Genomic DNA, 288358 nt, shown 5'->3' with positions numbered 1-288358 from the left:
AACGGCGTGTGTGTGACTCAGCATTAATGGCCGATATTGTAGCATGGCTGCTTTTTTTCTGACACGTATCCCAAATGACCACAACATGGTACTTTTCATGCTCTCCATGGCAGAGTCCTTTTCGCTTCCGCCTGCAGCAGGGCTGCCGGTTTTTTTTTAAGAGTTCCATAATATAAGCGAACAGTGGGGGAGGGATATATTTTTTTGTGATTTTTAGGAAAAAATATTTCATTTAATATCCTTGAAAAAATACTTTAAGAAATCCTCCAAAAATTCTTAAAAAAATCATTGAAAAATGCTCCAAATTTTTTTTTTCGAAAATTCTGTAAAAAATCTTGAGAAACTCTTAAAGAAACCCACGTATATTATCATTGAAAAATCCTTGTATCCCTCAACAAAAATTTTAGGATTTTTGGAAAGAAAAATAATTTAATATCCATTTCTTTAAGAAATTCACGTTAAGTGTCCTATAAATTTTTTAAAAAATCCTTAAAATATTCTTTAGAAAAAACCCTAAAAAACTCTTTAAGAATTTATAAAAAATTTTTTAAAAAATTCTCAAAAAATCCTTGAAATATTCTGTAAGAAAATCTGCGGAAAATTTAAAAAAGATTGAAAATTGCTTTAAAAAGCCTGTAAACTTCCTTAAAATTTCACGTTCCTTGAAAAAATGTTCGAAAAATCCTTAAATAAGTTCTTTAAAAAATATCTGAAAAGTTGAAAACGTTTATCCTTGGAAAGTTATTAAAAAAGCCTTGAACGATTTTTTAAAAATCTTCATTTATTTTCCTTGAAATATTGTTTAAAAAATCCTTGAAAATTCTTTAATAATCCTTAAATTTTTTAAAAAAAATCCTTGACATTTTTTTTTCAAATCCTTAAACGATTCTTAAAAAATCTTCATTTATCATCTTGAAATATTGTTTAAAAATCCATGAAAAATTCTTTAAAAATCCTTGAATTTTTTTTTAAATCCTCAATTTTTTTTTTCAAATCCTTCAACGATTCTTTAAAAATCATCATTTATCATCCTTGAATTATTGTTTTAAATTCTTTTTTCATAAACCCTCGAAAAATTGTTTTGAAATCCTTGAAAAATACTTAAAAATTCTTTGAAAAATTCTTTAAAAAATCCTTGGAAAATTGTTTTCAAATCCTCAGAAAAAAATTAAAAAATCCACGTTTATTATCCTTTAAAATCCTTAAAAGTCCTTGAACGATTCTTAAAAAATCGTCATTTATTATTCCAAAAGAAATATTAAAAACACATTTATTATCCTTTAAAATTCTTAAAAAGTCCTTGAAACTTTTTTTAAAAAATCCTTGAAGAATTGTTTTCATATCCTAGAAAAATTATTTAAAAATCCTCGTTTATTATCCTTAAAAATCCTTGAAAATTTCTTCAAAAACTCGCCACTTATTATCCTTGAAAAATACTTGAAAAGCCCTTTAAAAATTCTATATTTATTATCCTTGAAATATTGTTTAAAACTCCACGTTCATTATCCTTGCATAATTCTTAAAAAGTCTTTGGAAAATTATTTAAAAAGTCTTTATTTATTATCCTCGAAAAATTGTGTAAAAATCCACGTGTATTATCCCTGAAAGATTCTTTTAAAAATCCTTGGAAAATTGCTTTCAAATCCTTCAAAAGTTATTAAGAAAAATTCACGTTTATTAACCTTTAAAAATTCTTAAGAAGTCCCTGAAAAATTCGACGTTTATTGTCCTTGCAAAATTTTTAAGAAGTCCTTTAAAAATTCCACGTTCCTTGTCCTTGAAAATTGCTTATAAATTCCTTGAAAAAATTTTAAAAAATCGTCATTTGTTGTTCTTGATTTCTTTTTTAAATCCAAGTTTTTTATCCTTGAAAAAATTTTAAAAATACCTTGAGGAATTTTTTAAAACATCGTTATTTCTCACCGTTGAAAGAATATTTAAAAACTCGGCGTTTATTATCATTGAAAACTTTTTAAAAAGTCCTTGAAAAAATCTTTAAAAAATTACATTTATTATCCTTGAAAAATTATTTCAAAATTCCACTTTTATTATCCTTAAAAACTTTTTAAAAAGTCCTTGAAAAAAATCGTTAAAAAATTAATTTATTATACTTGAAAAATCCACGTCTATTATCCTTATCCTATTTTAAAAATCCACGCCTATTATCCTTGAAAGTCCTTGGGAAATTTTTTAAAAATAAATTAATTTATTATACTTGAAAAATTATTTTTAAAATTCACGTCTATTATCCTTGAAAGTCCTTGAAAAAATTTAAATAAAAAATTAATTTATTATCCTTAAAAATTATTTTAAAATCTACGTCTATTATCCTTGAAAAAATTGTTAAAAAAATTTGATTTATTATCCTTGAAAAATTATTTTAAAAATCCACGTTAATTATCCTTGAAAAAAATCGTTAACAAATTTAATTTATTATCCTTGAAAAATCATTTTAAAAATCCAAGTTTATTATACGTGAAAACTTCTTAAGAAGTCGTTGAAAAAATAATTGTTGTTTAAAAAAATCCACGTTTGTTGTCCTTGTTTTAAAAATCCTTGAAAAAATCTTTAAAAATCATTCATCATTTATTATCCTTGAAAAATGTTTAGAAATCCAATTTTTATCCTTGGAAAATTTAATAAAAAATTCACGTTTTTTATCCTTGAGAAATTCATTCACGTTTATTATCCTAGAAAAAATTCTTTAAAAATCCACGTTTATTGTCCTTGAAAAAATTCTTTATTCTTAAAAAAGATCTTTAAAAATCCACGTTTATTATCCTTGAAAGAAATCGTTAAAATACAACGTTTATTATCCTTGAAAGGAATCTTTAAAAATCCACGTTTTGAAAAATCATTGAAAATTTCTTCCAAAATCTACGTTTATTGTTTTTGAAAAAAATCCTAGAAAATCCACGTCAACTATCCTTGCAATAATCCTTAAAAAATCTCATTTTTTATCCTGGAACGATTCTTTAATAAATTCTTGAAGAGTTTTCTAAAAAATCCAGGATTTTTGTCCTTAAAAATTATTTTAAAAAAAGTCTATTTAAAAATCACTCTTCTTGCATATTTTTTGGTTAAGTTTTTTTTTAACCTTCCCCCCCACTGTTCCTTACGTTAAGTACCTACTTTTGCCTTTCAGTGTAGTAGTGTTGGTGGTCATCGTCATCATTGGTGTAGCACCCGCAATATCCTTTGCCGCAACAAAACATTCAATGAGCAATGGCAACAGCATCGGTACGTGTCCTTTCACTGAAATGGGTTTTTATCTGACTCTGTTGTGTGTGTGACTGTGTGGGAGTATGTGGTTTTTAAGAGGCTCATTTTATGTTTGTATACGACAAGTACTTCACTCATGGCGCACACATACATACACACACATACGTGGAAAATAAAAAAGCAGCAACAATGAAAACAAAAAACAAAGCAAAACAAAGAAAATTTCATTTTGCCATTAAATAGCAAATATGTATTAATTCATGTACCCATGGAGCCAATCTGTGAGACTTCTCTCTCCCTCTCTCTCCCTCTCTCTATATCTCGGTGTGAGAGTGTGTCTGTGTGTATGGGGATGTCCGTACTAATTTCTGTTGATTTTTGTTTTCACATTTGTTTTGGTTTCTTTTGCTTTCCTTTCTTTTTGGACATTGCAGCACGACTGGAATAAAGAAAATATTTGTATAGGCGAAAGTGAGAAGCCGTGAGTGGGTGGGCGAGAGAGAGAGGGGGGAGCAACTGATTTGGCCATGGCTGGGTATTGCGAAAATATTTCTTAATTATCATAATTACCGTTAACAAATATTTGTTGAACACCAAAAAACGAACGAGAACACAGAAAAGAAGGATACTCTGCAATGAACGCCGCCATTCGAGTCGTGTCCAGCATCGCACTGAGCATTTCATTAAACAAGAGCTTTTTTCGATGCGTTCCATTGCCGTATTTTGTTTTTTTTTTCCTTTCTTCCTCTCCACCCTCTCATGTTTTGAGTGGTGCGCTCCTTGTGCCTGGCAAAACGTGCCTTAAATGAAGAAATAATATCATAATTATGTAGAAATTATAGCTCAAAAAATGTTGAAAAGCAAAAAATCAAAGCAATGAAGCGTGTAATTATGATTGCAGAGTGCACAGACGACTAGTGGTTGAGGGCCAGGGCTAGACAAAAGAGAATGTGGTGGGAAAATTATTGCAAATTTTGGCAGGAGGAGTCTTTTTTTAGAGATTTTTTAAATGGCAAGTAGTGTAGGAATCCTTAATGTTTTAATAACATTTGCAAGGATATATTTATTATTCTTGAAGAAGAGTTTTATAGATTTTTTGATAGGAAATTTTTAAAGAGTCTTTAAAGATAATAAAATTTGATTTCATTTAACATTTTTCTCAAAAGTAATAAATATAGAATCCTTAAGGATTTTTCAAGATTTTTCAGATTCTTTTTTAAAGAATTTTAAGGATATTTTTGATATTTGAAAAAAAAAAAACTTTAAAAATCCTTGAACATTTCTTAAAAAATTAGTCATCATTGTAAAATATTTGAAAAATCCACGTTTATTATCCTTGAAAAATTCTTCGTAAGTCCTTGAGGAATTCTTTTAAAAATCGTTATTTATTACCGTTAAAAAAATGTTTAAAAACTCCGCGTTTATTATCCTTGAAAACTTCTTAAAAAATCCTTGAAAAAATCTTTTAAAAAAATTAATTTGTTATCCTTGAAAATTTATTTTAAAAATCCACGTTTATTATCCTTGAAAACTTTTTAAAAAGTCCTTAAAAGATCGTTAAAAAAATAATTTATAAAAAAATAAAAAAAAATTAAAAAAATTTCAGGGAAAATAGAGGTGATTTTTTTTGTTATTTTTCCAAGATAATAAATGTGGATATTTTAAAATTTTGTTCAAGGATATTTTTACGCATTTTTTAGGAATACTAAACGTGGAGTTTTTAAAGGATTTTTTAAATATTTTTTACGTATGAATAATAAGCTTAGACACTTCTAAAGGTATATTTAAGGTATTAAAAGGCATTTTGCAAGGATAATAAACATGGAGTTTTTAATGATTTTCTTAAAAATCTTTTCAAGGATATTAATGTGGATTTTTTATCAGTTATTTAGGATTTTTTAAAAATATTCTAAAAAAATTGAAAAGATGTTTTCAAGGATAACAAACATGAATTTTAAAAATGTTTTTTTTTTTCGAATATATTATTATTTATTTTTCAAGGATATTAAACATCGATGTTTCAAAATTTTTTTTTCAAAGATATTTAACTTTGATTTCTCTAATTTATTTAAAGGATTTTCTAAAAAAATGTTCAAGGGTATTAGAATGGATTTTTCAAATTTATTTAAAATATATTAAAAAGAATTTTTTAAATATTTTTTATGGACTTTAAAAGATGTTTTAATTTTTGTATATTTTTCGTAAGATTTTTAACATGTTTTAAGGATATTAAACATGGATGTTTTAAACTTTGTTTCATGGATATTTAACATTTTTTTCTCAAATTTATTTAAACGATTTTCTAAATTTTGTAAGGATATTAAGGATTTGTTTACGCTCATTTCAAGGCTATTAAAGTACATTTTTTTAAGATTTTTTACAACTGTTTCATGGATTTTTTAAACACTTTTCAAGGATGTTAAACGTGTTTTTTAAAGACAATTTAAATCTTTGTATATTTTTTCTAAGATTTTTAACATTTTTTAAGGATATTAAACATGGATGTTTTAAACTTTGTTTCATGGATATTTAATATTTTTTTTCTCAAATTTATTTAAAGGATTTTCTAAATTTTGTAAGAATATTAAGGATTTGTTTACGCTCATTTCAAGGCTATTAAAGTACATTTTTTAAGATTTTTTACAACTGTTTCATGGATTTTTTAAACACTTTTCAAGGATGTTAAACGTGTTTTTTAAAGACAATTTAAAGGATAGTTTACATTTTTTGAGATTTTTAAAAATTTTCAAGAATAATAAACTTGTAGTTTTTTAAACATTTTGCAAGAGTTTTTTTAAATATTTTATTAGAAATAATAAGAGCATTTTTTATTTTTTTTTTCAAAAATAACAAAGACACATAAAACATGGATTTTTAAAAAAAAAAAAAATTGAAGGATTTTTAAAAATTTTTCAAGGATATTAAACTTGATTTTTTTAAAAAAAAATCAAGGATGTTAAATAATGAGTTTTCAATTTAAGGTCATAATAAATTTGTAATTTTTCAAAAAATTTCAAGAGGTTTTTTAAAAATCCTTTAAGTTGAATTTTTTAATTTTTTTTTTTTTAAACAATAAACGTGGATTTTTATAAAAAATACTATGCATTTTTGAATACTTTCAGAGATTTAAAAGTGAATTAAAAAAAAAATTAAGGACTTTTAAAATATTTATTCAAGGTTTTTTTTTTAAATCATTTTCAGGGATTTTATGTGGATTTTTTAAAAATCCAAGGAATTTTAAAATATATATTTAAGGATTTTTTAAAATATTTTTCCAAGAATAATAAGCGTGGATTAAAAAAAAACTTTGAGGATTTTTTCAATATTTATAAAAGGATAAAAAATCAAGGATTTTTAATATAATAATCCACGGATTTATTAAATTTTTTTTTTCAAGAAATTTATAAAAAAATTAAGGACTTTTAAAAATCGATGATATTTTAAACATTTTCAATGATCTTTTTTTAAATTTTTGCAAGGGTATTAAACGTGGATTTTTGAAGGTTGTTTTTTAAACGTTTTTCATAAACATGAACAAGAATTATTCAAGGAAAAAAAGCGTGTATTTTTTAAGGATTATAATCTCGGATTCTTTTGGGAACGTATAATAAAAGTATATAACATTTGTTATGGTCAAAACATAAATTATAGATTTTTTTTTGGAGTCGATTTAAGGCTTTCCTTCCTGACGCGTTTACAAAATATTTAAATGCCCATGGTAATTTTGCCCAAATAAACAGCCTTAAATACTGAAACCAATGCAATCCTTCATCCTCCTTTTCCAGTTTTCCTCAATGCATTCCCAAAAATACCACAAAATAGTTTTCAAATATTTGATGTCACAAAAAAAAAAACAACAAAAGTAGACAGCCAATACAAATCATGCTCCATTTTAATTCAGCACACAGACACACACGCATACCTAAAATCCAGGCTGACAAATTCCTGCAAATTCTCCAAATAAATCCTGGAAAAAATAAAGTTCTGGGAGAAACCCCGAAAACACAACAACGATGCGTTTTGTGAATTCAGTTATTTGCTTGTCTGGTATTCAGTTGTTGTTGTTGCCGCTGTTGGTTTTGTATTTTTGTGGCATTGAAAAATCCTAGTTTCCATTTAACACAATGTCAGGACAATAAAATAGTCAAATAGTTGGTTGGTAGCCCGAGCAAAAAAAACAACAAGCAGCCGAAAATGCGATCAGTTTATATCTATTTTTTCGAAACCCAACAAAAGATTTAATTGAATTGTTTTTTTCTCGGCCAATGGTCGGATCGGGGTCAGAGAGAGAGAGGAGATATTCCATTAGTTTCCAAACAACTCACTTTCACACGGCAACCAGAACTGGCATTTGACAATTTCTACCTGTTTCAATCTGTTGCGGTTTTGGTTGGCAGAAAATAGATAAATGCTGGTCACAGGGGGACAATGTCAGGCGATGGGGCAGAGGGGTAGGATCCATAGCCATATTGTGAGGAAGGGGGGGTTAGCTTTGCCAATATTTAAAATCACTGGCCGCCACTATGGACATCAACAGGCCATGACAAAAACGGCTACTAATTAAATCTGTTTTGGGGGAGCAAAAATGTTCTATCCAAATTAAAATAATTATAGGCCATCCTAGGGGAGGTCCAATAAAATTAACAACTATTTAGAGGCAGTCAATTGTTGGACAATGGACATTTTCGAAAATCTAAAAATAATAATGTGAAGCAGGGTGGAGAATAAAAATGACTTAATATTTTAAACATTGAAAAAGAGGCAGGACATTTTTTCCATACGAAAAAGTCTCCTTAAGACTTGAAGAATTTTTTTCGATAAGAAAAAGTCTCCAAGGATATTTTATCTATACGAAAAGGTATCCAAGGAAATTTTTTCTATTCGAAAAAGATAACTTTTTTTTCAAAAAAAAAGTCTCCAAGGAGATTTTATCTATACAAAAAAGTCTCCAAGGAGGATTTTTCTATACAAAAAAGTCTCCAAGGAAACTTTTTCTATACGAAAAAAGTCTCCAAGGAAACTTTTTCTATACGAAAAAGTCTCCAAGGAGAATTTTTCTATACGAAAAAGTCTCCAAGGAGAATTTTTCTATACGAAAAAGTCTCCAAGGAGAATTTTTCTATACGAAAAAGTTTCCATGGAATTTTTTTCTATACGAAAAAGTCTCCAAGGAGAATTTTTCTATACGAAAAAGTGTCCAAGGAGAATTTTTCTATACGAAAAAGTCTCCAAGGAGAATTTTTCTATACGAAAAAGTCTCCAAGGAGAAATTTTCTATACGAAAAAGTCTCCAAGGAGAATTTTTCTATACGAAAAAGTCTCCAAGGAGAATTTTTCTATACGAAAAAGTCCCCAAGGAGAATTTTTCCACACGAAAAAGTCTCCAAGGAGAATTTTCCTACACGAAAAAAACTCCAAGGCGAATTTTTCCATACGAAAAAGTCTCCATGGAAATTTTTTCTATACGAAAAAGTCTCCAAGGAGAATTTTTCTACACGAAAAAGTCTCCAAGGAGAATTTTTCTACACGAAAAAGTCTCCAAGGAGAATTTTTCTATAGGAAAAAGTCTCCAAGGAGAATTTTTCTATACGAAAAAGTCTCCAAGGAGAATTTTTCTATACGAAAAAGTCTCCAAGGAGAATTTTTCTATACGAAAAAGTCTCCAAGGAGAATTTTTCTATACGAAAAAGTCTCCAAGGAGAATTTTTCTATACGAAAAAGTCTCCATGGAAATTTTTTCTATACGAAAAAGTCTCCAAGGAGAATTTTTCCACACGAAAAAGTCTCCAAGGAGAATTTTCCTACACGAAAAAAACTCCAAGGCGAATTTTTCCATACGAAAAGTCTCCATGGAAATTTCTTCTATACGAAAAAGTCTCCAAGGAGAATTTTTCTACACGAAAAAGTCTCCAAAGAGAATTTTTCTACACGAAAAAGTCTCCAAGGAGAATTTTTCTATAGGAAAAAGTCTCCAAGGAGAATTTTTCTATACGAAAAAGTCTCCAAGGAGAATTTTTCTATACGAAAAAGTCTCCAAGGAGAATTTTTCTATACGAAAAAGTCTCCAAGGAGAATTTTTCTATACGAAAAAGTCTCCAAGGAGAATTTTTCCATACGAAAAAGTCTACAAGGAGAATTTTCCTAAACGGAAAAGTCTACAAGGAGAATTTTCATCAGGGAGATTTTTTCCCTATACGGCAAAAGTCTTTTCATAGAGATTTTTTCTACATGAAAAAGTCTCCTCAGGGAGATTTTTTCCCTATACGGAAAAAGTCTCCTCAGGGGAGATTTTTTGTATTCCAAAAAGTCTTCAAGGAGATTTTTTAAACTCCAAGAAGTCTCCAATGAGATTTCTTCTATACGAAAAAATCTCCAAGGAAATATTTTCTATACGAAAAATTGTCCAAGGAGATTTTTTATTATTCTTTTATTTAAAAATAATTCCTTAAAAATATACTCACGTATGTCCTGTCACTCTTACCATTTTGCAGATATAAAAAAAACTGTTTGAAAATTCAAGATATTTCATGCTTGACATTTGCTTTTAAATTGACTGACTTTTACGAGAGCAGAGAAAGTGACAAGGCCCATTTAAATTCGTTGGCCTCAATTTCTGAGATGGCCTTACCTTCGAATGTCTGTGATAATTGAATTGGACTTTTTTCGTCTGGAAATTTAGTTTAAAAAATGTCGAATGTGTCTTTCGGCACACGTGCAATGGAATTTTAAAATATTCTCTTAAAAGGGGGTAGGGATATGGATGTATGCATCTGTGTGTGTGTGAGTTCAAGTGATTTCGGGCCACAATTTCCTTTTGTTCGAACGAAAGAGAAATGCCAAATAATAAAAATTTCACATGCTTAAAAGTGTAACAAACGTGGCCAACATAACAAATTTTCAAGAGGCTCTGAGGAAAGCTTTTCGAAAAGGGACAATAAAAATAAAATCGAGAGCAGAGAATCAAAAATCATTGGAGTGCCTAAAAGTAGGCTTCACTTTACGTGTGTGTGTCCTCACTGGTAGGCAGGCCAGGCAATTTTCTTGTTATTCTTCTGGTTTTAACAGTTCATTACCCAAGGAAAATGGAAAAGAATGTACCTCAAGTATGAAAAATATATGTAGACGCAAAATCCTTTTATGATATCCTTAAAGGAATCCTGCAAAACATTCAATGGCTCAAACAGAAAGAGAAAAAAAATAAAAATAAATTGCATGAACAATTTTAAGATTTTTGTGGGGCATCATTATTTTCTTTGTTGGCTGTTTCATATATCAGAGGGCCTGGATTTCGATGTGTGCCGCAACATTACTTTTCTTTACGCCTCCATTCTTTTCGTCGCAATGAAATTGTCAACCTTTGGGCTCATGTGTTATTTTAGTTTAGTTATTCTCCCGGAGAGAAAAAAGTGGCAAAACTAAGCAAATTTACACACATCATTCTCAGAGTAAACTGTGAATGTATTAACGAAGGGTGGTTGTGTGGGAGGGTGGCTGTGTGCGTCACTTGAATGGGCCCAAGATGAACAGATGAAGTAGTAAATGATGACACTAAGTAGATGTTGAGAGTGAATTCATTCAGCTGGGCTCCGGGTAGACAAATATACTTACAAGGGCCAAAGGGTTATCCGAGGAGAATTTCATCTAATTTTCTGTGGAGAGAAATTTGGTATTTCAGGGACCAAAGGAGATTTTTCTAATAGAAAAAAGTGTCCTGAGGGGACTTTTTCGTCTAGAAAAAAATTGCTCAGGTCCACCTGATGAGACTTCTTCGTCTAGAAAAAATCTCATCAGGTCCACCTGAGGAGACTTTTTCCGTATAGAAAAAATCTCATCAGGTTCACCAGAGGAGACTTTTTCCGCATAGAAAAAATCTCGCCAGGTTCACCTGAGGAGACTTTTTCCGCATAGAAAAAATCGTATAAAAAAAACCGTATAGAAAAAATCTCATCAGGTTCACCTGAGGAGACTTTTTCCGTATAGAAAAACTCCCGTCAGGTCCCACCCTGAGGAGACTTTTTTGTTTAGCAAAAATCTCATCAGGTCCACCTGAGGAGACTTTTTTCGTTTAGAAAAAATCTCATCAGGTCCACCTGAGGAGACTTTTTTCGTTTAGAAAAAATCTCATCAGGTCCACCTGAAGAGACTTTTTTTGTTTAGAAAAAATCTCATCAGGTCCACCTGAGGAGACTTTTTTCGTTTAGAAAAAATCTCATCAGGTCCACCTGAGGAGACTTTTTTCGTTTAGAAAAAATCTCATCAGGTCCACCTGAGGAGACTTTTTTCGTTTAGAAAAAATCTGCTCAGATCTCCCTGAGAAGACTTTTTCCGTATAGAAAAAATCTGCTCAGGTCTCCCTGAGGAGACTTTTTCCGTATAGAAAAAATCTGCTCAGGTCTCCCCGAGGAGACTTTTTCCATAGGTCTCCCTGAGGACACTTTTTCCGCATAGAAAAAATCTCATCAGGTCCCGACCTGAGGAGACTTTTTCCGCATAGAAAAAATCTCATCAGGTCCCGCCCTGAGGAGACTTTTTCCGCATAGAAAAAATCTCATCAGGTCCCGCCCTGAGGAGACTTTTTCCGCATAAAAAAATCTCATCAGGTCCCGCCCTGAGGAGATTTTTTCCGCATAGAAAAAATCTCATCAGGTCCCGCCCTGAGGAGACTTTTTCCGCATAGAAAAAATCTCATCAGGTCCACCTGAGGAGACTTTTTCCGCATACAAAAAATCTCATCAGGTCCACCTGAGGAGACTTTTTCGTCTAGAAAAATTTTCATCAGGTCCACCTGAGGAGACTTTTTCGTAAATCTCCCTGAGGAGACTTTTTCCGTATAGGAAAAAAATCTCCCTGAGGAGACTTTTTTCCGTATAGGAAAAAAATCTCCCTGAGGAGACTTTTTCATAGGTCCTTAAGTAGGATTTTTCTATTCAGATCTCTGTGGCATATTTGTTCTGCCTTAAATTTCACCCCTTTTCGATGTTGTTTGTTGAATTTTTGAAGAGCCTCTAATGACACCACACTCCAACCAGTTGGGCACCAGTGTTGCCATTGCCATCAAACTGTCACCCACACCATTTTCTTTTTGGTTTTCTGTTCTTTATTTCAGTTTCTTATTTCGCTTCTTTTTTTTGTTGGGGCCCATCATAGAGCCCGCAAGTAGTTTATGGTGTAGTAAATGGTTGAGAGAATTCCAGCAGCTGTCATTTTTCGGGGACATAAGTGCCAGCTCAACAAACACATAATACAAATGCACACACACATACACACTTGCAGGCACATACACATTCACATGCCATCCGAGTTTTGTTGTAAAAATATCTTATTTTTTCTAGGAAATATAACAACGGTTAAGTGAAAATGTTGGCTGCCGTTGTAACGATGTTGATGTGTGTGTGTGTCGTATTGTGAAAGAGACACTTGTGGCAGATTTGTAATATGTTTATTTAGTATACTTTTAGGCGCTCTATTTAGAGACCCCTCCATTAAAAAGGGTTAAGAGCATTGCGAACAACATTTAAACAGCTTCATTTTCATTTTTGCGGATGGTTTGGTTTTTTTTTCTTGCTGCTGCTTGGCTAATGATGTCATTTAAGACAGATGGAGATTTGGCGATAAAACTTGCAAAATAATCTGGGAGGCATATATTGTGGGGGGATTTATGCGAAATTTTTGGAGGAAAAAATGTTAAAGAATTTTCTTCTTTTAAGAATTTTTTATTTTTTTATCGGAAAGCAGGCAATGAATGTGATAGGTTTGATAGCCTTAGAAAAAATTGCAATTAATTTTTGTAACCTGGAAAAAATTAGGATTCTATTGGGCCATTTAAGAAAAAACTGCCAACCAATTGCAGACTGCTGTCATTTCCAAGCCACTCATCCGACAGCTTTTAAAATTATTCCAGTGACAGCTCATTATATTGTTTACAGGCGTACAAAAGCATTTTGGTGAGAATTTTCCCGGAAAAAAGTTATTCGTGATGGAATTCAAGCGTGATGGTGTGATTTTTTTTATATTTGGCTGGAGAACCACAAGAGGCTATCGTTAGAGCATCGTCCAGCATTTAAATGTGAATAAATCTTTTGTGTCTCGTACCATCGCTCATTTCCGTGATACTGGTAGCGTAGCCCGAAGTCAAGGAAGTGGAAGGAAGACACATAAGCAACATCAGAAATGGTTCGAAAAGTAAAAAAGCGATTTGATCGAAATCCGCGTCGCAGTAGCCGAAAGCTGAGCTCGTGAGCTGGACATATCGCAATATTCCATTCGGCAAATATTGAAAAATGAGCTCGGGGTACAACCATTGAAATTCCAAAAAGTGCAAGAACTTACACCGCAACAGAAAGAAAATAGACACAAAAGAGCTAAGGAGTTGCTTCGCTTGGCCGAAAGTGGTGAACTGCCGAATTTCGGTTTCTCTGTTGAGAAAACATTCGTGGTCCAGCGGTTTGTAAACAAACAAAATGATCGGGTTTACTTGCCAAAGAGGTCAGGTCAGCTGAAAATGTGCACCTTCGTTTGGCCACCAGAACTCAAGCGCCGCCCATGGTAATGGTGTGGGCCGCCATATCAGACGATGGTCGCTCTCCGCTCGTATTAATCGACCATGGCATCAGAAAATATTCTGGAGGGTGTATTATGGTCTTGAGAACGCAAACATTTTGGCCGCAGACCTTTGACATTCCAACGGGACTCAGCACCATCGCAACTACTCAGCACGCGCCACCCAAGAATGGTTACAAAATGAGGTTCATTTCCAGCGCACAATGGCCACCAAAATCTCCGGATACCAATCCGTTGGACTATTGGTCTGGAGTATTTTGAAGCGCAAGGTTGGTACTAAAAATACCAAAGTATCGATAGCCTCAAGCAAGCTCTTCACCGGTAATGGGCCAAAATACCGCAGAGCAACATTCGGGCAGCGTGTGATGGTTCACATGTTTATTTTTCCAGTACTCAGGTTAAGTTCGTAAATGGGCCATGTAGGTCCACGTTTTCATATAGCCCCCATATAACGGTACATCCCAATATTCGGTATTTTGGTGATTTAAGCGACATTATTCACCGGAATTATTTTAAATTTTGGTATTTCAAGTTCGTAATGGATACAACAGCCTATAAATGAATCTTGTCTTTGCAGGTCCACGTCTTCGTATAGCACCCATATAACGGTACCTCCCGATATTCGGTATTTTGATGATTTAAGCAACATTGTTTACCGGAATTGTTTCAAATTTGGTATTTGAGATTCGTAATGGGAACTATAGTCTGTGACAGAAAATTGTCTATGCAGGTCCAGGTGTTCTTATAGGCCCCATATATTAGTACCTCCTTATATTTGGTATTTTGACGATTTTAGGTACATTACCCACCGAAATTGTTTGAGATATTGTATTTGAAGATCGTAATGGATGCTACAGCCTGTGACAGAAAATTGTCTATACTGGTCCAGGACTTCGCACAGCTCCGATATAACTGTACCTCCCTATATACGATATTTTGATGTTTTTAGCTACATTATTCCCCGTTTATTTAAAGTTTCGACTTTGAATATGGTAATGGCTTATGACAAACAATGCCAATGTAGGTCCACGTCGTATAGACCCCAATCTAACGGCTATATTCGGTATTTTTTTAAATTTTAACAGAATTTTTTAAGGATTTTATTTTTTGAAAATTTTCCAATTCTTTCCATATGGTGGAGGGTATTCAAAGTTCGGCCCGGCCGAACTTACTGCTTTTTATTTATTTTGGGGGCATTTATGAAAAATTTTTGGAGGAACATTTTTTAAGGAATTTTTACTTTTTTTATCGGAAAGTAGGCCTTGAAGATGCTAAATTTGTTTCCCTTAAAAACAATAAGGATTCTATTGGGTCTTTGACGGATCATTTTATTTGAATATATTATCACATATTTCCCCACCAAATTTTAAGCACCCCTAACGATTTTTATCTAAATCCTCTTATTTTATAAATTTTGCCCCATCAAAATTATTATTGACACATTTTACAATGCCCCTCACCTATTCCTTGCGGCGTATTAGTAATAAAAATTGTCATCGTCATTATGGCGTATACGTAGTGCCATTACGCAGCCAACCCAGTAGCACATTTCGTAGTAATAACCAAAAAACAGCTCAGGTGGGTCGTCTCATTTGTGTGATGTGGCCATAAAATATGCATTTCATTTTGATATTCAGGATTTTAATAAATTAAAGTTTTACTTCAAAAGAAAAAAAAAATACGTCCACCCACACATACACATATTTATATATATGGACGACCATAAACATGTGAATGTGTGTGTGTGTGTGAGGTTGCATTTAATTTTTTGAAAAGTTTTTAAAACATTCATGTCGTTACATAATACTACTATATTGTTGTTGTTGTTGTTATTGATGCTCTTGCTCTCTCTCTCCCTTTGATTTTTTTTGCATTGGAAATCATGTTGTCTGCCTTTGGGTTTTTGCTGTTGTTGTTGCTATTATTGCCATTTTTCCCCTATGTTAAGTGTTAAAACACATGCCATGACACGTTTCAACATGTTCATATTTGTTGGCATGTTTTGTTTTCAAAAATATATGCATGTATATGTGTATGGTATATATATATGTGCTGATGCTGTGAAAGGCAAAACATAATCCCGGAAATGTTTAACAACTATCAGCAGGATAAAGGAATATATGTATGTATATAGTCGGACATATGCATACATATTTACACACATACAAAGAAATTCGAAAAAAAAAATATTTTTTTTCTAGGACTCCCTGTGCCATGTACATACCTTTAAGGAAAGTGAAAAAAAATATTTTTTCAAGGATTCCCGGTGCCATGAAATAGGATTTTTGAAGGATTTTTTGCAAGGTCTTTCTATACTAAATTGAGAATTCTTTCTGAAAATTTCCATGAATTTCCGTGGATTTTTGAAGAAATTTTTGCAAGGACTTCCCAAGTCTCAATAATTATATTTTGTTTAAATTTTCGAAGAACTATTGCGTCTTAGATATTATTTTTTTTAGGGAATTTATTTTACGCAGTTAGGATCATGAATTTTTGAGGATATTCTTCCATAGGACAATGGGCGCCACAATCGTTATTTTTAGCGTTTAAGAACCGTGGATTTTTGATGGAATTTTTTCAAGGTAATTATGGATTCCGAAGTCGTAATAATGATTTTTCTTTTTAAATTTTCGAAGGACTATTGCTCCAAAAACATTTTTATTTTAAGGAATTTTTTTAACATACAAAGAAATTGAAAAAGAAGGAACATACCTTCAAAGAAATTGAAAAAAAGTATTTTTTAAAGGATTGCCGGTGCCATGAACTAGGATTTTTGAAGGATTTTTTGCAAGGTCTTCCAGTACTCAATTGGGGATTTTTGTTGAAATTTTCCAAGGATCTCATGAACACAGGCGTGGATTTTTGAAGGATTTTTTAATCAAAAATTTATGCACGGCCTTCTGAAGCCTTAATAATTAATTTTCTTTGGAAGGACTATTGCGTCATATATATTTTTTAAGAAATTTATTTCACGCAGTTACGAGCATGAATTTTTGAGGGCATTCTCCCAAAGGACAAAGGGAGTCAAAATCGTTGACTTTTAGCGTTTAGGACCGTGGATTTTTGAAGGATTTTTTCAAGGTATTTCCAGAACTAATAGCGTGCTTTCCTATTTATTTTTCTTCAAGGACTTCCGAATTCATAATAATGATTTTTCCTTTTAAATTTCCGAAGGACATTTTTTTAAGCGATTTTTCTAACATACAAAGCAATTGAAAAAAAAATTAAGGACTCCCAGTGCCATGAACATACTTTCAAAGAAATTAAAAAAAATATTTTTTCAAGGACTTCCCGTGCTATGAACTAGGGTTTTTGAAGGACTTTTTGCAAGGTCTTTCTATACTCAATTGAGGAATTTTGCTGCAATTTTCCAAGAATTTTCAGAGCTATAAGTGTGGATTTTTGAAAGAATTTTTTCAGTCGGAAAATTTTGCAAGGACTTCTGAAGCTTTAATAATGGTGTTTTTTTTAATTTTCAAAGAACTATTGCGTCATAGACATAATTTTTTAAAGGAATTTTTTTCACGCATTTACGAGCATGGATTTTTGAGGATATTCTTCCAAAGGTTAAAGGGCGACAAAATCGTTATTTTTTTAGCGTTCAAGGACCGTGGAGTTTTAAGTCTTGGATTATTGGGGGACTTTTTTCAATAATAATATTCGTGGATTTTTGTAACGACTTCCATAGCCTCAGTCATGGATTTTTGAATGAAAAATTTTAAGGACTACCAAAGGAGTAATTATGGATTCAAGGATTACCAAAGACACAATTGTAGAATTTTTTGGAGCTAACATATCCTTACCTGAAGATTTTTAATGGACATTTTCCTAAGGACTTTTGCAAGAAATTTCAGAAATCCACCAAAACTATTACCATACATTTTTAAAGAAGTTGTCAAGGACTTTAAGAAATGTAATCCTGTTCTTTTTTGTAATTTTTTCCACAGTCTACAAAAGCTGTAAACTTGGATTTTTTAATGGATTTTTTATTGGGGCTTTCAAGGACTAACAATATTTTGTTAAGGATTAATGGACATTTCCTTCTTAGATTCTTTAAGGTCCACCACTATTGTCCATATTTTAAAGAATTATTCAAGGACTATATGAGTTGTAATCCGCCGGTTTGTTTTGAATTTCTTTACAGCGTTAAAGGCCACAAACTTGGATTTTTTTGAAGGAAAACCAACATTTTCTTAAGGACTAATGGATGTTGTCTTAGGAACTTTTCCAAAGGAATATCAGAACTCTATTCTTAGATTTTTTAAGGCCCACCACAGCTGCTATCATCCATATTTTCAGTACTATAAATATTATTATTGTCCAGTTTTTTTTTTGCAATTTTTTCACAGCCGTAAACTTCTAATTTTTTAAGGGCTTTTTTTTCAATTTCCCATTTTTCCAGATTTTTTTTAGGATTTTGAAGGACTTCCATTGGGTTTTTGAAAGAAGATTTTTAATGACTATCAACGTCATTACTTTGGATTTTTTTTTTCAAGGACTATAGTATACTTATCTCAGGACTTTTTTATGAATTTTTCTAAGGGTTTTTTCTAAGGACTATCAAATTCATATTAAAGGACCACATGTGTAATGTACAATTTATTGAGAAATATTTTTAAAGGGCAGGAAAGCCATTGTCCTTTTCTGGTGCTACCATTGAATCATGGACTTATGGAAGGATTGCTGAAACCGTAACTTTTAACGAGTTAGAGAATTTTTTCCAGGACCACCAGATATATAATTTGAAGGACTACCACAATGGAATGAAAAATTTATAGAGAAATGTGTTTGAAGGCTAGGAAAGCCATTATCCTTGATTTTTTAAGGATTTTTTTTTTGAGGCAATTATTGTATCCTTTATTTCTACAAGGGTTGCTGCACCGGTAACTCTCGATCATTCAGGGATTTTTTCCAGGACCACCAGATCTCAATTTTCGTAAATTTGTTTTAATTTTTTTTTCAACAACCACCAGTGCGATTTTTTTGTGGAATTATATTCTTGAAAAAATTTTAAAGAGACCAAAATGATGTTTCTTTATTTAAAAAAGGAGGGTTTCAAAAGGACCAAATTCGCGGATTTTTGAAAGGACTTTTTAAGGACTCTCGATACCATTTTTTATGGATTTTTTAAAGCATATTTTCATTAACTATCGGATCCATTTTCATGGATTTTTTTTTAGTATTTCATGGACTATCAAACCCACATTCGTGAATATTTTTAGAAAAAATTCAAGAGCCATATTTGAAGATTTCTAAAAATTATTTTTCAAGGATACATGGGACAATAAATATGGACCATTAAAGATTATTATTTCAAGGACTTTGAGGGTCTTTAAGATGGATTTTTCCAAGAATATTTTTCAATGACTCTCAGGACCATAAACGTGAATTTTCACTATTTTTTTAAGGACTCTGTAGCCAAAAATGTTTGGGTTTTAATTTTTTTCAACGACTTTTAGGGCTTTAAACGTTGATTTTGAGTCGCATTTTTTTCAAATACTAGTAAGAATATTTTTTAAGGACTTTCAGGGATATAAACCTCTTTTTTAATATTTTTTTCAAATATGTTGATTTTTATAATTATTTTTCAAAGAATTTGGACTGAAAGCTGTAAATGTGGTGATATTTTCGAAGGATATAATAGTCGCATTATAAATTTTTCCAAGGACTTTCAAAGAAATATTCGTGGATTTTTAATGATTTTTACCAGAACCATAGCAGCATTTTTTGCAGATTTTTTTAAATCCTTATTTGTGCATTTTTAAGAAGTTTTTAATCACAATTTGTAAGATTTTTTAGAGTAATTTTTGTAAACATTAAAAGACCTGTTTTTAATGCCTATCAGGTCCATAAACGAGGATATTTTTTAAAAACAATTGTAGACATTATCCTGGATCCGTTGCAAAGCTTTGAAGTACTGTCCAAGCTTTGTTTATAAATATTTCAAAGAAAAAATATTGAGGGACTTCAGATTTATAAAATTTTTTTTTTAAGATTTTTAAAGCCCTAAACCTGAGTGTTTTAAATAATATTCTACAAGGAATGGAAATATGGTATCTTGAAAATTTTTAAGGACAGCCAAAGCTTTTTTTCAAGACCTTAAGTTTTGGGTTTTATTTTTTTTTTAATATTTTTTTTTTTAATTTGTAGGGTCTTCCAGGTTTTATGTAATTTCAAACAGTTTTTTCTCTTAATTTTCCTCCTGACATTTGTTATTAATTAAGAAAATGCCATCCTTTCGTTTTTTTCCAGGGCAAATGTCATTCATTCATTCATCCAATGTGTAAACATTAATTCTTGACAATGATTTCTTGACAGGTCAACACACAATTTATAACCATCAACTTCTCCAGTTGCGAATCAATGTCGAGGTGGTTATTGTTTGGTCCACATGGCCACTGGAAATGTGGAAATTCCCTTCGCCCGACACACGGGACACCCATTGAGCACTGGAAGTGAATAAAAAAGAAGGAAAAGAACAAAGACAACAATTCATCTGTGGGCGTTTGACATTTTTTTCGTTTGTAAAGATGGTGGCAGTTTATGTCCTCCATCCTGGCTGACAGTTGCCATTGTCCTGGGCACATGCATTGAGTGTGACAGGTTTTACTTTAATGAGTCGTAAAAATGTTTACATTAATTTTAATGCGAATTTTATAGATAATACAGTAAGGCAAGGATGTGCGAGCACACACACACACACACGCTCCGTAAGCCGTGGGCACTTATCGCTACGTGAGCACACACACGCATGCATACATAAATTGGTGAATAATTTGTGGGATATTAGGTGAAGGTGGATTAAAAAAAATAATGAGAGAAAATATATTTTGTATAGAGTTTAAAAATCGAAAGGACTAATAATTTTGGATTAACATAAAAAACTCAAGCAAAAGAACCTGCATGTGGCATGAGAAGGACCTATAGAATTTATATTTAAAATTTTTATTTACATCCAATATCCCAGAAACGAAAGAGCTTTTTTCCCAATATTTACAAATTATTTCCCCTTTGACTCCAATTTACATCCCCTCCTAAAAAACACATTAAAATATCATAAAGAAATGTTTTCTCAGGACCTGTTAATGCCTTTGTTTGTCATCAACTCTCAGAACAATGAAATTACCCACAAGCTCAGCACTTGCATATGCATGTTGGTATGTATGTGTATGTGCGTGTGCATATATTTGCTGAAGTATATGTGAAAATTCTCCGCTCAACAAACACGTGTAAAGGATAATAAAAATCCTTTCTTATTTTTTTTTTTATATTGATTAATGATATATGAGGCTCGCAGAGCTGTTGCAGCCTCGTGTCCTGGACTTTTGATGACAAGTCAGCAAAACAAAAAAAAAAAAAAAAATGGCAACTGATGACCAAAAGACAGTTTGAAAATTAATTTTTAATGTCGACAATAAAGTTACACAGACAGGAGTACTGGTAGAAAACGAGAGAGAGAGAGAGAGAGAGAGAGAAAGAGAGAGATGGAGAGACTGGACATTTGACACGATGAGGGATCATCCAATTTCAAGACAACTTGAAAAATTCCTCAAATATGGGTTCAGAAAAAAATTTATCCTCAAAAATCATTGACAAATTTTTAAAGCCACAAGGCTTGGGTTGCCCTTGAAGAATCTCTAAAAAAATTGAAGAAAAATTATATCATTATAGTACCTGTAGTGTTTGAAATGATTTCCTAAATATTTTGAAAGTAAGAATAAGATATTGAAAATCATATGTAATAAGGATATCATGGCTATGTAAGTCTAATATTTTTTTTTTTTAAAACCAACACCGAAGCTGTGGTATTTCTCGAAAAATCCTCAAAATACAAGAATTTTAAAAAAATCTAAAAATACCCCTTTGGTCCTGAGAGCCCTTAAAAATGCACATGTGCATGCCTGAAAGTCCTGGAAAAGCTAATTTTGGAATTATAGTTCTTGTCGCCTTAAATATCCTTGAACAAATACTTTTTTTTATTAAATGTTTTATTAAATAATTAAAAAAAAATCCACATTCTTGGCACTTTAAACATTTCCACGTTGTTGCTACGATAATCCTTAAAAATTTGAAGAATATATCAATAGTCTGTGAGCACCCTAAAATTGTTTAGAAAACCCCAGCTTGAGGTTCTGGGAGTCCTTGAAAATCATTTATAAAAATATAGGCTTATGCCCCTGAGAGTCCTTGAAGAAATAAATTACAAAATTCAGTTTTACGGGCCTGAGTGTCCTTTGAAAATAATTGAAAACTCCACTTTTTCCTGGCCATAGGAGAGTCCTTGAAAATCCATATTTTTAAATCCTTAAGAGCCTAATTTTATAAATTCATATTGATAAGCCGAGGGAGACTTTAAAAATGCCTTAAAAAATGCAAATAAATCTGAGTGTCCTTTGAAAAATAATTAAAAATCCCATTTTCTCCCATGGCCAGGAAAAAATGGAATTTTAATTATTTTTCAAAGAACACTCATATTTATTTAGATTTTTTAAGACATTTTTTAAAGTCTCCCTAGGCTCATCAATATGAATTTTTAAAATTAGGCTTTTAAGGATTTAAAAATTTCCTTGAAAATCCATTGTTTTACATCCTTAAAAGCCTAATTTTAAAAATGCATATTGATGAGCCGAGGGAGTCTTTAAAAATGCCTTAAAAAATCCAAATAAATCTGAGTGTCCTTTGAAAAATAATTAAAAATTAAATTTTTCCTGGCCATGGGAGAGTCCTTGAAAATCCATATTTTTAAATCCTTAAAAGCCTTATTTTAAAAATTCATATTGATGAGCCGAGGAAGACTTTAAAATTTCTTTAAAATAATCCAAATTTGTTTCTACGGGCCTGAGTGTCCTTTGAAAAATAATTAAAATTCCATTTTTTTCTGCCCATGGGAGAGTCCTTGAAAATCCTATTTTTAAATCCTTAAGAGCCTAATTTTAAAAATTCATATTGATGTGCCGTGGGAGGCTTTCAAAATGCCTTAAAAATCTAAATAAATCTGAGTGTCCTTTGAAAAATAATTAAAAACTCCATTTTTTCCTGGCCATGGAAGAGTCCTTGAAAATCCATTTCCATCCTTAAAGATTTATTCTATTAAATTTATTTAATTTTTATTCTATTAAAGTTATTTTTTATGACCCTAAAGGTCCTTGAAAAAATAAATGATGCGTCTTTTAAAAAAATAATTTTAAAATTTCATTTTTTTTCTGGTCATGGGAGAGTCCTTAAAAATCTATTTTTTCACATCCTTAAAACCTAATTTCAAAGATTCGCATTGATGAGCCTCAGGGAATCCTTAAATATGTCTTTAAAACCACAAAGCTTGTGGTTCTGAGAGTCCTTAATAGAGTACTTAACAAAACCAGATTAATAGCCCTGAATTTCCTTAGAGAATTATTCTTTTCTATTACCCTGAGGATCCTTTTATCCTAATTATTAAAATTTATATTTTTTTCTGTCTCTGTGCGAGTCCTTGAAAATCTATTTTATTGACATCCTTAAAAATCTAATTTTAAAAATGCACATTGATGAGCCGAAGAGGTTTCTTAAACATTTCTTTAAAATCCTAATTTATTTCAGGTACACCCAGCGTGTGGTCCTGAGAGTCCCTGAAAAAGTATTTAAAAATGCAAATTTATAGCCCTGAGAGTCCTTGAAGAATTTTTCTTTTAAAATCCTTGTTTATGACCCTGAGAGTCCTTGAAGAATTATTCTATTAAAATTATTTTTTATGACACTGAGAGTCCTTGAAGAAATAAATGAAAAATCCATTTTCACGCTACAAGGAAGAGTCCTTGAAAATCTATTTTTTCATATCCTTAAAAACCCGATTTTAAAAATTCAAATTGATGAGCCTCTTCGGCCCCTTAAAAATACAAATTTGTTTTAGAAACCACCAACTTGTGGTCCCGGGAGTCCTTGAAAAAGTATTTAAAAAAATGCAGATTTATATCCCTGAGAGTCCTTGAGGAATTATTCTTTTAAAATGCTATTTAATGGCCATGAGAGTACTTGAAGAAATAAATAAAAAAAATCGTCTATGGGTGTGTCTTCTGAAAAATATTTTAAAATTGCATTTATTTGGCCATGGTCCTTGAAAATCTATTTTTTCACCTCCTTAAAAACCTAGTTGGAAAAATTCTCTTTAATGGCACGAAGAGAGTCCTTAAAAATATCTTTAAAATATATATATTTATGGCCCGAGTGCCCTTGATAATATAATTTAAAACATGTATGTTTTTGAGCATTTAATAGCCCTAAAGAGTTCTTAAAGAATCCTTAAAATTTTTCAAAACAAAAAAAAAGGAAAACCAAACAAATTTTTAAAATGAATGTATATCTATGAGACCTCAATAAAATTATTTAAGAAAATCTACCTTAATGCCCTGAATTTTTAAAAAATCAGGATCAAAGTTTTGACAGTCCCAAAAAATTACTAAAAAAAAATTCTTCAAAATTATGCAGTGGTAGTCCTTGGAAAAAAATTCTTAAAAAATAGGTGTGTTTTTAAGATTTTTTAACCCCGAGAATCCTTAAATTTTTTTTTTGAAAAAACTCTCATTTTCGACTTTCCTTATCCTCCCTTACTCCCTCTCCCCCTAGCTCCTTATTTGAATAGCTATCCAAATTATTTCCTGCATTACTCCTGACGAATTGAATTAAGACAAATTATTATGTCGCCGCTTATTAGGCTTTATTATGTTTATCTTTTGCAAAGACTTTCCACGATAATGGCAAGGGAAGGGGAGGGAATGGTGGTGGCTGCAAAATAAATAACTTTATTGTGGCCCTAAAATCGATTTAGGCGAAACCACTTCATGTCCCACGCCTCCGGTTCATTGTTCGATGAGTTACGTGTTGATGAGGATGATAGCTGGATGGCTGGCAGAAAAACAGAGAGAAGGATAGGAAGTCGGAGAACATAACCCACAGCCATAGACAATCACAAGTAAGTAACTGAAAACACCCCTACCCTCCAAACCATCACAAATATCCTTTTTTCGCCGAAATGCGATTCAGGAAAAAGTTTCCTGTTTTTTTGTTTGTGAGAGGGGATAGGAGAGGTGGTATTCTGAAGATATGTGTCCCTGTGTCTACCGTGAGGTTTGCGGCTATTTGTTTTGAACGCACAGACACACACACACTCGCACTCGTTCGCCCGCTCACTTGTTATGCCAGTCACGCTCTGCCTTAGCTTCAAAGCTTGTTTGGCGACGACACAGGATTTGGAAAATATTTTACTTGCCACAAATCCTTAAAATAACCTTAACATTTTTGGGTCGTACTTTGTGTTTGAGTTGCTTGGCAGTGTCCCCTCCCACTCTCCCCCTTAGCAAAGAAAGAAAAAAACAAACTTGTTGGACTGTAGATGAGTGTATGTGGGCTGTCTGGCCTCCAAATAACAACACACAACAAATACCTCAAACGTGTACCAGCCAAGTAATAGCAACAAACACCCTTCTTCTCTTCCCTCTCCCAGACCTCACTCCCCCATCTTTGAAGATGTTTTTTTCTAGCCACCAGCCATCAATGCGTCCTGACATGACTACTGTCTTCGTGTCTATTCGGCCAGTCTTGACTGTTACTAATTTAATTTTATTTTTGTTTTCCAAGGATTCTTCCACTTCTTCTTCTCGTTTCTTATCCTCAATTTGTTGTTGTTATTGTTGTTGAATTTTTATTTTTTCTTTTCCGATCTGAGGAGCTTTGGAGTAGCTCGCCTTGCAAATTTTCTTCTTGTTTCGGCCCGGGACAGTGGTGGAAATTTTGCCTTTTACTAATTGAATTTCTTTGTCAAATACGTGAGCAAAGGACACACTGAGCCCCAAATATAAAAAAAATCTCATGATTCGTAAGCAAAAATCCTGAGGAGAGATCCTTAATATTAGTTACTGGTATTCATTTCCTTGCAAATTTTTTTTCTGCTCCTTTTTGGCTTCTCAATTCCTTATTCCACTTTCTTTTGCCATTTTATTCGCCCTTTGGTTGTTATTATTCTTTGCAGAATTTTGTAAGATAAGATTTAGTAATTTGTTTATTTTTGGCTGGAAATGTGTTGATTACAGCCTTCAGCATGGCTGCCGCTCTCCCTCTTCCCATTATATTTTTTCTTAAAATGTGGGTGTTCCTCCTCCGCTTATTTTCCCCGCTTAAGTATTTATTTATTTAAATGTAATTAAAATGGACATTAATTTGTAAAGAGACTATTTTTAATTGGTTCTATTAGCCAGCCAAGTCTTTGTGAGCGTGGCTAATTGGCAGCAACAAAATTGGCTTATTGGTATGCCAAGTTTTTTTTTCTGGTTTCTCGATTCTTAAGATTGAATAATTCACTTTTTAATGAATCTCCATGTCGTTTTTTGGGGGAATTGTAACGAAAACAGACTTTTAATGAATGTTCGGATTAATAAATCAAAGAAAAACTAGGGAAAAAGACGAAATAACAACGAAAAAATAGCCAATAAATGAAATGTTTAAAAATAACACACAAACGCCTGAAAGTATGCTCTGGAAATTACCAAATATAGAAATAACGTTTTTTGGGAACTCGTGATATGTCGACCATTATTCAAGGGTTAATAATAAATAATAATTACTTTCTTCTTGTCAGACACCACTTGGACCATTATTTCTGAGGGTGGAACCAGTTGATTTAATCTAAGCTCCGAAAAAGGTCAATATTTCCCGAAAAATTTCGTAAATGTGGTGCAATTTTTATACCCTACACCACAAGGTGGTCAGGCTATTATGTCTTTGTGCATTTGTTTGTAACAGGCAAAAGGAAACGAGATAGACCCATAGTCCCTTTTGATGATCTGCATAGAAACACATTCTGAGTCGATTTATGCATGTCCGTCTGTCCATGTATTTTTGTAAACAAAGTACAGTTCGCATTTATGGCCCTATCCAGATGAAATTTTGCACAAATCATTTGTTTGACCCAAGGACGAACCCTATTGAAATTGGAGATAATCGGTCAAAATTTAGATATAGCTCCCATACATAACTTCGTCCGATTTGCCTTTTATTGTGCACCAAATGTGTAAGATCAGCCCGAATAGTATGGAATTTTGCACATACAACCAAATTAGGTCTGAAAATATGTATGCCAAATTTGATCGAAATCAGTTCAGATATAGCTATAGCTCCCATATATATTTTTCATCTGATTTGTTATTTTTGTCCTCCGTCTCCAAACGTCTAATATTTGCCAAAATAGGATGAAATTTGGCACTTACGACTGAATTGAGTCTAGTAGCTAGTATGTCATATTTGGTGAAGATCGGATATAGCTATAGCTCCCATATATATTGTTCATCCGATTTGTTATATTTGTTACCCACAGCCGTAATATGCACTCCGTAACAACGATATTCAGGGAAATATATGAAATACAGCTCAGAAATATCTTTGTCGGCCGCGCCCGACTTTAAGACTTTCTTTGACTTTGAGACAAAGTTCCACCAGCTAAGGGTCCCATCTGGGGATAAATTCATAATAGAATCCTTTTTTGAGATTCAATTTTTGTTAATAAAAAATCTCACTGTAAAGGCCCTCAATTCGGAGTTTTTGAGAAATGTTAAGCATTTACACTCACTTAGCGGCCGATACGGTCATATCCCAGTGTGTCCTGTGCCAAAGGAAAATTAGTTAAATGTCAGAGTTTAGGGCAGATCAGATTAACATCGGGTTAGAACATCGACTGATCCTTAATTCCTATGTCTTAGGATAATGACTGGCCCTAACACCAAGTCAAATAACTGACTCTCAATTATTAGTGCTACAGACTGACCCTAATTCTGAGCTATGGCCTCTAACTTCGAATTATGGGAACTGGCTGTGGCTAAAAAGCAGCTTAGGCCACTGTCTGGCTCTTATTCCGATTAAAGACCACAGAAATACCATTTACCATGAATGATGTTCACAGAGTGGTCCTAATTCGGAGTAAAAGGATCTGATCCTTCAAGTAAAAGACGGTACCTGGTTTAAACTGTCGATTCTAATTTTACATCAAGGGCTCTGAGTGTTCCTTACTTCCAGTTTTGGAACAAACTGAAACTAAACTTCGACTAAAGGGCACCGAATGGTCCATAACTCTATGTTAAGGTGCCTATTGGTCTCTTACTGCGTGTGAAGGATTTTGGTAATCCCTAACTCACGTTTTAAAACCCGACTGGTTTTTTTCTCCGGAATAAGGTATTTAATGTCATTCGAAGCCAAGAGGTCCTGAGTGGCCCTTAATTCCAACGCATGATCTCTGACTGGTCTCTTCAAGTAAAGGACACTAGCTGGTTTAAACTGCGAGCTAAATCTTAATTCCGAATTGAAGACCACGAGCAATTCTAATTTTACATCAAGGGCACTGAGTGTTCCTTACTTCTAGTTGGGGAACAAACTGAAATTAAACTTTGACTAAAGGGCACAGAATGGTCCATAACTCCATTTGGCCTCTTACTGCGAGTGAAGGATGTTGATAATCCCTCACCGTGTTAATCCCGATTGGTCCTTACCTCCGGATTAAGGTATCTATTGTCTTTCGCAGCCAAGAGGTCCCGAGTGGCCCTTAATTCCGACGGATGGTCTCCGACTGGCCCCAAATTTTGTGTAAGGGCACTGTCTGTCCTTAAGGGCCTGACTGACCCTATGTTCTGAAGAACACTGACTGCCCTCTATATTTGAGGGCAGGGAAATGCCCTTAACTTTGTGCTAATGCCGCTAATTGGTTCCTAACTCTATTTTAAGGCCACTGACTGGCTCTGAAATGGAAGTTAAAGCCACTAAATAGCTCTTAACTTCGAAATATGACTGAAATAGCATTTAGGGCCTGTCCTTGCACACAAGGTGAGGCTGAGATCAGGCCTTCAACATAATTTAGAGTCATTACTTCAAAATCGGTGCAAAGAGCCAGTCAATAGCTACAGATTTAAAAAGAAACAAAGAAACCGATTGGCGTAAACGTACTGGCAACACAAATACGATAACTTGATAACCAATTATATCTAACCTACCAAATGGATGATATAAGCGAGTGGACATAGGAGCGTATTATCAATAATAACACGTATACGCAGTGAAAAATTTTTCCGAAATTAAAAAAAACGGCAAGGAACAAATTGTTGAAAGAAGATCTGGACAGACATTTCTACACTCTCCAGCTTTAGGAAGATAAAATTGATTGAAACTGGACTTCAAAGTGGGAATTTGACTTCAATAGATTAAATATCGTTTAACAAGAAGAGTCCAATTATATCATAACTTCATCAATTGGACCCACATTCCAGTAAAAAACCTAACAAATGAATAATAAAAGCAAGTGAGCATAGGAGCGTATGACAATTGACAAAGCGTATACGCCGTGGACAAATATTCAAAATCAAACAAGAAAAACCGTAACGAACAACTTATATGGAAATATCCCTATACACTCTCCAAGAGTAGGAAGAAAAAAATGATAGAAACCTTAAGGGGACTCCTGCAGATTAAATATCGTATGACAAGAAGGGTCTAATTTTATCATAGCTCCAATAATTGGACCAACTTTCTAGGTAAAATACCTAACAATTGAATAATATAAGTAAGTGCACATAGGAGCGAAATAAAAAAATCTGTAAGGAATAACTTAAAGTAAAAGATTCCTCCACACTCTCCAAGTGAGCGCAGATAAAAATGACAGAAACCCTAACAGGACTTGGAGTTATTTTCCAGTAATAAAACAACCAATTTGATGATATAAGCATGTGGACATAGGAGCGTATGACTATCGACATAGCGTATACGCAATGGGCAAATATCTAAAATCAAATAACGGCAATGAAACATTTTACAAAAAAAGAACCATTTACACTCTTCTACAGAAAGAAAATGCAGATGATATAAGATCCAACTGTGAACATAGGAGCGTATGACTACTGACAAATCGTGTATGCAAGCGACAAATATCCAAGGCTAAAAATGGCAAGGAACATCTTATAAGGGAAGCACCCTCTACACTCTCCGACTGAAGTTCTGTAGATAGAAGATAAAGGCTATAAGAAATACAAATAATTATAATAATGTGACACCCTATAAGGCCATAAGCAAATATCCTGTCCAAACTACATCTTGGAGATATTTGTCCCGAAGTGACTATGAATAAAATGACTAGCCAATTAAATTTAGAGAAAATTTCAGTACCGCCACTCTGGCTATGGTCACTGCTCCTACAAACCATTTGATGGTCTGGAATATATAGATATATTTTTATTTAGGAATTGTTCCAACATTTATTTTCGAAGACCATCAAGATCTTGCAGTAGTTTAAAGGATTTTTGCAATGGGTGGCGTATGAGTGTTGACAGCATGTATACGCACTGTGAAGCCTTTTCGAAAAGAGTGTTACTATTAAAAGTTAATAACTGTATTCTTCTGTATTTAGAACAGCTTATATGTTTTTATACCCTACAACACTATGTGTTGGGGGTATTATAAGTTTGATTGGGCCAGAATTTATGTAACACCTCGAAATATTGGTTTCCCATATAGGAAAGTATATATGGATCTTCCTAGCTCGCCGAGTTGAGTCGATCTAGCTATGTATGTCCGTCCGTCCGTCTGTCCGTCTGTCCGTCTGTCCATGTTAATTTGTAATCACTCTACAGGTCGCAATTATGGCCCGATCTTCACCAAATTTAAAATGTAGGTGGGGTTAATGTCAGAATAGAACCCTATTTCTTTTGGAGATGATCGCCAAAGGTTTAGGGGTTGAAATGGACCAAATACTGAAAAAATGTCCGATTTTGCAGTAGCTATACAGACCGCAATTATAGACCAATCGACGCGGAATTTCGCTTGTAGCTAGAGTTTAGGGCGGGGAAGAAGCCTACCAATTTGGGTGGTCATCGGATAATATTAAGCGTCTAAAATAGACCATATCTTTTTTGTTGAAAAAATTCAAAATTTTTCATTAAACCGCGAATATTTTAAATCCCGGCGAAATCACAAAGCCATGACAAGGTTACTTCTGATCTTTACATTGATGTTAAGATCCAACAAATCGAATATATAGCAAAATATGTGCGATATATATGTCTATAAAAGAAGATATGCTTGAAAGATCTCTTATATGTCGAGAACGGCTGAACTGATTTCGACAGTTCGCATTAATTCAGAATAGCCTCTTGGCAGGAAAGAAAAAACGTCTAAAAAATCGCATAAAAATATCTCTATGAAAATGAAGATATTGATTTTTTAAAATTTTCTCATATTTTTTCAATGTTGTCATATTTTTGGCATATTTTCATTTTGAATTAAACATTTGGTAATATTTCTACAGCTAACAAAACTAAGTAGTTAGGATATCAGGATATCATATACAGATCGCATTTATGGCCCGATCCTTACGAAATTTTGCATGGGGATAAGATGAGGGTCAGAATAGATGTCTACTCTTTTTGGAGATGATCGCTATATATTAAGGGGTTGAAATGGACCAAAAAACTGCAAAATTGTCAGCAGGTCATAATTATCGCCCGATCCTCACGCACATTTGAATGGGGGTTACCGCACATTGCAAAAGCCAAGCAGTTTCGGATGGCCATCCAAAAATATTCAATGTGTGAAATCGTTTGCCAACTTTTGTAGACTAAATACGAAAATGTCCATTCCAGTGACTTTTTGGAGAATTCACAAATACAGAAAATATGCACTTCTGACTATTTCGTTAACGCTGATTTCGTTGAAGAATATAGTCAAATGTCTGTATCTCATTTAGATGCGTTTCAGTCAAAAACCAATAATAAATGTTAATCTTTTGCCACTTCTGAGAGACTATATATGGTTTCAGATCTAGGAAGACCATTTACGTGCAACATCTACAAATAAATTGGAAATGAGCAAATTAGTTTAAGTTGCTATTATTCGAAAATTAGAGAACGGAACCTGATGGTTTTCTTTTATTATTTGTCACAATATCTTGTGGAATTCTTTCGAGTATCTCGCCAATATAAACTGTATCGTTCATTATAGTGTTGTAGGGTATTCAACGGTCGGCCCCGCTCGACTGTAGCCTTTGCTTACTTGTTTTATTAATAACTCGAGAATTATTTTAAAATCGATTAATCACTTATTAAACATAAAATTCCTTTCAAAGTGGCTCTACAGTGCGTATAAGTACTAACAGCACTCATACGCTACCCATTGCCAAAATTCTATAAATTTCGGAATGATAATTTATGGTCTTCCAACCTATTATCCATACCAATTCATACTAAATTTTGCATTACTTTATAATGTTAAGGCTTGAAACCATAAGACAATTTTTTTCTTTGCATAAATCATTAGCTTGTTTTTTTTTATATAATAGAACCAAAGAATTTTGGTTGACCAGCTAAAATTATTCGCCGAATTCGAGATAGGAAATTCTTAACTCCTTTATTTTTACATTATAACCCGGACAACAACCTATGCTTGAGAAATCCTCTTGTGATTGGATCCTTACATTCTATTCAAAGTGGCTTCACAGTTCGTATACGTGCTGACAACACTCATACGCCACCACATACATGTATTAAATGTTCATTATTTTTCATTTCTGCTTCTCTTTGGAATTCCAATCCGCCTGACATTTATCCGATTCACACGCCATATATAATTGCAATGATGTGTAATTACAACACTTCTCATTGACACATTGCAAAAACAGAGCAGAGCGACAAAGAGAGGTTGGGTTAAAGGTCATGTTTTTCTTTCCTTTATGAAAAATCACATTTAAACAAACACCACCACCAACAACAACAACAACATCGGCAACAACCACTGACAAGCATTTCAATAACAAATGCAAATATTTACAGTAAATTATTTCAATCAATTTAACTTGAACAAAGGCGGGATCGTTCCACAAAACCGCCAACATTTAAAGGCCGGACCAGACCAGACATTTGGTGACAAAAAGATTTATTTACAAAAGAGGTCAGACGTCAAAAAAATACAGAATCACAAAAAAGAATTCAATTCTGGCAAAAAAGTATGCAGACAGTTATAATGATGGCAAATAATTTAATTGAATATCGATTTGGGGCGACATTTGGAGGACAAGTTTTTTGTTTAATTGGCGGGTCAAAAAAAAAAAAAAAAAAAAAAAAAAAAAACTAAAGAAAAAAAAAAGGAATTGAATTTTTGTTGACAAAAAAACTTTCTCCAGCAAAGGTCTCCCATAGAATCCGCAACAAAAATATTTGTTACCTTTGATTTTATTGTTTGTATATAGTTTGTTCGGAACCCCTTACAAAAAAGACAAACCAAATAAGATTAATGGCCTCTTGTCTTTTGTTTGGAAACCCCAGAAAATAATGCCAAACACACCACCTACATATCTGGTATCGAAACCAACCTCTGAAAACCAATCTTCTAAACAGAGGAAATCTTTGTTCAGATAAAATAGAAACAAAGTGATTTATAATGGGGGGAGAGTCGACAAACAAAGTTTCCAAACAACCAAAAAAAGGTCATTTTCTTTCGAGTCGCTCCGCAAAAGAAAATGTTTGAAACGAAAAAAAAAACATCAACTATCCTCCCCCCTTTTTTTTTGAAAATCCAAGCAGCAATTGAAAATCAAACAACAACATGAACAATTAATGATTGTTAAAAAGAGACTTCTTAGAAATCTGTGGGACAAACCCCTAAACTATCAAAGGCAAGATTTGTCTGTTTGTTTTTGGCCAAGATAAGAAATGTTCTTTATTTTTCTTAGCAAAAAAAGCAAAGGACCTCTTTGAAAGCTATGAAGTTGGGGGGATATCGATGTTTTCTAAGAAGAAAATTATTTGACAAAATAATAAAATAAAAAGTTATACCAAATAAAATCCTTTTTGGGCCTAAAAGAGGTATGGGCAACTTCAATACATTACAATATATGATTTTTGGCAAGGGTATGTATACACTAGGATATGAAAAAGGTGGAGCATCTCAGAAAGAAAGTATCGTAACGAAATGGCGTATGAGTATTGGCAATACTTATACGTCACCTGTATTCCATGTAATTAAAAAAATCCTTGAAAATATTTTTTAAAAAATCCACGTTTAGTGGGCTGTTGGTTCTTGAAAAATATTTTTTAAAAATCCACGTTTAGTGGGCTGTTGATCCTTGAAAATATTTTTTAAAAAATGCATGTTTAGTGGGCTGTTGGTCCTTGAAAAATATTTTTTAAAAATCCACGTTTAGTAGGCTGTTGGTCCTTGAAAAATATTTTTTAAAAAATCCACGTTTAGTGGGCTGTTGGTCTTTGAAAAATATTTTTTAAAAAATCCACGTTTAGTGGGCTGTTGGTCCTTGAAAAATATATTTTAAAAAATCCACGTTTAGTGGGCTGTTGGTCCTTGAAAAATATTTTTTAAAAAATCCACGTTTATTGTTCAAAATATTCTTTAAAAAATCCACGTTTAGTGGGCTGTTGGTCCTTGAAAAATATTTTTTAAAAAATCCACGTTTATTGTTCAAAATATTCTTTAAAAAATCCACGTTTAGTGGGCTGTTGGTCCTTGAAAAATATTTTTTAAAAAATCCACGTTTATTGTTCAAAATATTCTTTAAAAAATCCACGTTTAGTGGGCTGTTGGTCCTTGAAAAATATTTTTTAAAAAATCCACGTTTATTGTTCAAAATATTCTTTAAAAAATCCACGTTTAGTGGGCTGTTGGTCCTTGAAAAATATTTTTTAAAAAATCCACGTTTAGTGGGCTGTTGGTCCTTGAAAAATATTTTTTAAAAAATCCACGTTTATTGTTCAAAATATTCTTTAAAAAATCCACGTTTAGTGGGCTGTTGGTCCTTGAAAAATATTTTTTAAAAAATCCACGTTTATTGTTCAAAATATTCTTTAAAAATCCACGTTTAGTGGGCTGTTGGTCCTTGAAAAATATTTTTTAAAAAATCCACGTTTATTGCTCTGAAGGTCCTTGAAAAATATTCTTTAAAAAATCCACGTTTAGTGGGCTGTTGGTCCTTGAAAAATATTTTTTAAAAAATCCACGTTTAGTGGGCTGTTGGTCCTTGAAAAATATTTTTTAAAAAATTCACGTTTAGTGGGCTGTTGGTCCTTGAAAAATATTTTTTAAAAAATCCACGTTTAGTGGGCTGTTGGTCCTTGAAAAATATTTTTTAAAAAATCCACGTTTAGTGGGCTGTTGGTCCTTGAAAAATATTTTTTAAAAAATCCACGTTTAGTGGGTTGTTGGTCCTTGAAAAATATTTTTTAAAAAATCCACGTTTAGTGGGCTGTTGGTCCTTGAAAAATATTTTTTAAAAAATCCACGTTTAGTGGGCTGTTGGTCCTTGAAAAATATTTTTTAAAAAATCCACGTTTAGTGGGCTGTTGGTCCTTGAAAAATATTTTTTAAAAAATCCACGTTTAGTGGGTTGTTGGTCCTTGAAAAATATTTTTTAAAAAATCCACGTTTAGTGGGCTGTTGGTCCTTGAAAAATATTTTTTAAAAAATCCACGTTTAGTGGGCTGTTGGTCCTTGAAAAATATTTTTTAAAAAATCCACGTTTAGTGGGCTGTTGGTCCTTGAAAAATATTTTTTAAAAAATCCACGTTTAGTGGGCTGTTGGTCCTTGAAAAATATTTTTTAAAAAATCCACGTTTAGTGGGCTGTTGGTCCTTGAAAAATATTTTTTAAAAAATCCACGTTTAGTGGGCTGTTGGTCCTTGAAAAATATTTTTTAAAAAATCCACGTTTGGAAGTCCTTGAAAAATATTCTTTAAAAAATCCACGTTTTTTGTTCCTTTGGTCCTTGAAAAATATTCTTTAAAAAATCCAAGTTTTTTGTTCCTTTGGTCCTCGAAAAATATTCTTTAAAAAATCCAAGTTTTTTGTTCCTTTGGTCCTTGAAAAATATTCTTTAAAAAATCCAAGTTTTTTGTTCCTTTGGTCCTTGAAAAATATTCTTTAAAAAATCCAAGTTTTTTGTTCCTTTGGTCCTTGAAAAATATTCTTTAAAAAATCCAAGTTTTTTGTTCCTTTGGTCCTTGAAAAATATTATTTAAAAAATCCACGTTTTTTGTTCCTTTGGTCCTTGAAAAATATTCTTTAAAAAATCCACGTTTATTGTTCCTTGAAAAATATTCTTTAAAAAATCCACGTTTATTGTTCCTTTGGTCCTTGAAAAATATTCTTTAAAAAATCCACGTTTATTGTTCCTTTGGTCCTTGAAAAATATTCTTTAAAAAATCCACGTTTATTGTTCCTTTGGTCCTTGAAAAATATTCTTTAAAAAATCCACGTTTATTGTTCCTGTGGTTCTTGAAAAATATTCTTTAAAAAATCCACGTTTATTGTTCCTTTGGTCTTTGAAAAATATTCTTTAAAAAATCCATGTTTATTGCCCTGAAGGTCCTTGAAAAGTATTCTTAAAAAAATTCAAGTTTATTGCCCTGAAGGTCCTTGAAAAATATTCTTTAAAAGATCCACGTTTATTGCTCTGAAGGTCCTTGAAAAATATTCTTTAAAAAATCCACGTTTATTGCTCTGAAGGTCCTTGAAAAATATTCTTTAAAAAATCCACGTTTATTGCTCTGAAGGTCCTTGAAAAATATTCTTTAAAAAATCCACGTTTATTGCTCTGAAGGTCCTTGAAAAATATTCTTTAAAAATCCACGTTTATTGCTCTGAAGGTCCTTGAAAAATATTCTTTAAAAAATCCACGTTTATTGCTCTGAAGGTCCTTGAAAATATTCTTTAAAAAATCCACGTTTATTGCTCTGAAGGTCCTTGAAAAATATTCTTTAAAAAATCCACGTTTATTGCTCTGAAGGTCCTTGAAAAATATTCTTTAAAAAATCCACGTTTATTGCTCTGAAGGTCCTTGAAAAATATTCTTTAAAAAATCCACGTTTATTGCTCTGAAGGTCCTTGAAAAATATTCTTTAAAAAATCCACGTTTATTGCTCTGAAGGTCCTTGAAAAATATTCTTTAAAAAATCCACGTTTATTGCTCTGAAAGTCCTTGAAAAATATTCTTTAAAAAATCCACGTTTATTGCTCTGAAGGTCCTTGAAAAATATTCTTTAAAAAATCCACGTTTATTGCTCTGAAGGTCTATGAAAAATATTCTTTAAAAAATCCACGTTTATTGTTCAAAGGGTCCCTGAAAAATATTCTTTAAAAAATCCACGTTTATTGCTTTGAAGGTCCTTGAAAAATATTCTTTAAAAAATCCTCGTCTGTTGTTTGAATGGTCCTTGAAAAATATTCTTTAAAAAATCCACGTTTATTGCATTGAAGGTCCTTGAAAAATATTCTTTAAAAAATCCACGTTTATTGCTCTGAAGGTCCTTGAGAAATATTCTTTAAAAAATCCACGTTTATTGCTCTGGAGGTCCATGAAAAATATTCTTTAAAAAATCCATGTTTATTGTTGAATGAGTCCTTGAAAAATATTCTTTAAAAAGTCCACGTGTATTGTCAAAAGGGTCCTTGAAAAATAAAAAATCCGCATTCATTGCTTAGAATGTCCTTGAAAAATTTTCTTTGAAAAATCCACGTTTATTGCTTAGAATGTTCTTGAAAATATTCTTTAAAAAATCAACGTTCATTGCCCAGAAGGTCCTTGAAAAATATTCTTTAAAAAAGCCACGTTTGATAGTCGTTGGGTCCTTCAAAAATAATTTAAAAAAAAATTCCGATTTTTTTTCGAAGGGTCCTTGAAAAAATATTTGTTGATTATGTTTCCCCTGGTGATACCTCTTCCAAAAACACCTCCTCCACTCTTTGGAAAAGAAAACAATATGTCATAACATCTACCAGAAAATAACCCTCTCCATATGTTTTCCTCCGGCCATATCTCTTTGAGTAATTGCTTTGAATGTTACGTGGCCAAATTTTACTCTTTGATACATATTCTCCCCCTCTAGCCCAACAATGGCCGTCATTAATTTCATTACACTTAGTTTTGTCTGCCTATTGTCTGGCATAATCGAAGTTGTTAGTTGTGTCTCACCCGAAAAAAGTTCGGAGTAGAAAAATCATTGTCATCACGTAACATGTTGCCAAATGGATGCCATACAGTTTCCTTTCATTTTTTTTTTTTTTTTTGGAAAGAGAGGGAGGGGAATTCTATTAAATTATGGAGACAACAAGCAAAAGTGACAAATAAATCAAATTAATTTCTCCCGGGGATATGACAGGCATCAACAGCCAACACTAAATTGGTAGAACGTAAATGGAATATTTATTCAAGGTCTAGAAAAAATTGTTCAGGATTTTGGGTTGCGTGACAATTGTCTGGCATTTGTTGTGAAGTTGAGGAAAGGACCTCTCCGTTTGAATGCCCAACTTGTAGAGGTAATTATGAGAGATAAAGTGCTGCCGTCGGAAATGATTTGGCAGAACTAAAATGAAATGAAATTATGTTTGAATTTATGTTGTCTAGGTGGCGTATACGTGGTGGCGGGTAGTCATACGCCAGGGGGGTCCTTTGCTGGAATGGGAAGTAAATTCTTCCCACTAAACTGAAATAATTCTCATTAAATTCCCCCAGATTAATTTGAAATACCCGATTTCATTTTCAAGATGGGATGATCCGCTTTCCATTTTTTTTTTAATTTTTTAATATTTTTTTATCCGGCACCCCACACCAAAAAGATAAATCCATAACGGATTTCATAACAAAAATTCACTGTATATATTTTTGTTAAATAATTCTTTGTCGAGATAACATTGTGTAAGCTCAGAGTTCTGATACGGAAGCGTTGCACGAAACATAAATCCAATGCCATGTTGGGGACAAAGAAAAAAAATCGCAACCTCAAAAAAATTCAAACGGATAGTTGCGAGAAAAAAAAAAAACAAAGGCTGGTTTATGTAAACTGCAACTGGCCGAAAAAAAAAAAACAGGTTGGAACAGAACAACATTGCCATGAACAACGTAGCCATGAACACTAATGGCAATGGCAGATGCAACAGCTAGACATAAACAACAGTTCGGTCATTTTCCCCATGTTTTTTTTTTATTTATTTTTTTTTTTTTTGGATCCACGTAGGACAAGAGAAGAACCCAAAACAAAGAAAACAATCCGTCTACCAAAAACAAGGGCCTGGAAAATGTCGACACTGTGACATATGCCTAGTTGGGAACCGAACATATGTAGCTACATGGGGGGAGCCGGCATGATGTTGATGATGATGACGCTGAGCATGACGACAATGATGCCGGACCTGGTAAAAAAGAAAACAACAACGACAACGGCAAGTCAGGCATGTTAAGCTCGGCCCGGAAAAACCAAGCATCACTGCAAGTGGAAATGATAATGAAACAAATCATAATAATGATGATGACGATCACTAAACTGCAACTAGTCATCGTCCAAAAAAAACCCACCCAACTCAAATAACAAGCTAGACAGGCAACAGGACAAAAAACTGTGACCCCCAACTGGACATGGCCATCCAGCACACACGGAGTTTATGTTTCCATATTTAATTTCTTTTGAGTAGAGGTACACTTTTTTCTCGGCAAGTTTAATTTTTTTGCTGGGTTCGCTCTCAAAAAAAAAAAAAAAAAAAAAAAAAAATGTTGGTGTTACATTTTCCCGAGAGATAGAGAGGGTGGGGGGAGAGAGTCGTGTAATTGTTGTTTATCGTTGGGGGTCGTGTTACAGAGGATGTTGGATGCTAAACACTTTGTGGGAAACAAAAAATTCCACAATTTTTTTGTTCGAATTTAAGTTAGGATACATAACATCCTGTAAATGTCTTGTTAGGAAAATCCTCAAAAAATACCTCTGGGGTAGGGTATGACATTACGCAAGCTAATCGCCACAAATTCCCAATAAAGACGACTTTCAATTGACTTTGAAAATACATGAAATGTGCAAACGGTACATCGAGGCGTATTGGTAACGACATAAAGAAGAAATCGCCATTTGGCGTATGAGTGGTGTCAATAATCATACGCCCTTATATAATTTTTTGATTATAATTTTAATACCTAATTTCTAGTAGAAGTCTTAAAATTTTACAGAATTTTTTTTGTCAGAATTTTAGGTAAGGATGCATAACATCCTGTAAATGTCTTGTTAGGAAAATCCTGAAAAAAATCTCTGGGTGAGGTATGAATATTAGGCAAGCAAGTCGCCACAAATTCCCAATATGGACGGATTTCAATTGACTTTCAAAAAATGAGATGAAATTTGCAAAGTCGACACGGGCCCGTATGGGCAAAGACACAAAAACGGAATCGATTTACAGTGATGGCATTTGGCGTATGAGTGGTGGCAATAATCATACGCCCTTATATAATTTTTGGATTATAATTTTAATATCTATTTCCTAGCAGAAGTCTTAAAAAAAATCAACATTTTTTGTTACAATTTTAGATAAGGATAAATAACATCCTGTAAATGTCTTGTTAGGAAATCCTGAAAAAATATTTCTGGGGTAGGATATGACATTACGCAAGCTAATCGCCAAAAATTCCCAATAAAGACGGATTTCAATTGACTTTCAAAAAACTGAAATTTACAAAGTGGATACCAGGGCGTATTGGTAATGACATAAAGAAGGAATCGCCAGTTGGCGTATGAGTGGTATCAATAATCATACGCCCTTACATAATTTATGGATTATAAATTTAAAACCAATTTTCAATCAGAGTCTTAAAAAATTACCCAATTTTTTGGTAAATTTGAGCTGGGATACATAACATTCTGTAAATGTCTTGTTAGGAAAATCCTGAAAAAATATCTCTGGGGTAGGGTATGACATTACGCAAGCTAATCGCCACAGATTCTCAATGTGGACGTATTTGACTTTGAAAATAGGTGCAATTTACAAACTGGACAAAGGAGCGTATGAGTAACGACACAAAGACGGAATCGATTTACAATGATGCCATTTGGCGTATGAGTGTTGACAATAATCATACGCCCTTATATAGTTTTCATATTTGGTGAAATTTTACTCAAATGTACATTATGTCTGCAGGACTTTTGGTATTAAAAATGGGCTATATAGGTCAATGTTTTGGTATAGCCCCCATATTCGGTATTTTGATGATTCTAGCGACAATATTCATCGGAACTGTTTCAAATTTGATATTTCAAGTTCGAAATGGATGCTACAGCCTAAGACAGAAAATTGTCTGTACAGGTCCACGTCTTCGTCTAGCCCCCATATAACGGTACCTCCCTATATTCGGAATTTCAATGATTTTTGCGACGTTTTTCACTGGAATTTTTTAAAATTTGATATTTGAAGTTCGAAATGGATGCTACAGCATAAGACAGAAAATTGTCTGTGCACGTCCACGTCTTCGTATAGCCCCCATATAACGGTACCTCCCGATATTCTATATTTCAATGATTTTAGCGACATTATTCACCGGAATTCTTTCAAATTTTGTATTTGATGTTCGTAATGGATGCTACAGCCTAAGACAGAAAATTGTCTATGCAGGTCCAGGTCTTCGTATATCCTCCATATAACGGTACCTTCCCATATTCGGTATTTTGATGATTTTAGCGACATTTTTCACCGGAATTTGTTTGAAGTTCGTAGTGGAGCTACATTATAAACCGAAATTTTTTTTTCAAGTTTCGCATTTAGATATTGTATGACAGATGTTACCTATGCAGGTCCATGTCGTCATATGGCCCCTACATTCTGTATTTTTAAGATTTTAACAGAATTTTTAACGGATTTTATTTTTTATTTTTTTTTTTTTTTTGAGAATTGCCGAATTCTTTCCAAATGGTGGAGGGTATTCAAAGTCCAGCCCGATCGAAATTACAGCTTTGTTACTTGTTTTAAGAATATGTTATCGGGGAACTACTAAGAAATAAATCTTGAAAATTTTTAAAGACCTGAGAAAAGCATTCGTGGATGGTTTGATTATTTTTACAGACCCCCTATCCTTTGATTGTCATTTTTTTATCGAGTACTTTTAAAGGGTATTTGAAAAGTCGTTTGGTCGGCGCTTTTATTATTTCCTTTTGAAGGCATTCATAGCAAGAATCTTAGATTTTTTTTAAGATTATTTTTTAAGGACCTTAGGAGTGAGTTTTAGGAAGTTTTTCAATTTTTTGTAGAAAATAATCGTGGAAAATAAATGGGAATCGAATCGGAATTGTTGTTGCAAAATCGTCAGGCATAATCCCTTTATTGTTGTTTTATAAAAACTGGCCATTTTGCAACAACAGAAATCGATAAATTTTTAAAGAATTTTGTCTGAATATCTTCAGGCCAAAAATTATGGTTATTATCAAATATTTTTTCAGGGATATTTGGAGCAATAATTAGGGACCGTCAAAGCACTAATCCTGGATATTTAATGATCTTTTTAAGCAGTTTTTCCAATTAAAGATTTTTTTACAATTTTTGTGTGCGATTTTTTTTAAGTTTCAAGGACCTTTAGAGGTAAAAATGTGAATTTTTGAAAGTTCATATTTTCAAGAATCTTAGTGGCGATAATGAAGTTTTTTTTTCCAATGACCTTCCGAGCTGTAATCGTGGATTTATTGAAGAATATTATTCAAGGGCTTTGGGACTCAAAGCTTATATTTTTTATTCATTTTTTTAAAGGACATGTAGAGCATTAATCAAAGATTTATTTAAAATTTTCTTAAGGACGTCAAGCGCTAATTTTTTAAATTTTTTTCCAAGGACCTTTAGAGGTGAAATGTGGATTTTTGAAAGTTCACATTTTCAAGGATCTTAGTGGCAATAATGAAGTTTTTTTCCAATGACCTTCCGAGCTGTAATCGTGGATTTATTGAAGAATATTATTCAAGGGCTTTGGGACTCAAAGCTTATATTTTTTATTCATATTTTTTAAAGGACATGTAGAGCATTATTCAAAGATTTTTTTTTACAATTTTTTAAGGACATCAAGCGCAAATTTTTTAAAAAAATTTCCGAAGATCTCTAGAGGTAAAAATGTGGATTTTTGAAAATTCATTTATTCAAGGATCTTAGTGGCGATAATGAAGATTTTTTTCCAATGACATTCCGAGCACTAATCGTGGATTTATTGAAGAATGTTATTTAGCGGCTCTCAAAGCTTATATTTTTTAATTCATATTTTTTAAAGGACATATAGAGCATAAATCAAAGATTTATTTTTACAATTTTTTTAAGGACATCAAACGCAATTTTTTTTTTAATTTTTTTCCGAGAAATTTTAGATGTAAAAATGTGGATTTTTGAAAATTCATACTTTCAAGGACCTTAGTGGCAATATAGAAGATTTTTTTCCAATGACCTTCCGAGCTGCACTCGTGGATTTATTGAAGAATATTATTTGGGGCTTTTTTACTCATGTTTTTTAAAGGACATGTAAAGCATTAATCAAAGATTTTTTTACAATTTTTTAAGGACATCAAGCGCAAATTTTTTAAACTTTTTCCAACGACCTTTAAAGGTAAAAATGTGGATTTTTGAAAATTCATATTTTCAAGGATCTTAGCAGCGATAATGAAGATTTTTTTTCAATGACGTTCGAGCTTTAATCGTGAATTTATTGAAGAATATTATTCAAGGGCTTTGGGACTCAAAGCTTATATTTTTTAATTCATATTTTTTAAAGGACATGTAGAGCATTAATCAAAGATTTTTTTTACAATTTTTGTAAGGACATCAAGCGCAAATTTTTTAAAAAAATTTTCCGAGGAACTTTAGAGGTAAAAATGTGCACTTTTGGAAGTTCATATTTTCAAGTATCTCAGTGGCGATAATGAAGTTTTTTTTCCAATGACGCTCCGAGCTATAATCGTGAATTTATTGAACAATATTATTAATAGGCTTTGGGATTAAAAGCTTATATTTTTAATTTTTTTAAATTTTTTAATTTTTTTCCAAGGACCTTTAGAGGTAAAAATGTGGATTTTTTAAAGTTCATATTTTCAAGGATCTTAGGAGCGATAATGAAGTTTATTTGCCAATGACGTTCCGAGTTATAATCCTGAATTTATTGATGAATATTATTTGGGGGCTCTGGGATTCAAAGCTTGTATTTTTGCAAGGTGATACCTTTCATGTAAGCGAAGGGGGATACTTTTTCGTGTAAGGACCTTCAAAGTACATTGCATGGAATCCTTAGAGAATATTTTTAAGGATTTTCGTAGTAAAAGTGCTGGATTTTTATCGAATATTATTAAGGACCTCAAAGGGTGAAAATAGTAGATTCTTGAAAGAAATGCGGGGTAAAAGGGGTAGATTTTTGGAAGCAGGTTTTAAAGGATTTTTGAAATGAAAAATGACATACTTTGAAGAATATTTTAAATGACCGTAAAACTAGAGATTTTTTTTTTGGAGACCTGATTTCAGATTTTAAATAAAAGGCATGTGCCCATCACTCATACGCACCATAGCTTCATGGAGAATTTTAATATATTTCCTAATTGCATAGGTTTTTATTTACAAATTAATTGGAACATGCGGCAATTATTGTATTCCTGTGTATTATGAAACGTTTTGATTTTCATGAAATGATTTTCCAGGGAAAAAATAAATTAAACACCATTCAAAAAAAGCTAGGTATTTTCATACACCCACACAAAGAGCACGCACTCGTATCCTTTCATTGTGTAAGTCACACTGGCGTACACACATAAAGGACCTAAGAAGTAGATACAATGTGACACGCGTTTATTCATACGCTTTTGTCATCCTATCCTTTGTGTGTGTGTGTGGGAGATTAACGTGTGTGCGTACGTATGGGTGCGTATGTGTGCGTGCGTGACTGTGTATGTGTGTTTGAGCCATGTAAATCTCATACTCTTATGCGAATGAGTAACTTTCAATTAAATAAAAATAAGTAAAAATGTGATATTTTATGGCTGGAAATAACTTTGGGTTTTGTGTTGCAACGCCTACGTAAGGTCCCATGCCTGCCGAGCTACCTTTCCTCTATGGCAGACAGCCTCATTTCATTGCCATTCATCAACATTGTAGTCAGTTGGGTGAGATTTTTCTCTTTTCCTAAGAATTATTGTTGGTGGCAAAAAAAAAATGTGTAATGGTGTCATGTGGAGCATATCCGCAGCTATGGCAAAAGAGGAAAAAGTCATAAAATGTGCCACAAAGCGAATTATAAAAATCTTGTTGCTTGGCCATAAAATCTTGCCACTCTCATTAATTCCTCGGATTGCCAGAGAGTGCTAAGGCTAGACAGCCTTCCTCAATTAAATATATAAAAATTTTAGTTTTCCAACTTTTGATAGGAGGATGCATTAGCCTTCATTTAACCACTAAAAGGATACAAAAATTACATTTTTGTGGGGGCAAAATCAAGTTTTGCCAAAAGCCAACATAAAACTAATGGAAAAGTAGTAAAGCAAAAGTAATTGTTTGTTTGCAACTCCCCTGTACCCTCTTCCCCACTACCCGGAAAGGCATTGGTGTAATTACACACATTCATCCATCCGCACATCCATTCGCATTTATGGAGCGAAGAAACCAAAAATGATTACACTTTTGTAGTTGAGCCTAATTTTATTGTTTGCCAACGGGGAATAGGCATTAATGCTGACCACCAAGCTTGGTGTGGTTGGTCAGAACTGGAAAACGTCACGACTTCAATTCCTCGAACATAATAAAATACGCCTTATGCCTGTTAACATTTTACGGCCGCAGCCACATGCAAGACAAATACCCTTCGGGATATTGTGGCAGGACGAATGTCCATGGTCCAGGGGCAATATAATACACATGTGAGAGAGGAGTTTGTCCAGCAGGCAGGCTCATTGCTGAACCTGCTTCTTGTTGTTGACAGAGCATAAATGTTTACATTCACTTTCTTTGACTTGGATATCAGCCTGCCCCTCCCCGTCCCGGAAACCACTTCCGTTCGATGCCATACAAAAGCCGAGAAGTGTAAGTGTTAAGGCAAACATAACAGAGAACAAACAAAAATTGTGCAAACGAGAAAGCTGAGATGAAACAAACATCCTGCAAAGATTGCTAAGGTAAGCAGAAATTGGCGCAAGATAAGCAGTAACAATTGGGGAAATTAAAGAAAACGGACAGTGGTAGGGATGGGATTTTGATGAAGGTGATATTAGAAACCTATCACCAGATACCAACAAAGACCTCAATATTAAATTTCGGGATTCCAGTTCTATCCCTTTACCCAATACCAAATTTAGTACCATTTAGTACTAAATTAGTTTCTTCACTAAATACCACATTTAGTACTTTTCGTACAACAATGGTACACATTTCAATAACCAGCTCCATATCTCGATTTTAGATACCAACAGTGACATCGATATTAAATTTCAGAATTTTATCTCTATCTTTGCACCCAGTACCCAATTTAGTACCATTTAGTACTTTTCGTACAAATATAGTACAGATTTCCAAAACCGCCGCCATTTCTTAATTCCAGATACCAACAAAGACCTCAATATCAAATTTCAAACTTTCAAACTCCATTCCCTCACCCAACACACAATTTAGTACCACTTAGTACTTTTCATACAAATATAGGACGAATTTCCAAACCACAGCCAAATCTCAATTCTAGATACCAAGAGTAAGATTATTATCAAATTTCAGGTTTTCACCTCTACCCCTTCACCAAAAAACAAAGTTTAGTACCATTTAGTACTTTTCGTACGATTATAGTACACATTTACAAAAACCACCGCCATTTCTCAATTCCTGTTACCAATAGCAAACCTCAATATTAAATTTGGGGATTCCAGCCCTATCCTTTCACCCAATACACTATTTAGTACTCTTTAGGACTTTTCGTACGAATATAGGACATATTTCCGAAAACATCTTATTCTCTCAACAAGAGACAACGACAGTGACATCTATATCAAATTTCAAGAGTTTAGATCTATCCCTTCACCCAGTATCAAATTTAGTACCATAAAGTACATTTCGTACAATTATGGTACATATTTCAGAAACCATCTCCATATGTCCAGGCTACACATAAACAGCGAACCTAATACCATATATCAGATTTCAAAAACTATCTGGTCACCCAATACCAAATTGTACCAATGAAGTACTATTAAGTACTTTTCGTGCACTTGTAGTACGCATTTCCAAAACCACCTGCATATCTCAATTCCATGTACCAACAGTGACATTAAAATCAAAATTCGGGTTTTCTGTTTTATTCATTCACTCTATATCGAATTTAGTACTATTTAGTACTTTTAGTACAATTACTATTTTGTACTTTTCGCGCACTTGTGGTACACAGTTTCAAAATCACCTCCTTATCACAAAACAACCCACCAAAATTCCATTTTCATCTATTCACCCTAAACCAGACGGGTCCAAATTTGGTACCATTTAGTACAATTTGCACACTTAGTACACATTTCCAAAAATCGCTTTCATTTATCAATCGTACTTTCCAACCTTGAGTCTCATACCAAATTGCAAGTATTTAGCTTTATCCGTTCACATAATGCCAAATGGTACTATTTCAGAAGTTTAGTACCATTTTAGAACTTTTCGTAACCTTAATGTTCGAATTTCCAAAAAAAAACCTTTAGTACATCTCTCCTGCACTCCATTGGTGACTCTTATTTCAAATTTCGGAATTTAAGCTCATTCCGTTTGTCCATAACAAAATATTCAATTTTTAGTACATTTTAGTACTTGTCGTACCCTTCTTGGTACGAATTTCCAAATATCCAGCCTTATCACCAGTCAGGGGTAAAACGCGACTCTATTCCACGCTTTTCTCCGTTCTTTCTTCTTCTCTGCAATAATCTATCACTTTTTATCTCTCTCAACTTTTACTCCTCCTTTTCATTTTCACGCAGGATGATTACAATTGACCCAAAGGTCATGCTCAAACCTAACCTAGTGTACCACCCCAAGTGTATCACCCAAAAATATTGTTTTTTTTTTTTCAATATTTTTTTAAGGACTATTAAAACTTGAGGATTTAAACAAAAACCTTTCTTTTTTTCCAAGGATTCCCATAGCAAATTTTTTTCCGAACCACTGTGCGCTCGTAAAATTGCCACATTTATTCCGGTTATGCTACAGCATGAGTAAAACATAAAATATAAAAGCAATTACTTGCTGGGCAAAGGAAAGAATTAACATTAACCTGCTGCTGGACATGTGTTAACCAAAACTCCCCTCCCCTCCTCCTCCCCCACACCCACATACACAAATATGTACACACCATATGTACATACATATGTATTTTATGATTTCTTTCTGTTTCTTGATTAAATAAACCCTGGCTAGTTGGCCTCCTAAAAATAAATAGTTTTCGTATTTTCTTTTAATTATCCGTAGCTATTTTTACTTCCGTTTTTTTTTTTTGGAACTTTAATTGTCTTTAATTTCCAATTTATTTTCTTTAGCTGCCTTGTGTGTATGTGTGTACATCTATTATTCTATATAGCTATGCATAGCTACAACATTAATAAACAAAATGTCTGATTTGAATATGTAAAATAATTAAACAACAACAACTACGACAGCAACAAATCAGAAACATATTTGCACTTTCTCATCTGGGACAAACCACAGCAACCGCAAAAATATGTTTGCATGTATTGGTGCAACAAATACATGGCCAATGTTGTCGAAATACATGTATAGATGAAGAAACATGGGGATTTTCGTGGAGCTATATGTGTGTCTGATACAGTGGTGGGTAAAAGTGAAACAAACAGTTTTTTATAAGGAAAAGAAAAAAGCTGTAAGTTCAGCCGGGCCGAAATTTGAATACTCCCCACCATTTGCTACAAATTTAACAATTTTCAAAAAAAAAAAAAAAAAAAAAAAAAAAATTAAATAATAAAAATTAATAAATAAAATCCGTTAAAAATTCTGTTCAAATCCTAAAAATACCGAATGTAGCCATATATCAGGATCTATACGACGACTTGGACCTGCATAGGCAACTTTTGTCAGAAGCTATTACAATATTCAAATGCGAAACTTGAAAAAAAATCTTTTTATAATCTAGCTAAAATCATCAAAATACCGAATATAGGGAGGTACAATAGGGGTTATAAAACGTGGGCCTGCACAGACAATTTTCTGTCATAGGCTGTAGTATTCATTGTGAAATTCAAATACCAACTTTGAAACAATTCCGGTAAATAATGTCTCTAAAATCATCAAAATACCGAATATCGGGGGAGCTACCGTTATATGGGGGCTATACGAAGACGTGAACCTACATAGCTCATTTTCTGTCTTAGGATGTAGTATCCATTACGAACTTCAAATACCAAAATTGAAATAATTCCGATAAATAATGTCGCTAAAATCATCAAAATACCGAATATCGGGGGAGTACCGTTACATGGGGGCTATACGAAGAAGTGGACCTACATGGCCCTTTTTTTGCCTCATGCTGTAGTATCTATTACGAACTTCAAACACCAAATTTGAAACTATTCGGGTTAATAATGTCACTAAAATCTTCAAAATACCGAATATCAGGGGGGTACCTTTATATGGGGGCTATACGAAGAAGTGGACCTACATGGCCCATTTTCTGTCTGAAGCGGTAATATCTGTTACGAACTTCTAATACCAAATTTGAAACAATTCTGGTGAACAAATGTCCATAAAATCATTTAAATACGGAATATCGGGAGGTACCGTTATATGGGGGCTATACGAAGACGTGGACCTACCTTGCTCACTTTCTGCCTTAGGATGTAGTATCCATTACGAACTTCAAATACCAAATTTGAAACAATTCCGGTAAATAATGTCGCTAAAATCATTAAAATTCCGAATATCGGGGGGTACCGTTATATGGGGGCTATACGAAGACGAGGACCTACATAGCCCATTTTTTGCCTTATGCTGTAGTATCTGTTACGAACTTCGAATACCAAATTTGAAACCATTCCTGTGAATAATGTCGCTAAAAACATGAAAGTACCGAATATCGGGGGTACCGCTATATGCGGGCTATACGAAGACGTGGACCTGCATGGTATTTTGATTTTTTTTGCCATTTTTTCACGGATTTGTCTGACCACGCTTGGTTACTAAGGGTAGGTGTTTTTTTTAATATTTTTTCGAGAACTCACGAAGTCGTTAATTTTTTTAAAAAACATTTTTTAAAGTTTCCCAGGAAATGTGGAATTTTTAAAACATTTTTTCAAGGTTATCCAGGAAATGTGGATTTTTTAAAAATATGTTTTTTAAGGATCCTTTAGAAATAAGGATCTTTTTAAAATATTTATGAACTATACCCAGGATATGTGGATTTTTTAAAAATATTTTTCAAGGTTACCCAGGGAAACATGTTCTTTTAAATATTTTTAAAGGACTCAAGGAGATGTGGATTTTTTAAAAATATTATTTCAGGGATACCCAGGGTAGGTGGATTTTGTTTAATATTTTTAAAGGACTCAAGGAGATGTGGTTTATTTAAAAAAATATTTTTTAAAGGATACCCAGCAAAATTAGATTTTAACAATATTTTTAATGGACTCAAAGAGATGTCGGATACTTGAAAATATTTTTTCGAAGATACCAAGGAAACTTGGATTTTTTTGAAAATATTTTTTCAAGGATACCCAGGATGTGGATGTGGATTTTTTAAAAATAATTTTTCAAGGATACCTAGGGTACGTTTATTTTTTTTAAATATTTTTAGAGGACTCAAGGATACCCAGAGAAACTTGTTTTTTTTAAATATTTTTAAAGGACTCAAGGAGTTGTGGATTATTTAAAAAAATATATTTTAAAAGATACACAGAAAAATTAGATTTTAAAAATATTTTATTGGACTCAAGGAGATGTCGGTTACTTGAAAATGTTTTTCCGAAGATACCCAGGAAACTTGGATTTTTTAAAAATATTTTTTTAAGGATACCCAGGATGTGTATGTGGATTATTTAAAAATAATTTATCAAGGATTGTTTGATTTTTTTAAAATATTTTTTAAAGGACTCGAGGAGATGTGGATTATTTAGAAAAATATTTTTTAAAGGATACCCAGAAAAATTAGATTTTAAAAATATTTTTAATGGACTCAAGGAGATGTCGGTTACTTGAAAATATTTTTTCGAAGATACCTAGGAAACTTGGATTTTTTAAAAATATTTTTTCAAGGATACCCAGGATGTGGATGTGGATTATTTAAAAATAATTTTTCAAGGATTGTTTGATTTTTTCAAATATTTTTAAAGGACTCAAGGAGATGTGGATTATTTAAAAAAATATTTTTTAAAGGATACCCAGAAAAATTAGATTTTAAAAATATTTTTAATGGACTTAAGCAGATATCGATTCCCTGAAAATGTTTTTTCGAAGATACTTAAGAAACTTCGATTTTTTAAAAATATTTTTTCATGGATACCCAGGAAACTTAGATTTTAAAAATATATTTTAAAGGAAACGTGGATTTTTGAAAGTACCGAATATCTGGAAGTACCGTTATATGGGGGCTATACGAAGACGTGGACCTACATGGCCCATTTTCAATACCAAAAGTTCTGCAGACATAATACACATTTGAGTAAATTTTTATCAACTTACTTCATTTCGTTCGGAAGATAGAGTGATTTCCACAGACGGACAGACGTACAGACGGATAGACGGACAGGCGTACGGACATCGGTTAATCGACATAGAATTTTATGCTGACCCCCTGATAAACATTACCATTCATTCTCCACTAATAAACAAACGTTATTTTTATAAAAACAACAATAAGGGGATTAAGCCTGACCATTTTGCAACAACAAAATACTATGGTATCCCGAACAATCAAGCCAACACTGTTATGATCAAGAATATATATACTTTGTGGGGTCTATACACTTCCAAACTATGGTGGAGGGTATCAAAAAAGGCCTAACACGAACTGTTTGAACGAATATAAAATCTGAAGCTGGACTTTTCGCTGAACAAGTAGCCGGAACTTGTTAAATATATTTTCTAGGACACTCAGAGATAAACTTGAATTTTTAAAAAAAATATTTTTAAAGGATCCTTATGAGAAGCGGATATTTTTAAAAATATATTTTCAAGGAACCTTAAAAAATATTCTCAAGGATACCCAGGAAACATGGTTTTAAAGTACATTTTTTTAAGAGTCCTTAGGAAAAGAGGATTTTTTTTAAATATTTTTTTCAAGCATACCTAGGAAACGTGAGTTTTTGAAGTATTTAAAAAAATATTTTTTCAAGGATACGTTGATTTGCTTTAAACATTTTTTTTAAGGATACGTTGATTTTTGTTTCAAGGATACGCAGATTTTTTTTAAATATTTTTTGGGAACGTGGATTTTTTTTAAAAATAGGATACACTGAAAAATTGGATTTTAAAAAAAAATTAAGAACTCCTTTGTGAGTGAATATTTGTAAAGAGCATATTTTTAAGGTTACCCAGGAAACGTGTATTTTTAAAAAAAAAATTTGAAGGATCCTTTAGAAAAAATATCAAATAATAATATGTTTTTTCAAAGATACCCAGGAAAACGCAGGAAAAGTGCATTTTTTAAAAATTAATTTTCAAGGATACCCAGGGAACGTGGATTTTTTAAAAATATTTTCTTAGGAATACCCAGGAAATTTGGATTTTTTTAAAAATATTTTTTCAAGAATACCCAGCAAACTTGGATCTTTTTATAATATGTTATGACACTCAGGCTTATCAGCGCGTGTGTTTTTTTTTTTTTTCAGGAATATTTTTTCAAGGACAAACGTGGATATTTAAGGAAATTTTTTTTTTCTTGGACAAATTCCGTTTCTCTTTTTTTTGGACAATTTTTTCAAAGATATGCGTGGATGTCTAAGCAATACTTCTTTTATTTTTCTAGGACAAAATCCTCTTTTATGGTACTGATGTATTTTTGGTGCCTCTTGGCGTATGAGCGGTGATAAGGGTATTAAGAGATGAATAATATGTATACGCCTACAGTGGCTTATAATAATAACAAGCATACGCCTAAGAGTACAAATAAATAATAAAAACGGGATAAAAGAATATTTAAAAAATATTAAGGACAAACTGGAAAATTTTGTCAAAGGACAAAAATTTATTTTTAAGGACAAAAGGGATTATTTTGTTAAGGACAAACATGGATTTTTAATGAAGGCAATATTCTTGAGCTTTAAAATATAAATATTTTTTTAAAGAAATTTGGCCTAAAATTGTTATTTTTTTTTTAAGAATAATTGCAAAAGTTTACGACATTCCGAACCTCCATCGTAGGTAATTAAAACCACCTTAACATTTTTGCCCTCGACTGTAGCAAATATTCCCAATGATCTACATCTTTTACCTTACATCTTGGATGCATGTATGTTCATACATACCTTAGTATTTACACATATTCCAGTAGAATACCATCAAGTTGTGTGCGAAGAAAGAGAGGGAGAGTGGAAGAGAAGAGAGTTCATATTTTTACTTAACATTCATTTTGGGTTTATAAATATTTTACAAGTTCCACCAGAGCACGAGTAGTGCATTAGGACATTAGCATTTCCTCGGTGTGTGTATATGTGTGAGAGAGAGCGTGTAAGTGTGATTTAAATAAACCACATGCAATTTCACGAATATACTACAACAAGACTACCTCCGAAGATGCAAGTCTATGTGTGCGTGTGTGTGTGTGTGTGTGGGTAAGTTTTATTTAAAATACTTCAACAATTTTATAATTAAACTTATTTATGTGTTTTTTTTTTGCTGAGCTCTGGCAAGCACTTTCACAAGTTGTCAAGTAGTTTGTATGGTCTCTGCACTCTCACGCTCTCCCTCTCCTCTCTCGTGCATGTATGTATATTAGCTCCATGTTAAAGTGCCACTACAAGAGGTTCCATTGTAGAATACTTAACTGCCGCTATGTTTGTGTTAGTGTTTTGGCCTTTGAAATGAAGATTTTGTTTTCAAGAGGGTTTGTGTCAGTGAGTCTGTCTGTCTGTCTGTAGTCCCTCTGTCTGTCTGGTTGCTTGTCTACCTCTGTTGGTGTTATTTGTGAAAGTTGTGTCGGTGTTTGTTTTTTTGTTCTCCACACACATTTTCTCTTCAAACTTATCTCAACCACAAAGGTGAAGTTCTTCAATGAAAACGAGAAACAGATCACTTTCCTTTTTGGAATGGAAAAAAAAAATTAGCCTGAAATCAAAGCTGGGGTATTGAAAGAAAGAGTTGGTGTTTTTTTTCGGTATGAAAGTTTATTGAAATACGGCAATTAAAAATAAGCCAATAACTTTGATATTGACAATTGCAAAAAGAGAAATATGGAATTAATGCGAAATGTGCAAGGAAGTTTTTCCAAAGACATAGAGGAAGCGGCGATTTTTGAATTTTTTGTAAGCAATAGCTGCAAAAGAAGCAACATGGTATTGTTAAAAATAATTTTCAAGAATCGACAGACCGATAAACTTGGATTTTTAAAAGAATTTTTTTCAATGACCAAGAGGCCGATAAACGTGGATTTTTTAAAGAATATTTTTCAACTACCAATAGACCCATAAACGTGGATATTTTTTAAAGAATATTTTTCAAGGACCAGCAGACCGATAAACGTAGATTTTTTAAAGAATATTTTTCAATGCCAAACAGACCCATAAACTTGGTTTTTTTACAGAATATTTTTCAAGAACCAACAGACCCATAAACGTGGCTTTTTTAAATAATATTTTTCAAGGACCAATAGACTTTTTAACGTGCATTTTTTTAAAGAATAGACTTATTAACATGGATTTTTTAAAGAATATTTTTTTTAAGGACCAACAGATCAGTAAACGTGGATTTTTTAAAGAATATTTTACAAGGACCAACAGAAGCGTGGATTTTCAAGAATCCTTAAGAAAACATTTACAAGAATACTCAGGAAACATGTTTTTTTTAAATAATTTTTTGAAGAATCCTTAAGAGAATAGGATTTTTTAAAAATATTTTTTAAGGATACCTGGGAAACGTAGATTTTTAAAAAATATATATTTTGAAGAATCTTTAAGAAATCATTTTCAAGAATACCCAGGAAACATGGTTTTTTAATAAAATTTTCAAGAATCCTTGAGAAAAGAGGATTTTTTTAAAAATATTTTTTCAAAAATACCTATGAAATGTGGATTTTTTAAAATATCTTTTCAAGGATTCCTAGGAAACGTGAGTTATTAAAATATTAAAAAAATATGTGTTCATGGATACGTTAATTTGTTTTAAATATTTTTTTAAGCATATGTTGATTTTTTATTTTCTTTCAAGAATATGCTGATTTTTTTAAATATTTTTTTAAACATAATTTGATTTTTTATATAAGGATATACGGGAGAAGACGGATTTTTTAAAAATATTTTTTTCAAGAACTCACGAAGACGTTAATGTTTTTAAAGAACATATTTTAAGGTAACCCAGGAAAGGTGGATTTTTAAAAATATTTTTTAAGGATCCTTATGAAATGAGGATTTTTTAAAAATATATTTTTAAAGATACCCAGGGAACGTGGATTTTTTTAAAAATATTTTTTAAGTATACCCAGGAAAGTTAGATTTTTTAAAAATATTTTTTTAAAATACCCAGGAAACACGGATCTTTTACAATATTTTTTCAAGGATACCAAGGGAATGTTGATTTTTTTAATATTTTCAAGGATACCAAGAGAAAGTTGATTTTTTTAAACATTTTTTTAAGGATACCCAGGAAACGTGGATTTTCTTAAAACAAAATTTTAAGAATACACAGGAAACGTGGACTTTTTAAAAATATTTTTTTTAAGGACTCAGGTAGATGGGGATTATTTTATTTTTTTTTTCAAGGATACCCAGGAAACTTGGATTTTCTTAAAAAATATTTTTTAAAAATATATTTAAAGGACTCAGGTAGATGTGGATTATTTAAAAATATTTTTCCAACGTTACTCAGGAAACTTGGATTTTTTGAAAATATTTTTTTCAAGGATACCCAAGTAACGTGATTTTTTTAAAATATTTTTTAAAGGATTCAAGGAGATGTGGATTATTTAAAAATATTTTTAAAGGACTCAAAGGGGATGTGGATTATTTAAGAATATTTTTTCATGGATACCCAGGCAACGTGGATTTTTTAAAAATATTTTTTAAAGGACCCAAGGGGTTGTGGATTATTTTTTTAGGTATACCCCTAATACTCAGATTTTTTAAAAATAATTTAAAAGGACTCAAAGAGATGTGGATTATTAATTTTTTTCAAGTATACCCCGGAAACTTGGATTTTTTAAATATATTTTTTCAAGGATACCCCGGGAACCTAGATTTTTTAAAAATATTTTTTAAAGGACTCAGGTAGATGTGAACTATTTAAAAATATTTTTTCAATGATACCCAGGGAACGTGGATTTTTTAAAAATATTTTTATCGAGGATACCCAGGAAACGTGATTTTTTTAAATAAATTTTCAAGAATTCCAAAGAAACGTGAATTTATGTAAATATATTTTCAAGAACTCCCAGAAAACGTTGTTTTTTAAATTTTCACAAGAATCCATAAGAAATCAGGATTTTTTAAAAATATTTCTTTAAATTCTGCCAATATATTTGAATTTTTGAAATATATTTCCTTTTTCAAATTAATTTATTAAATTATTATTACTTCAAAATTTTTTATGTCCCTCAATTTTCGAATTTCACCAGCTGTCATTCACAATATTTATCTATCATGTTATTAAATTTCAAATTAATTTTTTACGATATTTTTTGTTTTTTTACTTCACATCCATTTCATTAGTGGCCTAATTCCATGAAACATTCGCAACAAATTCGCATTCAAATTCAAGTGTTACTTCAACAAAAATTTATTTTCGCAAAGTAGGCCAGTTTAACATTGCCAGGTGCGTTCCAGGAATACGAGATTTTTTTTTATTTAAATTAAATGCAAATTAATGGGCATTGCATTTAAAAAATGAAAAAAGCATCTTAGCCAACCTAACCTAGGAGGCATTGCTTTCCGACTTTCCCCGAATGTGGGAAAAACGAAATGAAAATAAAATTAAATGTTTTTTTGTTTGTTACCCTCTCAAGAAGATAGTGATGTGGAAATAAGTATGTGTTGAGAGAGAGAGAGAGAGAGAGAGTAATGAAAAAACAACAACAACGAGCAGCGTAATATGAATGCATGTCAAGCGTGCGATGAGTAAATCGTATGCAATGGTAACGGAATGCGCTATAAAATAGGTAAACTTAAAGGTGCAGCTACATAAAGAGATTTTTTTCTCCTTTGAAGTTTCGGCTGTCTTTTTCGTAAAAAAAAAAAACAAAGTTGGGTTGACTAATTTCAGTTTTGGCCCATAATTTATACTGACTTAACGAAGAAGACAGCCGATGATTTAAGCCAGTAAAAAAGCTCTTTATTTAGTGCCACCTTTATGAATATTATATTTTTAAATATGTTTTTGTTGAAATTAAACACCTCTTTTTATCAAGGATATAAGTCCACTAAGGATGAACCTTAAAAAAAATTAATAAAAAAAAAAAATAAATAAATAAATGAAAAATAAAAAATTAAATAAAATTAAATAAAAAAAGATATAAATAAATAAAATAAAACTCTTTTTTTCAAAAATATTTTTTAAAAAATTTTGAACCTTTTCAAAAATAAAAATATAAAATAAAATAAAAAAATAAATAAAATAAAACTCCTTTTTTCAAAAAATATTTTTTTTCAAAAAATTTTCTCTATCTCTTTTCTATCATTTACTTTTGCTCTTGGGAGTATGATTGATATTATAAGTCACTCTTGGCGTATAATTATTATTAATTTCCTATTACCCCACCAAAACTAATACACCATGATGTGCCAAATAACTTTGGAAACGTATGTTTAAATTTTCAGCGAAATACTCTCATTTGCCGAACACAACGAAAAATTCAACACTCACCAAACTTTCAGACATTATAATTACCACCACCACTTCTTCCAGCATCCTGAAGTGCACCGGCTCTTGAAGAATTCTCATTTTTTATTGCTGCTGTTGTTGTTTTTGCTAGGGAATTTTGCTGAATAAACTTTAATTTTAAATAAAATTCGTATTTAATTTGATTTGTAATTAAATGAAAAAGCTTTTTTTTTGTCCTCCAGCATTTCGTCAACAAATTTTTCCTCTTGTCCTTGTCCTGATTTGGATTTTATGCTGATGTCGAGCTGATGTGTCGTTGAAGGGCTCTTCAATTAAAATTGACAAGGTATCGATTTTGCCATTGGCAAACACTTTAAAATGAGGAGCAAATGATGGGGGGTTGAGGAACAGTTACTACGGGAAATGTTTTTTGAGAAAACTTGAAGACTGCCGATTAAGGACAGAGGCGAAGTGATTTTAGGGAAGAAGTATTTGTTTTAAATAAAATAGGGAAATTTTTAATCATTATGAATTTCCTTTAAATGTGTTTCCAAGGACAAAAGCAAACTGTGAATTTTTTACAGGGATCACAAAAAATTATGGCTATTACTTTAAGGATCAGCTTTAAATTTATGTTTAATTGTATTTCAGGAAAGGATAGTTGATTTTTACAAAAAAAAAAAAAAAAAATCAATGACAAGTGGAAGATTTTTTAAACATATTTTTTTAAGAATTAAAAGCGGATTGCTGAAAATTATCCACGTCCACAAAAAATATTAGCATTAAAAATATTTTTACCAAGGATGTCCAAATAAAGTGGATTTTTTAACGACCTCCAAAAAACGTGGATTTTTTAAAAATATTTTTTTAAGGAAATTGAAGTACTTGTGGATTTTTTTAAAGTACTTTTTCTGACGCCTCTAAAAAAAAACGTGGATTTTTTAAAAATTATTTTTCCAAGGACATCGAAATTAACGAAAATTAACAAAAAAAGTTCTAAGAAACTTATTTTTTGTAAAGGCTAGCATTAAACGTGTTCTATGTCTTTTATTTTTTATTTAAGCGCCACCCAGACACTTGGATTTTTTAAAAATGTTTTTCGAGGTCATCCAAAGAAGTGCGGATTTTAATTTTTTACAGGACCAGTAAAAACCTGTATTTTTTAAAATCATTTTTTAGGAACCAGTAAAAATATGGATTTAAAAACAAGTTAAAAAGTATCAGTCGGTATTGCCGCCAGAGATATACCCTTAGCCTATATTTGATTATCTAAATATAATTTGACTAGTGTTAAGGTTATTCAAACGTTTGACCCTCTATGGAGCAGATCCCGAAGGAATGGGCCAATATTGCCCATTTCCTATCGGACCCAAAATATGATATAAACATTTCGACAGATGTGCCAAGTATAAATGGAATCGGATGTTAATTTGGCGTTTTATGAGCTTCATGGGTACTCAAAATGTCAATATTTTGTGGGGGAGGTACTTGATGGAGTGGACCGATATTGTCCATTTTCACACCTGTCCTAGCACTGACGCAAATATTAGGATTCGCAAAGTCGCAGCAAATTCGGATTAGCCTTTCTCGTTCTGTGCAAAAAATTTGTTTTTTTTTTTTGAAAATTTTGACCTTTTGTGGGGGAGTTACCAGAAGGAGTGGGCCGATATTGTTCATCTTAACACAAGACCTTGGGTTAATATAAATATTGGGATGTGTGAAATTTGAAGACAGTCGGACTCTTACATAACATTTTATGAGAGTTGTAATTATTCAAAATTTTGACCATTTGTGGGGGAGGTACTTGATGGAGTGGACCGATATTGTCCATTTCTACACCTGACCTAGCACTGACGCAAATATTAGGATTTGCAAAGTTGGAGCAAATTCGGATTATCCTTTCTCTTTCTGTGCAAAGAATATATTTTTTGAACATTTTGACCTTTTGTGGGGGAGGTACCAGAAGGAGTGGACCGATATTGCCCATCTCCGAACTCGATCTAAGTTTGACAAAAATATTACGTTATAGCCAATTTGGACCAAATCGGATACCCCCTTCGAGAGTTATCGTGCGCACCAGCCAGCCAGACAGACAGACAGACGGACGGACGGACGCACGGACATCGCTAGATCGACTCCAAATGTTCTGAAACGGATTTGGTCCAAAGAGACCTAGGGTCTAAAACCGTTATTTCGACTAGGCACGTTTTGGCCGTATCAAATGATATATACCCTCTGTAGCCATATGGCTGATGGTATAATAATCAGCACCAATTTGAGACGTGGATTCTGTAAAAATATTTTTCAAGGACCACCCAGAAATGCAATTTAGATTTCAAATTATTTTTTATACGGCAGCAATAAGCTCTGGTCTTATACCTTCAGCCATATGGCTACTGAGGGTACACATCATTTAACACGACCAAAATATGCCTCATCGCAATAAGGGTTTAGACCCTAGGTTTCATTGGACCAAATCAGTTTCAGAACGTTTGAAGTCCGTCCGTCCGTCTGGCTGGAGCGCACGATAACTCTCGAAGCGGGTATCCGATTAGGTACAAACTTGGTACATTGTACTATTACTATCAAACTTAGAACGATTTCGAAGATGGGCAATATCAAATGTCTGCTGATACTGGTGTACCGATACTCGGTAAAATTATTATTTCGATGAGTTACAAACGCAACGACGTACTTAATATCCCCCCACACTATGTATGGTGGACGGTATAAAAATGGAATACTGCCGTCGACTATATCTGGTAAATCAGCACATTTTTAAATTTTCTAAAAATTATGAGTCCAAACCTGGCTCGTCGTAATATTTATTTCATATTCATTAAGGCCGGATACGAAATAAACAATATTGGTTCATTCCTTCGGAACCCACTCCATAGAGGGTCAACGATTTAACGAGTCGTAACAGAAGTAAAAAACTTAAATAATCGAACATTGGCTGAGGGTATACATCTGTCGGCAAAACCGACGGATACTTTTTAACTGTTTTATTTTAATAGTTTTGCTCAATTAGTAGCCCAAATAATTCTCAAAAATAACATATGGTTGCATATGGAGCGTATGAGTATTGTCAGTACTTATACGCCACTAACTTTATTAAAAGGAATTTATTTTGAGGAAAATTTTTTTTCAAATCTTTTCTTAGAAGAATTTTAGTTTATAGAATTTCGAAAATATTAATTGCGCCCTCTTATACTTTTTTCGTCTTCCTTAAATCCCTTTAAATTTCTTACCAAACTTTTGAACTTTTTATACATAAATCATGTTTGACTTAAAAATCCAATCTAAAAATCAATTCCTAAATATTTGATGGCGATAAGAAGTTCCAGCACAATCTTCATGGTAAAAGGAAACAACATCTGTGGAGGTTTTTTTTTACATTTCTGACTTTAATTTTACTTTCTTTTTCAGGGAAAAATGCTATAAATTTTTACAAGTGAAATTTCGGGGCATTATTTCTGTCATGTGAACGTTTGCAAAAGATGAAAGTGAAAAAAGCAACAAGAACAAGAAAAACAAACATTATTGAAAACATTCCTATTGTATTGAGTTACACAAAGAAGGAAAATTCGGGTACCACTGCTCATGTGTATGTCGTCTATCATTTTGTCGCTTTCAGGTTTTTTTTTTTTTTGCCTTTTGAAGTGGCATCAAGTTATGGTTTTTGGTTCCATTTAATGAACATTCTGCCCTCCATACATGTGTTTTTGCGATGGGTGGAAGGGGGCAAATGTTGTCATCGATTGATTGTGAAATTGAAGAATCGTATTTTATGCGTCGCAGGTTTATTAAAAACCTTGTGAAGAAAAATATTTTAAGTACCACAAAATTGGGAAGTAAAAGGGAACACACCTCCTTTTTCTGATGTCTTGTAAAAAATTATATTAAAAAAATATTCCGAATTTAATTTTTTAAATTCCTTCAAAAAACTGTCTTTTCATTAGCCTACAATATTTACAAAAATATATTTCTGCATAAATATATATAAAAATATATAAATATATAAATACAGGTTGAGATGAAAAAACTGCAACCAACTTCAGATTGCTGTCATTTCTAAGCCACTCGTCCGACAGGTGTTAAAATTATTCCAGTGACAGCTCATTATATTGTTTACAAGCGAACAAAAGCATTTCGGTGAGAATTTTACAGAAAAAAAGTTATTCGTGATGGAATTCTAGCGGGATAGTGGGATTTCTTTATATTTGGCTGGAGAACCACAAGTGGCTATCGTTAGAGCATCGTCCAGCATTTAAATGTGAATAAATGTTTTGTGTCTCGTACCATCGCTCGTTATCGTGATACTGGTAGCGTAGCAGGACGTCAAGGAAGTGGACGGAAGAAAACAGTAACATCAGCAGAAATGGTTCGAAAAGTAAAGCAGCGACTTGATCGAAACCCGCGTCGCAGTTGTCGAAAAATGGCTCGTGAGCTGAACATATCGCAATATTCCATTCGGCAAATACTGAAAAATGAGCTCGGCGTTAAGCCATTGAAATTCCACAAAGGGCAAGAACTTACACCGCAACAGAAAGAAAATAGACTAAAAAGAGCCAAAGAATTGCTTCGTTGAGTCGCTTGGCCGAAAGTGGTGAACTGTCGAATTTGGGATTCTCCGTCTCCGATGAGAAAATATTCGTTGTCCAGCAATTTTGAAACAAACAAAATGATCGTGTTTACTTGCCAAGGAGGTCAGCTAAAAATGTGCAGCTTCGGTTGGTCACCAGAACTCAAGCGCCGGCCATGGTGATGGTATGGGCCGTCATAACAGCCAATGGTCGCTCTCCGCTCGTGTTAATCGACTGTGGCATCCGAATAAATGCCGAATATTATCTCGAAAATATTCTGGAGGGTGTTTTAAAATGGACCCTCTCTGCTCGTATTAATCGACTGTGGCATCAGAATAAATGCCGAATAGTATCGAGAAAATATTCTGGAGGGTGTTTTAAAGCCCCGGGACACGCAAACATTTTGGCCACAGACCTTGGACATTCCTACAGGATTCAGCTCGCGCCACCCAAGAATGGTTACAAAATGAGGTTCCTCGCTTCATTTCCAGCGGACAATGGCCACCAAAATCATCGGATACCAATCCGTTGGACTATTGTGTCCGGAGTATTTTTGTAAAGTAAAGTTGGCACTAAAAAATACCAAAGTGTCGATCACCTCAAGCAAGCGCTTGGCGGGGAATGGTCCAAAATACCGCAGAGCAACATTAGGGCAGTGTGTAATGGTTTTATTGGCCGTTTGAAGGCCATAATTCGTGGCAAAAGTGACTAATTCAAACAAATCTAAATTTATTCTAAAATTTGATGCTATTTCCGAATTTTGTCGGTTTCATTAACTAAAAATTACAAAAAAAGAAAAATGTAAAAATTATGGCCTTTGACTTTGTTGCAGTTTTTTTTCTCAGCCTGACTTGTTGAAAATTAAATTCGGAAAATTTCTGATTTTCTTTCAAATTTTCCTGCTATTAATGGGGTCTTAAAGAAAATTTTCTTGGAATAATAAACAAATTGAAGATTTTAAATATTGCTCTCAAATCCCAGCTAATCTCCTTGGCCATAGAACAATTATTTTCGCTGTTATTAATTTTTCGCTTGATTAAATAAATAATTTTACAGCTTAGCTGGAATTTCAGAGCAGATAAAAGCATTTGTTGGATCTAAAGCAAAAAAAAAAAAAATCCTAAGCTTTTGAAAACATTTTAATAAATTACATGCACCACATTCTTTGTGGTGTTTTTTTCTTATCATTTTTCCCTTATCCCCCTCCACCCCGCCGCTAAATTGAGCTGAAACAAAAAATTCTTTATTATTTATAAAGTCTTAAGTCGTTTTGGTTTTGGTGTGTGTATTATTTTTTAATATTTCTTTTTTCTAGGACCTTTATTGTCTGTGGTGATGCTGCTACTGCTGCTGCTGTTGCCGGTGGTGGCTACAACAAAAAATAAAATAAATTACCCCCAGAGCATAGAAGAGCGTTCCTCTTTTTTTTGCCTCTGTGTGTGTGTGTGTTAGTATTTCTTTTTGCTTTCTTATTTTGCCATATCCCTCCGAAAAAAGGAGAACAAGAAAAAAATGCTTTCCGCTCCATCATATGATACTCTATTATTTTGTTTGGGTTGAATAAGAAGCCAAAAAGGAAAAGATGCTGCTAAAAATGAAAAAAAAAATAACATCAGCGAAAACGATCCGTACGAACGGAAAAAACAACATTATTTTTCTGTATCTCGCTTTTTAATAAAGCTAAACTACAATGGATTCCGGTGGGTTAAGCCAGTATATGGGGGTTTCCATTTGAAGAAATTATTCTTCAAGCTTTTATGAAGGGAATATTTAGTTTAGGAAAAAAAAAGAGAAATCCATTCTGGTCCCCATGAATTTGACAATATTTCATATTTTTTTCTCCCCATATTTTATCCATATTTTAGAGAAGCAGGGAAGATTCTGAAAAAAAATCAAGACGTAGTGTTGATATATTAAAAGTTTGATTGGACCAAAAACTCCTCGAAATATTGGTCACAGATCAACTAATCGGCAAATAATTTCTCATGAGGTTACACTCTACGACTGAGCAGAAACCTGGCATTTCGGATGGTTATAGGATACTATTTAGGGGCAAAATGGACTACAGCTTTTGTGGGAAATAATTTCGATTACATAACATTACGCAAATATTACCGATTAAAAACCAAGCTTCATATTTGTAGGACTCTATAGCATTATTTCAAACATGAAATCGACCAAAAATGGGTTTGCCCCTAAGTAGACTTTCAAATATATATTATATTGAGTTTTAGGGTAGGACATGGTCGATCATTCGAGGCTATAGCCTTTGCCTACCTTTATTAGATAATTTTTTGGTTTAAAATGCGCTCAAGGTTTTATTTCCAAATGCGAACTGTGATGCGTATGAGTAATGTCGCTTAAGGGTGTATAAGTAATACATATGCGACATAACTCATACTCATGGCGTACCCATGTTAAAATGTATTTTTAGAGCATCTCATTTTTGAATAGAGTTGTAGTTTTCATCCTTCATGAAAAATAATTTTTCTGGGTTCTAAAGGAAATGGCCAATATTGTCCATTTCGTATCGGACCAAAATACAGAGTGAGGAAAAAAAAAAAACTGCAACAAAGTCAAACGCCATAACTTTTATTGCACCTTGGAAAGGACAGTATATTAACTTTGTCATTCCGTTTGTAACATCCTCAAATATTCGTCGTAGACCCCATTAAGTATATATTCATAATCAGCATAAAATTCTAAGTCGATTTAACGATGTTCGTCTGTCTGTCCGTCTGTCTGTTGAAATCACGACACAGCCCACATTATTTGAGGTAGAGCGCCAAAATTTAGCAGAGCAATTTGTATTGTGTCTAGGATGGTTGGTATTGAAAATGAGATATATCGGTCATCGTTTTGGTATAGTCCCCATATAACGGTACCTCCCGATATTCCGTATTTTGATGATTTATGCCACATTTTTTCACGGATTTGTCTGAAAATTGGTATTTGTAGATCGTAATGGGTCCCAGTTCGTGTAGCGAGATATTCCATGTATAGGTCCACGCTTTGGTATAGCCCCATATAAAGGTACCTCCCGATATTCGGTATTTTGATTATTTTTGCTACATTTTTCAACGGATTTGTCTAAAAATTGGTATCTGTAGATCGTAATGGGTCCTAGATCGTGTGGCGAAACATTGCATGTATAGGTCCACGATTTGGTATAGCTCCCATATAACGGTGTCTCCCAATATTCGGTATTTTGCTGATTTTTGCCATATTTTTTCACGGATTAGTTTAGAATTTGGTATTTGTTGGTCTTAATGGGTTCTAGCTCTTTTGGCGAAAAACTGTATGTATAGGTCCACGATTTTGTATAGCTCCATATAGCCGTTTTTTCCGATATTCGATATTTTGATGATTTTTGGCACATTTTCCCATAAATTTGTCTAAAACTTGGTATATGTGGGTCATAATGGGCTCTAATGTTTCCTTTACCCTAAGGTGGAGAGTATTAAAAGTTTGGCCCGGCCGAACTTAATGGTTTTTACTTGTTTATTTTAAATTTTATTGAATGAAAGCAAAAAATGTCGGAAATAGCATCAAATTTTAGAATAAGTTTAGATTTGGCTCGAATTAGTCACCTTTGGCACGAATTATGGCCTTCAAAAGGCCAATGAAACCATCACACGTTGTCCGAATATTGCTCTGCGGTATTTTGGCCCATTCCCGGGTAAGCGCTTGCTTGAGGTGATCGACACTTTGATATTTTTTTAGTGCCAACCTTGCTTTACACAATACTCCAGACACACTAGTCCGACGGATTGGTATCCGGAGATTTTGGTGACCATTGTGCGCAGGAAATGAAGCGAGGAAACTCATTTTGTAACCATTCTTTGGTGGCCGTGCTGAGTGCAATGATGTTGAGTCCTGTTGGATTGTCCAAAGTCGGCGACCAAAATGCTTGCTTGCCCACGGCTTTAATACATGCTGCAGAATATTTTCGCTATAATATTCGGCATTTATTCTGATGCCACGGTCGATTAATACGAGCGGAGAGCGACCTTTGGCTGTTATGGCGGCTAAAATCATCACCATGGCCGGCGCTTGAATTCTGGTGGCCAACGGAGTGACTTAGAAGTGACAGCAGTCTGAAGTTGGTTGCAGCTTTTTTTTTCATCTCAGCCTGTATATCTGCAATCGATTTCGGGTTAATTGTGCTCCAAACGGCCAATGTCAGTCTAAATTACTTGAAATTTGGCACATACGAATTCAGTCTAGAAGCAAGTACATCAAATTCGGTTCTGGTATAGCTATTGCTCCCATATATATCTTTCATCCGATTTGGGGGTTTAAGTACCTCCCATGCGTAATATGCACTCCACAAGAATGATATTTGGTACAAGACAACTTATGAAGCTCAAAAGGTATCCCTGTCAAATTTTATCGAGATCGGTTCAGATTTGTATATAGCTCCCATGTATATTATTATCGGATTAGAGGGTATTTTGTGCACCAAATGGCTAATATAAGTCCAAATGGACTGAATTTTCGCACAACCGACCGAATACAGTCTAGAAGCTGCTTCAGATATAGCTATTGCTCCCATATATATTTTTCATCCGATTTGGGGGTTTAAGTCCTTCCCATGCGTAATATGCCCTTCACAATAATGATATTTGGTAGCAGATAACTTATGGAGCTGAAAAATATCTCTGTCAATTTTTATCGAGATCGGTCCAGATTTGTATATAGCTTCCATGTATATCATTATCCGATTTCAGTTTTTTTTTGTGCACCAAATGGCTAATGTCAGCCCAAATAGACTGAATTTTGGCAATTCCGACTGAATTTGTTATGAAAATCGGGTCAGATATAGCTCTCACATATATGTTTCATCCGATTTAAGGGTTTTAAGTCCCTCACAGGCGTTTTATGGTCTCCACAACAATGATATTTGATACCGGGCATCAGATGCCGTTCGAAAAGACTGTTCAGATTTTTATATGGCTTCGATATACATCTTCATTCGATTTTATTTCATTCCCAATTTAAACTTTTCCTGACGGGAGCTCTGCTAGAACACTTGGTGGTGTAGGGTATCATATAGTCGGCCCAGTCCTACCTTTGCCCTTTTCTTACTGGTTTGTCTTATTTTTAAGAAACAGGATACGTTTTTTTTTTGATTCGAAGGTTTTATTTCCAAATATGAGCTTTGGTGCGTATGAGTATTATTAATTTGGTGCCTAAAGGCGTATAAGTGCTAAGAATCGAATAAAAAATCATACGCCATGTAGCCCATATATGTGTTTATTCTTAAAGAGCTTATTTTTTTGATAAATTTCTTGAGAAAAATTTGACCTAAAATCAACATTTCTAGCCATGATATATATTTTATGGAAACCCCCATATTATTTTGTTACGCCAACCACAAATTCTGTTTACCCGCATTGTCGCACACACACACACCAAAACAATGAGCTCTCTCCGGCAACAGTTGGATATGAAATGTATGAATTTCCATGTTTTTTTTTTTTCATTTCCATACCGACCGAACAACCAAAAAAATGTGTGAGTCTCTTCTTTGTTGGAATATTCAAACCGCGGCTCTAAAATTTCGGTCGCTTACTTTATCCAAAAAATGCAGGGCGCTTGACAAAGACTAGGTTTTTGGCCGGTTGATTTAAGTTACTTAGCATTAAGCGAGCTCATATTGCAACCAGGCTCCACGCCCCCTCCCCCCAAAACAAACGGTACTTAGTTAGCTTGCTATGATGATAAACGCACGCATTTACTTGGGCTCGTTCTACACCCAGCCATGAAAGGATAACATGGCATAGGGAAAAAAAGCAAAAGAAAAAAAAACACACACACAAAACCTAGCGACAGGATATCCAACTGTCAAGCAGTGTAAAATTTATGGTTGTGTTGAAAATTGGCTGACGCTTAGCAGCATTTAACTATGGAAAAATCATAGAATAATTCAGTTTGCCAAAGAAAGCCAAGGAAAATTTTTCGGGAGGGAGAAGTGGGGGGAAATGGATGGTGGAGGAGAGAGAGAACATAAAGTGAGAGATTTCGTTTGCGTTTAGTTACTGTGGCTTGTTGGCTGTCAGTCAGTCTTTGCTTTTGAGGGGACATTTGTTTGAAAAGGTTATGAATAAATTTAAGCATGATTTTGGCGCCATAGGGGGAGGAGGAGAAGATCGGGTAAAGAAATTAATTGTGGCCCTTTCAATATGTTGTGGAAGACGATTTTTATGGACTAAGGCAATTAAAAGGACAAGAGAAAATTCCATCTTAAAAAAATATTTTGAAAAATTTTTAAGGACCCTTCACAAATTCCTTTAAAAATGTATTAAAAATCCTGAAAAAAGAAAATCGTTGATGAAAAAATTTTAAAATCACGTTTTCGGTCCTTAAGAAGAAATTAAATAAAAATTTTTAAAAACAAATTTTTAAAAATTCTTGTTTCTTACTCAGAAAGACCTTTAAAAAAATCACTTTTTATCCTCGAGGCGAATCTTTTTAAATCAACATCTTCAGCCCGAATATTTTTAATGGATAATTTTTTTTATATCAAACTCTTCAGCCCAAATATTCCCGGAGAATATATTTTTAAAAGTTCACGATTTCAAAGCAGAAAGTCATTGGAAAAAATATTTATTAAAGCTCTACGTTTCCAGCTAGGAAAATCCTTCATATAGTATTTTTTTTTTTAAATTGACAATTTAGCTTTGAAAGTCCTTTCAAAATGCAGCTGGAGATCCTGAGAAATTATTTCAAAAGAAGAAAATAATTTCTGAAAGAAAGTCTGAGGAAATATTAAAAAATCCAGGTTCATAGACCTGAGAGTCTTTGATAAAATATCTTAAAAAATATTTTTTTTTTTGGTTTAGAAACACTTCAGCATTTTTTTTTTAATTTTATCAAGTCCTTAAGAAATTATTTAAAAAAAAAACATCCACCTTTGGAGCTCTAATAGCCCTTAAAAATTATCCAAAATTTCAAATTTGGGTCGAAATTATTTTAGAATTATTTAATACAATACAGAATTATTTAATACAGGCTCGTAGCCCTGAGAGGCTTTGAGGAAATTTCTTAAAAAATATTTTTTTTTTGGTTTAGAAACACTTCAGCATTTCTTTTTAATTTTATCAAGTCCTTAAGAAATTATTTTAAAAAACAGCCACCTTTGGAGCTCTAATAGCCCTTAAAAATTATACAAATTTTCAAATTTTGGGTCGAAATTATTTTAAAGACCCATATTTGTAGCCCTAATGGGGCATAAAAAAAAACAGAAGAACTAATATTTTGTCAAAAAATCTTTGAGAAAATATGAAAATATTAAAAAATTACGTTTTTAGCTCCAAACCCCTGAAAACATTTTTCTGAAAATCCCCTGTGAAAATTCATAAAAAAAATATTTAAATAACGGAGTATTTTAAAAAGCAATATACTTTTGGACCACTAGAAGTCCTTGAAATTTTTTTAAAAGCTCTAGAAATTCTTGAAAAAAAATTCTTAAAAATAGCTTAGGAGGTCCTTGAAAAAATTATTTTAAATAGCATTCAATTTTGGAGCTCAAATAGTCCTTAAAAGAGCTTCCAAAAACTTAGGTTTTTGGATTCGAAAATATTTTTAAAAAAGCAACCACTTTTGAAGCCCTAATTGCTCTTGAAAAGATATTCTAAAAAAATCAAGTTTTTATATCAGAAAATCGTTAATAAAAAATATGTGGCTCCAGAAGTCCTGCAAATATTTGCTTAAAAACCCACTGTAAAAATCCATAGAAAATATTTAAAAAATCGAAGTTTGTAGCTCCGAAATTCCTCTAGAAAAAAATTGTAAACATAGCTTAAAATTCCTGGAGAAAATATTTTAAAAATCATCTACTTCTGGAGCTCGAATAATCCTTCAAAATGATCCCAAATTCAAGTTTTTAGGCCAGAAAAGATTTTAAAAATCAAGAAAAAAATCATTAGGAAATCATTTTAAAAAACAATACAGGGTTGGAGTCTCTAAAAGATCTTGAAAAAATATTTAACAAATTTCTTGAAGGCCTTTGAAGGCGATAGACATCGAAAAATCAGGCAAGAAAGTCCTTGTTAACATATATTCTGAAGGACTTCAAAAATCATATTCTTTGTTAAAAACAGTGCTTCAGAAAATATTTTCAAGAAATCCTTATTTCAAGCTCCGAAAATCCTTAGAAAAGTAATTTCAAACAAAATATCAAAAGGTCCTTGAAAAATTATAAAAAAATCGCGTTAGCATTTTTTAAAGTCCGGAGAAAATGTTATTGTTCCCGGAATATATCCTTTCAAAAAGTTATTAAAAACATTGTCGATATCAGCTCAGATGGTCCTTAAAATTATATAAACAATTAATCCAATGTTTCGCCTCTAAAAATTCTTAAGAAAATTTTTTTAAAAATTAATTTATCCAGCTCAGAATGTCCTTGAGAATAGTCCTCACAGAGTCTAATTAAAAACCGATGTTTTTTGTTAAAAAAATAAAAATTTTTTAGTCCTTGAGGAAAAATTAAAAAAAATCACAATTTTAGTCCTGAAAGAGAAATTCCCGTTTTTGGTGATGAAAAATTCAATATTCCCAATAAAATTTTTTAGCACTCAAAGTCCTTTACATTTTTTTTGCAGTAATCTAATTTTGAAGTGGTTAGAGTCCCTTAGAAGATATTGCCCCCAAATTCAGATTTTGTCTTTCGAAAAATACACAGGCACCTAAGTGTTATCCTTTAAGCAAATATCCTGGAAAAATCTTGTTCATTGTTACGTTCTTGAAAGTTATATTTCTTTTATAATTCAATTCAATTAACTCAACAATATCATTAATGAAATTTTCTAGAAACATGAGGTCCTTGGGGAGTCCTTTCGAGGATGTTCCTAAGAAAAAAAGGATAATTTCTTCAAGAAAAAAAATCTCTCCTAAAATATCCTTAATAATCACGATTTCGGCAATACTTCTTCTTGAGCTATTAATTCCAAATCACACTTTCAAAACTAAATTCTAAAAAATATTTAACAAAGTTTACGAAATTATCCCAAAAAATATTTGTTAAATTTTTATTATTAACAACAACAATTTTGCGGTCTAGGCTCCTGCCATTGCCAGGATATTTCCCAATTTTTCCGTCCCGATTTTTTGTGGTAATACATTTTTACGTTTTAGACATCTAGCCGTACGTACACAGCAGGACATTTTATTTAATTATCACAACAGGATGGCTGGCCGGCTAGGCATAGAAATGTGTATGGCACTGTGTGTATGTGTGTGAGTGAGCGTTTGGGGGTTCTGGAAATGGAATTTCATCAATGCCAGACATAATTGAGCTGAAGTTTTTTTTTTTTTTTTGAGATTTATTTTTAGTGGCCTTGGTGTTTGTCTGCCCGTGGTGGCAGCCTGGCTGGCAGGAGGTAATTTGAAATGAGGTGCAAATGTTTTTGAATTGTTCCGAAATGCTATGCTACCGTTTATGGCTAATAAACTTTATGTGGCCCGGGGAGGGATTTTAATAAACATAATTTGAAATACGAAATTGAGGATTGAAATGTGGAGTTTTCAAAATTTAGGACAAAATGAAAAAACATATTTTTTTGAGAAAATAGTTTTTAAAGGATAATAGAAGGAATTGAAGGACTTTTTCTTCCAATGCTACTGACCTAAATTTTTATTTGTATTTTGTTCAATGTAGCCAATTTAATATCCTCCATTGAATCTATGTCCTTTTTTCACAGTTTTGTAGAGATTTTTTTTCTGTTAGTGTTTAAACGTCAAAATCCCAACATAACCCCAAAAAGGAAATCATTATCTCCTTAATGTTGACGAGAACATAAACTGTCGCCTGTCAATATAAAGAGGCCGTATATTTTCTCGTATTGTTGTCCTGCCATCATTTGTCACTTGTCAAGTGTGTCAAGAAACCAGACACACCCATAAATGACAAGAGAATAATTGACGGAATTGGCACAAGGAAATGAAAATAAAAGCGCAGGAGAAAAACAAGAAGGCTAAATAAAAATATGGTGGTCCTTAAACAAAACACACATTTTTTAGGTCAGTTCTGGCAGGTCCTTAAAAAAAATTATCACAAAAAATCCAAAAAAGGTCCCTTAAAACATTTTATAAAAAAATATAATTTTTGTTTTAAATCCACATTTTTTGCTTGTCCTTAAAATCTATTTTTGAATTTAGTGGTTTGCTAAAGGTCCTTGAAAAAATATTTTTAAAAAATCCACGTTTTTTTATCAGAACTACAAAAACGTTGAATATTTCTAATTCCAAATGTAATGCATATCCTTAAAAAAATTTATAAATTTTTTTTTAATTGGAGGTCCTTATTTTTTTTAATCTAGTTTGTTGCTATTTCTCAAAATGTCCTTATAAATATCCGCCTTCATTGAAGGGCCTTGAAAAATCCACGTTGGCTAAATGTCCTAAAAAACATTCACATTTGTTAAAGGTCGGGTTTTTCATAAATCCAAGTTATTTTCAAATTCTTAAAAAGTATTTTAAAAAATCCGGGTTCATTCAAAGTCCTTGAAAAAATATTTTCAAAAAATCCGGGTTCACTCAAGCTCCTCGAAAAATATTTTTAAAAATCCGGATTCACTCAAGGTCCTTAAAAAAATATTTAAGGAATCAGGGTTCACTCAAGGTCCTTGAAAAAATATTTTCAAAAATCCGGATTCACTCATGGTCCATGAAAAAATATTTTCAAAGAATCAGGGTTCACTCAAGGTCCTTGAAAAAATATTTTCAAAAAATCCGGGTTCACTCAAGCTCCTCGAAAAATATTTTTAAAAATCCGGATTCACTCAAGGTCCTTGAAAAAATATTTAAGGAATCAGGGTTCACTCAAGGTCCTTGAAAAAATATTTTCAAAAAATTCGGGTTCACTCAAGCTCCTCGAAAAAATATTTTCAAAAATCCGGATTCACTCAAGGTCCTTGAAAAAATATTTTCAAAAAATCCGGGTTCACTCAAGCTCCTCGAAAAATATTTTCAAAAAATCCGGATTCACTCAAGGTCCTTGAAAAAATATTTTCAAAAATCCGGATTCACTCAAGGTCCTTGAAAAAATATTTTCAAAAAATCCGGGTTCACTCAAGCTCCTCGAAAAATATTTTCAAGAAATCCGGATTCACTCATGGTCCTTGAAAAAATATTTTCAAAAAATCCACGTTCTGAAAAATCTTTAAAAAATCCTCGTGCAATGCCGGTTCTTCAAAAAGCATTTTTAAAAAATCCACGTTTCTTTGTCGTCCTTGAATTAATATTTTTAAAAATCCATGCTCATTGAATATCCTTGAAAAAATATTTTTTAAAATAATCCACGTTTATTGCATGTCCTTAAAAATATTTAAAAAATCACGTTTATTATTTATGATTGGAGGTCCTTTAATTTTTACAAATCCACTTTTTTTACTAGTCCTTAAAAAGTGTTTAAAAAAATCCGGAGTCATTCAAGGTCCTAATTTTTTTTTTTTTTTTTGATAAATCCACTTTCTGTACATGCCCTTAAAAATGTTTGTAAAATATTACCATTTATAAGAGGTCTTTATTTTTTTTTTAATAAATCCAAGTTATTTTCTAGTCCTTGAAGAGTATTTTAAAATAATCCGGGTTCAATCAAAGTCCTTGAAAATATTTAAAAAAAAACTCATTTCTATGTGGTCCTTGAATTAATATTTTTAAAAATCCATGCTCATTGCATATCCTTAAAAAAATATTTTTAAAAATTCCACGTTAATTACATGTCCTTAAAAATATTTAAAAAAATCACATTTATTATTTATTATTGGAGGTCCTTTAATTTTTATAAATCCGATTTTTTATTTTTTATTGAAAAATTGACGTTCTTTCCATGTCTTTATTAGAGGTCGTTTATTTTTTTTTAATAAATACAAGTTATTTTCTAGTCCTTGAAAAGTGTTTTTAAAAATCCGAGTTCAACCAAAGTCCTTGGTAAGTATTTTAAAAAATCCTCATTTCTAGGTGGTTCTTGAATAAATATTTTTTAAAAATCCATGTCTATTGCATTTCCCGAAAAAAATATTTTTTGAAAACCCACACTCCTTTGTTGTCCCTAAAAATAAATTTTAAAATTTTCCACGATTACATCCCAGCAGACCAGACCTTGATTCATCTCTTTTGAATGTCATCTTCTTTAATAATATTCCGCACAACATCATTAGCTGTACCTGTTTAAACAACAAATTCGATTTTCCATGTCAGTTTTTTTTCATAGCCAATTTTCGATTATTATGCAAGGCATGGAAAATCACAACGAAATGTCAAATATTTCCTTTTTTCCCACTTGTAACGCGGGAACGCTTACAGAGAATGCTAAGCGAGAAGTGTTGGAGAGTTACAAAAAAGAAACACAAAAATTTGGGGAAAAACATGACTACGTGAAAAACGTCAAAGCTTTCAACGATGACAGCTTAGAGCATTGCCAAACTGTTATCTGCGGAAAAAAACAACGCCTCAACTTTCTAAAAAAAAAAGAAATGTATGAATTGTGGAAGTAGATTTTCCTTTACAGTTTTGAGGGCTAAAATGAGTTTTCAATATTTGGTCTAGGTAAAGGTGGATTGCAGATACTCTATCGAGAAGAGAAAGAGAGATTTTTATTTTCTCAAGAGTAACATGTTTGTTACCTCCTATCCCTCTTGTAGGGTGTTGAAACTCATGGTTTTCCACGTTAGGGGAATTTTAAGTTTTTGTTTTCCTTTTTTTGGGGAGACATGACCAAAATAATAACAGAATTTATAGCAAAAAAAAAAAAAAAAAAATACATCAATGAAATGGCGATGATAAACAAAAAATTCTTACTTGGAGACCATCCAACAAAAGGTAAATATTTGTGAAAATCGGAAAAGCAAGAAAACGGTATTGAAAATTAAAATTCCTTGCCATGTTGTGGCAAAGTCAAAGAAAAAACCTGCTGACACCTCAACATAATTCAGTCGACGCCTTGCCCTTGGCGATTTATTAACCTTGAAGCCAAAATAAGCAACTCAGCAACGAAGTTCAGTTTTAAGCAATTTCCTCATACCCTCCCCCCCACCCCCTCCTTTCTTCTATTGGTAAAATCTCCTAGGAATTTTTGGAACTTCTTCTCTAATCGATTTGCGAATAATAAATTTCATTTAACTGCAGCCACCATTACCGGCTAACATCTGAAAATCAATATGTTGTTCTACAACTCACATCTCACAGGCAGTAGCAGACGTTCTTCGTCTTCTTGAAATGGGATTCTCGGAACTGAGAACTGGAAGACACCCCGAAAATCCGGTTAAATAGCTGTTCATCAAACCGGAAATGCATTCGATACGAGTTCGAAAGTACTACCCCCAACTACAACTACTTTGGACTGTTCAATACTTCCATAAACGACAACAACGAACTAACACACATACACACACGGCTGAGTTTAGATTCCATATCCACTGACATCCCTATGAGATGTTATTCTTGGCTCTGTGTGTGTGTATGTGTGTGCGTGTGCCTCATGTTCAAAAACATGTTCTTCTCCATTTAAGATTGCATTGCATACTTTTGGGCATGCATATGATGCATTTGTATGCAATGCGTGTGTGTGTCGTTGTGTAGATGTCTGCATAAATGTATATTTGTGCCTGGCATGTCAGAGACATGTTTGAATGCCACTACGTGCAGCTAGCTGTGGAAGTTGTTTCAGTTGCTCTCTCCCTCTCTCTCTCTCTCTCTCCTCTGTCTCGGTATCTATGCCATTTTTATTTCCATACACATTTTCCTAATGAAGTGTATCGGCAGCGGTAGTTTTCCTTCGAACATGCATGCACACACACACACATGTGTAGATACATATGTTATCGGTTGCAGTCAGCATCGGTATCAGCAACATAACAGCCAAGTATTAGCTTAAGACTTGATTACTTGCATACCAATAAGATTTTGACTACTGCGCTTCTAGAAACAAAATACGGCTGTTAAAGGTACATATGGAAGAGTTTAAGGCACATTCTCATAGAGACGTGGAGGCAAGTAAAGGAATTTCCTAAAAAAAGTGGAATGATATAAAATCGATAGTAAATTTTTTGATTGTTAAACAAGTAAAAAAGCTGTAAGTTCGGCCAAGGCGAACTTTGAATACCCTCCACCATTTGGAAGGAATTTGGCAATTGTCAAAAATAATATACGAAGACGTGGACCTGCACAGTTAATTTTCTGTCTTAGGCTGTAGTATCCACTACGAACCTCAAATACCAAATTTGAAACAATTCCTGTGAAAAATGTCGCTAATATCATCAAAATACCGAATATTGAGAGGCACTGTTATCTGGGGGCTATACAAAGACGTGAACCAGCACAAACAATCTCCTGTCATAGGCTGTAGCATCCATTACGAACTTCAAATACCAAATTTGAAACAATTCCGGTTAATAATGTCGCTAAAATCAAGAAAGTACCGAATATCGGGAGGTACTCTTATATGTGGGGGCTATACGAAGACGTGGACCTGCACAGACAATTTTCCGTCTTAGGCTGTAGTATCCATTACGAACTTCAAATACCAAATTTGAAAATGTAGTCCGGTGAAAAATGTAGCTAAAATCATCAAAATATCGAATATCGGGAGGTACCGTTATATGGGGGCTATACTAAAACGTGGACCTGGATATGGCTGATTTCCAATACCTAAAGTCCTGCAGAGATAATATATATTTGAGTAAAATGTTCTCAATCTACTTCAATTCGTTCGGAAGCTAGAGTAATTTCCACAGACGGACGGACATCCCTAAATCGATATAGAATTTTATGCTGATCAAGAATACAGGGTGAGATGAAGAAACTGCAACCAACTTCAGACTGCTGTCATTTCTAAGCCACTCGTCCGACAGCTGTTAAAATTATTCCAGTGAGAGCTCATTATATTTTTTTGGAAGCGTACAAAAGCATTTTGGTCAGAATTTTCCAGAAAAAAAGTTATTCGTGATGGAATTCAAGCGTGATAGTGTGATTTCTCAATATTTGGCTGGAAAACCACAAGTGGTTATCAGCAGAGCTCTCCTGCATTTAAATTTGAATACATCTTTTGTGTCTCGTACCATAGCTCGTGATACCGTGATACTGGTAGCGTAGCCCGACGGAAATCAACGAAGTGGATAGAAGAAAACAGCAACATCAGCAGAAATGGATCCACAAGTAAAGAAGCGACTTGATCGAAACCCGCGTCACAGTGGCCAAAAAATGGCTTCTTGAGCTGAACATATCGCAATATTCCATTCGGCACATATTGAAAAGGAATTCGGAGTAAAGCCATTGAAATTCCAAAAAGTGCAAGAACTTACACCGCAACGGAAAGAAAATAGACTCAAAAGAGCTAAAGAGTTGCTTCGTTGAGTTGCTTGTCCGAAAGTGGTGAATTGCCGAATTTGGTTTTCTCCGAAAAGAAAACTTTCGTTGTTCAGCAGTTCGCAAACCAACAAAATGATCGTGTTGTTGTTGTTGCCAAAGAGGTCAGATGAAAATGTGCACCTTCGGTTGGCCACCAGAACTCAAGCGCCGGCCATGGTGATGATGTGAGTCGCCATAACAGCCGATGGTTGCTCTCCGCTCGTATTAATCGACCGTGGCATCAGAATAAGTGCCGAATATTATAGCGAAAATATTCTGGAGGGTGTGCCTTGGGCACGCTAACATTTTGGCCGCAGACCTTGGACATTCCAACAGGACTTAGCACCATCGCACTCAGCACACGCCACCCAAGAATGGTAAAAAAATAAGGTTCCTCGCTTCATTTTCAGCACACAATTGCCACCAAAATCTCCGGATACCAATTCGTTGGACTATTTTGTCTGGAATATTTTGGAAAGCAAGGTTGGCACTAAAAAAAACCAAAGTGTCGATTACCTCTAGCAAGCGCTTCGTCGGGAATGGGCCAAAATACCGCAGATTAACATTCGGGCAGCGTGTGAAGGTTTCATTGACCGTCCAAAGGCCATAATTCGTGTCAAAGGTGATCAATTCGGACAAATCTAAACTTATTCTAAAATTTGATGATATATCCGACAGTTTTTGCTTTCATTCAAAAAAATTAAAAAAAAAAAAATGTAAAAATTATGGCGATTGATTTTGTTGCAGTTTTTTTATCTCGTTCCTGTAGACGTCACTGTTGGTACCTGGAATTGAGATATGGAAGTGATTTTGGAAGTACATTCGGATCACTGTTGTCAAACTGAAAAATCTTTGCATTTTAAGTACTATGAAGGCCTAAGATGAACTTTTGGTAAAAATCTAAAATTTTAAGGTAGTCTGACGATGTGCGGGCACTTGGTACTTATTCTAATAAAATCCACTTTTTTTGGGGGTAAATATTTTTAAAAAATCTTCTTAAAAAATCCTGGATTTGGAAGTCTTTGAAAAAATGTTTTAAGAATATATATCGGTATTAATCGCATTGGAGGTATTTGAAAGATTATTTAAAAAACACATATTTCTGACCCCAAAAGTCCTTATAAATTCTCCTTAGAATGTACGTTTCTGGCTTGAACACCCTTGAAAAATATTCTTTAAAAAATTCATGTCTGGCATTTTGTCTCTGAATTCCCTTGAATACCTATTTTTAAAAGTCCTAAAAATCCTTGAAGAATTCTTCCTAAAAACACGATGATAGTTTTTTTTGAAAAAAAAAAAAAAAAAACAACATGAAAATCTCCGGAAATACTTCATGAAATATATAGAAGTGAACATTTTCGGTTTTTGAAGACATTGAAGAAAATTTCTTTAAAATCCTAAGAATTTCACATTTATGTGGATATATTTCAAATTTCTAAATTTAAAAAAAATCCTTTGATTTTTTTTTTTTGAAAAAAATCTCTGGGGATCCTCGTTTGCATTTGTTTCCCCTCTAAGTTTCCTTGGACAAATATTTATAAACATTTTTCTACCAGAGCCCTAAAAGCTTTTCAAAAAATATTGAAAATGTCTAGTTCTAAAAATGTTTTTAAAAAAATTATCGTTGACAGAACAATTATTAAAAATCCAAATTTGGTCCTTGCAGATCCTTGAAAGAAATATATCCTTGAATTAACATTATTTATGGATCTCTTCATCCTCAACAAAGAGAGGAATCTCATTCCTTCAAAAAAAAAAATTCTTTAAAATTCTGTCATCCCATTTCCTGCACACCCTTTCCCGGAGACGTAAAACTTCAATATTACATGATTTACTATTACTGCCGTAGCTTGTATTACAACTACTTTGTAACTTTAGATCTGTTCCGTTGATGTTGGTGTTTTTTTTTTATTTTTCATCCTGGCATCCTCTTCTTTTTTCCTGAGCTCATCATCGGCAGCAGCAGCAGCTAAAACTTCCCTTGGCAACCTTTAAACATTGTATGATAGGGTAATTTTAAGTTTTTTTTTTTTTTTTTGTCTTCTTGCTCTGTGTCAGGAATATACATTTTCAAATAGAGTATCAAATAATATTGATTGAAAGCCGAGAGAGAGAAAAAATGCAATGGAATTTTAGAAGAAAATTTCTTTGGAAATAGCTGAAAATTTAATCAAGGATAATGGTAAGTGAGTGCCAGGACTTTAAGGAATTTTTCAGAAAAAAATGTTTGTTTATTTTTTATTTATTTCATGGGAATTTTTATATTGATTTGTGCAATTTTCATTGCGGAATTTTTTGTTTTTATTGTTTCGGACATTGGAACCTAGAGATATTTGGAGAAAGAAAAAAGAGATTTTAAATTTTTCCCCTTTCAACGGCATTGAAGAAAAATCTATTTTTTAGTCTTAATTTAAAAAATTTCCAAAATTGCTGAGTTTTTTGTGAAAGGATATCTAATTAGGGATTTAAGGACACTAAAAATTTCTAAAGAAAAATGTTCTCTCGAACTCAAATCAAAAAATAATGCAATTTTTCACGGCTTCTCAGAATTACCCACTTTAGAATAGAATGCCTCCCTCCCTTGATCCTCTACCCCACAATCTTCCCAACTATTAGTCTCCAGGGTGTTTAAATCAGGTTATACACAATCTGCTTGTTCTCCATTCTCGTCTTGTTCTCCGACTCGTCATCCTCATCTTCTTCATCTTATCCTTTTCATAATTGTATTTCTACATAACTAATTCATGTTTGTTGTCGTTGTTGTTGTCGTTATTATTGCCCGAAGGACTTTTACTTGGAATTTCACCTTTTGTCCGATTTATGTTAAGTTTGAAGAAAGAAAATCCATTGGACACTTGAGTAAATCATTCATGTATTCAAGATTTCTATTCTCCAACACGAATACACACATCCACCCACACACAGCCACCCTTAAATCTGAGGTGGGGAGGATGATTCTGCCTCTCTCTCTCTCACTGCAGATGTTCTGCCATAAATTTTAAGAATTCATTTGAATTTCAATTGCCATTTTTGTTGAGGTAAATTGAAAGCAAATCATAAATAAATAATAAATATATTAAATTAAAAACTAAATGTGTGTGTGTGAGTGTATGTATGTGTGTGTGCGTGTCTATGTTTATGTAAATGAAGTGAAAAAATGATTTCTGTTTTTAATACAAGTGGAAAAAAATGAAAGATGAGAGATATAAACATTTAAGGACTCTTGAGAAAAAAATTGCAGAAAAATTCAACGAATTATTTTGGTTTAAGTGAATTTTAAAGGAGGAGATATTAGGAGGATCCTTAAACACACATATATAAAAGACACAATTAATAAAAAATGGGAAAAAAGGGAGCAAGGATCAACAGAGCTATACGACGTGGATTTTTTATGGATAGTTTTTGTAGGGCCCGTGGATTTTTTTTTTTTTTTTTTTTTTTTTTTTTTTTGAAGGGGCCTTAGATTGAATATCGTGGATTCTTAAGAATATTTTTTGAAGGGCTCGCTGATTAAAAATCGTGGATTTTAAAGGATATTTTTCAAATTTGTTTTAAAAAAAAAAAATTCCTCAAAGACGAATATTATTCCAATAATATTTTGCAAAGAAAGACTTTAAAAAAATCGAAGAACCTATGTGGATTCTTCAAGGATACTTTCGTATTTTTTAATTTTTTAAGAATTTTATTTTTTAAGAATATTTCTTCAAAGGCCAGCACGGCTTTTTAGGAATATGTCTTCAAGAACAAAAGTGAATTTTTCAACAACATTTTTCTAAGGATATTAAGAGCTGTCAATGTGGCTTTTTGGGAGTATTTTTTTTTCAACGACGAATATGGAATTTTGAGAATATTTCTTCAAGAACGTAGTTTTAAGGATATTTTATGGTGATTTTTTCGAAGGATATTGATTAGGCATATTTTTGAAGGATTAGCAAATATATAAACAATGATTTTTTAGGATATTTTTAGAGGACCAGCTAATTCTTAAACCTAAAAAAAATCAAGTTTTAGTCAATTTAGATCCTTGAAAGAAAAATATCCTTTAAATATCATTATTTATGGATCTCTTCATCCTCGACAAAGAAAAAAACCCCATGTGACACTGTTATTCCTTCAAAAATCATCTTTCAAATCTGTCACCCCATCTCCTGCACACCCTTTCCCGGAGACGTGAAACTTCATATTACATGATTTACTATTACTGCCGCAGATTGTATTACTACTTATTTGTAACTTTAGAAGTGTTCCGTTGATTTTCGTGTTTTTTTATTTTTCATCCTTATATCCTCTTCTTTTTTTCCTGAGAATGTGGTATTTCTTCAAGGATATAGTTTTAAGGATATTTTATAGGGCTTTTTTGAAAAATATTTTTTAAGGATATTTTCGAAGGATTAGCAATTATATAAACAATGATTTTTTTTAACCCTAGAATTTTTAAGGACATTTTTTCCAGGGCGTTCTGAAGGACTAGCAAATATGTAAAAATTGATTTTTAAGAATTTTTTGGAGGACCAGCTAATCCTTATACTTAGATTTTTTAAGAACATTTTCTCCAGGACATTCTGAGTCTAGTTATTAAGGATATTTTATAAGGATTATTTTGAAGGATATTTTCGAAGGACTAGCAAATATATAAACAGTGATTTTTAGGATATTTTTAGAGGACCAGCTAATTTTTAAACCCAGAATTTTTAAGGACATTTTTCCCATGACCTTCTGAAGGACTAGCAAATATGTAAAAAGTGATTTTTAAGATTTTTTTTGGAGGACCAGCTAATCCTTATACTTAGATTTTTTAAGGACATTTTCTCCACGACATTCTGAGTCTAGTTTTTTAAGGATATTTTATAGGTTTTTGTGAAGGATATTTTTTATTTTTAAGCATATTATTGTAGGACTAGCAAATACATAAGCATTGCTTTTTTTAGCATATTTTTAGAGGACCAGCTAATCCTAGGAGCCTAAGAGCTGTCAACATGGCTTTTTGGGAATTATTTTTTCGAGGAAAAATGTGGTATTTTGCTAATACTTCTCAAGGAGGTAGTTTTAAGGATATTTTATGGCGATTTTTACGAAGGATATTTTTAGCGATATTTTTGAAGGACTAGCAAATTGATAAACAGTAATTTTTTTAGGATATTTTTAGGAGAACAGCTAATTTTTAAACCTAGAATTTTTAAGGACATTTTTCCCAGGACGTTCTGAAGGACTAGTAAATATGTAACAAGTGATTTTTAAGGATTTTTTTGGAGGACCAGCTAATCCTTAATCCTACATTTTTAAGGACATTTTCTCCAGGACATTCTGAGTCTAGTTTTTTAAGGATATTTTGTAGGGATTTTTCTAAGGATATTGTTATAGGGATATTTTCGAAGAACTAGCAAATATATAAACAGTGATTTTTTAGGATATTTTTAGAGGACCGGCTAATTTTTAAATCCAGAATTTTTAAGGACATTTTTCCCATGACCTTCTGAAGGACTAGCAAATATGTAAAAAGTGATTTTTAAGATTTTTTTTGGAGGACCAGCTAATCCTTATACTTAGATTTTTTAAGGACATTTTCTCCACGACATTCTGAGTCTAGTTTTTTAAGGATATTTTATAGGAATTTTTTCCAAGAATATATTTTTTGGGATATTTCCGAGGGACTAGCAAATACATAAACAGTATTTTTTTAGGATATTTTTAGAGGACCAGCTAATTTATAAACCTAAAATTTTTAAGGACATTTTTCTCAAGACGTTCTGAGGGACTAATATGTAAAAAACGATTTTTAAGGATTTTTTTTGGAGCATCAGCTAATCTTAAAACCTAGACTTTTTAAGGACATTTTCTCCAGGACATTGTGAGTCTAGATTTTAAGGATATTTTATGGGGATTTTTTAGAAGAATATTTTTTTAAGGATATTTCTAAAGAACTAGCAAATATATAAACAATGATTTTTTGTAAATTTTTAGAGGACCAGCTAATTTTTAAACCTAGACTTTTTAAGGACATTTTCTCCACGATATTATGAGTCTCAATTGTGATTTTCAAAACGCATTTTTGAAGAACCCACAGACAAACGATTTTAATGGGTTTGGATTTAAGGATATTTTTTGAAGGACTTAAGCATAGACTAGTTTAAAGATATTTTGTTAAAGAAACATCAGATCTCTAAAGCTGGATTTAATGTTGGATGTTTTCGAAGAATCAGCAGATAAGTAATCCTAAATTTATTTAGGATATTTTCGCAAGAACTTTCCGAGCCTCTATGTTGATTTTAATGATTTTTTTAATACCTTTAACCATACAGGAATGAATTTTTAAGGTATTCTTTCTAGCGCATTCCCAAAAGCACATAAGCATATATTTTTTAAAGGATTTTTGTTTTAGAATCCGTAAATCTGAGAGATTCCAAGCATCAATTGTGAATTTTTAAGAATTTTTTTAATACCCCTAGACCACAAATCATTGATTTTTAAGGACATTTGTACAAGTCTTAAGCATGGATTTTAAGGGATATACTTTGATAGTCATGGATCATGGATTTTAAGGATATCTTGAAAGACCCACTGATGGACTTTTAATGGCATTTTTGAAGGACCCAATAGTAGATTTTTCGGAGATATTTTAACTCAGATAATTGTTAACCCTGGACATAGATATTTTCGCCTCAATCCGGATTTTTAGAAACCCGCATGCCACCATGGTTTTTTTTTTTTTTTTTTTTTGAAATACCCAAGGGTCTTCTTCAAAGCATATTTTCCGAAGGACCCAAGCATAGTTTTTTTTGAGGTACTAGCGAACAAGTTAATCTGAATTTCTTTTGGAGGGTAGGCGGATATGTAAATCTGGATTTTTAAAGTATATTTTCTCAAGGACTTTTTGAGCCACAGTCGTATTTTTTTTAATAAAAATTTGAAAGATTTTAGAAAATGAAAATCATGATTTTCCATAGCTTTGAATTTGAGAATTGGAAAAAATTGTTCTTCGAGGACAAAACATATTTTTATGGATATTTCCAAACTCTCTCCCAATCGTATCCAGGAATACAGATTTCTTAATTATACATCATCAGAGATATTTAGAGCAAAAAAAAAGATTTTTAAGAATATTTCTTTATTGATCAACTTGGATTTTTAAGTAATCCCATTCAAGGACCTCCAAGGCTTTTCAGAAAATATTGCATCAAGGACTTTCATACCTATCAACATAGATGTTCCTTGAGAAAGAATGTGGATGCATTAAGGATATTTTTTCAAGGACAAGTGTGGATTCTATTGTGATATTTCTTTAAGGACGAATAAAGAGGTTCAAGGACTTTCAGAGCTATCACTTGGGTTTTTTTTCTAAAAATATTTCTTTTAGGATTTTCAGAGGAATTAAAAAGGATTTTTAAGAACATTTTTTCAAGGGCCGGTAGAGAAATCAACGCGGATTTTTTAAGAACATATTTTCCATATTTCCAGGTGGATTTTTTAAGTTTTTTTTTTTAATGACCAACGTGGATTTTTAAAAATATTTCATGAGGGACTCTCAGACCTATCAACATCGAAAATATCCAATAGGACTTCAAGGACTTTCAAGAATATCAATATGATCTTTTGGAATATTTCTTGGAGATCTTTCAGAGTTCTCAGGAGTCAGAGTTGGTTTTTTGGAATTTTAAAGAATTTTTCTTTATGAAATTCGATTTCTTCTCCGATTTCTTGATAAATGTTGATTTTTTTAAAAAAATTCGCTCTAGAATCTAGACCATTCTGAATTAGAAACAAGAGTTCAAGGCTGTAGATTTTTATGCTTTTTAATCAACTATTTTAGTACACAGTTTAGAATATGCATCATATTGTTCGTTGGGTTATGTTTGAAATTTGTCTTCCTATATTTTTTTTAAATTATTTAATTTTTTGAATTGTCAATTCCAGAAAACGGAAATATAAATATGGAACCAGAAGAACATCAAAGGTATTTTCCAATTTTACATTTCCTTCACAATTTTTATTATTATTTACTCTTTGTTGAAGGACCAGGGATGTTGGCACAGAAACCTCATTTAGCGACATCCTAGGATCAGCATCAACTTTTTCCAATTTCTCTGATGACAGTCGGAGAACTCTGACAGATACGCGTGCTCATCAAAAACCCGAAGTACGCAATGTGGCCACAGAAACTGATTTTCTCACTGTGACAAGTCTCACGATTTCCATAACCACCACCGATATCGATGTGGATTATTCAAGTGATATAGCGGCCGAGGAGAGAGCAATGACAAGAAGAGGTTAGCTTTATTTTCCTGGAGAGATTAAATAATTTAAAATGTTTTTGGTTTTAGATTCTCTGCTTCATTATGCCGCCTCGGGTACCTCCAGTTCCAGTGAAGAAGATAAGGATAGCCTGCCCAGACCTCAATACCAGCTGAAGTCTAGTAAATCTCAGCATGTGCGAAAAATATTCAGTTCTAGTGATGAGGAGGATGGTGGGGGTTTGGGACACTCAAATTTGAGCAAAGGAAATGTTTTTGTAAGTCTCATCTTCAGGTCAACTTACTAAATTAATTTTAATTGCTTGAGCCTCCTGCCAGGTCTACATGGTCATCCCTCCTGATGGCGGCTATGGTTGGTTCATAATGTTCATTTCCTTCTGGTGCCAGGTGGTTGTGGATGGCATCATTTTTGGTATAGGCGTGATTTTGCCGCACATCGCCGAGGAGTTTCAAATTCCAGGGTCAAAAGTCATTTTGGTGGCCTCCATGCAAGTGGGTGAGTGGGGAGGATTGAACAAAAAGTGTGGAAATTGTGAATAATTTGAGAATAATTTTTAGGTTTTTATTTCCTGGCTGGAGCAATTTCAAGTGCTTTCATCAATAAGTATGGCTTTCGTCCGGTGGCTTTGGGTGGTTGTCTCCTCTCGATTGCTGTGTTGAGCGTGGCAACTTTTTCGACAAATTTGCCAACGATGATTGTTTTCTATAGCATTTTGGGTAAGGATCCTTTGTGGGGTGAGAGACATTTTTGGGAGCACCTTTGGGAGGAAGAACACCAAGTTTCGTCATAAATTATTATACTTTGCTTTCTAATGCTACAGAAGTAATTTAAATACTTTCTAGTCTTCTGCTAGACGAAGGTGCCGAGGACCTCTTAAGACAGGACCCTTCGTCGTTTAATTCTATAACAAAAGTCGAGAGTAGGGGGGAGATCCGTAATTTTCAACAAAACTGTAGATCTTTCATTGGAGGACACATTCCACGCTGATAGCTCCGAGGGTCCTTGAAAATACACTCCGAAAAAAACACTTTGTATCCTCATTAAATTCTTAAAATTTTTAAGATTTTTTTTAAAACCAACAGAGGCGTGCATTTTTTAGAAAAATTGTTCCAAAAACTATAAAAATGCGTGGATTTTTTAGAAAAAAAATTTCCAAGGACTATCCAAAGGCATGGATTTTTTAAAAATATTTTTTCAAGGACTAGCAAACAGGCGTGGATTTTTTTAAAATATTTTTTTAAGGATCAACAGAGGCATGAATTTTTTTTTAAATATTTTTTCAAAGACTATCAAAGGGCGTGGATTTTTTTAAAAATATTTTTTCAAGAACTATCAAAAGGCGTGGATTTTTTTAAAAATATTTTTTCAAGGACTATTATTAGGCGTGGATTTTTTTAAAAATATTTTTCAAGGACTATCAATAGGCGTGGATTTTTTTAAAAATATTTTTTTCAAGGACTATTAATAGGCGTGGATTTTGTTTTAAAATATTTTTCAAGGACTGTCAATAGGCGTGGATTTTTTTAAAAATATTTTTCAAGGACTTTTAAGGGGCGTGGATTTTTTAAAAATACTTTTTCAAAGACTTTCAAAGGGCATGGATTTTTTAAAAATATTTTTTCAGGGACTTTCAAGCGGCGTAAATTTTTTAAAAATATTTTTTCAAGGACTTTCAAATGGCGTGGATTTTTTAAAAATATTTTTTCAAGGACTATCAAATTGCATGGATTTTTAAAAAAATATTTTATCAAGGACTATCAATAGACGTGGATTTTTTTAAAAATATTTTATCAAGGACTATCAATAGGCGTGGATTTTTTTAAAAATATTTTTCAAGGACCATCAAAAACCGTGATTTATTAAAAAAAATATTTTTATGGACTATTTCTTGGGCGTGGATTTTTTAAAAATATATTTTCAGGGACCAACAACCACAGAGGCATGGATTTTTTAAAAATATATTTTCAAGGACCAACAACCACAGAGGCATGGATTTTTTAAATGTAGGTTTTTTCAAGTATCAACAGAGATGTGGATTTTTTAAAAAAAATATTTTTTAACAAATAGAAAGGAATCTACGTTAATAGTTCCGAAGGTCCTTAACAATGCCCTAAAAAAAATTTAAAAAAAATCGTTAAAAAAAAATTTAAAACAGCAGTCTTTTATCCTTGAAAATAATTTTTAGAAGCCTTGGTTTGTGTTTCGGTTTGTCCTGAAAAAAATGTTCTCGAAATATTCGTTCTTTACAAATTTTTAGTGATCCTTCCAAACATCTTAATTTATTTTTCAATTGTTTCCAGGTGGCCCTGGCCTCAGCATGGTTTGGGTCTCTTCCCAGCTGATTATTGGCTATTATTTTGAGAAATATCGCCCCATTGCCAATGGAATCTCATGTTCGGGGGCTGGAGTGGGAATCATGATGTTTGCCTATATGAATAATGTCCTTGTGACGCAGCTGGGCTGGCGTAACCTAATGAGACTACATGTGGCATTTCTGGTGTTGGTACTGCTAATGGGTCTGACATTTGTCGAGGTGGCGCCCACGAAAATTGGAAGGGTTAAGGAGGTGAGGTTAAGGGGAGCTCCAATTTTTAGTGGTCTTTTATTTTATTTTTTCGATTTTTGTCCTTTAGATTTCCTGGGAGGACTCTGAAACGGATTCTCATGATATTCTCACAGAGATGACCAAATATTCGCGTTATTCTTTGAAAACGCAGACAGATGTCTATGAGCTGGATGAGGAGTTTGAGAAAGTACTAGGTATGAGACTTTATATTTTTGAAAAATAAATAAAGGAAATATTTAAAAGCTAATTATGAAACATAAAATTAAATAACAATTTTTGGAATAATTTTTCTTTTCTAGAAAAAGTAGAACCCCCTACAGCACAAGGATCATCTCCGCAAGGCTGCTGCCCAAAATGTCTAAATTCTTGTTGTCCTTGCTTCCAAAATTACCTAATCAAACGTCGTGAAGCCCAAGCTCAGGAAGCCCTTGCCAAACATTACATTATACGCCAGGATCCAATGGAAAAACAGGATCTCTTCTACATGGGACCTAGAGAACATCACGATGGCCGTCCCAGCCATGGTCGTCGAAAAACTGTCTCATTTGGTGAGACGGATGTGCGTACCATTTCCTTGGATGACATAGATCAAGGCGTCGATACGGAACGTGTTGTCAACACCCTGTCGACCATGGCCATACATCGCCAACAGCTACCGGATCAAAGGAAATCCTATAAGGAATTGCGGGAGGTGAAGAAATGTCCTTTGTGGGAATTTCTGAAACCAGGAAATTTATTGCATCCCAAAATACGGAATGCCTTTCGTTTGCTGTTCGATTTTCGTCTGCTGGAGATGTTGGAATTTCGAATCCTTTTGGCCTCGGCATTTCTGTTTCCGATGGGTTTTAATATACCCTTTGTTTATTCGACAGGTAAGTGGAGAGATTGTAGAGGAGGTAATTAAGGAAGGAAATTGCAAATATTTTTAGAGAAGGATAGAAAAATGTAGGAAAGCAAACAAAATTTTTTTCAAGGACTAACCAAGGCGTGGATTTTTAAAAAAATATTTCCTAAGGACAATTTATTAGGGGTGGATTATTTAAAAAAAATTCAAGGACGATTTATTAGGGGTGGATTTTTTAAACATATTTTTTTCAAGGACTACCACAAAGCGTGGATTTTTTAAAAATATTTTTTTCAAGGCGTGAATTTTTTAAAAATATTTTTTCAGGGACTACGTTTAGACGTTAATTTTTTAAAAAGATTTTTCCAAGGACTACGTTTAGACGTGGATTTTTTAAAAAAAATTTTTCAAGGACTACGTTTAGACGAGGATTTTTTAAAAATATTTTTTTCAAGGACTACGTTTAGACGTGGATTTTTTAAAAATATTTTTTAAGCACTACGTTTAGATGTAGATTTTTTAAAATTATTTTTTCAAGGATTGTCTAAAGGTGGGGATTTTTTAAAAATATTTTTTAAGCACTACGTTTAGATGTAGATTTTTTAAAATTATTTTTTCAATTATTTTTGTCTAAAGGCGTGGATTTTTTAAAAATATTTTTTAAGCACTACGTTTAGATGTAGATTTTTTTAAATTATTTTTTCAATTATTTTTGTCTAAAGGCGTGGATTTTTTAAAAATATTTTTTAAGCACTACGTTTAGATGTAGATTTTTTTAAATTATTTTTTCAATTATTTTTGTCTAAAGGCGTGGATTTTTTAAAAATATTTTTTCAAGGACTATCTGTGAAAAAATACATTTTCTAGGACTATTAGGAGGGGGATTTTTTAGGAATTATTTAATAATTTGTTTTATTTGTTAAAGACAAATATTTTTTATTTTTTTTTAATTTCTGTCCTTCTCCTAGCTTTTACAATCCTAAATTACCTTTATAATTATCACCCCATTTTTTCTCTGTGTTTTGTTTAATTTCTGAATACCCCCTGGGCCAACAACAAAAATAATTGCCTTGCCGAGCCTTCATTATCTCCTTAAGCCTTTAACCGGTCATTAATTACAAGACCATTATCCTTGCCAAGAATAACAAGTTGGCCTACTCGGAAAGTTGAAATTCATTTCTTAAATCACTTCACACGGATGCACTCTCACACAGACACACACACCACCACCACTACCACTTCGTTGGGAATGAAATTTCACTGAGCGACCAACAAAACTCTCAGGTTTTTGTTTTGTTTACCAAATTCTTGTTTTCATTTGTTTACATTTTTGCATCATGCATTCTCTGTGTGTCTGTTTTCATCACCCGCTTCCTTCTCCCCCAACTCCTCCATTTCTTTTGTCTGCTATTCACATAGCTTGCGTTTTCATTTGTTTTTCTATTTGTGTTTTTTTTTTCTTTTTTGGTTGGTGTGTCCTGCCCCCTTCCCCATTGTGCCATTGTTAATGTGAAGTGCGTGTCCAAATTGAGCCGAGTTTTGCAAAGCTAATTTCACCCTCCATTGGTTTCTCGAATTTCGCCTTTCGCATTGCATCTGGATTCGTGGCGTACCGTTATCGTGACTACACGACGTACATCTGTGGCGGCGGCATGGTCTTTGGCGGAATGGCCGTTGCTGTCAGTGCCTTCTATGGCCTCGATGTGGTGTGGTTCCAATTCTTCTACGCCATCTGCTATGGCATAGCCCCAGGTAAGTTTGGCAAACAACGAAAGCAAAAAAAAAAAAGATACCAGAAATTATGAGTGGTAATAGACGGGTTAGACGGAAGAAAGAAAACAGACACATTACCATTTACAAACTTTATTTTGCATACATTTATCACAAGCTCATCAAGCACGTTTTTATGACTCTCCATAACACCGAAAGATATGGGGAGGGGGAGTGAGGGGAGGAGTAAAAAAATATTTACAAGAACTGGAAGGATGACTATTAGTGAGGGTACTATTGAGGGGGCAAATATTCGCTTGATAAAAACATTTAAGGTCCTTCAGAGCCTTAAATATTGAGGGATAAACGTAGATCATTTCAAGAAATTTTTTGAAGGACCAATAGAGCCTTAAATTTGGATTTTTTCAGAAAATTTTTGAAGGGCCAGCAGAGTCTTATACCTTGATTTCTCAAATAAAAATTCTGAAGGGACAAAAGAACCTAAAACATTGGTTTTTTTTAATAAATTTTTCGAAGGACTTTTTTTAATATAAAATTTGAAGAACCGACAGATCCTTAAACGAGGATGTTTAAAATAATTTTTTAAGGTCCTTCAGAGCCCTGAAAGTGGATTTTTTAAATAAAAATTTTGAAAAAACCTACAGATATTTAAACGGGGATATTCAAAATAATTTTTTTTGAGTCCTTCAGAGCCCTAAACGTGGATTTTTAAATAGAAAATTTGAAAAACTGACAGATCTTTAAACGAGGATATTTAAAATCATTTTTTAAGTCCTTCAGAGCTCTAAAAGTGGATTTTTTAAATAGAACATTTGAAAAACCGACAGATCTTTAAACGATGATATTTAAAATCATTTTTTTAAGGTCCTTCAGAGCCCTAAACGTGGATTTTTTAATAGAAAATTTGAAGAACCGACAGATCCTTAAACGAGAATATTTAAAATAGTTATTAAGGTCTATCAGAGCCCTAAACGTGGATTTTTTAAATAGAAAATTTCAAAAACCGACAGATCTTCAACGATGATATTTAAAATAGTTTTTTAAGTCCTTCAGAGCTCTAAGCGTGGATTTTTTAAATAGAAAATTTGAGAAACCAACAGATCTTTAAACGAGGATATTTCAAATAATTTTTTTAAGTCCTTCAGAGCCCTAAACGTGGATTTTTCAAATAGAAAATTTGAAGAACCGACAGTTCCTTAAACGAGGACATTTAAAATAATTTCTTAAGTCCTTCAGAGCCCTAAACGTGGATTTTTTAAATAGAAAATTTGAAAAACCGACAGAACTTTAAACGAGGATATTTAAAATAATTTTTTTTGAGTCCTTCAGAGCCCTAAACGTGGATTTTTTAAATAGAAAATTTGAGAAACCGACAGATCTTTAAACGAGGATATTTAAAATCATTTTTTTAAGTCCTCCAGAGCTCTAAACGTGGATTTTTTAAATAGAAAATTTGAAAAATCGACAGATCTTTAAACGAGGATATTTAAAATAATTTTTTTAAGTCCTTCAGAGCCCTAAACGTGAATTTTTTAAATCGAAAATTTGAAAAACCGACAGATATTTAAACGGGGATATTAAAAATAATTTTTTTTTGAGTCCTTCAGAGCCCTAAACGTGGATTTTTCAAATAGAAAATTTGAAGAACCGGCAGTTCCTTAAACGAGGACATTTAAAATAATTTCTTAAGTCCTTCAGAGCCCTAAACGTGGATTTTTTAAATAGAACATTTGAAAAACCGACAGATCTTTAAACGAGGATATTTAAAATAATTTTTTTAAGTCCTTCAGAGCCCTAAATGTGGATTTTTTAAATAGAAAATTTGAAAAACCGACAGATCTTTAAACGAGGATATTTAAAATAATTTTTTAAATTTTTTTTTTCCTGCAGAGCCCTAAACGTGGATTTTTTAAATAGAAAATTTGAAAAACCGACAGATCTTTAAACGAGGATATTTAAAATAATTTTTTAAAAAAATTTTTTTCCTGCAGAGCCCTAAACGGGGACTTTTTAGATAGAAAGTTTGAAAAACCGACAGATATTTAAACGAGGATATTTAAAATAATTTTTAAGTCCTCCAGAGATCTAAACGTGAATTTTTTAAATAGAAAATTTGAAAAAAAACCTACAGATATTTAAACGAAAAATATTTTTTTTTGAGTCCTTCAGAGCGCTAAACGTGGATTTTTAAAATGGAACATTTGAAAAACCGACAGATCTTTAAAAGAGGATATTTAAAATAATGTTTTAAGGTCTTTCAGAGCCCTTAAAGTAGATTTTTTAAATAGAAAATTTGAAAACCCGACAGATCTTTAAACGATGATATTTAAAATATTTTTTTTAAGTCCTTCAGAGCCCTAAACGTGGATTTTTTAAAAAGAAAATTTGACAAACCGACAGATCTTTAAACGAGGATATTTAAAATAATTTTTATAAGTCCTTCAGAGCCCTAAACGAGGATTTTTTAAATAGAAATTTTAAAGGGTCCTTAATCTAGTATTTTAAACTGATTTTTTAAGGTCCTTCAGAGCCATTTCCTTTAACGCGGATTTTTTAAAGATAAATTTTGAGGGTCCTTAAACCAGGATTTTTTACCAATTTTTGAAGGTCCTTCAGAGCCATTTCCTTTAACGCGGATTTTTTAAAGATAAATTTTGAGGGTCCTTAAACCATGATTTTTTACCAATTTTTTAAGGACCTTCAGAGCCTTTAACGCGGATTTTTCAAATACAAATTTTGAAGGAACTACACATGCTTAAACTAGGATTTCATAACTGGATGTTTTAAATAATTTTCTAAGGTCCTTCAGAGCCTTAAACGTGGATGTTTTGAATAGAAATGTTGAAGGAACAACAGGTCCTTATGCAAGGATTTTTTAAATAATTTTTAAAGTTCTTCAGAGTCTTGAACTTTGATTTTTAAATAGTTTTTCAAAGCCCTTCAGATCCCTAAACGTAGATTTTATAAATAAAAAATTTCAAGGACTATCAGCGCCTTAAGCATGATTTTTTTAATTGAAAATTTTCAAAGATCAACAAAGCCTTAAATGTATAATTTTTAAATAGATATTTTAAAGGACCAACAGGACGTTGAACGTACATTTTTAAATATATTTTTTGAAGGACCAACAGGACATTAATAGTGGATTTAAAAAAAAATCTTTTGAAGGACCAAAATTTTTTTCGAACGTCCTTTAAATCAATTGATGTTAGTTTAAACAAAAAATTGTTCGAAGGTCCTTTGGATCAGTAGAGGTGGGGTTTTTCATTAAATTTTATTGAATGTCCTTTTAGAGCTGGGAGGTCATTGAAGAAATGTTTCTAAAAATCCTCAATGAGAGCTAGGGAGGTCCTTGTAAAAATTTTCATTAAACGTTCTGAAAGACTTGAAAAAATATGAGTTAAAAAATAAATTTGAGAACCTGACATTTTTTCTTAGAAAAAAAAAAAAAAAAAAACAAAAAATAAAAATACAGAGCTTTGGAAGTCCTCGAAGAAATTTTCATAAAAATTCCGAATTTTAGTGAAAGCCCTTTATGAATTCGGAAAAATCAATCCTAGGTTGCTCTGGATGTCCTTGAAGAGACATTCTTCAAAAAAATCATTTTTAGAGCTGGAAAAGTCCTTGAAGGAATACTACTTGATGCCTTTCAAGAAATGTTATACAAAAATTATTTTTTGAGCTATACAGAAATTGCTTGAATGCTTCAAAAAATCCCTGAAATAATTTTCTTAGAGTTCTGGACATCTTTGGTGTATAAAATTATAAAAAAATCCTCGTCGAGTCCTTAGAAAAATTATTCTTGAAAATCTTGCGTTCAGAGTTGCAAAAGTCCTATAGGAAATTCACGTTGATAGATCAGAAGGTCATCCAAGAAAGATTCCTAAAATAACAAGTTGAGCAGGTCCGATTTACCTTAAAAAGAGACTTTTCATAAAAATTCCAAAAAAAAAAAAAAATAAATAAATAAATAAAAAATCCACACTGATAACTTGGGATGTCCTTGAAAAAATATTTTTAAAAAATCCAAGCTAGGAGCTGTGGAAGTTCTTGAAAAACAATTTAAAAATACATGTTAAGAGCTCTGAATGACCTTGAAGGACAATTTAAAAAAAATCACATTAGACCTCAAAAAGTCCTTGTTTAAATTCTTAAACATTTAGCTTCATAGCTCTGCAAGCCTTTGAAAAATATTGTAAAACATCCTTATTTTGAGAGACTGAGAGTCCTTGAAATTAATCTTAAAATATCTTAAAATTCCACTTTGGAGCTCCTTGAAAAATCATTCTCAAAAATCCGCGCCTATAGCTGTGAAATCCTTCAGATTATTTTAAAATTATTTCCCTAAGGACTTTCAGATCTGCAATCGTAAATTTTTAAAGGATATTTCTCAGGAGGAATATTTTTACGAATTCCCTCTCATTACCCCCCCTTGATATTCTCCCTCCCATAAGTATCTGCATTAATATGGGACAACATCATCAACACCATCATCAGCCGCTGCTGCAACATTGGCCTCATCATCCTCCTCAACATCATCCACATCGAATGAATGAATGACCAGCAGGCAAACAGTATTAATTATGCTGCTTCATGTTGATGTTGCTGTTGTTGTTATTGCCGCTCTTGATGCGGTTGTTGTTGGCGTTGTTCTTGTGTGTATCACTTGAATTGTTGATGTTGGTTGGCCGGGTTGTTTGTTTATTGGCATGTTTTTCGGTTGTCAGGTTGTTGACGACGACGACGACGCCAATGATGAGGATGCGGATGTCAATACTGTTATGGCTAGGCTGCTGCTGCACCTCGTCATCGCTCGCACGCTCTGTGTTGTTGTACCACAAATGTATGGTGCGACTATGCAAACGAGTGCAATTTTAATTATATTCCTCTTTATGTTTATTTACGAACAACATATCGGCATGTGTGGGAGAGTGGAGAGAGCGAGAGAGGGGGAGAGAGAGAGGCAGAGCGGTCACATAGGGCTATCATCTCTGTTGGTTTTGCTGCTAGTATTTGCTTACCATACCTCCTGACACGTTATCCTACTTTGGTAAACTTTTCTTTTTCCGATTTTTTTTGGTAGACGCAGGTGAAAGCATGGGCTATGGTGGAAAACAAAGGGAGATAAGTGGAAAAATGTGGGGATAAAAGGATTTATAAGAATGCCACATAACTTCTAAGATGGGAGGCATAATTTTTGAAATTTTTGAAAAAATTGCAATAACAGACTGCCCGACCTAGAATCGACGCCCAGACGAAAGGGCTGAAGATAGAATCCTGAAATCTTGGGTGCCTAGGTGTGTGATAAGGCTGGGTTTTTGGAAATTCGTAGAATGAGAGTCACTGATGGGGAGCAAAAATTCGTTTTTTTTTTTTTTGGGAATCCAAACGTTATGGTTAGGAAAATGGTACTAAAATGGTACTAAGTTCTAAAATAATTCTAAAATAGTACTATTTTGTGTTATGTGAACAGATAAAGCTATAAAACTTGAAATTTGGTCTGAGCATCAAGGTTGACAAGTAAGTTTGATAAATGAAGACGGTTTTTGGAAATGTGTACTAAGTGTTCGAATTGTACTAAATTGTACTAAATCTGGAAAAGTTTTATTTAGGGTGAGCGGATGAAGCTAGAATTTCGAAAATTGGTATTGGGGTCCCTGTTGATATTAGGTTTCTGATAAAGAGGTGATTAGGAAAATGTATACAACAAATGCACGAAAAGTACTAGATAGTACTTTATTTAGTACAATTTAGTATTGGGTGAAGAGATAGTGCTTGAAATATGAAATTTGGGATTTATGTCGCTGTTAATATGTAGTCTGGGCATATAGAGGTGGTTTCCGAAATGTGTACTATAATTGTACGAAAAGTACTCTATGGTACTAAATTTGGTATGGGCTGAAGAAATAGGGCTGCAATCCTGACAATTGACTTTCAGATAACCGATGGTATCTGTGCTTGAGACTTGACGATGTTTAGGAAATTATTTCGATTTTTGTACGAAAAGTACTAAAAGGTACTAAAGATGGTATTGGGTGAAGGAATAGGGCTGCACTCCTGAAATTTGATGTTGAGGTCCCTAATGGTATCTGTGCTTGAGATTTGACGATTTTTTGGAAATGATTTCGATTTTTGTACCAAAAGTACTAAAAGGTACTAAAGTTGGTATTGGGTGGAGGAATAGGGCCGCAATACTGAAATTTGATGTTGCAGTACCTAATGGTATCTGTGCTTGAGATTTGACGATGTGTTGGAAATGATTTCGATTTTTGTACGAAAATTACTAAATGGTACTAAATTTCGTATTGGGTGAAGGCATAGGGCTGCACTCCTGAAATTTGATGTTGAGGTCCCTAATGGTATCTGTGCTTGAGACTTGACGATGTTTAGGAAATTATTTCGTTTTTTGTACGAAAAGTACCAAAAGGTACTAAATTTGGTATTGGGTGAAAGGATAGGACTGCACTCCTGAAATTTGATGTTGAGGTCCCTAATGGCATCAGTGCTTGAGACTTGACGATGTTTTCGAAATAATTTCGATTTTTGTACCAAAAGTACTAAAAGGTACTAAATTTAGTATTGGGTGAAAATATAGGGCTAGAATTCTCCGATTTGATGTTGAGGTCCCCTAATGGTATCTGTGCTTGAGACTTGACGATTTTTTCGAAATGATTTCGATTTTTGTACGAAAAGTATTGGGTGAAGGAATAGGGCTGCAATCCTGAAATTTGATGTTGAGGTCCCTAATAGTATCTGTGCTTGAGACTTGACGATTTTTTGGAAATTTTTTCGATTTTTGTACCAAAAGTACTAAAAGGTACTAAATTTAGTATTGGGTGAAGGAATAGGGCAGCACTCCTGAAGTTTGATGTTGAGGTCCCTAATGGTATCTGTGCTTGAGGCTTGACGATTTTTTTTGGAAATGATTTCGATTTTTGTACCAAAAATACTAAATGGTACTATATTTAGTATTGGGTGAAGGAATAGGGCTGCCCTAATGAAATTTAATATTAAGGCCTCTGTTGGTATCTGGAATTCAGATATGGACGTGGTTTGGGAAAGTGCTCTAAAATTGCACGAAAAGCACTAAATGGTACAAAATTTGAAATTGGGTGAAGGGTTAAAGATAAAAATCTGAAATTTGATGTTTTAATAGATTTGTTTGAGATTTGGCGGTGTTTTGGAAATTCGTCCTATTCTTGTACGAAAAGTACTAAATAGTATTAAATTTGTTATTGGGTGAAGGGATAAGATTGGAATCCTCAAATTTGATATTGAGGACCCTGTTGGTGTTTTATTTTAAGATATGAAGTTTGTTTTGGAAATGTGTACTGTTTTTGTACAAAAAGTACTAATTTATCGATTTAGTACCATAACTAGGTATTGACGAAGATATGGGGCTTATATCGTCAAATTTGATATTGATTGAGGATTAAGATATGAGGTGTTTTTGGACATGTGTGCTATTATTGTGCGAAAAGTACTAATTAGTACTAAATTTGGTATTGAGTGATGGGATATGGCTGTAGTCGTTAAATTTGAGATAGGTGTCACTCACTGTAGGTATCTGAGGTATGGTATAAGGTATGGAGGATATTTGGGAAATGTGTACTATAATTTTACGAAAAGTACTAAGAGGTACTAAATTGGGTGTTGGGTGAACTAATAGAGCTGGAATGGCGAAATTTGATATTAAGGCTTCTCTTGGTATCTAGAATTGAGATTTGGAAACGGTTTTGATAAGCGTACAATAATTGTACGAAAAGTACTAAATCTGGTATTGGGTGGAGGAAGAGGCCGGAAATACTGAAATTTGACAATTATATTACTGATGGTATCTGTTTTTGAAAATTGACCATAATTTGGAAATGCTTTCGATATTTCTAGGAAACGTACTAAATGGTACTAAATTTACTATAGAATGATGGGATAGGACTGGAATCCTCAAATTTGATATGCAGGTGTCTGTTGGTATCAGGGATTGAGGTATTGAGTTGGTTTTTGGAAATGTGTACTATAGTTGTACGAAAAGTACTAAATTTAGTATTGGGTGAAGCGATAGAGCTAGAAACGCGAAATTTGATATTTTGCTCTCTCTTGGTTTCTGGGTATGGCTGTGGTTTGGAATTGGGTCCTATATAGGTACGAAAAATATTGGATGAAGATTGGATTGGAGTTTAAAGATAACTATTCTTCAAGGACATTTTCAGATAACCTGGATTTTAAGGTTTATTTGTAAGCACTTTTTGTCCTTTATTGGCTATTAAACATACATTTTTATAGGAATTTTGGAGGACCATTTGAGCCATCAAAAACTGATTTCTAAGCAATATTTTCAAGGACCAAACATACCTAAATTTTTTTCTGATTTTTTCCAGTTTTTTTTTTTGACCCGCCAGGCGTAATTAAATTTTTTCAAGATTTTTTCGAGGTTTATTTGACCTGCCAGACTTAGGGGTTTTAGGAATTATTATATGACCTTTTTCTATAGGAATTTTGATTGTTGAAAAAATATTTTCAAGGACTATTTAAGTTAACTGGATTTAAATTTCTTTAATGGCTATTGGGTGTAAATTTTTAAAGGATTTTTGGAGAAATATTTGAGCCATCAAAAATTTTTAAAGCAATATTTTCAAGGACCAAACATACCTAACCTTTTTTCTGATTTTTTTTCGAGATTTTTTTTTTTTACCCGCCAGACATACCTGAGTTTCTTCAAGATTTTTTTTCGAGATTTATTTGTCCTGCCAGATTTGTGGGTTTTAGGAATTTTTATAAAAAAAATTTTCTATAAAAATTTGATTGTTGAAAAATATTTTCAAGGACTTTTATCAGATATGTATACTCCAAAAAATTAAGGTTTTTTCTGGCAAGTTTTCTCATGGATTATTGCAGCTGTCAGATGTGTAGTTTTAAATAATTTTGTCAAGGACTCTTTTAAATATCAGAATATGTACGTCAAAGAATATCAGAGGTGGATTTCTTTTTAATATTTTTTTCAGAGTTTAAAATATTTTTTAAAATTAATTTTACAAGATTTTTTAGGTTATATCAGATTTTTAAAACTTTTTGAGAAGATTTTGTAAGGACAATCAGAAAGTGGATCATTTAAACATTTTTATTCAAGGACTAATTTTACCTCCAAAATATGGAAGTTGCATCACATTGCTTTTTATCTGACACTGCATGCTTTTGTTTACCACAATTACAGCGAGATATCCAAACACTTCTCCTCCTCCCTTTTCTGGACACTTCCACCCATGTTCCCATTAACCCGTTTCGTAAGCATATGTTTACCATTTATTTCATGGTTTTGGTCATTTTCTCTCTCTCTCTCTCTCTCTCTCTCTGTTTGGTGGTGGTCATCATTCATCAGACCAATATTACAGCTGCATTACCTGCGATGACCCCAATTTGCTAGGGTGCTCTGTTAATTTTTGGGTTTATAATTTCCCTATTTCTCTGCTCGTCCATTTCCATTCATTTTCCCCTTTTCCTATCTTCATCTAGCATTCTACTCAACATTGCGTGCCATTATCTATGTCCGTTCGCTGGGCCTGGATAAATTAACGAATGCCTTTGGTTTGACGGCCTTAGCCATGGGAATGGGCGTTTTTATTGGCACAACCGCCGGTGGTATCTTGAACGATCTGACCGGTGATTATACGGCTTCATTTGCATTTGCGGGTATTTGCATTATTGTCGCGGGTGCTTTGAAATTGCTGCTGCCGCATCTGACGTTGGCGGTCGGGGTCAGCAATGGGAAAAAGTGAAAGCCGACAAGCCACAATGTCGTTGTTCGCTTATCGTTTTTGGAATGCACAAAAAAGAAAAAAACTCGGAGGAAGAAAACCAACAAACAAACACACACAAAGCAGAGAGAAATTGGTTTGCAAGTGCCTGGAGATTTGGGAAAACCCCAAAACAACAAATGCATGGAAATTTGAGAGAATGTTTGCAAAAAAAAAAAAAAAGAAATGAAAGGTGAATGATAAAAAAATTTGTGGCTATTTTTAGAGCATGTTAAGTTGTAAATGAAGGTATGGAGATAAATAAAAAAGGGTTGAATTGAAAAATGATTAAGAATTTTTATTTTATTAGCAGTTTAAATATTTCATAAAGGATTTTTTTCATAGGATCAAAAGTGGATTTTTAAAAAATCTTTGAGAGGACGAAAAGTGGATTTTATTGGAAAAGGTTTTCAAGGAACGTATGTAGGTATTTATTGAAAATTTTTCAAGGACAAAATTTGGATATTTAAATAAAAAAAACAGATCTTTAGATGTGGACTTTTAAAGGACCAATAGAGCCTTAAACTTCGATTTTTTTTAAATTTTTTTTAGGACTAACAGATTTTTTAAATATATATATTTTTTTTTGAATAACGAACAGAGCCTGTATTTTTAAAAAAAATCTTGAAGGACTAACAGATTTTTTAAAGGAGCCTTAAACTTTTATTTTTTAAATAATTATTTTTGAAGGACTAACATACTTATTATTATTATTATTTACTTCTTTTTTTTTAAAGGACTAACAGAGCCTTATTCACGGATTTACTAATTTTTTTAAGGACCGACAGAGCCTTATACATGGATTTTTCAAACAAATATTTTGAAGAACGAACAAAACCTTATACACGGATTTATTAATTTTTTTAAGGCCCGACAGAGCCTAAAACATGGATATTTCAAATATATTTTTTAAAGGAACGACAGAGCCTTAAACGCGGATTTTTTAAATATTTTTTTTTTTTTTTTTGGAGGATTTTTAGAATAAATTTTTTGAAGGATTAACTAATTTTTTTATTTATTTTTTTTTTAAGGGACCAACAGAGGCATAATCTTAGACTTTTTAAATATTTTTTTTTTTTTTTTGAAGGACGAACTAATTTCTTAATTGAATTTGTTTGAAGCACCAACAGAGCCTTAAACGTGGATTTTTTAAATAATTTTCTCGAAGGACTCACTGTTTTTTATTTATTTATTTTTGTTTTTTTTTTTTTTTTTTTTGAAGGACCAACAGAGCCTTAAACGTGGATTTTTTAAATATTTTTTCTTGAAGGACAAACTGTTTTTTTATATTAATTTTTTGAAGGGCCAACAGATCCTTAGGACTTTTTTAAAGGACTAAATAATTTCTTATTTTAATTTTTTTGAAGGATCAACAGAGCCTTAATCCTGAATTTTTTAAAATAATATTTTGAAGGACCAAATAATTTTTACTTTAATTTTTTTTTGAAGTACCAACAGATCCTTAATCCTAATTTTTTTAAATATTTTTTTTTGAAGGACTAAATAATTTTTTATTTTATTATTATTATTTTTTTTTTTTGAGAACCAATAGAGCTTTAATCGTGGATTTTTCAAATAATTATCTTGAAAGACTAACTGTATTTTTTTTAATTTACTATTTTTGAAGCACCAACAGGGCCTTTGTCGTGGATTTTTTAAACAAATTTTTTGAAGAACCAACAGAGCCTTAATCAAGAATTTTTTAGAAATAATTTTGAAGGGTCAACAGGGTCTTAAACGTGGATTATTTAAAGAAATTTTTTTAAGGACCAACAGGGACTTAAACGTGTATTTTTTTATGAATTGTTTTCAAGGACCTACAGAGCCTTAAAAGTGGATTTTTTATGAATTGTTTTCAAGGACCTACAGAGCCTTAAACGTGGATTTTTTAAATAATTTTCTTGAAGGACTAACTATTTTTATTTTAATTATTTGAAGGGTCAACAGATCCTTAATCCTGATTTTTTTAAATAATATTTTGAAGGACTAAATAATCTTTTATTTTAATTTTTTTGAAGGACCAACAGATTTTTAAGCCTGAATTTTTTAAATATTTTTTTTTTTTCAATGGTCAACAGAGCCTTAAACTTGAATTATTTAAATAATTTTTTTCAAGGACCAAAATAGCCTTAATCGTAGATTTTTCAAATAAATTTTTTGTAGAACCAACAGAGACCTAAACTTGGATTTTTTTAGAAATGTTTTCAAGGATCAACAGAGCCTTAAACGTGGATTTTTTTAAGAATTTTTTTCATGGACCAACATAGCCTTAAATGTGGATTTTTAAAGAATTTTTTTCAAGGATCAACAGAGTTTTAAATTTGAATTTTTCTTAAGAATTTTTGTCAAGGACCAACAAAGCCTTAAACCTGGATTTTTTAAGAAATGTTTTCAAGGACCAACAGAGCTTTAAATTTGGATTTTTTTTAAGAATTTTTTTCAAGGACCTTAAACTTTAATTTTTTTAAGAAATATTTTCAAGAACCAAGTGGCATATCCGAAACCAGTTCCTTCCACAGATACCAACAGTCACATCCATATCAAATTTCGGATTGCAGCTATATTCCTTTACCCAATACCAAATTTAGTACTTTTAAGTACTTTTCGTACAATTATAGTACGCATTTCAACAAAAAAATCCTCAATGAATCCTCAATATTTTTTTTTTTCAAAACTCACCATTTTTTTCTTCCAAAAAATCTCATAAAATAAAACAATTAGTTTTCATATTCTTTTGGATTTTTATTCTAAGTTTTTTTATTTATTTATTTATTTCTCTTTTTTATTATATTTTTATATGTATTTAATATTATATATCATCTGTAGTTTTTTTTTATTTTATACAAAAAATTATGTTCATTTTTAGTTTTCCGTTTTTTTTTTAATTTTTATGATTATAATTACATAAATTATAATTGTTCGACGACTTAATATTTAATATTTAAGGTTCTGCATTTTTTCATTTTTTATTTTAATGCCAATGACTATTTTTTTTTATTTTTTTTTTTTTTTGGTTTCAGTTTATCTTATTTTAGAGGGCAATTGTTCTTTAGCATTAAAGAGTTTTTTTATTGACTTTTATTTATTTATTTTTTTGTTTTTGGAAAATATTGTTGTAACACATATTTGGATTTTCTTTTCAATGTTGACTGATTGTTGTTGTTGGGCTTGATTTGCTTGATTTATGTCGGTCTTTTGGTTTTTTTTTTCCTTCTTAAGACATTTTGATTTTTCTGTATTTATATATTTTTTATTATTATTATTTTTTATAAGGTACAATATCTACAAGTTGGGAGGTTTTTTATTTATTTATTTTTTTTTTTTTGTTATTATTTATTTTTTCAATATTGCAAATGAAAACAAATCCTATTGCCAATGATCATGGTGTATGTCTGTGTGTTGCGTTTGCCTTTATATTTAAGTTATTTCTTCTGTTCATTTTTTATTTTCTCTTATTTCCTAAAACCTTAAATTAAAAGAAATTCTATTTATATAAATATTGAATAAGTTTTAGGGAGTTTTTTTTTTTTTTTTGTTTTTTTTTTCTTTTTTGGTTTGGAGTTATATTCTTTTCTTGGTTTTTGTCTTCGGAAAAGATTTGTATCCTTCCTCTTTTTTCAGTTATTTAAACATGTAATTATTTATTTATTTTTTTTTTTTTTTGCCTTAAAACTACGTTTTACCTTGTTTGATTTCAAAAAGAAAAAGAGAGTTTTTCGGGGATGTAAAAAGAGAGGGATGTCCTTGAAGTTTTTATGGAAAAAAGTATAAATTGTGTTGAAACATTTTTCCAAATTATTGAAAATTATACTTACTTAGCAGGACTATCATTAATATTTAAAAAAAAAACTCAGATCTAAAAAAATATTAAAACCCTAATTTTTTTTTTAAATATCAAAATATCTCCTCCTCTAAAAAAAATTTGTAAAAATTTTCAAAATATCGGTCCCTCCTCTTGGGCCTAAAGGGTATATATTGCCCCCTTAACTCTCTTCTTCTTTATTGGGGGAGTATTTTGTTTTGTTTTTTTCTTCTCTTTCTTTCTTGTTTTGAAACATTTCTAATTGTTTATTACTTACCTTTGTACCTCTAAGAACTTTACAAGTGTGTTGTTAAAAGTGTGGACTTTTTTAATTTTTCAATTTACTCTTTCTTTTTTAATTTTCAGAAAAAAATCTGTTGTTGTATTTGAATATTGCTACTGTTGTTGCTGTGAGATTTCCTGGCTTAACTCTAGTTTAGTAAAAACTCTTCAATTTTTTCGAAAAATTTTCCGGTGGTAGGTATTTTTACCCTGATCCCGGGAAACTATTTTTATCTTGGGGGACGGACCCGGGACCCCAGATTTTTGACCCCAAAGCCCGGGTTCAAGACCCCGACTAGACCCGGATCCAATTACCCGATAAAGGTAAAAAAGGTACCGTTGGAAAGCTTATGAAAATACCTATCCAACAAGTGGTCACATGATGGACCCGGTATTTTTATAAAACCCCCAAAAAGGGCCTACTATGGGGGTCAACAAAATTTACGCCAAATTATAGCTTACCTTTTTAAAATGCTACAATTTGTGCTAATACTTTTTTCGGGTTCAGAGATATGGGTCTTTTTATCCGCAAAACCCGGACTGGTATTTTCATAAGCTTTCAAACGATGCCTATATTGGTAAGTGGATCCGGGTCCAAGTCGGGTGTTGAACCAGGATGTTCGGGTCAAAAATCTGGGGTCCCGGGTCCGTCCCCCAAGAAAAAAAAATAGTTTCCCGGAATCAGGGTAAATATACCTACCTCTGGAAAAAATGTCGAAAAAAATCGAAGAGTTTTTACTAAATTAGAGTTGTTCTGGCAATTTTAGGAAGAATGAAAAAATATCATATTTCAAATTATTTGACTCGATTATGCATTACCATCCTAGTTGATTTTTGTCAATTAACGAATCTTAAAAATTTTAATAATTTTTCATTCAACATTTTCAATTTCAAAATCGGTCGCATTGTCTCAGCTGCTGGGACAATGACAGTTCATTGTGACACTGTGACTACCTGTATTCTTCTACCATGGCTAATACATTGGAGCATGGTAGAAGAATACAGGTAGATGCATCAACGCTTGGTAACATTGATATGTCAAAAAATTTTAAATTTTTTTCAAATATAAGTATATTCGTATATGTTTTCTTATACGACGTCATTCGGATGTTATTATAATTCGCGTTTTTTTTTTTAACAATTTTTACAAATTTTAATAATTTGTTCATTCAACATTTTCAATTCCAAAATCGGTTTGACAGTTCATTGTCCCAGCAGCTGTGACAATGCGACTACCTGTATTCTTCTACCATGGCTAATACATTGGAGGTTACCATAGTTTTTTGCAGACGATCACCAAAGTGAAGTAATATTTATTTTTAAAATCAATTGACTCCATTTTGGATTTTTCCCTAAATCGTTTTTGTTTATTTTATTGCATTCCCCTTAGTTTAAGCCTTCAAAACTGTTAACGCACTTGAAGATCGATTTTTTGGCATTCCAATATCAAGAAGTTTGATAAGACGTAAGTCGACCTACTTAGCCCTTCTTCAACAACGCTTTGCCAAACACAATGCAATTTCAGCAGTTGGCAACGCCACTCACCGGGAATGGATAACAATAATGATAATCGAGCCAAGTTTGTTTATCTCTTCATAAGAATGGATTTAAATACAGTGGGACCCCTCACAAATATTGAAATATATTAAAAGAACACCTCCCTTGGATACAATATTTGAAACAACTCTAGTTTAGTAAAAACTCTTCGATTTTTTCGAAACTTTTTCTAGAGGTAGATACTTTTACCATGACTCCGGGGAAAGGTAAGAGGGTCAGCAATAATTTGGCCACAATTTGTTTGACCCCCTTAATGGCCCCTTTTTCGACATTTTGGGGGTTTTATAAAAAAATCCGGGACCAAAAAAATTGAATATTTTACTATAACTTTCGAAGTGTGACCACTCATGTGACCACTTGTTGGATAGGTATTTTCATAAGCTTTCCAACGATAACTTTATATCGGGTGGTTGAATCCGGGTCTAGTCGGGTCAAAAATCCGTGGTCCCGGGTCAATCCCCCAAGAAAGAAAAAATTATAGTTTCCCGGGATCAGGGTAAAAATACCTACCACTGGAAAAAAATATCTACAAATTGAAGAGTTTTTACTAAACCAGAGTTAAGCCCAATATTTTTAAGAAGTGAGTTGTATTTTTTCACAAATATTGAAAAATATTAAATTATTTTTTTTTTTAATTTTCATTTCATAGAGGTCCCTCTGTGTTGAAAAAAATAAGTCTTAAGTACTTAATGGAAATTAGTTGCCAAATAGTCAATTGCATGTTTTTTTTTTCGGATTTAATTAAGTGATTTATTTATATTGTCCAGGGTATTATGTTTATGTTGTTGCTGTTGAATTTTTTCTGGTTTTCCAAGTGTTTTAAAATAAAATTCTTCTGTTTTCATTTTTTTTTCAAATAAAAATTAAATGAATTTATTTTGGAACATAGAAAAAAACACTTTTCAGTTTATGCGCTTTGCTAAATTTTTGCCCAAAAAAAATCGTTTAAAACCTTTTATTTGCTTCCTTGCCACAATTTATTTGGTTCGTTTTTGTTGCTACATTTCAAACAAATATGATTTACATGTTTGACTTATGCATCCTTTTTTTGGCCAAAATACAGTGGGGACCTTTTCCTAAGGAATATTAGCTTTCATGTGGAATTATGGCTTCACTGAATTTTTGTAAAAAGAGCCCACTGTATTTGGTGTCTCTGTGTGTGTAGGTTTTTGAGTATTTCCATTTTATTTTTCATATCCTAAAATCTATGTTTTTTATTTATTATTTTTTAATATGTAAATTTTTTGTTGTAGTTTAAATTAATACAATTGTGTTTGAGTTTTGTTTTCTCTATATATAGTATTTTTTAATATTTCTCTTTGTGTGTGGGTTTTCTAAAAAAGGGATGGATTTTTTTCTCTCGTTTTTTTTTTTTTCTCTCTTTTGTTTGGGACTGTTACTTATTTATACTTATTCTGTGTTGGTGTGTGTGTGAGTTTGTTTGTCTGGAGAGTTTTTAGTTTTTATTAAAAAAAAAATCATAATAAAATCAAAAATAATACGCCTTTTTGAAAGAGGTTTTATACGGTTGGTTATCTCGTTTAGATTCATGTATCAGACCTGAAAAAAAAAAAAAACACAAAAAGAAAAAATGTAAATAAACAAATGAATATTCAAATATGAATTGTAAATTCGATTTGCAAAACAATTTTTTGTGTGTGTGTGGTTGTGTAAGCACATAAATGTCAAAATTTGATGGATGGCTCACAAAGAAGAAACAAAAAAATGTTGTCACACAAAAAATTGAATTTATTTTGACACAAAATTCAATTGAAAAATTTTTTTGAGGGAAAAATTAAATAGTCTATTTCAGAACCTGCAAGAAGATAAAAATTTCATTACGATTCCCTGAAGATATCAAAACAAACAAGTAAAAAAGCGGTATGTTCGGCCGAGCCGAACTTAGAATCATTTGGAAAAAAATTGGAAATTTTCAAAAAAAAAAAAAAAAAAAATTAAAATCCGTCAAAATATTTGTTAAAATTTTAAAAATACCGAATATAGCCCTATTTATCGGGATCTATAAGAAGACATGGACCTTCAAAGGCAACCTTTGTCAGAAGCCATTACAATTTCAAATACGAAAGTTCAAAAGAAATATCCGGTGAAAAATGTTGCTAAAATCGTCAAAATACCGAATATGGGGAGCTACTGATATATCGACCCTATATGAAGACCTGGATCTGCACAGATAATTTTTTGTCAAAGGCTGTAGTAGCTCTTACAAACTTCAAATACGAAATTTTAAACAATTTCGGTGAATACTGTACCTAATATCATCAAAATACCGAATATTGGGAGGTACTGATGTATGGGGCCTTTATGAAGACCTGGACCTGTCTACACATTTTTCTGTCACAGGCTGTAGTACCTATTGAGAACTCTAAACATGAAATTTGAAACAATTCCGGTGAATACTGTACCTAAAATCATAAAAATACCGAATATAGGGAGGTATTGATATATGGGGCCTCTATGAGGACCTGGACCTGCATAGACAATTTTTTGTCACAAGCTGTAGTACCTATTAGGAACTTCAAATACGAAATTTCAAACAATTTGGATGAATATTGTCACTAAAAATCCTCAAAATACTGAATATAGGGAGGTGCTGATGTATGGAAGCTATACGAAGACCTGGACCTGCATAGACAATTTTTTGTCACAGGCTGTAGTAGCTATTAGGAACTTGAAATACGAAATTTGAAACAATTTCGGTAAATATTGTGCCTAAAATCCTCAAAATACCGAATATAGGGAGGTACCGATATATGGGGCCTATACGAAGACCTGGACCTGCATAGACAATTTTCTGTCACAGGCTGTAGTACTTAGTAGGAACTTCAATTAAGAAATTTCAAACAATTCCGCTGAATAATGTCGCTGAAATCGTCAAAATACCGAATAGAATAGGGAGGTACTGATATATGGGGCCTATACGAAGACGTGGGCCTGCACCGACAATTTTTTGTCATAGGCTGTGGTACCCCTTACGAACTCTAAATACAAAATTTGAGACAATTTCGGGGAATATTGTACCTAAAATCATCAAAATACCGAATATAGGGAGGTACTGATATATGGGGCCTATATGAAGACCTGGACCTGCATCGACAACTTTCTGTTACAGGCTGTAGTACCTATTAGGAACTTCAAATACCAAATTTAAAACAATTCCGATGGATAGAGTCGCTAAAATCATCAAAATACCGAATATCGGAAGGTACCGTTGTATGGGGGCTATACAGTATCTGAGCCCTATATCGACAGTTTTCTTTCAGGGGGTAAAGTAGTCTCGAAGAACTCCTTGTGTAAAGTTTCACACAGTTCCGTTGAAAAATGTGGCAAAAATTATGAAAATACCGAATATCGGAGGGTACCGCTGTATAGGGACTATGCGATATCGTGGACCTATATAGACAACCATCTTCCAGGGGGTAAACTGGACTCGAGGAACACTTTGTGTAGAATTTCAGAAAAATCCATTGAAAAATGTAGCTCAAATCATCAAAATTCCGAATATCGTAGGGTACCGTTGTGTGGGGACTATGCGATATCGTGTACCGACATAGCTCATCTTTGAACTTGACCTGCCTGCAGACAAACGGCAGATTGGTGCAAAATTTTAGCTTCCCATCTTAATTCGTTTTGGCTCTAGCGTGATTACAACAGACGGAATGCGGGACGGACGGAGAGTGCTAATTCTTAAAGGTCATCTTAGAATTGTTCGATGATCAAGAATATTTATACAGTGTGGGGGCCAAAATTAATATTTCGATGAGCTACCCTTCATACTATGTATGGAGGAGGGTATAAAAACCTAGCTTCTTGCAGATTCTGAAACCGGGCGAAAAAATTCCCCCATTTTCCCCACTCACCAATTAAAATAGGTCTCTGGTGAATGGCAACCCTTTTCCGAGCCACACCATTTCGACTCCTTCAATGGCGGACATGGCCTTCCACCCCGTTTGCCATGTTTGATGATGCGCCGGTATCGATGCATTTCACCAATACCGCATGTCTTGCTGCAGGCAGACCACTCTGACCAGTGGCTAACACGACAATCGCGTGGACGTTTCGTGCGGCGTCGACGATTTGTGGCCGTATAGGTGTTGGCTGAAGATGAGGAGGAGGCCAGGGACGGTGCCTGATTTCCTGATGACGATGCTGATGATGATGCGGGTGATGCTGATAAATCAGAGCGTCTATAGCTGTTGGCAATATTTTGCATAATGGCATTTTTATCGTTTTTCGGCACCACATTGTAGGGCTGGGAATTGTTGTTCCTGCAATGAAGAGGGGTGAAAAAAGAGAAAATGTAAATTTCAAAAATTATGAAATAAAATTCAGGGCTTGAAAATTTAACTGAAAACGGAAACTAATATTGAAAACTCTTTTTTGAGGAAATCATATTCGATAGGATGAAACAGACCCCTTTTTGGGACCTCTCCGAACCAATATATTTAGATAATATATACAAATTTACAAAATTCGGAGGGGTTTAAGCCTTCCCCGGTCTATGGCGTTGATAAGACTCAGAAATATACCATCCATCTTCTTTCCCTTACACCAGGATATCGCTTCAAAATACACCCGGAAATGAACTAAATATTCCCTTTTTTTAACTTTCACTAGCAGGCCTCTTATACACATTCACTTCAAACCACCCACACCCTATTAAATATTTAATACCCCCCAATCCCCCCTCAACAAAAAGTAATTGACTATTGATATGTCAATATTCTAAGAACTTTTACTGCACATTGTCCTTGTCCTCCTTTTCGTTTCATGTTTTCTGGGTTATATTTAAAAAAACCTTGCAAGTATATTTGTTAAACTATTGACGAAAAATAAAGGGGTGGGGGAGGGAGGAGCAGGGCTGCATGTGTGCCTTACAAGTTTTAATGTTTTATTTGCCATCATTTCCCTTGAACAGATCAAAAATAATTTCCAATTTTTCAATTTAGCTTTCTTTCGGAAGGCGTCTTGTAGTTTTGTGAGGTTTATTGTGCGCTACATGGAGCAGGGAAAATTATGGCAAAGGTTCTACAGGTCATGGCAAAAAATAAAATTCGTTAAAAGTTTTTTTGAGATCCAAAAAATACCGAATATAGCCCCATATATGGAGATCTACAGGAAAATATGGTCCTGCATTGGCAACGAATAATGTAGCTAAAATCTTTAAAATACCAAATACAGGGAGGTACTGATATATGAGGCCTATACGATGACCTGGACCTGTACCGACACAGTCTGTAGTACCTATTCGGAATTTCAAATACGACATTTCAAAGAGTTTTGGAGAATAATGTCGCTAAAATCATTAAAATACCGAATATAGGGAGGTACCGTTATATCGGGGCTATACGAAGACCTAGACCTGCATAGACATTTTTTCGTCACAGGCTGTAGTACCCATTACGAATTCCAAATACGAAATTTGAAGCAATTTCGGTCAATGTTGTAACTAAAATAATCAAAACACCGAATATAGGGAGGTACTGATATATGGGGCCTATACGAAGACCTGGACCTGAAAAGACAATTTTCTGTCACAGGCTGTAATAGCTATTAGGAACGTCAAGTACGAAATTTCAAACAATATCGGTGAATATTGTACCGAAAATCATCAAAATACCGAATATTGGGAGGTACTGATATATGGGGACTATACGAAGACCTGGATTTGCATAGACAATTTTTTGTCACAGGCTGTAGTACGTATTAGGAACCTCAAATACGAAATTTCCAACAATTTCGATAAATAATGTCGCTAAAATCTTTAAAATACCGAATATAGGGAGGTACTGATATAAAGGGCTATACGAAGACGTGGATCTGCACAGACAATTTTTTGTCACAGGCTGAAGTACCTATTCGGAATTTCAAATACGAAATTTGAAGCAATTTCTGTCAATATTGTACCTAAAATCATCAAAATACCGAACATAGGAAGGTACTGATATATCGGGGCCTATACGAAAACCTGGTCGTGGAGCATAGACAATTATCTGCCTTAGAATGTAGTACTCCTAAGAAACTTTAAATACGAAATTTGAAACAAAGGAGCGTTGAGCGACCATTGGCTGTTATGGCTGCCAACACCATTACCGTGGCCGGAGCTTGTGTTTTGGTGGCCAACCGTAGGTGCACATTTTCAGCTGACCTCTTTGGCAAGTAAACACGATCGAATAATTTTGTTTGTTTAAAAAACTGCTGGACAACGAATGTTTCCTCTTCAGAGAAAACCAAATTCGACAGTTCACTACTTGTACAAAATATAAAGTTCGGAATACATAAAGCGCTTATTTTTATCTGGCTTAAGTCATCGGCTGGCTTCTTCGGAAATTAACAAAGGAGCCTTGGGTTAAAATCGAACTTAGTCAACCTAAAACTCTTTTGTTCTTCTATGAAGAAGCCAGTCAATGACTTAACCCAGTCAAATAAGCGCTTTATGTATTCCCACCCTAATGAGCTGTCCTTGGAATAATTTTAACTGCTGTCGGACGAGTGGCTTAGAAATGACAGCAGTCTGAAGTTGGATGCAGTTTTTTCATCTCACCCTGTATAGCCTCTCTCTAGCCATATGGCTGAGGGTAAATTATTTCCTTTTTTAATATAAAAATTTCCGACCTGCAGGAGATTTTTCAGTTCTCCACTGCCATTTGAAAATTATTTCAACTTTCATTTTTCATCAAATAATTTCTTGGCAGTTATTTGTGGGGAGATACATTTACATGTAATGCATTTGTATAAATGTTTGTGTCCCTCCTCCTCCCCCTCCCCCCTCTTTCACGTATCTGCGAACATGACAAACAAATAGAATACTTGATAAGTAGTAGTTGTTGTTTTCGTTTTCTTCCTCTCTCTCTCTTTGCGGTCTTGGTGCACACAAAAATTCCATTTGGAGAACTACAAAACGAACTGCTGTTCCGAAAATTGGAACTGTTATTAGTATTACCGGTGTTCATGTTTTTGTTGGTGTTGTTGTACAACACACACACAAAATGCATGCATATTCATGTTAATTTCCATTTGACATGTATTTTTACAATGTCGTCGTTACCCGGTAAAAACAACCATCCATCCATGTTTTCCCGAGAAGAGATGGAAGAGGAGGAGGTGGGTTGGGGAAAGACTATTTCTGGTTGGTTTGTGTTTTTAAAGGGATATCATTGCAAACTACTTCTGTGTAATTGTGTGTGTGTGTTTTGCATACAGTTTTAATTTTTTATTTTTTTTTGAAAAAATTGGGTTGTAACATTTACACAGTGGCCACAAATTTGTGTAAAGGTATCTTCTCCATCAATGGCTGTGTGTTGGTGTCTGTGTGTGTGTATCTCTGTGTTTGTGGAATTCTAATTTAGTTCAATTCTGTTTCCCTTTTTCATTTTCTTTGGTTAACAAAAAAAAAAAAAATAAATAAAAAAAATTTGCATGCATTGCATGGCATACATATGTATGAGTAGATGTAAATATATACATTCAATGTTAGCTGTTAGCATTGACTGACATATGGAAAGGGAGAGAGAGTGCGAGAGCGAGAGAGAAAGAGTGAGAGTGTTGTGTGTGGTTACCAATTACATTTCCCTTGTTCCTTGTTTTCGCAAAACATTTTCTTCTGTTATTCTTGCACACACATACCCACATATATGCATACATACATCGCTATGTAGGTATGTATGCCATCCACATCGATATGTACAAATGCAATGACTTGTATGCATTCCGAATCAGTTATTTTTTAATTTTCTTGCCAATATATGTTGGGAATTCCAAATTGATTTGGTTTCCAATGTTCCATTCTCTTTTTATTCTTTTTTTCGGTTTTTGTAATTTTCTTTTCTAAGAATGAACTGAAGAAAATGGAGATTAATCAAGCTTCGAGTTTAATTTTAAAAGAATAATTTTTTTAAGAAATTATTGCTAGGAAAGAGTTTGAAAAGGGGGTTTGATTTAAACCTAAAATACCATATTTCAAAGATAACCTCCAGACCCTTGAATTCCACTGTAATTATTCCGAAATTCGTACTAAAAAGTACTAAATATGAAAAAGTATTGGCCTGGGATTATTAAACAGGGATGGTAGCTTTGTCTAAGTTTTTCTGAAATATAAAAGGTCATATTCCTGGAGTTTCTAAGGAATATTATCTAGAGGAGGGACAATATTCTTCAATGACCACAAGGCTATTAATCATCATATTTCAAGGATAAACAGATTTTTATTCGTGGGTTTCTTGAGAATATTTTTCGAGGACAAACAGAGATAAGCTGTGAGCTATAATTGGGAAATTTTTACAAATTTTTTGACGTTTTTTCTTGATGCTTAGCAATTTTTTAAAGTTTTTTTTGTAGAATATTGGAGGACAAAAGAAGTTATCAGGGTTTATTATTTAAGGATATTTTTAAGGGACGAACTGGATAACATTTTTGGATTTTTTTTTTTTTTTTTAATTTTTTCAAAGATTTTTTAATTAATAAACACAGTTTTATTCGAGGATGTTTAAAATATTCTTCAAGGGCACACAGAACTATACTAGTAGATATTTCAGGGTTTTTTCTTGGAATTTTGAAAAGATTTTATTAAAAGACGAACAGGACAATAATCGCGAATTTTTTTCAGTAAAATTTTTAAGGATATTTTCCTGGATTTTTTAGAGGATCTTTAGTTGGATTTTTGAAGGACGAACAAGGACTGTAATCGTCGAATTTTTAAAGTATTTTCTGGAGATTATTTTCTTTTTTTAGAATACTTTAAAAGAAATTTTTTTATTTTTTTTTTTCAAGCATTTTTTTTTTTTTGATTTTTGAAAAGGACGAACAGCTACATAATTGCGGATTCTTTACATTTTTTATAGAGATTTTTTTGTAGATTTTGTAGAATATTTTTTAAGGACATATTTTACAGTCTTGCCTTTTTGACAACTTTTTTTAATTTAATTTATTTTCTTAGATTTTTTAACGATATTTTTTTAAGGACGAGCAGAGCTCTAATAGTAAATATTTCAAAAAACTTTTCTTGAATTTTTAAGGATACATTTTGAAGGACGACTAGGTCTGTAATCTTAGAGCTTCTTACCTATCTTTTAGGGACTTTTTTAGTTCTATTTTTAAGAATATTTTTTTTAATTTTTTAAGAATTTTTTATGGATTTTCGAGGATATTTATTAAAGCACAAGCAGGTCTATAATCTTGGATTCACACATTTTTATGAATTTTTCATAAAGTTTTAAGAAAAATTTTTTTAAGGATAAAAAGAGTTGACATTTTTGATCTTTCTTCAAATTTTTTCAACAATTACTTTCTTAGATTTTAAGGGTATTTTTTTTAAGGAAGAACAGAGTTATAATCATGGATTTCAATGAACATTTCTTTGAATTTTGAGGATATTTTTGAGGGACAAAAAGGACTGTAATCCTAGAATTTATTACCTATTTTCTAAGAATATTTTTTTACTTTCTTTTTAGATACTGTTTAAGATTTTTTTTAAATTCCCTTGAAGTATTTTTTCTTGGATTTAAATGCGTATTTTTTTATTTTTTTTTTTTAAGGACAAAAATAATTATACATTTTTTGATTTTTCTAAATTTTTTTATTTTTAGATATTTTAAGGATGTTTTATTGAAAGACGATTTTAAAATGATTTCTTCTTGAATTTTCGAAAATATTTTTTGAAGAACGAACAGGATTGTAATCTTAGATTTTCGTACCTATTTTTATGAATAATTTTTAATTCTTTTTAACTATTCAAATATCTATTTCTTGGATTTTCATGAAGGATGAACGAGTTTATAGTCTTGGATTTTTTACATTTTTTTTCATTTTTTTAGAATTTCTTTACATATTTTTTAAATGATTTTTTTTGTAGATTTTAAGAATATTTTCTTAAGAAAAAGAAATTATAACTTCATGGATTTTTGTTTGAAGGACGAACAGGTCCTCCAGCATTTATTTTTTAATATTTCTCAGAGGATTTTTTTTGTAAATTTTTAAAAATATTTTTAAAACGAGTATTATCTTAAAGTGGGGGATTTTTAAAATTTATTTATTTATTTTTTTTTATTTCTAAGCATTTTTAAGCTCAAATTAAGCTGTAATTGTGAAGTTTTGTAAATCTTTTCCAATATTTTTTTCTTGAACGGTAAGGAATATCCAGCTCATTTATAGAGACCACCCGGCCTCCAGTTTTGACTATAAAGAGACTTTGGGCTCCAGCTCGTCTCTAAGGACTCTCTGGCCTCAAACTCGTCTATAACTACTCTCTGGCCTATACCTATTCTGGCCTACTGCTCGTTTATAAATACTTCTTGGCCTCTAGGTCGTCTATAAAGACTTGCCTATAAAAACTCCCTATAAAGACTCTATAACCTCCAGCTCATCTATAAAGACTCCCTGGGCTCCAGCTCGTCTATAAATACTCCCTGCCCTCCGATTCGTCTATAATTACTCCCTTGGCCATCAGCTCGTCTATAAAGACTTACTGGATCTCCAGCTCATCTATAAAAACTCGCTGGCCTCTAATTTTACTATAAAGACTTCCTGGCCTCCAGCTCGTCTGTAAAGACTGCCTGCCCTCCGATTCGTCTATAAAGCCTCACTGGCCTGCAGCACGTCTATAAAGACACCCTGACCTCCAGCTCGTCTATAATTACTTCCTTGGCCATCAGCTCGTCTATAAAGACTAACTGGATCTCCAGCTCATCTATAAATACACCATGCCCTGCAGCTGGTCTATAAAGACTCCCTGGTCTCTAGCTTTACTATAAAGACTTCCTGGACTCCAGCTCGACTATAAAGACTCTTGTGAATTATTTTTTTACCATTTTTTGTTCATAGTTTTATTTTTTTTATTTTTTTATATTTTTTTTAAGTTTTTATGTCTTTTTATATTTTTTTATTTTATTTATGTCATTCATACAAATAACATTTACATATAACACACGCACACATACAACCGCACACATCACAGGACAATACTTAATATTAAAATTTATTCGCTACCAATTTTTTTTTCTAAACCGAATAATTTATATAATTTTTTATTGAAAATTTCATAAAATTGCACAACAACCCCCACTGGAATAGACGACGGCTGTGGGTCGGGGTGCGGCCACCCCCACGGCAACAGCAGGCGCTGGTGCAGCAGCACCAACAGCAATAACGGGTGGTGGTGGAGCCATAGCACCGACGGCAATAACTGGAGGTGGTGGAGCCATGCCACCTACCACCACAACACCGGGTGGTGGTGGCGGCCGGGCGCCAATGTTGATATTAACTCCAACTCCTACTCCGGGTCGAGGTGGTGGTGGTCCAAATCCAGGTCCTGGGGGTGGTGGTCCAAATGCTGGTCCAGGGCCAGGTCTGAAGCCCGGTGGTCCGCCATATGGTGGTGGGCCACCCATCATACGTCCCTGACGTCCTGGTGGTGGCATTTTTAAGGGGATTTGTAGATGGAAAAAGGAAAAAGGAAAGCTGCTCCTACGGAGAGCTAGCTAATTTGAGTGGTTTGAGTGCTTCCGAGTTAACTACTGAACTAACAGCGCCACCGCCTTTGCACATCAAACAAAATGTGCGTCAACTGACCAGCCCGTCAAGCACTGGATATTAGTCGACATTTTTGTGGTTTTCATAGATAACAAAATGTGGGAAATCTTTGGGATTTAATTACAAATCAATCAGAGTCGGTAATTATGTGTGTCGTGGTGATTTTCAATTTTTTTTTCATAAAATTCCGAAAAAGTACCCTCACCGAAAACTGTATGATAAAAACCAATTATCAAATATTTTTTATCTTATCATTTAAACTCCAATTTTTTTATGGCGCACCAACTGTCCGTCAAAGGTACTTCCCTGGCATTGGCTGTTATCTATTTACGCATCAGGGTGACGGTCTTGTGGCCAACCAGAAAACATTAACATTTTTGAATTTCTCTTATACTCACATTGGATTCATTTTCTCCAACAGCTTCGATCGTATGCGATCTCTTTCCGATGCCCTTGTCGGCTGTGCCGGCCCAATCTCGTTTTGCCTCTCCCGTTCTATACTCGCCGACAGTTCGTTATTCATTTCGACATGATTGTGTTCCATTTCCAGATGCGTTTGCGTCTTGACGGTCTCGTATTTTCGGTCATCTTCGGCGAAGTTGAAAACTTCACTTAGTTCGTATTCTTTGAGCTGCGTGGGAAAAAGAAGAATATGAGAAAGAGAAAATTAATAAGGAATTTAGTCAAAAGAGAAAAAAAAATAGAAAATTGAAAAATATTTGTTGAACCCAGAGGGGTCTTTGATGGCTTTGTAGGTGAGGAGGGGGAAAAAGTCTTTATTGACTGATGTGGAAGTGTGGTGGGGGAAGGGAGAAGGACGTGTATGATATGTTTACATATGAGGAGCATAATGGAGAACTGAAAGGAAACTTTTGGATGAGGTTCGATGAGGTTTAATATTTAGTTAAGGATAAATAGTGCCAAAATCCTCTATTTTTAAAGGACAAGCAGAGCTATAGCTGTGGATTTAAAAAAAAAAAATATTTTTCAAGGACGAACAGAGCTTCTGTCGCAGATTAGAAAAAAAGACTTTTTCAAGAACGAAAAGAGGTATTGTCGTGGACTTAAAAAAAAATCAATAGCTAGCTCAATTCGAGAATAACTAGAAAAATTCGGAAGAGGCCTGTGCCCTTATATAGCAGAGTTGGATGACCGAAGTAGACCCCATGGGTCCGAGATACTTCCCTATGAGCCCCAAAAAATCCCCCTATGGACCCCAGGGGCATTCCCCTATGGATCCCAGGGCATTCCCCTATGGATCCCAGGGCATTCCCCTATGAACCCCGGGGAATTACCCTATGGGCCCAAACCTCTTTAATTGCACCGGTTGCACAGTTTAGCAGAACGCGAACACATGCATGTACTACTGTTACAACAACAACAACCCCATGGACCCAAGGAGATTCCCCTATGGGCCCAGGGGTTCCTTTATGGGCTTCAGGGATTCCCCTATGGCCCCCAGGGGTTCCCCTATGGCTCCAGGGATTCCCCCATGAGGTCCTGGGAATCCCTCCGGTGTCCAGCCAGGCTTTAGCTAGTCTAGGAGAGACCAGCTGGCATTCTGCTCATCTAGAAGAGACCAGCTGGCCTCCAGCTAGTCTAGAAGAGACCAGCTGGCCTCCAGCTAGTCTAGAAGAGACCAGCTGGCCTCCAGCTAGTCTAGAAGAGACCAGCCGGCCTCCAGCTAGTCTAGAAGAGACCAGCTGGGCCTCCAGCTAGTTTAGAAGAGACCAGCTGGCCATCCAGCTAGCTTAGAAGAGACCAGCTGGCACTCCAGCTAGTCTAGAAGAGACCAGCTGGCCCTCCAGCGAGTCTAGAAGAGACCAGCTGGCCCTCCAGCGAGTCTAGAAGAGACCAGCTGGCCCTCCAGCGAGTCTAGAAGAGACCAGCTGGCCTCCAGCTAGTCTAGAAGAGACCAGCTGGCCTCCAGCTAGCCTAGAAGAGACCAGCTGGCCTCCAGCTAGCCTAGAAGAGACCAGCTGCCCTCCAGCTAGCCTTGAAGAGACCAGCTGGCCTCTAGCTAGTCTAGAAGAGACCAGCTGGCCTAGAAGAGACCTAGGTCTAGCTGGCCTAGAAGAGACCAGCTGGCCTAGAAGGAACCAGCTGGCCTCTAGCTAGCCTAGAATAGACCAGCTGGCCTCTAGCTAGCCTAGAATAGACCAGCTGGCCTCTAGCTAGCCTAGAAGAGAACAGCTGACCTCTAGCTAGCCTAGAAGAGACCAGCTGGCCTCCAGCCTCGTCTATAGGGACAAGCTGGCCCTCCAGCTAGTCTATAGAGACCAGCTGGCCTGCAACTCGTCTTCAAAGACTCCTTGGCTACCAGCTCGTCTCTAACGACATCCCGGCTCCCAGCTTGTTCACAAAGACTCCCTGGCATCCAGCTCGTCTATAAGGACTCCCTGGCCTCCATCTCATCTATGAAGACTCCTTGGCCTTCCACTTCGTCTAAAAAAACTCTCTTGACCTCCACCTCGTCTATAAAAACTCCTTGGCCTCCAGCTCGTTTGTAAAGACTCTCTGGCCTCCAGGTCGTCTATAACGACTCTCTGGCCTACAGCTCGTCTATAAAGACTTCTTGGCCTCCAGCTCTTCTATAAAGATTTACTGGCCTCCAGCTCGTCTATAAAGACTCCCTCACCTCCAGCTCGTATATACAGACTCCCTAGCCTCCAGCTCGTCTATAAAGACTCCCTGGCCTCCAGCTCGTCTATAAAGACTCCCTCACCTCCAGCTCGTCTATAAAGACTCCCTCACCTCCAGCTCGTCTATAAAGACTCTATAAGGACTCCCTGGCCGCCAGCTCGTCTATAAAGATTCATTGGCCTCCAGCTCATCTATAAAGACTCCCTTGACCTCCAGCTCATCTATACAGACTCCCTGTCCTCCAGCTCGTCTATAAAGGTTCCCTGGGTCTCCAGCTCATCTATACAGACGCCCTGTCCTCAAGCTCATCTATAAAGATTCCCTGGGTCTCCAGCTCGTCTATAAAGACTCCTTGGGTCTCCAACTCGTCTATAAAGATTCCCTGGCCTCCAGCTCGTCTATAAAGACTCCCTGGCCTCCAGCTCGTCTATAAAGACTCCCTTGACCTCCAGCTCATCTATACAGACTCCCTGGCCTCCAGCTCGTCTATAAAGACTCCCTGGCCTCCAGCTTGCTATACAGACTCCCTGGCCTATACCTCGTTTATAAATATTCCCTGGTCTCCAGCTCATCTATAAATACACCCTTGACCTCCAGCTCGTCTATAAAGACGCCCTGGGCCTCCAGCTCGTCTATAAAGACTCTCTGGCCTCCAGCTCGTCTATAAAGACTCCCTGGGCCTCCAGCTCATCAATAATTACACCCTGGCCTCCAGCTCGTCTATAAAGACTGCCTTTCGCTTTCTCTCTCCCTTCTTTCTCTCCCTTTTTCTATTTCTTTTTATTTATCTTCCTTTTTCATTTCTTTGAAACTTTTTTTTTTAAATATTTACATTTCCTCCATATCACAACCTCCTTGATTTCTCCTTAATTCCTGTGTAAAAATGCCAAATCAAGAATCCTTACATTTATGTCTGGGTTTAACATGCGGAAAAAATGCCGACAACATATAAAGGCATTTACACACACACAGAGAAAAAGAAACCTTCAAACACACTCCTGCTTTTGGAGATATGGCATATTAAAATCCATAATCCTATTCATGCCGGTGATGCTAACTGTGAAAATTCTTTTGTGAATTGACGACTTGTTCTTTGCAGTTATCCTCAAAAAAACATACATTCCAAAGGAACAAAACTTTTTTGCGATTTTCCCAATAAACCAACAACAACAAGTGCAGAGATTTTTTCTCCCCAAACATTTTGAGCTAAGAAAATGAACAGAGGAAAAAAAAGAAAGAAATGAAAAATTGCTGTTCATTTTATCCTGAATAAAGGAAGAATTTTTCAGGGTTTTTTTTCGTTTGGTCTTAACAGAGACACAAGGTGATAACAATCGACAGCTCAGCAGGAGTAGGCCAGGGCAATAAAGCCGGCCGGAGATCAACAGCCCAGGTTGTGGCTGATAACGGTGATGATGAGGATGACGATGAAGATGAGCATGTTGACAATGATGGGTGTGAATGTGTAAATTAGCCATGAATTGATGGCATAAAGAAATCCTGTTTAATGGGGTTGCCATAAGCTCCCCTTTCTCGCTCTCTCTTTGTTTGTCTCTCTCTCTCTTCATCACCGGGTGGCAAGGTGTATCATTTTTCGATATTTTTCTGTTTCTCGTATTTTTTCCTATTTTTCCAGTTAATGAATTTTTATGGTATCTCTCCTTTCCACCTTTGGAATCAAAGGAGCCGAAATATTTTCACCCGAAATAAAAATGAAAATTTCTGCTCTATAAAATTTTATGTTTTTTTCGTTGTTGTTTTTCTTTCCTTCAAAGGAAATAAATATTCACTTACCCTTGCCAGGCCACCTAAGCAAGGAAAATGCCAGAAATTATTGGCCGAAAACAAATGTGTTTCACTAGAACACAACAGATTCCAAAAAGTTCATTTGTTTCCTTTGATTTAGAAAAAAAAAACAAAAATTGAAAACATTATTTTTGTTGCTGCTGTTTCTCTTTAATGCCTAATTTCCGTTACAATTTACAAAAGCTGAATGGCGTAATAAATTTTATTTCAATGAGCTTCCTGACTACCCGAATCAAAGAGAGAGAGAGAGAGAGAGAGAGAGAGAGAGTGAGAGTGAACATTTTGAATTTTCTAAATTGCTCGCAAATGCTGCCATCAGCTTCAGGGCCATGATAGTTTATTTCAAATTGTTATGGGCAAAATATTGAAAATAATTTTGAATTTTTATACCCTACACCACATAGTGGTAAGGGTATTATGTCTTTGTGCATTTGTTTGTAACATGGAGAAGGAAACGAGATAGACCCATAGTTACTTTTGAGAACCTTCATAGAATCACTTTCTGAGTCGATTTATGCATGTCAGTCCGTCTGTCCGTCCGTCCGTCCGTCCGTCCGTCCGTCTGTCCATGTATTCTTGTGAACAAAATGCAGGTCGCATTTATTATCCGATTGAGATGAAATTTTCCAAACAATATTTTTTTGGCCCAAGGACGAACCCTATTGAATTTGGTGAGAATCGGATCAAATTTAGATATAGCTCCCATATATATCTTCATCCGATTTCGGGTTAAATGTGCACCAAATGTCCACTATCAGTCCAAATTACCTGAATTTTGGCACACCCAACCGAGTTCGGCCTAGAAGCAAGTATATCAAATTTGGAGAAAATCGGTTCAGATATAGCTATAGCTCCCATATATATCTTTCATCCGATTTGATCTTGAAGTCCCTCACATTCCTACTATGCACTCCACAACCGTGATATTTGGTACCAGGTATTAGATGGAGCACAGAAATAGCTGTTTTAAATTTTATCGAAATCGGTTCAGATTTGGATATAGCTCCCATATATATCTTCATCCGATTTCGGGTTAATTGACCACCAAATGGCCAATATCAGCCCAAATGGCCCGAATTTTGGCATATGTGACCGAGATTAGCCTTAAAGCAAATACAACAAATTTGGAGAAAATCGGTTCAGAGACAGCTATAGCTCCCATATATATGTTTTATTAATTTTTTTAGAGGAGCAGGGTGTCTTCTCTTGGGGAAATTAGACCTCTTTGTGGAGATGGTACAAAGTTCATCTCATAGAAGACAATGTGGGTTATTAAATGGCCAGTGGTTTGATTATAGGAAGCCAATGAAATGAAAATGGACAATTTTAAGGATACTGACGAGAAAAGTACTTTTTCGTACGATTATGGTACGAAATTGACATTTTTCCTGCACACTGTAATTTTTGTCACAGCTACATTCCTTATGTCGGAAATTTGGCTTCATCTCCGCTCTAATTCTATCTTCATCCCATCACAAAATGCCAAGAGACCGTATTTAGTACTTTTAGTACATTTTAGTACCTTTTTAAATCTAATATCCACAAATACGACAGTATCTCAACGCAGAGCACAAGTGAAGGCCCTAATTTCAAAACTCCAAATTTTTGCTTTATCCATTTGCTAATAATAATGGGACGGCACTTTGAACCTTTTAGTACCCTTTAAGTCCAAATTTCCCTAGATAGGACCACACTTTATCTCCACTCAACAAATCTCTAAATTGTAGCATTGCTCTTTACTAAATACCCTGACACAAATACGACACTATCTCATAACAGCATTAAATTTGTATTGATGAGGAGCATAGTGAAGAAGTGAAAGAAGCCTTGGCCCCCCTCTACACTCAGAGTGGATGGGCAGAATAGACCACGGGGTCAGTATATCCCATGAGCCAAGGGGGTTTCCATATGGGCCCCTGTGGATACACATATGGGTCCCTGGGTTTTCCCATATGTGCTCCAGGGTATTCTCCTATGGACCCTTGGGGGATTCCCTTAAGGAGTCTTCACAGCTAGTCTACAGAGACCAATTGCCCTCCAGTTCATCTGAAGCGACCAGCTGGCCTCCGGTTCGTCTGAAAGAGACCAGCAGCTCGTCTAGAAGAGACCAGCTGGCCTCCGTCTCGCCTGGATGATACCAGCTGGCCTCTAGATAGTCTAGAAGAGACCAGCTGCCCAGTCTATATGTAAAGACTCCCTGGCCTCCTGCTCGTCTATAAAGACTCCCTGGTCTCCAGCTCGTCTATAAAGTCTCCCTGGCCTACAGCTCGTCTATAAAGACTCATTGGCCTCCTGCTCGTCTATAAAGACTCCTTGGCCTCCTGCTCACCTATATAGACTCCCTGGTCTCCAGCTCGTCTAGAAATACTCCTTGGCCTTCAGCTCTTCTATAAATACTCCCTCGTCTATAAAGACACCTTGGCTTCGAGCTCATCTCTAAAGACTCTCTGGCCTCCAGCTCGTCTATAAAGACTCTTTCTAATAGTTTATTTCAAATTGTTATGGGTGGAGTATTGAAAATAATTTTGAATTTTTCATTAAAATTTTTTAGAGGCGCAGGATGTCTTCTCTTGGGGAAATAAGATCTCTTTTTGGCGAATGGGCCAAAGTTCGTCCCATAAAAGACAATGAGCGTTTTTAAATGGCCAGAGGTTTGATTATAGGAAGTCAATGAAATAAAAATGGACATTTTTAATGAGATTGAAGGGAAAAGTACTTTTTCGTACAATTATGGTACGAAATTGCCATTTTTTTTCCTACACACTGTAATTTTTGTTACAGGTACATTTCAAATATCGGAAATTTCGGATACATCCTCTTGCTAAAATTATACATAAATAGTTATATATACCTTTTGGTACTTTTTATACCTTTCAGTACTGTTGATACGATTGCAGTACAAGTTTCGCAAACTCCAATCATAAACCCCAAGAGAGAGAGAGAGAGCCATATTTTTTTACCCTCCACCATAGTATGGAGGGTATATTAAGTTTATCATTCCCTCTCGATATATACATTTTAGACCCCCCAAACGGATATATATTCTTGATCAGCATAAAATTCTATGTCGATTTAGCGATGTCCGTCCGTCTATCCGTCTGTGGAAATCATTCTAACTTCCGAATAAAATAAAGTAGGTTGACAAAATTTGACTCAAATGTGTATTATGTCTGCAGAACTTTTGGTATTGAAAATGGGCCATATAGGTCCAAGTCTTCGTATAGCTCCCATATAACGGTACCTCCCGATATTCGTTATTTTGATGATTTAAGCGACATTATTCACCGGAATTGTTTTAAATTTGATATTTGAAGTTCGAAATGGAGACTAAAACCTAACACAGAAAATTGTCTTTCCGGGTCAACATTTTGGTATAGCCCCCATATAATAGTACCCCCCGATATTCGGTATTTTGATGATTTTAGCGACATTATTTACTGGAATTGTTTCAAATTTCGCATTTGAAGTTCGTAACGGATACTACAGCCTATGACAGACAATTGTCTGTGCAGGTCCACGTCTTCGTACAGCCCCCATATAATAGTACCTCCCTTTATTGATGATTTTAGCTACATCATTCACCAAATTTTCTTTTTCCAAGTTTCGCATTTGAATATTGTAATGGCATATGACAAAAGTTGTCTATGCAGGTCCACGTCGTCGTTTATATCCTAATATAACGGCTACATTTGGTATTTTTACAATTTTTCAACGGATTTTATTTTTTTGAAAATTGCCAAATTCGCTCTAAATGGTGGAGGGTATTCAAAGTTCGGCCCAGCCGAACTTAGAGTTTTTTACTTGTTTATAACAATTTTATAGAAGAACAGGCTGGCTACTCATGGAGAACTATGGACTCTTTTTTAGAGATGGGCCAAATCTCGTCCCATAGAAGACAATGTGGGTTTTTAGGGTTCTTGCTGTTTCCACTGAGGTTAGATATCGCTAGCCGTAGTACACATCATTTCTAAAAAAAATATTCCTACACCCTAGAAATATCTTGGATTTTTTATGCGGCAATCATGTTCCCTGTGTCCCTCTCTCCCCCTCTCTCTTTTTCCTAATTCTAATTCCCCCCATAAATTTAAATTAATTTTAATTTCATGGCCATTTCTATTCACGAATATCTAAACGGAAGCTCGCCGAATAAAACACAACATGATTTGTGTTTTTCTGTTTTCGTTTTGCTTGCGTTACAATGTTTCCTGTTTGTCGAAATTCTAGAGAGAGGGACCGAGAGAGGGAATAAACACGTACTCCACATATACATGTTATAAGTTGTTAAGTATGTGCGTGAATGAATGAGTGTCTGTGTGTGTGTGTGTGAAAATATTTTTTGATGCCAAACCACAATTATGTTGTCTGTTAGGAGTAGACCTCCCACTTTTCCTTTTTTTTGGCCCAGTTATTCCCAAACAAAACTGAACTTCATAGAAAATAGAGAGAGAGAGAGAAGGAGAGAGAAAAAAACTAACAAGAAAACCAAAACAAAACCCCAAATCAGTTCACGTAAATGAATAACAAATTTTCATTTCAAATATAATTAAGAGGGAAATTTTCAGTTTCCAAACAACCCCACTCCCCCCTTCCCCTCTCACATTGGTTGGAGGTTAAAATACGAGGAATTCCATATTCATTTTATCAATGGGCAAATATAGAGCAAAGCCTGGCTGATGAATAGAAGTTAGAAAATTTCTACTTGTTGTTGTAGTTAGTGTTTTGTTGTTGTTGTTGTATTTCCTTTAGTAAACCCACAATGAGTTCTGCATGCCATGGCTGTGTGTGTGCGCAAATTTTTGACATGATTTATAATGAAATAAATCACAACAATGTTGGCAAACAAGCTTGAATGTTAAAAAAAAGAGAGAGAGAGAGAGAGAGAGAGAAAGAGAAAAAATTACGAAATAAAAAAGGAAAGGAATGCTTGGGAAGTTATCCTAAGAGATGAATTTTGATTTTTCAGAAAATTCTCAGAAGAATCCCAACCCTGGTACAAACCCAACTGCCCTGTTAGGGGTTTTTCTGATAGGAGACCAAAATATCCGTCAGTTTTTGGTTCGTTTTCGTACATCTTGGACCTTTTTAGTAAAAATTCCCTAAAATAAATTGGTGATCTTTGAATAACATTTCAAGATTGAAAAGGGAAAGAATGGTTTGAAGGTAATTCGAAGAGAGCACAATTAAACTTTAATAGAAGGTACGCAGACAAAATCTCAACCCTGGGGAAACCCAACTGCTCTGTTTGGGGGTTTTTAAGAGGATACCAGAATAATAATCATTATTTGGTACTTTTTCGTACATCTCGGACCCTTTTTAGTAAAAATTCCCTAAAATACATCTGCATAGGTGGCGATCCTTTGACATAATTTCAAGGGAATGAGTGGCAAGTAATCGAAGATAAAAAAGTAAAAAAGCTGTAAGTTCGGCCGAGCCGAACTTTGAATGCCCTCCACCATTTGGAACGAATTTGGCGATTCTCAAAAACAATGAAATCCGTTAAAAATTCTATTAAAATTTTAAAAATACCAAATTTTGCTGTCATATTAGGGTCTATACGACGACCGATTTAAAAAAAATCGGTAATAATGCAGATAACATCATCAAAATACCGAATATCGGAAGGTACCATTATATGGGGGCTCTACGAAGACGTGGACCTGCACAAACAATTTTCTGTCTTATGCTGTGGTATTCATTACGAACTTCAAATACCAAATTTGAAACAATTCTGGTGAAAATATGTCCAAAAAAATCAGTAAAATACCGAATATCGGGAGGTACCGTCACATGGGGGCTATACGAAGATATGGACCTGCAAAGACATTTTTTTGTCTTAGGCTGTAGTATCCTTTACGAACTTCAAATACCACATTTGAAACAATTCCGGTTAAAAATGTCCATAAAATCATCAAAATACCGAATATCGGGAGATCCCGTTATATGGGGGCTATACGAAGACGTGGACCTGCACAGAAAATGTTTCGTCTTAGGCTGTAGTATCCATTACGAACTTCAAATACCAAATTTGAAACAATTCCCGTGAAAAAATGTCCATAAAATCATTAAAAAACCGAATATGGGGAGGTACCGTTACATGGGTGCTCTACGAAGACGTGGACCTTCATAGACAATTTTTTGTCATAGGCTGTAGCATCCACTGCGAACTTCAAATAATAAATACCAAAACAATTCCGGTGAAAAATGTCGCTAAAATCATTAAATTACCGAATATGGGGAGGTACCGTTACATGGGGGCTATACCAAAACGTGGGCCTACATGGCCAATTTTCAATACCAGAATTCCTGCAGATATAACATGCATTTGAGTAAAATTTTATCAATCTACTTCAATTCGTTCGGAAGCTAGAGTGATTTCCACAGACGGTTAGACGGACAGACGGTAGGACATCGCTAAATCGACTTAGAATTTTATGCTGATCAAGAATATATATCCTTTTGGGGGGTCTAAAATGTGTATTTCGAGGTGTTACAAACCGAGTGACAAACTTAATATACCCTCCATACTATGGTGGAGGGTATAATAAAAAATTTAAGACAAATTCTAGCTTTTTGTACCATTTCTGACGCATTTCCAAAATATGCTTTAAAATAATGATGTTTTAGAAGACCGTAACTACGACCGTAAATCCCATATCTATGGTGGAATATATGGTACCTATTTTCCCTCTTATCTGAATTTTTAGAACCTAAGGGTACCAATTTGCCAAAATTCCAGGATTCCATACCCCATGCAAAATGTCAAGATTTACAGGCCTATTATTTATCCGTTCGCAATTGGTAAGTTAATGCTCTTTGCCATATCTTTAAATATTTTTAGATGGCTATCCTTCCCCTCACATGCCTCCACAAAGTTGCTGCGTCATAATTCCTAGCTCCGCATGATGATTATAATTTTTTTCATTCCTCATTTCATGTTTTTTTCCTCGTCTTTTTTTGGGTTAAAAATTTTTTCCAAAGCCACTTGTTTGCCTCAGAGCAGCAAAGCACAACAACCACAAGGCATTTGGATCCACAACTGGATTCCAAACATGATTTCATGTTAATGAGTCGTTAGTAATTTTTAATGATGTTGTTAATATTCGAGAGATGGCAGGCAAGCAACAAAGGCAATGGGAGACAGCAACACCCTTACTCTCAAAAAAATCAAAGAAGAGAGATATGGTGGCAAGGAGAGAGAGAGAGGTAAGAGTGGAGCCAAAAAAAAGTATTTACACAACACTCACCCTCAGAACGGAAGTGTTGCTAATTTGTAACTAATTAAGTTGTTGAGATTGCTTGCCAACCTTACCCCTCGCAACTCTCCTACACCCTACCCCCACTTCCACCCTCCATCAACAACACCAAGAAAATTGCCCAGGAGGAGCCTGACAGGCAAATTTATGGTAAAAACATACTTAAAGTTGGCGAGTGCTTTTGGCATATGAGAGAGCACTTAACACAGATATGCTTCCAACGGCTGACACGCACACACACACATGTATTTCAGACGGAAATACACACACACACACGCGTTCTTATATTTATACACTTACCTTGATAAATTGAAACGTCGCCATGGGCGGCAAACGTTTACTTTTCGGATAGAAAAAACTACCAGCCGGATGTGCGGGATAACGCGATGTGATACGATAGATAACACCCTGCGGCGATGTCGGCCAATTGGGAGCGGTGAAGGTAAAGCCATTGTCCGTACCGGCATCCAGGGGGTCCATTTCAACGGTGACCGTATCTATCCAGGAGCCGCCGACGCAGAGCTGGAAAAAGAGGAGGGGAAACATTAGATTAAAATGACGACAAGGGACTAAAAGGCTCGACTAGGAAAAATGCTATGAAGAAGATCTCCAGGTCTTCTAAGAAGAAGACCTCTAGGTGTTCTCTAAAGAAGACCTGTAGGTCTTCTATAAAGAAGACCTGTAGGTCTTCTATACGAAGACCAGTAGGTCTTCTATACGAAGACCAGTAGGTCTCCTATACGAAGACCAGTAGGTCTTCTATAAAGAAGACCTCCAGGTTTTCTATGGAGAAGACCACCCAGGTCTTCTATGGAGAAGACCAGCCAGGTCTTCTATGGAGAAGACCAGCCAGGTCTTCTATGGAGAAGACCAGCCAGGTCTTCTATGGAGAAGACCAGCCAGGTCTTCTATGGAGAAGACCAGCCAGGTCTTCTATGGAGAAGACCAGCCAGGTCTTCTATGGAGAAGAGCAGCCAGGTCTTCTATGGAGAAGAGCAGCCAGGTCTTCTATGGAGAAGAGCAGCCAGGTCTTCTATGGAACATAGAAGACCTCCAGCTCTTCTATGGAGAACATAGAAGACCTCCAGCTCTTCTATGGAGAACATAGAAGACCTCCAGCTCTTCTATGGAGAACATAGAAGACCTCCAGCTCTTCTATGGAGAACATAGAAGACCTCCAGCTCTTCTATGGAGAACATAGAAGACCTCCAGCTCTTCTATGGAGAACATAGAAGACCTCCAGCTCTTCTATGGAGAACATAGAAGACCTCCAGCTCTTCTATGGAGAACATAGAAGACCTCCAGCTCTTCTATGGAGAACATAGAAGACCTCCAGCTCTTCTATGGAGAACATAGAAGACCTCCAGCTCTTCTATGGAGAACATAGAAGACCTCCAGCTCTTCTATGGAGAACATAGAAGACCTCCAGCTCTTCTATGGAGAACATAGAAGACCTCCAGCTCTTCTATGGAGAACATAGAAGACCTCCAGCTCTTCTATGGAGAACATAGAAGACCTCCAGCTCTTCTATGGAGAACATAGAAGACCTCCAGCTCTTCTATGGAGAACATAGAAGACCTCCAGCTCTGCTCTTCTATGGAGAACATAGAAGACCTCCAGCTCTTCTATGGAGAACATAGAAGACCTCCAGCTCTTCTATGGAGAACATAGAAGACCTCCAGCTCTTCTATGGAGAACATAGAAGACCTCCAGCTCTTCTATGGAGAACATAGAAGACCTCCAGCTCTTCTATGGAGAACATAGAAGACCTCCAGCTCTTCTATGGAGAACACAGAAGACCTCCAGCTCTTCTATGGAACAGAGAAGACCTCCAGCTCTTCTATGGAGAACATAGAAGACCTCCAGCTCTTCTATGGAACAGAGAAGACCTCCAGCACTTCTATGGAACAGAGAAGACCTCCAGCTCTTCTATGGAGAAGAAGAAGACCTTCAGCTCTTCTATGGAGAACATAGAAGACCTCCAGCTCTTCTATGAAGAAGAAGAGGACCTCCAGCTCTTCTAATAAGAAGACCACCTCAATGGCTTCAATGAAGAAGACGATCTCCAGCTGTTCTATGCTCTTCTATGAAGAAGTTTTGCAGCTTTTCTATCAAGAAGACCTCCAGGTTTTCTGTTCTCCTCGAGAAGAGACAGAGACTCCTGCTCTTCTACCTCTTCTCCTTCTGTTCGTTTTCTTCCTCTTCCCATTTTCAAATTTACGAATTTCATATTCCGTTTCCCTTACAAAACTCCTGCAGCATGCCATTGGGTAATTTGTATTAAACACTTTTTACATGCAACTACTTAATTTCCCCCCCCCCCATTTTTTCCCACAGCTGCCTCCCACTCTCTTAACCCATCACTTCCGTGAAACGGAAACATCGTTTAATAAAGTTGCTACCTCACTTACCTGAAACGAATCGACCCCTATGAACCAATCGGGCGAGGGTACGATGCGTGTCATTAATGACACCAAACTGTGATTGCTGTCGACAAAGAATTTCGCTTCACTGCGTCCCGCACCCTGGCTGATGGCTGGTAAATTGAATTCATCGAAAATGTTACGCTCGCCAGAGCCGGCGGCCAGCGTGTTATGATTGTTGCGTGTTGTTGTTGTGGTGGTGGTCGACGACGACGATGTCGTCGTTGTGGCCGTCGAACTAGATGTTGATGATTTCTCCACTTGGACTTTTTGTTGTTGTAATTGCAGTTGTTGTTGCTCACCTAATGGCGTATCCAATATTTCGCTTTTGCCCGTTTCGGCAAATTGTTTAACACCGGATGTGGCCTGTTGGCCGATGTGATACAAGGCGTATTTGGCGTCGTGTGTACGTCCTGGAAGGAGAACAGAGAAAAAAATGGTAAAAGGAGGTTCCAATTAGGTAAAGGCAAATCAATAGCTGTTATTTCAGGTTATTTTTCCGTTTTTTTGCTGTGGGGAAATTTAATGGCTGGCTACTAAATTGCTGCAATTTGAAATGTGAGCCATTTAAATTTTGTAATATGTCAGGTTAATTTTATATTTCTAGCTTGCGGGCTTATTGTAATTATAGTGGCTCTGAAGCGTTGACAGCTTAGGGTTTCACAAAAGGGAATGATAGAATTTTTACAAAAAAAAATAAGAGAATTATCTGAAGATCCCAAAAATATCCCAGTTTATTTCTGAGAATCCGAAAAGAAAAAATCCGCTTTGAAGTTTTCAAAATATGACAAGAGATATAGGGTGAGGTAAAAAGACACTGCAACAAAGTCAAACGCCATAATTTTTAGATTTTTTTTTTTTTAATTTCATTGAATAAAAGCAAAAAAGATCGGAAATAGCATCAAATTTTAGAATAAGTTTAGATTTGTTCGAATTGGTCACTTCGGACACAAATTATGGCCAATGAAACCGTCACACGCTGCCCAAATGTTGCTCTGCGGTATTTTTGCCCATTCCCGGCGAGGAGCTTGCTTGAGGTCATCGACACTTTGGTATTTTTTAGTGCGAACCTTACTTTCCAAAATACTCCAGATACAACAGGTCCAACGGACTGGTATCCGGAGGCTTTTTGTGGTTGCCATTGTGCACTGGAAATGAAGCGAGGAACCTCATTTTGTAACCATTCTTGGGTGGCGCGTGCTGAGTGCGATGGTGCTGGTCCTGTTGGGATGTCCAAGGTCTGTGGGCCAAATGTTTGCGTGCCGAAGGCTTTGACACACCCTCCTGTATAATTTCGCGATAATATTCGGTATTTTTTGGTATTTTCAAGTGCCAACCTTGCTTTCCAAAATACTCCCGACACAATATTCCCACGGATTGGCATCCGGAGATTTTGGTGGTGCGCTGGAAATGATGCGAGAAACCTCATTTTGTAACCTCTCACCATGGCCGACGCTTGAGTTCTGGTGGCCAACCAACCAAATGTTGTTCTGCACTATTTTGGCTCATTCCCGGCGAAGCGCTTGCTTGAGGTGATCGACACTTTGGTATGTTTTAGTGTCAACCTTGCTTTCCAAAATACTCCAGACAAAATAGTCCAACGGATTGGTATCCGGAGATTTTGATGGCTAGTGTGCGCTGGAAATGATTCGAGAAACCTCATTTTAGTAACCATTCTTGGGTGGCACGTGCTGAGTGCGAGAGTGAGTGTCGGAATATCCAAAGGTCTGCGGCCAAAATGTTTGCTGGCCCAAGACGTTAATACACCCTCCAGAATTTTTTCGCTATAATATTCGGCATTTATTCTGATGCCATGGTAGTTTAATACGAGCGGAGAGCGACCGTCGGCTGTTATGGCGGCCCACACCATCACCACGGCCGGCATGTGGCTTGAGTTCTGGTGGCCAAACGAAGGTGCACATTTGACCATCAGCTGACCTCTTTGGTAGGACAACGAATGTTTTCACTTTCGGCCAAGCAACTCAACGAAGCAACTCTTTAGCTCTTTTGAGTCTATTTTCTTTCTGTTGCGATGCAAGTTCTTGCACTTTTTGGAATTTCAATGGCATTACCCCGATCTCATTTTTCAAAATTTACCGATTGGAATATTGCGATATGTTCATCGGAGAAAACCAAATTCGGCAGTTCACCACTTTCGGCCAAACAACTCATCAGCGTAACGACAAGCGATGGTACGAGACACAAAATATTTATTCACATTTAAATGCAGAAGTGTTCTAACGATAGCCACCTGTGATTTTCCAGCCAAATATAAAGAAATCACACCATCCCGCTTGAATTCCATCACGAATAACTTTTTTCCGGGAAAATTCTAACCAAAATGCTTTTGTACGCTTGTAATCAATATAATGACCTGTCACTGGGAGAATATTAACAGCTGTCGGTCGAATGGCTTAGAAATGACAGCAATCTGAAGTTGGTTGCAGTTTTTCATCTATTTAAAGAATATTTACTGAGGGTAACCCTTGGCGTATGAGTGCTGCTGAAACGTATACGCCACCCTGGCTCTCAATTCTAAAAAATACATCACTCCAATAATTGTTTTTTTTTCTAATTTCTCTTCAATCTAAACACCATTTTTTCAGAATTATAATTATTCCCCTATCCTTGCCTGCCATCGTGATGGAAAAATACGAAATTAGAAAAAAAAACTACAACCCAAAACAATATTGAAATAACTTGCTGTCATATTATAACCACAAGATAACACATTATGATTGCAATTGACCATGATATTTAATGCTCTTTTATTTTATTTTTTTGCGAAAAAACAACAACAACAATAGCAAAAAATATGTTTGTCAGTCGATGCCATACATATCCATTTCCACATCCATATTTTTATTTGACTATTATGGCCAGCTGCAACAGCTGCAACATATTGGCTCACAAATCTGCATTCAACGAGCAAGCGGAAGTAAGAATATCCCAACAACAACAATAATAATAAAATTATGCAAGGATTTATTTATCGGAGAGGAGAGGATTATTTTATTGAAAATTGTAATTTATTCCTGGATAAGTTGGGCACTTATGCCAGCACACATACACACGCATTACACATATCATTCATATCAGTTGCCAGATATTAAAGTATTAAATATTATTTACTTAATTCCCATGCGATTGCCGATGAAATTGTGGTATTAATTTTAAATATTTGGAGGCAATTAGGGCAATGGGCAGGTCCTTTCATCAAGGATATTGTGAAATTCCTAAGAGTAAAAGGAAATTTTCAGTTTTTTTTTTGATTACATGGATAGGAAGTTTTAACTGGCAGATAGAGAGTTAGGTATACGTTATGACATTAAGCATACGCCCAAGGGTACTTTAATATCTCCTGAATATGTTCTATATCCAATAGAATACCTGGAGGTCTTCTTCACTAGAAGTCCCTTACGTTTTCAATAATAAATAGAAGAGCTGGAGGTCTTCTATCTTCCATAGAAGACCTGGAGGTTTTCTATACTCAATAGAAGAGCTGGAGGTCTTCTATGTTCCAAAGAAGACCTGAAGGTCTTCTATACTCCATAGAAGACCTGAAAGTCTTCCATACTCCATAGAAGACTTGGAGGTCTTCTATACTCCATGGAAGACCTGGAGGTTTTCTATACTCCATAGAAGAGACCTGGAGATTTTCTATGCTCCATAGAAGAGCTGGATGTCTTCTACGTTCCATAGATAAGCTGGAGGTCTTCTATATTCCATAGAAGACCTTGAGGTCTTCTATCTTCAATAGCAGAGCTGGAGGTCTTCTATGTTCCATAGAAGAGCTGGAGGTCTTCTCTGTTCCATAGAAGAGCTGGAGGTCTTCTCTGTTCCATAGAAGAGCTGGAGGTCTTCTCTGTTCCATAGAAGAGCTGGAGGTCTTCTCTGTTCCATAGAAGAGCTGGAGGTCTTCTCTGTTCCATAGAAGAGCTGGAGGTCTTCTCTGTTCCATAGAAGAGCTGGAGGTCTTCTCTGTTCCATAGAAGAGCTGGAGGTCTTCTATACTCCATAGAAAACCTGGAGGTCTTCTATGCTCCTTAGAAGAGCTGGAGGTCTTCTATGCTCCATAGAAGAGCTGGAGGTCTTCTATGCTCCATAGAAGAGCTGGAGGTTTTCTATGCTCCATAGAAGAGCTGGAGGTCTTCTATGCTCCATAGAAGAGCTGGAGGTCTTCTATGCTCCATAGAAGAGCTGGAGGTCTTCTATGCTCCATAGAAGAGCTGGAGGTCTTCTATGCTCCATAGAAGAGCTGGAGGTCTTCTATGCTCCATAGAAGAGCTGGAGGTCTTCTATGCTCCATAGAAGAGCTGGAGGTCTTCTATGCTCCATAGAAGAGCTGGAGGTCTTCTATGCTCCATAGAAGAGCTGGAGATCTTCTATTTTCCATAGAAGAGCTGGAGATCTTCTATGTTCCATAGAAGAGCTGGAGGTCTTCTATGTTGCATGGAAGAGCTGGAGGTCTTCTATGTTCCATAGAAGAGCTGGAGGTCTTCTATGTTCTATAGAAGAGCTGGAGGTTTTCTATGTTCCATAGAAGAGCTGTTGCATAGAAGAGCTGGAGGTCTTCTCTGTTCCATAGAAGAGCTGGAGGTCTTCTCTGTTCCATAGAAGAGCTGGAGGTCTTCTATACTCCATAGAAAACCTGGAGGTCTTCTATGCTCCTTAGAAGAGCTGGAGGTCTTCTATGCTCCTTAGAAGAGCTGGAGGTCTTCTATGCTCCATAGAAGAGCTGGAGGTCTTCTATGTTCCATAGACGAGCTGGAGGTCTTCTATGTTCCATAGACTAGCTGGAGGTCTTCTATGTTCCATAGAAGAGCTGGAGGTCTTCTGTATTCTATAAATACAGGGTGAGATGAAAAAACTTCAACCAACTACAGGCTGCTGTCATTTCTAAGCCACTCGTCCGACAGCTGTTAACATTACTCAGCACCATCGACCTAAGCACGCGCCACCCAAGAATGGTTACAAAATAAGGTTCCTCGCTTCATTTCCAGCGCACAGTGGCCACCAAAATCTCCGGATACCAATCCGTTGGACTATTGTGTCTGGAGTTTTTTTTTTTTTTTGGAAAATAAGGTTGGCACTAAAAACTACAAAAGTGTTGATAACCTCATGCAAGCGCTTCGCCGGGAATAGGTCAAAATACCGCAGAGTAACATTCGGGCAGCGCGTGACGATTTCATTGACCGTTTGAAGGCCATAATTCGTGCCATAGCCGACCAATCCAAACAAATCTAAACTTATTCTAAAATTTGATGCTATATCCGACAGTTTTTCTTTCATTCAATAAAATTAAAAAAATTTAAATATTATGGCGTTTGACTTTTTTGCAATTTTTGCTCAGCCCTATAAGTCCTCTGTTATATTTTGAAAAAGAAATCCTAAAATTTCCATTCCTTTTTCCTAAATATGAAATGGGAATAGTGCGTATACGTTTTGACAGCACTCGTACGCCCAGGTGTCCCTTGAAACTTTCTCGATTATTATTTTTTGCCAACATTTTGCGTTGTTTTGAATTCAAAAACAAATAACGAAATTTCACACAAAAACATAATAAATTTGTCTATCATCGGCCATTATTAAAACGTAGCCACCTTCATTAATTATGAATTCATCAGCCACATTATTTTCGACAAAAGTCCCCTCTTGTCATCGCCCACAATATTATTTATAATCACCACTAAGTGGCTAGTAAATACGATAATAAAATATTACCTTCAACGCCAAATACTGGCGGAGATTTTATTGCAATTTAATAAGCAAACAATATGCCCCGGTCCGGGCTGTGTTGTGTTGTGGATATCCAACGCCATTAACATTTGTTGGCAAGCGAATACATTTCGATACGTTCGAGATGACACATAAATTTGGGTTAATTCAGATGCAAACGAAGATAAAAGCATTCATTTATTATTTGATTTTAATTTTTCGTTTTTTATTTTTCGGTATCAGATAATATGATATTTCCTTCTTCGTTAAGAAGGCCGAAAAAATGGCACACGATGCATATCTGCAAATGCACACAGACACACACACTCACACGGGTTAGTATAATATGCCATTGCTGGCATACTCTCCGAGATCACAAAAAATGCAAAGCAAGGCGTTATGGCATTCTGCACGAAATAGCCTGAAATACGTTTGTATGCCATATCTTCCCGGGTAACTCGGGCATCCATTAAGTGGAAAACTACCATGGTATTGCTTTCAATTAATTTTTATAATAATAATGATGAGGAAAGGAGACACCATGGCTTAGGGTTTCAAAAAAAAAATAGTAATCGGAAACTTAAAAAAAAAAAAACTTAAAAAAAGCTCAAACTCTAGGATTTTTTTGTCACAAAGAGACTTGGAAAATTCTTAAAATATCCAGATTTATTACCGACAGGGAGACCTAAAAATAGGTGTTCTTAACAAAAACGCATCCAGTGCGTATACGTATCGACAACACTCATACGCACACATCTTGCTACTAAATATTTTGTTGTATTAATTTATTTCGCCTTTTTCCGGTCTTCAAAATTAGCAGAAAATTAAAAGAAGACCAACGGATTTAAAAAAAAAAAAATTAAGATGTAAAATCAAAATATTTAACAAAAAACCAAAATTAAGGGCTAAATATTTTAACAAAAAAGTCAAGATAAGATCCTTAAAAATCTCCACATAAATCAGAGACTAATTTTTTTCCATGCTATACTGTAGGTTATGACTATTTTTGTAATTGTCCTAAAAAAATAACTTTTGTATGTCCAAAAGTTATAGAGGGAATAGTGCGTATACTTATTGCCAACACTCATACGCACATATGTCCCATGAAAATAATCACCAAAAATTGGTCTAATTATTTGAAGAATCTCGAATGAAAGGTCCTTTTTCTTAATTTTTTCCTTGAAAGTAATTAAAGAAGAAACCACAGAAGAATAAAATATTCTGCTCCAAAACAATTTTCCTTGAAAATTCAAAAAAAAAAAAACTCTTCAAAAAAAATATAATTAAAAAAAAATATTAAAAATCTACTTTTAATGTTGTGATGTTGTATTGTTCGTTTAGACCTCTGAATATTATTGAGGAAATTGGTCGTATACGTCTTAATAACACTTATACGCCAATACGCCCATTGAAAGTAATAAGCTGATCTTATAGATTTTATCACAGCATGAGGAAAACAGCTTTGAAATATTTTCGAAAAAATTGAAAAAATTTAGAATTCACATTTTTTTAAAAACGCGATGGATCCTCAAATTATTTTTATGAAATTTTACGTTTATAATAATGAATGGTGAAATGTTTCATAGATATACTTTTTTATAAGTTTAAAAAACTGCAAGCAACTTCAGACTGATGACATTTCTAAGCCACTCGTCCGAGAGATGTTAAAATTATTCCAGTGACAGCTCATTATATTGTTTACAAGCGCTCGTATTAATCGACCGTGGTGGCATCAGAATATATACCGAATATTTTTCGCGAAAATATTCTGGAGGGTGTATTAAAGCCTTAGGCACGCAAACATTTTGGCGGCAGACCTTGGACATTCCAACAGGATTCAGCACCATCGCACTCAGCACGCGCCACCCAAGAAAGGTAACAAAATAAGGTTCCTCGCTTCATTTCCAGCGCACAATGGCTACTAAAATCTCCGGATACCAATCCTGTCTGGTGTCTGGAGTATTTTGGAAAGCAAGGTTGACACTAAAAAATACCAAAGTGGCGATCACCTCAAGCAAGCGCTTCGCCGGGAATGGGCCAAAATACCACAGAGCAGCATTCGGGCAGCGTGTGACGGTTTCATTGGGCATCTGAAGGCCATAATTCGTGACCCATTCGACCAAGCCTAAAAAACTCTTCAATAATTATTTTTTTAGATCTGAAAGACCTTTACACCTTAAGCTTTCCAAATTCAAGAAATCCTTGTAAAAATCTTTAGGGTAGTAGTTCTTAGGAAGTGGAAATTCAAGCTTTATGAGCCTTTCAAATTTTTTATTAACAAAAATCCATTCTCAAGGATTTGAAAGTAGGCATTTACACTTCCTTAAAAATTGTTTGTTAAGAACCTGATAATTGGTTCTAAAACTCCACTTTTTAGAACATGTAACCACCGTTTGTGAAGTAGGAGAAAGCCTAAAAAAATTTTACAAATTCACGTTTTGAGAATTGATGGCATAAAAATTAAAAATCAATGTTTCAAAAGCTGAAAAAAAAAATTCGAAAAAATCAAGAAATTTAAAGCAACAGAAGCGTTCGACAAATTTTAAAATTCTAAATTTTATTTATATCTATGTTTGAACTATTTAAAAGATAACGTTAGGCTAGGTGGAAGTTAAAAAATTTACAAAAAAAAAGAAAAATAAAATATCTGAGTTCCATGAACTGAAATTGAAGTAGAGAAAATCCTTACAAAAATTCTTTAAAAATTGCAGGTTTTTAAATGGGGTACAAAGCGGCTTGAAAGCCCCATGCTTATGAGCTTTTACAGGTCCTTAATATTCCTTGAAAACTCTCTCTTTAAAGGACAAACTAAGGAGTTTAAAAATGCCTTTAAGTAGCCCCCCTTTTTATACCCTCCACCATAGGATGGAGGGTATATTAAGTTTGTCATTCCGTTTGTAACACCTCGAAGTATACATTTTAGACCCCACAAAGTGTATATATTCTTGATCAGAATAAAATTCTGTTTGTTCTGTTCGTAATTGATGATTTTAGAGACCTTATTTATCGGAATTGTTTCAAAATTGGTATGTAAAGTTCGTGATAGATAATACGGCTTAATACAGAAAATGGGCCATGTAGGTCCACGTCTTCGTATAGCTCCCATATAACGGTACCACCCGATATTGTGTATTTTGATGATTTTCGAGTCATTATTTACGGGAACGATTTCAAATTTAGTATTTGAGGTTCGTAATGCATACTGCAGCCTATGACAGAAAATTGTCTGTGCAGGTCCATGCTTTATAACCCCTCACTATACCTCACTATATATATTATATATTCGGTATTTTGATGATTTTAGCTACATAATATACAGATTTTTTTCGCATTTGAATATTGTAATAGCTTGTGACAAAATTTGCCTATACAGAAATTTGCCAAATTTGTACCAAATGGTGGAGGGCATTCAAAGTTCGACCCGACCGAACTAACAACTTTTTTACTTGTTAAGAGCTAAGAAATCTGCTAAAAATCCAATCTGGAAGGAGGCTTCAATAATTCATTCAAATAGCTCAAAATTCAGAGGGGGTCCTTGAAACATAAAAGTAGATTTATTTCCGGATTTTTTTTTTTTTTTTGTTTTTTGAAAATCTCCAACCCATTGTGCACAATTATCTCATTACGGTTGTCAATGTTGTGCATCTTTATGCTGATTATCGGTGATGTCTGCTTATTTTTTTCATTCTCTCTCTCTCTTTTAATTCTTTTCCCATCTGGCCATGATGTGTGCTCCAAATATGAAAGAAGATAATCACACGTTTCAATGCTCATGTGTGTGTGTGTGTGCGTGTTTTTCTGCTCATAAAATACACCAGCTGTATGTGCCACTTCACATTTCCTGCAACTGCTGCTACTGCTCTTTTGACATACTTTTTTCTTTAATTTGTGTTTTCGTTTTTGTTGCTTGTTTTCTGGCTATTTATTAAATAATAATATTTTTGTTAAAATGCATTTATCTGCCTTCGTTGTGTGTTTTATGGCAAAAATTTCTTAATGCCTGTGAAAATTATTAAATTGTTGTGGGCCATAATGTATTTTTTTTTTCTCTTGGCTTGTTTGTTCATTTGCCGCCCGACCATATCGATATCCGTGGCATGAGTAAGTGTGTATGTGTGCTCTATGCGTGTGCGTGTGTGTGTGTGCCGCACAAGCAAAGGAGTGTCACACAAGTTGGCCAAGTGCCCACTACTGACTGCGGCGATGATTAATTTTTTACGATTCATTCAAAAAGCCAGCATTGACAACAACAATATTGATAACCCAGAGAGAGACGAGAGAGAGAGAGGTGGGAGAGGAAGAGGAACCCCCACACACAACCGTTAGAGTAAAAATCGAAAAACATTTTTCAAATTTCAAGCATTTTTGTGGCACATTTGTTTTGAGCTCTGCCAACGCAGCCCCACAACGAAATCAAAGGTGACATGGCAATGGTGATGGTGGCGGCTGATCATCAGCATCATCTCCTCACCCGTGATCGAGTGACTCTGAGGTGATGTTGGGTTTCTTCGAGTGAAGGCAAGGAATTTTTGCGGTGGCGTTTTTTTATGCGAATCTGTGCATCTGTCATGCGGAAAATATCACTTGTTGTTGTTGCTGCTGCCGTTATTCAAAGATCACATTTGATTCAAGAGCCAGACGCTCGCCCCGCCATGATATCATGCCAATCGAATCGCTTGTGGGTCAAACGAAAATGATTCATGTTAAAGTTATTAAACCGTCGCGGATTTGATGGGAAACATGTGATTTGTTTATTTTGCCCTTCTCGTGGTCTTCTTCTCCTCTCCATCGATTTGTATTGATAGTTTTGAAATTTGCCAATTGCCCAAAATGCGGTCAAGTGATTCAATTAAAAATAAATTGGGTTAATGTGTTAGAAGTGATATAATTTAAATGCTAATTTTAACATTTGTTTTTATTCAAAAGGGTAATTAATTTAATTAATTGCAGTTAAATTAAAAATACAAGAGAGGACAGCACGTGGATGTATTAATTGCTTAATTATATTTGGTTTGAATTTTGTGGTAGAAAAAAATATATTTTTGAAAAATCCTTTAAAGTCCATGAAACCAGGCCCATGAAGCTTTTTCTTGGCCCATGAATGATTGATAAAAACAGGGGTTTGAAATAATTATAGATTTTTTTTGTGTTATAGAAAAATTAGAAAAAAAATTAAAAAAATAGAAAAAAAATTGAAAATTTTAATTTTCTTAAGAAATTAAAAAAAAATCTTTAAATGTACGAAACCAGGGCCTTGAAACTTGTTTTCTTACGAAATGACGAATTTTTTCCTGATCCATGAATTAATGGTCCCTAAAACAGGGTTTTTTAATCATTTACGAATTTTTTTTCTTAAATAATTGTTGAGTTTATCTTTCCCAATAATTTTAAAAAATTTTAGTCTGTTTTAAGAAATTTTTAACAATAATTTAAAACCCCTGTTTTTATGGACCACTTATTCCTGACCCAGAAAAAATTTTGCAAAACTCTTAAAAACCAAGTTTCTTGGATCTATTTATTTATTATTATTAAATATTTATTTATTATTATTAAATATTTATTTATTATTATTAAATAAGTAGATCCAAGAAATTTGTTTTTTTTAAGAATTTGCAAAAATTTTCCTGCCCCAGGAATAAATGGCCCATAAAAACAGGGATTTCAAAATAATTTTTGCTACTTTCTTGGCTTATTATTTTAGAAAATTTTATTTTTAAATAAATAAAATGAATGAAATTAAAAAAAATCTTTGAATTCTTTAAAACAGGCCTATGAAACTTTGTTTTTCTTAAGAATTTTCGAAATTTTTTTCCTGGCCCATTAAAGAATGTCCCATAGAAACAGGGATTTTTTTTGCATTTTTCCTGGCTTATAATTTAGGGCAATTTTATATTTGTTTTTAAGAAGTTTTTAAAAATTATTCCTATTATTTTGAAATTTTTCCTGGCCCATCAATGAATGGAAATGGTCCATTGAAACAGGGATTTTTTTTCATTTTTTCCTGGCTTATAATTTAGGGCAATTTTAATTTTTTTAAAAGTTTTTAAAAATTATTCCTGAAATTTTTTGCGAAAAAAAATCACTAAATCCATGAAACCATGTATGTTTTTTTTTTTAAGAATTGGCAAAAATGTTCCTGGTCCCTGAATGAATGGTCCATAGAAACAGGGATTTCAATGTTCTTTTTTTCTTTGAATTACAATTTTAGAAAATTTTAAATTTAAAATTAAAATTCAATTTTATTAATTTTAAAAATCATCCTGAAGTTTAAACAAAATTTTTAAATCCTTGAAACCAGGCCCATGAAATTTGATTTTTTAGAATTTGCGGAAATTTTCCTGGTCTATGAATGAATGGTTCATAGAAACGGGGATTTCTATTTTCCTTTTTTCTTGGATTATAATTTTAGAAAATTTAATTTTTTTTTTAAATTTTGTAACTTTATGCCTGAAATTTAAAAAAAATATTTTCAATTCTTGAAACAAGGCCCATTAATCTAGGTTTTTTTAAGGAATTTGCTCAAAATTTATTGGTTGAATAAACGGTCCATAAAAACGGGGATTTTAGATCATTCTCCTTTTTTTCTTGGCTTGTAATTTTGGAAAATTTAACTTTTTTTAAATTTTGTAACTGTATGCCTTGGTTAAAACTTGGTTGTTTTTAATATTTTTCGAACATTTTCCTGGACCATGAAGAAACGGTCCTTAATTATAATTTATAATTTTTAATTGTTCAAAATTTATATTTTTTTATATTTATATTTTTAAAATTATTTTTTTGAAATTTTTGAAAAAAAAAAATTCTTTAACAGGCCCAAGAAACTTGGTTTTTATTTAAGAATTGCGAAACTTTTCTTGGTCCATTAATAAAGGGTACACAAAACCACCAGTTTAAAAAAAAATTGAATTTTTCCTGGCTTATAATTTCAGAATTTTTTATTTTTTAAGATTTTTTTAAAAAAATCGTAAAATGTGGAATTATTCCAAGAAATTTCGGAATTTTTTCGCTCTCCGCTCGTATTAATCGACCGTGGCATCAGAATAAATGCCCAATTTTATCGCGAAAATATTCTTGAGGGTGTATTCAAGCCTTGGGCACACAAACATTTTGGCCGCAGACCTTGGACATTCAAACAGGACTCAGCACCATCGCACTCAGCACGCGCCACTCAAGAGCGATCACAAAATGAGGCACAATAGCCACCAAAATCTCCGGATACCAATCTGTTGGACTGTTGTGTCTGGAGAATTTTTTTGGAAAGCAAGGTTGACACTAAAAACTACCAAAGTGTCGATCACCTCAAGCAAGCGCTTCGCCGGGAATGGGCCAAAATACCGCAGAGTAACATTCGGGCAGCGTGTGACGGTTTAATTGGCCGTTTGAAGGCCGTAATTCGTGACCGATTCTAACAAATCTAAACTTATTCTAAAATTTGATGCTATTTCCGAAATTTTTTGCTTTCATTCAATAAAATTAAAAAAAAAAAATCCTGAAACGGATTTGGTCCAAAGAGACCTAGGGTCTAGACCCCTTTATTTCGATGAGTCACGTTTTGGTCATATCAAATGATATATACCTTCTCTGGCCATATGGCTGAGGGCTAAAAAAACATCAGATTCTCTTTAAATGTCTTCTAGTGTAAAGATGATAGACAACGTCCCTCCCCTTTTCGTAACTCTCCAACAATGGGTTTACGCTTCGCTCATAAATAATTCCAAAAAATTTTTATTTTTTTTTTTTTATTTTTAGAAACAAATGTTGCATTTCGTTTTTCTGGCTCAGGTTTGTTAGTTAATTTTCGTAACGCCTTCCTGAACCATAAAATGTGGATTTTCAAAGACAACAAGATTTTTTTTTGGGAGAACAAGAGGCGAATATTTAAGAAATTTTGTGTCCGTTCTTCAATTCACACAATGTGGGCTTGTTAACAAGATTTTAGGGGTCGCAAAAATGCAATTTCTTTAAAAAAAATACATTTTTCCAGCTCCCCCCCAAGACATAGATTTTTAAAGGATTTCTGATTTTTTTTTTTTAATTTTTTAAAATTGTTCCTTTCTTATAAAACGTGGATTTTTTAATAATTTTTTATTACATTTTTTTGTTGTTCATAGAAGGTGGATTTCGTCCGAAAATGTAGATTTCTAAAAAATAAAAAAGTTCAGTGCGTTTCCAGCTAGCTTCCTTCCAGCTAGCTTCCTTCCCCTCAAATCCCTAAATTTAGATTTTTTGAAATATTTCCGTTCCAAAATTTTGAGGTTAAAAAACTGTTTTTGAGCATTCCTTCAGCCCTCAAATTTGTGATTCTGAAAATCATTTTAAATTATCCACCTCATACTCTAAAATGTAGAATTTTTAAACCTCCAATACAGTACCCAAACCCTGGATTTAAAAAAAATTGGAACCTCTTTCATAGCACTCCGTTTCCTCTCCGTTCCAAAAAAGTTGGGGTTAAAAAGCTGTTTTTGGGCATTCCTCCAGCCCTCAAATTTTGGATTTTGAAAATAAATGTAAATCATCCACCCTAAACTCTAAAATGTAGATTTTTTAAACCTCCAATACAGTAACCAAAAAGTGGATTTTTTAAAAAAAAATTGGAACCTCTTTCTTAGCACCCAAAAAAATTTTGGATTTTTAAAGAGGTATTAAAACCTCTTCTAGCATTTATTTATGATGCCTTCTGTCTCCAGAAATTTTGAGGTATTTACCTTAAATCTTCACGATTTAAATAAAACCACATATTTGACACATGCCAACATTTCCATGGTAAAATGGCAGAAAACAGCCAGAGTGGAAGGGGAGGGTAAATATTTCAAAATTTCAATTATCTGTCAATAAAATTGTGGTTTAATTCCAAAAGAATATTAACATTAAGCCGTTGAGCATTATTGACTTTTAATTCCCACATTCTTTGTGTGGCAACCACATCTTCCCATCACAACGCCCCCTCACCCTTCCTCCCTTCACCCTCCCTTTCATGCTTTACAGTACTGCTGCCTATTTGAAAAATTCCGCATTAAATAGCACAGAAATAATGAGATTAATGAAAAGAAAACATTTTGGCGAAGCCAATGAGTATTTCATTAATTCGTCGTTTTTTTCGGTGGAAAATTGCAACATCGACACAGAGCTGCTCAATTAATTACAATTTTCAATTTGTCGTTTCTTTGGCAATTTTTTTTTTTTTTTTCATTTCGTTGGAAAATTTTTTTTATCGAATATACATAGCTTGTCTTTTAATGAGGATATGAATGAGTCATTCTTAAAATTGTCAGAAACCGAAGTTAAATTAGTTTTTCGCCGCAAGTGGGGCGTATTTCCTCTTTTTCATTTTTTGGAGAAAAAATGGGTTAATTGATTTCGACATTATGCCAAAGACGATGACGATAAATAAATGAGATTTCTTTAATGCAATTTGGCTTTATTTTTTTTTTTTAATTTTATATATTTTATATTTTTAAAAATTTTGCGAATTTTCAGTATTTCGATCCTTCGTTCCATCAGCCTGAAATTTTCCAACCCAAAAATTTAAAAAAAAACATCACTGAAATTTATTTTTATGTGCACTTTAATCTATGCCACTGCAGGGACAAACATGAGACCCCCTCATAACGTAACAGTATTGCCCATTTTTTATAACGACGCACCTACCAACCCCACACCCCCTTGTCGATATTGTGAAAACAAAAGTATGTCAACTGTCATAATATTGACATGTTTTACTATGGGGACATCTTGTTCAATACTTTTTCGCATAAATACAATACCACAATTTTTTTGTTGCTGCTACTATTGTATTTGTGACAATTTCTGTACCCATTATGTCTCTATAGGAAAAGAGAGGAGGGGAGCAACGGAGTGTGTACAAAAATAACAAGGTAAACAATCATCGAATCGAATATATCTCTCTGGGAGCTATGCAAATAAACAATGACAACCATCCACTGGCATTTGGTTCTGCCACTTCGTTTCAAAGTTATGGCAGCCACCACATTGGCGTTATTGCAGGTGGTGGCCTAGGTCACCCAGAAGAGCTAGAAGAGTGTTATTCGAAAAATGTAAGAACAACAAATGGGCAAAGATATTTCCACAAAATCAAAATATGGTTACCACACAACACACACCTCTACATCCACATGTGCATGGGAAAAATTTGGAAAAAATTTCAAATGAATTATGTGACAAATGTGAAAACAATCTTGGGGAAAAATAATGTTTGTTTTTTTTTTTTTTTTTGCTCTTGAATTTCCATAGAACTTGTAGAAGTGTACAGGTGAAAAAAACACTATGTTGTTTAAAATTTATAAACTATATACAGTAAGGATTTAGAATAGATTTCTATTGAAAGAGGAGAAGAATACCGTTGAAAAAAGCCAATTTTTTAATTACCAGAACTCCGTTAAAATCCCTTGTTGGCCTTAAAAATGTATACAGAACATCCTTAAAAAATCTAAAAAAAATATACGTCTTGGGCCCTTTCAAATGGTCCCAAAAATTAGAAAAGTCACTGCGCAAACCATAATAATCCATAATTTGGGACTTTAAAGAAAATCCCAAAAACCCCTAAAAAGTTCGAATCCCTAGGCCTATAAAAACATCCATTAAAATACTTTAAAAAAGTCCTATCCTTAGGGCTTCAAAAAGAGTCTCAGAAATTCTTAAAAGAAATCCACAATATAGGGTAGGTGCCAATAATCCGTCAAAGTGGGTAAAAAATTATTTAAAAAATGCTACATGCTACAAAGAGGTTCGCGAAAATACTTAAAAAAATCAATCTTCAAAAAAAAAATACACTCTATAGGCCTTTAAAGATGGTCGCAGAAATTCTTTAAAAAATTCACATCTCTTTAAAAAACTTACGCCTCAATTCTTTAAAAATTCTTTAAAAATCCACACTTTCGGCTTTTAGGGAGGTCCTAAAAATTCTTTAAAAATCCAAAAATTCTTTTAAAAATCCACGCTTCAGGACTCTACACGGGGTCGCAAAAATTCTTTAAAAAATACACGCTTTAAGACCTTGAAAAGGATCACAAAAATTCTTTACAAAAAAACCAAACCTCGGGATTTCAAAACAGGTCGAAAAACATCTTTAAAAATTCCACGCCTCAGGACATTAAATGGCTCGAAAAAATTATTTTAAAAACTTTAAAGAAGGCCCCAAAATTTATTTAAAAAATCTACCCCTCATGTCTTCAAAGAAGGCCCCAAAATTTATAAAAAATCTGCCCCTCGCGACTTCAAAGAACGCCCCAAAATTTATTTAGAAAATCTGCCCCTCAGGACTTCAAAGAGGACCCCAAAATTTATTTTAAAAATCTACCCTTCAGGACTTCAAAGAAGGCCCCAAAAATTATTTTAAAAAGTCCATAAAATGGACAAAAAAGACATAAAATGGGTCGAAAAAAATTATTTTAAAAATCTACGCCTCAGGACTTCAAAGAGGACCCCAAAATTTATTTTAAAATCCACGCCTCAGGTCCTCATAGATGGTCGCAATTTTTTTTTAAAAACTCCACGCCTTAATCCTTCAAAGGCGGTCGAAATTTTTTTTTAAAAAATCCACGCCTTAAGCCTTTAAAAGGGATCGCAAAAACCTTAAAAAATCCACGCCTTATGCCTTTAAAAGGCATCGAACGCCTCGGAATTTTAAAAAAAATCACAAAAAATTTTTAAAAAGCCCACGTCTCATGATTTTAAAAGAATCTCAAAAATTCTTTTAAAAATCCACGTCATAGGACTTTAAAAAGTTCGCAAAAATTATTTTAAAAATCCACGCCTTGGGACTTTAGAAGGTTCGCAACAATTTCTTGAAAATTCCACGACAAAATTTTCCAGAAAATGGCCTCCAAAAAAAATACTTAAAAAAGGTAAAAAGTTCTGAAGAAAATTTTTCCCTTCGGCTATTACAAGGAGTTCCAAAATATTCTGTAAAAAATTACGACTTTGACCTTTAAAGAGGATGCCCAAAAAATCCTTAAACAATCCTTTTATTGGTACTTTAAAGAGGGATACCAAAAATCCTCGCATTTGGTCTTGGTAGAAGCTGCCAAAAATTATTAAAAAGCCAGTGCTTAGGTACTTATAACGACATCCAAAAATTCTTTGAAAAAAACCAAGCTTTAGACACTTAAATTGACCTCCAAAAATTCTTGTAAAAAGCAAGGGCTTAGGTACTTGAAACGACCTCAAAATATTCTTTAAAAAACCCACGCTTTAGGCACATAAGGTAACCTCCAAAAATTATTAAAAAGCCAGGGCTTTGGTACTTAAAACGACCTCCAAAAATTCTTTGAAAATACCACGCCTTAGGTAATTAAGGTGACCTCTAAAAATTCTTAAAGAGCCAGAGCTTAGTTACTTAAAACGACCTCCAAAATTTCTTCACCTTAGGCACTTAAAGTGACCTTTAAAAATTCTTAAAAACCCAGGGCTTAGGTACTTAACACGACCTCCAAAATTTCTTTGAAAAAACCTACGCCTTAGGCACCTAAGATGACCTCCAAAAATTCTTAAAAAGCCAAACCTTAGGTACTTACAACGACCTCCAAAAATTCTTTTAAAAAACTACGCCTTAGGTACATAAGAAAATCTCCACAAAATTCTTAAAAACCAAGGGCTTAGGTTAGGTTAGGCTTAGGTAATTAACAAAATTTCTTTGAAAAAACCTACGCCTTTGGCACTTAAGTTGACCTCCAAAAAATCTTAAAAAGCCAGAGCTTAGGTACTTAAAACGACCTACAAAAATTCTTTGAAAAAAAAACTACGGCTTAGTCACTTAAGGCGACCTCCAAAGTTTCTTAAAAACCAGGGCTTAGGTACTTAAAATGACCTCCAATATTTCCATGCTTTAGGCACTTAAATTGACCTCCAAAAATTCTTATAAAAAGCCAGGGCTTAGGTACTTAAAACAACCTCCAAAAATCCTTAAAAAAACACGCTTTTGGCGCACATCTTCTTCAGACCTTCTTTGAAAAAAACACACACATCACCAAAAAATCAAAACCTTATTTTTTTTAAAGATAGTCCCAATAATTCTTAAAAAATCCGACTTATTAGCGTATTTGGTCTTGGAGGTAAGATTAAAATTTCAGTTCTTTAAAAACTCCACGACTTAGATTTTTAGAGCGGGTTCAAAATACATTTAAGTTTTAGTCTTAGGTTTACAAAAAACCCTTAAAAATTCTTGTATTAGTCCTTTAAAGAGGGTTCCGAAAATTCCGATTTTAGTCTTTAGACGGCTCCAAAAACTTTTAAAAATCAAGCTTTAGCCACTAAAGGAGACCTCCAAAAATTCTTTGAAAAATACACGCCTTATATTTTAAAAGAGAGACCCAAGAATTCTTAAGGAAATCCGCCTTTGTTAACGTTTTTGGTATTGAAAGTGGGATTCAAATTTCAGTTCTTTAAAAAATCCACGACTTAGGCGTTTCAGGTGTGTTTAAAAAATATTTGACAAAAGTCGCGTTATAACCTTTAAAGATAATCTCACCATTCTTTAACAAATTCTGTCTTAGTTAGGGCACTAAAGTTTCTATATTTTTTAACAAATCTTCGAAAACAAAGTCCTGCTGTTATTTAAAAATAATTAAATTGAAGTTTAATTCCAATAATCTCTCAAAATTTTCTGTTGACCTTAAATTTGAATCCCAAAAATGTTTTGAAAGACTGACTTTTCCAAAATCATCTCCCACTCCACCCCCCACAGATATTTCTTATTTTCCTCGCAAGTTTATTCAACTCTATTTGAATGCATTCCAAAATTTTCTATGAAATCTTAATTAAATAGCAATGCATTCCATGCCATTTGCTCATTAGCATTGCATTAAAAATTCCATCTTTATGAAAAAGTGATGGGGAGGGAGAAAGGGCGAGAGAGTGTGGGCGAGAACGAAATATGTCATTCTTAATGCGAAATTCATATTTAATCAATATTTTATGACAATTTCGGTATTTGTTGGCATAAATGTTTGCCAGATCCGACTTGCCATGGAGGCGTATGAGTTGTGGCAATCAATTCAAAGTTGTACTCAGAGTGGGAGAGGGGATGGGGTGGCTTGAGAGAACACCCACCCATTGTAACTGCAATGAACTTTGTGAACTGGAAGAGGCAGGGAGAGAGATTTATTATTATTACTCTTATTATTTAAATTATTCACCCACATATACACAGACACACACACACAAATTGCACAAAACTTACTTAATGGCAAATGCACACACACACTCACATATACACACATACATACACACTCATGTAATAAACATTTTCCAGGCATGGACACTTTGAGCCAATGCCAACATTTAGACATTAAATATTAAACATTAATTTCACTGGGTTTTTCCCTTTTTTTGTCGAAATCTCTGTGTGTCTCTCTCAAAGTGTGTCTCAGAGTGTGTGTCTCAGAGTCTCTGTGTGTGTAGTTTGTGTGAGTATGTGACTTGATTTGCAAATTTGTTGCTTTGGGAAATGTGTTCATGACTATTTGATATGCACTGAGAGTTTTGGCTGGTTAGAGAGGGAGAGCAAGACAGAGAGTGTGAGAGAATGAGGTGTGGAGATGTGGGCAGCGAAGCAACAGAGAAAAACACTTTATAAATTCAAAAGCATTTCACCAACAACAACAAATTTAAATGCAAACATGCACATACACACAGCGACACACACACACTCAACACACACTTCGAGTATAATTGTGAGAGAACATTAACCTCAAAATGCACTGACATACAATTAAAAACGATAACAACAACAAAAACGACTATACGAAAAACTGACGAAGCAAAAAACCACAAACAAATGCATTTTGGAAAACGAAAAACAGAGATTACAACCAGCAAAAACAACAAATAAACGGATATAGACAACACAACCACCTCCCTCCTCGCACACGTACAGGGAGCATATCTTGCCAGGCAAACGTACGTGAATGCGAGGCTCTGTGTATATATGTGTATGTGGGTGTTGCGAAAAACTATAAATGCTGTGATTCAGTTGGAAATCACCCTCACACACACATGGCTCTATCCGGCAAAAATTCGTTGAATTCACTGTGAATGTCATAAACTGGCTTCCACACATACACATATACTCCTACACCCACACAGCCCCACATCCATGCAATTGCAGTGTTTTTTTTTTCGAATTCAAAAGTAAATTGAAACATTATGCCAAAATTGTTCAACCACTACGACACAAGTTTTCATTGCCGTTAGATTTTTAGTTGGATTGTGTGGAAGAGTATGTAGAAGAGAAGTGTGGGGGCAGATTCATGCACAAAAACACAATATGGGTCGTCAGATTGTGGGCGACATGTTTGTCTTTTAATTTTGTTGTTTGTTTGCTGTTTTCATTGCAATTGGGATTTTTTGTTTTTTTTTTTTGACATCCTCAAATGCTTGCCAAAATGTTGATGAGGGAAATTGTAGATTAGAGGTTAAATGTTGAGCATAATAAGCTCACAAGTTCAGTGCAATTGTTCCATAATGAAAAAAAATCAAGAAGAATGGGGAGTATGAAATTCAAGAGGAACAAAGCATAATTTTTTGAAGAGTTATAAAAATCTATGGTGGCTTAAAATAAAGAGAAAAATCTGAGTGGAAAGGACATTTATGAAGATGAAAATGGAAATAAAAAATGGCAGAAAATTACTTCAAAAATCAAAAAAAAAAATAAATAAACAATTTTAATTTTAAAAAATTGGTTTCAAAATTTCATTAAAAAATTCATCACAAGGGAATTCTCGAGATCAATATTAAATTGGAATGAAATTACTGAAAATTCAGTTTAAGCCATTTCGCTCCACTGTTCGAGTTTTCGAAGAGTAAAAACATGGTAGAATCAAGGAGATAAAGTCATGCAATCATATGTTTACAATTTTTTCAAAAAATATTTATTTGACAACATATCATTGTCAAAATTTGTATTTTTAAATCCATTTTTCAAAAAAAAAAAAATAATACAAAAAAAAAATAAATGGAAAAAGCAATGATGAGCAATTATTGAACCGGCCATTGTTCCCTGGAAATGAAGCGAGGAATTTCATTTTGTAACCATTTTTGGGTGGTGCTGAGTGCGATTGTGCTGAGTCCTGTTGGAATGTCCAAGGTCTGCGGCCAAAATGTTTGCGTACCCAAGGCTTAAAAACACCCTCCAGAATATTTTCGCAATAATATTCGGCATTTATTCCGATGCCACCACGGTCGATTAATACGAGCGGAGAGCGACCATTAGCTGTTGTGGCGGCCCACACCATCATCATGGCCGGCGCTTGAGTTCTTGTGGCCAATCGAAGGTGCACATTTTCAGCTGACCTCATTGGCAAGTAAACACGAGCGGAGCATTTTGTTGGTTTACACACTGATGGGCAGCGAATGTTTTCTCATCGGAGAAAACCAAATTCGGCAGCAACTCAACTTTAGGCAAGCAACTCAGCGAAGCAACTCTTTAGCTCTTTTGAGTCTATTTTCTTTCCGTTGCTGTGTAAGTTCTTGCACTTTTTGGAATTTCAGTGGCCTTACCCCGAGCTCATTTTGCCAATATTTGCCGAATGGAATATTGCGATATTTTCAGCTCCCGAGCCATTTTTTGGCCACTGCGTCGCTGGTTTCGATCAAGTCGTTTCTTTACTTTTCGAAATATTTCTGCTGACGTTGCTGTTTTCTTCCGTCCACTTCCTTGACGTCGAGCTACCTGTATCACGGTAACGAGCGATGGTACGAGACACTAAAGAATTAGTCACATTTAAATGCTGGAGTCCTCTAACGATAGCCACTTGTGGTTTTCCAGCCAAATATAAAGAAATCACACCATCCCACTTGAATTCCATCACGAATAACCTTATTTCTGAAAAATTCTTACCATAATGCTTTTGTATGCTTGAAAACAATATAATGAGCTGCCACTCGAATAATTTTAACAGCTGTCGGACGAGTGGTCTAAAAATGACAGCAGTCTGAAGTTGGTTGCAGTTTTTTTCAACTCAGCCGGTATAGACATGGGATATTGATTTTTGAAAATTGAATTTTTGGAAAATGAAAATTTTTAAATTCAATTACTGCAGAAAATTATTAAAATTTTTTGAATTTCCGAATATTTTTTTAATAGCCAAAAAAATTTACACTTTTTTTTTGGAGCACAAACTGCTGATATTTTTGGACACACGTCCTTAAATTTTTCTTAAAAAAATATTCATTTTTCTACCTCGAAATTTCTTGCCATTTAATTTGGATAACATATGACACACTATTTTATGATAAAATAATTTTAATTTGTATTTCATGGAAATAAACTACTTTTCTTTTGAAAAAGTATACAATTAATTGAAAGCGATAAATATGCTTATTTAAAAATTACATTTATTGCCAGAATTTATAAAAATTCATGCAATACAGATTTGTATGTCTGCGTGCCTCATTGGCTTTACTTTTGTTGCTTTTTTGATCTTCTTATTTATGATTTTTATGTTACTCTTCTCTCTCCTCTCTCTCACTCTCTTGTGTTTCACATTTCATGGCATAAGACTTTAAGCCGCTCAATATAATAAATAAATCGAAATATAACTTTTCTTTTCTTTTTTCCTGTATGCAACATTAATTTTATTTCAACACATTTCCAACACATTCACTCATGTATTGTTGATGCTATACGGTGAGCGAGAGAGAGAGAGTGAGAGACAATCAGCCAAATATCTCTTGTGTGGGGGAGACTACAATTGTATTGTGTGTGCGTGTGTGTCTGCCTGATAAAATAGCCATGCCAAATACAATCAAACATAAAAACAAACACACAATCGCCCAGAAAATATTGCCTAAAAAGCTGCTACAATTTTATGATGCGACATTATTTGTTTACAATGAAATAAAATATTAATAATAAATACAATACAACGAGTATATATTTGATGTGAATGAGAAAATAATAAATATTTTGCCGAGTGGCAGCAGAACTCAAATAGGTAACAAATACACACCCATGTATTGCGTGTGCCGAACAAATACAGGGATAATATCAACAATATAAATATCATAAAAATAATATTTGCCAATAAAAGCTGCAGTAAATAATGGGGCTATTTGGTGTTGGTAGTTTAAGGATAGGGGCGTGGAAAAAATGAAAATAAATAAAGAATATTTTTATAAAGAGGGGAAATTTCGGCTTGTGATTATTTTTATTTTAGAGATGGGTCTATATAAAATATAATATATATATATGCAGTGTGAGATGAAAAACCTCTAACCAACTTCAGACAGCTGTCATTTCTAAGCCACTCGTCCGACTGCTGTTAAAATTATTCCAGTGACAGCTCATCGTATTGTTTACAAGCGTACAAAAGCATTTTTGTGAGAATTTTCCAGAAAAAAATTATTCATGAAGGAATTCAAGCGTCTTAGTGAATTTCTTTATGTTTGGCTGGAGAACCACATGTGGCTATTGTCAGAGCATTTTAATGTGAATAAATCTACCGGTAGCGTAGCCTGACGTCAAGGAAATGCATGGAAGAAAACAGCAACATCAGCAGAAATGGTTCGAAAAGTAAAGAAGCGCCTTGATCGAAACCCGCGTCGCAGCGGCCGAAAAATGACTCGTTAGGTAAACATATCGCAATATTCTATTCGGCAAATATTGAAAAATGAGCTCGGAGTGAAGCCATTGAAATTCCAAAAAGTACAAGAATTTACACGGCAACAGAAAGAAAATAGACTCAAAAGAGCTAAAGAGTTGCTTCGCTTGGCCGAAAGTGGTGAACTGCCGAATTTGGTTTTCTCCGATGACATCTGAAAACATTCGTTGCCAAGCAGTTTGTAAACAAGCAAAAAGATCCGCTGGTGTTTACTTGCCAAAGAGGTCAAAGAGAGCTGAAAATGTGCACCTTCGGTTGGCCACCAAAACTCAAGCGCCGGCCATGATGATGGTGTGGGCCGCCATAACAGCCGATGCCATCAGAATAAATGCCGAATATTATCGCGAAAATATTCTTGAGGGTGTATTAAAAACTTGGGCACGCAAACATTATGGCCGCACACCTTGGACATTCCAACAGGACTCAGCAGCATCGTACTCAGCACGCGCCACCCAAGAATGGTAACAAAATAAGGTTCCTCGCTTCATTTCCAGCGCACAATGGCCACCAAAATATCCGGATACCAATACGTTGGACTATTGTGTCTGGAGTATTTTGGAATGCAAGGTTGGCACTAAAAAATACCAAAGTGTCGATTACTTCAAGCAAGCGCTTCGCCGGGAATGGGCCAAAATACCGCAGGGCAAGATTTGGTTTGTTGGCCACCATTACTCAAGCGCCGGCCACGGTGATAGTGTGGGCCCCCATAACAGCCGATGGTCGCTCTCCGCTTTTTTTAATCCACCGTGGCATCAGAAAAAATACCGAATATAATGGCGAAAATATTCTGGAGGGTGTATTAAAGCATTGGGCAAACCTATTAACCACAGACCTTGGACATTCCAACAGAACTGACCTCCATCACAGTCAGCACGCGCCAACCAAGAATGATTACAAAATTAGGTTCCTCGCTTCATTTCCAGCGCACAATGGCCACCACAATCTCTGAATACCAATCTGTTGGACTATAGAGTCTGGAGTATTTTGGAAAGCAAGGTTGGCACTAAAAAATACCAAAGTGTCGGACACCGCAAGCAAGCGCTTCTTCGGAAATGGGCCAAAATACTGCAGAGCAACATTCGGGCAGTGTGTGACAGTTTCATTGGCCGTTTGAAGGCCATAATTCGTGCCAAAGGTGACCAATTGGAAAAAATCTAAACTTATTCTGAAATTTAATGCTATTTCCGACATTATTGCTTCCATTTAATAAATAAAAAAAAATGTAAAAATTATGGCATTGGACTTTGTTGCAGTTTTTTTATCTCAAGAATCCAGCCCATCGATTAATTTTCCACTAACTTTTCATATTTTTATTTTTAAAGACCCCTCAATTTTTTCACTTCTACCACCCCTTTCCCCCACCCTACCCCTGCCATATTTCATGTCCATTTCTTTGTCCTTTGACTCTATGATGGCTAATTAATAACGAACATCTAACGTTAGCATAATTTTTATTTCGCCTTTGTTAGTTGGTAGTTGTATTGGTTTTGCTCTCCTCATTTGCTTTGGCCACACATGAAAGCACACATACACACACATACATATAGAGTCATTTGTTTAATAAATATAGCTATAAAATTTCATATATAAATATATATACAGATCATAGATAAATAATTATTTTGTTGTCTAATTATTTTTGTGTAGTTCACACAAATATACCGGTGTTTGTTTATGTGATTGTGTGAGTGTATGAGTGTGTGTGGGTGTTCATATATTTGTTCATCTGTGGTCTACTGGCCACAACATAATATAAATTAGGTTATATTTATCAAAGATAAATATAAATTGGTAATTATTGGTATCTTCTTGGAAAGTTTTTTTTTTTTTTTGAAATTTTTTTTTTTTTTTTTTTTTTTTTTTTGTTGAAATCAATACTTTGTTGTTTCCGGGAAATTAGATGGAAAATATGAACATAAAATAGAGAACATAAAATATAACTTGAAATCGGAATTTTCCCTAAATAGAGGGACTAAATCAAAAAGTGGGCCTACATCATTCATTTCTTAAACCAATGATTCTTGAAGAAATCCGAAGCTCTTCGCAAGGTTTAAAAGCTCCATTATAAATTTTTCAAAATATATCTCGAGATATTGGGGAGCCCTTGTGTATGGCCAAAGCTTTAAGAAATTTGTCCTAGGAACCCCAAACTGTTGGATATTTTTATGTGCCAACCTAGAGCTATCAAATCCGCTTGGCATTTTCCAAAGCCCTGAGTGGCTAATATACATTAAAATTAAAGGAACGTTTGCAGGGATTTCGGAAAAAGTGCTGCTTTTGACGAAAAAAACAATAGAAAACGACATTCATGATACTTTTCCAGGGTGAGATAAAAAAACTGCAACAAAGTCAAACAATTTTTACATTTTTTCTAAATTTTATTGAATGAAAGCAAAAAATGTCGGAAATAGCCTGAAATTTTAGAATCAGTTTAGATTTGTTAGAATTGGTCACCTTTGGCACGAATTATGGCCTTCAAACGGCCAATGAAACCGTCACACGCTTTCCGAATGTTGCTCTGCGGTATTTTGGCCCATTCGCGGCGAAGTTCTTGCTTGAGGTGATCGACACTCTGGTATTTTTTAGTCCCAACCTTGCTTTCCAAAATACTCCAGACACAATAGTCCAGCGGATAAGTATTTGGAGATTTTGGTGTCCATTGTTCGCATTGGTGGCGCGTGCTGAGACCTCTTGGAATAACCAAGGTCTGCGGGCCAAAGCTTTAATACACCGTCCAGGATATATTCACAATGATATTCCGCATTTATTCTGATGCCACGACCGTCGGCTGCTATGGCGGGCCACACAATCTCCATGGCTGGCGCTTGAGTTCTGGTGGCCAACCCAGTGTGCACATTTTCAGCTGACCTCTTTGACAAGTAAACACAGTCATGTTGTTTGTTTACAAACTACTGGACAACGAACGTTTTCTCATCGGAGAAAACGGAATTCGAAGCAACTCTTTAGCTATTTTGAGTCTACTTTCCTTCTGTTGCGGTTTTTGGAATTTCAATGGCTTTACCCCGAGCTCATTTTTCAATATTACTGATATATGAGTTCGTTACGAAGACGTGGATCTGCACAGAAAATTTTCTGTCATAGGCTATAGGATCCATTATGAAGTTCAAATACCAAATTTGAAACATTTCCTGTGAATATGAATGGGGGCTATACGAAGACGTGGACCTGCACAGACAAATTTCTGTCTTAGGCTGTGGTACCCATTACGAACTCTAAACACGAAATTTGAAACGATTCCGGTGAATAATGTGCCTAAAATTGTCAAATGATCGAATACTTAATGGGGTTACGTTGTAGGTGGTCTATACGATATCGTGGACCTATATAGACATATCTCTTCCAGAGGGCAAAATGCCTAAAAGAGCTCTCTAGTATGGATTTTTAGACAATTCCATTGAAAAATGTAACTAAAAATCATCTAAATATCGAATATAGGGAGGTACCATGGTATGGGGGCTTATAGTGACTCTCCTCTTCCAGTGAGTAAAGTCCTTAGAAATAACTCCTTTTGTAGATTTTCAGACAATTGCATTAACAATTTTGGCTACAATCATTATATCGGGGGTACTGTTACCCCGAATATCGAGGGTACTCTTACTGGGGGGCTATACTATATCGTGGACCAGTATAGCCCATCTGCCTGCAGACAAATGACTGAAAATTTTAGTTTCCAAGCACTGGAAAATAGTTAAAACAAATATTTTTCAGGCGTGTATATGTTTGTTTAAATATTTTCCTAAGCCGACCAACAAACGTGGATTTTTTAAAAAATATTTTTTTTCAGAGATCATCATGGCGTTTAATTTTGAAAAAATTATATTTTTAAGAAAATATTGACAACTTAGACTTTAAAACATATTTCTTCAAGTACTAGAAGCACGTAGATTACATAAAAAATAATTTTTCAAGGAGACCAACAAACGTGGCTTGAAAAAACAATATTTGACAGTCAAAAAAAGAAAACAAGGATTAAAAAAATGATTTTAAAAAAGAATTTTTAAAAACGGATTTGAAAAAAATATTTTCCAAGCAGACCAAAAAATGTGAATTTTAAAAAAAATATTTTTTTATATTTTTTAAACAACTTTTTTTAACCCTTTTTTGTTTTTTTTTAAACCCTATTTTGTTTAAATTTAATTTTCAATGCCTATTGGCCTTTTAAATTCCCATGAAATTCTGCCCATGAAATATATGGATTTAACAAAAAAAAAAAAAAAAAAAAATATATCGGCCTATACGTACTCCCCGTTTCCCTGATCCAAAACAACAACGGAGAAAAAAAACCAACACCCGAACAAGGCCAAAGCAACAAAGCATGAAAATCGTTAACCTAAATTTTTATTGTGGTCTCACATAAATTGTAGTTTTATCTTTATGAATTGTTCTTTTTTCGAGAATGTGTACGTCTGTGTCTGTGTGTGTTTGTATTTTTTCCAAACGACATTCCCAGCAAACATTCATCTCTACGCAATCTACATTCCACTGGCATTGGTATTTGCAAATCGTAATATTTTCTCTGTTTTTGTTTTTTGTTCTATCTCAGCTCCCCATTCTCTTTTGGACCCGATATGGGCTTTGTTGCCGTTTTTTTCCCCTTTAGCCACTTATTCTGCTCGTTTGAATAATCAAAAGAACAATTCTCAGAGTTTAGGAGTTGCATTGGAGGAGAGTGGTAAGAGGGAAGGAGGAGGAGAGGAACTAAAAAAATGGAGTTGAAACCAAAACATGTTTGTGAAGGCAACAAATCTAATACCAAAAATTGTTGAGAGAGAAAAAAATCGCTGTGGAAAATCTAGGAAAATATGTTGCTTTTTTTGTACTTTTCCATTTTTCTCCTTTACGTTACTCTTTACTTCCTGTTGTTTTGCATCGGAGGATTTGCAAATTCGGAGTAAAAATTTATAGTTTTTGGAAGAGTTAAAGGATTTTTAGGATGGAAAATGGAGAAAATTAATTAATAAAAAGCTAAAGGAGTAAATGGGAAGTACTGAGCCAAAGAAGGATTTAGCTTTGAAGAAAAATGGAAAAATAATCTAGAATATTAATATTACCGTTGGGGGTAGTATTATTGCAATAGTCCTGGAATATATATGTCCTTGAACAATTTTATGAAAAACATCCAAAAGTTTTTTTTTCCTTCCTTAAAATTTTATTTAAAAATCTATTTTTTTCTAACATTCTTTGAGAAGTATATTTTTAAGAGAAACCTTTATTTTTCAGACATTCGCCTTAAAAATATTACTAAACCAGTGAAGAAAGTCTTAAAGCCGGGCGGAGCCGACTTTACGATACCCTACACCACTTTGCTAATTTAGTACAGCTCCGCATAACTATTAAAAGTTTTTATGGGAGAATTCAATCATACACCCTATGATTATAATTATAATTTTAAATTCTAAGGACTAAATATCCCGAAGCATTTGTATCTTTTAAATTCGGACTTGTATTGCCCATTTGGTGCACAATTAATTTGAAATCGGATAAAGATATATATGGGAGCTATATCCAAATCGGAACCGATCTCGATAAAATTTGGTAAATATATTTCTGAGCTGTATTAGATATATTTCCCTGAATACCGTTGTTACGGAGTGCATATAACAAATCGGATGAACAATATATATGGGAGATATAGCTATATCTGAAACGATCTTCGAAATTCCAAATTTGACATACTAGCTTCTAGACTCAATTCGGTCGTATGTGTCAAATTCCATCCCATTTGGGCAAATATTAGACGTTTGGTGCACAATAAAAGGTAAATCGGACGAAGTTATATATGGGAGCTATATCCAAATCTGAACCGATCTCCATAAAATTTAGCAAATGTATTTCTGAGCTGTATTTGATATATTTCCCCAAATATTGTTGTTACAGAGTGCATATTACGACTGCGGAGGACAAAAATAAAAAATCGGATGAACAATATATATGAGAGCTATAGCTATATCTGAACCGATTTCGATCAAATTTGGCATACTTATTTTCAGGCCTAATTCGGTCTCATGCGCAAAATTCAATACTATTCGGGCTGATATTACACGTTTGGTGCACAATAAAAGTCAAATCGGATGAACATATATATGGGAGCTATAGCTATATCTGAACCGATTTCGATCAAATTTGGCATACTTATTTTCAGGCCTAATTCGGTTGTATGTGCCAAATTCTATACTATTCGGGCTGAAATTACACGTTTGGTGCACAATAAAAGGCAAATCGGACGAAGATATATATGGGATCTATATCTATATTTTGACCGATTATCTCTAATTTCAATAGGGTTCGTCCTTGGGCCAAACAAATGATTTGTGCAAAATTTCATCTTAATCGGATAATAAATGCGACCTGCATCTTGTTCACAAGAATATATGGACGGAAGGACAGACGGACTGACATGAATAAATCAACTCAGAAAGTGATTCTATGTAGATCCTCAAAAGTAACTATGGGTCTATCTCGTTTCCTTCTCCATGTTACAAAGAAATGCACAAATACATAATACCCTTACCACTATGTGGTGTAGGGTATAAAAATGCAGAATATTATAGCGAAAATATTCGGGAGGGTGTATTTAAGTCTTGGGCGCGCAAAAATTTTGTCGGCAGACCTTGGACATTCCAATAGAACTCAGCACCATCACACTCACCACTCGCCACCCAAAAATGGTTACAAAATGAGGTTCCTTGCTCCATTTCCAACGCACAATGGCCACCAGAACCTCCTGGTACCTATTTGTTGGACTATTGTGCCTGGAGTATTTTAGAAAGCAAGGGTGACACTAAAAAATACCAAAGTGACGTTGACCTCAAGCAAGTGCTTCGCCGCGAATGGGCCAAAATACAGCAGAGCAACATTGGGGCAGTGTGTGACGGTTTCATTGGCCGTTTGAAGGTCATAATTCGTGTCAAAGGTGACAAATTCGAACAAATCTAAACTTATCCTAAAATTTGATGCTATTTCCGAAATTTTCTGCTTTCATTCAATAAAATTAAAAAAAAAAAATGTAAAAATTATGGCATTTGACTTTGTTGCAGTTTTTTTTTCTCGTATTTTTAAAAATTGCCATCTTAAAGCCCATAAAAGTTGCAATTATTCTTTCAAAAGTTCTTTAAGAGGAGCTTAAGGTTCTTAAAAAATAGTCTTCAAAAAATCCACATAATTTCTTCAAAAAATCATAATTTCAGCACATCCAAGTTTTTTATTTTTATTTTTTTACTTTTTGCTGGTCTTTTTGACAATTGCAAGGTTGGCTCTAAAAAATACCAAAGTGACGATTACCTCAAGCAAGCGCTTCGCCGGGAATGGGCCAAAATCCGGCAGAGCAACATTCGGACAGCGTGTGACGGTTTCATTGGCCGTTTAAAGGCCATAATTCGTGTCAAAGGTGATCAATTCGAACAAATCCAAACTTATTTCAAAATTTGAGGCTATTTCCGATATTTTTTGCTTTCTTTCAATAAAATTTAAAAAAAAAATATAAAAATTATGGGGATTGACTTTGTGGCAGATTTTTATCACACCCGTATTTTTAAAAATTGTCACGCTGCTATTCCTTGAGAAATATTCATTAAACGGATCTTAAAATTCATGAAAATTCAATTGTTTTTTGAAAAGTTCCTTAAGAGGACCTTAAGGTCCTTAAAAAATATTCCTTAAAAAAATCCACTTAATTTTCTCAATTTTTCTTATTTTTATTTTTTTACTTTTTGCTGGTCTTTTTGACAAATTGTTGCTTCATTTGTTGTTGTCGTTGTTGTTGGTTTTCTGTGTCGTATTTACTTAAAGTCTATCTCCTGAGCCATCAGTGTTGAAGATATTATTTACTTTTCTTTTGCTTCTCTCCCACCTTGTTTGCTCTGGTTTTGTGTATTCTTTTTGTAATGGACATTTGTAAGTGAAGGTGAAAGCGAATGAATGAAAACGCTCAACATTAATGAGAATTACAAATTCGAGATAACCTGAAAATGGATTAGGGGCAATAAGTTTGTTCATTTTTTTTTCGTTTTGTGTTCTACAAATGACCAAGTTTGTTGTGGAGATTTGAAGAGAGAGAGTAATGAATGGAGAGCAAATTATGATTACATTCCATGGTGGCGTATGATGAATGAGGGTACGTATACGCCCACTCTCCCCACATTGGATGGGTGTGTTAGTGAATGGCCTTGCACTCAGTTAGGTATTTTGAAATCTTTAAAGACATTTATTCTTTAAATGAACCAAATAATCCTTAATTCCTAATACACTCCTAAAAAACAAATCTTCTTCAAAGAATTTTTGTACTCCCCTTTTCGACCCACCCAAAACAAATCGAATAATAAACTAATTTATATACAATATCTACACCTTATTATGGGTTATGGAATACAAATACCACCCCCAAGAAGGACATTAATGATGTCCTTACCCCTTGAAAAACAACCACCCAAAGTATTGACAAAACACCCTAATGAACCCCCACCATAAATATAGGAAAATAATTTGTAAATTTGACTTTTTTCCCCCCTCCATGTGTCCAATGGCCGGCCAGGTTTTTGTCAACCCTGGGTGATGACAGAACTCAATTAAATCATAAATCCATAAATTTATGCCATACTCGGCAAGAAAAACAAAATCCCACCCCCCGTACTTGGCCTCTACGGAGTGAAGCCACAAGCCAAGTTGAGAAAGAACAGCCAGCCAACAATTTTCTTGACTCACATAAAATATTCTGTTTGCCGGTTGAAGGGCTGAAGCAGGGAAAAACCCTGCTTCAGCCCTTCAGCCGACAAATTAGAAACAAGGCAAAAAAGCAGAACACAACATAGACACCAATTGATTTTCACTCAATCCCAAAGGATATTTTTGCCAAGGCCTGTCATGGAAAACTAGAGCCAAATGCGCTGAGGCGGAAGGTAAGCCATTGCTGTGGAGAGGGGGGGGTGGTTGTGCGTATTCTGTTAAAGAAATATGAAAGTTGAAATCCATAAAAATTAATAAAATTCCCCAAATGGCCATAAAATATAAACATAAGGTGTTCTGTGGGTATATGGGGGAGGAAAGGGGATTTTTAAAGTATTTCGAAGAGGGAAGGAGGAATAATTTCAATTAAAGTCAATGATATTGCATTAAAAGAGGAAATAATAGCTTTAAAATAGACAGGAAATTTGAAAATGAAAATTACAAAATCGGAAAATTACAAAATTTGTTGCGGACAACTTTAACTTTTTTAACAAAGAACTGAGTTTTTAAGACGTGGATTTATAAAAAAAACATGATTGTGTTATTAAAACAGACGACAGATCGTAGATTTCTAAAAGAACGTTTTCTGCTTCAAAGACCCTCAATCGCAGATTTAAAAAAAAATGTTTGTAAGAAGTTTTTGCGAATATTTTTCCAAAGATTTTATTTAAAAAAAAAACATTTTGCTAATGACGTCCATGCATTAATATTTTTTTTTCCGAATGACTAACTAACGTAGATATTTAAAAGAACGCTTTCGGCAAGGACTTTCAAACGAGATTTTTTTAAACACGTTTTTTCAAGGATAACGGAAGACCTCGTTGCGCGGCTTTTTAAAAATATCTATTTCCAAGGACCTCTTAAAATGGAATTTTTACATCATCTTTTCCCAAGGGCCAATAAATGAATATGGAGCACATATTTCTCATTTTTTTCAAATCGAGGAATTTTAAGAATATTTCTCAAAAGGCCATCAGGAAATCAGGTCAGCTAGAAAATTATAAATATTTCTTCCGGACTTTTCTGGGCCAATAAAAGCAAATTCCCAAGGACCTCTAGATCAAAATTGTGGATTTTAAAAAAATATTTCTACAAAGAATATTTAAGGTCGCCCTGAAGAATATTTTCTCAAGGACATTAGGACAATCCCCGTGGCTTCCCTCAAGGGTTTTTCGAGAATTGATATAAAAATACTTTTTCAAGGACCTCAAAATCAAAATTGTGGATTTTTGAGAATATACATTCAAGGGCTTTTTAAGGACTAATAGACAATTTTTTCTTAAGGGTTTTGGGAAAAAATTCACTAAATTTTAAGAGAATGTCCTTAAGGACTAATTAAACGAACATGTGATCAACGTCGTGGATGTTTAATAATATTATATAAATGATTTTTCAAGCAATATTAAATCAATATCTTTTAGCTGACCTCATAAAAGAATTTGGAGATATTTAATAATATTTCTTCAAAGGCTTTTCAAGGACTAAAAGAAGATTATTTCCTCAAGGACATTGCGACCGTATTCGAGAACAAATGAATAAATATTTTCTAAATTACATCAGGACTAACATTTCGGGGTTTTTAAGAATATTTCTACGAGGACTTTAAAGAATTATTTTTTTTTTAAAGAATAATATTTTCGTAAGGATCTTATGACCAAATCGAGGATTCTGTAGTACTTTCCAAAAATTATTTCAATAGACCAATATAACCTAAGGATACATATCGTGATTAATTTGAAATGTTTAAAAATAAAAATATTCTTTCAAGGAATTTCTAGACACTAATAGAAGAATATGTTCTGAAGGACCACAGAGCCAAACTCGAACTTTTAAGGCAGAATTAAATAATATTTCTCAAGGAATTCGAGACAAAGTTTGTAAAGTTTAAAAAATATTTTTTCAAAGAATTTTTCTTAAACTAACAAAGGAATATTTTCTAAAGGACATCAGACCCAAAATAGTGGGTTTTTTTATAAACATTTCGTTAAACAATTTCGAGGACGAAAAGAAGAATTGTTTCTCAAGGATCCCAGGACTAAAATGTGGGGTCTTACATTCAGAAATATTTATGCCTAGAGCTTAAATTGTAGATTTTTAAAAAATTAAATTTCAAGGACCTTCAGGAACTAGATGGCGTATTTTAAGTCTTATTTAGAGCCGATCTGTTGGGTTTTTTAAGGTAAATCATTTTCATTGATCCTAAAAACATCAATTATGATTTTTTTTAATGAATCAAGGATTTATTCGAGGATCGTCAGAGCCATTTAAGCTCAAGGCACATTTTTTTCAAGTCCTTCTAAGTGAAGATGATTATTTGTAATGATTTTTTCAAGGAACTCCAGATATCCAATTGTAGACTTTTAAAGAAAAAATGTTTCAATGTTCTTCAGACTTTCAACGATTTTCAGGAAGTACCTAGAAATTAAAGGACCTAAAAAGGATTCATTGTGTCTAAATTTTGGATATATACTTTAAGTATTTTTTATTAAGACTCGAGGATTTTTAGAGAACCATTTTCGTCAACAACCACGATACCTAGGATAAATTTCTTGATCAAGGATCCCATGCGCTTAAAACTTGTGCTAATTTTTGAAGGACTCTCTGAGCATAAGATTAGAACTTTATGGTCATTCACAATTTGTTGAATATCTTTGTTAAATTTTCTACCATAAGTGGTGGATTTGTAAGGGTTTTTTCGGAGACAATATATGCAATTTCTTCCTTCTATTTAAATAATAAGTATCAAGGATCTTCTGAACCCCGAACATGAGAGTATTTTTTTCAAGGATATATTGACCCTAAATTGGAGATTTTAAGTATTTTATTTAATGACCTCCAGGAGATAATTTTGAGTTTCCAGGACAGTGTGGCTTGTTTGTTCGGGATACCGTAGTATTTTGTTGTTGCAAAATGGTCAGGCTTTATCCCTTTATTGTTGTTTTTATAAAAACAACGTTTGTTTATTAGTGGAGAACGACGGTAATGTTTACCAGGGGGTAAGGCAGGGAGTTTTCTTTAAAAGTTTCCATAAGAAACTGTTAGATTTGTAAAGAATTCTTTTTTTCAAGGACCTAAACAAATGAATGAAATGAATATTCAAGGACGGCCTAAGTCTAAACGAAGATGAAAAACTTTAAATCTTTGAAAATTTTCCGATCGAAAATTTTGGACGTTAAACAATTTTTTTTTTTTTTTTTTTTTTTTTTTTTTTTTTTTTGATTATTTATCAAGGACCTTCTGAACCTCGAATTTAAAAATATTTTTTGAGGACCATCAATGTCTAACTTGTGCATTTTTAGTATTAATTTAAGGAGACACTGGGCCTTCTTCTAAATCTCCCCTGCAACGTTATAAATGTTGTTTAAAAATTTTCTATTAAAATGCCAAAATCGCTTAATTTCCGTTACAAATAACTTCGGTGGGGTGCCTTTTGCTTATAATTTCTTTTGACTCTCCCTTCTTATCTCTCTCCATATATTTCTCTTTTCCTGGATTGTAAATATCAAATTACTGATGATTAATCAACAACAAAAAAATATTGTTTCAGGAAGTTAAACCAATCAATTTTTTCCACCCTTATTTACAGTTTTGGAGCACAGGGTGGATGGCCATCAAATGATGGCCTGTAAAAGTTGAAATAAGAAAAAAATGGAAGAAAGACAGAGTGTTAAATTATGTTTTCATCACTGTAATGATTATTGTTTGTTATTATTTATGGCCTTATCAGCGACGTCATCGACATTATCGCGAATCATCAGGAATCATCACCAAATTTGATTTTCGGAGTTTCGATTTTATTGATGAAATATTGAGAATATTGACGATTTTATGAGGAGAAGAGAAGGAAGGAATGAGGAAATTGAAGATAAACATAAAATTGTTAGGAAATAAAAGAATTAAAACCGAAACCTAGCTATTCCCTGCCTTACTGCCTGGTAAACATTACCATCGTTCTCCACTAATAAACAAACGTTGTTTTTATAAAAACAACAATAAAGCCTGACCATTTTGCAACAACAAAAAAAGTTATAAATAAATAAAGAATTGTCATAGAAAAAAATTTCAGTTATTGTTTTTGTGTCCTCCCTATCTTTTAAAGGATACTTGAATTGTTCGAAAATTCGACGTTATAGTTAAAAAAAGAATGGGAAGGACAATTATGGGAAACGAACTCTATTTAATTTAAGTACGATTCGAAAAGAAAAAGTTTTAGGAATAATTATATTTTCGAAGGTACTCCTCATAATTCCTTTAATGCTCCTAAGATTTCAGTGCATACTTTTAGGCGTGCTTAAAACAAATAATATTAAAATAATAACTATAAGGATTTTTCATTAACCTTACGAAGATCTTGTGGAGAAAAACATCACTTGAAAGCCTTCATATTTCCTTTATTGCCCAGAAAATTTTCAGTGCATACTTTAAGGCGTGCATGAGAGTGAAAGTATATCAAATGTAAAGGTTTTTAATTTTTCATTGATTAAATAATTTCCTAGAATCTTGGAGGAGAAAAAGATCTTCTCTAGAACAACTTCATAGTTCCTTTATTCTTCCGAAAAAATTCAGTACATACTTTAAGGCGTACATGAGAATGAAAGTATATCAAATGTACAACTATAAAGGTTTTTCATTGATGAAGTAATATCCGAAGATTTTGGAGGTGAAAAAGAACTTCTCTAGAAATTACAGTGCATACTTTTTGGCGTGCTTGAGAGAGATTATTTCAAATGAACAAATATAAAGGTTTTTCATTGATAGATAACCTTTGAAGATCTTGTGGAAAAGAAACTTCTCCAATTTCTTCATAATTCTTTTATTGCTCCGAAAAATTTCAGTGCATGCTTTTGGGCGTAGTTGAGAGAGTCTATATCAAATTAACAACTATAAAGGATTTTCATTTATAGATAACCTTCGAAGATCTTGTGGAGAGAAAACTTCTCTAGAATGGCTTTATAGTTCCTTTGTTGCTCCGAAAAATTTTAGTTCATACTTTTAGGCGTGCTTGAGAGATATTATATCAAATTAACAACTAGAAATCCCCTTCATTGGCAGCATAATTTCCAAAGATCTTAAAATCTTTATAATTCATTCTCCACAATCTTTATAATTCCTTTATTGCTTCGAAAAAATGCAATGCATACTTTAAGGCGTGCTCGAGTGAGATTATATCAAATGAACAACTACTCAATTTTTTATTGATAGAATACCTTCGAAAGATCTTGTGAAGAGAAAACTTCTCTAGAACGACTTCATAATTCCTTTATTTTCCAAATATTTCACTGCATACTTTTAGGTGCACTTGGCTGATATTATATCCAACGAACATCTATAAAGATTTTTCATAGATAGAATATCTCCCGAAAATCTTGTGGGGAGAAAAAATATTTTTAGAATCTTCACATTTCGTTTATTGCTCTAAAAAATCAGTGTATACTTTTAGGCGTGCTTGAGTGAGAGATTATATCAATTTAACAACTAGAAATCCCCTTCATTGTTAGAAGAATATCCAAAAATCTTAAGGTGATGAAACTTCAATAAAAGATCCTGCACACAAAGGACACCTACAGGATTATCCTTCGGTATGGGTTCCATAAATCCAATTCCATTAAAAATACCTTTATTTTTGCTCATGCAATGATTTTTCACAGCATGGTCTAGGATAATTGTATTTTTGTCCTTTGTTGTTGTTATTGTACAACAAAATCTGTTTCTTGGGCAATTATATTGTCTGTGGTGGTGGTGGTGGTAGTGCCGGCGACGATGGCGTCTAAATTTCACTAAAATGCTATTTATGATGGCATTCTTTTGTCTGCAGTTCTCTACTTCGTCTCCTCCTCGTGGCAGAGGAAAAACTGTCTACGGTGAACTTCAAAGCGGAAACTTACGTTTTCGTTTTACAACATGGTAGAACGAAACACACACACCAACACAAAAATAAATAGAAAAAGCAAAAAAACTGAAAAAAACAGAATAACAACACGCTTGTAAATTGAAACAGAAAAAACTGTGCAGAACAAGAAAACATGTCGGCAAAGAACAAAAGTCGCCGTTTCTTATGAGTTTTGGTTTTTTTTTGAGAAAAAGGAATGAAAAAAAAAAAAACAGAATGTGGCGCCAATTTTAAGTGGAACGCTGTTTGAAAGTCACCATCGTCTTCGTCATATCACGGACTTAGCATCTGTTTTATGCATTTGAAACAAAGTTATGGAGGAGAATTTTTTTCCAAAATTTAAATGTGAGGTTAGGTTTTTTTGGAATATTCCTGAAAAGTTTTTCTTCTTTGGAGGACTTTGCTAGACAAAAATTCTCAAAAGGGAGGGGATGGGAGATTTTTTTATTTTATTTGTGTTATTGTTTTGGAAATGTCATGTGGTTCCATTTTACTTTTGTCTATGCTTTGGTCTACTTACCGAGCATTGCTTCAATTGTCCTGAAAACACACGACGTGTTTTCAGTTCTACTTCAATTTTTCAATGAGGATGCTTTCCTTGAGCGCCAATGGTGGAGGAGAGCAGTTGCTAATTCTTTTTATTTATTTATTTATTTATTTATTTTTTTTTTGGTTCAAAACAAATATTCTCAAATATTTATTTTTTTGAAACTTCTTGGAATAAAAAGTGAAACAGAATAAAAAATGGATTTTAAAAAATTTCAAAAAAAAAAAAAAAAATATTTTTGGATCCGAGTATACCTTGTCATCATTTAATAGTCAAACAAAAATTTCGATAAAAATGTAGGGATTTTTAAATTAAAAAAAAAATAATTTTGAATCTGAGAACATTTTGCCATGGCTAATTGACTCATAAACTTCTTTCTTTTTCGACCCAAAAATTTTAAGGTGACACCACACATAGAAACCACAATTTCCCCAAATTCCAAATGCCTCTTGGCCTTATTGGTCTTTCCCAAGAAATTTCGAAACTTCACTTCAAAATCCCCACACACACCCTCACACCTTGTTTTTTTTTTCAAAACAACCTCAAAATCCCCCCAAAAAATTTGCTTCTATTAATTTATAGTTTCCCTTTAAAATACATGGCCTAATGCCAACGCCTTTAAAGACAAATAGCGGCAACGAAGCGTGTCAATGTCCTTTTCAAACACTTTGTCGTGTGTTCGAAGCGTGTTAGGACAATGGCAGTAAACAATGCTTAAAGACAATATTCGCTATCATTGGAAAACAGTTTTTGGATAGAAGGGGTGGGAAGTTGCTTAGTTCTTTAGTAAAATAGAGAAATTAATACGAGGGGGGTGTAATTACATCAGTCAGAATCTCAGGTCCACGAGGCAAATTTTTCTATACAAAAAAATCTCCTCAGGCTAAGGAAATTTATAAAAAAATTACCTGAAAAATCTGAAAATCGTTCTAAAAATTCTCCTCAGTTCACTGAGGAGGCTATTTTGAATAAAAAAATTTCTTCTGCTCCCTAAAGAGACTTTTTCTCATAGAAAACATTTTCTATAGAAAAAAAGTTGCCTAAGGGACCTGAGGAATTTTTTCTATAGAAAAAACTTGCCTTGGGTTACTGAGGAAATTTTTTCTATACGGAAAAATCCCCTCAGTCCACTGAAGAAAATCTCCTCAGTTTACTGAGGACATTTTTCTATACGGAAAAAATCTCCTCAGTTTACTGAGGAAATTTTTTCTATACGAAAAAATCTCCTCAGGTTACTGAGGAAAAAATCTCCTCAGGGACCTGAGGAATTTTCTTCTATAGAAAAAACTGTCCTCAGGGACCTGAGGAATTTTTTTCTATAGAAAAAACTTGCCTCAGGGACCTGAGGAATCTCCTATATACGGAAAAAATCTCCTCAGGTTACTGAGGACACTTTTTTCTATACGGAAAAAATCTCCTCAGGTTACTGAGGACACTTTTTTCTATACGAAAAATGTTCCCTCAGGGACCTGAGGAATTTTTTTCTATAGAAAAAACTTGCCTCAGCGTTCTGAAGAATTTTTTTCTATAGAAAAAACTTGCCTCAGCGTCCTGAGGAATGTTTTTGTATAGAAAAAGGTTGCCTCAGGGACCTGAGGAATTTTTTTCTATAGAAAAAACTTGCCTCAGGGACCTGAGGAATCTCCTATACGGAAAAAATCTCCTCAGGTTACAGAGGAAATTTTTTCTATCCGGAAAAAATCTCCTCAGGTTACTGAGGAGAATTTTTTCTATACGGAAAAATTCTCCTCAGGTTACTGACGAGAATTTTTTCTATACGGAAAAAATCTCCTCAGGTTACTGAGGACACTTTTTTCTATACGGAAAAAGTCTCCTCAGGTTACTGAGGACACTTTTTTCTATACGAAACAAAATCTCCTCAGGTTACTGAGGAAATTCTTTCTATACGAAACAAAATCTCCTCAGGTTACTGAGGACATTTTTTTCTATACGGAAAAAATCTCCTCAGGTTACTGAGGATAGTTTTTTCGGATAGAAAAAATCTGATCAGGTATCCCTGAGTAGTAGAAATTTTTTTCCTCTTCACCTCCCTTATTTAACTTCCTTCTCCCTCACCTCCCTTCCCCCTAGCCTTTTGCATTTCTTTGTGACTCAACTACAAATAACTTTCAATTTTTATTGCAGTGTTAACCGACCGCAACGCAGCAGTGTATGCTATTAAAAACCAACAACAACAGCGATAATGCCAAAAGTAAATGGCAAAACAAAAAACAATTTTCGGTAAACTTAAAAACACTTGGCTTAGTTAACACCCTGGTCCCTGTTTTGGCCCGCCGAAGTAAATCTTGGAAACCACCCTTGGCAAAGGCTGGCACTGACACCACCCATCCAGGCCATGGAAACTTATATTAAGCAAATGGAGTACCAGGAAACTTTAAGAGAGTTTTTACTTTTGGCTTTCTTGGTAGTGGCTGTGGAGTTGGAGGGTGGGGAGGGGAGGAGAGGGGGAGTTTAGGAAGGGAAGCATTTTGCAAAGTGTTATTTTGAACATTTTATTAATTTGTGTCGCAGTAGCACTGAAATAACAAGGGAACTTCTTTTTTCCTTTCTTGGCCTTAGTCAGGGCTAAGAAATGAAGCCAGAACCAAACTTCACAAAGGGAGAGTGTGTGTGTGTGTGTGTGTGGAAAAAAGTGTTAAGATTTATTAAGGTTTCTTGTTATTGGTGTTATTTTTTGTTCTTTGTTGTTGGTGTTGTTGTTGTTATTGTTGTTTTCGAAACAAAGTTTTTAATAAATACGTAATTTGTTAAATTTTCTTATGGCCAAGGCTAAATGTGGATGGATGGCTAAACTGTCGACCAACCATCCATTTGGGCTACCCCTGCTTCCCCTTTCTTCCTCCTTTTTGGAGAACAAAGTTTTCTATTTTTTACAAATAGAAGAGAGAGGCAGAGATGAGATTTGAAAAAAAATCTGTAGCTTGCGGTTGTTTGTTGGCTTTTAACAATCTAAACTTTTAGCCATTAGTTGTGATATGTTGACTATTTTTGTTGTTGTTGCTCTTGCCATTGCCAGCCTTTGTTCTCTATTCTGCTCCATTATATAGCTTTTATTGCCACAAACTTTGTTGTCGTTGTTGTTGCTTCTTGTTAGTTTGACGGTTTTGTGGTTTTGCTGTTTTTTTTTCTTCTCTTCTTCTTTCCACATGGATGGATTAGTTCGGAAGGTACCTTCCCCAAAAAGGCTAGTTCCTGCTGCTCACATTTATTTAAGTAGGAGACATCAAAAGTATGGGTTGAGGGGGAGGAGAGGTAGTGTTAGTGTAGTTACCACATGTAGGGGTCATAAAAAAGACTTAAAATGTAATAAAGCATTAGAAACAAGCAGCCAAAGCGGAATAAAAATGCACTGTCACAAAATGAAAAATATAAAAAGTTTTAAATCTTTACCAAGTTTTTCTTCTCTCACAAAAGAAAGCTCAAAGAGAGAAAAAGTTGTGGGAGGAGGGCTAGGGGGAGTGATTACAAATCCTAGAACAAGAAAATGCTGTATCCTCCCCCAATCGCCATAAAAGAAAATAAATGCATTTGTACGTGACATCATTACACTGGCTAAGCAGACACTTTGTCACAAATGGAAGGGGGTTGTTGTTGGGGGGTAGGGATGGATGTCGAAGAGAATTGCTAGAATGGGCAGAAAACAAAGAAGGCTATTAAAGAGCAGGGTCAGCAAGGACAAAATCAAAAATTTTTGATTTTTTTTAAGAAAATTTTTCAAGGATCGGAATTAAAAAGCCATATTTTTCAAAGGATCAGCAATTGAGGATCTTTTCAGAGGTTCTTCTATAAAGGACCCCTAAAAGAGTATTAAAAAAAATTAAATTATATATTTTTCAGGAAGACTAACAATTTTTACAAGAATATTTTTTCAAGGCTGTTTAAGAGCAGGGCCAGCAAAGACAAAATCAACAAATTTTAATTTTTTTAAAATACTTTTTCCAAGGACTTTAAATGGAATTAAAAAAACTTTTTCAAAGGATCAGCAATTGAGTACTTTTTCAGAAATTTTTTATAAGGGACCCCTGAATGACTATAAAAAAAAATAAAAATATTTTTTTCAGGGAGACTAACAATTTTTACAAGAATATTTTTTTAAGGCTATTTAAGAGCTGGGCCAGCAGAGACAAAATCACCAAATTTTGATTTTTTTTAAAGAAAAATTTCCAAGGACCTTAAAATGAATTAAAAAGCCAAATTTTTTCAAAGGATCAGCAATTGAGGATCTTTTTTAGAGATTCTTTTATAAAGGACCCCTAAATGACTATAAAAAAAATAAAAATATTTTTTTAGGGATGCTAACAATTTTTACGAGAATATTTTTTCAAGGCTATTTAAGAGCAGGACTAGCAAAGACAAAATCAACAAATTTTGATTTTTTTAAAAATACTTTTTCCAAGGACCTTAAACGGAATCAAAAAACAACAAAAAAATTTCAAATGATCAGCGATTGTGTACCTTTTCAGAGGTTCTTTTATAAACGACCCCTAAATGAGTATTAAAAAAAATGAAAAATATTTTTTTTTCAGGGAGACTAAAAATTTTTACGAGAATATTTTTTCAAGGCTATTAAAGAGCAAGGTCAGCAAAGACAAAATCAACAAATTTTGATTTTTTAGGAATACTTTTTCCAATGCCCTTAAAAGGAATTAAAAACCCAAATTTTTTCAAAGGATCAGCAATTGAGGACTTTTTTAGAGATTCTTTTATAAACGATCCCTAAATGAGTATTAAAAAAAATATTTTTTTTTTTCAGGGAGACTAACATTTTTTACGAGAATATTTTTTTAAAGGCTATTAAAGAGCAGGACTAGCAAAGACAAAATCAAAAAAAAATTGATTTTTTTAAGAATATTTTTTCCAAGGACCTTAAACGGAACTAAAAAAATAACAAAAAATTTTCAAAGGATCAGCAATTGAGAATCTTTTCAGAGGTTCTTTTATAATGGACCCCTAAATAAATATTAAAAAAATTCAAAATATTTTTTTCAGGGAGACTAACTATCTTTACAAGAATATTTTTCTCAAGGCTATTAAAGAGCAGGGCCAGCAAAGACAAAATCAACAAATTTTGATTTTTTAAGAGTACTTTTTCCAAGGACCATAAACGGAATTAAAAACCCAAATTTTTTCAAAGGATCAGCAATTGAGGACTTTTTTAGAGGTTTTTTTATAAAGGACCCCTAAATGAGTATTAAAAAAAATAAAAATATTTTTTTCAGGGATAGTATCAATTTTTACAAGAATATTTTTTTAAAGGCTATTAAAGGGCAGGGCCAGCAAAGACATAATCAACAGTTTTTTGATTTTTTTAAGAATACTTTTTCCAAGGACCTTAAACGGAATTAAAAAACACAATTTTTTCAAAGGATTAGCAATTGAGGACCTTTTCAGAGGTTCTTTTATAATGGACCCCTAAATGAGTATTAAAAAAAATTAAAAATATTTTTTTCAGGGAGACTAACAATTTTTACGAGAATATTTTTCTCAAGGCTATTAAAGAGCAGGGCCAGCAAAGACAAAATCAGCAAATTTTGATTTTTTAAGAATACTTTTTCCAAGGACCTTAAACGAAATTAAAAAATAAAAACAATTTTTTTTCAAAGGATCAGCAATTGAGTACCTTTTCAGAGTATTAAAAAAATTAAAAATATTTTTTTCAGGGAGACTAACAATTTTTACAAAAATATTTTTTCAATCAGTCCGGGACATCGTTAATTTTTATAAATATATATTTTTTAAGTCACGAATAATGTTTAAATAAAAATGTTAATTCATTTTAATTTTTTTTTCAAACAGACCAGAAATGTGAAAAAAAAATATTTCTAAACTGCCACGGACTGGGGTCCTTTGCACCCACATCTGGTGGTTTTCAAAATTTATTCTTAAAAAAATAATCCTTAGGGACCTTCAGGGACATCCATATGTGGATTTGTTGAGGACATTTTTTCTTCCAAGGACCAAGGACCTCCGTGGCTGCTTCGAATATTTTTATACCGCTTTTTTAAAGAATATTATTTTTGACAGACATCTAAGCGTGGATTTTTTAAAGAGTAGATTTTTCAAGGACCTTTAGGCGAGAATATTTATTTATTTTTTCTTTAGCGAGACTAACAAGCCTTGATTTTTTTACGAAAATATTTTTTCAAGCGGTCCAACACATCGTACATTTTTAATTTTATTTATTTATTTATTTATTTTTTGAGCCCCAGGACAATGTTTAAATATTTTTGCCGAGCAGACCTATGAAAAAATATTTTTTTTCTCAAGCAGACCAAAAACATGATTTTTTAGACAATAATTTTCAAGGACCTCCAAATGTGGATTTGTTGAGGACATTTTTTCTTTCAAGGACCTCAATCCGTGGCTGTTTTGAAATATTTTTTTATACCGGTTTGACAATGGATTTTTTAAAGAATATTATTTTTTGACAAACATCTAAGCGTGGATTTTTTTTAAAGAGTAGATTTTTCAAGGACCTTTAGGCGAGAATATTTATTTATTTTTTAGCGAGACTGACAAGCCTAGATTTTTTTATAAAAATATTTTTTTTCAAGCAGTCCAACACATTGCAAATTTTTAATTTTATTTCATTTATTTATTTATAAATTAGTGTTTTTTTTTTTTTTTTTTTTTTTTTTTTTTTTTTTTGAGGTCAATTTTTGAATAATATTTTTCAGAGCAGACCTATGAAAAAAATATTTTTTTTCTCAAGCAGACCAAAAATGTGGATTAAAAAATATTTTTTCATCAACCTTCCAAACATGATTTTTTTAGACAATAATTTTCAAGGACCTCCAGATGTGGATTTGTTGAGGACATCTTTTCTTCCAAGGACCTCAATCCGTTGCTGTTTTGACCTATTTTTTTATACCTCTTTACCTGAGGATTTTTTGACGAATATTATTTTTGGCAGACATCTAAGCGTGGATTTTTAAAGAGTAAATTTTTCAAGGACCTTAAGGCAAGAATATTACTTTTTTTAGCGAGACTGACAAGCGTAGATTTTTTTACAAAAATATTTTTTAAGCAGTCCAATACATCCTAAATTTTTAATTTAATTTTATTTATATATTTATTAATTATTAATGTTATTATTATTATTATTATTATTATTATTATTATTATTATTATTATTATTATTATTATTATTATTATTATTATTATTATTATAATTATTATTATTTTATTTTTTTAGAGTCAGGACAATTTTTGAATAATATTTTTGAGAGCAGACCAATGAAAAAATCTATTTTCTTTTAAATAGACCAAAAATGTGGATAGACGACCTCCAGATGAAGATATTTGTAAGGATATTACTCATTCCAAGGACCTTATTCCGTGGATATTTTAAAAGGTACATTTTACAAGGTCCTTTAGACGAGGATTTTTGTAATTTTTTATACAAATATATATTTTTAAGGAGAAAAAGAAATAACGGCCAGGACTTGAAAAAACCCGGATTTTTAAAACACATTTTTTCAAGGTCTTAAGTCCTGGACTTGATTTCTTTTTAATATTTTTTGGAGGACCAGCCAAACGTGAATTTTTTAAAAAATATATTTCAAGCAGACCGACAAGAGTGTATTTTTGAAAACAGGATTTCTTTTAAACTCCAAAATAATAATGAATAAATATTCTAGTACAGACCTCCAAGTTTCACACTTTTTTTGAGAATTGATTTTTAAGGTCCACTACAGAAAAGCGGAGACATCCGAGACAAGTTTGTTGCAGCATTTGTATCTGGAGACAAGTTAGTCTGCAGTAATGCCCTCTAGATTACAAATCTTCTTCTGAAGAAGTCGTGTCACTTGTAGGTCAGCTTCTCAGCCGAAGTGGGCACTGGAGCCCAGCTACTCAATTGTACTGGCCCCTAAGATGAGATACTCTAAAGTTGTGGCTTCTACATTTCAACAATGTTACACTACTGACCTCTAGAGAGTTTGTAGCATCATAACGTCAGCTACTTAGTCAAAGTGACTCTGGAGATGAGCATTTTATAAGTAGGGACCTATTAACCCCTCAAAAGTTATGGCATCTGGAGTTCAGGCACTTCACTTTAGTTCAGACTAGCGGAGGTCTCGCGCCACCTGAGCTATGACTACTCAACCCTAGTAGTAGTTGGAAATCAGCAGAAGTGGGTGAATCTGGATAACAAGTTGAAAGCGCTTGCACCCTCTGCATGTCATTTTCAGTAGTAGTGTCCTTTAGATGCCAACCTTTTATTAGTAGTACCCCCTGGAGGTCAACCCTCAGAAGTATTGGACTCTGGATTTCAGTTAACTGGCCTCTGGAGGATTTTAACATCAGAACAACGACTACATAACCCTGGTAACTTTAAAGTCAAGATCTCAGAAGTGGGTGCCTTTGTATATCAACTTCTAACCAAAAGTGGCCTCTGGATGTCGGTAATAGTGCTGGAGTTTAGATATTCGAATTTAAATAGTGAATCTACATTAGTGTCCTCTACATTCAAGGTAGATTGCAGTCGGCTCCCACTTATTCAATAAGAAATAAAACCTACAATAGAGGCCTCTGATGGTCAGTTAATCTACAATAGTGCCCCCTAAATGCATGGTCATTAACAGTAGGTTCTCGCCTTTTCTATTATAAACGCTCTAAAAGGCCAGATAATCTACGAAGTGGCCTTTAAATGCCAATTATTCTCCAGTCGTTCTTTATGAAGAATAGTTCCCCTACGCAAATTGCTTTTGAGGACCATTTGCTGTACAGTAGTGACTCTGGAGGCCAGATAACCTACAGTCGAGGCCTCTGACTGTCAGTCAATCTACAATAGTGCCCTTTACATTCAAGTTATTTAGCACTTAATTCTCGCCTTAAATAGGCCATTTAATCCACGAAGTGTCCTTTAGATGCCATTTATTCTTAAGTTGTTGCCTCAGAAGAATCGTTTCACTACCGCAATTGCTTCGGAGATCCACTTGTTTTTCAGTAGAGACTCTGGCGGCTTACTGACCAATAATAGAGGCCTCTATCGGTCAGATCAGCTGAACTACAATGGAGTTCACTGAAACTTCGTTAATCTAAAATAGTGACCTCTATATTCTTACTCAATAATGAAGATTTTGGGAGGCCAGCAAATCTACGAAGTGCCCTCTACAGGCAGTCATTTTCTATGAAGAATTTGTTCCTCTAAACAAAGTGCTTCTGATGCCCATTTTCTTAAAACTAGGGACTCTGGAGGTCAACTGAACTGCAGTAGAGGCTTCTAACGGTCAGTGAATCTAAAATAGTGTCCTCTACATACAATATATTCAGCGGTTGGCTCTCAGCTACTCAATAATAAAGGCTTCGGAAAGGCAGCTAATCTACGAAGCGTCCTTTAAATGCCATTTATTCTTAAGTCGTTGCCTATGAAGAATGGTTTCTCTACCGTAATTGCTTCTGAGGAGCAACTCCTTTGCAGTAGTGACTCTGAAGGTCATCTACAATAGTGCCCTCTATATTCAAGGTATCAGTTGGCTCTCAGAATAGAAGAAGCCGGCTAATCTAGAAAGGGGCCCTTAAATGCCAATTATTCTGCAATCGTTGCCCATGAAGAATAGTTCCTCTAGGCAAATTGACTCTGGAGGCCAGATAACCAGATAATCGAGGGCTCTGACGGTTGGCGAATCTACAATAGTGCCCTCTACATTCAAGGTAGCAGTTGGCTCTCAGCTACTTAATAATAAACCATATGAAGAATGGTTTCTCTATCGTAATTGCTTTTAAAGGCCAGCTTCTTTGCAGTAGTGAATCTGGAGGGCAGCTGACCTACAGCGGAGGCCTCTGTAAATTTTTCTTAAATAGTCAGGTTATCTAAAATAGTGGCCTTTAAAGACAACCTTTTCTACTGTCGTTTTCTATGAAAATTGGTTGGTCTACCCTAGTGACCTCTACAGTCCAGTTTCTTTACAAAAGTGCCCTCTAGATACCAGCTACTCACCAATAAAGGCTTCGAGATCCCTCAAGAGTGACTTTCTTCTGCTACTAAATAAAATTAAGTTGTTTGTCAGCCATTACCAGTCAATTTGGTTTTTTTTTTTTTGTTTTTTTGTTAGTCCTTTTTGGATGTCCCCTTATCTAGGTTAAGGGGTACAAATCTGTTTGTTGTTATTGGCGTTTTTGTTAGAGCAACCACATAGCAAAATGAGGAGGTCGAAAAAACGCAAATAAACAAAAGACAAACAAGTTTGGGTTGTGTTTTTAAGGATTCATTTTCCAGTTTCTTTTTTTTCTAAAGTTTTCTTTTCTAAATATTTCCGGGGTCTTTGGGTCTCCGTAGAGAGGAAGGAGGGGGCATGTACAAATAAGTTAAGTAAATGTTTTGCCCGAATAGTTGAAGTCATTTGTTTGCTAAATCTTTTTTTTTTTTTTTTTGCCTGTCGTCCTTTATTTGTTTTTTTTTTTTAGAGGAAGCATCCATGGATGATGGGTGTTTCGTCATGACACTTTGTTTGCTTTGCTGAATGGGATATCCCCTTAGCACCACCAACCTCTCCTTCCCCTCCCCTCCATCTTTGCATAGTGCCATTATCAGGACATTATGTACCGAATAAAGGGCCCATCATGGTACTTGAAAACTTGTTTTGGTTGGTGATTCGTTATTTTTTTTTGGTTCTCCCTTTTCAGGCTCTAGCCAAAAAATGCCTTTGAAGTTGCTGGATGCTTGGCTGACTGGCTGGCTGGATTCATTCGTTATGGCTTTTAAAAGAATTTTCGGGGATAAGCATAGCCTGATTTTTTTGTTGTTGTTTTTCATTTTTTGCGTCTTTTTTTTTTGCTGAGTAACGGATGCTGTAACGTCATCATCATCACCCGGGCATGGAGATTTTGTGCTTCGCCTGTGTATGTGTGCGTGGCAAAAAAGAGTGTGTTAATTTCCGTTTCCCCTCGAGCAGGCCTTGCAGGCTTCCACACAAAAGAAGAGGAGGTGGGGGAACCAAGGCAGACAGGATTTCTTTGCCTGAAGTGTTCGAGAGGGCTGGGGAGAGGTGGAGGTTTCCTCTCGTCCTTTCTTTTGCCACTGGATTTTAATGATGCAACATTTTTGCGGTTGAGTATTATCACCAGAAACATACTTTGTGTGTTAATTTAGCTGAGCTACTATTATTGGGTCTCCCCTCTGCCATCTCTCCCCCTCCCCTCAACCTTCTTTTGATTATTTTCCTCCGAAAATAGTCTATGGGTAATATTCATTAAAAAAAGTACCCCCCAGAAAAAAAAGAAGTTCAACTTGAGTGGCGCTATTTAACTGAGTGACACAGATTTTGTACCTCCTCCATACCACCACTTGTCGTTCAGATGTCGTTTTCCAGTTCCACTTGTGCGGCTGCTGACATTTTCATTTTTTTTTTTTTTTTTCTTTTTTTGAGATCCATGAATGAATTTTTGTCTGTCAAAGTATTTAAGCGCGCATAAAGTTAATGATGCCTGCAGTTTCCAGTTTCTTTCTTTAGCTTATATTTATTTGAGTATTATGTTATGAGGCGAACCGAGGGGAGTAGGAGGGGTAGACATTTAAAAAAAGTTTTTTTTTTCCATTCTCCACCCCTCATCCTCCAAAGAAAACACATGATTTATTAAGAAATTTAAAGCATTTATTTTTGGAAAAGAAAAAAGCTTTGCGTAATTTCGGAATAGCAACAACAACAAGAACATACAAAAAATAAATCAAATAACCGGAGATCCCAGGAAATCCTAGCAGAGATATATGAGGTTTTGAATACATTGTAGTCTTTGGAAATATTTGTCAAAAACGCAAAGTTTTTAAGGGAGGGAGAGGATTGGTCGTAGGAAAATCATGCTGTGTAAACAGGCCATTAGGCAAAATGAAAGGGCTGACTTCTATGCCATATTTATTGTGGATCGGAAGATGGAAAATAAATTTTGAAAAAATATACATTCCATTTATAAATTATCTCTTAGAGGAGGAGAGGGCCTCTGCAAAATGTTCTACAGGTCAGAAATGCATAGAATACCCCATAGGTTACCATATGGCAACCGCTTCACTCGGAGACCTACAGAAACTGGGCTTCAGGTCCATTGTGTTCATCCTAGAAGAATGTTAAGAAAAGAGGAAGAAGTGGGGGGGCGAAGATAAGAGATAGAGTTATAGAGTGTGATCTACGGCTGAGGAGTTTGCCGTGTCGTCTTTAGCCATTTGAATCTTCTGGCTAATTGAAGGATTACTAATAGGGTCAGTGTTCGAAAAAAGAAGACAGATCATGTGACACTAGTTCTCCAACTAGTCTGTGCCTCACATTAATGAGTGCTGGACAGTGGCAGAGCAAGTGTTCGACTGTCTCGAATTCTTCTTCATTTTGACAGATACTACAGTAGTCAATGTCGTCGGTGTCCTATTTCGAGGTCATAACCCCACCACAAGTTTTACAACAGGTTTCGACAATGACATCAGCGACCTTGTTCTCTTCTTTGAGACTGTGGGCCAGATTCTTTTGGAGATGGTACATCCCATTTCGTCCAGCCATTTTTTTTTTTGATTCTCTCAGAGTAATGTCTATGAATGACTTGTAGGAAGTACCACAGTGGTGATTTAACCGAGTTGTCTACTTCAATTGTAGTTGATTCGGATGCTAGCCTGGTCAATTCGTCTGCAGTTACCTTTTGTTACCTGCGATGTTATAATGGCCAGGAACCCAACAGAGCTTGATGAATACCCCATAACTTGACTATTTTTAAGAGGGAGACAGTTATTCTGAAGCCCTCGGTCAATCACCCTACCGTAGTGCCCTCTTGAAGTCAGTTACTCTACTGAGGCGAACTCGAAGGGCTCCTTTTTTACTCAGTCTCTACTTCGGGAGCCAAGATACTCTACAACAGAGGCATTTGAAAAAATCCAATCTACAGGAGCGACCTCTGAGTTTAGTTACTCAATGGCATCTAGATTCCAGCTACTCTACAGTAGTGACATCAAGAGGCCAGTTCTTTACAGTAGTGACCTCTAGAGGTCAGCTACTTTACAGACATGATCTGTGAAAACCAGCTACTCTGATGTCAAGGCTTCTGAAGCCCGGTTTCTGTAGAGCTGTGGATCTCGAGGTCAACTGACCTACAATTCTGGTCTCTAGGGGTCAGTTCATCTTTAATAGTGCCTTTTGGATGACTGGTACTCACCAAATGATTCTCAGCTACTCAATTACAAGGGTTTCGAGAGATCGGCTAATCTTAAGTCGTTGTCTTCGAAGGCAGCTTTATCTCCGAAGACCAGTTTATAAAGTAGTGCCATCAGACCTAAAACAATGGCCTCTGGGGGTCAGTTCATCTAAAATAGTGCCGTTTGGATGTTAGGTACTCACCAAATGATTCTCAGCTACTCAATACCACGAGCTTCGAGATATGAGCTAATCTATTCTTGTTGTCTTCGAAGGCAGCTTTATCTATTGGTTTCCAAAGACCAGTTTTTACAGTAGTGTCCTCTGGATGCGAGCTGCTTTACAGTACTTCCCACTAGATACTAAGGTCGATAGCTTCGGATTCTGGAGCCTAGCTATTCTACATTGGAGGCACTTGAGAAAATATACTCTACAGAAGTGACATCTGGTTTTAGATACTCAACGGCTTCTATACATTAGCTACTCCGCAGCAGTGACATCTACAGAAGATTTTTCTAGAGCAGTGACCTCTAGAGATTAGTTATTCTACAGTTTTGATCCCTGCAGACTGACTACTCTAGCGTAGTGGCTTCTGAAACCCAGTTCCCTTGCAGTAGAGGCTCTGGGGGTAGCTGATCTACAATCGTGGCCTCTGGGTGCTATTCTGGAAGTTAATCTGCAATAGCGCCCGCTGGATGCTAGTTACTCAGCAGTTGACTCGTAGCTACTCAATATCTAAAGCTTCGGGAGATCAGCTAATAAACTGACTTTGTTTCTGAAGGCAGCCGGCTGTTAAAGTAATGCCTTCTGGATGCCAAATAGATGTCTGAATGCCAGCTACACTGGTGACATCTAGAGACCATTTTTCTACGGTAGTGACCTCTAGAAGTCAGGTTGATTACAGCCATGATCTTTGATGGCTAGCTACTTCAACGTAATCGCTTAGGAAGCCCAGTTACTTTAGAGTAATGGCGCCGAAGTTAGACGGACCTTCAATAGTGTCCTCTGGTGGCCAGTTCATATAAAAAGGTGCTCTCCCAAAACGTGGACCTCAGAAACGCAATAATTAAGGCTTCGGAAGGACAGCTAACCTAAAGTCTTTGTTCTTAGAGGCAGTTCACTCTACGGTATCGGTCACTGAAGCCCAGTTATTTACAGTAGTGCCCTCTGAATGTCAGTTACTTTCAAGTACTATCCTCTAGATATCAAGGTGGGTTCTGAGAACAGCTTTTGTATTCTGGAGCCAAGTTACTCTACAATAGAGGTATTTGAGGAAATCTATTGTACCGGAGTCACATTTGAGTTTAAATAATTAACGGCATCTAGTGACCTCTAGACGTTAGCTAGATTACAGTCATGATCTCTGATGGCTGACAACTCTAACGTTACGGCATTCATATTCCAGTTTCTTTAGAGTAGTTACTATAGGGGTCAGCTGTTCTAAAATTGTGGGCTTTGGGGATTAATCGGGTAGGTCACCTGAATGCTGAATACTCAACAGATGGCTCTCAACTACTCAATAATAAAGTCTTCGGAAGGCCAGGTAATTAACAGTCTTTGTCCTTATAGAAAGTTTACTCTACGTTGGCGGCCTCTAAAGACAGATTTTTTTACAGTAGTTCCCTCCCTATGTCAGTTACTTTGTAGTACTGCACTCTAGATACTAAGGTGGGCTCTGTGGACAGCTTTCGGATTCCGGAGACGAGTTACTCAACATTTGAGGAAATCTACTCTACATCCACAACATCTACATGCCAGCTATTCTACACTTTCGACATCTAGAGGTCAGGTTCCCAAATAAATGATCTCTAGATATTAGTTTTTCTAGAGATGTCATCTCCACAGGCTATCCTTTACAGTAGGGGATTAATCGTAGAGGTTCCCTACAAAAGAGGCCTTTAAGGTACTCTACAGAAGCGATATCTGAATTTAAATAATCGACGACATCTAAATTCAAGCTACTTTACAGTGGTGACATCTAGACGCCAGTTTTCTTCAACAGTAAACTCTTGACTTCGCAGGCCAGCTTTCATACAATAGTGACATCTGTGAATCATTTAATCTGCAATAGTGCCCTCTACAAACTAGGAACTTAGCATTTGGTTCTCTGCTATTTAATAATAAAGGCTTCGCTTTTTTAAAGAAAATGTTTTCAAGGACAAAAATCAAATGTGGATTTCGTAAAAATATTTTTTCAAAGACCCAAAAAAACGTAGATTTTTTAAAAAATATTTTTTCAAGGACCACCTCAAACGTGGATTTCGTAAAAAATATTTTTTCAAGGACCGACTCAATCGTAGATTTTTTAAAAAAATATTTTTTCAAGGACCAACTCAAACGTGGATTTCGTAAAAAATAATTTTTTCAGGACCGACTCAAACGTGGATTTCGTAAAAAATATTTTTTCAAGGACCCAAACAAACGTAGATTTTTTAAAAAATATTTTTTCATGGACCAACTCAAACGTGGATTTCGTAAAAAATATTTTTTCATGGACCGACTCAAACGTAGATTTTAAAAAATTATTTTTTTAGGGATCCGAACAGACGTGGAATTTTTTAAGGATATTTTTTCAAGGACTCAAACAAACGTGGAGTGTTTTTATTTTTTTTTTTTTAAGGAAATAAGAGGCAGAAATTTTTTCAAGGACTACTAGAAACACAGATTTTTAAAGGATCATTTTGGAAGAATACTTTTCCAAGGACTATTTTCTTATAAAAACAGAAAAAATGTGCCTAGCTGCCTGATTATAGAAATTCTCTGCTTCACCCCCCTTCAAAAAATTTCGCTGCTACAAGTTAAAAAAGCGCCTAAAATTATGCCCTAAAAATGCTAAATATAAGTGTGAAAATAGTCACTTAACACATGACTCTAACATAATGTGTAAACTAACCTCTATGACCTCTTATCTAAGTAGCAATGACATTGTTTTAGCCCCTCATATCTGGTCATAATCGCTTTCATAATTTCTGTTTAATTTTTTGTTGTTGTTTTTCTACTTTGTCTGCCATAAAATTAAATTTTAATAACAGCAACGTGTTAAATTTGTCGGTTAAATTACAATTATTATTTGTAACATTATGAAATATATTATGCAAATTAGTTTTGAGCTGGTCGGTCATCGGATGAATACTAATCAGGTGTTTTTTTTTTTTTGCATTACAATATTATTTCATCAAATATTTACGATTTGAAAAACTAATAAAATATAAAAATAATTTAAAATATAATACATTTCCTGTCAAGCTGAGAGTTTGAGTTTTAAACAAAGAAAAAAAAAGGATTTCATAGAATAATATTTGGTCATCTCATAACAGAGTAGTTGCTCTTTTCAGGGATTAGCAGCTTGTTCTCTCAGAGAAGAGCAGTTGGCCTTCCCAGAAAAAAATATTTTAATCTTCTCATCTTAATCTTGTTGTTTTGTGGAAGAGGCAAACTCTAAGGACACGTTTTTTACTCAGTCTCGGCTTTCGGAGCAAAGGTACTCTACAATAGAGGCTTTTGCAGAAATATAATCTATAGGAGCGACCTCGGAGTTTAGTTACTCAATGCCATCTAGATTCCTGCTAATCTCAAGTAGTGACATCAAGAGACCAGTTATATACGGTAGTGACCTGTAGAGGTCAGCTATTTTACATACGTGATCTGTGAAGACCAGTTACTCTGATGTCAAGGCTCCTGAAACCCAGTTTCTGTAGCGCAGTGGATCTGGAAGTCAACGGACCTGCAATAGGGGCCTCAGTAACTCATCAAACTCATCATAGTAACTCATCAAATGATTCTCAGCTACTCAATGACAAAGGCTTTTAGTCTAGTTTTTACAGTAGTACCATTTGGACCATTTGTACTGTCCTCTAGATACTGAATTTAACATTGAGAACAGTTTTCTTACAGCGGAGGATTCGGGAGCCAAGTTTCTCTACAATAGAACCTTTTGAGGAATTCTAATCTACAGCAGCGACATCTGAATTTAGCTAATAGACGACATCTAGATGTCAGCCATTCTACAGTGGTGACATCTAGAGACCAGATTTGTAAAGTAGTGACATCTAGAGATTAGCTACTCTACCTTCGAGGTCTCAGAAGATTAGCTACTCTAGTTTAAGGGCTTCTAAAGTCCAGTTAATTTTCTGTATTTACTATTGAGACCAGCTGATAGCCGCTTTTGGGGACTAATCTGCAATAGTATCTCCTGGATGCTGGGAACTCAGCAGTTGACTAGCAGCTACTCAATAAATAAACCTTCGGGAGATCAACTAATAATTTTCCAGGAAGATAATCTGGTGAGTTGTAGAAAAACAACTACCCTGCTGATATAGAAAAAGTTGATCTTCCCGTTGACGAGCTAGCCTTCTCAAAGACTAGCAAGCATTAGCTGAAAAGCAGTTCTTCTCAGAGAGGAGCAGTTGCACTTCTCAGAAAAGTGAAACTCAGTTGTCTTCTCGAGAAGAGCAGTTGATTGGAAGATCTGCCGATATTTTCAGAGATGAGCTGCTAGTTTTCTGATAGAGTAACAGTTGGTCTTCTCAGAAAAGGGTTGGCGGTCATCTTATAGAGGAACATTTGGATTTCTCAAAGACTCCTAAGGGAAGAACAGTTGGAGTTCATGAAGTAGAGTTATTGTACTTCGTAGAGAGTTGCAAGTGGCCTACTCAGAGAAGAGCACTTGGCCCTTTCAGAGAAGAGCTGTTGGTCTTCTCAGAGAAGATTTTGTGGTCTTCTCAGAGAAGAGTATTTGGTCTTTTCAGAGAAGAGTTCTTGGTCTTCGCAGAGAAGAGTTCTTGGTCTTCGCAGAGAAGAGCTATTGGTCTTCTCAGAGAAGAGAACTTGGTCTTCTCAGAGAAGAGCACTTGGTCTTCTCAGAGAAGAGCACTTGGTCTTCTCAGAGAAGAGCACTTGGTCTTCTCAGAGAAGACCTGTTGGTCTTTTCCGAGAAGAGTTAAAAGCGGTCTCAGAGAAACTTGGTCTTCATAGAGAAGAGCACTTGGCCTTCTCAAAAAAGTAATTGGTCTTCTTTGAGAAGAGAACTTGGTTTTCTCAGAGAAAAACACTCGGTGTTCTCAGAAAAAAGCTCGTGATTTTCTTGTTTTTTCCAGAGCAGAGTATGTGGTCTTCTCAGAATAGAGCTGTTGGTCTTCTCAGAATAGAGCTGTTGGTCTCCTCAGAAAAGAGCTGTTAGTCTTCTCCGAGAAAAGCTGTTTTTCTTTTCAGAGAAGAGCGCTTGATCTTCTCAGAAAGGAGCTTATGGTCTTCTCAGAATAGAGCTGTTGATCTTCACAGAGAAGAGCTGCTTGGCTTATCAGAGAAGAGCTTTTGGTCTTCTTAGAATAGAGCTTCTGTTCTTCTCAGAACGGAGCTGTTAGTCTTCTCTGAGAAGAGCTATTTGGCTGATTAACACCTTGTCTCTCATAGAGGAACAGCCGGTCCCTCAGCCTGCTATCTTAGAGAACAACACCTGTGTTTCTCAGAGAAGAAAAAAACGGTCTTCTTAGAAAAGTTCAACCGGTCTTCTAATCGAAAAGCAGTTGATCTTTGCTTAGAAGAGCAATAGCTGGACTTCGCATAGAAGAGGAGTTGCTGAACTCCTAGTTCATAGCTTGAAATTGTTCTGCTCTTAAAGTGTAGCAGATGATAATCCTCCATAGAAGAGCAATTGTTCGTCATTCCTACAAATGCAGTAGCCCTTTTTTCTCGTAGAATAGCATTAGGTATTCTCTCATAGGATATCATTTGATTATTTCTCATAAAAGATTAGTTGCTCTTCCCTCGTGTAGAAGATCAGCTGCTCTCCTCTCCTGGAAGAACATTTGCTCTTCCCTCGTAGAAGGCAGTAGCTTTTCTCTCATATAGAAAACCAGTTACTCTTCTCTCCCATGGAAAGCTGTCGCTCTCCTCACAATATAACAATTTTTCTTCTTAAAGAGAAGACTTTACTCTTCCAGAGAAGAATAATTTCTCTTCACAGAAAAGAGAATTTGGTCTGTTCTCATTGAAGAACAATGGCCTTTTAATTTTCCCCTCAATTTCGTTATTTTGCTCCTCTTTAAATTGGTAGCTATTTCCTAAGTCTGTGTGTTTCCAAGTTATATTTCATTTTCTGTGTGTGTGCGTGTGCCTTCGTTGGCATTTTGGAAGTTTTCCATAGTTTGCCGTTTGTCTCTTCGTCTTCGTGTGTGTGTGTGTGTGTGTGTGTGAGTTCCTGTGTCTGTGTGTTATTTTTATTGCCAAAAGATTTTTTATTGGCCAATTCAAAACGTTTATTGGCCCACAAAAAGAATGTGCCTCAATTGACATTCTACGAGCCGACAGTTAACACAGATAAAGAAGGCATAGGCCAACAACAATAACACCAACAACAACGACAATGGTAATTTTCGATGGCAATAATTCCAAATAAAACTCCACTACTAACCCAGTTTTTGTTGTTTTGTTTTGGGGGTTTCCGAATTGCTGGCAGATAGGAGACGACATCGACAATTTTTAATGGAGGCAGCTATGGCGATCGAAAACACGGAAAGGACAGCATGGATTCATTCATTTGAATTTTTAGAAAATCCTCAGGAAATTCATGGCGAATTGTGTGTGTGTGTGTGTGTGCGTGTGTGCGTGCGTGAGAGTATCGGTGGCTATGTGTCCCTGGAAGACAATGAAGGTTCGCATCTACATTGTGTGTTTTCGCTCCTCCCTCCTTTATTACCATTCTTGTCTATCTATTGTTAGGAGAGTCTCTTTTAAAATAGTTTAAGATTACAACAACAACAGCTTCATAGTTTTTTGTTGTAGTTGTCTTAACTAAATTAAGCGACAGCTTCTTTTGTCTTTTCCATTAGTTCCTCTTGAAAGTTTTCCAGTTCATTGTTCCATTGAGCCTCGTTCCTCGTTAACTAAATTCTTAACCCTTACAGATAAATAGAGAGAGAGAGAGAGAGAGAGAGAGAGAGAGTGTGTGTGTGTGTGTGTGTATGTGTGCCAGTGAGGAAAATTACTTCCGCTTGGCTCGAGAGGATGCTGTCAGCCTTCTGCTAACAATGTTCGGCTCACAATAACCTGCTGTTTCAGCAAATTTATGATTTTTAAATTGGCTATGAAAAAAAAATATGAAAGGCTGTAGGAAAATGTTCGCATATTTTCTTTGAGGGGATTTAATAGAAGAAGAGAATATTGAAATTTAAATTTCTGAAAATTTAACAAAAAATACTTATATTTTTGGATGAGTCACCGCTTTAACACACAAATCCGCCATCGGGGGAATAAAAAGAAATATTGTCACTTTTGTGACATCGCTTCAGCGACAAATATCTGTCTGGGAATTTTAATCGTTTTCCCATTTTCCTGCACTTGTGTTATTATTTCAATTTCTATTTTCATTTCATCTTAAAAGCTTTTTTATGTTCTTCACTGGCATTCAATTTTTTTCACTTTTTCCGAATATTTTGCCCAAAGACATGAGTTGGAAATTTTGACATTTCTTTTGTCTCCTTTCCAAAAACAAAAATTATAGGACGACACTTGTTTTGGCTGACACCTTGGATTAAGAGATCATATTTGGGGCGACATTAGGGCAGACACTGCTGCGATATGGAGATGGATGGCAGTCTAGGGCGTTCGATTGTATGTCTGCCTGTCAGACAGAGAGACAGACACGCATAAGACCATATAAATCATGAGGTATTTTTCATAAAGAAGACGAATGGTTTTCCACTTTGGAAAAACAGTATTTCATGTTTTCTGTTTTTTTTTTCCTGATGTGAGGAGGCGGAAAAGTGGGGCTGAAGAAAATGTATTAAATACACGAAATATTTAGACATAAGTTAATTCCCTGAAATTTATAATTGTCTCATATTGAACACCTTATGACTCATCGGAAAAATTTTAGTGGTCAGATGTTGCGCGAAAAATGCAACTGTTCTACTTAGAGAGAGAGAGAGAGAGGAGCAGCGGTTCTACTATATTTACCCCAATTATTTTACCATCAAAAAAGAGTACCAGTTTTACTGGGAGGGGAGAGTAACTACTCTACTTTGAGAGAAGAGCAACTACTCTAATACCAGAGAAATTCAACTGCTCTTTTTTCTAAGAGTAGATCAATAGCTCTTCTCTGAGAAATCAACAGGTTTTGTTTTCTTCTACTTTTTTTCTTTTCTTTCTTTTCTGAGAAGTCCAACAGCTCTATTCTGAGTAGACTACGAGCTCTTCTCTTAGAAGACTACGAGCACTCCTCTGCGAAGACCAACGAGCTCTTCTCTGAGAATACCATAAACTCTTCTCTGAGAAGACCATAAACTCTTCTCTGAGAAGACCATAAACTCTTCTCTGAGAAGACCATAAACTCTTCTCTGAGAAGACCATAAGCTCTTCTCTGAGAAGACCAAGAGCTCTTCTCCGAGAAGACCCACAGCTCTCCTCTGAGAAGACCATGAACTCTTCTCTAAGAAGACAAAGAGCTCTACTCTGAGAAGACCAAGAGTTCTGCTCTGAGAAGAACAAGACCTCTTCTCTGAGAAGACCAACAGATCTTCTCTGAGAAGACCAATTGCTCGTCTCTGAGAAGACCCCCAGCTCTTCTCTGAGAAGACCAACAGCTCTTCTCTGAGAAGACCAACAGCTCTTCTCTGAGAAGACCCTTCAGCTCTTCTCTGAGAAGAGCAAGAGCTCTTATCTGAGAAGACCACGAGCTCTTCTCTGAGAAGACCAACAGCTCTTCTCTGAGAAGACCATCAGCTCTTCTCTGAGAAGACCAAGAGTTCTGCTCTGAGAAGAACAAGAGCTCTGCTCTGAGGAGACCTATAGCTCTTCTCTGAGAAGACCAATAGCTCTTCTCTGAGAAGACCAATAGCTCTTATCTGAGAAGACCAACAGCTCTTCTCTGAGAAGACCGTGAGCTCTTCTCTAAGAAGACCGTGAGCTCTTCTCTAAGAAGACCGTGAGCTCTTCTCTAAGAAGACCGTGAGCTCTTCTCTGAGAAGACCAACAACTCTTCTCTGAGAAGACCAACAGCTCTTCTCGGAAAACACCAACGGCTCCTTTCAGAGAAGACCGCGAGCTCTTCTCTGAGAAGACCGCGAGCTCTTCTCTGAGAAGACCACGAGTTCTTCTCTGAGAAGACCAAGAGCTCGTCTCTGAGAAGACAAAGAGCTCTACTCTGAAAAGGCCAAAAGCTCTTCTCTGAGAAAGTCACGAGCTCTTCTCTGTGAACACAACAAGCTCTTCTCAGAGAAGACCAACGTCTCTGAAAAGATCACTTGATGCTCTCTGCGAATTCTAACTAATCTTCTCCATGACCTGCAGCTAATATTCCGTTAGGAGTCCCTTTTCTCTTCTTTTAAAATTCTAACTGTTCCTCTCACATAAAACAGCCAGTTTTCTTCCCTTCTCTGAAAAGGTCGTCAGTTCTTCCAAACAACTGCCCTTCTCAGAGAAGCACAACTTTTTTATTAGAAGAGCAGCAGCTCCTCTATCAGAAGACAAGATGATCCTTTGTCACATGACCGGCAGCTTTCCTGTGGCCAGATTAGCTCTTTTTTAATGAGACAATCAGACACTCTTCCAAAAAAAAAAAAAAAAAGAAGCTGTATGGGAAGATTTATGGCTCTTGTCTGAGAAGACCAGCTGTTTCTCTATGAGAAGATCTGCATCTTTTCCTGAGAAGACAAATTTTTTTCTATGAGATGTCCAATGGTTTTTTTTTCTAAGAAGTCCGTCTTCCCTTTTGAAAATAGTCAGACCTGTTTTCTATGAAAATATTGCAACCTGGTATTCTCTAGGAAGATTTTAATTGGACCTAAAATTATGGTTCAATCTTCCGTGAGTAGACCAGGAGCTGATATTCTATGGAAAAAAATTTAAAAAATCAGAAAAATCTTCAATAAGATACCGAACTGCTCTGTTTCAGGCAGAACTGGTGCTCTACTGAGATAATACATGATTTTCTATGAAGAAACTCTTGGTGGTCTTATATAAGAAAATCATCTGCTCTCTTATGAGAGAAACGACGGCATTTAACTGAGAAGACCATCTGATTTTTGAAGAGAGAACTAACTGATCTCTCTTAAAAGGAGCAACTGTGTTAAAAAGCCTTCCGATTTGTTAGAAAAACTTCTTCCTTTTTCCATAAAAATATTTAGATTTCGCTGGAAACTGGGGATGTATGGCAACCCCATTCGCCATTCCTTGCCACTGGCCCTGTCATGTGTCATCCTTTACTAATGGTTTACAAACATTCATTCTCCTCAATTGCCAAACAACTCACGTCGCTCAGATGCAGAGCATAACTAAAGTGTTTGTCGAAAAATTGGATACGGGTCAAAGTTGAATTGTCAAAAAAAAAAAAAAAAACTATTGTCTGCCAGTGACCTCTTTACAAAACCACAAACAAAATGTTAAAACTTAAATGGTCTGCATGTTTTGTAAACAAAGACAAAAAAACTCACACACACTCAGGACCACATCCACCCTCCTCAATGTTCGGGGAAAAAAATTTGTTGTCTTCCTCTGGCAAACATTTTAATTTACGGCCATTAGAAACTCACCAGGCAGGGAGGGGGTTTAAAATGCATGGAAATGCCACCATTCAAATAAAACTAAATTATCCGAAACTTGCAGTCTATAAAAAATCACCAAAAAAATCTATTCAATTGGTGACACGTTAAGGAAGGGGGGAGGTAAGAATGATGTGTGTGTGGGGGGTTAGAAGCTGCCACCAGATTTCTTCCAAATAAAAACCCATTGTCCACACAATTTTTCGGAAAGGCCAACACAAATTGTGTCTATTTTTATTGCCACCAACGTTAACAGCAGTTCGATTTGATTGAGGAACTCTGTGGCTGGTTGGATAAAGGAGGAGAGAGGGAGAAGAGGGGGATTATGCCTAAAGGGCCATTGTTGTCTCCCCACTAGTTCTTGAAGGCTTTGACAAATCTTCTATTTATTACCCGGGCAAATGCCGCTGTTTCGGAATACCATACAAAGGTGTCGAATCGGTTGCTGAGAGTTGGCTGAGCGAGAAAGTGAGGGAGAGGGGGAGAGTGTTGTGGGATGCTTTTTTCTTTTTATTTTTGAGGGCATATTATTTGCCATGGCATAATGCCGTGAGGGGATGGATGGTTGGTTGTTGGTGTTTATGTCGTTCTTTTGTCTAAGGTGTGTCGTTTATGTCTCCTGTCGTAATGTTGTTGTTATTTTTTGCTTTCTTTGTCGTAATGTTTATCTAAGAAATTGCCTTAAATTGTTTTTCTTTATTTTGCTGTTTTTAATTTTATTCCCCAATCTAATCTAATGCTTACATATGAAGCTACAGGCAAGGGGATGTTGAATTGAGACAAATGGGAGATTTCTGAAACCAAGCAATTTCTGATAAATTCTCTTTGTGGGTACTATGGAAAGTAGATTTTCAGAAAGCAAAAATTGAGTGAGAGACATTTAAAAAGTTCCCGGCAAGATCCTGTCTTCTGGAATACTTCCGACAATTTTGGCAAAAGATCCTCACAGGTCTTCCAGAAAATCTTACAACAGACTTCATAGGCTTCTTAAAAGATTTTTAAGAGGTCTACTAGGAGATCTTAAAAAAGTCTATTGGAAAATCCAATAAAGCCTTATGGGAGCTACTGATAAAAACTGATCCATATTGAAAATTTTCTGTTAAGAGGTTTTTTGAGACAAAACTATTCACGTCGATTTTTAAAAAATAATTTTTTGAGACCCAACCGTAAACGTGGGTTTTAAAAAAATATTTTTGAGCCACCTACAAACGTGGATTTAAAAAAAAATATTTTTTTGAGAGCCACTTACAAAAGTGGATTTTCAAAAAATATGTTTTTGGGAGCCACTTACAAACGTGGATTTTTAAAAAAAATATTTTTTTAAGATCCACCTACAAACGTGGATTTTTAAAAATTATTTTTTTTTTTGAGTCACTTACAAAAGTGGGATTTAAAAAAAACAATTTTTTTGAGAGCCACCCACAAACGTGGATTTTTAAAAAATATTTTTTGAGAGCCATTTACAAAAGTGGAATTTAAAAAAAAATATTTTTGAGAGCCACCTACAAACGTGGATTTTTAAAAAATATTTTCTGAGAGCCACCTACAAACATGGATTTTTAAAAAATATTTTTTGAGAACCACCTACCAACGTGGATTTTGAGAGCCACCTACAAACGTGGATTTTTTTTTCGAGAGCCACATACAAACGTGGATTTTTAAAAAATATTTTTTTGAGAACCACCAACAAACGTAAATTTAAAAAAAAAATTTTTGGATTCACACCTACAAACTGTGATTTAAAAAAAATATTTATTGAGACCCAACCAAAATCCTGGATTTATAAAAAATATTTTTTTGAGACCAAACCAAAATCCTGGATTTTTAAAAAATATTTTTTTGAGACCCAGCCAAAAAATTGGATTTTTTAAAAATATATTTTTTTTAAAATATGTTTTTTAACTTAGCCAAAAACTTGGAATTTTAAAATAATATTTTTTGAGACCCACTTACAAACGTGGATTTTTAAAAATAATTTTTTGAGACCCACCTACAAATTTTGATTTTTAAAAAATAATATTTTGAGACCCAACAAGAATCCTGAATTTTTAAAAAATATATTTTTAAGATTTTATTTTTAAATAACTTTTGAGGATTTTAAAAAAATAGTTTATGAGGTCGACCCAAAAACGTGGATTTTTAAAAAATAGGAGTAACACAAAAGTCCCTCAAAAGGTCTCTCCAGGCTTTTTGTAACAGATCTTCAAAAAGGCCTCTTAAAATGCATTCAACTGATCTACTAAAACACCTTTAAGAGTATCCTTGAAGACCTTCAAAAAGCCTCCTTAGAATGTCTTTAAGACTTCCCGAAAAACACCTTCAGAAAATCTTTTGCAGGACCTTAAAAAGTCTACTGGAAAATCTTTAAAAAGTGACGTTGATGAATTTTATGAAGCCTTATAGAAGGTCTTCAAAGGTCTCTTAGAATACCTTTAAGACGTCCTATAGAAGACCTTCCTGCAAAAGTTTGTTGGGCGACCTTTTCTCCTGGAATATTCTAAATAGTTCCACAAAAGTTCTTTAAAAGGTCTTTCCAGGATTCTTGAAAAAGATCTTCAATTAAGCGCCATAAAATGCCTTGAAGTGTTCGCCTAAAACACCTTTAAAAGTCTCCTTAGGACCTTCAAAAGAACTTTGGATGTCTTTAAGACGTCCTATGGAAAAACTACTAAAGACCTTCAGGATGCCATCAAAAAGGTATCCTTGAATACTCTCCAGGTTTCTCATACGGGACCCTCAAAGGGTTTCATAGAAGATATTTGTAAGGACTCCAATTGTTTAGATAAACTCTCATAGAAGTCTTCTCTCTTAGGAGACCTTAATAAGATTTCATAGAAGACCTTCCAAAAGTCTCTGGAAAATCCTTCAAGAGGCCTCATAGAAGACCTTCAAATTGTAACTTGGAAGGCCTTCGAGAGGTCCTTTATTGGAACTAAAGGCCTTTGATAGGTTCTATGGCCAAAGCCCTTGCAAGAGTTTCCAAGGACACAAGACTTCAAGAGGTTTTCTAAAACCAAAAGGCTTTGAAGGAAAGACTTCCAGATTTGGTAGACCTTTCAGAGGTCTTTCAGACAGAGTTTCTTGCTGAAAACTATCAAGGTCTCCTCGAGGACCTTGAATTTGTTCAGGAAGTATTCTATGGTCAGAAGTTTAAATAAAGGTTAAAAGATCTGTATAAAGTCTAAAATGTCCTAAAAATATTCCCAGAAGACACTCAAGAGGTCTCATAGAAGAAGGACGACCTGTCACAGTTTTTTGATTTATTGACCTAGAAGGCCTGTGAAAGGTATTCTTAGATTTTGAAGAGTTCCCCATGGTTAAAAGACCTTCAAGAGGTCTTCTGAGACTAAAAGACCTTTTGATGCTCTTTTATGACTAAAGACCTTGAAAGGGGTGTCGATTCCCAGAAGACTCTATAAATTTATATCGAATTTATATCGATTGTGGCATTTAGAGATCTTCTGTGGCCAGATAAACTCCTTTTTAGAGGATCTCAGCGGTAAAAAGACACCTAAAAGCCCCCTAACTGTAGAAGACTTTATAAAGGCTTTGTAGTAGACTCTACTAGAGGTCACATGGAGGTCCTTTGTACCTAAATCTTTCAAGTGTCTTCTGGGGTTAGAGGACTTTTAAGAAGTACCCGTTTCACTTTTATACTTAGAGAACACTATAAATGTCTTCTCTAACCTACAGGAACCTGTAAACGTCTAGTGCACCTAGAAAATGTTGTTAGGATCATCTGTGCTTAAAATATCTTCTATAGGACTTCTGTACATAGAATATCCTTTATGGGCATATTCTTCTTCGAAGCTTCTCTGAAATTGTTCTATGCCCCCAAAAATGCCTTTAGAACAGGGCCAAGGCAAATGCAGCCTCATGAGAATACTTCCCTCCCCATTGTTACAAAATTGGGAGAACAGAAAGGTGCTACTCTCTTACATCAAGGAGGGGATGTCCGATCTTGAAGGTCAAACATATGAAAAAGTAGGGCCTACTTTAGAGATTTTTCCATTACTGGAGGTCCCAAATTCATATGTATGACCTTCAAGATCGTACATCCCCTCCATGACGGTCTTTTCTCTTACAAATCTCAAAGATATTTTCTTTCAAAAGAAAGTTCCACAAATTTGCCCAATGGCTGTTAATATCTCTCACTCCACCCCACAATGAACCACCCACACTCGCATTTCATGTGTGTGAATATATGTCTGTGTGTAAATACGTAACATCAAATATGTTGTTTGCTAATACCATTGAGTACTCTTACATGTGTTTCTAAGTACTCTGGTATCTCAATGAGAATGGTATAGGGGAGAGACAGTGGGGGACGGAGAGAGAGAGTGGCATGTGTTTGTTGATACTCTGTAATTACACTGGGAAATGGAGGTGTTGGGTATGGAGATGTTATGTGAAACCTTAGCATCTCCTCTCCTTCTTCACACTCCCCCCTCCCCCTCCCCCTCACACTCTTTTCTCTCTGCTTAATAGAAAAGTGACTATTTACATTTCATTTTTCCCCAGAATATTTCCACTCAATGATGCTTGAAGTTTCATTTTCCCATTTCGCAACGCATTTTTCTTCATTTGCCTTTGATTTTCACTTTTAATTCATTCAAATAATTACAGAGCGGCAAAGATGGCTTTGTGTGTGCCAGTGTGTGTGTGTGTGTGTTGTGTGTACGCCAAGAGTCTTTTCACTGCAGAGAGAACAAAGAAGACAAGAGTGACAAAGTGTGTCATTATCTCATTCAAGCTTGAAATCACAGAAAAGCCACCACCTGAGAGGGAGACAATGCATGGTCGGTGGAGAAGGGGAATTCTATGGAAAGTAATTTAAGGGATTTGCAAATATTCTAATCAATCAGTTTGTTGTTGTGAGAGGGAGAGGGAGGGGAGGGGGGAGAGAAATAAAATTGAGTCCGTCGCCAAGGCAATGTTATTTCTGAATAAGGGAATTAATTGCGGCGTGTGTGTAAATTAATTTCTTCCTTCGTTTTCTCTCTCTCCCCCCCCTTTCTTTCTCTCTCACAAATTCCTCTTTAAGCCTTAGAATACTCTTTGAAAACCCAATATCCATTTAAGTGTGCGGAAATCTCCTTTACATTTAGACAACATTAAAATTGGATTTATGTTTCATGGCAGGATAAAAAATGAAAGAAAAAAAAAATTACAGGACAGGACAACACAACAACAACAGCAGCAGCAAAGACAAGACAAAATATGAAATCTAATAAGACAGCTCAGTGCGCTGTGCAACAGCAACAATGAATTCATTCAATGTCAGCAAAAATTTCCTTCTTCCTTGCAGACCTTTCTCTTTCGCCTCGAAAGGGGTTTTGGAAAATAAACTTTGGGTGAGGCAACATTTTTCCAAGAAATGGAAACTTTGCAAACTACTGAATTCCTAACTAAATAACCAAACCAGGGAGAAGAACAAAAAAAAACCAGAAGAAAAACTCCAAGAAGTTCCAGTGCCAACAGGACGACAAAGTAAACAATGCAAGATCTTAGAAAAGGCAGAAAAAAACATCCAACAAGGAACCCTGAACTAAATGCAAAGAAGAAGTAAAAAGAAGAAGAACAACACCAAACTTAGTTAGCTTCTAAAATATGTATTTACGACAACAACAACAAAAAATGCCAAGGATAAAAACAAAAAACAACTGAAAAACAACTCTGCGTGGAAAAAGAATAACAGAAGAGCCAAAGTTTCCACTGAAACATGGCATTGTAAACTTGAGAAAAGAAAAATGATATTTTTTTAGCAAAAAAAAATTGCAAGACAAAGGGTATATTTTTTTATTAGAAAAAAAACGTAATAACATTTTGAGTTGTCCGACAAAAAAAAAAAAAAAAACAAAATATCACAGAATGTCAAATAAGGAGATGTTAAGGATTTGTCATTGAGATGCATTATTTCGGCTTGATTTCATTTGAGATATAAATATTAAGGATGTTTTTGGCGAAAGCTTAAAAGAAAATATGGATTTAGAAGACTCATATGCCACATGGAGTTTATTTTACATGAAGGGTAAAAAAGGAAAAGGACGCAGATTTAAGTTCGAGCACTTCCGTCAAGAATCTCATCTGTAATTGTATAATTTTTAATATTTAGTCCTGCAAGACATTAAAAAATCCAAGGTTTTTCTTCCTACCGGCCCTTACACAAATTTAAAAAAAAAAATTCTTGAAAAAAGTATTAAAAATTATAAAAGACTGCTGGTCCTTGAAAAAATCCAGGCTTCTTGTCCTGGCTGCTGGTCCTTGAAAAAATATTAAGAACAAAAAAAAATGCAGTTAAAAATGTTTTGCATCCATATTCTGTGTCCTGCAGGACATTTGAAAACAATCCAAACTAATCCAAATTTTTTTCTAGAGGTCCTTACAAAATATTATTCGAGTTTTTTGGTCCTGTTGGTCTTTGAAAAAAAAAACAAATTAAAAAAACCCTTGTCCTGTCCGAAAAATCAAAATTTTTGCTCAAGGATCGAAATTGTGATAGTTTATTAAATGAACAGGCCAGGAAATGAATGGAAAACAAACTTGGATTCTGATAAGTTTTTTCCCAGGATGAACTTATCAGAATCCACTTTGAAAAAATATAGGGTTGTTGTCCTGCAAGTCTTTAAAAAAATCTGAAAAATATTGTTGGTCCTCCAAATTTTGTAACACTAAACACAAAAATATAAGTCTTAAAAAACTTGCTATTGGTGTCCTTGTGGTCCTCTCAAAAAAAAACCTAAAAATATTTCGTTTATTGTCCTTCTGACCCCGGAAAAAAAATTTTGAACAACTCCCGTTGATCCTAGAAAAAAAAACCATAAAACATTCGGAATTGTTGTTCCGATGGTCCATGGAAAAAAATCGCCCATCTATGTTGGTCCTTGAAAAAATTATAAAAATTAAGGTTTTTGTTGTCCTGCTGGTCCTGAAAATCCACGTTTGAGTCACGAAATTCCTAAAAATCCAAGTCTTTAAAGAAACCAATACTAATGTCTTTGTGGTCCTTTAAAAAAACCTCAGAAATATTTCTTTCCTTGCTCTTCTGATCCATTAAAATATTTTTTAAAAATCCACGTCCCGCTTGTCCATACCAAATATTCTTTAAAAACTTTTGTTGGTTAATAAAAAGAAAAAAAGAAGCGGTTGATTATTAAAAACACCCCTTTTTTGTTCTATGAAACCTTGAAAAATTTCTTGTGATACTTAAAAAATTCCTAAAAAATCCAAGTCCTTAAAAATCTTGAAGAATCCAATATTGATGTCCTGCCAGTCCTTCAAAAAAAACTAAGTATTCTAAAAAAAATTCAGGCTTGTTGCCTTAAAAAGTCTCAAAAAATCCTGTTGATCCTTAAAAATCTTGAAAAATCCAATCATGTTGTTCTGCTGGTCCATCCAAAGAATCTAAAAATAAGTTCGTTTATTGTCCAGCTTCCCCCTGAAAATATTCCAAAAAAAAGCAGCCTTGTTGTCCTACTAATCCTTAAAAAATCGTCTTAAAAATCCTGTTAGTCCTTACAAATCTTGAAAAATCTGGTCTGGTATTTCCAAAAAAATCTTGAAATTATTTCCCTTATTGCCCTGCAGCTCGATGAAAATATTCAAAAAAATCCAGATTTGTTATCTTACTAATCCTTAAAAAAAGTTTGAAAAATTGTGATGGCGGAAGTCGCAGGCTCGTTTCCGGTCACACAAACGTGTCTAGTTCCGGTAATTAGCGGAAATTATGTAAATTTTATGAATCCTTTTTTTAGTAAATATATGGCAATTCTGGATTAATTGGAAGAAAACTTATATCTCCCTTTATTTTCGATTGTTGCCACTGACCGCTTATCGGGGGAAAAACAAGTAGCAACAAAACGCACGTCGATCCTAACTTAAGAAAAACAAGTAGCAACAAAACGCACGTCGATCCTAACTTAAGAAAACAAGTAGCAACAAAGCGTACGTCGTTGCTAAATCGTAAACAAGTAGCAACAAAACGCACGTCGATCCTAACTTGTAAACAAGTAGCAACAAAACGCACGTCGATACTAACTTCAAAACAAGTAGCAACAAAACGTACGTCGTGGCTAAATCGTAAACAAGTAGCAACAAAACGCAAGTTACAGGGACTGCAATGCGCTGCTTGTTTGTAACAACTACCAACAAAACGCACGTCGTTGGATCGGTAATGCGTTACTGGCTCGAAAACAACCAGCAACAATACGCAAGTCTCTGGAACTGTGATGCGTAAACATCTAGCAACAAAACGCACGTTGCAGGGACTGCAATGCGTTGCTAACATGTAAACAACTAGCAACAAAATGCACGTCGTAGGGACTGCATTGCGCGGCTAACTTGTAAACAACTAGCAACAATGCGCCTGCGTATGCAGTTAAAGGACTTCGGTAAGTTGTTGACACCGGATTATAAAAGGAAAGTAGAAAGTTGCAGGGGGGACAGTCGATTGAGAGTCACTAGGCCAACAGGAGTCTAGATCAACGAAGCAGCCTATTTTTGCAACTTCAGGTGAGTAAAGTGAAACCAAAGATCTTGGAAACGCGACCGCCGAAGCGAAAGAAGCCCAGGACAAAGATATACCTGAGTGAGTTATTAAAGCCACCAGGAAAAGGGAAGAGCGAGTTGTCAAAGCCGCTCAAGAACACCTGGGTCAAGTCCAGTGAGTTGCCGAAGCCACTGGGATAAGAAACCGGGGAAGCTGCTAGGAGTCCTCTTATCTCGGAGCCGGACGAATATTCGAGATCACTCCAAGGACTCTGTGTAATATCCCGGTTGTAAATACATTGAACTGAAGAACAATAAACCGGGGTGATCCCATATTAATAAAGAGTCGTATTTTCCTTACTCCCGTCGCTGACAGAAATAAATTTCTGTGACGAACTCTGGCCACCGTGAGCTAACCTCAGCAAACGGAGGAATCTGAGTCGTTACAGTGGCGCCCGAGCAGGGACCTGAGTAAGGAAAAAAAATCAGTACCAACAAGAAAGGGGGTCACCATCGGCATACAGGTATGTCAACAACGCTGCGGACCACCTGGGCGTACAGCCTACGTAAAGAAGAGCTGGGGAACTACCTCACCGAATTTGGCCTCGACGTAAATGGAACGGTAGACGAGCTTCGAAGGAGATTCGGCAAATTCTTGGGGGAGGAACATGAACCAGAGGAGTTGGAAAAGTTACTTCGGTACCAGGACTACCATGATCAACATACGTCCAGTAAAGACAGCAAGGCCAGCCTTTCCCCGAAAAGAACTCCAAGCTTGGCTATTACGAGCCCCAGTGGAGTTACAGTTCCGGTTCCGGGTAACAGCCCAACACGACCAACGTCCCCGATTGGCCGAATCAGAGCTCCTACCAACATCGATTTCCGGGCGGTGGCGGATCAAGTGCGAAAGTGGAACTTGGGATTTGATGGTGAGCAGGACCCATTAGAATTTCTCGAAAGAGCGGAGGAGTTAGCTGGAATGTACGCGCTACATATTGATATTCTACCCAAGATGATGCCAGAAATAGTGAAGGGTAAGGCACTGGTGTGGTTCAGAAACAATAACCGTCAATGGCAGACATGGACAGACTTTCGAGAGGATTTCCAGAGGTTCTTCCTGCCAACTCGCTATTTCGAGCGCTTGGAAGACGACATTCGGAAACGGCGCCAGCGTCCAAGGGAGAAATTTCGCGATTACTCGCTCGGAATGCAGAACATGATGAGACACAGCAACTACTCCGAGGAGCAAAAGTTGGAGCGGATTTTCAAGAACGCGCTGCCAGAATACCTGTGGTACATCCGGCGGCGTGACTTCCAGAGCCTGCACGAACTGATATCGATGGCCGAAGACTTGGAGAGTCTACCACCGTTAATGACACCATCCAAGGAACAACACCGGCGTTTAGATCCCGTTGACAGCCCACCAAATATACCCCGCCAGTCCCCGATCAATCCACGAACGGCGTGTCGGAGATGCGGACAAGACGGTCATTTCGCCGCAGGCTGTCGAAATGAGGGAATTTTATTCTGCTGGGAGTGCGGACGAAGAGGTATCCGTTCCATAGAGTGCTGTCGGAAACGAGCAGCGGGAAATGGGCACCGGACTCGCCAGGAAAGAGGGGAGACGGGTCCGCAGTTCGAAAAGGAGCCCCTCAATTAGACACGACACTCCACATGGAACCCAACAGGTTGGTGGCCACCGTTGGGATCGCTGGACGAAAAATCGCTGCCACGGTAGATACAGGAGCCACCACGTCGTTCATTAAGGAATATCTTGCAGCGGTACTTAGAGTCGAACGTATACCTTGCTCTTCTCTGGTGACTTTGGCAGATGGATCCCAACGAAATGTGGAACATGCTGTCGAAACAACTATTGAATTAGGCTGTCAACTTGTGCCCGCTCGTCTCTTGATCATGCCAGATGCCACGGAAGACCTAATCATCGGGCTTGATCTTCTGGCAAAGATCGGGGCTCGCCTGACGATAGCTGGGCTATCCTGCGTTTTTACAACGACTAGAGAAGCATCAGAGTCAAAGCAGCATTTGAACACCAGCATTTCGTGTAATTGCGGAATACCCGATCAACGGTGTCAGAGGACGTTGGACGGCCAGAACGTCCCAGAGGCTTCTGTGCCGGCAAAGCCCACGACTATAGAGGAGCAAAAACGGATCCAGAGCTTCCTAGACCAGGAACTACAGAAATTCAGAGATATTCATGGACCGTCTACGGCCGCAACGCACCGTATAGTCATGACAGACGACCGTCCATTTAAATTACGTTATGCGGCCCGTAACCCGGCTATGCAAGAAGTGATCGATGCCAAAATCAGAGAGTTATTGGCGAACGGATTTATTGAACCATCACATAGTCCTTACAGTTCTCCAATTACTCTTGCGCGAAAGAAAAACGGAGCTTGGAGACTCTGTATGGATTTTCGTCACCTTAATGCCAAATCCGACCCCGACGCCTATCCCCTACCTCGAATCCAGTCGATTTTGGACCGACTTCGAGAGGCAAACTACACCAGTAGTATTGACCTTAAGGACGGATACTGGCAGATTCCTTTGGAGGAGGACAGCAAGAAGTACACTGCATTTACGGTTGCAGGAAGAGGATTATTTCAATGGCGGGTAATGCCGTTTGGTCTGCATTCAGCTCCTGCGACCTTCCAGCGGGCTTTAGATCGCGTAATAGGACCAGACTTGGAGCCTTTTGCGTTTGCATACCTGGATGACATAATTGTGATCGGAAGAAATCTAGACGAGCACTTGGCCAATCTGTTGGAGGTGTTCCGAAGACTACGAGCCGCCAACCTTCGCATTAACCCTGACAAGTGCCAGTTTTTCCAGAAAGAGACGAGATACTTGGGTCACATTGTCTCCGAGCACGGCATCCGAACTGATCCAGACAAGGTTGCCGCGATCATGGAAATGAAACAGCCGCAGAACCCCAAAGAGCTGAGACGATTTATAGGCGTGGCGTCCTGGTACCGCCGATTTGTGCCCGAGTTCGCGACACTTACTCAACCATTGACATCCCTCTTAAAAAAGGGTAAACACTGGCGATGGACGGAAGAACAGCATACTGTGTTCGAACTACTCAAAGCTAGGTTGACTCAAGCTCCAGTATTGGCATGCCCAGATTTCGGTCGAACGTTCCTGTTGCAGACCGACGCCAGTGATGTTGGTCTTGGGGCAGTGCTGACCCAAGAATTTGTTGACGGTGAACGGGTCATTGCATACGCGAGCCGATCTCTGAATGGAGCGGAGAGGAATTATTCCGCAACTGAAAAGGAGTGTCTGGCAATTGTGTGGGGCATCAGAAAGATGCGGCCATACTTGGAAGGATACGAGTTCCAAGTTTTAACGGACCACTTGGCGCTGAAGTGGCTGAATTCGATCGAAAACCCCACCGGCCGATTGGCGAGATGGGCACTAGAGCTCCAGCAGTATCGCTACACTATACGATACAGGAAAGGAGGTCTAAATGTAGTCGCCGACGCTCTGTCTAGGCAGCCAGTAGAATCGTTGCAAAGGGCGGTTGCTGAAACATGGGATGTGTGTCCCTGGATTCGCTTAAAACTGGAGGAGATCAACAAGGATCCCAAGAAATTCCCCGATTATGCTGTCGTTGGGGACCAGCTCTACCGCCATATACCAAGACACTCGAGTGATGGAGAAAATTATACTTGGAAGCTGTGTGTACCCACCAATCTTCGGAACCGCGTACTTAGCGAAAACCATGACCAGCCAGCCGCAGGCCATCTTGGGATAAGAAAGACGGCGAGACGAGTTTCTGAGCGATACTATTGGCCCGGAATGATGAGGGATGTTGCAAGGTATGTGAGAAGTTGCATTTCTTGTCAACAGTACAAGCCTAGTCAGTTGGCACCAGCTGGAGAGATGTTACTAACAATCCCCGAGGAACCGTGGTCCATGGTTTGTGCAGACTTCGTCGGACCTCTACCCAGGACAAAACATGGCAACACGATGCTTCTCGTATTTATTGATCGTTTTTCAAAATGGGTGGAACTGGTGGCGTTGCGTAAAGCCACCACGGGTGCCGTGATCAAGGCATTTAGAGAGCGGATTTTGTCTAGGTTCGGTACTCCCAAAGTGTTTCTCTCGGATAATGGTAGTCAATTTACGGGTCGCGAATTAGGAAGATACCTTAGAGAAATTGGAGTTCGACAGCAGTTCACCGCACCTTACTGTCCACAGGAGAACCCAACGGAGAGGGCGAACCGGACTCTTAAGACGATGCTGGCACAGGTCTGTCAGAATCAGCATAATAAATGGGATGAATTTCTTCCAGAGATAAACTTGGCCATGAATTCGTGTATATCCGAAACCACGGGGCATAGTCCTGCCTATATAATACAATGTCGGGAACCGCGGTTGCCAAACACTCTCTACGATGAAGTAACGAATGGGACGGGTACAACTGGGAAAAGCTCTGAGGAAAGAGCGGAAGAACTCCGCGACGTTATTAAAATGGTTCGTCAACGAATAGGTCAAGCCGGAGAACAGCAGAGGAGATATTACAATCTGAGACGGCGGCAATGGAAACCCGCTGTGGGCGACTGGGTATGGGTACGACAACACCCCTTGTCAAAGGCTATTGAAAGCTTTGCAGCAAAGTTGGCCCCAAAATATGATGGACCCTATGAAGTGATGGGCTACACTTCCCCCGTGATTGTAAACGTTCGCGGTCAACAACGAAACGATGTGCGCAGGGCACACCTAAGTGAACTGAAACCTTTCGCTTCGGCAGAGACTTCCTCTTCTGGACGCGTTAACGCACCAGTATTGGAGGCGGCCACTAATAAATTTTCTGTTGTTTCTTCTTCAGGTGTAAAAAAGAGTCTCGACGGCAACATGGAAAAACGATCACCTGTACTAAAGACCAAAGCCTATTACAAACAACAGTGGCAGAACCAGGAAGATGAGGTTACACCAACGTCCAGCAAACGTATTTGCCAGGGCGTACCAGGAGTTACGCAGCCCAACCCAGTCCGGCTGGGAAGAACGACCATAGGGGACGTACCACGACCAGTGGCTATTGTTCGTCCCTTTAGAGTGCAGCAGCGGCCAAGCTCGCTCGATATAATCGAGATTTCGGATGAAGAGAACGCGGCAAACCCAGGTTTTATGTGGCCTCCAGTCAACGGGTCATTCGCCCTAAATACCGATGACCAGCCCACACCCCCCAGGCCGAGACATGGGTCCGCAAATTCCCCTACGCCACCGCAGATTATGTCGCCGGGATCGTCGATTATCATCCTCGACGAGGACTCCCTGTCTAGTGTAACGTCGCATGAATCCTTGCCAGCACCTATAATGTCCCCGGGATCTTCAATAATCACCCTTGAGGAAGAATCCCTCCCAGAAATGATACCGACCAGCATCGTTTCACAATCTGAAGCTTCGTCCGCAGAGGATAATTCCCAGGGAAACGAAATAGTTTCCGACCTCGTGGTCAGGGAAGGTACGGACAATGGGTACCAGGCCGAGCTTAGCACGTCACCAAGGTATGCTGATTGGACAGAGTCTGAAGCGGAAGAAAGCGGTTCTAGTAGCGATGGGGACCCGAGAAGAATGCGTAGCGTGGTAGTGGTTCCCGACGGCAGAAACTCATGGTGCCGGTTTTCATGCCGAGAGGAATTTTCCAGTGAGGTTCAGGTGGGACTGCAGAGACACATTCGGATGGGCATGGCGTTACGGGTACCTCGTAAACAGTACAAACGTATCGTGGAAGTCTGTGGACGCTCCTATAGACTGCTGATTAACAGACAAGGGAAGGTTTTCGTCAAAAGCCGTTGATTTCGATGAACCCGAGGAGAGGGAGAAGTGTGATGGCGGAAGTCGCAGGCTCGTTTCCGGTCACACAAACGTGTCTAGTTCCGGTAATTAGCGGAAATTATGTAAATTTTATGAATCCTTTTTTTAGTAAATATATGGCAATTCTGGATTAATTGGAAGAAAACTTATATCTCCCTTTATTTTCGATTGTTGCCACTGACCGCTTATCGGGGGAAAAACAAGTAGCAACAAAACGCACGTCGATCCTAACTTAAGAAAAACAAGTAGCAACAAAACGCACGTCGATCCTAACTTAAGAAAACAAGTAGCAACAAAGCGTACGTCGTTGCTAAATCGTAAACAAGTAGCAACAAAACGCACGTCGATCCTAACTTGTAAACAAGTAGCAACAAAACGCACGTCGATACTAACTTCAAAACAAGTAGCAACAAAACGTACGTCGTGGCTAAATCGTAAACAAGTAGCAACAAAACGCAAGTTACAGGGACTGCAATGCGCTGCTTGTTTGTAACAACTACCAACAAAACGCACGTCGTTGGATCGGTAATGCGTTACTGGCTCGAAAACAACCAGCAACAATACGCAAGTCTCTGGAACTGTGATGCGTAAACATCTAGCAACAAAACGCACGTTGCAGGGACTGCAATGCGTTGCTAACATGTAAACAACTAGCAACAAAATGCACGTCGTAGGGACTGCATTGCGCGGCTAACTTGTAAACAACTAGCAACAATGCGCCTGCGTATGCAGTTAAAGGACTTCGGTAAGTTGTTGACACCGGATTATAAAAGGAAAGTAGAAAGTTGCAGGGGGGACAGTCGATTGAGAGTCACTAGGCCAACAGGAGTCTAGATCAACGAAGCAGCCTATTTTTGCAACTTCAGGTGAGTAAAGTGAAACCAAAGATCTTGGAAACGCGACCGCCGAAGCGAAAGAAGCCCAGGACAAAGATATACCTGAGTGAGTTATTAAAGCCACCAGGAAAAGGGAAGAGCGAGTTGTCAAAGCCGCTCAAGAACACCTGGGTCAAGTCCAGTGAGTTGCCGAAGCCACTGGGATAAGAAACCGGGGAAGCTGCTAGGAGTCCTCTTATCTCGGAGCCGGACGAATATTCGAGATCACTCCAAGGACTCTGTGTAATATCCCGGTTGTAAATACATTGAACTGAAGAACAATAAACCGGGGTGATCCCATATTAATAAAGAGTCGTATTTTCCTTACTCCCGTCGCTGACAGAAATAAATTTCTGTGACGAACTCTGGCCACCGTGAGCTAACCTCAGCAAACGGAGGAATCTGAGTCGTTACAAAATTATGTTGGTCCTTTTTAAAAATTCTGAAAAATCCAATATTGTTGTCCTGTTGATGCTCCCAAAAAAACAACTTAAAAAAGCTTTAAAAAATCCTTTAGATCCTTGAAGAAAATCTGGAAAATTCGGGTGTTCATGAAAAAATTGTAAAATGAATCCATGCTGGTCCTTGAAAAAATCCAGGTTCTGGTCCTTAAAAAAGTTGTAAAATATCTAAGTTTGTCGTTTTGAAAATCCTTAAAAAATCCTAAAAAATCTAAACCTTTGAAAAGATCTGGAAAATCTTCTATTGATATCGATCGAAAATCTTCTATTCATCGAGCAGGAGCTCGACTTAAAAAAAAATAAATGAAAATTATTTCGTTTATTGTCCCTAAAAATATTCCTAAATATCTACGATTGTTGTCCTCCTGTTCATTGAATAAAATGCTTTTAAAAATCCTGTTGGTCTTTGATAAAAACCTCTGAAGAATCCAACTTAGTTGTCCTGAAATTCCTTAAAAATGTTGAAAAAAATCACTTTAGTTGTCCTGAGGATTCTTAGAAAAAAATCTTTAAAAAATCCAAGCATTTGAAAAAATCTGAAGAACCCACTTTTGGCATCCTGCTTGTCCTTCCAAAAAAAATCTGCATTTTTTTCGTTAATTGTACTACTGATCACTGAAAATATTCATTAACATCTACGTTTGTTGTCCTACAGTTCACTAAAAAAATGCTTTGAAAAATCCTCTTGGTCTTTGATAAAAATCTCTGAAGAATCCAACTTCGTTGTCCTGAAATTCCTTAAAATGTTAAAAAAAACTACGTTAGTTATCCTGAGGATTCTTAGAAAAAATCTATAAAAAATCCAAGCTTTTTAAAAAATCTCTAAATCCACATTTGGCATCCTGAGTGCATTTCCAAAAAAATTCTTAAAATTATTTTCCGGATCCCATGAAGATATTCCTACATATCTAAATGTGTTGTACTACTGTTCATTGAAAAAAATGTTTTTAAAAATCCTGTTGGTCTTTGATAAAAATCTCCTAAGAATGCACCCTCTTTGTCCTTAAATTAAATGAAAAAACTACGTTAGTTGTCCTGAGTATCCTTAAAAAACCTCAAAATCCAAGCCTTCTAAAAAATCGCTAAATCCAGTTTTGGCATCCTGAGTGCCCTCCAAAAAATTTTTTTTTCGTTAATTGTACTACTGATCACTGAAAGTATTCATTAACATCTACGTTTGTTGTCCTACAGTTCATTGAAAAAAATGTTTTAAAAAATCATGTTGGTCTTTGATAAAAATCTCTGAAGAATCCAACTTCGTTGTCCTGAAATTCCTTAAAAATGTTGAAAAAAACAACATTAGTTGACCTGAGGATTCTTAGAAAAAATCTTTAAAAAATCCAAGCCTTTAAAAAAAATCTAAAAAACCCCCTCCTTCTTGCCCTTCCAAAAAAATCTGAATTTTTTCCAGTTATTGTACCATTGATCACTGAAAACATTCATTAACATCTACGTTCGTTGTCCTACAGTTCATTGAAAAAAAAGCTTTAAAAAATCCTATAAAAAATCTTTGGTAAAAATCTCTTTAAAACTCCAACTTGGTTGTTCTGTTGGTCCTTGAAATTCTTAAAAAAAATATCTACATTCATTTGTCCCGAAAAATAATCCTAAAAATTGTCCTTATACCTTAGAATTATCCTTATCCCCTTAAATTATCCTTATCCCCATAGGGATTATTCCTTATAAATCAAAATCATCCTGATCCCTTAAAAATATCCCTATCCTTATTTTCACTTCCACATCATTCAGCTAAATCTGATTAGAATATCTATAAAGCCAAATTCTTCATTCCTCTGGTCCTTGAAAAAAAATTCCAATAAATTTCAGACATTTCCTTTCAGGGAAATTATCCCTAAAAATATTGAAACTTTGATTTTAGTGCCATATTTTTTTTTAAAAATTCGTTTCATAACCCTCCTTCTCTCATTGTTTATTCCTCCCCATAAATCTCTCGATAATTCCGAAAATTTGCCACAAATAAAAAAAAATCCCTGAAAAATAAATTTTTATCCCTAGCATGTTTTTATTTTTCATCAAACAAATCTCAGAAATTCTTTAAAAAAATTAAAGGAAATATTTACACACACAATCGAATAACTAAAAACACACACTCTCACACCCATAGCCATACATTGACACTCCAAAAGCCATATCAATTTTGCGAGGAGACAGACAGCCAGCCAGACAAAAGCTTAACAATTCAGGCGTTGAAAGAAAATGTTATATTTACTTCCGTTTTGGTAGTGGCAGTCACCGTAGTAGTTGTTGTTGTTGGCATTTTTTTTTTTTGTATTCCTGAGTATATTTCCTGTTTATCAGTTATTTGATTTTTTGTTATTTTTGTTGTTGGCTACAAATGGAGAGCATCACCACACACACAAGGAGAGGAAAGAGAAGACAATAACATTAGAGAAATGGTTTGTTTGTTTGTTTGAAAGTGTGTCTGAGTGAATGTCTCACACACAAACAAAGAGAACTGTTATTTGAATTCAAATGTTGATTTTCATAAAGTCCTCACAACAACAACGCCAACAACAATCACGATTACAACAAACAACATTACTTTTGGAAATAGCAGCAATTTGTCGAATTCTTGTCTTGATTTCAGTTTCTGTGTAGCTTTTTTTCATTCTCTTCCTCCTTTGGCCATTTGGCTGGCAAGCCGATAGGCCGGCTGGCTGCTTGGCTGGCAGACAGCCTCTAGAAAAACCAACAGACATTGAAAATAAAAATCAGAAAAAAAATAGAACGGCATGCCAACGAAAGATTGCTTGTTTCCTTATGTTTCTTCGGCTTTGGCTCTTTCTTTTTCTTGTTGGTGGTGTTCGGAAAGTTGGCAGGAGAGAGAGGCAACACAAAAAAAATCGAATGCCATGGAAAAGTTGATAATGTTTTGAAAAGACAAAATAAATTCGTTATGATGTTCGTGCTGGCGATAGTCATGTTTCAGATACCAGTAAAAATTACACAAATGCTTTATTTATGAGCTTAAGATAAATGGAGACGAAGATGGCTCTGCTGATGGATGGATTCATGCCTGGCACCATCGCATCATGCTCAATGACTGGGTCCTGGGTCATTTTTTTTTTTTTTTTTTGATGAAATACGAATGAGTTTTTGAAAGGTTTTCTGTTGATGTTCTGGTTGTTGTTTTTTGGTTATTTATTTCGGGAGTTGAGTTGTGAATATTTAAAGAATGTTTAAAATGACATTGCCAATTTTGTAGTGGGTGGTTGTTGGAGCTGGGAGAAGTTTATGATACAAAATGGGAGGTTGGTAGTTGAGTGAATGGCTAAAGTCAATCAGAACTTAAATTTGAAGTCTGTTGGAAACAATGGGGAATTAAAAAAATATATTCCAAAAACAATATCTTCCTTGGACCTACATAAGGCAGATCCTTTAACTCAGATTTTCAGTCAGAAAAACAAGAGTGATTTTTTTAAAGATATTTTTAGGCAATATAATTTTGATTTTTATAATATATTTCCCCCAAGAGTCAGAACATCCAGGATTCTTTAAAAAATGAAAGAACACATTTGATATCCTGCAGGTCTTTTAAAAAATCTTAAAAATGTCCTTTTTAGCTCTGCCAGGACCAGGAGTACAACAATCATATAATTTTTAAAGATTTCGAGGACTCAGAGTACAACAAACTTGGATTTTTTTTTTGTATTTTTTTTTTCAAGTATCAGTGAACTAACAATCGTGAGTTTTTTTAGTTATTATTTTCACGAATCAGCAGGACGTCCAATTTTGGATTTTTAAGAATTTTGAGGATTTTAGGAACCAGCATGGATTTTTTTAAGATTTTTTGTCAAGAACCAATTGGATACCGAAAGTGATTTTCTTGGATTTTAAAAGTTTTTTTAGGAGGCGTGAATTTTTGCGATTTATTTTGGAGGATCGGCAGGGCCAGAAACATGCATTTTCTACGCTCTTTTTCCAAAAAAAAAAAAAAAAAATATGAGACAAGAAATTTGTGTTTTGTTTTCGTAAATTAAAAGGTCAACCAACTAGAAATTATTTAAATATTTCTCAAGGATACGAAGTACAGCAACCCAGGATTCTTTAAGGATCAGTATATTTTCATTTTGGATTTTAAACATTTTTTTGGAAGGAACACCAGGACAACAGATGTGGATTTTTGCAATTTTTCAACGACAAAAGAAGTGAGTTTTTAATATTTTTTAAGTATTGTCAGGACCAGATATTTGCGTTTTTACGATTTTTTTTTCAAGGTGTTTTCAAGATGTTTTCTGTGCATTAACATCACAACTAACGAGGATTTATTTTAATATTTTTTAAAGACACGAAGAATCGCATTCTTTAGGATTTCTTTCAAGAATCTTTATGACTACAATATTGATTTTCAAAGATTTTTTTGAACGACCACCAAGACAACACAATTAGATTTTGCGAGTTGTTCAAGGACAACAAACGGGAGTTTTTAATTTTTTTTTCAAGGATCAGCAGGACCAGAAATCTGAAAAAATATTTTCTGAATATTTAAATAATATACAATTTTTTTTTTTTTTTTTTTTTTTTGGAAAAATTTCGAAGACCAACATTAGATGAAGTTTTAAGAGACTAAAAAATATTTACTAGATATTTTTTTTTCAATTAAAGTTTTGGACTGGACGTGATTTTTTTTTAGTGTTTTTTAAGCTGAAAAACAAAAAAAATTGTCAACGACCTTCAAAAATTGATTTTTTTTCAATATTTTGCCAGGACCTTGAAAATCGATTTTATAAAGTACATTTTTAGCATCTTTGGTCATGGATAGCATTGAAAAGGAAGTCTTTAAAAATTTAAGGACTTCGAGCCAACTGAACCTACAAAAATCATAGTCCTTGAAAAATATTTAAAAAATATTTAAAAAATATTTTAAAAAAATTAAAAAAAGATTGAGCTAAGCTTGCAAAATGTAAATTAAAATACGTTGAAAAAACCGTATGATTAAAAAAAAACTGAGAAAACGTGGTCATCTACACCCATTTATCTGCCAGAGTAGGTGGTCCCCATTAAAAAATATTCCCAATATTCGGTATTTTGATGATTTACCGTTATTTACCCGGAAATATACGAAGGAGTGGGTCTGTACGGGAAATTTTCTGTCATAGGAAGTATTACGAACTCCAAACACCAAATTTTAAATAATTCCTGTGAAAAGTGTGACACAAATCATCGAATTACCTAGTATCTGGAGGTACAGTTATATGGGGACTATACCAAAACTCGGACCTATGTAGACACTTCTATACAAAGATGTTTCCTACACACTGGAAACTCAGACGGCCAATTTATACCAAAACTGGATTAAAATTGTGTTTATAAAAAAACCACAAAGGCCAAACCAAAAAATCTGGCAGACCGAAAATACATTTTATCCACCCAGTTCATTTCGTTCGGAAGCAAAAGTGATTTTCACAGACGGAAAGACATGAAAGGCATTCAAATGTATATTTCGAGGTGTTTTACGAAGAACATATGGCCAAGAATTTCATCTTGAACTCTGCTGCAAGTAAGGCTGTTTATTTCCACTCACACAACTGTATTCGTTACCTGGGCCAGATTTCGAAGTAACCTACATCATAAAACTTTAAAATTTGAATTTTTTTTAACAAAATTCTGTACATGTACTCCACATATATTTCTAGTCATCAAAATACCGAATATTGGGAGGTACTGTGATATGGGGGATATACAAAGGCCTGGGAAACTTTCCGTCACAGGAAGTTCTACGCATTACGAAATCCTAATACCAAATTTGAAATAATTCAGGCAAAAAGTGTGACATAAATTGAAAAAATACCGAATATAACGAGGTACTGTTATATGGAGGATGGCGGTTGATCTGTCGACTAAATTTCTCTCATGGGAAATAGTAGGTATTACGAACTTCCAATACAAATTTGGAAATAAATACGGCGAAAAGTGTGATACAAATCATTAAAATACAGAATATCCGGAGGTGCCGTTATTATGGACTATACCAAAACTCGGACCTATGTAGACACTTCTATACAAGGATGTTTCCTACACACTGGAAACTCAGACGGCCAATTTACAGCAAAATTGGGTAAAAATTGAGACTTAAACAACCACAAAAGCCAAAAAACCGCGGATGCAGCCGCAAGGGGCTATACCAAAAGTCCGGCAGACCTAAAACATTTGAAAAAAATTTTGTCCACCTACTTCATTCCATGCGGAAGCTAGAGGTAATTTCCCCACACGGACAGACAGGCAGGCTTTGGAGAGTATAAAATATGCATTTCGAGGTGTTACGAAAAAAATATAGCTAACGATCTCATCGTATACTCTGCTGCAATTAAGGCTGTCTGTTTTAACTCCCACAACTCTTTTTGTTACCTTGGCCAGATTTTAAAGTATTCTACATCAAAAAACTTTAAAATTTTAGATTTTTGCACAAAATTCTGTACACGTGCTCCTCATGCTTAAAATAGTGTTCGAAATTTCTACAACATCCGAAATCAATTTGAAAATTAACATCTCCAAGGTCAGGCAACCCCCACCCCCCCAAAAAAAAAAAAAAAAAAAAAAAAAACTATTCTTATCTAAAATTCATGATAGCAATTCCACCAACTAAAATACAACATCGAAACACATCAAAATCTTGTTAAAACTTTCATTAGTTAAGTGCCTCTGTAAAACAACAACAACCACAACAACAAAAACTGAGACTGCAAATGGGCTTTTAATTTTCGTATGCAAAAAATAAGTCCCGAAAGGTCGAAAAACTTCTAAACTACTTTTTCGTTATTGGCAATTCAAGGGGTGAAAAAGGGGCATTTTCTTGGCCTAAACGAATCACTTGGTGTGTAAAGTGATCTCCATTTTAACACTTAACTTTCACTTTAAAAACAATTTTTATAATCCTCTGAAAATAAAAGCAAAAAATGGCAATCTTGTTACATTAAGCTGCCTTTTTTACCATAGGGAAAGAGGAAGACGGGATGGAGAAGAGGGGAGGGGAGGGAAAAGAGGTTGATATTAAAATCTAAATTCCTTGCTCTCCACTTGATATGAGAGGCTTTAAAACTGAGGGCATTTTCTTTTTTCTTTTGCTACTAAGTGGCCATATGGCAGTAGTTTTACCTCTGCAATAATAAGATTTTATGGTGTAACCCATTTTCTGTAGAGGATCCGCTCTGTTCCCGCACAAAACATTGCCTTACATTTTATTATTTTTTCTTCAAAGGATATAACCCAGTAAAGTCTGAATAGTCGGGAGGGGGGTAAATAATCTTTTTTCAACTCTAGAAAATAACAAGAAAAAGAGGAAGATATTCTGGAGCAACATAAGGCTAAGGATACGGATGAGGATAAGGAAGGCAGCCAGCAGCCTACCGGCATCAACAACAACACCATCAGCCCCAGTGCCATCCATTGCCAGCCTTTGAATGTAGGTTAAACACGTACAAATCGCATTATGTACTAAAAAGAGTAGACCTTTTTATTATGCCATGTATGGCTATGTATGTGTGTGCCTCTGTGTGTGTGTGTTTGTGCGAAAAAGAGTGCAAGGGTATGTGGGAATGGTAACAACATCCGGTTAGAAAATAAAATAATCTTTAAAACATTCCCTTAGTAGGTTACACGGTGCTGTGCTAAGAGGCCCAACATTGTTGCCTTTCAAACATATGACTGTTTGGCTTTCATCCTTGAAGGAATGAATGGAGGAGAGAAAAACAAAAACGATTTTATCCTAGAAGAGGAATTACTTGAATGGCAACAGGAGTACATACACATGCTCAGAGAGGCAGATATAATAAAAGCAAAGGCGTCGGAATTGGAGATTTTGGGAGGAGAGGGATTAAAAATCGAATGATTTTTAAATAGAAATTCAAACAAAGGACTTTTGGGGAAAAAAAATCACTTTTCTTTTTTTTTTTTTTTTTTTTTTTGAAAACCGAAAAATTTGGAATTTTTTATTTTTTTGTTGGGAAAACTTGAGCGAAAAAGCTTCCTGAAGAGCTCAGGAAGGGCTCAAACTGTGATTTTTCACTGGAAGTCCTTTGATTTTTTTTTTCAATTTTTTTGTTTTGAAAACCGGAAAATTTGAATTTTTTTTAATTTTTTTTTTTTTTTGAAATTTGAAATTTTTTTATTTTTTTTCACTTCAGGAAGCCTTTTCGCCTGAGCCCTTCAGGAAGCTTTTTCGCTCAAATTTTCCAAAAAAAAAAATAAAAAAATTTCAAATTTTTCGGGTTTCAAAAAAAAAATTGAAAAATTCAAAGGACTTCCAGTGAAAAATCACAGTTTGGGCCCTGACAGTTCTTCAGGAAGTTTTTTTTTTCGAAAACAACCAACTTCTCCCAGAAAAAATTCAAAAAATTCCTAAGTTTACGGTTTTCAATAAAAAATAATAAAAACCTTGAAAAAAAAATAACGTCGTTTTTGAAAATCAACCTTTCCTTTTCTTTTTTTTTTTTGTTCTTTTTATGAAGTCCCCAAAAATATTATTTAAAATTACCCTTTTTGCAAAAATATTAAAAAAACTACACTAAAATTCTCTGAAAGTCGTAGGAAGACTTTCTTTAAAAAAATCCATTTATTTAAAGCTAGAAGTCCGACTATACGTCCCTTGAAACATATCCTGTATCCCTTAAAATTGGTTTATGCGACTACAATTTCTTTGTGTAAAAAATACCAAAATTTCAATTCAAATATGTATCTAGAGTAGCTGGACTCAGAGGCTTCTACGATTGAGTAGTTGACACAGAGGTAACCCTAAGTTTGCTGATCGCAGAGACCTCTACCGTAGAGTAGCTAGTCTGCGAAACCTCTTCTGTAGAGTAGCTGGCCTCAAAGGCCTACACCGTAGAGTAGTTGACCTCAGAAACCTTTACTGTAAAGTAGCCGGCCTCAGAAGCCTCCACTGTAGACGAGTAGGCCTCAGAGGCCACTTCGGTAGAGTAGCTGACTTCAGAGCCCTGTACAATGGAGTAGCTGGTCTCAGAGCACTCTACCGTAAAGTAGCTGACATCAGAGGCCTTTACAGAAGAGTGGCTGGCGTTAGAGGCCACTACAGTAGAGTAGAATGTCTCAGAGGCCCCTATTGTAAAATATTATCTGCAGAGGCCCCTACTGTAGAGTAACTGACTGGCTGACTGGCCTATACTAAATAAAAACTTGCCTTAGAGGCCTCTACTGTGGAGTATTTGGCTTCAGAGGCCTATGCTATAAAGTTGCAGACTTCAGAGGGCTTTAGTGTAAATTAGCTGGCTTTACAGGCATCTACAGTAAAGAGGAATGCATCAAAGGCCTCAACAGTAGAGCAGCTGGCCTCAGAGGCCTACACAACAGAGTAGCTGGCCTTAGCAACCTTTACCTTAAAGTAGCTGGCCTTAGAGGCCTCTTCCGTAGACGAGTTGGTCCCAGAGTCCTCTACCGTAGAGTAGATGACCTCAGAGGCGTCTACTGTTAAGTAGATGGCCTCAAAAGTCTCTACCGTAAAGCAGCTGGCCTCTGAGCCGTCTATTGTAGAGTAGATGGTCGCAGATGGCTTCACTGCAGAATATCTGGCCTCAGCGGCCTCCATAGTAGAGTAGGTGGCCTCAGAGACCCCCAGCTGGCCTCAGCAGTCTTTACCTTAAAGTAACTGGTCTCAGAGACCTTTACAGTCCAGTAACATGCCTTAGAGACATCTACTGTAAAGTAGCTGGACTGAGAGACCTCTACCATTAAGTAGCTGACATCAGAGGTCTCTAATGTAAAATAGCTGGTCTGAGAGGCCTCTACTGTAAAATAGCTGGTCTCAGAGACCTCTACTGCAGAGTAGCTGGTTTCAGAAGCCACTTCTGTATAATAGCTTGCCTTAGGAACCTCTGCTGTAAAATAGCTGGCAAGTCATAAAACCCTTTAAAACATTTATGAATTGTCCTTATTTATGTAGTCTATTGGGCCCCTTTAAAATACCATTCAAAATCAACGTTTATGGGGTTCCACAGCCTTTGGGACTTTTGTAAAAAATTTGCGTTAATGCGACTACAGTTCCTTTAAAACGTATCCTTTAACAGTCCACGCTAATAAGTCTTAAAATCTTTATAAATAGTCTACATTTTTCGGGTCTATAGGGCACTTAAAAATATCCTTCAAAATCAACGTTTAAGGAGCTGCTTTGGAACTTTTGTAAAATATTTAGATTTGAAGCACACCCTTAGAAATTCCAGAATTATGAGTCTTAAGTTCCTTTAAAACATTTATGAATGGTCCGCATTTATGGGTCTATAGGACTCTTTAAAAATATTCCTTAAATTCTACTTTTATCCTGGAACTATCCTTTGGAACTTTTGTAAAAAATTTGGATTTAAAATAAGTCCTTATAAATTCCGGCCTTATGAGTCTTTTAAAACATTACTGAATAATCCACATTCTATAGGGCACTTTACAAATATCCTTAAAAATCTACGTTTATAGGGCTTAACATCCTTTGGAATTTTTTTAAACGATTTGCATTTGAAAACATATCCTTAAAAATCCCAGACTTATGAATCTTAAAATCCTTTAACATATTTATGAATAGTCCACATTTATGGGTCTATAGACCCAATAAAAACATCTTTAAAAATAAATGTTTATGAGGCTGTACATCCTTTGGAACTTTTGTAAAAAATTTGGGTTTATGCAACTACAGGCCCTTTAAAACATATGCTTATAAATTCCAGACTTATTTCCCTTTAAAACATTTGTGAATAGTTCACATATATTGGGTCTATAGGCCCCTTTAAAAAATATCCTTTAAAATCTCTCTTTATAGGGCTCTACATCCTTTGGAACTTTTGTAAAAAAAATTACCTCATATTCCTTAAAAATTCACATTCGTATTCGAAGATTTTTTATTTTCATTAATTTTTTTTTTTTTTTTTTTTGCTTTTAAAACACCTCGTTTATGGGACTAAATACCCTGAGGAAATATTTCCTAAAAATCACGTTTATGGACCTAAGGGTCCTTTGTTAAATATTCTACAAAATTCAAAATTTTATTAAAAAAAAAATACCTTTTTTAATCTTTCGAAAAATATTCCCTAATAAAATGCAATTTACAGATACAAATATTTCGATAAAAAGTATTATTAAACAAGTAAGCAAAGGCTACAGTCGAGCGGGGCCGACCGTTGAATACCCTACAACACTATAATAAACGATACAGTTTATATAGGCGAGATACTCGAAAGAATTCCACAAGATATTGTGACAAATAATAAAAGAAAACCATCAGGTTTCGTTCTCTAATTTTCGAGTAATAGCAACTTAAACTAATTTAAATGGTATTCCTAGATCTGGAACCAATATTTCCAAAGACCTATAATCTCTCAGAAGTGGCAAAAGATTAACATTTATTATTGGTTTTTGACTGAAACGCATCTATATGAGATACAGCCATTTGACTATATTCTTCAACGAAATCAGCGTTAACGAAATAGTCAGAAGTGCGTCTTTCCTGTATTTGTGAATTCTCCAAAGAGTCACTGGAATGGACATTTTCGTATTTTGTCTACAAAAGTTGGCAAACTATTTCCCACATTGAATATTTTTGGATGGCCATCCAAAACTGCTTGGCTTTTGCAATGTCCGGTAACCCCCATTCAAATGGGCGTGAGGATCGGTTGATAATTACGACCTGCTGACAATTTTGCAGTTTTATGGTCCATTTCAACCCCTAAATATATGGAGATCATCTCCAAAAAGAATAGGCTTTTATTCCGACCCTCATCTTATCTCCATGCAAAATTTCGTAAGGATCGGGCCATAAATGCGATCTGTATATGATATCCTGATATCCTAACTACTTAGTTTTGTTAGCTGTAGAAATATTACCAAATGTTTAATTCAAAATGAAAATATGCCAAAAATATGACAAAATGGAAAAAATATGAGAAAATTTTACAAAATCCATATTTTCATCTTTAGAGAGATATTTTTATGCGATTTTTTTAGACGATTTATGTTTCCTGCCAAGAGGCCATTCTGAATTAATGAGAACTGTCGAAATCAGTCCAGCCGTTCTCGACATATAAGAGATTTTTCAAGCATATCTTCTTTGATAAACATATATATCGCACATATTTTGCTATATATTTGTTGGATGTTAACATCAGTGTAAAGATCAGAAGTAACCTTGTCATGGCTTTGTGATTTCGCTGGGATTTAAGATATTCGCGGTTTAATGAAAAAATTTGAATTTTTTCAACAAAAAAGATATGGTCTATTTTACCCGCTAAATATTATCCGATGACCACCCAAATGGGTAGACTTCTTGCCAGCCCTAAACTCTAGCTACATGCGAAATTCCGCGTCGATTGGTCTATAATTGCGACCTGTAGAGCAAGTGCAAAATCAGGAATTTTTTCAGTTTTTGGTCCATTTCAACCCTTAAATATTATGCGATCATCACCAAAAGAAATAGGGTTCTATTCTGGTCCAAGACGCACCTACATTCTAAATTTCGTGAAGATCGGGCCATAATTGCGACCTGTAGAGTGATTACAAATTAACATGGACAGACGGACAGACGGACGGACGGACATACATAGCTAGATCGACTCAGCTCGGCGAGATAGGAAGATCCATATATACTTTCCTATGTGGGAAATCAATATTTCGTGGTGTTACATAATTTTTGGCCCAATCAAACTTATAATACCCCCAACACATAGTGTTGTAGGGTATAAAAAATGACGAATATTTTTCGGCCTTGAAAACTGTTCTTAAATTTTAAGTTCTCGGAAAAAGGTTCACATAGCAGCCAGATTAAGCTCAAATTAATGATGGCATTACTAATACTTTTTTTAAATTTGACCCTAAGCATATCGCTTAAAAATCTATATTCTCTATCTCCTCTCCCTACGTCCCTGCCACCAAGATAAACTCCTCCATTGACGATAGTACAAATGTATTTGGCTGCTTGAAGGAATAAATGAGTGACGATGTGAGTGTGGGTTGCAATGAATGAAAGTCTGTTGCCATAAATGCTCCTCACTCGCAAAAAAAGGAAAGGAATGCTAAGGAGCGCCACAAGCTAGAAAAAAGGTCACAATCCTTTATTTACTTAAGAATGAAGAATTTATCAAGAAAATTAGTGTATGGATGGAATTCGCAAAAATTTTGAATGTCTAGTTTTTTCTGTTTTTGTAAGCTTTTCTAGTTAATGGTATGAAAAATGAATTTTTGCTGTGGCAGTAATGTGGTGCTTTAAAGAGCTACAAAATTTGCAAAAATAGGCAATTTTTGGAAAATGTTTTACAGAGTATTCCTGTAGAATGACCTCTCATAGAATTTTTAATGGAAATTTTCATGTATCTACAAAGACTTTAAAAATTGAAATTACTGTGGCGTATAATTAATATTAATTACAAGGGTCCACGTTGCGTATACTTAATAAGCTCTTCTTCTATTTTATATTGAGTATACGGCCCATTAGAAAACTAATTAGATTAGATGGAAACCCAAGGATTTTCAAAACCTTACCGGTATTCCATTTAAAAATAAACGATTTGAGATCGAAGTGTCCTCCTGAAAATATCCCTGAAAATGTCTATATTTATGTCCAATGACAATGTTAGATTTTGGAACCCTAAAAATATTCAAATAAAATATTCAATAGGACTCGTAACCCTTTTTCCAAAAATATTATTGCTATCTAAAAAAAAATGTTCGACCCGAAAATCCTACAAAATCCATCATTTGAAACCAAAGAGTCTCTCCAAAATATTTTTTTAAAAAATAAATTTTTTAAAGTCAAATTTTATATTTCGAAAGTCGGTTGGTCCTTCGGAAAAAATGTTTATTTTGATATCTATTTGTCCTTTATTTTTTAAGGACATTACATAAGGTCTAAGCATCTAAAATGTGTGCTTTCAAAACAATGCACTATATAATGTTTTAGGTCCTTAGCCCTTCCAAAAATGTTTCTAATTCCGGGTTAAAGGCACAAAGGTCTAAAAACTCACCATTTGAAATTTGTTGAAACTTTCTAAACATTCCTAAAAATGAGTGACCTTAGGCCTTTTGAAAATAATTAAAAACAATTTTTTTTGAACAAATATTACAATTATTATTTGTTTATTAAAAAAATTATATTGTTTGAATCCTATAACCATAGGGAAATTTTAAAAAAAAAAAAAAAAGAAAAAAAATCGTTTGAAGGTATTTTGGTCTCATAAAAAAATATTCCTAAAAATCAAGGATTCAGAGTTTGCAAAAAATCAAAAGTTCGAACCTTTTTCGTCCTTTGAATAATATTTTTAAAAATTTATTTTTTGATGTCTGTAATGCCTTCCACAAATATTTAAAAAAAATGGATTTTAGATATTTTAATTTGTTGAACAACATTTGTAAACAAGACAACCTTCTGAATTCTTTTGTTTAATAAATTAAGAGCCTTTTGGCTGCATCGACGTTTAGAGGACCGTTGATCCTGTAAAAAATATTATTTTAAAAAAATCCACATTTTTAATTTTTTGTCCCTGAAAAGGACTTTGAGGGACTTTTATGGGACATCTCTGAAGATACTCGATAAAGCCCTATGTAAACCATCTATGAAGATCTTTGAAGGTCTCTGATAGAATTTCTTTACAAAGCTTCTGAAGGTTTTTTTATAGATGATTTTCGAAGGCTGTCTAAGAGGCTTCCTATTGAAGCCCTTTAAAGACCTTGGGTAAAATGTCCTTTAAGGCCTTATATTGATATCCTTTAAATGTGTACAATAGACGCTTTTTCCATGCCTGCTAAAAGGCCAGTTGAAGGCCTTCAATTAAATATTTTTGTTGGTCTTCTAAAGAAGCCGCATGTAGACTTTTTAAAGCAGCTCCCTAGAGTCTGTGATAGTATCCCTTAAAAGGGTTATATTCTTTTTAACAGGCCATCGAAGTTCTTCTATAGAAGACCTTTAAAAGTCTTCTCTTAGAGATCTTTAAAAGATTTTAGATATGCCATTGAAGCCCTTGAAGAACTTCGGTTACTGTGCTTTAAGGCCTTATATTGAAACCCTATTGACAGAAACCTTTTTCTGACCTTTAATTAAAGACATTTTAAAAACCTTCTATTTAAACCCTTTGAGGGAATTCTTTTGAAAATAGAATAATAATAGAAGAACTTCGGTTACTGAGCTTTAAGGCCTTATATTGACACCCTATTTATAGAAAACTTTTCCAGACCTTTAATTAAACATAATTTAAGGACCTTCTATTGAAGTCCTTTGAAGAAATTCTTTTGAAAATAGGAGACTTTAAGGGACTTCCATTAAATGCTTTTGAAGGCCTTCCATTGAAGTCCTTTGTAGGTCTCCGTGGAATCCCTATTAAAGTCTTCTCTTCGATAAGCGATACAAACCCTTCAACAGAGACTACTAAAGACTTTTGATAGAAGCCTTATGAAGGGGATGTATTGCAGTCCTTAGACCTAGCATTGGATACCTTTAACATCCTTTCAAGGCCCTAGAAGCTCTTTAATGACCCTCGACAGACTCCCTTTAATCTATCGAAGCCCTTTCAAAAACCTTAAATTGAAGTCCTTCAAAAGCCTTCAATTGAAACCATTTGCGGTATTCTGTTGAAGCTTTTGAAAGATCTTCTATTTAATCTCATCGAAGACCTTTTATAAAATTGTTTAGCAGGCTGTCAAAGAGGCCCATTGTAGAACCTCTTCTGTAGAAAATTCTTGGATTCCTTCAAAAAAAATAACCCCTTGAAGACCTCCTATTTAAGTCATTTAAATTATTTTTCTTGAGCCCTTTCAAAGGTTCACAAGTGCAGAACTTTGAAAATCTTCCATTGAAAATTGCAACCCCTTAAAAATCTCGTTAAAAAAATCTCTTAAAGATTCCTCTTGGAAAATAGGCAGTTGAATGCAGCATTTCCCATTCGAAGTATTTTTTTTTTTTTTTTTTTGAAAAATCTAATTTTTCTTAACCCTCCACTTACCTATTGTCTTAGTCCATTGTGCTGTGGGCCGCCAGTCGGGATAGTGTTTGGGAAATAAGTCCCTAGTCCAATAGGTGTGCAGGACAACTTTGTAGATTGCCAAACGATCGACGGTGCAGTCGCTGACAGGAGCTGATTGGGTGGGGGCTGAGCCCAACGCCGGAGTTGATGGCGGTGCCGAGTTTATATCCCGATTATTGTTGTTATTATTATTCGACGAGGTATAATACAAGTTACGTGTATTCACGGCCGATTGATAATATGGCACTTCCCGTTGCTGCTGTTGTTGGCTTTGATTCACTTGCGGCAATTGATTTTCAATTGTGTACGAATAAATGGAAGGACTCGAAACATAACCACCATTGGCGGTGAAATAATTGCCGCCATCCAGGGCAGAGGGAGCCGCCAGCACCCAGCAGGGTAGGAGGCAAACCAGGAGGAGAAGTAATTGCATTGTGGACATTTTCAGGGCGGGAGGTTTTTTCATGACGTGTTTTTTTGAAAAAAGGAGAGAACAAAAAATAATTGGGAAATTGAAGGGAGGATTTTCCTAGAGCAGGGTCTTCAAATTTTCTGCCAAAGGAATTTATTGCTTTGCTGTTGATTGTAAATTTCACTCAATTTCAATTTTGTGATTTGTAGCTTTTCCTCGAATTTCCCTAGGTTTTTTTCTTTAAATTTATTTTTTTCACGTTCTGTTTTAAATCGATTTATGTTTTACAACTTCTTCTTTACGTTTACATTTTCCGTTTTAAATGGCCCGTTCTGCGTTCTGCCTTGTAAAGTTACAAATTTAAATGTCACTTGTTTTTTTTTGGTTTTTGTTGTTGTTGCTCTTTTTTTACGTGTTGCCGGTTGGTACGCACTCCCAGTCAATCTGGCTAATGACAGCCATTAACATTTGTTTATTTTTGTTATCCCGATCTTTTATTTGGTTCACCTTATCACCTCGCAAGGTGTTTGATGTACAACAAACGTCGTGGTTGTTGTTTTTGTTGTTGTTAAGTTAAAATTCGTTTACACTTTAAGATTGAACAATTGATTCTATTTTTTAATTTCGAATTTTTAAATTTATTTTTTTATTTGACAATTTTTCGTTATTTTTTTTCGTTTCAAAAATTTAATATTTTTTTAATTTTCTTATTTTTGACTTCGTTTTCGTGTTTTTCTTTTTTTCTGATTGAAAATTAATTTCCTTGTATTTTTTTTTAGTTGTTCTTCAATAGAAAAATTCGCTTTTAATAGAGACCTCAAAACATCCGTTTCCAGACCGTCCGCATCCGTTAAAGTTTCGTTTCATACTGAGTACGAAACATTTTCATCTTTCACTATTTTCCCTTCGAAAAGGCTTCTGCTGCTATACAATTTAACCCGGCAGATGGCTGTGTGTGCCGGTATACATGTGTGTATGTGTGAGTGTGTGTGTGTGCGTGGCACCCACAAACACTCTCCGTGCGTGTGCTTGCTCCATTGTGTGATGAGCCAACACAATATTTATGTTTCAATTTCATTTTTCGAACATACTCTCCTTCTTACTCTCTCTCTCTTTCTCTGGACTCTCAGCTCTCATTGCATTGAACAAAAATCCCTCCATTATTCAATGGAAAATAACGGGAAATAAATGTGTTTGCTTGGTATTTGGTTTGTTTGTTATTTATTTATGGTATCTCTCTTTCTCTCCTCTCACTCTCACAGTCATTTTTCCCTCTCAAAACCATAATAACTCAGAGTAAGTTCTTTGTCTGTGTATTTTAAAACACTAACCGCCTGTTGCCTTGTTTCTCAACATTGTTATTATAACTGTTGTTATTTGGTGTGTGTGTGTGTGTGTGGTTGTCGTTGTTATTATCCTGTCCTATCTCATTTTAGTCCTTATTACTATGTCTCTCTGTGTGTGTCTGCGTGACTGCCAAGCTGCAAAAACAGTAACAAAGGGTAATTACATTATGAATATTTGAGTTTGTCATTATAAACTGTCATCATTAGAGGTTTCAGAGATTAGATTTCATTCCTCAGTGTCAACATAGGTCAGGTCGTCCTTATCGCCTGGCTATGGCATTACGGCATGAACTTTCTCTGCTCGATGTGGTTTTTCTTGGCTGCTTTTTCCTGTTTATTTGTTAGACTAAGGCTTAGTTGCTTTGGGTTTGGAAATGGGTTAGACATGAATTTAGGTCACAGGATAATATTTAATCGGAATTTAAAGATATATGACTTCTTTAAGAGGAAGAGGAAAGACTTCTTCCATAAAAAAAAACAAAAAAGGTTTTTATTTATCAAAAAATAAAACAAAAAAGAGAACTAAATCAAGCTGATCAACAAACGAGGATTTAAACAAAAAATCAAGGACGAGCCGAGAATGAAATTAATAAAGATTTTTTTATTTATTTTATTTTTTTGGAAAAATAAATTTGAAAAAGACAAACAAATCCGGATTTAAAAAAAAAAAACTTGGATTTCTAAACATTATTTCATAAGCAACCAGATGCCCAAAAAACGTGATTTTTTTTTTTTTTTTTTTTTTTTTTTTTTTTTTTTTGGAAGGAACAACAAACGTTGTCTTTTAAATAAATATTTCGAATAACCACGATCCGTAAATTTTTTAAAAAATATGTATTTTTTAATAGGTAAACAAACGTCAATTTAAAAAAATAGAGCTTCTAAATTGGAAATTGTAAAGGAAAACATATTTCCCGGATTTATTGAATTTTAAGGACATTCTTTAAAAAAATGTTTTAAGGACCTATCGACCAGGAAATATGGCATTTTTATACCCTACACCACAAGGTGGTCAGGGTATTATGTCTTTGTGCATTTGTTTGTTACAGGCAAAAGGAAACGAGATAGACCCATAGTTCTTTTTGATGATCTGCATAGAATCACATTCTGAGTTGATTTATGCATGTCAGTCCGTCTGTCCGTCCGTCTGTCCATGTATTTTTGTAAACAAAATGCAGGTCGCATTTATTATCCGATTGAGACGAAATTTTCCAAACAACATTTGTTTGGCCCAAGGACGAACCCTATTGAAATTGGAGATAATCGGTAAAAATTTAGATATAGCTCCCATATATATCTTCGTCCGATATGCCTTTTATTGTGCACCAAACGTGTAATATCAGTCCGAATAGTATGGAATTTTGCACATGCAACCAAATTAGGCCTGAAAATAAGTATGCCAAATTTTATCGAAATCGGTTCAGATTTGGATATAGCTCCCATATATAACTTCGTCCGATTTACCTTTTATTGTGCACCAAACGTTTAATATTTCCCAAAATGGTATGGAATTCGGCACTTACGACGGAATTGAGTCTAGAAGCAAGTATGTCAAATTTGGTGAAGATCGGTTCAGATATAGCTATACCTCCCATATATATTGTTCATCCGATTTTGTATTTTTGTCCTCCGCAGCCGTAATATGCACTCCGTAACAACGATATTCAGGGAAATATATCAAATACAGCTCAGAAATACATTTGCCAAATTTCATCGAGATCGGTTGAGATTTGGATATAGCTCCCATATATAACTTCGTCCGATTTACCTTTGATTGTCCACCAAACGTCTAATATTTGTCCAAATGGGATGAAATTTGGCACTTACGACCGAATTGAGTCTAGAAGCTGGTATGTCAAATTTGGTGAAGATCGGTTCAGATATAGCTATAGCTTCCATATATATTGTTCATCCGATTTGTTATATTTGTTACCCACAGCCATAATATGCACTCCGTAACAACGATATTCAGGGAAATATATCAAATATAGTCTTTGCCAAATTTTATCGAGATCGGTTCAGATTTGGATATAGCTCCCATATATAACTTCGTCCGATTTACTATTTTATTGTGCACCAAACATCTAATATTTGCCCAAATGGAATGGAATTTGGCACTTACGACCGAATTGAGCCTAGAAGCTAGTATGTCAAATTTGGTGAAGATCGGTTCAGATATAGCTATAGCTCCCATATATATTGTTCATCCGATTTGTTGTATTTGTTACCCACAGTCGTAATATGCACTCCGTAACAACGATATTCATGGAAATATAGCAAATACAGCTCAGAAATACCTGAGTGGAGCTCAACTAAATTAGCAAAGTCGGCCCCGCCCGAGTTTAGGACTTTCCTTACTGGTTTAATATTGTAATAGCTTATGACAAAATTTGCCTATGCAGGTCCACGTCTTCGTATAGACCCTAATATAACGGCTACATTCGGTATTTTTAATTTTTTTTTTAATTTATTTATTTATTTATTTTTTTTTTTTTTTTGAAAATTGCCAAATTTGGTGGATGGTATTCAAAATTCGGCCCGGCCGAACTTCTAGCTTTTTTACCGGTTTTTAATAAAATATAATAAAAAACGGATTTTATTATTATTATATTTATTTATTTATTTATTTATTTATTTTTTTTTGAATATTGCAAAGGTTGCCTATGCAGGTCCATGTCGTCGTATAGACCCTAATATATGGCTACATTCGGTATTTTTAAGATTTTAACAAAATTTTTGACGTATTTTTTTTTTTTTTTTTTTGAAAATTTCCAAATTTTACATCAAATGGTGAAGGGTATTCAAAATTCGGCCCGGCTTAACTTACAGCTTTTTTTACTTGTTTTTAATAAAATTATGATATCTAATATATAAAGAATTTAATACTATTTCTTTGAGTTATAATTAAATGATGAAATTCGAAACTCTTAATTTTCAAAAATTGATGCAATTACAAAATACGGACAACAACAAAACCCGAAAGATTAAATGGGAAAATAAATTAAATTATTTCAATACAAATTGCAATGTTAATCACCTGCACTTGCACACATACATGCCTGCATAGGGATTGAGGGAAATGTTTGAAGTTGCAAGGGGTATGAGGTATGACGCACTATTGGAAAATAATGAATGAAAACCCAACGTTGAGTTTGTTCCATTTCTTTGTAAATTCCCAACAACTTGGTCTTTATCTTGTCCACAATTTAACAACAAATTTTCTGTAATACCCCCCCTCCTCTCCACTCTAATTTCCCCTCCCTCCATGCTACAATCAATGTTTTAATATCATTGAGTAAATAATTGCATTCTTCAAACACTGCGTGAAATGATTCGAGTGCGTGAGAGAGCGTGTGTGTAAGTGTGTCCATTTGTTTGTTCAAATGTGTCAATATGACAAACATAAATATCATATTTATCTATCGGTAAATGTGTATCGGACCGACTGACCGACTGCCAGACAGAATTATTGGACAAATAGATAGAAGACCATGTAAATATGTATTTAAATACAAATATCGAAATGTGTAAACAAAGAATAAACAACAACAAATTGTGGACACACTTGGCTGTGTGTGTGTTTTGGGGGAGCTAAGAATAAACAGAACTCTTGAATCAACAGCAAACAGGATATGGGTCACTGCATACAATAATTAATAATCCAATATTATATGTCGAACTTTTTTAAACAAATTTATGTAATAAGTTCTTGGTCTCGGAAAACCTTGGAGGAATTCTTTCAAAAATCCAACCCTATTGTCCTAGAAGTCCTTGGAAAAAAAATAAAAAACCACCAGTCTTAATGACCCTAAAGTATTTATAAAAATTCAAGAAAAAACTTATACAAAAAATCATGGAAAAAATCTCAAAAGTTCCACGCTTATGGCCTCTAAGCCCCACATTGTAATAAGTCTTTAAATATCCACCCTAAAAGTCCTTGGAAAAAAATGTTTGAAGGACCAAGTTTATGGCTCCTGAAGTCCACAGAAGTCCTTAAAAATCATCAATGTACTTGTTATAAGTCTTTAAATATCCGCCCTAAAAGTCCTTGAAAAAAAGTTGAAACCCTGCAATTCTTGGAAAAATTCTTTCAAAAATCTACTTCCTTCATCATAGAAGTCCTTGGGAAAAAATCTATTAAAAATTCTGTTGTATTGCGGCTAAAGTTGTTACAAAAATTCCTGCAAAAAATCTATGAATAATCCAAGCTTAGTCCATGGACAAAAATTCTTAAAAGTTCTACGCATTTGGCCTCTAAAACACCACTTATGGTCCGAAATCCACTCTAATAATCATAGAAGCCCTGAAAGTTTCCTTAAAAAATCTTTTCTTATGGCCCTCAAAGTATTTGTAATAAATCTTTAAAAATCCACCCTAAAAGTCCTTGAAAAAAATGTTTGAAGGACCAGTTCTTGGAAGAAATCATTTAAAAAACCACTCTTATTGTCCTAAGAGTTCTTGGAAAGAAATCATTTAAAAAATTCACTCTCATTTACCCACGTTTGTGGCCCCTGGAGACCTTGCAAGAAATCCTTTAAAAATCCCTTAAAAATCCTAGAAGTCCTTGGAAAACAAAATTTTTTAAAAATCCGCTCCTATTCGCCCTAAGTTGTTTGTAAAAAATTCTTAAAAGAAATCCACGCTTAGTCTAAAAGTCTTTGAAAAAAAATGTTTGAAGAACCACATTTATGGCCCCTGAAGTCCTTGGAGGATATCATTTAAAAAATCACTCCTATTGTCCTAGGAGTTCTTGGAAAGAAATATCTTAAAAATTGACTCTCATTTACACACGTTTGTGGCCCCTGAAGTCCTTGAAAGAAATGCTTTAAAAATCCCAGAAGTCCTGGGAAAAAAAATTATTTTAAAAATCCGCTCCTTTCCGCCCTAAGGTGTTTGTTAAAAAATTCTTAAAAAAGTCCACGCTTAGTCCATGTTAAAAACTCTCAAAAGTTCCACGCCTATGGCCTCTAAAACCCCACCTTTGGTCCCTAAAACCCCTTTAGGAGGAGTCCTTTTAAAATCCACACTGATGACCAGAAAATCCGCTGAAATTTTTCTTTCAAAAATTTAATCTCATAAATCCACCAAATTAAACATCCACCCTAAAAGTCTTTGGAAGATATCATTTAAAAAATCGCTCCTATTGTCCTAGGAGTTTTGGGAAAGAAATATCTTAAAAATCTACTCTCATAATCCCACGTTTGTGGCCCCTAAAGTCCTTGGAAGAAATGCTTTAATAATCCACCCATGTTGCCCTAAAAGTTCTCGAAAAAAAATATTTAAAAAATTCCGCTCCTATCCTCCCTAAGATATTGTAAAAAATTCTTTACAAAAATCCACGCTTAGTCCTTGAAAAAGTCCTTTTAAGATCCACTCTAATGATCTATGGAGACCTTGAAAATTTTCTTTAAAATATTTAATCTCATGATCCCTAAAGTCCTTGAAAAAAAGTTGAAAACACACGTTTATGGCCCCTAAAGTCCTTGGAAGACATCAATAAAAAATCCACTCCTATTGTCTTAGAAGTCCTTTGGAAAGACAGCTAATAAGAACAAATTTAAAAAATCCTTTAAAAAATTCTGTGAAAAATCCTCGCTTAGTCCATGGAAAATAATCTCAAAAGTGCCTCGGTTAAGGCCTCTAAAACTCTTAGAAAAGGTCTCACAAAAAATACTCGCTTATGGCCTCTGAAGCCCTTAGAATAAAAACTATTTAAAAATCCACTTCTGTGGAAGAAGTCCTTAGAAGAATGGCTGAAAAAAATCCCATTTTTCGGTTACTTCGATGCGGATTTTGATCAAGTCGCTTCTTTTTACTTTTCGAACCACTTCTGCTGATGTTGCAGTTTTCTTCCATCCACTTCCTTGACATCGGGCTACGGGCTACCAGTGTCACGGTAACGAGAGATGGTACGAGACCCAAGAGAAGATTTATTCACATTTAAATGCTGGAGTCCTCCAACGTTAGCCACTTGCGAGTTTCCAGCCAAATATAAAGAAATCACGCTATCCCGTTTGAATTCCATCACGAATAATTTTTTTCTGGAAAATTCTCCGCAAACTGCTTTTGTACGCCTGTAAATAATATAATAAGCTATCACTGGAACAATTTTAACAGCTGTCGGATGAGTGGCTTAGAAACGACAGCAGTCTGAAGTTGGTTGCAGTTTTTTTAATCTCACCCTGTAAAGACCCCAATATAACGGCTATATTCGTTTTTTTTTTAATTTTAGCAGAATTTTTAATGGATTTAACATTTTTGGAACTTTTTAAATTCGTTCCAAATGGTGGAGGGCATTCAAAGTTCGCCGCGGCCGAACTTACAGCTTTTTAATTTGTTTTTTATTTTTCAATATTTTTGATTAGCTCTTATGTTCCCTTAGTTCCTTGTAAATTTCACAATATTCTCATTGTCTTTAATATTCTTGGAAATTCTTGTAAAAATGTTTGAAAAACCATGTGTATGGCCTCCAAAGGCCTTGAAAAAAATAGTTTAAAAATCCACTCTCACATTTTTAAAAGCCCTTGAAAAAAAAAATAATTTTTAATTCACCCTAAAGTGTTTGTAAAAATTCGTGAAAAAAAAATACTCTTTACAAAACCCTAAACTTGATTCCTATTTTTTTATTTATTTTATTTTTTTATTATTATTATTTTTTTATTATTATTATTATTTTTTTTTTTTTTTGGACAATTCTTAAGACATAAATTTTTTATTAAAAATTAAAAAAAAAAAAAAATTATATAACTGTGGAGTGCCCCATATGCATTTATAATTTCCATATTTACACAAATTTCCTTGTCATTATCGATAAATTAATTACAAGAATAATTATGGGCCTCTCTTGAAAAGGAACGACCAAACGACCGACCGAGCGACCTCCTTTTTGGAAAATCCACTTCGTTGGCCATTATTGGAAAGCAACGAATTGGGTCGCCTTGGCTGTCGCAAACGTCATTATCATCATCTCATCATCATCGCCGCCATTATCGGTCATTATTATCATCTGCTGCCGCGGCAGAGGAGGCAGCTGCCTCCTCTAAATTCATCCCCCAGCGGTTTGATGATTTCGTTGATGGACAGCAACAATTGTCACAAGTGACAATAATTATTCGAACATTGGATCACTTAAGCGAATGAACGGCGATAGATGGACGGACAGACAGACAAACAATCTTGGAAAATTAGTTGAGGGCTATGGCCAGAAATGTCAACTGCTCCAATTTGAATGGGAATTGAAAAGTCATTGATTGGTTTTTCATTTCCACTTCTGAATAGGAGGAAGTGGAAATTTTGTTTATTTTTGTCCTCAAATGGGGAAATCGAAATAGAAGACAAGTATAACACTTTTATAAGTGTTATACATATATAACTTGTTATTTGATGTAAAACATAGGCAAGAGTACCTCGTGCTAGGTTCTGTTGCCCTGCCAGCTTTGTAATTTTTTATGTGACCCCCCACTTTGCTTAAGCACCCCCCAATCTTTTGGGGTGTCAAACGTTAATTGTTCGAAATGGAGTATTTATTTGCCACACAATACCATGTGGAGATATATGTATATATATATATATATGGGACATTCCACACAAAAGGGAAGAGAGATTAAAAAATTTAAAAAAAAATTAAAAAAAAAATTTAAAAAAAATTAAAAAAAATAAAAAAAAATTAAAAAAATATTTAAAAAAAAATAAAAAAAATTTAAAAAAAAATTAAAAAAAAAAATAAAAAAAGAAATTTAAAAAAAATCTCAACCACTGAAAAAGTGTAGGTCGTAGTGTAGGGCGACAGATGTATGTTTTCAGCCACTGTCCGTTTTTTTTTTTAAACGGGAAATAATCGACTGACAGACTGACTAACTGACTTAACGATCTATAAAAGCCCAGACGAAACGACTTAAGCTAGAATCTTAAAATTTTGGGTGAGGGTCACTCTTGTTCCGAAGGGGTCAGATAAGGCTGGGTTTTTGGAAATTTATATTAGAACGGTACGAAAATTATTAAAAGGTGCTAAATATGATACCCTTTGTATTTGAGAAAGCAGTAGAGCTAGAATTCGTTCTAAAACGGTACGAAAAGTACTAAATATGGTACCTTTTCCATTTGAGGATGGAAGCAGTGGAACTAAGGGTCACTGATGGAGTCTATGATAGACATACTAAAGGTTATTTTGGAAATTCGCGATATAGATGTACGAAAAGTACTAAAGGGTACTATATTTGGTACCACTTCACTTCATGTGAACGGTTAGAGCTAAAAACTTGAAATTTGAAATGAGAATCTAAATTGAGGAGTAGAGTCGATGGAAAGAAGTAGTTTTGGAAATGTGTGCTCATGTATACGAAAAGTACCAAAACGGTACTAAATTTAGTACAATTTCAATTTAGAGGAACGGATGGAGCTGGATTCCTTAAATTTGAAATTTACATTACTTAACATTACCGGAGTGTAGGATTGGAATATGGAGGAAGTTTTCGAAATTTGTACTTATGTACACAAAAAGTACCAAATTGTACTAAATGTTGAAAAATTTCAATTTTGGTGAATCGATTGAGCTGGAATTCTGAAATAATAATTAATATGGCATTCTAGGACTGCGGAATGTAGGTAAATTTAGAAATTCATACTTATGTGTACAAAATGGTACTAAATTTGGTACAATTTAAATTTTACGAGAACTAATAGACTTGGAATTCTGAAATTTAGGAATAAGATTACCATTGCATTCTAAGACGGAGAAATGTAGGTAGTTTTGGAAATTTTTACTTATGTCCACTAAGTGGTACTAAATTTCGTACAATTTCGACTTGGGTGAACCGTTACTAAATTTGGTACAATTTGGATTTGGCTGAACTGATATCCTGAAAATTGGAAATAAGATTGCTATTGCATTCTACGACTGAAGAATGTAGCTAGTTTTAGAAATTCGTACTTATGTGTACTAAATGGTACTAAATTTGGTACAGTTCTAATTTTTTAAAATTTGTAAAAAAAAAAAATAAAAATTCCATTCTAGCACTGCGGAATGTAGGTAGTTTTGGAACTTCGTACTTTTGTGTAGAAAATGGTACTAAATTTGGTACAATTTAAATTTTCGGAGAAACAATAGGGTTGGGATGCTGAAATTTGGAAATAATATTTCCATGGCATTGTAAGATTGGGGTATGTAGGTAATTTTGTAATCAATAGAGTTGAAATTCTGCAATTTTAAAGTAAGATTTCTATTGGACTGTAGTTAGTTATGAAAATTTTAATTTAAGTGTACTAAATGGTACTAAATTTGGTACAGTTGGGATTTATGGTAAACAATAGAGCTGGTATCCTGAAAATTGGAAATAAAATTACTGTCCGACTAGGATTGGGATATGTAGGTAGTTTTGGAATTTTTTTTTTACTTATATGCACTAAAATGTACTAAATAGAGTACATTTTGTATTTGGGTGGAATCCTATAATTTGAAATTCGGATTACTGTGGGAATGTCGGATAAGGGGGTATGTAGGAAGCTATGGAAATTCGTACTTATGTGTACAAAATGGTACTAAATTTAATACAAATTGATATTGTGATGAACCAATGGGGCTGGACCTGATGGAGTGCGGGATAGTTGTGCCAAGGGGTTATTGGAAATTCGAACTTTAAATTAAGGACATGTTCTAAAATGGTTAATAGAGTTAAAAACTTGATATTTGGTATGAGAAACAAGGTCGGAAAGTAAGTTTGAATTATGCAGGTCGTTTAGGAAATGTGTACTATGTGTGCGAACTGTACTAATTGGTCCTATTTTGGAAAAAGTTTGGTTTATGGTGAACAGATGAAGCTGGAATTTTGAAATCATGTATTGGAATCCCTACCCCCAGGTTTATGACAAAGACGGGGTCTTGGAAATGTGTACTACAAATGCACGAAAAGTACTAAATAGTACTATATTTGGTACAATTCGATATTGGGTGAACAGATAGTGCTTGAAATCTCATATTTGGTATTAGGGATGTGTATCCTGGACATATGGAGGCAATTGCGGAAATGTGTACTATAATTGTACGAAAAGTACTAAATAGTACTAGATTTGTCACAATTTGGTTTAGGATGAACGAAAGAAGCTGTAAATAGTGCCTTAAATCTGAAATTTGATACTAGGGTCGCTTTGCATACATAGCCTGTATGTATGGAGGTATTTTTGGAAATGTGTACTACAATTGTACGAAAAGTACTGAATGGTTCCATATTTGGTATTGGGTAAGGATAAGGCTGGAATCCTCAAGTTTTACAGTGAAGTCTTCGTTGGTATATGAGGCTGATATATGGAGATTGTTTTGAAAATGTGTACTATAATTGTACGAAAAGTACTAAATAGTACTAAATTGGGTATGGTTTAAGGGTCCTTTTTGACCCCCAACTATTTTTTGATCATCTGCAAAAATAAACTTATATATTAACCCTAGCCCCAACTCCATGTAAAATTTCGTAATGATGGGGCCATAATTGCGATATGTAGCGTGATTACAAATTAACATGGACAGATGGCCACACAGACGGACGGGTACCCATAGATGGATCGACTCAGCTTGGCGAGATAGAGAGGTCGATATATAACATCGTGAGTGTATGATCAATATTGAGAGATCTTACAAACTTTTGGACTCAATCAAAAAATCATAGCTTTTTTCAACTTTCCAAAACTAGGCTCTGAGAATCTTTGAAAATATAGCTGCTTAATTTCATTTTTATACCATACACCACAAGGTGGTCGGGGTATTATGTCTTTGTGCATTTGTTTGTAACAGGCAACAGGAAACGAGATAGACCCATAGTTCTTTTTGATGATCTGCATAGAATCACATTCTGAGTCGATTTATGCATGTCCGTCCGTCCGTCTGTCCGTCTCTCCCTATATTTTTGTAAACAAAATACAGTTCGCATTTATTTCTCTATCCAGATGAAATTTTGCACAGATCATTTGATTGGCCCAAGGACGAACCCTAATGAAATTGGAGATAATCGGTAAAAATTTAGATATATCTCCCATATATATCTTCGTCCGATTTGTCTTTTATTGTGCACCAAACGTGTACTATCAGCGCGAATAGTATGGAATTTTGCACATACAACCAAATTAGGCCTGAAAATAAGTATGCCAAATTTGATCGAATTCGCTTCAGATATAGCTATAGCTCCCATATATATTGTTCATCCGATTTGTTATTTTAGTCCTCCGCAGCCGTAATATGCACTCTGTAACATTTGGGGAAATATATCAAATACAGCTCAGAAATACATTTGCAAAATTTTATCGACATCGGTTCAGATTTGGATATAGCTCCCATATATAACTTCGTCCGATTTACCTTTTATAGTGCACCAAACGTCTAATATTTGTCCGAATGGGATGGAATTTGGCACTTACGACCGAATTTAGTCTAGAAGCTAGTATGTCAAATTTGGTGAAGATCGGTTCAGATATAGCTATAGCTCCCATATATATTGTTCATCCGATTTTTATTTTTTATCCTCCGCAGCCGTAATATGCACTCTGCAACAACAATATTTGGGGAAATATATCAAATGCAGCTCAGAAATACATTTGCTTAATTTTATCGAGATCGATTCAGATTTGGATATAGCTCCCATATATATCTTTCTCTGATTTCAAATTAATTTTGCACCAAATGGACAATACAAGTCCGAATTTAAAAGATACAAATGCTTCGGCATATTTAGTCCTTTGAGCTTTAAATTACAATTATAACCATAGCGTGTATGATTGAATTCTCCCATAAAAACTTTTGATTGTTATATGGAGCTCTACTAACTTAGCAAAGTGGTGTAGGGTATCACTTTCTTTACTGTTTTTTTTTTTTTCATTTTTAAATTTCCAAAACGAGGCTCTGAGAATCCTTGAAAATATAGCTGCTTAATTTCATTTTTTCATTTTTTTTTTTTTTTTTATTTTCAAACTTCCAGAACTAGGCTCTGAGAATCCTTGAAAATATAGCTGCTTAATTTCATTGCAATGCCTCCAAAGTAAATAGGTTCATACCAATGTACATTTGTGTACCCAAGTCTTCTCATCCACCCCCTTGCCTATGTTGTATAGCTTTGTACGTCCCTCTCTCCCCCCCCCTCCCTACTACCCTCTCTCTGCCATGTCTAACTTACATTGTATTTTACCGATGATACAACAAATTTAATTGAATTGTAATTATTTGACCGAAACCATTTAAATTCATTTAATCGGTAATTGTTCCCATTGTTATTTGAACGCCGAGCGAAGTGCCGAGGGTGGGTGTGAAGTGCGAAGGCCCAAAGTGGAGTTAAATTTTGTCGAGAGAGGAAGAGAGGAAGAGAGAGAACAAAAGATGTTGGAAACGAGTTTAAAATGTTAATGCAGTGTTTGTGGTTAAAGTGGTTTTGTTGTTGTTCTCGATGATGTTGTTGTTGTTGTAAGGGGGCCCACATTGAGCTACGGCTGTGGTGCAGCAATTGCAACAAATGCTGATGATGATTTTGGTGTTGTTGTTGTTGCTAAAGCAATTGCTTGCCCACAAAAACAATTGGATGGCAGTAATGCGAGCCTGCCCGAATGCTCCCGCCTGTAATGAATTGTTGAACTCAACACCAATAACAACAACAACAATTAGTGGGATTATGGAAATTTATTTATCGAATTTATCTTGAGTAGCAAGAGATGGGTGAGAGGGGGGCTGAGGTGGGAAGAGAGGGAGTGGGGTTGGGAGAGTAGAACCTCTCCAAACAATACAAGTTCTGTTGTTGCTGTTGTTGAATATAATTTCATGTTCCGCTCTGATTGGAGGTCAAGTCGCCTCTAAGTTGAAAGTTTATTGTTCCAGAAGGGGTTAAATCTCTTGGTTTGTTAATTTCGCTTAATGCAGTTACACTCCATGGCCATTGTTTCGCCGATTAACATAATTTCGAAAGTTTTGCATTAATAATTCACGAGGGGTGCCATAATGAGATTTGTTTGAAGCATAAATGGGGGAAACCATGGATATTTAAAAAAAAATAAAAATTAGGGACCAATTAGACCTAACAAAAATTGATTTTTTAGGAATTCTTAGAGGATTTTTTTGCCTAATTTTTGGAATTTTGAAAAAATATTTTCGAAGGACTTTTATGGCTCATTCGTGGAAGTTTTAGCAATAATTTCCTAAAGCATCTGTTTTCCGAAGGGGAATTTTTATTTCTGGGAATATTTTTTTAAGGGACATTCGTGGGCGAAAATTCATTTGAAAAATTATATTTCCAAATACTACCATGGAAATCAAAGAGAATTTTTAAAAAAAAATTCTTCAATGAGTATTTGTAAAAAAATATTTACTTTCAGAAAGAAAAGGTTTCCGAAAGAAGTTGTACTAAATTTGGAGAAGGGATAGAGCTGGAATTCGAGTGTGTGTTTACCCCTTCAACAAATTCGAGTGAGTTTTTCCGAAGGTCCAAAGAGACCTAGGGTCTAAAAGCGTTATTTCGATGAGGCACGTTGTGGTCGTATCTAATTATATATACCCTCTGTAGCCATATATCTGAGGGTATGAACATTTCAGACAATAACTTTGGATAATTTTAACAGCTCAATATCATCCGATGACCATCAGAAAGTAGTGGTTCTAAATTGGGAGAAGGGACAGATCTGGAATCCCGGAATTTGATACACATGTCACTCTTGGTGTCTGTGGTTAAAATATGGAGGTAGTTTTAGAAGTGTGGTCTCTCTTGGACCAAATCCGTTTCAGGATATTTGGAGTGTGTCAAAGGGTGTCCGTCCCCCCGTCCGTCTCTTGACTGACTGGTGCGCAAAATAACTCTCTAAAATGGTATCCTATTTGGCTCAAACTTGGTACATCGTAACATTGTTACCAAACTTAGATCGAATTCGGAGATGGACAATACAGGTTCACTCTTTTTGATACCTACCCTACAAAAGATCAACATTTTCACAGAAAATAATTTACAATATAGAACAAGAAAGGATCAACCAATTTTGTGCAAATCCTAAATTTTCTATCAGTGCTAGTTTAGATGGGATATGAGCAATATCGGCTGAGTCCAGCAAAGTACCTCCCCCTACCCAAAGGGTTAATATTTTCAATAATTATAACTCTCATAAAATGTGAAATAAGAGTCCGATTGTCTTTAAATTTCGCACATAATAATGTTTGTGAAAACACAAGATCTAATAAAACGGACCATTCCCGCTGGTACCTCCCCCCAAAAGGGATCGAAATTTTGAATAATCATGACTCTCATAAAAGACGATGTGAACATCCGATTCTTTTCAAACTTGGAACATCCAAATATTTCTACAGACACAAGATTTAGTGTTCAGATGGGATACATTAGCCCACTCCTTCTGATACCTCTCCCACAAAAGGGTCAACATTTTGAATAATTATATCTCTCAACAAAAAAGCAAAGTAAGCATGCGATTCTATTCAAATTTCACAAACCTCAATATTTCTAGTAACACAAGATATGCTCTGAAGATGGAATATATCGGTCTACCCCTTCTGGTGTAGAATTTTAAAAATTTTAAAATCTTGAATTTTAAAAATTTTAAAATTCGAGATAAGATTTCGATCTTTTCGAAAATTCACACATTTCAATATTTTTATTTATACAAAATCTGGTGTGAAGATGGTGGATATCGGTTCACTCGGTTTATCCGAAATAAGGATAAAATTCCTCCTAAAATTCACACATCCCAATATTTATTCCAATACAAGATCTGGTGTCAAGATGATGAATATCAGTCCATCACTTCTGGTACCTCCTCCGCAAGGTGTCACAATTTTCAATACTTATATATCTGTCATAACTTGCGACACATATCTAAATAATTCTCTCAGCGAGAGAACCACCTCCATTTCTCAATTCCAGATACCAACGAGGACCCTAATATGAAATTTCAGAATTTCAGTTCCAACCCTTCACCCAATACCAAATTTAGTAACATTAACAACTTTTCGAACAATTAAAGTACGCATTTTCAAAGCAATCTCCCTACTTCAACCTCAGATACCAACAGAGTGACCTTAATAGCAAATTTCCGAAATTCAAATCTTTAATTTCCCCCCATTACCAAATTTAGTACCATTTAGCACAGTACTTTTCGTACAATTATAGTAAAAATTTCAAAAACCACCTCCATATCTAAATTCCAGATACCAACAGAGACCTCAATGTCAAATATAAGCATTCCAGCACTATCCCTTCATCCAAACCAGCAGCTTATCTCAACAACAGACATTAATAGTAACACCTATGTCAAAATTCAGGATTTCAGCTCTATTCTTTCACCCAATGTCAAATTTAGTACTATTTAGTACAGTTCGAACACTTAGTAGACATTTTCTAAGCCTAATTAATATCCCAAATCCAAATACCAAAAGCACCCTCAATATCAAATTTCAGAATTTTATTTCTATCCCTTCAACCAATACCAAATTTAGTACCATTTAGTACTTTTCGTACAATTGTTGCACACATTTCCGAATACACACCCATTTCTCAATTCAAAATACAAACAGAGGCCTCCGTATCATGTTTGAGGATTCTAGCCTTATCCCTTTACCTAATACAAAATTAAGTACCATTTAGTACTTTTCGTGCAAAAATGGGACGCAGATCCAAAACTTTGTCAAGAAATCTCGAACACAGATACCATCTGTAACCTAAATATCAAATTTCATAATTTTATCTCTATTTTTTTTTTTTTCATTCATTACCAAATTTAGTACCATTCAGTACTTTTCATACAATTATAGTACACATTTTCGAAACCACCTCCATGTGTCCTGGTTACACATAGACAAATAGCCCAATACAATAATTTCCGATTCCCGATATATATTTACCCAATTCCAAATTGTACCAAAAATAGTATTATTTAGTACTTTTCGTGCACTTGTGGTACATATTTCCAAAACCACTTCTTTATCACAAACCCACCACCAACAGGGATCCCAATGCAAAATTTCAATATTTTAGCTTTATCCGTTCACCCTAAACCAAATTGTTACAAATTTAGTACCATTTAGTACAGTTCTCCTATTTGGTACATATTTTCAAAATCACCTTCACATATCAAACTTACTTTCCAACCTTAATTTCCATAAAAAAATTTTAAGTTCTTAGCTCCATCCGTTCATATAATACCAAATGGTACCATTTTCGAAGTTTAGTACCATTTAAGAACTTTTCGTAAACTTAAAGTTGGAATTACGAAAAAACCTTTGGTATATCTATCCTTCACTCCAAGGTTGACTCTCTTTCCAAATTTCAGACTTCAATTTCAATTTTTAGTACATTTTAGTAGGTTTCGTACCATTGTAGTACGAATTCCCATCAGAAACATCCATCCTTCCATTCGTCTGGTCGTTATTTTTTTACCATTCACGTTATATAGGTCTGTTGGCAAAACCTACTGACCCTAGATCTCTTTGGGCCAAATCCGTTTCAGAACATTTGGAGTCGATCTAGCTATGTCCGTCCGTCTGTCTGTCTGGCTGGCTGGTGCGCACGATAACTCTCGAAGGGATATCCGATTCGATCCAAACTTGGTACATCGTAATATTTTTGTCAAACTTAGATGGAGTTCGGAGGTGGGCAATATCGGTCAACTCCTTCTGGTACCTCCCCCACAAAAGGTCGAAATTTTCAAAAAATATATTTTTTGCACAGAAAGTGAAAGGATAATCCGACTTTGCTATAACTTTGTTCATCCTAATATTTGCATCAGTGCTAGGTCAGGTGTGAAAATGGACAATATCGGTCCACCTCATCAAGTACCTCCCCCACAAATGGTCAACTTTTGAATAGTTACAAGTCTCATAAAATGTGATTTAAGAGTCCGATTGTCTTCAAATTTGACACATCCCAATATTTATATTAACCCAAGGTCTGGTGTTAAGATGGAATATATCGGTCCACTAATTCTGGTACCTCCCCCACAAAAGGTCGAAATTTTCAAAAAATATATTTTTTCACTGAAAGAGAAAGGAAAATCCGATTTTGGTCCAACCTTGCAAACACTTATATTTGCGCCAGTGCTAGGTCTGGTGCGAAAACGGAAAATATCGGTCCACTCCATCAAGTAATTCCCCCACAAAGGGTCAAAATTTTAAATAATTATTATTACATAAAAAAAACGCTTATTTTTCTTTAAAAATAGTTCATAAACATAGTTCCCTCAATGACCTTCTATTGTCTGCCATGTCTATTTTAAACCATTGTTGATAAAACAAATCATATCTCCTTTTTTCGTTCATTGACCTCTACTGGCAACTTCCATTTCCCATTTCATTTCCTTTACCTTTGCCTCTAGAGAGGAGAGAGAGAGAGAGGAAACAGGCACGTAGGTGGCAGGCAAAAGAAAGTATTTCAGTTTCCTTGTCATATTTATATCCCCAAGTACTCCCCCTTCTTCCCCTCTCCCCATACCCTCTCTCTACTCCTCACATGCAAATGAAACGAAAAGTTGGCCTTTCATTTTTCAGGCATTTTCAGGTGAATTTCATTTATTTTAGAAATCAATGTCTAATGGATGTGTGGGTGTCTCACACAGACACACACGGAGAACGGGTCGAAGCAATACAACATCAATATTTGAAATATGGCCTCTGTTCATGGCCTCTATTTTTTTAATTTTTTTTTTTATTCTTTAATTAAAACACTTGTCCAAATCATGTCATATCAAATCATTCTACAAAGGATCTTGGGGATTTTCTGGGTAGTGGAGCACACTTGAATGCCTTCGAAATGCCAACATTTGTTGGATGTGGTCAGTGGCAGGAGCAACAAACACATACAAGATACCAGGCACACTTTTACTTCGATACGGAAAGAAATTCCCACTATTTGAGTTAACATGAGTTTGAGAGAAAGAGAGAGAGCGAGAGAAATTACTAATAAGGCGCAGGTTCTCTTCTCAGAGAAGGTAAATTGAACTTCGAAAATGTTTGGAGAGAAAATTCCATTCGAGCATTGTCGAGAGCTGCCACCTGTATGGGGAAATGTTCAAAACAACTACAATTTTTGGCACACAAACGCACAGACGAAGTGTTGGATTTTTTATTTGGATAATGAAAAAATTTCGAAAAAAAAAATTGTTTATGTTTTGAAAAATATTTCGAAAAATTATTAATGGCCCCACTAATTGGAATTATTTTTCATATCTTTTTTCTTTTTTTGTTATACCCTCCACCATAGTATGGAGGGTATATTAAGTTTGCCATTCCGTTTGTAACACTTCAAAATATACATTTTCGACCACACAAAGTACAGGGTGAGATAAAAAATTGCAACAAAGTCAAACGCCATAATTTTTTACAATTTTTTTAAATTGTATTGAATGAAAGCCAAAAATGTCGGAAATAGCATCAAATTTTAGAATAAGTTTAGATTTGTTCGAATTGGTCACATTTATCACGAATTATTGCCTTCAAACGGGCATACGATGCCCGAATGTTGCTCTGCGGTATTTTGGTCCATTCCCGACGAAGCGCTTGTTTGAGGTGATCGACACTTTGGTATTTCTTAGTACCAACCTTGCTTTCCGAAATACTTCAGATACAATAGTCCAACGGCTTGGTAACCGGAGTTTTTAGTGGCCATTGTGCGCTGGAAATGAAGCGAGGAACCTCATTTTGTAAACATTCTTGGGTGGCGCGTGCTGAGTGCGATGATGCTGAGTCCTGTTGAAATGTTCAAGGTCCGCGGCCAAAATATTTGAGTGCCCAAGGCTTTAATACACCCTCCGGAATATTTTCGCGATAATATTCGGCGTTTATTCTGATGCCACGGTCGATTAATACGAGCGGAGAGCGACCATCGGCTGATATTGAGACCATCGGCCCACACCGTCACCATGGCCGGCGCTTGAGTCCTGGTGGCCAAACGAAGGTGCACATTTTCAGCTGATCTCTTAGGCAAGTAAACACGAGCGGATCATTTTGTTTGTTTACAAACTGCTGGACAACTAATGTTTTTTCATCGGATGTTTTCTCATTTCAAATTCGGCAGTTCACCACTTTCGGCCAAGCAACTCAACGAAGCAATTATTTATATCTATTACAGCTGTCGGACGAGTGGCTTAGAAATGACAGCAATCTGAAGTTGGTTGCAGTTTTTTTTAGTATTCTGATTCGGTATTTGAAGTTCGTACTGTATACTACAGCCTAAGACAGAAAATTGTCTGTGTAGGTCCACGTTTTCATATAGCCCCCATATAACGGTACCTCCGGATAATCGGTATTTCGATGATTTTAACGACATTATTCGCCGGAATTGTTTTAAATTTGGTATTTGAAGTTCGTAATGGATACTTCAGCCTAAGGCAGAAAATTGTCTGTGCAGGTCCGCGTCTTCGTATAGCCCCCATATAACGGTACCTCCCTATATTCGGTATTTTGATGATTTTAGCGACATTATTCACCGGAATTGTTTCAGATCTGGTATTTGAAATTCGTAATGGATACTACAGCCTAAGACCGTAAACTGTCGGTGCAGGTCCACGCCCGCCCATACAACGGTACCTCCCGATTTTCGGTATTTTGATGATTTTAGCGACGTTATTCACCGGGATTGTTTCAAATTTGGTATTTGAAGTTCGCGAAGCCTCTGACAAAACTTGACTCCGCAGGCCCACGTCGTCGTATAGACCCTAATATAACGGCTACATTCGGTATTTTTAAGATATTAACAGAATTTTTAAGAGATTTTATATATTTATTTATTTATTTATTTATTTTTTTTTTTTTTTGAAAATTGCGAAATTCGTTCCAAATTGTGGAGGGTTTTCAAATTTTTGCCCGGCCAAACTTATTTTTTTTGTCAAAAAAAAAAAAAAATAATATTTTGCCGAAAAGGCCAATTTGCTTTTTCAGTTCCAATAAATCATTATTATTTTTTTTTATTTTGAAATTTGATTTTTTCGTATTCAAAAAACAATTTAAAAATTCTACTCAGTGCGAAATATTGGCATTTTTAAAAAATTAATAAATTTAAAAAAATGATGTTTTGAAAAATGTTTGAAAAAATTATTAATGCTAATTGGAATTATTATTTTTTTAATTTTTTTTCTTTATTTATTTTGTTTTTGTTTTTTGCAAAAGAAATTAATAAATAACTTGCCAAAAAGGCCAATTTGTTTCTTTAGTTTCATCAAATCATGTTTAATTTTTGAATATGAAATTTTATTTTTTTTTTATTCAAAAAACAATTTCTAAATTCTATCCACTGCGAATTATTGGCTTTTTTATTTAGAAAATTAATAAATTTAAACAAAAAAATAATGTTTAGAAAAATGTTTCAAAGATTTATTAATGCTCCCACTAATTGGAATTATTGTCTATTTTTTATTTATTTTTTTGCAAAAAAAAATAAATTAATAAATAATTTACCAAAAAGGCCAATTTGTTTCCTCACTTCCAATAAATCATTTATAATTTTTTTGATTGGAAATTTATTTTTTTATTCCGAAAACGATTTCAAAATTTTCTTCAAGCTTTTTTATTAGGAAAATTAATAAATTTCAAAAATAAAAAGTTTAAAAAAAATGTTTGGAAAAAATTATTAATGCCTCCACTAATTGGAATTATTGTTAATATTTGTTTCTTTCTTTTTTTGCAAAAATAATAATAATAAATAATTTGACAAAAAGGCCAATTTGTTTCCTTAGTTCCAATAAATCAGTTTTAATTTTTTTGATTGGAAATTTAATTTTTTTTATTCCGAAAACGATTTAAAAATTTTCTTCAAGCTTTTTTATTTGGAAAATTAATAAGTTTCAAAAAAAAATGTTTGAAAAAATTATTAATGCTCTCACTAATTGGAATTATTGTTAATATATTTTTCATCCTTTTTTTATTTGGCAAAAAATATTAATAAATAATTTGCCAAAAAGGCCAATTTGTTTCCTCAGTTCCAATAAATCATTTTTAATTTTTTGATTTGAAATTTAAATTTTTAAATTTTAAATTTCAAAATTCTGTTCAGGGTAAACACCGGAATTTGTCACATTTGTCAGCAAACTTGTTATGGTTGACTTCAGCGGGCCCATAATTCTTTGTTTATATTTTCGAATCGGTTGAGACTTTTTAATTTATTTTAAAAACCCCCCCAAAAAAAGACTCCCACACATTTTACAAAAAGAAAATACGAAAAAATAAAACTACACCATGTGGGCCAGTTTTCATTTTTTGGTTTTACAGTGGCGAACAGACTGACTGACAGACAAACTGACTGACAGAATTATTGGGTGTATGACACATCATTAGAATCATTTTTTTTTTTTTGTGTGTTCTGTGAACGATGTTGGACAACATGTGCAGAATTTTCATAAGAGTGGCTGGCCATCATGTAGCGTTGTATGTTTATGTTTTTGTTGTTATTTTATAAGGCCTAACACTAAATTACCCACGGACACAGACACACACACACATACGCACATCATTTCATCAAGTTTTTTTTAAGAGATCACAATCTCGTCGAAATAAAAAATAAAACAAACATTAATTGGCAAAAGTATTTTTTTGGCCGTTTGGAAATCAAAGGAGGCGCGGAGGAGATCTAAGCAAACAGATGGCTTGTCAACAGAAAAAAAAGAATATAAAATTAAAAAAATGAAATAAAATAAAAAAATAAATTAAATTGAAATAAAACAGGTGGAAATTGAAAAGACTTCCTTTCCTACCACTAAAAAGTGAGGGAAGGGGCACAGCAAAACCGAATAAAAACTAAAAATAATTAGACTGTGCAACACCAAAACTAGGGAGGAGGGATACATAAATCGGTCAAAAAACAGATTTTTTAATTTTTAAATTCTCCTTAGACATTGATAATCCAGTGGCGCCCAACTGAAAATAATATATATTAGCCTTAAGTACTTTGAGTTGCTTTGTTCGGCATTTTGGAGACTTTTGATATCATTTAACACAAATTCCTCACTCTTTTCAAAAAAAAAATCCGGTTCACATCCTACAACAGCTGTCTATTCATGAAATGGGTGATATATGAAAAAATTATTTTTTTTTTTTTTAATAATCAAAAAAAAAAACACTCATGTCCAAGGTGAGATGAAAAAACTGCCACCAACTTCAGACTGCTGTCATTTCTAAGCCACTCGTCCGACAGCTGTAAACATTTTTCCACTGACAGCTCATTATATTGTTGACAAGCGTCCGAAAGCATTTTGGAGAGAATTTTCCAGAAAAAAAGTTATTGGTGATGGCATTCAAACGTGATAGTGTGATTTCTTTATATTTGGCTGGAAAACCACAAGTGGCTATCGTTAGAGCACTCCAGCATTTAAATGTGAATAAATCTTTTTTTGGGTCTCCTACCATCGCTCGTTACCGTGATATTTGTAGCATAGCCTGACTTCAAGGCAGTGGACGAACTGGACGGAAGAAAACATCAGCAGAAATGGTTCGAAAAGTAAAGAAGCGACTTGATCGAAATCCGCATTGCAGTGGCCGAAAAATTGCTCGTGAGCTGAACATATCGCAGTATTCCATTCGGCAAATATTGATAAATGAGCTCGGGTTAAAGCCATTGAAATTCCAAAAAGTGCAGGAACTTACACCGCAAAAGAAAGAAAATTGACTCAAAAGAGCTAAAGAGCTGCTTCGTTGAGTTGCTTGGCCGAAAGTGATGAACTGCCGAATTTGGTTTTCTCCGATGAGAAAACATTCGTTGTCCAGCAGTTTGTGAACAAACAAAATAATCCGCTCGTGTTTACTTGCCAAAGAGGTTAGCTGAAAATGTGCACCTTCCGTTGGCCACCAGAACTCAAGCGCCGGCCATGCTGATGGTGTGGGCAGCCATAAAAAGAGCTTCAGGAGATCAGCTACTCCACAGTCTTTGTCTTTGATGGCAGCTTTCTCTATGGTAGTGGTCTCGGAAGTCTAATTTTTATAGTATTGTCATCTGGATGTCAGCTATTTTGCAGTTCTACCCTCTAGATACTGAAATCAGCTTCGAAAGCAGCTTTCTTACAGCGGTGGATTCTGGAGACAAGTTACTCTACAATAGAGGTATTTAAGACATCACTCTTCAGGAATGATATCTGGGTTTAGCTAATCGACGGTAACTAGAGGTCGCTGTCTGCTCGTATTAATCGACGGTGGCATTAGAAAAATGCCGAATATTATAGCGAAAATATTCTGGAGGGTGTATTAAAGCCTTGGGTACGCAAACATTTTGGCCGCACACCTTGGACATTCCAACAGGACTCAGCTCCATTGCGCGCCACCCAAGAATGTTTACAAAATGAGATTTTTCGCTTCATTTTCAGCCAAAAATAGCCAACAAAATCTACGGATACCAATCCGTTGAACTATTGTGTCTGGAGTATTTTGGAAAGCAAGGTTGGCACTAAAAAATACCAAAGTTTCAATCACCTCAAGCAAGCGTTTCGCCGGAAATGGGCCTAAATACCGCAGAGCAACATTCGGGCAGCGTGTAAAGGTTTCATTGGCCGTTTGAAGGCCATAATTCGTGCCAATGGTGACCAATTCGAACAAATCTAAACTTATTCTAAAATTTGATGCTATTTCCGACATTTATTGCTCTCATTCAATGAAGTTGAAAAAAAAAATTTAAAAATTATGGCGTTTGACTTTTTTTGTAGTTTTTTTATCTCACCTTGTACCTTCCTATTTTTGGTATTTTGATGATTTTAGCGACATTATTCACCAGAATTGTTTCAATTTTTGTATTTGAAGTTCGTAATGGATACCAAAGCCTATGACAGAAAATTGTCCGTACAGGTCCCCACCTTCGTATAGCCCCCATAGAACGGTACCTCCCGATATTCGTTATTTTAATGATTCTAGCGACATTATTCACCAGGAATTGTTTCAAGTTTGGTATTTGAAGTTCGTAAAGGGTACTAAAGCCTTTGACAGAAAATTATCTGTGCAGGTCCACGTTATTCGGTATTTTGATGATTTTAGCGACATTATCTACCGGAATTGTTTCAAATTTGGTATTTAAAGTTCGAAAGGGATACTAAAGCCTATGACAGAAAATTGTCTATGCAGGTCCAGGTCTTCGTATAGCCCCTATATAACGATTCCCCCGATATTCGGTATTTTGATGATTTTAGCGACATTATTTACCGGAATTGTTTCATATTTGGCATTTGAAGTTCAAAATGGATACTACAGCCTTAGACAAAAAAGTGTCTGTGCAGGTCCACATCTTCGTACAGCCCCCATAAAACCGCACTTCCCGATATTCGGTATTTTGATGATTTTAGTGACATTATTCACAGGAATTGTTTCAAATTTGGTATTTGAAGTTCAAAATGGTTACTACAGCCTATGACAGAAAATTGTCTGTGCAGGTCCACGTTATTCGATATTTAGATGATTTTAGCGACAATTTTTACCGGAATTGTTTCAAATTTGCTATTTGAAGTTCGTAATGGATACTAAAGGCTATGACAGAAAATTGTCTATGCAGGTCCAGGTCTTCCTATAGCCCCTATATAACGATTCCCCCGATATTCGGTATTTTGATGATTTTAGCGACATTATTTACCGGAATTGTTTCAAATTTGGTATTTGAAGTTCGTAATGGATACTACAGCCTAAGACTGAAAATTGTCTTTGCAGGTCCACGCCTTCGTATAGCCCCCATATAACTATACGTCCCCATATTCGGTACTTTGATGATTTTAACGACATTATTCACCGGAATTGTTTCAAATTTGGTATTTGAAGTTCCTAATGAATACTTCAGCCTAAGACAGAAAATTTTCTGTGTAGGTCTACGTCTTCGTACAGCCCCCATATAACCGTACCTCCCGATTTTCAGTACTTTGATGATTTCAGCGACATTCTACACCGGAATTGTTTCAAATTTGGTATTTGAAGATCTTAATGGGTAATACAGCCTATGACAAAAAATTTAGTAAGCAGGTCCACATCTTCGTATAGTCTCCATATAACAGTACCTCCCGTTATTCGGTATTTTGATGATTTTAGCGACATTATTCACGGAAATTGTTTCAAATTCGGTAATTGAAGTTCGTAATGGGTACTAAAGCCTTAGACAGAAAATTGTCTGTGCAGGTCCACGTCTTCGTATAGCCCCCATATGACGGCACCTACCGATATTCGGTATTTTGATAATTTTAGCGACACCATTCACAGGAGTTGTAACGAATTTCGTATTTAAAGTTCGCAAAGGGTACTACAGCCTATGACAAAAAAATTCGTAAGTAGGTCAACATCTTCGTATAGTCTCCATATAACAATTTTCATTTAAGTGGTAGTTTCCGGACGGTTTTTGAAATTTTTTTCAAGTTCCTTCCAAATGCTGGAGATTATCAAAAGTTCGGCTAAAATGTAATATTTTAATTTCCCTTGAAAATAAAAAAAAATTCCCAACATTTTAATGCATGTCACCACTGTCCCCCCTTCCCCCACTCCCCCACAACAACCCAATATGCTTTCCTCTTCCAAATAAAGACATCAGCATAATTATTTTCCAGCTCACCAAAATATGGGATGAAAGCAGAGAACAGATGATTGATTTGCTTTAATTAAGTAAATTAAACATGACACAAAACAAAAACGAAGAAAGAAAAAAAACAACAACAAATACCTCCCCCAACAAAGTATGACGGAAAATTCTATTTTTTTTTTTTTCAAAAAAAACATCACCCCAACAGCTCCCTTTATTACCTGCAGCTTTTACATGCTGATCGTTAAGGTAATATTGTTCTCAATTTTTGGAGGGGGTGGGGGAGGGGAGTTAAGGAGAACTAAATTCAAAATTACTTCTTCCAAATGTGTTCAAAATAAGCAGAAGTCACACCAACAGTCATTGCAGCAGGGAATCGTTGCGTCGTTACATGTTGCATTTTCTTCGAACTTCATTTTCTAGAACGCAAAATGGGGGACAACAACATTGTTGTTGTTATTGCTGCTGCTGTCACCGATGCATGGAACCAGCAGCGTATTTGGTCTCATTTTAAAAATAAATTTCAATTTCATTTTCCAAAACTACAGCAGCACCAGAACCGCACCACTTGGCTGGTCCAAACATAAAAAAGTAACGCATCGCCGAGTTTTTCCCCCTGCAATTCGAAGCTGTTCTCTACAATGTCAACGTCGTCGGCGAATGCCGTAAATGTTGTGCAATGTTGAGCGAATGTTTAACCAAAAATAACCTAAATGTGGAAAGGCAGGCAAGCAAGCGAACGAAAATGTCCCACGAAATAATGAAAATAGAAGAGCAGCAACGATTTGGGCTGCAGCCACAAAATTTCACCAATATTCACTGTCATCACCAGCACCGGCGGACCAGGGTAGGTAGCCAGACGGCACACTCGCCATGGCATGGAATCGTGCCATTGGAGTCGGTGCTTAAAAATAAAACTTCAAAGTGTGTGTGTGTGAGTTTCGTAGTGGCATCAAAGAGCCAGCCAGCCAGCCACGGAGGCACAGTTTCCTAGCTACGCAAAAAAAAATATGCTGTGTGGCCAATGTTGTTGTTTTTGTTGTTTCTGATGCCTGGTGTCGTCTTACTTATTGGGCTGTTGTTCATTTCGTTATTTTGTCACGAAGCATGTTTTTATTTTCAACACTTTATTTGGATGGTTTTTTTGTTCGTTCTTTCTTTCCTTTGGAAAAATTGTCTAAACATCTAAATGGAGGCTGCTTACAGCTTTGGGTGACCAGAGGTAACCCAACAAACAATATTAGGGCACTTTAAAAAATATAATTGAAAATACTTGGAGGACATAAGGCAAATTTTTGTCCTATATTCTCAAAAGTTATATTCTTAAAAAAATTAGTTGGAAGAATTAAAGGTAACCCAGCAAACAATAGGAAGAAAATTTTAAAAGTATTCTTAAAAAAATCTTAAAAAATAACCTTTTGAAAAAAGGGCCTTTAGAAATATTGTTTGAAATTCTCAAGGGTCGCATTCTTAAAAACCAAAAACCCAAAGGCCTAAAAGCAACCCAGCAAACAATATGAACAGACATTTTTCAAAAATCCTCGATCCTTTGACTAGAGGTCCTTTGGAGAATATTTTTCAAAAGACACGATTCATTGACTAGAGGTCCTTTGAAAAATATTCTTTAAAAATCCACATTCCTTTGACTGAAGGTCCTTTGAAAAATATTCTTTAAAAATATACGTTTCTTTGACAAGTGGTCTTTGAAGAATATTCTTTAAAAATCCACGATTTTTTGACTAGAGGTCCTTTATAGAATATTCTTCAAAAATCCACGATTCTTTGACTAGAGGTCCTTTGAAGAATATTCTTCAAAAATCTGCGATTCTTTGACTAGAGGTCCTTTGAAGAATATTCTTTAAAAATCCACGATTTATTGACCAGAGGTCCTTTGAAGAAAATTCGAAAAAAAAATCCACGATTCTTTGACTAGAGGTCCTTTGGAGAATATTCTTTAAAAATCCACCATTCTTTGACTAGAGGTCTTTTAACGAATATTCTTTACAATTCCACGATATTTTGACTAGAGGTCCTTTGAAAAAAAAATTATTTAAAAATTAACGTTTCTTTGACTGAAGGTCCTTTGAAAAAAAAAATATTTAAAAATTAACGTTTATTCTTTAAAACAACGATTCTATGACTAGAGGTCTTTTAACGAATATTCTTTAAAAATCCACGATATTTTGACCAGAGGTCTTTGAAAATTATTCTTTAAAAATCCACGATATTTTGACCAGAGGTCTTTGAAAATTATTCTTTAAAAATCCACGTTTCTTTGACCAGAGGTCCGTTGAAAAATATTCTTTAAAAAATCCACGTTACTTTGACTAGAGGTCCTTCGAAGAATATTCTTTGAAAATCCACGATTCTTTGACCAGAGGTCCTTTGGAGAATATTCTTTAAAAATCCACGATTTTTTGTATAGAGGTACTTTGGAGAATATTCCTTAAAAATCCACGATTCCTTGACTAGAGGTCCTTTGGAAAAAATACTTAAAAATCTCAAGTTTCTTTGGCTGAAGGTCGTTTGAAAAAAATACTTAAAAATCTTTAAAAATCCACGTTTCTAGAAGTCCTTTGAAGAATATTCTTTAAAAATCCACGTTTCTAGAGGTCCATTGAAGAATATTCTTTAAAAATCCACGATTCTTTAACTAGAGGTCCTTTGAAGAATATTCCTTAAAAATACACGATTCTTTGACTAGAGGTGATGTAGAGAATATTATTTAAAAAACCACGATTCGTTGACTAGAGGTGATTTAGAGAATATTATTTAAAAAACCACGATTCGTTGACTAGAGGTCCTTTAAAGAGTTTTTTTTTTTAAATCCACAATTAATCGACTAGAGGTCCTTTGAAAAATATTCTTTAAAAATCCACGTTTCTTTGATTAGAGGTCCTTTGAAAAATATTCTTTAAAAATCCACGTTTCTTTGATTAGAGGTCCTTTGGAGAATATTCTTTAAAAATCCACGTTTTTAAAACTCCAAATCCACGATTCTATGACTAGAGGTCCTTTAAAGAATATTCTTTAAAAATCTACGATTCTTTGACTAGAGGTCCTTTGGGGAATATTCTTCAAAAATCCACGATTCTTTGACTAGAGGTCCTTTGAAAAATATTCTTAAAAAATCCACGATTCTTTGACAGGAGGTCCTTTGAAAAATATTCTTTAAAAATCCACGATTCTTTGACTAGAGGTCCTTTAAAAAATATACTTTAAAAATCCACCTTTCTTTGACTAGAGGTCCTTTGAAAAATATTCTTTAAAAATCCACGTTTCTTTGACTGGAGGTCCTTTGGAAAATATTCTTTAAAAATCCACGTTTCTTTGACTAGAGGTCCTTTGAAAAATATTCTTTAAAAATCCACGTTTCTTTGACTAGAGGCCCTTTGAAAAATCTTTAAAAATCCACATATCTTTGGGTAGATGTCCTTTGAAAAAATTACTTTAAAAATCCACATTCCTTTGACTAGAGGCCCTTTGGACAATATTCTTCAAAAATCCACGATTCTTTGACTAGAGGCGCTTTGGAGAATATTCTTTAAAAATCCACCATTCTTTGACTAGAGGTCCTTTGACGACTATTCTTTAAAAATCCACGATTCTTTGACCAGAGGTCCTTTGGAAAATATTCTTAAAAAAATCACGATTCGATTAAAAAATCCACGTTTCTTTGACTAGAGGTCCTTTGAAAAATATTCTTTAAAAAACCACGATTCGGTTAAAAAATCCACGTTTCTTTGACTAGAGGTCCTTTGAAAAATATACTTTAAAAATCCAAGATACTTTGACTAGAGGTCCTTTGAAAAAATTACTTCAAAAATTCACGTTTCTTTGACTAGAGGTCCTTGAAATAATTACTTTAAAAATCCACGATCTTTGGCTAGAGGTCCTTTGATAAAAAATACTTTAATAATTCATGATTCTTTGGCTAAAGTTCCTTTGAAAAAATGACTTTAAAAACCTAAGATTCTTTGACTGAAGGTCCTTTAAAAAAATTCTTTAAAAATCCACATTTATTTGACTGAAGGTCCTTTGAAAAAAATCGTTAAAAACCCACGATTCTTTGACTGAAGGTCCTTTGAAAAAAATCGTTAAAAATACATGTTTCTTTGGCTGAAGGTCCTTTGTAAAAAATTCTTCAAATATCCACGTTTCTTTGACTAGAGGTCCTTTGAAAAATATTATTTAAAAATCCACGTTTCTTTGGCTAGAGGTCCTTTGAAAAATATTCTTTAAAAATCCACGTTTCTTTGACTGAAGGTCCTTTGAAAAAAAAAATCTTTAAAAATTCACGTTCCTTTGACTGAAGGTCCTTTGAAAAAATTACTTTAAAAATATAAGTTTCTTTGCGTAGAGGTCCCTTGAAAAAATTGCTTTAAAAGTCCACGTTTCTTTGGCTAGAGGTCCTTTGAAATATTTACTTTAAAAATCCATGATCCTTGACTAGAGGTCCTTTAAAAAACATTCTTTAAAAATCCACGTCTCTTTGGCTAGAGGTCGTTTGAAAAAAAAAACACTTTAAAACTCCACGTTTCCTTTGTTGAAGGTCCTTTGAAGGTTGTTTGTAAAATATCCTTTAAAAATCTAAACTTCGTAGGCAGAACGTCCTTTAAAATCCTCGTTTCGTTGGCTAAAGGTCCTTTGAAGGTCCTTTAAAAATCCACGATTCGTTAGCTAATGGTCGAAAAATTATCCTTTAAAAATCTTAAAAAAATCCTCAAATACCCTTTAAAAATACCCCTTAAAAAATCTCCCCCAAAAATGTTTGGTGGCTAAACCTTGCCACTACTTATTGGAATCTTCATTAGCACCATTACTGGCAGAACATACCTGCAGCACACCATGGAAAACATGCAAAAGTAGCAGCCTTCCAAACTCATCAACATTGCTTCGAATTGCTACAATGTTGCAAACCCTACCCTCCCAAGTTCGGCAACCAACAAAACCCAATACTTCCCAAACCAAAGAAGTTTGTAGATGACAAGGCGAAGAACTTTCCGAAAGACCGAATTCGATGTTGGAAGTAAAATCACGTTTCGGTTATCAAGAACAGCCGGTGGCCAGAAGACATTTTCATCTGCAAAACCACCCAAATACCAAGACAACAATGACAGCAATCATGCCCCCTCCCTCTAACTAAACTATTGAAGAGAACTATGACCATGTTGGGTGACACGCTAGAGCTGTTGATGATGCTGTGCTGATAATGGTGATATTGAAAGGCATTGCAGGTCCTTTTTTTTTGCTTCTGATGTGAGCTGATTTGAGAGTAAAACATGATTGCATGTATTCGGCAGCTCAAATGTGTCACACTTAAAATAGTTGCGACAAAGGTAAGGCGACATGGGGGTGGAACATGTTTCCAAGGCATAACACATTTTTCTAAGACCTGGAATGATTACAAGAATATATTTCAGAGGAACTTCAACCAAAAAACGTGGCCTTTTTTAAAAATGTTTTTAAAAGGATATTAACTTTCAAAGGACTCCAAAGAAATAATTTGTAAGGATAAAGGATGTTGGCCTAATGTGGAAAATAAAATATAAAGTTCTCACCAGACCAATATATATATATATATATATTTCTCCTAAAAATGTATATGTTTAGAGTCCTTAAAAATTTGATATCCTTTGAAAAATATTTTTAAAAATTTAACATTTTTGGCTGAAGGTCCTTTGAAAAATACTCTTAAAAATAAAAACTGCAATTTTCTTTAAAAATACTATTTTGGAATAATCTCATATTTCACAATCCCTCCACCCCATGATCCAATTTTCCAAGACATGTGTAGCTGAGAGTGTGTGTGTGTCCGTAACTATGTCAATTGCTTAGCACGTAGAGTAGACCAATCATTATTTTGGCTTTCTTAACATTTCTATTGCCATTATCGTTGTTACACCGGTGGGTTTTATCCTCGCACCCATCCCTCCTCCTCATCCTCGGGGGACAAGAAACATTTCCAAATTGCTGTCACTTTTCGAAACAGCTTGTTTGAAATTCTGATAATCTTGGGAGGTGGAAAACATGGTGACATGATTGTCTTCGGGAGGCGCAAATGATATGTGCAGTGGGGCAACAAGGATCAATGAATTCAGGACCAGCAGAGCAATAATCTAAACATTTTAAAAAAAATTTTGGAAGGACCTCTAGTCAAAGAAACGTGGATTTTTTAAAGAATATTTTTCAAAGGACCTCTAGTCAAAGAAACGTGGATTTTTTAAAGAATATTTTTCAAAGGACCTCTAGTCAAAGAAACGTGGATTTTTTAAAGAATATTTTTCAAATGACCTCTAGTCAAAGAAACGTGGATTTTTTAAAGAAAAATTTTCCAAAGGACCTCTAGTCAAAGAAACGTGGATTTTTTAAAGAATATTTTTCAAAGGACCTCTAGTCAAAGAAACGTGGATTTTTTAAAGAATATTTTTCAAAGGACCTCTAGTCAAAGAAACGTGGATTTTTTAAAGAATATTTTTCAAAGGACCTCTAGTCAAAGAAACGTGGATTTTTTAAAGAATATTTTTCAAAGGACCTCTAGTCAAAGAAACGTGGATTTTTAAAGAATATTTTTTAAAGGACCTCTAGTCAAAGAAACGTGGATTTTTTAAAGAATATTTTTCAAAGGACCTCTAGTCAAAGAAACGTGGATTTTTTAAAGAATATTTTTCAAAGGACCTCTAGTCAAAGAAACGTGGATTTTTTAAAGAATATTTTTCAAAGGACCTCTAGTCAAAGAAACGTGGATTTTTTAAAGAATATTTTTCAAAGGACATGCATTCAAAGAAACCTGGATTTTTAAAAGAATATTTTTCAAAGGACCTCTGGTCAAAGAAACGTGGATTTTTAAAGAATATTTTTCAAAGGACCTCTGGTCAAAGAAACGTGGATTTTTTAAAGAATATTTTTCAAAGGACCTCTGTCAAAGAAACGTGGATTTTTTAAGGAATATTTTTCAAAGGACCTCTAGTCAAAGAAACGTGGATTTTTTAAAGAATATTTTTCAAAGGACATGCATTCAAAGAAACCTGGATTTTTAAAAGAATATTTTTCAAAGGACCTCTGGTCAAAGAAACGTGGATTTTTAAAGAATATTTTTCAAAGGACCTCTGGTCAAAGAAACGTGGATTTTTTAAAGAATATTTTTCAAAGGACCTCTGTCAAAGAAACGTGGATTTTTTAAGGAATATTTTTCAAAGGACCTCTAGTCAAAGAAACGTGGATTTTTTTAAAGAATATTTTTTCAAAGGACTTCTACTCAAGGAATCGTGGATTTTTAAAGAATATTTTTCAAAGGACCTCTAGTCAAAGAAACGTGGATTTTTTAAAGAATATTCTTCAAAGGACCTCTAGTCAAAGAAACGTGGACTTTTAATGAATATTTTTCAAAGGACCTCTAGTCAAATAAACGTGGATTTTTAAAGAATATTTTTCAAAGGACCTCTAGTCAAGTAAACGTGGATTTTTAAAGAATATTTTTCAAAGGACCTCTAGTCAAATAAACGTGGATTTTTAAAGAATATTTTTCAAAGGACCTCTAGTCAAGTAAACGTGGATTTGTTGAAGAATATTTTTCAAAGGACCTCTAGTCAAAGATATTAATATTTTTCAAAGGACCTCTGGTCAAAAAACGTGGATTTTTTTTAAAAAATATTTTTCAAAGGACCTCTTGTCAAAGCAACGTAGATTTTTAAAGAATAATTTTCAAATAGTCAAAGAAACGTGGATTTTTTAAAGAATATTTTTCAAAGGACCTCTAGTCAAAGAAACTTTTCAAATGTCCTTGCCCTCATAGTTTATTACACATATATTTACTCACAATGTCATTAGTTTTCCTCCAAATTTTCCCAAAAGTTTTCCCTGTTGCTTGTGTCTTGTTTGTCTTTCTAATAACAGCCTTGTCATCCTTGCAATATTTTCTTTAATTCCTCAATGGTTCAATGAACTAGTTCTTGTTTTCTTTGCACAATTTTGTAATATGACAAACTTAACCCAATTTTCAACAATATGTCAATAACATTACAACAATTTCCACTTCGTGCACAACAACACGTACACACACACACACATCGTTACACACAGGCACTCTTCAAGACAAAGTTGATACTTGAGCACGAAAAGATACAGTGACACACACACTGAGAGACAGAGACAGCAACACCCTATCAATAGTTGTTTGGAAGACTTTGACACATACATTGATGAGCTGAAGACAAATGGCCAAACACACACACACACACATACATATACACATAAGGATACAATATCATCGTCATCATCCTCATCATTGTCATAACATCTCCGAGATTGTCTGGAACAACAAAACTGCAAATTTAGACCAGCAACGTCTTTAGCAACTGTTGCCCCACACAGGCAGCAGCTACTCCTTAAGACACTCTTATGAGTTGCCCTCCGTCTTGGCAGCTTCCTGAGCATCACAGCCATGGGCATTATCGTCATCAACAGCAGCCAGCTTAATCTCACATTTCTCCCCCCCCATTCCCTTCCCCCTTTTCATTGGATATTAATATTATTGGCAGTTGAAGATGTAAGGGGAAGGGGTTGGTGGCAAAGAACAACAAACATCCATCCGAGCAACACTTGGCTATAATGAAGTGTAAAGTGCAAGGAGCGTAAAAACAACAAACATCAACAACAAATGCGTCTTCATCATCCGCATCGTCCTCCTCGCCTTCATCTTCATCGATGAGAATGCCATCGACAACAACTGCTGCTGCTGCCGCTGTTGTTGTTGGTAATTGATGAAAACAGTTAAGAAACAAATCATCGATGGGAAAAAATATTGCTTTGACCAAGTCAGGCAACCCCCAAGCAAAGACCCTCTCTCTCTCTCTCACACACACACACGGATATACACACATGTACACACTCATTATTAAAGGACATCAGGGATTTTCGTGTTGCTCTGCCATGGTAAAAAGATACTCGTTTCCTTTTTTGTTGCCATTAATTGATTAAAGCATGAAGCTGCCAAGTCCTTGATGTACTTCACTCTTTGGGCTAATCACTTAAGAATGACATCTTAAGTGTGTAGAACATTAGTTAAGGATTTGTGAAGTTTGGTGGACAGGACGAGAGAAGATGAGGGGGGAAATTCGGGGTGACTTTAATATGAATGTTTTTTAAACATAATGGTTGGATGGTATAAATGGAAAAAAAAGTCTTTAAAAAATGACGTTTACAAGGACTAAAGGTCCTTTAATAAATTTCGTTTTTTAAAGATTAAGAAAAAAATCTTTAAAAACTCCACATATCTTTGACCCGAGGTTCTTTGAAAAATATTCTTTAAAAAATCCACGTTTTTTAACTAGAGGTCCTTTGAAAAATATTTTTAAAAAATCCAGGTTTTTTTTTTGACTAGAGGTCCTTTGAAAAATATTCTTTAAAAAATCCACGTTTTTTGACCAAAGGTACTTTGATAAATATTTTTTAAGAAATTCACGTTTTTTTGACTAGAGGTCCTTTGAAAAATATTCTTTAAAAATCCACGTTTTTTTTGACTAGAGGTCCTTTGAAAAATATCCTTCAAAATTCAAATTTCTTTGACTAGAGGCCATTTGGAAAATATTCTTTAAAAATCCACTTTTCTTTAAAAATATTCTTTAAAAACCCACGTTTCTCTGACTAGAGGTCCTTTGAAAAATATTCTTTAAAACATCCACGTTTCTTTGACTAGAGGTCCTTTGAAAAATATTCTTTAAAAAATCCACGTTCCTATGACTAGAGGTCCTTTGAAAAATATTCTTTAAAAAATCCACGTTTCTTTGACTAGAGGTCCTTTGAACAATATTCTTTAAAAAATCCACGTTTCTTTGGCCAGAGGTCCTTTGAAAAATTTTCTTTAAAAAATCCACGTTTCTTTGACTAGAGGTCCTTTCAAAAATATTCTTTAAAAATCCACGTTTCTTTGACTAGAGGTCCTTTGAAAAATATTCTTTAAAAAATCCATGTTTCTTTGACTGGAGGTCCTTTGAAAATATTCTTTGAAAGTCCACGTTTATTTGGCTGAAGGTTCTTTGAAATTTTTCCTATTAAAATCCACTTTCATCTGAAGGTCCTTTAAAACAATATTTTTTATTGAAGGTCTTTTCAGAAATATTGTTAAAAATCAACTTTCCTTTGGCTGAAGGTCTATGGAAAAATATTCTTCAAAAATCCACGTTTCCTTGGCTGAAGATCCTTCTGAAAGCAAGTCTTTCAAAATCCAAATTTCTTCGGCTGTGGGTCCTTTGAAAAACTTACCTATAAAAAACCACGTTTATTTTGGCTGGATGTCCTTTGAAAAATATTCCTTAAAAATCTTTGCTTGCGGGCCCTTTGACAAATATTTTTTAAAAATCGAAATTTCTTTACAAATCTAAAGGTACCCAAAAAAATCGACGTTTTTTTGGAGGAAGGTCCTTTGAAAAATAATCTACAGAAATCCGCGTCCCTTTGGCTGAAGGTCCTTTGAAAAAATTATTTAAAAATCCACGTTAATTTTTCAGAACGTTCTTTGAAAAATATTCTTAAAAAAGCCAGGTTGGTTTAGCTGAAGGTTGAACTTTTTCAAAGGAATTTAAAAATCCACGTTCTTTTGGCTGAAGGCCCTTTGAAATACATTCTATAAAAATTCAAGGTCCTTTGAAAAATATTCATTAAATTGCAATTGTATGTCGGTAAAGGTCCTTAAAAAAATTCAAAAGTTACGTTTCTTTGGCTAAAGATCCTTTGAAAAATATTTTTTAAAAGTCCTAATTCCTTTGGCTGAGGCTCCTCTAACATATTTACCTAAAAAAAATAACAAATATCTTCGGCTGAAGGTACTTTGACAAATTTATCTAAAAAATCCACGTTCTTTTGACTTAAGGTCCTTTGAAAAATATTCTTTAAAAATCCACGTTTATTTGGCTGAAGGTCCTTTGAAAAATATTCATAAAAAATCCCCGTTTCTTCGACTGAATTCTCTTCAAAAAAAATATTCTTTAAAAAATAACATGACTTTGACTGAATGTCCCTTAAAAAAATTCTGGAACTTTTTTTTAAAATATCCTTTAAAATCCATTTATCTTTCGTTGAAGCTCCTCTCAAGAATATCCCTGAAAATCTATGATTTTAATAACTAAACGACCTTTGAGAAATGTTCTTAAAAATCCACAATTTAAGAGACTGAAGGTTCCTTCAGCAGTTAGCCTTGCTCTTAAGGTCCTCAAAGAAATTCTTTTTAGAAATCCGAATTAATGGGCCCTTATGTTCCTTGTACAATATTCTTAAAAATTCCGTCTTTATTGCTCTGAAGGATCTTAAAATAAAAAACTTTGAATAAGGCAGGTTTATTGTTCCGAAGGTCCTTTGACAAAATTTTCTAAAAAATCCTTGTTTATGGAACAGAAGGTCCTCTGAAAATTATTCTTAAAAATCCTCGTTTATTGTTCTAACTGACCATTGAGAAAATCTTTTAAAAAAACGAAATTTATTGGCCTGAAGGTCCTTTAAAAAATAGACTTAAATAGTTAATTGGCATATGTCCCTTGTCAGTATTCTTAAAAAAATTCGTGATTATTGCTCTGAAGGTTCTTTAATAAAAAATCTTGAATTGGGCAGGTATATTGTTCCGAAGGTCTTTTGACAAACTTTTCTTAAAAAAAATCCTTGTTTATGGAACAGTAGGTCCTCTGGAAAAAATTCTTAAAAATCCTCGTTTATTTTTCTAACCGGCCATTAAGAAAATCCTTTTAAAAACCGAAATTTATTGGCCTGAAGGTCCTTTGAAAAATAGTATTAAATAGTGAATTAGCATATGTCCCTTGTACAGTATTCTTAAAAAAAAAATCCGAATTTATTGCCCTGAAGATTCTTTTAATAAAAAAATTTTAATTAGGCAGGTTTATTGTTCCGAAGGTCCTTTTACAAAATTTTCTTAAAATATCCTTGTTTATGGAAGAGAAAGGCCTCTGAAAAATATTCTTAAAAATCCTCGTTTAATTTTCCATTAAGCAAATCCTTTTAAAACCCGAAATTTATTGGCCTGAAGGTCCTTTGAAAAATAGTTTTAAATAGTGAATTAGCATTAGAATTGTACATTATTCTTAAAAAAAATCCGAGTTTATTGCCCTGAAGATTCTTTTAATAAAAAAAATTTAATTAGGCAGGTTTATTGGTTCGAAGGTCCTTTTACAAAATTTTCTTAAAATATCCTTGTTTATGGAACAGAAGGTCCTTTGAAAAATATTCTTAAAAATCCTCGTTTATTGTTCCAACTGGCCATTGAGAAAATCTCTTTAAAAAACAAAATTTATTGGCCTGAAGGTCCTTTGAAAAATAGTCTTAAATAGTTAGTTGAAGGCTCTTTAATAAAAAAATTGAATGGGGCAGTTTTATTGTTCCGAAGGTCCGTTGACAAACTTTTAAAAAAAATCCTTGTTTATGGAACAGAAGTTCCTTTGAAAAATATTCTTAAAAAGTCCACGATCTGAGAGTCTTTCGATTTTGTCCAGTTGTATACCTTTCCAAAATAAAATTTAATTTTTTGATTACAGTTATGAATTTTCCGCTCGTTCTCTCCAAATCGTTTCATTTAAATTCCCTTCTAATTTTATGAATTCATATCATTTTCATAGATTTTTTTCCTCTGAAAGGAAAATATGATTTTCCTGCAATTTTCTTCAGATTTTCTTCTTAGAATTATTAAAAAGTAATTCTAGAGGCCAAGAAAATTCATTGCAATGCCCAAGAAAACCCGAACCTTCCAGTCCATAAAAAAAAAAAAAAAAAAAAAAAACAGAACAAAAGGCCAATGACAGGATAGGGAGTCCTTTTTGTTATGTGTCATATGAATTTTGTTGTTGTTCTAATGCCGCCATATGTTTCTGACAGCTGAAATGAAGTTCATGAAAGTAAATGGTTTATTGTTCTCAGCTCTGGATGACTGACTGACAGTGATGAACTGTCGACCAGTCTGTCTGGGTGGGTGGATGGATGGATGGATGTATGAATGAGTGATGCGAATTACTATTTATTCAGGGCAAATGCTTTCATTGAATTCATAATTACATATAATAATTTAAGGATTACAGGAATTTTTTGGTTTCAATGAAAAAAAATTAATTGGAAATTTGAGAAATGGGCTGGGTCCTGGGGAAGCACATGAAATATATATTATAGGAATATTATTATTTTTATTTCAAATATTAAAATAAAAGTTGAATAATGCTATCATATCCTTAAAAAAACTACAACTTTTAAAGATGACTCATGGAAGGACTTGAGAAGTCAGGAATGGGAAAATTAATTTTTTATACCCTCAGCCATTAGTTTAAAGAGGGTCATCATTTTTTTTAATTTTTATAATTTATTTTAAGAAGAGGCTAGATATTATTTCAAATCTATTTTTAATCCCATTTTTAAAATTTTTCATTTCTAATTTCCAAAAAAAAGGATTGAGACGCAGACATCTTTCGAACAAATACCCTTTCATAGGCATTTCACCTCACTATAATTTTTTTTTTATTTCCTCTAATTTCTTTCTTAAATTATGTGCTTTTATTTGTTAACTTTTCCAACTTTCAACTACAATCCTCTAGGTTGTTATTTTAGTTTTACTTTCCCTGTGACCTTAAAATGCAGATTTATTTGTGTAACTTTTTTGTGGCAAAAAAAAACACGACAACCAGAGATATGTTAATGCCTTGCCATATATTTTGCTGCACTTCAGTCGGCAGTCCTCCTAAGTTTAACGTTGCAGCCACAAATCAAGACACATTAACCGTAAAAACAATTCCATTTTCATTTTCATCATCATCATCGTTTTTTGTTGTTTTTATTGTTGTTGTTTTATCTTTCAACAGGACCTAGAAATCCGGCAAACACTCGTCATGCATTTTATTAAAATAGTTTTACATAAATTTGGTGTGATCGAAAAGGGAGAGCGAGGGAGGATAAAAGAATTGAGCATTTATAAAAGTTTTTTTCAGATTCTGAGAACAGTAAATTATTAAAGGACACTTGGAGTCTCAAAAATTAATTAAAAAAATATTTTTATGCTATATGAGAGGATTTTTTTAAATTATTCTAAAAAGGACCACAAAAATGTCAAATATGAGTTTTAGGACTACTTTTTCAAAGAGCCTTCTTCCAGAACTTAAAATTTTTGATTTTAAGAAATAAACGTAAATTTTTGAATATTATATTTCAAAAAACCATTCATTCCAAACACGTTGACTTTAGAAATATGTTTCAAAGGACCATCAGTTACAAAAAAAAAAAAATAATAAATATTTTCCTTCTGCCCCAAAACGTTGACTTTTCAGATATTTTTTCAAAAAAAAACAGTCTTCGTTCACCACGAACTGGCATTTTTCAGTCATAAAATGATAACTTTTTTGAGAAAATTCTTCAAATATCCTTCTGGCTCATAAAGGACCTCTTGGACTTTTTGGATAAAGTAAGGAGCTTCTTTCCAAAATAAAAATAAATATTTTAAGAAATTCGTTTTAAACGACATTCTGTCCCAAAAACTTGGATTGTTAAAAATATATTTTATTAAAAGTCCTTTAGCCTTATAATCCTGGATTCTTTAAAAAGCTTATTCGACCTTCAAACAAACTTCCACTTAGATTTACTGGATACATTTTTCAAAGGGTAATAAACATGGGTTTTTTAAAGACCGTTTTCCAAGGACTTTCTGTCCAATAAACGTAGATTTAAATAATATTTTTTAACGGATTTTTTTTTTTATCAGAAACAAGGATTTTTAAGCGAAAAACTTCGCGGCACTTCTTTTTCTCATAATGGTGGAATTTTTAAAGAGATAATTTTTAAATATTTTTCAAAAATAATTTTGAAATGAATTTTTACCCGAAAACAAGGAATTTCAGGTGAACATTTTCAAAGTACTACTTCCCAAAAAAAAGTGGATTTTCAAAGAATTTTTTTGGTTACAAACGTTCATTTTTTCACGAGTAATTATCAAAGGACCTTCTATCCACATAACGTGAATATTCATGAGATCTTTTTAAATATCTTCATCTATATCAAAAGACCTCCATTCACTTCCACTCGTAGGAGCGTGTGTTTTTTTATTTACCATTATCAAAGGATCTCTCGTCTTAGAAATGTGGAACCCACAAAACCTGGATTTTTCGGTACGTGAAATTTTTTACAATATTTTTTACCATAAACATGTGTTTTTTTACGAATAATTTTCAAAGGACCTTCGGTGTATAAACTTGGATCCATCAGAAAATAATGAAGATTATTTTGTGAAACAAAAGTCAGATTATTTGAAAATATTTACCGAAGGATCCTCTTTCTGATGAATGTTGGGTTTCTAAGCATATTTTGTAAAGATCCCTCAGTCTCAGAACATGATTTTTGAGACATAATTTTCAAAGGCCCTACTGTCCTATAAACTCATTTTATGTAGTTTTTTCAAAGTACCTTCAGTCTTAGAATCCTAGATATTTTTAATACATATTTCATACAGAGAACTTCCGTCCCATATATGTAGCGTTTATAAGAATACTTTTTAAAGGGCCTGTAGGACTTACGTTTATTAAAATTGGTTTTTTATAATTTTCCTAAAGAAACATCAGAACAAGGTATCATTCTAAAAGATTTCTAAAGGACTCACAGGACACTTAAGGTAGATTTTTATTTTTTTTTAATATTTTTAAGGAAAACACTTTCAAAAATACTTTTAAAGGACCTATAGGATAATCAAAGTGTTTTTTAAGAAAAATTTTCAAAGGATCGGCAGGATACTGTGTGTCCTTTACGCAGGATAATGGACTTGCTTTTTTAAATCATTTTCAGAGAATATGATTTTTTTAAAGAATAATTTTCAATGGACCCAAAGGATCCTTTATTATTATATTTAAGATTTCATATCAAAGGACATTCAGGATAACAAACATGGATTTTTAATAATAATTTTTTTAAGGACTCACAGGACAAAAAACGCGAGTTTCTCAAGTGTAATTTTTTAAGGTTCATCCAATAAAATTCCTAAGGATGTTTTTTCTAAATATTTTTAACTAGCTCCCAGGACAGTATTTTCTGTAAACAGAGAACAATAAAACTTGACTTTCTTTTAAAAATAATTTTCAATCAATATATCTTGCTAAAGTTTTTAAATATTCGTTTTCGGGGTCCGACAGGACGATACTAAGGATTTTTAGTAATATATTTTTTTTTGAATATTTTTAAAGGACTATCAGATACAATTTGGAAGGAAATTTTATTTTTTTTTTAATTCTATCAAATAATATTTCTCAGGAAAATGTCGCCCACAAACAAGAATTTTTATAATAACTTTTTTTAAGAACTTCGCGAAGCAATTTCAAAGGATGGCCTCCAAATGCTTTTGAGGGACCCCTTAGGACAATGAAGGACAAAAGAACATGTACCTATTTTGAAGAATAATTGTATATTGTTTCAAAGAGGAATCACTCTAACATGTTCACTCCAACAAGGCAGTGGACAGAAATGGTTAAGAAAAATTTTTAAAAAGCCATAATTTTGAATTTTTCAAAACTGTACCTAAATTGATTTTTTTTAAACGACACACAGGATTATTTTTTAAATAGACCTACAGGTCATTAAAATTTTGTATTTTTTATGAATATTTTAAAAGCACTATTAGTTATAATTTCTAAGGAAAATTTTTAGATATTCCGAACCAACCCATATGAAAATAATTTTCCTTCTCTCCAATGACTCCAGGGAGCCATATTTGGGAGTATTTGTTTTAAAGACTTATTTTAAAGGAGGAAAAATTTAGATATCTCAGAAAAAATATTTTTTCGAATTACTCACAAGTTAATAAATTTGTTCTTTTTTCGAATATTTTTAAAGGACAATTCGATATAGTTTTCAAGAATATTTTTATTTTTCAAAGGTCATTCCAATTTCTAAGAATATTTCGCACCAAAACGAGATTCAAAAAAAATTAGTTAGGGTAGGTTTTTTTAAATTAAATTTCAAAGCATATTCTGTCAGTAAAATTCATTTTTCCATATTTTTTAAAATTTATATTATCGGGATTAATTTATATTTGTTCACATTTTACATATCAATATTTGATTAAAGGACATTCAGTCCCATCAACAGAATTTTTCAAAGAAACTTTAGTCTCATATATATGCTCCGAGTTATTCACACTACCTATAGTCTATGTCCTTGGCTTGTTTTCAGAGGACATTCAGCCCAGCAAGCTTAAATAAAAAAAAAAAAACAACAAAGGATCTTCAATCATGGGTCAAATAAAAATATATTTAATGCCTTTTCACCCAAAAATTTCCATACCACCCTCTTATATTTAAAAATTTATATCATCTGCTTTAATGTATGTTCCTTCACATTTTACATCTAAACATTTGCGCTATCATTCTACAGCTGCAGCAAAGCAACAACAACAACTGGAAGCACTCGTTTACACAACCTAGTACCACATTAAGAATTAAGTCCATAGCTTAGAAATTATAAGCAGGCGGAGTAGTTTCCAAAAAAATTGTTATATATCCTCAACATGGTGCATGATGGGATTTGCAGGGGAAAAGCAAACAAAAATAACAGCAACAACAACAAAAACTGACACAGATAATGACAGACAGAAACAAATGAAAATTACCATCCAGAGCAGAACAGGGAAATGTCAGGAATGCAGGAAAGGCGGAGGGCTGAAAAATGTTGGCAAAGAAAATTGAAAAAAAATTCTAACGAAAGGCAAATTTTAAAAATCCATACATTTTGGACTGAGAGGTCCTTTGAAAGATGCCTTAAAAATATCCAAAGTTCAAAATTCCTTGAAAAATATCAAATGAAATGGTTTTTGGGATTTATGATCCTTTTTAAAAAAAATTCTTAAAATTGTAGGTCCTTTCTGTGAAAAAAAAAAAAATAAAAATCCGCTTTTTATTAAAGAGTAGCTAATCACCCTTCCCAAACCTCTGCAACACCCCAGGGACTTCTTAAGTTAAAAAAAGATCCATTCTGTTTTCTGAAATAAAAAAACTGCAAGCAACTTCAGACTGCTGTCATTTCTAAGCCACTCGTCCGACAGCTGTTAAAATTATTCCAGTGACAGCTCATTATATTGTTTACAAGCGTCCGAAAGCATTTTGGTGAGAATTTTCCAGAAAAAAAGTTATTCGTGATGGAATTCAAGCGTGATAGTGTGATTTCTTTATATTTGGCTGGAAAACCACAAGTGGTTATCGTTAGAGCACTTCAGCATTTAAATGTGAATAAATTATTTTTTTGGGTCTCGTACCATTGCTCGTTACCGTGATACTGGTAGCCCGTAGCCTGACGTCAAGGAAGTGGACGGAAGAAAACAGCAACATCAGCTGAAATGGTTCGAAAGAAGTAAAGAAGTGACTTGATCGAAACCCGCGTCGCATTGGCCGAAAAATGGCTCGGGAGCTGAACATATCGCAATATTCTATTCGGCAAATATTGAAAAATGAGCTCCGGGTAAAGCCATTGAAATTCCATAAAGTGCAAGAACTTACACCGCAACAGAAAGAAAATAGACTCAATAGAGCTAAAGAGTTGCTTTGTAGAGTTGCTTGGACGAAAGTGGTGAACTGCCGAATTTGGTTTGGTGGCCTCCGATGAGAAAAGAATTGTTGCCCTGCAGTTTGTAAACAATCAAAATGATCCGATCGTGTTTACTTGCCAAAGAGGTCAGCTGAAAATGTGCACCCTCGGTTGGCCACCAGAACTCAAGCGCCGGCCATGGTGATGGTGTGGCAACCCTAAAAAGAGATTTAGGAGATCAGCTACTCTACAGTCTTTGTCTTTGATAGCAGCTTTCTCTACGGTAGTGCTCTCGGAAGTCTAATTTTTTAGTAGTGCCATCCGCATGTCAGCTATTTTGCAGTACTGCTCTCTTTAGTAGTGAAATCAGCTTTGAGACCAGCGGTGGATTCTGGAGACAAGTTGTTCTACAATAGAGGTATTTAAGACATCTACTCTTCAGGAATGACATCTGGGTTTAGCTAATCGACGGCATCTAGAGGTCGCTGTCCGCTCGTATTAATCGACCGTGGCATAAGAAAAAAATGCCGAATATTATCGCGAAAGTATTCTGGAGGGTGTATTACAGCCTTGGGCATGCAAACATTTTGGCCGCAGACCTTGCACAATTCCAACAGGACCAGCAGCACCTTCGCACAAAAAAAACAATACAAAAATAGTGTTTGGGATTTAAGATCCTTTGAAAAAATTATTGAAATTGTAGGTCCTTTCTGTGAAAAAAAATATCCTATTTTCCTAAAGAGCCCACCAACCATTACTTTTCTGAATTTAATACCATGGAACGTATGATTGTTGCCGTTACGTATACGCCCCTGAGTAAATGAGCTGACACTGTGCCGTATGTGTAACGGCATTAATCATACGTTCCATGGCCCTCAATGCGAAAACAAAAGATTTTTTTTATTTTTAAAGTTAAGATTTCAAAATATCCTTGGGTCGTTTTCGGAAAGGGGATTAACTGCCCTTCAGAGAAAATATATTAACTTCAGTATAAGGAAAAATTGTATGTTGGTTTCATTGGCCGTTTGAAGGCCATAATTGGTGCCAAAGGTGACCAATTCGAACAAATCAAAACTTATTCTATAATTTGATACTATTTCCGAATTATTTTTTGCTTTCATTCAATAAAATTTAAAAAAAAAATCATTTTTATATCTCACTCTGTATTTTGGACTTAGAGGTCCTTTGAGAAGTGAGAGTCTACGTTTATGAGTCTGAAGTTCCCTGCAAAAAAAAAAAAAAAACAACAGTGTTTGGGATTTAAGATCCTTTAAAAAAAATATTCAAACTGTACGTTCTCTCTGTAAAAAATAGCCACTCTATTTTCTTGAAGAACAGTTAATCCTCTTTTCTGAACCAAAGCAAAAGGCCCAAGGACTTTTTGAAATCTTAACTTAAAAAATTAAAAAAAAAAATCCATTACTCTTCTGAATTGAATACCATGGAACGTATGATTGTTGCCGTTACGTATACGTCCCTGAGTAAATGAGCTGGCACTGGGTCGTATGTGTTACGGCATTAATCATACGTTCCATGGTACTCAATTCAGAAAAAGAAATGGATTTTTGTTTTCCGTTTTTAAAGTTAAGATTTTCAAAAATCCTTTGGGGTTCTGCTGTGGTTTGGGAACGGGGATTAACTGCTCCTCAGAGATCCTATATTAACTCCTGTATTAGCAAAAATTTTTATGTTGGTCATGTAGCGGATACTTTGATTAAAATGTTTGCGGTTTTTTATTTATGGACCATTAACATCCCTTCTCCTAACTTTTCTTTGGTGCCCAAATTTCTCAGCATGGCCTAATTTATTTCCACAGCTGCCAACTTCTATTTCCCCAGCCATTTTGCGGTACTCTGTGAATAATATGCTAATTTTTATTGCAAAGCCTTTTTTTCTTCTTAGTCCCAATATCCTTTTTGTCAACAATTATCCTTTGCTAGTTGTTCGACCCCTAGGAATATCTAATTGCCCATGTTGAGTTGAGTATCAAGTTTTGGGAGGGGGATAATAATCTTAGATGATTTCAACAAATCCTCTCAAATAAATTTTAGCCGAAAACTTTACCAAGTGTCGCAAGGATATTCAAGGACGAAGTATTTTTTTTTCACTCTACAAAGGGGATTCAACAAAAAAAATAAAGAAACTGTCCAGTAATGCTCCATCATGTCCATCAACATGATGATGACGATGATGCTGATGATAGTAACAACAATGGAAGGGATGGCGATTTTAAAATATTATCATGTCATTACAACAAAAGCAAAGAGGATAATAAAGAGTAAGCTGTTACACATATCCCAGAGAGAAAGAGAGAGAATATCCTTTGCATAAACACAGCTAAGCAGAGCAAAAGAATATTCCACTCCACTCAAGGCCAAGGGGATTTATTTCGCACACACTTAAAATTAGTCTGCAAAGTGAAAGTGAATCCTTGGAGTAATCCAAAGGACATTGAAACAAAACTCCTTTAAAACAAAAAAATTGATCCTTTTTCTCTTCGATCCATAAAAAAAATCCCTGGAAAAATTAACACCCCATCCTCCACTGTCCCAAGCCAACATTTACATATCGCCCACTTCGCTATGCATATATTCTCCTTGGATTTACATTGGTCCACTAAAGTTGTCCTCCTTTTAGTTGTTTCTCATTTTTTTTTCCGTTTTCTTTTTTAGAGCCCTGCCTAGGCAAACATTAGCTGTTGTTGTTGTATCACTTTCTCTTGACCCATATCATCGACGTCCTCGTTCTCCTTGTCATCGTGGATTTTGTACTAAAACATGTACACAACAACAACAACAGCATTGAGACAAAACTACATAAATGCGGAATATTTTTGTAGTTCTTTTCCAGAAGAGTTACAAACAAAAAACAAGTGAAGAAGGCTGGCACACCACTACATGGATATGGATTTACACAACTGCAAGGATATGTAAAGTGAGGCGAAAAATGAAGACTACACAATGGGAGGAATTTAGGATTTAAATTTTGAATTCATTTCTAAGGAGCTTCAGACCCATAAACCCATTGATTTTTTAAAGGTTTTTTAAAGGACCTTAACTTAGCAAATCAGGATTTTGGAATTTTTTCTTCGAAGGACTTTTAGTACTATAGATTATAAAACATCAAACGTAGGGGTTTAAGGATACTTTTCAAAGATAAGTGACATTTTTATAAAATCTTTCAAAGGCTCTTCAGTCTCATAAAATTATATTTTTTAATGAAAGGACCTTCCCATAGTCTGGAATTGTTTAAACATTTTGTCCAAAGGATCTTAACATAATTGAGGATTTTTTAAATTTCTTCAGTTAACGTGTTTTTTCGGAAATATGTTTCAATTGGTAATCAGATCAACAAACTGGATTTCTTAGATTTTTTTCCAAAGGACCTTCGGTTCAAAAACGTTGATAATTTTTTAAAGGATCTTCAGTCCCATAAGCTTGAATTAAAAAAAATATAAAATTATATTTGGTCCCATGAATTTTGAAAAAAAAAAAATTAAAGGACCTTAAGTCCCATTGGAGTGGATTATTTAATTAAAAACTTTCAAAGGACAATCCTAGTAAATTTGGATTTTTAACAAAATATTTTCAAAGGACTTTAATAACAAATTTTCAAAGAAACTTGGATTTGAAAAAAAATATTTTCAAAAGAAACGTGGATTTTCAAAAGGACCTTCAACCAAAGAAAGGAGAATGTTGAAGAATATTTTGTAAAGGACTTTCAGCCAAAGAAACTTGGATATTTTTATTTTCAAAAGGACCTTCAGCCAAAGAAACGTAGATTTTCAAAGAATATTTTCAAAAGCGCCTTCAGCCGATGAAATGTGAATTTTTTCAAAGGACTTTCAGCCAAAAAAAATATAAGCCTGACCATTTGCAACAACAAAAAAAATATATATATATTTTTAAGGAATATTTTTGAAAGGACCTTTAGTGGAAGAAGTGTGGATTTTTAAAGAAATTATTTTCAAAAGACATTCAGTGAAAGAAACGTGATTTTTAAAGTATATTCTTCAAAGGGCCTTCAGTCCCAAAGAAAGGTATCATTTAAAGAATATTTTTCAAAGGACCTTCAATCAAAGAAATGTGGATGCTTTTTTTAAACAATGTTTCTCAAAGGATTTTGAAAACAATTTTTCAAAGGACCCCAATCAAAGAAACGTGGACTTTCCTTCCCCCCGAAGGAATATTTTTAAAGGACCTTCAGCCAAAGAAACGTGAATTTTCAAGATTTTTTTTCAAAAGAACCTTCGGCCAAAGAAACGTGGATTTTCAAAAAATTTTTTTCACAGGACCTTCTGCCAAAAAAAGTGGATTTTCAAAGGACATTCAGTCAAAGAAACGTGAATTTTTAAGGAATATTTTTCAAACGACGTCTAGTCAATGAAACGTAAACTTTCAAAGAATATTTTCAAAGTGAAATAATTTTCAAAGGACCTTCAGTTTAATCAACGTGGATTTTTTTGTAAATAATTTCAAAGGACATTTTGATCAATAAACGAGGATTTCTTTAATAATCATTTCAAAGGATGTTCCATCAAAAAATGTGGATTTTTTAAAAATAATTTCCAAAGGACCTTCATCCCCATAAACCTGGATTTTTTTTATTAATAATTCCTATGGAGCTTCAAATAAACGTGGATTTTTTAATAAACAATTTCCAGAGGGCTTTCCAAAAAAGATGGATTTTTTGAAACACATTCCAAAGGACCTTCCAGAAACGTAGACTTTTTTGACTTTTTAAAGAATATTTTTCAAAGGACCTTCAGACAATGAAACGTGGATTTTTAAAGAATATTTTAAAAGGATGTTCAGCAATGGATACGTGGATTTTTCAAAAATATTTTCAAAGGACCTTCCAATAAAAAAATTTTTGAAAGGGTCTTCCAAAAAATTTAGATTTTTTAAAAGTATTTTTAACAGTATTTCCTTAAGGGCCTTCCAAAAAACCTAGATTTTTTTTAAAATATTTTCTAAAGGACCCTCCAATAAAAGTGTTGTTTTTAAAAATATTTCCCAAAGGACTTTCAAAAATATTTTCTATGGAACTTCCAATAAATATATTTTTTAAAGGACCTTCCAAAAAACCTAGATTTTTTAAAAAGTATTTTCTAAAGGACCCTCCAATAAAAGTGAATTTTTAACAATATTTCCCAAAGGACCTTCCAAAAAATCTAGGTTTTTCATAAGTATTTTCGAAAGAACCATTGTATTTTTTACAAATACTTGCCAAAGGACCTTCCTGAAGGATTTAATGATATTTACAGTTTTAGAAAGTTATTTTCAAAGGACTTTCAGTCCCTTTTTTAGTATATTTTTAGTCCCATAAACCTGAATATATTAGGAATAATTATCAAGGGACCTTCAGGTTAAGAACCGTGTTTTTTTAATATTTTAAAAGCATCTTTAGTGAAAACCTGAATTCGTAGGAATTTAAAAATTTACTATCAACATTTTTTTTGAAAGAATATATTCATATTCATATAAAATATATATAAAATATTTTCAAAGTACCTTCAATTAAATACCGGGGATTTATATATTTTTTCAGAGGACCATCAGTCTCTTTAAAAAATAATGTAGATTGTTGGAATAATATTTTCAAAGAACCCTGAATTAAAAAACGGTTTTTTTAAATTTTTTTTCGAAGGGCTTCCAGACCAAAATATTGGATTTTTTAACTTTGCCTTAAAATTTGATTTTTTTATTTCTTCAAAACAACCTTCACTTTTTTAAAGGCAACTTTAAGTATAACATTGTAGGTTTTGGAAATAATTATTTAAAGAGACCGTCAGCTTAAAGTCTTGGATTTTTATAACTTGTCCTTGACCTTCATTGCAAAAACGATAAATGTTTATTTTTTTTAAAGGTATTTTTAAGATTTTCTTGGAATTTCTTAGCTCAAGTATTTGTAATATATGAAAATGCATTTTTTTAAATAGTTTTTTTTTTCAAAGGACATTCACGCCAACAAACACGTATTTTAATAATTTTTTTTAATCTCTTCCAAACTAATTTAATTTCCAAACATTTTTAAGCAGATTACCCTGCCTGCAGTGTATTAATTGTGAAAAGGTAGTTTTCCTACACTCAGTCCTTTTTTTATTTTTGACGAACTCCTCTCTCTCTCTCTCTCACTCTCCAATCCATCCTCAAAGCATTTAATCTCTCCAAGGACTATTTAAGTTGGCTTTATAGCTTTACACATAATTTTATTAGCATTATGGCAAACAAATATTTTGTTGGCCCACATGACCTGTAAGACATCCCCGTTACCCTTCCCCTTTGCTCACCCCCAATTTTAGGCAATAATAATAAAATATTGAAATTTTAATTTTATACTTGTAATCAAACATGTGCTCACACACACCCATGCTCACATCTCTATCCTTAAGGGTATCAGGAACACCATCAACATTATTGCTTTGAACTTTGTTAGCCTTTCCCCAAAAATACGTCAAGCTGTTGACTCCTTTCGTCATGTAACCTAAGCCACTCGCTGCAACCTCCAACTCTACCTCTACCTTTCCTCATTTTCATCATCATCACCATCAGCAATATTTATATTATTATTACTGTTGTTGTTGCTATTTGTTATTATTGCCAGTTTTATAATTTAATTTGTATGGCTTTTGTGTAACAAAGCCGTTTTCTCTCATCAACGAGCGTCCTTGTCAACGCCAACGCTATTCTCATTCTCATCATCTTCACCTCCGTCGTCGTCATCATAATCAACATCATTTCTTAAAATGTAAAACATATGAAATTTATATTTTTGGAATATATATATCCACTTAATCTCTTCACTAACCCCTATTTTGTTTTGGGATGCTGCAGGTCAAAAATTGGGAAAAGGAGAGAGAGTGAGAGTGAAGCAAGTGGGTGTGTTGCATGAAAATGTTGATAGGAAAACTCCCTGGTTAGTTATCCGTTATGGCAGATGAAGCAACAAATATGAATATTTTGATTAATATTTTCGAGAGAGTGAAAACAAAGAGAGAGGGAGAGAGAAAGGGGGTAATGGGAATCAGATACTTCATATACCATACACTCAAAAAAAAAAGACAAAACAAAATATTATTCCTTATTCCTGCGATGAAAAATTTTCAAGGACAAAACAAAGAAACGTGGATTTTTAGGGATATTTTTCAAAGGACCTTCAGTCATTTAGACCCGAATTTTTTAAGAATATTCTCCAAAGGAACTTTAGTAATTTAAACGTGGATTTATAAAGAATAATTTTCATAGAACCTTTAGTCACTTAAACGCGATTTTCCCAAGAATAAGTTTCAAAGGACATCCAGTGAAAGAAACTTGGATTTTTAAAGAATATTTTTCAAAGGACCTCTAGTCAAAGAAACGTGGATTTTTACAGAATATTTTTCAAAGGACCTCTGGTCAAAGAAACGTGGATTTTTAAAGAATATTTTTCTGGTCAAAGAAACGTGGATTTTTAAAGAATATTTTTCAAAGGACCTCTGGTCAAAGAAACGTGGATTTTTAAAGAATATTTTTCAAAGGACCTCTGGTCAATGAAACGTAGATTTTTAAAGAATATTTTTCAAAGGACCTCTGGTCAAAGAAATTTGGATTATTAAAGAATATTTTTCAAAGGACCTCTGGTCAAAAAACTTGGATTTTTAAAGAATATTTTTCAAAGGACCCCTGGATTTTTTGCAGGACCTCTAGTCAAAGAAACGTGTATTTTTAAAAAATATTTTTCAAAGGACCTTCAGTCCCATAAACCTAGATTTTTAAAGAATATTTTTCAAAGGACCTTCGTGGATTTTTAAAGAATATTTTTCAAAGGACCTCTGGTCAAAGAAACGTGGATTTTTAAAGAATATTTTTCAAAGGACCTCTGGTCAAAGAAACGTGGATTTTTAAAGAATATTTTTCAAAGGACCTCTGGTCAAAGGAACGTGAATTGTTAAAGAATATTTTTCTGGTCAAAGAAACGTGAATTTTTGATGAATATTTTTCAAAGGACCTCTGGTCAAAGAAACGTGGATTTTTAAAGAATATTTTTCAAAGGACCTCTGGTCAATGAAACGTGGATTTTTAAAGAATATTTTTCAAAGGACCTCTGGTCAAAGAAACGTGGATTTTTAAAGAATATTTTTCAAAGGACCTCTGGTCAATGAAACGTGGATTTTTAAAGAATATTTTTCAAAGGACCTCTGGTCAAAGAAACGTGGATTTTTAAAGAATATTTTTCAAAGGACCTCTGGTCAAAAAACTTGGATTATTAAAGAATATTTTTCAAAGGACCTCTGGTCAAAAAACTTGGATTATTAAAGAATATTTTTCAAAGGACCCCTGGATTTTTTGCAGGACCTCTAGTCAAAGAAACGTGGATTTTTAAAAAATATTTTTCAAAGGACCTTCAGTCCCATAAACCTAGATTTTTAAAGAATATTTTTCAAAGGACCTTCAGTCCCATAAACCTAGATTTTTAAAGAATATTTTTCAAAGGACCTTCGTGGATTTTTAGAGAATATTTTTCAAAGGACCTCTGGTCAAAGAAACGTGGATTTTTAAAGAATATTTTTCAAAGGACCTCTGGTCAAAGAAATGTGGATTTTTAAAGAATATTTTTCAAAGGACCTCTGGTCAAAGAAACGTGGATTTTTAAAGAATATTTTTCAAAGGACCTCTGGTCAAAGAAACGTGGATTTTTAAAGAATATTTTCCAAAGGACCTCTGGTCAAAGAAACGTGGATTTTTAAAGAATATTTTTCAAAGGACCTCTGGTCAAAGAAACGTGGATTTTTAAAGAATATTTTCCAAAGGACCTCTGGTCAAAGAAACGTGGATTTTTACAGAATATTTTTCAAAGGACCTCTGGTCAAAGAAACGTGGATTTTTAAAGAATATTTTTCTGGTCAAAGAAACGTGGATTTTTAAAGAATATTTTTCAAAGGACCTCTGGTCAAAGAAACGTGGATTTTTAAAGAATATTTTTCAAAGGACCTCTGGTCAATGAAACGTGGATTTTTAAAGAATATTTTTCAAAGGACCTCTGGTCAAAGAAATTTGGATTTTTAAAGAATATTTTTCAAAGGACCTCTGGTCAAAAAACTTGGATTTTTAAAGAATATTTTTCAAAGGACCCCTGGATTTTTTGCAGGACCTCTAGTCAAAGAAACGTGTATTTTTAAAGAATATTTTTCAAAGGACCCCTGGATTTTTTGCAGGACCTCTAGTCAAAGAAACGTGTATTTTTAAAAAATATTTTTCAAAGGACCTTCAGTCCCATAAACCTAGATTTTTAAAGAATATTTTTCAAAGGACCTTCGTGGATTTTTAAAGAATATTTTTCAAAGGACCTCTGGTCAAAGAAACGTGGATTTTTAAAGAATATTTTTCAAAGGACCTCTGGTCAAAGGAACGTGAATTTTTAAAGAATATTTTTCTGGTCAAAGAAACGTGAATTTTTGATGAATATTTTTCAAAGGACCTCTGGTCAAAGAAACGTGGATTTTTAAAGAATATTTTTCAAAGGACCTCTGGTCAATGAAACGTGGATTTTTAAAGAATATTTTTCAAAGGACCTCTGGTCAAAGAAACGTGGATTTTTAAAGAATATTTTTCAAAGGACCTCTGGTCAAAAAACTTGGATTATTAAAGAATATTTTTCAAAGGACCCCTGGATTTTTTGCAGGACCTCTAGTCAAAGAAACGTGGATTTTTAAAAAATATTTTTCAAAGGACCTTCAGTCCCATAAACCTAGATTTTTAAAGAATATTTTTCAAAGGACCTTCGTGGATTTTTAGAGAATATTTTTCAAAGGACCTCTGGTCAAAGAAACGTAGATTTTTAAAGAATATTTTTCAAAGGACCTTCAGTCCCATAAATGTGGACCTTCGTGTATTTTTAAAGAATATTTTTCAAAGGACCTCTAGTCAAAGAAACGTGGATTTTTAAAGAATATTTTTCAAAGATTATTTTTCGAACGACCGTCCGTCACAGAGACTGTGGTTTTTATACATATTTTTCAAGGGGACTTCCGCCATGGAAACGTGTAATTTAAGAATTGTTTCCAGATTTTTTGGAGGTTCCATTTAGAGAAAGTTTTATTTCAGCAAAATTCTTTTGATTTTTTAGTAGCCTTTTGAGATTTCAAGGATACTCTTAAATCATTTAAAAATATTTTCCAATAATGACGATTATTTTTCCCCACAGCTTAATATTCCGGTGTAAAATCTTCCCTTAGACGACCGTAACCTCAAAACTGAAACTGAAGTATCAGAGACGACAATGATGTTGTTGTTGTTTTTGATGCTGATGATGTTGATGAGTTACACACGTTTCAGGACACCATAAAATGTGTTTGCCACAAATTTGTATGTATTTGCATATAATTTTTATGGCACACACACACACACTCAGTTAACATTATGCATAGAATTTTCAATAGATCTACAACAACAACAATAACACATTCAACCCTATAACGAGCAACACACACTTCATGCCCAGGACACACACGCACACAGGACCTACACTTTGACACAGCAATCCCAACACTTTTGGGTTTGTAAAATTTAACCACAGAAACCCCTTTCGAAGGGATACCTCCCTAACCCCACCCACACAAACTTCCCCGGAGGCCATCAAAACATATAAACACCAACAATTTCATGGTTTCATTGAATTAAAGATGTTCGCAAGGGAGGGGTGATGCTGAGAAGGGGGTACAAGTTCTCTAGGCCATAGGTGAAACCCAAATTGTGTGTGTGTGTCTGTGTGGGTGTTTATGACGAAGTGACGATGTGCCACAAAGACCTGGGATATTTTTGCAACTTTATTGTAAATGTTAATAATATTTACAGGATATACCGCCACTGCGTATGGGGAGGTATCACCGAAGAGAAAACAAAAATAATTTTCTCCTCTTCAAACGGGAAACACGTTCGTTTTCCGAAAAGGACCTGCAGGCAGACATGCGAACAAGCAAACCTACACATGTATGGAGAACATTTACATCTATGTAAATGTGTGTGTGTGATCTGAAATGTTGTATCCTTATGTCGATGTCCTGCTTGCATTTGAATATTTCATTCATAGTTATTTTGTATCACCAACATCAAATGACTGCTGGATACCAATCGTCAGGACATAAATTGTGGCACCTTACCACACACGTATGCACACGCACACACACACACACTGAGTTATGCATTGAATGTCATCTGATGTTGTCGAAGTGTGTGGGTGTGAGAGGGTGTGTGTTGGAATGTAGAGATGTAATTAGATTCATAGGCTTCCTTTACAAATTTCAACTAGATTTGATATTGTATTAATAATTCGAATAGGGTGACCAGTTCTCGAAGGCAGTTCTCCATAGAAAAATAATCCACGTTTCGTTGACTAGATATCCCTTGAAAAATATTTCTTAAAAATCCATGTTCCTTTGGTTAGAGGCCCTTCGAAAAACGTTCTTTAAAAACACACGTTTCTATGACCAGAGGTCCTTTAAAAAATTTTTTTAAAAATCCACGTTTCTTTGACCAGAGGTCCTTTGAAAAATATTCTTTAAAAATCCACGTTTCTTTGACCAGAGGTCCTTTGAAAAATATTCTTTAAAAATCCGTGTTTCTCTTGTCCTTTTTAAAAATATTCTTTGCAAAATCTACGTTTCTTTGACCAGAGGTCCCTTTTTAAAAAAAACACGTCTCTTTGACCAGAGGTCCTTTGAAAAATATTCTTTAAAAATCTACGTTTCCTTGGCTAGAGGTCCTTTGAAAAATATTCTTTAAAAATCCACGTTTCTTTGACCAGAGGTCCTTTGAAAAAATTCTTTTAAGATCCATGTTTCCTTGACTGGAGTTCCTTTGAAAAAATTCTTTTAAGATCCATGTTTCCTTGACTGGAGTTCCTTTGAATAATCTTCTTTAAAAATCCACGTTTAATTGGCTGAAGGTCCTTAGTGAAATATTCTTTAAAAATCCATGTTTCTTTGACCAGAGGTCTTTTGAAAAATATTCCTTAAAAATCCACGTTTCTTTGACCAGAGGTGCTTTGAAAAATATTCTTAAAAAAATCCACGTTTCTTTGACCAGAGGTCCTTTGAAAAATATTCTTTAAAAATCCACGTTTCTTTAACCAGAGGTCCTTTGAAAAATATGCTTTAAAAATCCACGTTTCTTTTGTCCTTTTTAAAAATATTCTTTGAAAATCTACGTTTCTTTGACCAGAGGTCCCTTGAAAAATATTCTTTAAAAATCCACGTTTCTTTGACCAGAGGTCCTTTGAAAAATATTCTTAAAAAACACGTCTCTTTGACCAGAGGTCCTTTGAAAAATATTCTTTAAAAATCTACGTTTCTTTGACTAGAGGTCCTTCGAAAAATATTCTTTAAAAATCCACGTTTCATTGACTAGAGGTCCTTTGAACAATATTCTTTAAAAAATTCACGTTTCTTTAACTAGAGGTCATTTGAGAAATATTCTTTAAAAATCCACGTTTCTATGGACGAAGGTCCTTTGAAAAGTATTCTTTAAAATCCACGTTTAATTGGCTGATGGCCCTTTGAGATATATTCTTTAAAATCCTTGTTTCATTGGCTGAAGGTCCTTTGAGAAATATTCTTTATAAATCTACGTCTCTATGGCAGAAGATCCTTCATGGATCCACGTCTCTATGGCCGACCTGACGTCTTCATGGAGAAGACCTGAGGTCTTCATAGAGAGGACTGGAGATCTTCATAGAGAAGACCTGACGTCTTCACGGAGAAGGTCTGAGTTCTTCATAGAAAAGACCTTAGGTCTTCATTGAAAGACCTTAGTTCTTCTTTGAAAAGTCCTGAAGTCCTCATAGAGAAGACCTGAGGTCTTCATAGAGAAGATCTGAGGTCTTCATAGAGAAGACCCGAGGTCTTCATAGAGCAGACCTGAGGTCTTCATAGAAAGGAAGTGAGACCTTCTTGAAGAAGACCTAAGGTGTTCATAGGGATGTCCTGAGGTCTTCATAGAGAATGTCTGAGGTTTTCATGGAAAAGATCTGAGGTTTTCATAGAGAAGAGAGAAGAATTTCTTCTTCAGCCGTGAGGTCTTCATAAAGAAGTTGTGAGGTCTTCATATATCTTATTAAAAACGTAAGATCGTCGGAAAACTCTGCAACAATATGACACAATGGCTTGCTTTCATGTATGGTCACCCCACTCTTTGTCAACCCCCCTCTGAGAATGTGAATATTTGTAAAATATAATCACTTATGTTACACACCTACATTCTCCAAACGTTGTGAACTGAGAAACTAAGACTCAAGTGACAGATGGTCGAACGAATATTTTGAATAATATTCAGGTCATGTTTGAATGCAAATGACCCAGCAATAAATGATACCCTGCAATTATTATGGGATTCAAATCAATAGATTGTAAGTTGGAAATTTCGTTTGTGTAATCCAAGATGAGCGGTGGGAGGGAGATGGAGGACATTTAAATTATTGTAAAAAGGGAAAACTGAATTATTTGTTGAGAAAAATTATGGAAGAAGTATAGTTACCATAAGTTGGATATTTGTAGTAATTAAATCCCTGAAGAGTTCCATATTATATAAATAAATTAAAAATTATTGGATCAGGAAATTTGTGTGGCACTACATGGGTGCGTATACGTCTCGACGGCAGTGATACGCCCCATAGTACCAAAGAGACTTTTTAGTCTTGGAAACTCTTTTATTTTATTTATATCAAAAATAGTCCATAGTGAAAGTTCAACATATCTGATGTATTAAGGAACCCAAAATTTATACAGATTTATTTAGAGGCGTATACGTATTCATACGCTCCTCTGTACCAAAACATATTCTATATTGTGACGCTTTTAGTTTCTGTAGGGAAGCCTCATAAAATTTACATTTTCTGGAAAATGTTTTCTACAACATTTTATTAAAATAAAAACAAAAATAAATTAACAATATAAGCTTAGTTTATGTTTAAACATGTTTGCATGGGGGCGTATACATTGTGACAACTGTCATACGCTCCATAGTACAAAAGATATATTTGTTTCTCTTTTGTAAAATATACCTATATGCACCAAAGCAAGCCTATCCAAATAGAAAGTACGATTGCATTTTTTAAAAATTATGACTTTTCTATTTTATATCAGTGAAAAAAGTCTTTAAAATATTTTCTTAAAATCCATTTTTTTGGACATTGAAGGATATTCTTGAAAAAAAAAATACAAATAAAATTTAAAAATTATTCCTAAAAAATCTTAATGTCCTTCTGGAAAATGTCCTCACAAATTCACCATTTAAACCCAAAGATAATTTGAAAAATAGTCGTAAAAATCGCCTTTTTTATTCGAAAACACCTTTGAAGAAATGCTGTTAAAATTATATTAATTATTATTAAAGATCACAGGGATGCATGGCGATGTATAAGTTATGACAGTAGGGCCAAAGGTCCTTTGAAAAATCATTTTAAGATTTTTTGACGTAAATATTTTGGCAAAATATTCTATAAAAATCGTTGTTTCTTTGACTAGAGGTCCTTTGAAAAAATATTTTACAAAAATCCTTGTTTCTTTGACCAGAGGTCCTCTGAAAAATATTTTATAAAAATCCACGTTTCTCGTTTTATTGACAATAGGTCCTTTGAAAAACATTCTTTAAAAATGCACTTTTCGTTGACTGGAGGTCCTGTGAAAAACATTAAAAAAAAATCAACGTTTGTTTGACTAGAGGTCCTTTTACTAATATTCTTTGAAAACCTACGTCTGTTTGACTAGAGGTCCTTTGAAAAATATTCTTTAAAAATTCACGTTTCTTCAGCTGAAGGTCCTTTGAAAAATATTCTATAAAAATCCACGTTTTTTTACTAGAGGTCCTTGAAAAAATTTTCTAAAAAAATCAACGTTTCAGTGGCTGAAGGTTCTTTTGAAAATTTCTCTGAAAAGGCCTCTCTTGAAAATCAACGTTACTTTGACTAGAGGTCCTTTGAAAAATATTCTTTACAAATCCACGTTTCTTTGACTCAAAGTCCTTTGAAAAATATTCTTTAAAAAATCTACGTTTCTTTGACTAGAGGTCCTTTGAAAAATATTCTTCAAAAAACTCCACATTTAAGGAGCTGAATGTCCTTTGAAAAATATTCTTTAAAAATCCACGTTTCTTTGACTAGAGGTCCTTTGAAAAATATTCTTTAAAAATCCCCGTTCCTATGGCTGAACGTTCTTTAAAAAATATTCTATGAAAATCCACGTTTCTATGGCAGAAGATCCTTTGAAAAATATTCTTTAAAAATGCCCGTTCCTTTGGGTGAACGTTCTTTAAAAAATATTCTATGAAAATCCACGTTTCTTTGATCAGAGGTCCTTTGAAAAATATTTTTTTAAAAATCCACGATTCTTTGACCAGAGGTTCTTTGAAAAATATTTGACAAGAGGTCCTTTTAAAAATATTTTTTAAAAATCTACGCTTCTTTGACCAGAGGTCCTTTGAAAAATATTTTTTAAAAATCGACGTTTCTTTGACTAGAGGTCCTTTGCAAAAATATTCTTTAAAAAATCCACGTTTCTATGACTAGAGGTCCTTTGAAAAATATTCTTTAAGAAATCCACATTTCCTTGAAAAATAAAAAATATTCTTTAAAAATTACTGTTCTTTTGGCTGAAGGTCCTTTGAAAAATATTCCTTAAAAATCCACATTTCTTTGACTAGCGGTCCTTTGAAAAATATTCTTTAAAAATCCACGTTTACAGAGCTGAAGGTCCTTTGAAAAATATTCTTCCTTGACTGGAGGTCCTTTGAGAAATATTCTTTAAAAATCCCCGTTCCTTTGG

At 34.5% G+C, this 288358-nt stretch overlaps 2 protein-coding genes across 3 annotated transcripts; one reads left to right on the top strand and one right to left on the bottom strand.

Annotated features, from left to right (window-relative positions):
- The first annotated feature begins 85402 nt into the window (after window positions 1-85402).
- Window positions 85403-100706, top strand: LOC131805557 (uncharacterized). The gene is made up of 10 exons (XM_059128836.1): window positions 85403-85425; window positions 85485-85738; window positions 85793-85980; window positions 86042-86219; window positions 86282-86440; window positions 88025-88290; window positions 88358-88484; window positions 88590-89162; window positions 90650-90886; window positions 100376-100706. Exons 1-10 carry the CDS (start codon window positions 85403-85405, stop codon window positions 100636-100638), a joined length of 2268 nt encoding a protein of 755 aa, XP_058984819.1. The 3' UTR covers window positions 100639-100706.
- A 3143-nt stretch (window positions 100707-103849) lies between these two features.
- On the bottom strand, window positions 103850-228050 carry LOC131805578 (spondin-1-like). Of its 2 annotated transcripts, XM_059128888.1 has the most exons (6): window positions 226760-228049; window positions 131955-132379; window positions 129844-130065; window positions 118240-118472; window positions 110176-110583; window positions 103850-107857 (listed from the first exon to the last, which is right to left on the bottom strand). In XM_059128888.1, exons 1-6 carry the CDS (start codon window positions 227244-227246, stop codon window positions 107845-107847), a joined length of 1788 nt encoding a protein of 595 aa, XP_058984871.1. In that variant the 5' UTR covers window positions 227247-228049; the 3' UTR covers window positions 103850-107844. The 2 variants fall into 2 exon arrangements, with proteins under 2 accessions (XP_058984871.1, XP_058984872.1); XM_059128889.1 differs by lacking the exon at window positions 103850-107857 and having other exon boundaries at window positions 110172-110583; window positions 226760-228050.
- Window positions 228051-288358: the final 60308 nt, after the last annotated feature.

Source organism: Musca domestica, unplaced genomic scaffold, assembly GCF_030504385.1.
Source record: "Musca domestica strain aabys unplaced genomic scaffold, Musca_domestica.polishedcontigs.V.1.1 58, whole genome shotgun sequence".
NCBI lineage: Eukaryota > Metazoa > Arthropoda > Insecta > Diptera > Muscidae > Musca > Musca domestica.
This window is presented reverse-complemented; position numbering and strand designations above follow the sequence as displayed.

What these genes read in the sequence shown, in the direction of transcription:
- LOC131805557 (XM_059128836.1), top strand. Translation starts at nt 85,403, where the DNA reads ATGGAACCAGAAGAACATCAAAG. An exon ending in TGAGCAAAGGAAATGTTTTT is followed by an intron (nt 85,981 to 86,041) that starts GTAAGTCTCATC and finishes GCCTCCTGCCAG; the next exon opens with GTCTACATGGTCATCCCTCC. An exon ending in TGTTTTCTATAGCATTTTGG is followed by an intron (nt 86,441 to 88,024) that starts GTAAGGATCCTT and finishes AATTGTTTCCAG; the next exon opens with GTGGCCCTGGCCTCAGCATG.
- LOC131805578 (XM_059128888.1), bottom strand. Translation starts at nt 227,246, where the DNA reads ATGAAAAAACCTCCCGCCCTGAAAATGTCCACAATGCAATTACTTCTC. An exon ending in TAGGGGTCGATTCGTTTCAG is followed by an intron (nt 130,066 to 131,954) that starts GTAAGTGAGGTA and finishes CTCTTTTTCCAG; the next exon opens with CTCTGCGTCGGCGGCTCCTG. An exon ending in TTGGAGAAAATGAATCCAAT is followed by an intron (nt 110,584 to 118,239) that starts GTGAGTATAAGA and finishes TCTTCATTGCAG; the next exon opens with GAACAACAATTCCCAGCCCT.